The 262,495-nt window shown below is 46.0% G+C and overlaps 7 protein-coding genes and 3 non-coding genes across 36 annotated transcripts; 4 read left to right on the top strand and 6 right to left on the bottom strand.

Annotated features, from left to right (window-relative positions):
- Positions 1-11,563: 11,563 nt before the first annotated feature.
- On the top strand, positions 11,564-13,068 carry SPRYD4 (SPRY domain containing 4). Its single transcript, XM_004053381.5, has 2 exons — positions 11,564-11,724; positions 12,087-13,068. The coding sequence occupies exons 1-2, from the start codon at positions 11,640-11,642 to the stop codon at positions 12,623-12,625; spliced, it is 624 nt and encodes a 207-aa protein (XP_004053429.1). The 5' UTR covers positions 11,564-11,639; the 3' UTR covers positions 12,626-13,068.
- Positions 13,069-14,004: 936 nt separating this feature from the next.
- GLS2 (glutaminase 2) lies at positions 14,005-31,485 on the bottom strand. Its single transcript, XM_004053380.5, has 18 exons — positions 30,904-31,485; positions 23,300-23,399; positions 22,798-22,919; positions 22,069-22,198; positions 21,197-21,276; positions 20,947-21,110; positions 20,674-20,732; positions 18,966-18,998; positions 18,645-18,703; positions 18,065-18,131; positions 17,867-17,917; positions 17,571-17,747; positions 16,506-16,637; positions 16,271-16,363; positions 15,738-15,799; positions 15,174-15,250; positions 14,828-14,891; positions 14,005-14,696 (listed from the first exon to the last, which is right to left on the bottom strand). The coding sequence occupies exons 1-18, from the start codon at positions 31,083-31,085 to the stop codon at positions 14,540-14,542; spliced, it is 1,809 nt and encodes a 602-aa protein (XP_004053428.1). The 5' UTR covers positions 31,086-31,485; the 3' UTR covers positions 14,005-14,539.
- A 22,798-nt stretch (positions 31,486-54,283) lies between these two features.
- Positions 54,284-56,484, top strand: LOC101150049 (60 kDa heat shock protein, mitochondrial-like). The gene is given in 2 exon segments (XM_055359352.2): positions 54,284-55,559; positions 55,562-56,484. Coding segments are annotated over 2 exon segments (1,719 nt in total). The 5' UTR covers positions 54,284-54,298; the 3' UTR covers positions 56,020-56,484.
- Positions 56,485-69,482: 12,998 nt separating this feature from the next.
- On the top strand, positions 69,483-140,278 carry RBMS2 (RNA binding motif single stranded interacting protein 2). Of its 10 annotated transcripts, none has more exons than XM_055359344.2 (15): positions 69,484-69,767; positions 110,365-110,531; positions 114,088-114,237; positions 116,946-117,004; positions 117,869-117,960; positions 119,666-119,823; positions 129,165-129,244; positions 129,380-129,489; positions 129,814-129,860; positions 130,040-130,133; positions 134,836-134,913; positions 135,541-135,646; positions 136,279-136,359; positions 136,913-136,995; positions 137,121-139,884. In XM_055359344.2, the coding sequence occupies exons 1-15, from the start codon at positions 69,702-69,704 to the stop codon at positions 137,142-137,144; spliced, it is 1,395 nt and encodes a 464-aa protein (XP_055215319.1). In that variant the 5' UTR covers positions 69,484-69,701; the 3' UTR covers positions 137,145-139,884. The 10 variants fall into 10 exon arrangements, 9 of the variants coding, with proteins under 9 accessions (XP_063550694.1, XP_055215319.1, XP_055215318.1 ...); XM_055359343.2 differs by having other exon boundaries at positions 69,486-69,767; positions 136,913-136,999; XM_055359345.2 differs by having other exon boundaries at positions 69,486-69,767; positions 135,541-135,651; positions 137,121-137,221.
- Positions 136,503-136,606, top strand: LOC115930252 (U6 spliceosomal RNA). Its single transcript, XR_004066905.1, has one exon. It is a non-coding gene; the product is annotated as a U6 spliceosomal RNA (small nuclear RNA).
- A 3,663-nt stretch (positions 140,279-143,941) lies between the features above and the next one.
- On the bottom strand, positions 143,942-184,483 carry BAZ2A (bromodomain adjacent to zinc finger domain 2A). 12 transcript variants are annotated; one of them, XM_063694619.1, is made up of 31 exons: positions 183,958-184,136; positions 178,520-178,609; positions 174,778-174,875; positions 165,460-165,597; positions 163,048-163,641; positions 161,988-162,173; positions 161,050-161,268; positions 159,809-160,282; positions 159,609-159,669; positions 158,445-158,553; positions 158,150-158,251; positions 157,772-157,982; positions 154,670-154,770; positions 154,284-154,349; positions 153,867-154,100; positions 153,110-153,364; positions 152,623-152,837; positions 152,253-152,327; positions 151,556-151,736; positions 151,395-151,454; positions 150,751-150,895; positions 149,584-150,230; positions 149,218-149,440; positions 148,981-149,136; positions 148,719-148,870; positions 148,240-148,529; positions 148,003-148,156; positions 147,742-147,888; positions 147,167-147,396; positions 146,906-147,049; positions 143,942-146,820 (listed from the first exon to the last, which is right to left on the bottom strand). In XM_063694619.1, the coding sequence occupies exons 4-31, from the start codon at positions 165,593-165,595 to the stop codon at positions 146,655-146,657; spliced, it is 5,733 nt and encodes a 1,910-aa protein (XP_063550689.1). In that variant the 5' UTR covers positions 165,596-165,597; positions 174,778-174,875; positions 178,520-178,609; positions 183,958-184,136; the 3' UTR covers positions 143,942-146,654. The 12 variants fall into 12 exon arrangements, with proteins under 12 accessions (XP_063550689.1, XP_055215313.2, XP_055215314.2 ...); XM_055359338.2 differs by lacking the exons at positions 174,778-174,875; positions 178,520-178,609 and adding an exon at positions 184,467-184,483 and having other exon boundaries at positions 183,958-184,067; XM_055359339.2 differs by lacking the exons at positions 174,778-174,875; positions 178,520-178,609 and adding an exon at positions 184,467-184,483 and having other exon boundaries at positions 147,167-147,393; positions 183,958-184,067.
- A 1,455-nt stretch (positions 184,484-185,938) lies between these two features.
- On the bottom strand, positions 185,939-200,453 carry ATP5F1B (ATP synthase F1 subunit beta). Its single transcript, XM_004053385.4, has 11 exons — positions 199,687-200,453; positions 193,610-194,311; positions 192,944-193,126; positions 192,554-192,728; positions 191,609-191,730; positions 191,175-191,359; positions 190,444-190,602; positions 190,229-190,351; positions 187,740-187,952; positions 186,866-187,067; positions 185,939-186,187 (listed from the first exon to the last, which is right to left on the bottom strand). Exons 2-11 carry the CDS (start codon positions 193,734-193,736, stop codon positions 186,087-186,089), a joined length of 1,590 nt encoding a protein of 529 aa, XP_004053433.2. The 5' UTR covers positions 193,737-194,311; positions 199,687-200,453; the 3' UTR covers positions 185,939-186,086.
- Positions 191,452-191,522, bottom strand: LOC115930324 (small nucleolar RNA SNORD59). Its single transcript, XR_004066963.1, has one exon. It is a non-coding gene; the product is annotated as a small nucleolar RNA SNORD59 (small nucleolar RNA).
- On the bottom strand, positions 192,800-192,874 carry LOC115930323 (small nucleolar RNA SNORD59). Its single transcript, XR_004066962.1, has one exon. It is a non-coding gene; the product is annotated as a small nucleolar RNA SNORD59 (small nucleolar RNA).
- Positions 200,454-212,902: 12,449 nt separating the features above from the next.
- PTGES3 (prostaglandin E synthase 3) lies at positions 212,903-238,053 on the bottom strand. Of its 7 annotated transcripts, none has more exons than XM_004053386.5 (8): positions 237,454-238,053; positions 222,502-222,615; positions 222,290-222,359; positions 221,300-221,398; positions 219,821-219,910; positions 215,756-215,818; positions 214,335-214,359; positions 212,903-214,057 (listed from the first exon to the last, which is right to left on the bottom strand). In XM_004053386.5, coding segments are annotated over exons 1-8 (483 nt in total). In that variant the 5' UTR covers positions 237,456-238,053; the 3' UTR covers positions 212,903-214,037. The 7 variants fall into 7 exon arrangements, with proteins under 7 accessions (XP_004053434.1, XP_018894285.1, XP_055215311.1 ...); XM_019038740.3 differs by having other exon boundaries at positions 236,706-237,837; XM_055359336.2 differs by lacking the exon at positions 215,756-215,818 and having other exon boundaries at positions 236,706-237,734.
- Positions 238,054-262,495: the final 24,442 nt, after the last annotated feature.

Raw genomic sequence — 262,495 nt, 5'->3', positions numbered from 1 at the left:
CCCCAGTCCATGACAGCACCTCCCTTTTCAAACCCTAGGCCTGGCTTTTTAAACTACAGGGACCGACAGAGAGAAGACACTATCATCCCTGCATGGGCTGGGAGTGGGGTTGGAGGGATAGGAATAAGAAAGGGACTCGTAGTTAAACCTTAGAATCAGCTTGTATTTCATCTTTCCTAACTCACATGGTCATAGCAAGAAGTACTGAAAGGAAGGAAACTGAGTCATGGCTATGAAGCAATGGGAAGGTCTAATGTCCTCTAATACAGCCATGATCAGCACACCCTAAGCCTTGATCCCCAGGGAAAGGTATGGGTGTGCTGGGATCAGATCTGGGGAAACAGCCGATCAAGAGAGGGAAAAGGATAATACGGGGACGGAAAGTTTGGGGAAAGAGGTTCAGCTGTGCTCAGGCTTGGTGAGGGACTTGAGACCTAGGCGTGGGGTTGTGTGGTGATGGAGAAGGTGGAATGGGACATACTGATAGGTTCTACCATCTCCACATAGTGGCAAGTCATACCGGCCACAAACTTTTCTCATGAAGCACCAGAGAGCAGAAATTTGAGGTAAGGCCTGCAAGAATGGTGCCCAGCATGGGTCCTACCCAGTACACCTGTGGGGAGAGAGAAGGAACACAGATCAGGGACTGTGCTTTCTCCTCATAATACCCAGCTTGGGGATGGACAGAAAGAGAGTTATAGTGAAGGTAGAGGGTCCATCTAACCTATCCACTGGCAGGAAGAGTTGCTGAGAACAGGTCAGAGAGCACCCAAAGGGTTTGGAGCTCTCAATTACATAGAAGAGAAACAGTCCACTAGAAGTCATTGGAATCTCCTATATTCTAGAAGCCTCATCAGTCTCCTGACTTAAGGCCCTGTAACCCTCAGTGCATCTCACCCAGTAATGCTCCCAGATCCCAGTCACCACTGCTGGCCTCAGGAAGCATGCAGGGTTCACGCTGCCTCCAGAAAAGTTCCCCTGGACAGGATAAAGAGAGAGGGTAGCACATCATGGTGTTAAGAGCAGAGATTTTGGCCACAGATACTCTGGTCCAATTAGGTGAGGATAAAAAGTGACAGAACCAGCTGGGTGCGGTGGCTCATGCCTGTAATCTCAGCACTTTGGGAGGCCAACGCAGGTGGATCACCTGAGGTCAGGAGTTCGAGACCAGCCTGACCAACATAATGAAACCCCGTCTCTACTAAAAATACGAAAAATTAGCTGGGCATGGTGGTGGGTACCTGTAATCCCAGTTACTCGGCAGGTTGAGGCAGGAGAATCGTTGGAACCCGGGAGGCAGAGGTTGCGGTGAGCCGAGATCACGCCATTGTACTCTAGCCTGGGCAACAAGAGCGAAACTCCGTCTCAAAAAAAAGAACCAGTTACAACTGCTGGTGGGAGTATAAACTGAGATATTACTTTTTTTTTTTTTTTTTTAGACAGGGTTTCGCCCTGTCACCCATGCTGGAGTGGAGTGGTGCAATCACAGCTCATTGCATTTTCAACCTCCTGGGCTCAAGCGATCCTCCTACCCCAGCCTCCCAAATAGCTGGGACTACAGGTGTTTACCACCATGCTCAGCTAACTTTTTTATTTTTTGTAGAGATGGGGTCTCACCGTGTTGCCTAATCTGGCCTCAAACTCCTGGGCTCAAGTGATCCTGTCACCTCAGCCTCCCAAAGTGTTGAGATTACAGGCGTGAGGCACTGTTCCCCACCTGAGATAATGACTTTGGGACACAGTTTAACACCTACTTATAAAGATGAACAAATTACATAATTTCTTTTTTTTTCTTTGAGACAGAGTCTCACTCTGTTGCCCAGGCTGGAGTGCAGTGGCACAATCAGCTCACTGCAACCTCTGCAATTTTTATGTCTCAGCCTCCCAAGTAGCTGGGACTATAGGTGCCCAGCACCATGCCCAGCTAATTTTTGTATTTTTAGTAGAAACGGGGTTTTACTATGTTGGCCACGCTGGTCTCGAACTCCTGACCTTAAGTGATCTGCCCCTCTTGGCCTCCCAAAGTGCTGGGATTACAGGTGTGAGCCACCATGCCAGGTCAAATTACATAATTTCTGACTCAGCAACTCCACTTCTCACTTATATACCCAAGAGAAACTTGGGTAGCACATCATGTAAATTTATGTAATTGTCGGCTGGGGGCAATGGCTCATGCCTGTAATCCCAGCACTTTGGGAGGCTGAGGCAGGTGGATCACCTGAGGTCAGGAGTTGGAGACCAGCCTGGCCAACATGGTGAAACCCCATCTCTACTAAAAATACAATAATTAGTCGGGCATGGTGGTGGGTGCCTGTAATCCCAGCTACTCGGGAGGCTGAGACAGGAGAATTGCTTGAACCCGGGAGGTGGAGGTTGCAGTGAGCCAAGATTGTGCCACTGCACTCCAGCCTGGGCGACAAGAGCGAAACTCAGTCTCAAAAAAAAATAAAATAAAATAAAATAAAATAAAAGTAGTTGTCAAGGTTCTAGTTTTTCTATTGGATGGATGGTTAGAAATGATGCTTAATCGTCATTATTAAAAACAAGTAAGTGGGAGCCATATATATAGGCCAATGAGGAGAGGACATCATGAACAACAAAATAGTCTGTGTACCCCAAATTAATTAAAAACCGCAGTGACAACAATATATGCTTTACCACTTTCTAGTTGGGCAAGTTATCCCCGCTATATATAGGTTCCAGGAGGGCAGGGCCCATGTCTGATTTTTCACCAGTGCGAACCTGGTGCTTAACACACAAAAGGCAGTAAATAAATATTTGTCGAATAGATTAGATTAGCATAAGCTTGCTTGCTTTTTTATTTTTTTTTTTGAGACAGAGTCTCTCACTCTGGAGTGCAGTGGTGCCATCTCAGCTCACTGCAACCTCCACCTCCTGGGTTCAAGCTTCCCAAATAGCTGGGATTACAGGTGCACGCCACCACATCTGGCTAATTTTTGTATTTTTAGTAGAGACAGGGTTTCACCACGTTGGCCAGGCTGATCTCAAACTCCTGGCCTCAAGTGATCCGCCTGCCGAGGCCTCCCAAAGTGCTGGGATTACAAGCCTGAGTCACCGCACCTGGCCAGATTAGCATAAGCTTTCTGAGTCTCAGTTTCCTCTGTATCAAATAAGATAATGTAGGTAAAGAGACTAGTACAGTGTCTGGCACAGAATAAAGCACTTAAAAACAGGAGCTACCTGCACCTGTAGTCCCAGCAAATCAGGAGGCTGAGGTAGGAGGATCGTTTGAGCTCAGGAGTCAGAGAGCAGCGTGGGCAATATGGCAAAACCCCTCCTGTACAAAAAATACAAAAATTAGCCAGGCACAATGGCACACACCTGTAGTCCCAGCTACTGGGGAGGCTGAGGTGGGAGGATGACTTGAGCCTGTGAGGTAGAGGTTGCAGTGGACTGAGATGGCACCACTGCACTCCAGCCTTGGTGACAGAGTCAGGCCCTGTCTCAAAAAAAATTGAAAATTTGGCTGGGTGCGGTGGCTTACACCTGTAATCCCAGCACTTTGGGAAGCTGAGGTGGGCGGGTCATCTGAGGTTGGGAATTCAAGACCAACCTAGCCAACATGGCAAAACCCCATCTCTACTAAAAATACACAAAAAAATTAGCCAGGCGTCATGGTGTTCACCTGTCATCCCAGCTACTTGGGAGGCTGAGGCAAGAGAATCACTTGAACCCAGGAAGTGGAGGCTGTGGTGAGCTGAGATCACACCACTGCACTCCAGCCTGGGAGACAGAGTGAGACTCCGTCTCAAAAAAAAAAAAATATAATTAAAAAATTTAAAAAGTAAACAGAAGCCACTCAATGGGGTTTTATTAATAGGAACGGGTTATCTCTACCCACTAATCCTGTAGCCTCTTATAATAAGAGATGGAACAGCAAAGGGCAGTTAATTCAATCTCTTATAGACGACAAATAAAATGGCTAGCTTTCCTTATCTGCAGCTACCATCCTCTTGCCTCTATTCTTCATCAAACGCTGACAAGAATTCCATGGAGAACTAAACCTCGGCCCATTTCCTTTGACATCAGTCTCCCCACTTAGATAAGTGCCAGCCTCTTTCAAACCTAACTAGAGATGAACTCTTAAAAGCTTACTTGAGTTTTTGCATAGATTTACATATAATTAGTATGCTTATTGTTTTCTACTAGCCTAGCCTTTTATTTTTATTTTTTTTACAGACATAGTCTCACTGTGTTGCCCAGGCTGGAGTGCAGTGGCGCTGTCAAAGGTCATTGCAGTCTTAAACTTCTGGGCTCATGCAATCCTCCCACCTAAGCCCCCTAAGTAGCTGAGACTACAGGCACGTGCCACTGCACCCAGCTTATTTAAAAATTTTTTTTAGAGATGAGGTGTTACTGCGTTGCCCAGGCTGGTCTCAAGCTCCTGGCTTCAAGCCAACCTACCGATTCTACCACCTCAGCCTCCCAAAGTGCTGGGATTACAAGCATAAGCCATAGAACCTGGCCTTTTTTTTTTTTTTTTTTTTTTTTTTTTTTTGAGACGGGGTCTTGCTCTGTCTCAAAAAAGGAGAGACTCCAGGCTGGAGTGTAGTGGCACAATCTCCCAGGCTCAAACAATCCTCCCACCACCTCAGCCTCCCAAATAGCTGGGACTACAGGCATGCACCATCACACCTAGCTAATGTTTGTATTTTTTGTAGAGATGGGGTTTTGCCGTGTGACCCAAGCTTATCTTGAACTCTTGGGCTCAAGCAATCTGCCTGCCTTGGCCTCCCAAAGTGCTGGGATTACAGGCGTGAGGCACCTCACCCAGCCTTAGCCTAGACTTTTTAAACAAAACAACAACAAAAAACAAATACAATCCAGGCGCAGTGGCTCACGCCTGTAATCCCAGCCCTTGGGAGGCCGAGGCGAGCGGATCACGAGGTCAGGAGATCGAGACCATCCTGGCTAACATGGTGAAACCCCGTCTCTACTAAAAATACAAAAAATTAGCCGGGCGTGGTGGCGGGCGCCTGTAGTCCCAGCTCCTCGGTAGGCTGAGGCAGGAGAATGGCGTGAACCGGGAAGGCGGAGCTTGCAGTGAGCCGAGATTGCACCACTGCACTCTAGCTTGGGCGACAGAGCAAGACTTCATCTCAAAACAAAAAACAAAAAAAGGCTGTGTCTCCCTTCAGAAGTGGGATGCACCTGTGGTCCCAGTTACTTGGAAGGCTGAGGCGGTGAGCTGTGATGGTGCCACTGCACTCCAGCCTGGGCAACAGAGTGAAACCCTGTCTCAAAACAACACCAGCTTGAACCCGGGAGGTGGAGGCTGCAGTGAGCTGAGATCATGCCATTGCACTCCAGCCTGGGTGACAGAATGAGACTATGTCTCACAAAAAAATAAAAAAATAAAATAAAAATAAATAAATGAAATAAAAATAATAAAAACAAAATAAAATAAATACAAATAAATGAGCTGAGTGCAGTAGCACATGCCTGTAGTCCCTGCTATTTGGGAGCCTGAGGTTAAGGATTGCTTGAGCCCAGGAATTTAAATCCAGCCTGGACAACGTAGGCAGACCTGTCTCTTAAAAAAAAAAAAAAATCAAAGTATAAATGAATTGACGTGTGAATCACATATAAACATAATTTATTATTATCATATATTGAACATCCTCTCTAGTGATTTCATTGTGGATGAATGGAGATGCAGTCCTCAGGAACTAGGTGACTATCCATCTCTGCTTCCACCATACAGAATCTCTATCCCAGCCCCCTACTCAGAATGCCAGGTCAGCATGTAACCCAGCTCCATTGTGTGGACAGTTTCAGCAGGACAAAGGCCCCAGCATAGCACAAGCCAGCCCAGCAGCCCCTTTGGCTAGCTCCTGAGGCCCTCCCCACCCCCTGCCCTTCTCTCTCTTTCTCTGGTTATGCTTTGCTGACTGCTGACTACTGGCAAAGTCCAGAACAATCACCAAGCACTGAGTGCATTATCTTTCTCCCAACCATAGTTAAGGGATCCAATTAGCACTTGGATCAGGCCAGGATTCCCACAAATTAGAAATGGGGTAATCCAAGAAATCAAGTAATAAAGAGATTAGCCCACCTTGCCTCCTCCTTTCTTTTCCTAGGGAGTCAGATACAACTTCAAGCCAGGCAGACCAGTGCTCACTATGGTCAGGTTCTGTTCTAAGCATTTTATATTTATCTCATGTATTGGTATTTTTTAGGGTTGTACCTTCCGTTTATTCCCTACTTACCCTATACCCTCTCTTTGGATTACCTCATCTACATCTACATCCACCTCATCCTTGAGATGCATATCCATATATCTATAAAACATTTCATTTAGCCTGTCCAAAACTGAACTGATTATCTTCTCATCCAAACATGCTTCTCCTTCTGCATTCCCTTATTAAGTCAGAAAGTCAGAAACTTATGAATCAGCTTTGACACCTTCCCTCATCCTCTCACTTCCATCTAATGTCACCAAAGCTCCAAGAATTCTACCTCTCAGTTAACTGAGTCTGCACCACGTTTCACCTGAGAACTTTAGTGGTCTCAGACCCTGTTTGTCCCTGTTTCTAGTCTCGTCCCTTCCAATTCATTCTCCATATTGCTGCCAGCTTTATCTTTATATGGTACCCATAACTTGTAACTTCTCTGTGTTCCCTTCAACAGTTCCTGAATGCCTGACAGTCTAAACTCCTTCTCATGGCATGTAAGCCACTTCATCATCCAGCCTCAAGTTTTCCAACTGCTTTCCTTGTCTCCCCAACATGAGACTCTGGCAATATTGTGTTCCTTGTGGTTCCTTCCAATACTCTGTTCTAAATTTCATAACCCAGTGCGTTAGTCTAAGCTGTTCCTGTTGCCTCAATGTCTTTCCCGTTTTGTCTGTTAAGTAAAATTCTATCATATTCTAATTATTTTGCATTTAAGTTAAGAATTATGGGGCTGGGTGTGGTCAGCACTTTGGGAGGCTGAGGTGGGCGGATCACTGGACGCCAGGAGTTCGAGACCAGCCTGGGCAACATGGTGAAACCCAGTCTCTACTAAAAATACAGCCAGGCATGGTGGTGCACATCTGTGATCCCAGCTACTTGAGTGGCTGAGGTAGGAGAACTGCTTGAACCCAGGAGGTGGCGTTTGCAGTGAGCTGAACTGCACTGCAGCCTGGGTGACAGAGCGATAATCTGTTTAAAAAAAAAAAAAAAAGAATTATAATTACAATGAGCAACGAGGCAGCTAAATCATCTGAATGAGGAAGGTGAGTTTATCAAATGAATGGTCAGCCTGTAAAAGGTAAATAATACAAGAGATGACAAGCAAGGCTATTCCCTGAATAAGGAGTAAAGTAATGGATGTGTCTTAAGTGACGGTGTGAGGGATGTGTAGTGATTGCTTCAGCTCTCACAGGAACCAAAGGGGAAATCCTACAGAAACACAATCCTGGAACCTTCCCATTACTACCAAAATGCAAAGTATTGACAGAGCAGGACTTTGCTGAAGGAAATCTCTAAGCTCTCTTCTCACGTTATTTAGCTGACTGAAAAGTCTGGGCCATGCTGACCCCTGGTGGAAACAATGGGCCACTGCACTCCAAACTGGTGGCGAGGCCGGGCGGGAGGCCAAGACGGGTAGATCGCTTGAGGACAGGGGTTCAAGATCAGCCTGGCCAACATGGTGAAACCCCGTCTCTATTAAAAATACAAAAAATTAGCCAGGCATGGTGGTGCATGCCTGTAGTCCCAGCTACTCGGGAGGCTGAGGCAGGAGAATCGCTTGAACCTGGGAGGCGAAGGTTGCAGTGAGTTGAGATCACACCACTGAACTCCAGCCTGGGTGACAGAGCCAGACTCTGTCTCAAAAGAAAAAAAAAACAAAACTGGTGGAGAGAATGAGCCACTGCAGTCCAAAAAATATGGGAACAAAACTTTTTTTTTTTTTTTAGACAGGGTCTCACTTCGTTGCCCAGGCTCACTGTAGCCTCGACCTCCTGGGCTCAAGCAATCCTCATGCCTCAGCTTCCCAATTAGATGGGACTACAGCCGTGCACCACCACACCTGGCTAATTCTAAAATTTATTTTGTAGAGATACGGTCTCCCTATGTTGCCCCGGCTGGTCTCGAACTCCTGGGCTCAAGTGATCCTCTCACCTCAGCCTCCCAAAGTGCTGGGATTACAGGCATGAGCTACCATGCCTAACCACCCTCTCCTTTTACACTCATTCGTTTTAATGAGCACATATTCTGTGGTAAAGGGAACACTAAGGCCCTGGGGCAAAGGGAACACAGTATTTAATCACCTTTCTTAAGAATTCACGACCTAAGCCAGGAGTGGTGGCTCATGCCTGTAATCCCAGCACTTTGGGAGACTGAGGCAGGTGGATCACAAGGTCGGGAGTTCAAGAACAGCCTGACCAAGATGGTGAAACCCCGTCTCTACTAAAAATACAAAAAAATTAGCCAGGTGTGGTGGCAGGTGCATGTAATCCCAGCTATTCAGGAGGCTGAGGCAAGAGAATCGCTTGAACCTGGGAAGCGGAGGTTGCAGTGAGCCAAGATCACACCACGGCACTTGAGCCTGGGCAACAGAGTGAGACTCTGTCTCAAAAAAAAAAAAGAATTCACAACCTAATGGGTGATATAGGTTTCACTCAGCAGCACTGGGGAGAATGGAGGCAAGTTAGACGGCTGATGCAGTTGACGGTGGGGGCTGGTAGGAGTAGGGGGAATGTGATAGGGATTCAGTGACAATCAGATATGTGAGAGGAGACAGACAAGCCAAGGACTCCATGGTTTCTGGGCAACTGTCTGAATATGGGTTGCAATTCATGAGATTCCCTCACTTGCTTAACCATTTCTGCTTTTCAAGCCATAGGTATGGCTTTTGGGAAGTCTCTTCCCACCACTCTCAAATATACTAAATCAGAGGTTTCTCCTTTGTTTCCTGAGCATCCTGTATGACTTCAATCGTGGCACCTAGTGCATTATACTGCAATGACCCTGTGAACTCTTGAAGAAATCATGTTTTGTGAAAATGAACAAAGAAGGTAGGCAGTAGTCATATCATGTAAAGCCTTGTGACCATGCAAGGGAATTTGAGGCAGGCACATTAACAGATTTAAGCAGGGAGGTTGCATGTCTGACTGTAATGCCGACATTGAATTAGAAGCAGACAGATAGAAGCTGGCAGATCAGCTTAGAAGCTACTCACATTTCTACATTGAAATGAGAAAGCCTTGGCCAGGCGCGGTGGCTCATGCCTGTAATCCCAGAACTTTGGGAGGCAGAGGCGGGCAGATCACCTGAGGTCAGGAGTTTGAGACAAGCCTGCCAACATGGCAAAACCCTGTCTCTACTAAAAATACAAAAATTAGCAGGGCGTGGTGGTGGGCGCCTGTAGTCCCAACTACTTAGGAGGCTGAGGCAGGAGAATTGCTTGAACCTGGGCAGTGGAGGTTGCAGTGAGCCGAGATTGTGCCACTGCACTCCAGCCTGGGTGACAGAGTGAGACTCAGTCTCAATAAAATAAATAAATAAATAAATAAATAAATAAATAAATAAATAAAAGAAATGAGAAAGCCTTAAGGCCAAGGATGACAGTGGCCTGAACTAGGGCCATGTGCACCGTTCAAGGCAGTTACCACTCTGGGAGAGGAGGAAGAATTTTTGGTTAATTATTTAGGCTTTTAAATATCTAGGCCAGAAGCCAGGTGTGGTGGCTCACACCTGTAATCCCAGCACTTTGGGAAGCTAAGGTGGGTGGATCACTTGAGGTCAGGAGTTCGAGACCAGCCTGGCCAACATGGTGAAACCCTGTCTCTACTAAAAATACAAAAATTAGGCCAGGTGCAGTGGCTCACGTCTGTAATCCCAGCACTTTGGGAGGCTGAGATGGGTGGATCACCTGAGGTCAGGAGTTTGAGACCAGCTTGACCAATATGGTGAAACCCGTCTCTACTAAAAATACGAAAATTAGCCGGACGTAGTGGCATGCGCCTGTAGTCCCAGCTACTCAGGAGGCTGAGACAAGAGAATTGCTTGAACTGGGGAGGCGGAGGTTACAGTGAGCCAAGGTTGCGCCACTGCACTCCAGCCTGGGCAACAGAGTGAGACTCAGTCTCAAAAAAAAATTAGCCAGGTGTGGTTGGTGGGCACCTGTAATTCCAGCTACTCAGGAGGCTGAGACAGGAAAATTGCTTGAACTCCAGAGGCAGAGGCTGCAGTTAGCCAAGATCAAACCACTGCACTCCAGCCTGGCTGATAGAGTGACACTCCGTCTCAAAATATACATTTTTAAAATATATATCTAAAATCCTTTTTTGAGGGGTAGGAGGATGGAGGTGGGATGTATGTTGCTATTGCACTGGCCAGCAGAACCTTGAGAAGTGGACTGATTTTAAAAATGTAGGCCTGACATAGTGGCTAACACCTGTAATCACAGCACTTTGGGAGGCAAAGGTGGGAGGATGGCTTGAGCCCGAGAATTCGAGAACAACTTGGTCAACAAAGTGAAACCCCCGTTTCTACAAAAAAGTTAACGGGGCATGGTGCGTGCACATGTGGTCCCAGCTACATGGGAGGCTGAAGCAGGAAGATCGCTTGTGCCTCAGAGATGAAAGTTGCAGTGAGCTGTGTTTGCGCCACTGTGCTGCATGCAGCCTGGGTGACAGAATGAGACCCTGTCTCAAAAAATAAAATAAAATGGAATGCAGATCGAAATGTTCAATATAGGCTGTCCATAATCTCTTACCTCATACCCTGAACCAAAATATTGCTACTTTTGGTTAAGTTCAGAAAACTGAATGCTGAGTTAAACCATCCGTTCCTAGCCTTGAACATACAAAACCAACATTAACAGTATTTATGTATTTACTATTAATTATAAACAACTGTGAATTACCCAATGGTTGCTATTTGCCAATATATATCTAGATTAATTATTATTATTATTATTTTTTGAGATGGAGTCTTGCTCTGTCACCAGGCTGGAGTGCAGTGGCAGGATCTCGGCTCACTGCAACCTCCCACTCCCTGGTTCAAGCGATTCTCCTGCCTCAGCCTCCCGGGTAGCTGGGATTACAGGCGCGCGCCACCACGCCCGGCTAATTTTTGTACTTTTGGTAGAGGCGGGGTTTCACCATATTGGCCACGATGGTCTTGATCTCCTGACCTCGTGATCCGCCTGCCTCGGCCTCCCAAAGTGCTGAGATTACAGGCGTGAGCCACCGCGCCCGGCCTAGATTATTCTCAATTATTACTAAGGTCTGTATATAATTTCTAATTTATAAATTAGAACACTAAGGCTCAGAAAAGTGGAGTGAGTTGCCCAAACTCACACAGTGAAGCCGGGATCAAAGCTAATTACAGTACTGTCTAATTTTAAAATCTATACTTCTAAGCATCTGGCTACACTATATCTCTAAAAGTTTTACGTAGTTCAAATGTGAGCAGCGTTCGTCTACGCAGAAAAACTGAATAAACAGCATTAACCGCGGGTAGAAACAGAACAGAAACCACTAACGTGGAGGCCGCCCGCCCCCGGGCGTCGCTTACGTCATAACACTGCGCGGCCGCCCCTCGCGCACCACGTGCTAGGGGAGCAGGCGGGCAGATGGCTGTGTCTGTAAGCGGGAGGCGTGCCCGGTTCATCCAAGGCGCAAGATGGCGCTGCTTTTTGCACGTTCTTTGCGCTTGTGCCGCTGGGGAGCCAAACGATTGGGAGTTGCCTCCACAGAGGCCCAGAGAGGTAGGATTATCTCTTTTTACTCTTTTACCTCCAGAATGGCTTCCGTCTATTATTCCCAGACCCCACTCCGAGAAGCAACTCCAACCCTCTCGGGTCTTTTCCTTCCCCACCTGCCTTGGTCTCGAGATTCCAAACCTGTGACACCATTTGGTTTCTTTAAATTCCGGGACTTACTCAATCCGAGTTTTTCAGCTCCGTGAGCTATCCGTAGTAAAGTGACCTCGCGACTCTCTTGCCCGCTTGGCATTCTGACTCTTCCCTAGTTGCTCGTGTCTCATGACTGCCTGCCTCAGATCTGAATATATCACCAGCCCTAGGGTTCTAGCCCCTGTTATTATCCCGTCTTTTTGCTCTGCCCGCAGGCGTCAGTTTCAAACTGGAAGAAAAAACCGCCCACAGCAGCCTGGCACTCTTCAGAGATGATACGGGTGTCAAATATGGCTTGGTGGGATTGGAGCCCACCAAGGTGGCCCTGAATGTGGAGCGCTTCCGGGAGTGGGCAGTGGTGCTGGCAGACACAGCGGTCACCAGTGGCAGACACTACTGGGAAGTGACAGTGAAGCGCTCCCAGCAGTTCCGGATAGGAGTGGCAGATGTGGACATGTCCCGGGATAGCTGCATTGGTGTTGATGATCGTTCCTGGGTGTTCACCTATGCCCAGCGCAAGTGGTACACCATGTTGGCCAACGAGAAAGCCCCAGTTGAGGGTATTGGGCAGCCAGAGAAGGTGGGGCTGTTGCTGGAGTATGAGGCCCAGAAGCTGAGCCTGGTGGATGTGAGCCAGGTCTCTGTGGTTCACACGCTACAGACAGATTTCCGGGGTCCAGTGGTGCCTGCCTTTGCTCTCTGGGATGGGGAGCTGCTGACCCATTCAGGGCTTGAGGTGCCCGAGGGCCTCTAGTATGTCCATTACTGGAGTCCCTAATCACGCCTTTGGCCAGCCTCCTTTTGAAAGTGTCTGAAGCCTTTTTACTTTGCCTCAAGCAACCTCTAGCTCCCACAATTCAGTGTTGGGTCCTCTGTGCAATATCATAATCATCTTCCTCATCCCCTACCTTGTGAAAGCTAGGCATACAGCCAAACCCTCCTTTTCCCCACCCACCAACTACTGCCAATTTCCTAGGCTACCATGGGTGTATCTTCCCTGACCTGCTTCCTTCAGTCCCTCTGCCTCCTTTTGCCCAGGCCTTTCTCAGACTGTGTTCCATCCTGGGGTCTTATCATTCAGCTTTGTTTGAATTTATTAATCACCATGATACCTCTCCCTCCCTTTGTCCACATGTAACTTGTTCTTGGGGCTCTACCAGATCGCTGAAGAGTAAATCCTTTCTACCTCTGGCTGAAGGAGTGGTGCAGTCAATGACTTGGCCCTTTTTCTACAGCATATTTAGAGTTTGGGCTCTGGCTCCCTCAGTAAGTGCTTTATTAACTCAGTGTGTCAAAATGAAAACAGAGTCCTCCTTCCCCAGTAGCTCAGTGCCACAGACCTTCAGCCCCACACAGCTATAGCTATCCTTACCCTGAGTCCATCTACCTTAAATCTGTACCTCTGACACCCAGCCAGTCTGTCATAATCATTATCCCAGTTATAACCTTGACCAAAGGGGAAGAGAGATACTTGGGGGATATCTAGAGGATGAGTGCTAGAAACTATTTATTTATTTATTTTTTGAGACAGAGTCTCACTCTGTCACCCAGGCTGGAGTGCAGTGGCATGATCTTGGCTCACTGCAAACTCTGCCTCTTGGGTTAAAGCGACTCTCGTGCCTCAGCCTCCTGAGTAGCTTGGATTACAGGTGTGTGCCACCATGCCCGTCTAATTTTTATATTTTTAGTAGAGATGGGGTTTCGCCATATTGGCCAGGCTGGTCTCGAACTCCTGGCCTCGTGTGATCAGCCCACCTTGGCCTCCCAAAGTGCTGGGATTTCAGGCGTGAGCCACCACACCCGGCCAAAACTGTTTATTCTTGAGAAGTTCCATCTTCATTTCTGCCACAGTTGGAACTTCCCGAGGAAGGAAGGAGGCCTGAGGTTTTGCACAATCTGTTTCAGAGCCTGTTTAGACTCAAACCTACACTTCCCTTGGCAGCAGAATACATTTAACCTAAAGCAGTATTTGGAGTTGAGAAAAACCTGGTGGGGTAAGTGAATATGTACTGTTTGGTAGGGTAGGTAGAGAAGCTGTGCTTTGACCCTGTGATTCCATCTTTTTCTACCTTCTATGATGGTGATGAAGCTAGATACCCCTAGGGAAGAAAGAAGGACTGGGTTTAGCAAAAATGATATGGTAATTAAAGTTTATTTGAACACAAAATACTTTCTCTGTCTATAAAATTGGCTGTTAGCAGTAGCAGCAGCATGTCCTGGCCAAGGGGAGTAGATTTCTCCAGACTACTAAAGCCATGTATATAGCCATTCCCACTTCCCATATTGTGTGGATATGTACATGTGTATGGTAGCTAGAGCCCCTCCACCAGAGTATCTCTCTCATGATGGTTTCTTCAGGGAGAGGAAGAGGAGACCTGGGTGAAGAGCTGGGATGGTTTTGAGTGGGGCAAGCCATTAGGCTGTACCTTGAAGCCCATTCTCTCTGGATAGCTCTACTGCAGGTGTCCTCTGAGGCCCTTCTCTGTACTCTGTCTGCTGAGGGAATGGGGTATTTTGACTCCCATAGAAAGCACTAGCCTAAGTCACCAAATGACTGCTTGGTCCCCACTGAAGCAGTGTAGCTCTCCATAGTATTTTTGGTGGTTATGGATTACATGTGTGGCCAGCTCATGCTTTTTCTTGAGCAGGGGCTGTCCATGACCTGTGCTCATACCATGCTTTCTAAGTTCTCTTTGGACAGGGCCTCAGCAGCTGCCTCAGCCTGAGTCTCAGGGAGTGTGTAGGAGTCCTGGTAATCCTGAAGCAGTTTGACCATCTCCAGATGGTTGAACTGCACAGCATCATCCAGGGGAATGTTGCCCCACCTGAGAGGAATAATGACATGATCAGGCAAAGGAGACGTGGAGAGTGTGGTGGTTGTATATATTTGCATGGTGGCTGGAGGGTAGGTGGAGAAGCTGTGCCCACCCTCCTCCACTTTTAGCCTATTCCTCACCTGTCCTTGACAAAAGGATTCACTTTGCAAGCCTCGATCAGGAATTTAACAACTTCGATGTGTCCTAGGAATATGGGCAGAAGGAAAATGAGAAGGCGCAGGTCTTGAACCCTTTGGTGCAGACACTTAGCCACTGAAGTCTTTACCAAGAGGGGAGGGGAAAGGGCCTCTTCCCATTTTGTACCCTGCAGCACTCAGTCATAGTCTAGCTGCAAACCGAAGGGTGTCTAGATAAAACTAGTTGCTGCCCCTATAACCTTGAGGGCACATATAATGAAGGTACTTTTGGTGAAAAAGAAAGGGTCTTATGATTACCCTCCTCCTCCCCTCCTTAACACTTCAGTACCTTCAGCTGCAGCAACATGCAGAGCTGTGCGCGAGTCATAGTCTTTCTGTTCCATATCCATGGCTGACAAGGCAAACCTGAGGGTAGTGGGAAAGCAGCTAGAGTTGCCTAGATCAGACTGGAATCACAGGTGTTCTTTGTGAACTGGTGTCAGACTGGATGAGTTTCAGAGAAAGTGAAACAGCCTATACCCAGATTTGTTGGCTCTGAATAATCTTTTTTCCATATCCAGATGAGACTGTTATATTAGAGAGATGGGAATGTGATCCTTCCAGAAATATCACTCACTGCCTACCTGTGGTAAGTGCCCATTTGAGGCAGGGTACCTACTTCCTAGGACACTGCTCTTAACACTCAATAACAATGGCTAACATTAATTATCATAGAGCAGGCAGTTTACTTTTTTTAAAAAAATCTCCTTTTTTAAAAAAATTTCATTTAAATGCAATCTATATCCATTCTAATTCCAAAGCTGAAGCACTTAACTATTTTGTTATGCTGCCTCCTAGTAAAATCTCTGACCAGGAGTATTTTATTTTGTATATTTGGTCACAGTAGCATTACCTTCGAAGAGCTGAGACATCGCCACTATAGGCAGCAAATAACAGGTTGACCACAGTCTTGTTCTGGAACACAAATCATACCCATATGACATTAATTGAACTCACCTATGCCAGCTGTGCCCTGTGACCCTCCTCCATGGATGCTTAGTCCAAGGGTATTGCTGAAGTGTTATGGAATGTGCTACTCTGAAATATTCTTTTTTTTTTTTTTTGAGACGGAGTCTCGCTCTGTCATTCAGGCTGAAGTGTAGTGGCACGTGGTCTTGGCTCACTGCAACCTCTGCCTCCTGATTTCAAGCAATTCTCCTGCCTCAGCCTCCCAAGTAGCTGGGACCACAGGCGTGTGCCACCACGTCTGGCTAATTTTTTGTATTTTCAATAGAGACCAGGTTTCACCGTGTTAGCCAGGATGGTCTTGATCTCCTGACCTCGTGATCCGCCCGCCTTGGCCTCTCAAAGTGCTGGGATTACAGGCGTGAGCCACCGCACCTGGCCTTTGAAATATTCTTACAAGCCACCTGGAGTTTTCCTTACCCGAACTTCTGCCCCTTCACGCCGTGGGTCTAACTTCCGAGCACAGTGCCTCAGGTTGTCATAGTTGTGGAAATTGAAGAGAGACACCAACTTCTAGAATTGTAAGCCAAATATATTGTTTATTTACTCCTTACACTTAGTAGGAGCTCAAAATTGCTTTATTATAGTAAAAGTGGTACCATTAAACAAATTTATTGCTTCAAAAATAGTAAGTACTATATGCAAAGCATCTCACCTGGCAGAAGCTGGTCCCCCTATGGCTGTTCCCCAGCTTGTCCAATGGGGGTGACAGGCACATCATTCCCATGACATTGGGTACCACCAGGAGGATGGCTCCTGATACAGCTGACTTGGCTGGCAGGCCCACCTGGGGAACAGAACTGAAGCTGAGGATAACGTGGGTGTGCCCCAAATCAGAAAATAAACAAATTAGGCTGTACTCTTAACAAGTTTACAAATGACTGCATGACCACAATCCACCTCAACCTTTTGGCTTGTTAATTAGCTTCTTTTATTACTCCTGTCCTTTCCTTCTCTTAAATTCATTGATTCAGCTAGAAAATATTTTTTGAAATACTTACAGCATTCTGTGCTAGATGCTGTGCTAGAACTAGGAACTTTCATTCTGGTGTTAGGAGATAGGTAATAAACAGGTAAATAAATAGACACGTAATTTTTAAAGTAATTGTGATAAATAGTGAGAAGTAGGGTGCTGTAAATAGAGGTAGAGGGGGGCTACGTGAGATAGGGTGGTCAGAAAAGTCTTTCTTTGGAAATGACATCTAAGCTGAGACCCCAAGGAGAAGAGCCAGCAATGTAAAGCACAATTCAGGAGCTGCAACACCTCTGGTTGTTTTTTTTTTTGAGATGGAGTTTTGCTCTTGTTGCCCAGGCTACAGTGCAATGGCACAATCTCGGCTCAGTGCAACCTCCGCCTCCCAGGTTCAAGCACTTCTCCTGCCTCAGCCTCCCAAGTAGCTGGGATTACAGGTGCACACCACCACCCCCCCTAATTTTTTGTATTTAGTAGAGATGGGGTTTCACCATGTAGGTCAGGCTGGTCTCGAACTCCTGACCTCAGGTGATCCACCTGCCTCGGCCTCCCAAAGACATCTCTTTATATATTCGAGGAACTTGGTGTTTTTGAGAAACTCATCTAAGGAGTCTCAACCTAATTGCCTTCCTGGAAGTTAGTGAATGAGAGACAGGAACAAGCTTCCACCTCTATCTTGAGAGAGTCAGTGTTCTCTCTTCTTAGCACTGGGCTCATGACAGATGGATAGCAGAGCCAGTAACTCACGTGGAAGGCAAACTGGCCAGAGAAGTCATACATGCCGCAGGAATGCATGAGGCTGAGGGTGTTGCGCACTGCTTCAGCACTCAGCACACTCTCGCCTGTGATGGGGCAGATCCCACCATTGGCTAGGGTGGCTGCCATGACACTGCCTGATTCACAAGTGACCTCCACAGAGCACAGCTATGAAAACAAATAATAGGTGAAGATGTGACGTGAACCTGCACATGGGACCCTCGGGTGTAGGGCAAGGGCAAGGACAGTCTGTCCTGTTCCCTCGGCCCTGAGCAGTGTTTTCTTACCTGGAAGTAGAGATCAAGGGCAGCCATCATGTCCACCCCCTTAGGAAAGCACTGCAAGGAAGACAGGGGAGAGCATTTCTCTTCAGGACATCAGCCCTTTCACACTGTCAGGGTCTCAGCTGAAGCCCCCAACCCCTACTGCCCTTCCACCAGCAGCAGAATTCCCAGGGACTTTCTCTTCCGGCCTCTTCTGGTTACCTTCTTTTCCTTGAGATAATAGCCGATGGCATAATTCCGATCCCCTGTTTCCTTCTCTGACTGGAATCTGAAGCAAACACCCTATTTAGCACTTGAAGTTGGAGGAGTGGGTGTTGGGAGAAGGGGAAAAATTACCTTCCCTGGAGAGACAGAACTACATCACACCACAAACTAAATGAACCCCTTTATAACTTCTCACAGTAATATTAGAGGAAATTTCTGAACCTGAGCAAACACTCAGCATAGCTTTGTTATAAAGTAAACCCAAACCAAACACCCCAAACTGTCTAGTCATCTAGGAAAACTGGTGAAGTTTTTGGCTTTGCAAGTCTTGGCAAGAAAGGGCTTAGGCACAAACCATCACACTGCCTCTCTCATTACGTACTAATTAGAAATGGAATAAATTATTTTACAAGATAAACAAATGTTAATGAAGGGACTCAGAGGAAGCTGGAGGGCCAAAGTTCCCCTGGGATTTCTTCCTCCTAAGATTCTCTCTCCCCCATTCCTCTTGTCCCCATCCTAAGTACACACACATACACCACAATGCTTTCAGTCAGTCCTCTGAGTAGGGACTTACGTGGCATTGCTGAAACCCATGTATTCATTCCCAGCCATTTTGTTGAGATACTGCAACACCTGGAAGAGAAAAAGGGACATTGAGGCTCCACTTGGTTAAGAAGCTCTATTAATACCTCACAGGTTGACTAGCCCTTCTGAACTCAGGTCTTGTCAAGAGGCTTTCCTCTCTGAGGCCAGCAGATTTCCACATTTCTGGAAATAAGGCTTCTAGTATGGGCTGGTGCACCTGGTAGTGGGGTTAGAGAGCCACTGGGGCAGCTGGAGAGGACAGCATGCCATGGAGAAATGCAGCCAGGGGCTAAGTAGCAAGAGAACTTACAAAATCAAACTTCTCTGCTTTGTTACAGTCCATCTGCAGAGAAAGAGAGAGATGTCAGCATTCTAAGCGTAGGAGGATGACAGAGGGAAGGGTCAGAAGGATCTAGTGGAGTTCTAGTGTTAGTCTGGTCCTGCTGCTGCAAATGTGTTCAATTTTATAATGGCCCTTTTTTTATCCTTCTGAAAACACTGCACTTCCATTGGCTCCTCTCTTTCTTTTTTTTGAGACAGTCTTGCTTTGTCACCCTTGTCACCCAGGCTGGAGTGCAGTGGCACGATCATGGCTCACTGCAGCTTTGACCTCCCAGGCTCAAGCGATCCTCCCACTTCAGCCTCCAAGTAGCTCGGATTACAGGCATGAGCCAGCTTGCTGGGCCATCCCACTTCCATTCTCAATCCAAACCCTCATCCCTGACTCCCACGTTCATTTTCCTGACTCGAATCCTGTCTCCTAGCCCCACCCTATCCCTGATCTCCATCCCCATTCCTTACACCCCATGCTGGAGCTTTACTCTATCCCATTGGCCAGCATGATGGTTCATGCCTGTAATCTCAGCAATTTGGGGGGCTGAGGCAGGAGGATGCTTGAGACCAGGGGTTTGAGACCAGCCTAGGCAACATAGGAGAGACCCTGTCTCTTTTTTTTTTTTTTTTTTTTTTTTTGAGATGGAGTCTTGCTCTGTCGCCCAGGCTGGAGTGCAGTGGCAGGTTCTCTGCTCAACTGCAAGCTCCACCTCCCGGGTTCATACCATTCTCCTGCCTTAGCCTCCCGAGCAGCTGGGACCACAGGTGCCCACCACCAAGCCTGGCTAATTTTTTGTATTTTTAGTAGAGACGGGGTTTCACCGTGCTAGCCAGGATGGTCTCGATCTCCTGACCTCGTGATTTGCCCACCTCGGCCTCCCAAAGTGTTGGGATTACAGGCGTGAGCCACCGCGCCTGGCGTCTATATTTTTTTAAAAAGGTCCTACTTAGATGGGAATGGGATGAGGCAGGGCCCAGATACAGGTTTGTAGATGGAGCCATCACAGAACAAGGGGAGAGACTCAGCCTCGTTTCCTCACCCAGACTCATTGCTTACTCGTGTCAACTACAGAGTTAATACCACAGGGACTCTGATACCTGAGTCCCTGAGGGGAGGATTCCTAACACCACCTTCCCCAGGAGGGGCTGTGATTGGCTCCAGGGTGTTGCTGCCCAGCTGCTCCCAGGTTCTTGCTCAAGCCCTGGGAGACCTACAGCTGATGGGCTAGTCTGACACCCTGTTCAAGGCCAACTCACAGTTCCAGGTGACGTGAATAACTGCCCTGGCCTGGCCATTCACCCTTGCCTGCAGGTGTCCCACACTCAGAAGTGGCCAATCAGTGCCCAATAGTGCTGTCCTCCCCTTGTCTCTGGCATTTGGCCCTTGGTCCTAGGCAGGGGTCAGGACCTGCTCACTTCTCTAAGGGTCAGAAAGCTCTAGGCTCTAGACTCATGGGTGGGGGCAGGGAACAGTACTGAGTGGGGATGAGGGAGGTGGTGCAGTCTCTTATACTGACATTGTCAGCATAACATGTGGGTCCCTGCTGTGCCTCACGTGCCTTCTGGGGACCCTCAAAGGAATCAGAGCCCCACCAGTCTCCCTGGAGAGCTGAACAAATATGAGGGATACAAGAACACAGGAGCTTAGAGGATAATACCTATCAGAAGGTTAAGGTGGCACTGACCTTGATCAGGGAGCTGACAACAATGGCACCAGCATTGACCATGGGGTTATGGGGGATTCCTGGGGAAATACAAACCACCAAGAGTCTTAGTCACTGAACAAAGCCTCCCTGACAGCCCGCTTACTTTGTGGGTTAGACAAGAAAGACTGCTAGGGAGAAAGGCATGACAGGGCTAATCAGGAAGGGCAGAGAAACAAAAAAGGCTGGGAGATGGGGTGGGGATAAGGAGAAGGGGACGGCTATAAGTATGGTCTGAGCCTTGGTAGTGCTCACCTTCCTCATTGAGGGAGAGCTTGTTGTAGCGCAGGCCACTTGGCTCTTTGCCCACAAACTTGTGCACGTAGTCAGTGCCTAGGGTGCTTATGGAGATGGCATAGGTGAGGGGCTTCACACAGGACTGCAGGCAGAAGGGGACCTTTGTGTGGCCCACAGAGTGCCTGGAGGCAGACAGATGCCATGAAAGGGGTTGGCCTGTGTTCGGCACCTGTGCCCTGTCTCCCCTTCCTCTTGCCCAGCATCTCACCGCTGACCATCCACAGTGCACAGGGAGACACCCCACAGGTCTGGGTTTGACTTGGCCAGCTGAGGGATGTAGGCTGCCACCTGGACATGAGTGGGTAGAGAAAAGGGAGATGGATGTGGAGAAGAGGAACAGAGTTGAGGTTGAGGGTCAAGAGAATCTTTTAGATAAAAGCTAAAATTCTGTCTTCTATAGGGCAGAGGGGTTCCCTCCTGCCTGTTGCTCCCAGAAATGCCCGAGCCTTAAGTCCTAGAAGGCCATATCTTTCTGTATCCGCAATCCTGTAGAGATAGCAGTAAAGCCAATGGAAGTTTAAAAAGGAGAATTCTGAGGCAACCTTCCCCTTTTGGTTCTTAGGCTCAATTACCCTATAAATCCCTTTGAAGGCTCTATTTGATCTTGATTCCCTCACCTGCTCTAGGAATCGTGTATAGAAACACATGAAGCCATGTCACCATTTACAGAAGTTCTGCTTCTCATCTCTCATTCATAGGATTCCCAGCCCCAGGAAATCTCTGAGAAGCGAGGTATATCTAGGTGTGGTGGCTCATGCCTGTAATCCCAGCACTTTGGGAGGCCGAGGTGGGTGGATCACTTGAGATCAGGAGTTCGAGACCAGCCTGGCCAATATGGCAAAACCCCATCTCTACTAAAAATACAAAAATTAGTCGGGCATGGTGGTGTATGCCAGCTACTCGGGAGGCTGAGACAGAAGAATCGCTTGAACCCGGGAGGTGGAGGTTGCAGTGAGCTGAGATTGCACCACTGCACTCCAGCCCGGGTGACAGAGCAAAACTCTGTCTCAGGAAAAAAAAAAAAAAAAAAAAAAATCTGGCCCAGGTCCCTGACCCCTCCCTTAGTCCCCTGACTCTCACTTTGCCTCCAGTGAGCTCTTTGACATCCTCAAAGATGCGATCCACATGGCCCGTGAACTCCTCAAAATCAGGAATGACAAACTTCTTTCGGAATGCCTGGGTCAGGAGCACAATGTTGCTGCTCACACACCTGGATCCCAGACACGACTGGATTAGGGGGCTAGAGAAATGCAGCTGGGACTCACTCTGGAGCCACGGAAATTGGGAATAAAGAAGGTTGAGTGGTCTTCAGGTTTGGGATCAACAGCTCTGTTACCTTTGGCAAATCAGTTTACCTTTCTAGGTCTTAAGTTTCCTTACCTCTAAAATGAGGGGTTTTAATGATGTGGAAAGACACTATGTCTTGGGATATGAGAAAAAAAATAAATACCAGAATAATATGTATGTATGTTACCTTGATATTTAAAAAATCCTAAATCATAAAAGTATATTTATATATATTCATGTATGTATGTCAGTACGTAGGACATTATCTAGAAGATACCCACTAATCTGCTAATATTTACTTCTGGGAAAAGAGGACAGGGATTGAGTAGGGAGGGAAAGGAGAACATGTATTTCTATATTGTTTGAACTCTTATGATGAGTATTCATGTATAACTTATGTAATAAGTAATAAAATAAAATGAGGAATTGAACTATACAATTCCCAAATTCCTCCCTGCTCTGAGAGTCTATGTCCACAGGACAGTTTTCAGAGAGCAGTGCCCTTGTTTCTGGGGCCCTCACTTTCGGAAGAGATCTCGGTCCAAGAGGCCACCACTACTGGACTCTTGGACCACACGGTGCATCTCACTCATGCAGTCTCGGAGCCGAGGATCTGATGTCTGCAGTCCAGTGGCCTTTAGTGCCTTTAGAGGAAAGAAGAGGCCAGAAAGGTCAGCTACAAGGACAGTGATGTACTCCTCATAATCTTTCCCACTGGATACCCAATTAGCTGAACCCCTACAATAGGTAGAACAAATGGGTTTGGAGAATAAGAAAGGAGGGGATGGAGTAGCTCTGAAGGCTAACAAGGGTTTCCTGTCCTTTTTCCAGAGGGTTTAATCTTCTGACCCTGGGGCAGGGATGGGCTTGTCTTGTCAGCCTAGACATCTGGATTCTCATCCATCTGTATGCTTCACCCTCATGGAGCAACCCATTAGCTGCCCTGCACTTATCATACCCTCCTTTCCCCACTTTTCAGAGATCTTAAGGAATTAGGATCCTGAACAGGTAGAGAGCAACTTACAGTGGTGAACTTGTGGATAGGGATTCGTTCCTGTCCTTCAGCAATAGTGTAAAAGAGCAAATCACCCAGGCGGGACAGCATGCCACTTTCTGATGAATCACTGTTTGGGGGAAGAGAATGGGGAGGAAAGTGGGCCCTGAGAACTGCTACCTGCTCCTCCTTCTGCAACATGGGCTTATAAGTAGGTGAGTGTCCTCATTCTATGCCTCCTCCTTAAGCCATCTGATCTATCCCTATAAATCTAACTTTCATGTCTGTCCTAAGAAATTGTAGATCTTTTCTCTAGCTTTTACTCCTGACCTTCAGATCTTTATTTTTAGCTCCCTTCTCACACTTCCACCTATAGGTTCCCCACAAGCACTGAAAAATATGTCCAAGCCGGAGTCCTCTCACTTCCTTCCCTCTTCTTCTCCTCTTGTTTCCCACCTGGGTTAACAGCATTACCACCCACCTGGGTGCCAAGCTGGAAATGTGGCATCATTTTGATAGTTGCCACACCTTAAGTCCATGCTTAGTTGGTCACCAACATTGGATGAACCTGCCTCATCATGTCTCAAATCCACCCTCTCTTCTCCTTTTCCCTGTGCCAGCATGGTGTAGTAGACCAGAGTTTGCCCCTTAATAGCTGTGTGATCTTGAGCAGGTCGCTTAATATTGCTGAACTTGCTTCCTATCTGTAATACAAGGGTAGTAATGTCTACTTCACCTGGGTGATGTGAGGCTTAAGATAATATTCTGTGAAAAACTGCCTGACACAAAGTAAATGTTCAATAAATCATGTTTATCATCAGCTCCTTATTCCCTATTACCTAATTGCCACTACACTCTCTTGACTTTCAATCTATCTTTTTTTTTTTTTTGAGACAGAGTTTTGCTCTTGTTGCCTCAACCCACCTTCTAAAATGTGCCAGTGATCTTTTTTTTTTTTTTTTTTTTTTGAGACGGAGTCTGGTTCTGTCGCCCAGGCTGGAGCGCAATGGCGCGATCTCGGCTCACTGCAACCTCCGCCTCCTGGGTTCAAGCAATTCCCCTGCCTCAGCCTCCTGAGTAGCTGGGATTACAGGTGTGCGCCACCACGCCTGGCTAATTTTTTTGTATTTTTAGTAGAGACGGGGTTTCACCATTTTGGTCAGGCTGGTCTCAAACGCCTTACCTCGTGATCCGCCCGCCTCAGCCTCCCAAAGTGCTGGGATTACAGGTATGAGCCACCACGCCCAGTCAAAATGTGCCAGTGATCTTTCTAAACTCAGATGTAATTTCTCTACTCAAAAACGTTTGGTAGCTCCCCAGTGCCTACAGAATAAACGCTTGAAATAAGAAGTAGGCCGGGCATGGTGGCTCACACCTGTAATCCCAGCACTTTGGGAGGCTGAGGCAGGTGGATCACCTGAGGTTAGGAGTTCGAGACCAGCCTGGCCAACATGGTGAAACCCTGTCTCTATTAAAAAATACAAAATTAACCAGGCATAGTGGCATGTGCCTGTAATCCCAGCTACTCCAGAAGCTGAGGCAAGAGAATTGCTTGAACCCAGGAGTCAGAGGTTGCAGTGAGCCGAGATCACGCCATTATACTCCAGCCTGGGCAAAAAGAGCAAAACTCCATCTCAAAACAAACAAACAAACAAACAAAAACTTGGCAGGACATCAAAAGCTCTTTAAAACCTGCCAATTGGCCGGGCATGGTGGTTCATACCTGTAATCCCAGCACTTTGGGAGGCCAAGGCAGGCAGATCACCTGAGGTCAGGAGTTCGAGACCAGACTGGCCAACATGGTAAAACCCCGTCTCTACTAAAAATACAAAAATTAGCCAGGTGTGGTGGTGGGCTTCTGTAATCTCAGCTACTTGGGAAGCTGAGGCAGGAGAATTGCCTGAGCCTGGGAGGTGGAAGTTATAGTCAGTTGAGATTGTGCCACTGCACTCCAGCCTGGGTGACAGAGTAAGACTTTGTTTTAAAAAAAAATAAAGTAAAATAAATAAAACCTGCCCACTTAACTTTCCTATTCCCCATCATGCCCACACTCCAGATATAACAGGCAATATAGATGGTTCCCCAAAATGGGCCAGGAACTGTGAGGCTTCCTGGCCTTTGCTTATGCTGTAACTTCTGCATAGAATGACCTTTGCTTAGTATGGTCCTGCTCATTCTTCAAGGTCCAGATCAAATGTCACCAACTCTGTAAAGGCTTCCCCAAACCTCCAGATATTGCTTATGCTGCCGGTTTGACACAACACACCATCTTACTGACAGAAGAATCTCCCTTGCTCCACAGTTAGGTCTTTGTGTTTTATACATCTTTGTCTTCCTAGCACTCAGCAAAGTCCCTAGCACACAGTGGGTCTTCAATAAGAATTACTAAGTTGTATTGCTAGCAAGGTCCCTGTGTCCCAAAGTATCTCTCTGGTTTATAACACCTAAAATTCCAGGTACTGAAGACTTCTCAGTTTTCAAGATTTCCATTAATATGTTAAAATATTTAGAAGAGTTATTGTTTTTTTAAGTAGAAAAGGGGTTTCACTATGTTGCCTAGGCTGATCTCAAACTCCTGGACTCAAGTGATCCTCCCACCTCAGCCTCCCAGAGTGCTGGGATTATAGGCGTGAGCCACCGCACCCAGCCAAGCGGAGTTATTTTATCAGATTATTTCCAAATATGACAGCTAGTTGCGATTAAGACCCTTCAAAGATCTTTGACCCAGTAATTTGACTTTCAGTGATTTATCCTACAGGTATACTTACACACCTCAAAAATAACATATTTACAATTATTCATCACATTGTTGTTTTTTCTTTTTCTTTTTCTTTTTTTTTGAGACGGAGTCTTGCTGTGTCACCCAGGCTGGAGTGCAATGGTGTGATCTCGGCTCACTGTAGCCTCTGCCTCCTGGGTTCAAGTGATTCTCCTGCCTCAGCCTCCCAAGTAGCTGGGATTACAGGCACGTGCCACCACGCCCAGCTAATTTTTGTATTTTTAGTAGAGATGGGGTTTCACCATGTTGGCCAGGCTGGTCTTGAACTCCTGACCTTGTGATCCGCCCGCCTCCCCCTCCCAAAGTGCTGGGATTACAGGAGTGAGCCACCGCACCCGGCCCTCATCACATTGTTAGTAATAGTAAGATTAGAAACAACTTGATGTGCAACAATAGGGAGCTGATTAATTATGGTATATTCATATAATGCAATATTATGCAGTGTAAAAAAAAAGAAATTGGGGTGTGCTCTAAGAATTGATGTGGAATTATCTCTAAGATATATTAACTAAAAGAAGCATGTTGTAGAACAGTATAATATTAACTAAAAGAAGCGTGTGGTAGTATTTATGTTTGTTTGTTTGTTTTTAGAGATGGGGTTTAGCTGTATTGCTCAAGCTGGCCTTAAACTCCTGGGCTCAAGTGATCCTTCTGCCTCAGCCTCCCTAGTAGCTGGGACTATAGGTGTATGCCACCATGCCCAGTTTTATTTATTTTTATTTTTTAATTTATTTTTTATTTCAATAGGTTTTTGGGGAACAGGTGGTGTTTGGTTACATGAGTAAGTTCTTTAGTGCTAGCTTTATTTTTTCATTTGTTTTTTCTTTTTTTTCTTATATCAGTTTTCTCAGGTTGAAGCACAGGTTTAAAAGGGAAAATATATATGTGTTTGCTTATTCAGGCACAGGATATTTCTAGAAGACCATTTAGGTAGAAATAGGTAAGACTGGCTGGGCATGGTGGCTCATGCCTATAATCCCAGCACTTTGGGAGCCTAAGGTGGGCAGATCATGAGGTAAGGAGTTCGAGACCAGCCTGACCAACATGGTGAAACCCCATCTCTACCAAAAGTACAAGAATTAGCCGGGTGTGGTGGTGCGCGCCTGTAATCCCAGCTACTCAGGAGGCTGAGGCAGGAGAATCGCTTGAACCCAGGAGGCAGAGGTTGCAGTGAGCCGAGATTACGCCACTGCACTCCAGCCTGGGCAACAGAGCAAGACTCCATCTGAAATAAATAAATACATAAATACATAAATACATAAATAAGTAAGATTGATTCATCTCCTTCTACAGAGATGACATAGGTGCCAGGAAAAAGGTATGGGAGGATACTTTTCACTATCTTTTGTATATTTTGAATTTTGAACCATATGGAATATATTATCTATTGAAACAATGGATTAAAAAATAATACTCAAACAGCTTGGCATAGACTAGGCATGTGTGTGTTTGGAGTCAGGAGGAGTACCAGAAGAGGGAATACCAGAAGAGTTTTCCTGCTTCTGGGGAAATCCGGTTGTCACAATGAAGCTAGTGCCTATAGCGGGGAGAGGAGGAAAAAAGCTATCTGAGGGATAACTCAAGAAGGAAAGTACATAGGAACACTTTGAAGGCAGGACTCTGCCTGGAAGCTAACAGAAGACAGGAAATAATGCTATACCACTGAATGTATCACAAGCCTAAAAAAACTGCATATCCCTCAGATATGGATGGATCACCAATGTAATGTTGAGGGAAAACAAGCAACGTACAAGAGCAATGTGTATAGTATGATACCAAAAAAGCAAGGTATAGGAACAATGTTTATAGGATACCATTTGTATAAAAAAAGGTGAAGTAGTATCAGCATGTATTTTATGCATAAAATATCTCTAGAAGACTATACATGATATTAATGACATCAAATTATCTCTGGGGGGCAAATTTCCTTGGAATTTATGAAATAATTGAACAAGTGTACAAGACTATATAGTAACCAAATTGAAGACTGGGTATATAAACTATGATACCTCAAACAATGGAATCTTTTAAAATGACAAAATGACAATGTCATACACACTCGATGATATTAAAAGCTGTTCATAAATGAAAAAGATCAAAAATATGACTATTATCCCATTTTTGTTAAATTACATATACATATATAGGATATATATGAATATATCACAATATTGGTTATCTCTAATACTGGGATCTTTCTTTTTAAAATTTTTAAGTAATAAACTTATTTATTTATTTTTGAGACAGGGTCTCGCTCTGTTGCCTAGGCTGGAGTGTTGTGGTGCAATCATGGAACACTACAGCCTCGACCTACAGGGCTCAAGTGATCCTCCCACGTCAGTCTCCCAAGTAGCTGGGACTACAGGCATGCGCCACCATGCCTGGTTAATTTCTGTATTTTTTTTTTTTTTTGGTAGAGACAGGGTTTTGCCATGCTGCCCAAGCTGGTTTCGAACTCCTGAGCTCAAGTGATCCCCCTGCCTTGGCCACCCACAGTGCTGGGATTACAGGTGTGAGCCACTGCGCCTGGCTCTAAATTTATATATTTTTTAATTGAAACATAATTGTACACATGTTTATGGGATGCATAGCGATGTTTCAATACACAGAATTATACTGATCAGATAAGAGTAATTAGTATATCCATCATCTCAAACATTTATCATTTCTTTGTGTTGGGATATTTTCCTCTTGATACTCTTGTTTCTTTTAAAGTCATAAATATAGCCCGGCACGGTGGCTCACGCCTATAATCCCAGCACTTTGGGAGGCCGAGGCAGGTGGATTATCTGAGGTCAGGAGTTCGAGACCAGCCTGGCCAACATAGTGAAACCCCATCTCTATTAAAAATACAAAAATTAGCCAGTCGTAGTGGTGGGTGCCTGTAATCCCAGCTACTCAGGAAGCTGAGGCAGAGGTTGCAGTGAGCCGAGATTGCACCACTGCACTCCAGCCTGGGCGGCAAACAGACTCTGTCTCCAAAAAAAAAAAAAAAGTCATAAATACAGCTAAATAGCTAAATATTAAACAAACAATAACCTGAATAAAAGCGCATTTCCTCTTTGCTGCTCTCTTTCCTCCCCCAAACACAGGAACCCCACCCCATCATGGTGTCACACTGCCAGAGCACATCACTCTCCAGTGCTCTCAACCCTTTCTGCCTGGGGAGCACCAGTCCGAGGATATGATGGGGGTTCCCTGGGCAGAAGAAACAAGGTCCCCTAAAAACACTTCCATCATCAGACTCCACTGGATAAGGAGGTGTGTGTGTGGGGAACCAGGGATACCTCTAGTTCCCTACTCTGCAGAAGGCGGACAGATGAGGGAAGTTCAGCCTTTGCTGTATCCCACCATTATTTCTCCCATGGTGAATACCTGGGGGGAAGTTGGGGTGGAGACTAGAACAGGAGGGAGAGGGCTTATCCTTTAAATGTTCTGTGTCTCTTTGAGAAGAAGCTGATGGGAAAGTACTGTGTAATATGGATAAGCAGACACCATGACTATGAAAAAGAGAAAAGGGCCGGGCGTGGTGGCTCATGCCTGTAATCGCAGCACTTTGGGAGGCTGAGGCAGGCAGATCACCTGAAGTCAGGAGTTCAAGACCAGCAGGGCCAACATGGTGAAACCCTGTCTCTACTAAAACTACAAAAAGTAGCGGGTTGTGGTGGCGCGCACCTGTAATCCCAGCTACTCGAGGTAATCCCAGCTATTCGAGAGGCTGAGGCAGGAGAATTACTTGAACCCAGGAGGTGGAGATTGCAGTGAGTCGAGATGGTGCCACTGCACTCCAGCCTGTGTGACAGAGTGAGACTCCGCCTCATAAAAGAAAGAAAAGTACTGCAAAATGTCATTAATAATAAATAATACCTATTGGTGTCCCTTACGACAGAGACTCGAGTAGTGGTGAGGTAGTGTGTCAGTCTGGCTACTTTACTTATGGTGTCCATGTTTCTGAGTGTCATCAGGGAGATGGCAGCGACGAGGGAGATGGCCCATTTCCCGTTCCTGCTACAGTAGAGCAGGGGCTCTTTGGACAGTGCCTACGCTGGCCCTCTGGGGAGGACAAGATTTCCTGCTCAGCACCGTCTGCGTCTCGGAGAAAAAGGCTCAGCCACCAAGTGTGTCCTAGGCGGTGGGGAAGATAAAGGTTTGGCATCCTGGGTGGAAGAAACACCCAAAGGAAGAGAACCTTTTAGATTCTGGAGCCTGGGCAGCACAAATAAAGGCTCTGACTGGCTCTGGTTTGGGAAATCTGCGTCTTAAAGACTTTTCCTCCATTACAAATATTCTCCCCATTCAACAACCAGTTTGGAAATTCCCCTCCATTCTGCTGTTCAGGGAGCACTGCTACGCACACACCCAACACTTATGCACGTACCTGCGCACCAATAATACACGCGCATCACACATTACCTTCCGAGGACACGCAGAAACACAACACGCAGACCCCAGTACACCTGGACTGGAGGCAGGAGGCTGTTCCACACCCACGCATCTCCTAAAATACACACGAGGACTAGGGAAGGTGAGGACTGGCGGCGTGCGCCCGGCCCTGCACTCAGACACATGAGCCAAGCAACACTCGGCGCGCATCTGTGATCCGGGTTAAGTGCGCACCTTGGACAGGCGCCATCCCCAGGACCCGCTTGCCCGAACGCACTCCCAGGCAGACGGCAGATTACCGCCCGAGCGCAGCGCACCCAAAGCCCCACATCCAAAGGAAAAGGCACCGAGGGCTAGTGAGCGAGGAGAGGGGAGATGACGGGCGCTGCCTTGGGAGGGCACTCGGGAACTAGCGAGAACCACAGTGGGAGTGGGGGCAAGCCCGTCCCCTGCCCTGTCCCAGGAGCCTTACTGATCCTGGTGCTGCGGCTGGTGGCTGTGTGGCGTCTCTCTGCCCTGCGCCGCGGCCTCACTGAGGTGGTGCCGGACGCCCCCGCCAAGGAGGGGGCTCCGGCTCGGGTGACCCCAGCCTCCTCGCCCGCAGTGACTGCCAGCCCGGCTCAGGGCCTTCTGCAGAGCCTTCATGGAGCGCATGCCCCCAGCAAGCCGCCGGCTCTGCAGGTGCGCCCAGGACCTCTAGCTGTGGCTGGGAAGGAGGGGCGGAGCGAGCGAGACAAGGTGCGGGGCAGTTCTGTGAGGGAGCGCTGGGCCTGGAAGACGGAGAATGGGGGCCCGGTGGGTGGGGCTGGGGCTGGGGCTGGGGCAGGAGAAGGGGCCTGCCCCTTTAAAGCTGGCTCCAGGGTTAGGAGCACCCTCAGGACAGGGGCTAGGTGAGGAGCGTTGGGGATGAAGGAGAACCCGGCTGGCGTTCTAGTGGGTGGAGAGAGGGCGGTGCCTGGGAGCTGGAATGGACAATGCCCAGGTCCAATCACTGAGGAAGCAAAAACATTGAGGCGGGGAAAGGGTAGGTTGCCCAATGAGAGCAAGACGGTGGGACGTTGCGACAGTCTGCGGATGCTTCCGCGTGGGCCCGGCGAGCGCGGGTGTGCGCGGATGCTGAGGGCGGGAAAGGCGAGGACAAGCTGAGGCGAAGCCGGTGGGGGCGGGAGGCGCTCCCCGGGGTCACCGTGGGGCTGCGAACGATGGAGTTCTCGTGTAGAGAGGAGGGTGCTGCCTCGAGAGAGGAGGCTAAGTAAGAGTGAGCCCAGTTCAGGAGGTCACTTAGAGAGCCTCGACCTCCGAAGGCCAAACCAGCGCCCAGTAACCCAGCGGGTAGCGTGGCCCGCGGCCGACGTGCGGTGGTGCTGAGTGGAGAGTAGGATGGCTGCTGGGTACCCCGGGCAGAAGCAGCCGACCAGCACCTCAGGGAGGCATTGGGCGGCGGGAAGGTCGCTCTGGCGGTTAGGATGCCTGGGTTCCAGTTTGTGTCCCTCTACCATTTATTTGGTGTAGGACTTGTTTTCAAATCTGGCAAGTTAAGACATTAAAATAAGTTGGCACGCAGAAAAACGTTTTATAAACCATGAAGTGCTCCCCACATTTTTCCTGTTTTAATTGTTTGCCCTTGTCCTCCTCACGGGCAGAAAAGAGGCGATGTACAAAAAGCATTTTGAAATCTAAGAACATTCAGGACTTTTGCCATTTGCAGCTAGAACTTTCACCTGGTATCTCGGCAGCGCCTAACCGAGCATCCATATTTAGTAGGGACTCATTATGTAAATGAGAGCTATTATTGAGTGCCCATGGTGTGCCAACCGCTTAGTTTCTCTCTCCCTCTTACCAGAGACCTACAAAGTAGTTATTAGTCTCAATTTGAAGGTGAGGAAACTAAGACTAGGAAATTAAGAATCTCGCATAAGGTAACCCAGCTAGTAAGTACCAGAACCAGAAATTAGACCCCTTTTTTTTTTTTTAACTACAAGTCTCTCCTTCATGCAGCCCTTCTCAAAAATTAAGCATTGAATTGAATTATCCCAGGAGAAACGACTCCATCCCTAAAGGAGGTATTTTATGTGGAAGTATTATGATACAGTACTGGGAGTCTTTTCCTTGTGATAGTTCTGGCTGTATCACAACATACTAGTTTTTGTTTGTTTGTTTGTTTTTGAGACGAAGTTTTGCTCTTGTTGCCCTAGCTGGAGTGCAATGGCGCAATCTCGACTCACTGCAACCTCCGCCTCCTGGGTTCATGCGATTCTCCTGCCTCAGCCTCCCTAGTAGCTGGGATTACAGGCGCCTGCTACCTCGCCCAGCTAATTTTTTGTATTTAGTAAAGATGGGGTTTCGCCATATTGGTCAGGCTGGTCTCAAACTCCTGACCTCAGATGATCCGCCTGCCTCAGCCTCCCACAAGTGCTGGGATTACAGGCATGAGCCACCATGCTTGGCCCACAGTTTTCATTTTTGGATTAAAATGAGTTTCAAGGGTACTCGTGGGAAAACAAATACTGAAACCAGTCAGGTGTGTTCTGTGGAAAGGCAGTTCTCCTTTGCCTTGGTTAGGGTTGGAGGGCTTATTTGGCTTAAAACCAGATGGAGTGACATTTGTTTTTGCTTGTTTTTGCCTTCTGTAGTCATTCTGTGTCTGCTGTATCTGTTCTCCTGTCCGTGGAAAGCCGTCTAATTCTGGGAGGGCTTGCTGCTTTATGCTTGGCTTTGCCCAAGAGGCAGAGTTCTGGGTCTCAATACTTAACGTAAACTCAATCCTGCATTAGTTTTTTTCATACGTAACAGACGAATCTTATCCTTGTTTCATAGAAATATGATTTATCTGAAACGTTTTGATCTGTTCAAGAGAAAAATGCCATCTGTTAGGGAATTTCTAAACATTACCCAGAAGTAATTTGCTTCCTTTTTTTCCTATTTCTGCCTCTTTGAATTAGCTTTATACTCTAATGAGTTCCTTACTCTCTTTCTCCCAGCTGTCTTCCACTAATAGGAACTGGTTGGGTAGTGAAGAAGATCTATGCATGGAAGCAGAGGTTCTTTGCTTAGAGAACTAGCTCCAGCTGCACTTGGACCTTTGGACTAACTGTCTCCAATACAATATTGCTGTCTTTGCATGAGGATGGAGCATGAACTGGTGACTTGGGAGGCAAATGGTACTGTGTAAAGTATAAGATGCTGGAGAAGAACAAGTTTGTTGTCCCAGGTGGTTAAAGCTTGGCAGGGTCAGGTGCTCTTTTTGTTTCTAATTTGAAAAATACTCATTATCTAGTTTAATTTGTGCAAAACTATTAGCCAACTATGACAAGGGCAGCTAGAAATGAAGATTTTCATAACTGAAAGAAAGTTCTTTGTGTCTCTAACAGTGGGCTTTTAGGTTAGTCCATGGCTGTGCCAGAGTTTCGTGGTATGTGAGAGAGGATTAGACTTAATGATTTTGAATCCTTAATAAAAGCTAAATCTGGGCCGGGCACGGTGGCTCATGCCTGTAATCCCAGCTGCTCAGGAGGCTGAGGCAGGAGAATTGCTTGAATCTGGGAGGCGGAGGTTGCGGTGAGCTGAGATCACGCCATTGCACTCCAGCCCGGGCAACAAGAGCAAAACTCCGTCTCAAACAAAAAAAAAAAAAAAAAAGAAAAGAAAGAAAGAAGGAAAAGCTAAATCCTCTGTGATAGGAAATTGATGTTTGGAGTTTGTTTATTTCTTATGATTTAGAGACTCATTTGTTCTCTATTTTGTGTGTGTGTGTGTGTGATGGAGTCTCGCTCTGTCGTCCATGCTGGAGTGCAATGGTGTGATCTTGGCTCACTGCAACATCCGCCTCCCGGGTTCAAGCAATTCTCCTGCCTCAGCCTTCCGAGTAGCTGGGATTACAGGCACCCACTAATATGCTCGGCTAATTTTTGTATTTTTAGTAGTGACGGGGTTTCACTATGTTGGCCAGGCTGGTCTCGAACTCCTGACCCCTTGATCTGCCTGCCTCGGCCTCTCAAAGTGCTAGGATTGCAGGTGTGAGCTACCGCACCTGGCCTGTTCTACTCTTTAGACTGTAGCTAGGATGTTAATTGGTCCAAGTAAAAGATTAGTTCTTTTTTAATTAATCTTTATTAATGATATTATTGTTACAAACTCCTTTCTGCCTTAGTTTCTCCATTTGTAAAAGATAAACTTGTATTTTACTGGGTAAAAAGTAAGTACTTGGGGCTCTGACATAATCAGCTTCCATTCACTCAATTAATATTTATTTGTTGGCATTCAGTGTGCCAGGTCCAGTGCTGGAAAATCCAGAAATTTAAAAATTTAATAAACCAGTTTCTACTGGGAGAAATGAGAAAGCTTATGTTTAAAATTCCTAATGAAAAATGCTGTGATGTAGAGACATGCAGAAGAAAGTATAAAGAGGGGACATCTAACTAAGCTGGGGGTGAAGGGCCACTGGGATAGAAGAGGAATGGTGACTGACAGGAGCTGGTTTTTAAAGCATGAGAGGTGTTTCAGACAGAGGGCTCTACAAGAATAAACAAAGCCTGAGAGGAACATTCGAGGGACTCTACCTCTAGTTTGGTTGGAATGAAACGTGGGTATAAGAATGTGGACCAGCCGGGCGCGGTGGCTTATGCCTGTAATCCCAGCACTTTGGGAGACTGAGGTGGGCGGATCACAAGGTCAGGAGTTCGAGACCAGCCTGACCAACACGGTGAAACCCCATCTCTACTGAAAATACAAAAATTAGCCAGGCGTGGTGGCATGCACCTGTAATCTCAGCTACTCAGGAGGCTGAGGCGGGAGAATCAGTTGAACCTGGGAGGCAGAGGTTGCAGTGAGCCAAGATCGCGCCACTGCACTCCAGCCTGGGTGGCAGCGAGACTCCATCTCAAAAAAAAAAAAAAAAGAAAGAAAAAAAAAGAATGGGGACCAATGAAACTGAGGATGTAGGTATGGGATGCATGTTTTAACTTGATGCTAGACTTTCATGGAGTAAATGAAATTTAATAAAAGTTTAAGCGTGTCTGTGATCTACTCCAGTGTGCTTTCCTAATTCTTTTTTGGTTTAGCAATAACAAAATGAACACTTATAGGACTGAAAAAATATAAATATAAGCCTATTAAAAAACATATCATCACACTGGTCCATTTACAATGCCTAACGTGCATTTTCTCTATTTTGCCAAATAATATCTTCTATAATCTGGGTTCTCCAATAGCCATTAGATTCTAGCAAGTCTTAATCAACAAAATATACTAAAATAATGTAGATTTTGCTAGAATGCCTAAAAAGGATTTAGAAAAGTCTGTAGGCGAAAGCTAATTTGAAGGAATTTGAAAGCCTTTGCCAACACAGCAAGAAGAAAATACCTTCGGGGTTTGCTTGATAGCATTTTCCTTTTTCTTTTTTCCCTTCTTCAAGTTATTGCTAGAGAAATTGTATTTTAATACTTGTTTTTCTTTGACTTAAAGACTATGAAAGATGTCAGAATCTTGTATTACTCTATAGTGAACAAATGAGACCCTTCTCTAAAAGACTAGGTTAAATTAACTTTTAACCACATTTACCTAAGTGAAACACTCCATAAGCCATATTTTATTAAGATTGTATATAATTTGAAATTTTTTACATCACCTACTTTACCTGTCAGTTTGCAAAGAAACTGTCATTCTAGTTTTCTGATTTTCAGGAAAGTTTTTTTTTTTTTTTTTTTTACTGTATGAATTTTCTTTTTTTTTTTAAAGTATTTATTGATCATCCTTGGGTGTTTCTCGAAGAAGGGGATGTGGCAGGGTCATAGGATAATAGTGGAAGGAAGGTCAGCAGATAAACATGTGAACAAAGGTCTCTGGTTTTCCTAGGCAGAGGTCCCTTCTGCCTTCCATAGTGTTTGTGTCCCTGGGTACTTGAGATTAGGGAGTGGTGATGACTCTTAAGGAGCATGCTGCCTTCAAGCATCTGTTTAACAAAGCACGTCTTGCACCGCCCTTAATCCATTTAACCCTGAGTTGACACAGCACATGTTTCAGAGAGCATGGGGTTGGGGGTAAGGTTATAGATTAACAGCATCCCAAGGCAGAATAATTTTTCTTAGTACAGAACAAAATGGAGTCTCCTATGTCTACTTCTTTCTACAAAGACACAGTAACAATCTGATCTTTCTTTTCCCCACATTTCTCCCTTTTCTTTTTGACAAAACCGCCATTGTCATCATGGCCCGTTCTCGATGGTCGCTGTCTCTTCGGAGCTGTTGGGTACACCTCCCAGACGGGGCGGCCAGGCAGAGGCGCTTCTCACTTCCCAGAGGGGGCGGCCGGGCAGAGTCACTCCCCACTTCCCAGACGGGGTGGCCAGGCAGAGGTGCTCCTCACTTCCCAGAGGGGGTGGCTGGGCAGAGAGAGGCGCTCATCACTTCCCAGAGGGGGCGGCCGGGCAGAGGCGCTCCTCACTTCCCAGAGCAGGTGGCCGGGCAGAGGTGCTCCTCACTTCCCAGACGGGGCAGCCGGGCAGAGGCGCTCCTCAATTCCTAGACAGGGTGGCGGCCGGGCAGAGGCGCTCCTCACATCCCAGATGATGGACGGCCGGGCAGAGGCACTCCTCACTTCCCAGATGGGGCGACCAGGCAGAGATGCTCCTCACTTCCCAGACGGGGCGGCCGGGCAGAGGCGCTCCCCACTTCCCAGACAGGGCGGCCAGGCAGAGGCACTCCCCACTTCCCAGACGGGGTGGCCGGGCAGAGGTGCTCCTCACATCCCAGACGGGGCGGCTGGGCAGAGACGCTCACTTCCCAGATGGGGTGGCTCCCAGAGGGGGTGGCGGCTGGGCAGAGGCGCTCCTCACATCCCAGACGGGGCGGCCGGGCAGAGGCCATCCCCACTTCCCAGACAGGGTGGCAGCCGGGCAGAGGTGCTCCTCACATCCCAGACGGGGCAGCCAGGCAGAGGCGCTCCTCACCTCCCAGACAATGGGTGGCCGGGCAGAGGCTCTCCTCACCTCCCAGACGGGGTGGCGGGGCAGAGGTGCTCCTCACTTCCCAGACAGTGTGGCCGGGCAGAGGCACTCCTCACTTCCTCCCAGACGGGGCAGCTGGGCAGAGGCACTCCTCACTTCCCAGATGATGGGCAGCCGGGCAGAGGCGCTCCTCACTTCCCAGACGATGGGCAGCCGGGCAGAGGCGCTCCTCACTTCCTAGACGGGGTGGTGGCTGGGCAGAGGCTGTAATCTTAGTACTTTGGGAGGCCAAGGCAGGCGGCTGGGAGGTGGAGGTTGTAGCGAGCTGGGATCACGCCACTGCACTCCAGCCTGGGCAACATTGAGCATTGAGTGAGCGAGACTCTGTCTGCAATCCCAGCACCTCAGGAGGCCGAGGCAGGCAGATCACTCGAGGTCAGGAGCTGGAGACCAGCCCGGTCAACACGGTGGAACCCCATCTCCACCAAAAATACAAAAACCAGTCAGGCGTGGCGGCGCGTGCCTGCAATCCCAGGCACTTGGTGGGCGGAGGCAGGAGAATCACGGGAGCCCGAGGCGGGGAGGTTGCAGCGAGCTGAGATCACGGCAGTACAGTCCAGCCTCGGCAACAGAGGGAGACTGAAGAAAGAAGAGGGAGAGAGAGAGGGAAAGGGACTCGGCAACAGAGGGAGACCCAAGAAAGGGAGAGGGAGAGGGAAAGTTTTAGATAATACAATTTTAGATCATCAGGTAATTTATGTAACTACCACTCAGAAAAGAGATTTTTGGTGCTAAGTATATTTACTCCCTTGTTTGCATTTCTTATTCCAATTCAGTTAATTTAATTAGATGAAAATTCACAATAAAAAGTAGGTGAAGGTGCCAAATTAAAGGAATAATACTACATATAAAATTTCTGTGATAGTTACTAACAGTACTGGTACTTGACTTCAAATTTCTCCGAAATATCATCTTAGTTTTGTTTTTAAATTATTATTAAACAAGTCCCTTACTGGTGAATATTTGTGTTACTTTCCTTTTTTTTTTTTTTTTTTTGAGATGGAGTTTCACTCTTGTTGCCCAGGCTGGAGTGCAATGGTGCGACCTTGGCTCACCACAATGTCCGCCTCCTGGGTTCCAGCGACTCTCCTGCCTCAACCTCCTGAGTAGCTGGGATTACAGGCGCCCACCAATATGCCCGGCTAATTTTTGGTATTTTTAGTAGATATGAGTTTTCTCCATGTTGTTCAGGCCAGCCTTGAACTCCCAACCTCGGGTGATCCACCCGCCTCAGCCTTCCAAAGTGCTGGGATTACAGGCATGAGGCCACTGAGCCTGGCCTCCATTTTTTATTGTTGCTAGAATCACCATATTTCCTGGCTTGCCTGGAACAGTATGAAACATATTCTTATGTTTATAGCAGAATTAGGCTGGACGCAATGGGTCACGCCTGTAACCCCAGCACTTTGGGAGGCTGAGGTGGGCGGATTACCTGAGGTCAGGAGTTCGAGACCAGTCTGGCAAACATGGTGAAACCCCATCTCTTCTAAAAATACAAAAAATTAGCCAGACGTGGTGCCACACACCTGTAATCCCAGCTACTCGGGAGGTTGAGGCAGGAGAATTGCTTGAACCCAGGGGGCAGAGGTTGCAGTGAGCCAAGATCACGCAACTGCACTCCAGCTGGGCGACAGAGTGAGACTCTAAAAAAAAAAAAAAAAAACTGCTTAAAGAACTCTATAGAATCACAATATTTAACAGAATTATTTAATATAGAAGCACAAGCAGGGGAAAAATATGTCATCAAAATTTTCAAGTAGTCAACTCATTATTGGAGCCATTTTATTTTATAATTTTATTTATTCAGCTGGTTCAGAATTCAAAAGGGCATGTAATGAAGTCGCTATCCTGCTTCTGTTTCCCAGCTATCCAGCTTCCCTCCCTGGAGGCAAACAGTGTCATTGATTTTCAATATATCCTTCCAGATGTATGTTATCCATATCTAAGCAGTTATATTTATTCTTACTTCGCATAAATGGCAGCATGCTATAAGCACTGTTTTGTATTTTGCCTTTAACAATTTTTATTATACATCTTGGAGAACTTTCCAACTCAGTACATAATGTGCTTCCTTTTATTCCTTCATAGTATTCTATTGTCTGGATGTATTATAATTATTTAACAAATTCCCTATTGGTGAATATTTGTCGTTATTGCTAGAATGACCGTATTTCCTTGTTTGCCTGGGACATTCTAAGCTCATGCCACTTGTCCCAGCTTATTTATTTATTTATTTATTTGATGTGGGCGGCAAGCCACCCAGGCACTGAGGCAAGAGACAGAGGACACGAGCTGTTCCAGTATAATAAAATATAAAACAAGAATAGTTATACCAGATATAGATCTTAGATATGATTATATATGAATATCATTAATCATTAGTTTGTAGCAATTACTTTTTATTCCAATATTATGATAATCCTCGCTCTATAATCATAGTCTAGGAAAAACCAGGCCATACAGAGATAGGAGCTGAGGGGACATAGTGAGGTATGACCAGAAGACAAGAGTGCGAGCCTTCTGTTATGCCCAGACAGGGCCACCAGAGGGCTCCTTGGTCTAGCGGTGACGCCAGCGTCTGGGAAGACGCCCGTTACCAGGCGGATCGTGGTCCAGCGGTAGCAAAAGGTGTCAAGGAACAACACCCGCTACTTAGCAGACCGGGAAAGGTGGGGGAGTCTCCCTTTCCCCGGGGGAGTCTAGAGAAGACTCTGCTCCTCCACGTCTTGCGGAGGGCCTGACATCAGTCAGGCTTGCCCGCAGTTATCCAGAGGCCTAACCGTCTCCCTGTGATGCTGTGCTTCAGTGGTCGCACTCCTAGTCTGCCTTCATGTTCCATCCTGTACACCTGGCTCTGCCTTCCAGATAGCAGTAGTAAATTAGTGAAAATACTAATAGTCCCTGATATGCAGAAATAATGATGTAAGCTGTCTTTCTCTCTGTCTCCTCTCCCTCTCTGCCTCAGCTGCCAGGCAGGGAAGGGCCCCCTGTCCAGTGGACACGTGACCCACGTGACCTTACCTATCATTGGAGGTGACTCACATTCTTTACCCTGCCCCTTCTGCCTTGTATCCAATAAATAACAGCGCAGCCAGACATTCGGGGCCACTACCGGTCTCCGCGCATTGTTGGTAGTGGTCCCCCGGGCCCAGCTGCCTTTTCTCTTGTCTCTTTGTCTTGTGTCTTTATTTCTACACTCTCTCGTCACCGCACACAGGGAGAGACCTACTGACCCTGTGGGGCTGGTCCCTACATCGGGGCTGAGAGTTGACGAATGCCCCATTGTTTAGAGGGGCCTGGGGCCGGCTCCTCATCCTGTTTCCCTGATTTTTAAAAGGCCATAAAGGATGGCCATCAATATCAAATCTGGAATGGCATTGAGATGCCCAGTGAAGACCCTTTTGGCATTGTGGGCATACAGTAGAAGGTGAGGCATCTTGTTGCTGAAAAGTTTTTTGTTGTTGGTGGTGGTGATGTAAAGGATGGCGACCTGCACGCCAAGGGCAATTTCTTTTTGCATGTCCATTCTGGCCGCATATGAAGCATTGGCCAGAGAATTGTCCAGGCGTTCGAATAGAGGCCATAGCTTGTGCCATAATCATTGCTGTATGGAGAGTTCCTCCCACCCCTTCACAGGCTTTAATGTAGGAGGTGAGTATATCACCACCTAGTGGAATTTTACCTTTGACAGGGCGAATAGCCGCCTGACAATCTGGATTTGCTTGTTCATAAGCCATAAGTTCTACAACAAGTCTTTGGCCGTGGCTATCAGGAATAGCCTTTTCTGCTGCGTCTTGAAGATGAGCAATAAAGTCTGGGTAGGGCTCATGTTGTCCCTGTCTGATGGCTGTGAAAGATGGGCATACTTTACCATCATCTTGAATTTTGTCCCAAGCATCTAAGCAACATTTTCGCAGTTGTTCAATAACCTCATCATTTAGTATAGTTTGGTGTCGGATTGCAGCCCATTGACCCATTCCCAGTAACTGGTCAGCCATAACATTAACAAGAGGATTAGAGCCCTGATTAAGACGAATGCGTTCCTGGACAGCATCAACCCACCAAGTCCTGAATTGTAAATATTGGGATTTAGATAAGACTGATTTTGCCAAAATTTCCCAATCATAGGGGACCAAACGTTTATCTTCTGCTAAGGCTTTTAATGTGGAACGGACAAAAGGAGAGTTGGTGCCATATTGTTTCACTGATTCCTTAAAATCTTTGAGGAATTTAAAAGAAAACCTTTCCTATGTAGCAGGGCGTAGCTGAACCTGGCCTGGATGGATGGGGTCAGGCTGAATTACCACCTGAACAGCGGGAATGCCAGGTATTGGCTGTGCCCCAGGAGCCGGCAATTGCGGAGCCTGATTATTTACCCGAGCAGCCGATTCTCAGGCTGAGGGGCTTGATTGTCAGCCTCTTGATCTTGTTGAGCTGCGGGGTCAGCCGCCTGCTGGGCAGGATCAACAACAGGCTGTGGGTGGTTTTGTACTGCTGGGGTGGCAGGTACTGGGGGTTGTAAAATTACAGGAAATTGCCAAGCTTTGGGATCCCCATATTCCCTTGTCTGAACTATAGCCCTCATAAGCGGAGTGTCATCTTCAGGGATGTATGTAATTTGTTGCTTATGAGCGGCAATGGTAGTATTGGCAACAGCAGTTGCGACCAGACCAGGAGAAGAAAAAGAGGTAGAATTTTGAATAGAAGGAGAGTCGAAAAACTGAAAGCCAGGGTGAGAGCAGATTACCTGCTGAGCAGGTCTTTCATGGGCCTGAAAACCAGGCTGCCACGGCAAGTGTGAACCAGGCTTCAAGGGAGCCTGTGACTCTGAGTCCAATTTGTAGGAAAGGATCCAGGCTTCAAGGGAGCCTGTGACTCTACCCGAGTCTGATTTGTAGAAAAGGGACCAGGCTTCAAGGGAGCCTGTGACTCTACCCGAGTCTGATTTGTAGGAAAGGATCCAGGCTTTAAGGGAGCCTGTGACTGTAACTGAGTCCGATTTGTGGGAAGGGAACCAGGCTTCAAGGGAGCCTGCGACTCTACCCGAGTCTGATTTATAGGAAAGGAACCAGGCTTCAAGGGAGCCTGTGACTCTACCCGAGTCTGATTTACAGGAAAGGAACCAGGCTTCAAGGGAGCCTGTGACTGTAACTGAGTCCGATTTGTGGGAAGGGAACCAGGCTTCAAGGGAGCCTGCGACTCTACCCGAGTCTGATTTATAGGAAAGGAACCAGGCTTCAAGGGAGCCTATGACTCTGAGTCCGATTAGGAGGAAAAGAACCAGGCTTCAAGGGAGCCTGTGACTGTAACTGAGTCCGATTTGTGGGAAGGGAACCAGGCTTCAAGGGAGCCTGTGATTCTACCCGAGTCTGATTTGTAGAAAAGGGACCAGGCTTCAAGGGAGCCTGTGACTGTAACTGAGTCCGACTTGTAGGAAGTGGACCAGGCTTCAAGGGAGCCTGTGACTCTACCTGAGTCTGATTTACAGGAAAGGAACCAGGCTTCAAGGGAGCCTATGACTCTAACTGAGTCTGATTTGTAGGAAGTGGACCAGGCTTCAAGGGAGCCTGTGACTCTACCCGAGTCTGATTTATAGGAAAGGGACCAGGCTTCAAGGGAGCCTGTGACTCTAACTGAGTCCGATTAGGAGAAATAGAATTGAGGGCCTCATTACCGGGCCGAGAATTGGAAGCCTCTTTTCCGAGCTGTTCATATAGCGGAGCCTCTGTACCGGGCTGCATAGAAACGTAATTTATAGACTCGTTTACAGGCTGCCTGGTCTCATCTGCTATTTGCATGGCGGCAGTGTTGAAAGAGTGAGGAGAGACAGGAGGGACTGGCCGCAATGGCTGTTGATATGTTTCAGCTGAGTTTTGCGGATTGGGGAGTTAAGTACATTTAGGTCAGTTAAAAGATCATCATAAAGCGGCAATGGGGGTGCAGTAGCCTCTGGCGTAGGTGGCGGTGGCGCAGGCATGTCAGAGTGGAAGTCCTCCTTTGAAATTACGTTCTCAATTTGTGCAGTATCATCAGGGGAAAGAGAGCTGAGAGCTTCCTCGACCTCCTCAGAGGAGAGGAAAGAGGGATCAGTCTCCATATTGTCCTCCTGAGTCTGTAAGGAGTCTAAGACAGAGCGAACTGAAGCCCAGATTGACCAAATGGTGGGTGGGATAAAATGTCCCCCTTTATGAGCAATTTTGAATTGTTTGCCAATCTCATCCCAATCTTTAAGTTCTGGAGTTCCCTCAGTCAGAAACCAAGGGCAAAGAAGATCTACAACCTCAAGTAGTTCAATTAACTTTTCAGTAGAAGCTTTAACACCTCCTTCTTTAAGAAGAGTTTTTATAAAATTTAAATAAGCCGAATACTTTGTACTGGCCTGTCCCATGGTGTCCCTGGAAAACTCTGAGTGCTCAAGCTTACCACCAAGTTTATTGACTGCAATCCTCAGGAATCTCTCGTTGAACTCCTCCACTGATCCCGCACTCAGGGTGCAACTTCACACAGCGAGGGAGAGCCCCATGTTGGAGCGCCAGATGTAGGGACCAGCCCCACAGGGTCGGTAGGTCTCTCCCTGTGTGCGGCGATGAGAGTGTAGAAATAAAGACACAAGACAAAGAGACAAGAGAAAAGGCAGCTGGGCCCGGGGGACCACTACCAACAATGTGCAGAGACCGGTAGTGGCCCCGAATGTCTGGCTGCGCTGTTATTTATTGGATACAAGGCAGAAGGGGCAGGGTAAAGAATGTGAGTCACCTCCAATGATAGGTAAGGTCACGTGGGTCACGTGTCCACTGGACAGGGGGCCCTTCCCTGCCTGGCAGCTGAGGCAGAGAGGGAGAGGAGACAGAGAGAAAGACAGCTTACATCATTATTTCTGCATATCAGGGACTATTAGTATTTTCACTAATTTACTACTGCTATCTGGAAGGCAGAGCCAGGTGTACAGGATGGAACATGAAGGCAGACTAGGAGTGCGACCACTGAAGCACAGCATCACAGGGAGACGGTTAGGCCTCTGGATAACTGCGGGCAAGCCTGACTGATGTCAGGCCCTCCACAAGACGTGGAGGAGCAGAGTCTTCTCTAGACTCCCCCGGGGAAAGGGAGACTCCCCCACCTTTCCCGGTCTGCTAAGTAGCGGGTGTTGTTCCTTGACACCTTTTGCTACCGCTGGACCACGATCCGCCTGGTAACGGGCGTCTTCCCAGACGCTGGCGTCACCGCTAGACCAAGGAGCCCTCTGGTGGCCCTGTCTGGGCATAACAGAAGGCTCGCACTCTTGTCTTCTGGTCATACCTCACTATATCCCCTCAGCTCCTATCTCTGTATGGCCTGGTTTTTCCTAGACTATGATTATAGAGCAAGGATTATCATAATATTGGAATAAAAAGTAATTGCTACAAACTAATGATTAATGATATTCATATACAATCATATCTAAGATCTATATCTGGTATAACTATTCTTGTTTTATATTTTATTATACTGGAACAGCTCGTGTCCTCTGTCTCTTGCCTCGGTGCCTGGGTGGCTTGCTGCCCACAATTTGAGATGGAGTCTTGCTTTGTTGCCCAGGCTGGAGTGCAGTGGCACCATCTTGTCTTCTTGCAACCTCTACCTCCTGAGTTCAAGCAATTCTCCTGCCTCAGCCTCCTGAGTAGCTGGGACTATAGGCATGAGCCACCACACCCGGTTAACTTTTGTATTTTTAGTGGGGACAGAGTTTCACCGTGTTGACCAGACTGGTCTCGAACTCCTGACCTCAAGTGATCCACCCACCTCAGCTTCCCAAAGTACTGGAATCACAGGCTTGAGCCACCACACCCAGCCCCAGCTTGTATATGAATACTGTCCTCTTTCTGTTCCAACAGTATTCCAATTTGGGTAATATATGTTTTATGGTTACCTTAGTTATTACAGACAGTGCTGCAGTAAATAAGCTTGTGTATCTTGTCATTTTGCAAGTTTGCAAATATAACTGTAGGATAAATTCCTAAAAGTATAATTGATGTGTCAAAGAGTATATATATTTGTAATTTTTAAAGATGTTGACAAATTGCCGTCCATACTGGTCATGCCATTTTTCGGTTTTACCAGCAATGTAGTAGAGTGCCTGTTTTTCCTCCCTCACTTCAGTTGGTTATCACTTTTTTTTTTTTTTTTTTGAGATGGAGTCTCTCTCTGTTGCCCAGGCTGGAGTGCAGTGACACGATCTCAGCTCACTGCAACCTCTATTTCCTGGGTTCAAGTTATTCTCCTGCCTCAGCCTCCCAAGTAGCTGAGATTACAGGTATGTATCACCACACCCGGCTAACTTTTTTTTGTATTTTTAGTAGAGATGGGGTTTCGCCATGTTGACCAGGCTGGTCTCAAACTCCTGACCTCAGGTGCTCCGCCTGCCTCGGCCTCCCAAAGTGCTCGGATTACAGGCGTGAGCCACTGTGGCTGGCCGGTTATCACTTTTTTTGTGTGTTTGCCATGCCAGTAGGTGTAATATGCTATTTCAGTATTGTATTTTTATTTATTTATTTATTTATTTTTTGAGATGGAGTTTCGCTCTTGTTGCCCAGGCTGGAGTGCAGTGGCGAGATCTCACCTCACTGCAACCTCCGCCTCCCGGTTTCAAGCAGTTCTCCTGCCTCAGCCTCCTGAGTAGCTGGGATTTCAGGCAAGCGCCACCACGCCTGGCTAATTTTGTATTTTTAGTGGAGACGGGGTTTCTCTATGTTGGTCAGGCTGGTTTCGAACTCCCGACCTCAGGTGATCCACCCACCTCAGCCTCCCAAAGTGCTGGGATTACAGGCATGAGCCACCGCGCCCGACTTATCTCAGTATTGTTTTTATTTCACTTTTTAAAAATTATGAATGAGGTTGAACATCTTTTATATATTTAAGAACCATTGGTGTTTCCTTTTTTATGAAGTGTTTATTCCTATGTTTTGTCCATTTATCTGTTGGATATTAAATTTTTTAAGTTATTATTATTATTATTATTATTATTATTATTATTATTATATATTTTTAAGAGACAGGGTCTTGCTCTGTCACCCAGGCTAGAGTGCAATGGTGAGATCATAGCTCACTGTAATCTCAAACTCCTAGACTCAATTGATCTTCCTGCCTCAACCTCCTAGGTAGTTAAGACTGCAGGTGAATGCCACCACACCCAGCTAATTTTTGTATTTTGTGTGTGTGTGTGTGGAGAGGGGATCTTGCTGTGTTGTCCAGGCTGGTTTTTCGAATTTCTAGCGTCAAGTGATCCTCCTGCCTCAGTCTCTCAAAGCGCTGGGATTACAGGTGTGAGCCACTGTGCCTGGCCAGATATTAGGCTTTTAATATGTGTTTTTAGGAACTTTTCTTTTTCTTTTTTTCTTTTTTTTTTTTAGACGGAGTCTCACTCTGTCGCCCAGGCTGGAGTGCAGTGGTACGATCTCGGCTCACTGCAAGCTCCGCCTCCCGGGTTCACGCCATTCTCCTGCCTCAGCATCCCGAGTAGCTGGGACTACAGGCGCCCACCACCACGCCCGACTATTTTTTTTTTGCGTGTGTGTGTGTGTTTTTAGTAGAGATGGGGTTTCACCGTGTTAGCCAGGATGATCTCGATCTCCTCACCTCGTGACCCACCCGCCTTGGCCTCCCAAAGTGCTGGGATTACAGGCGTGAGCCACTGCGCCTGGCTGGAACTTTTCATATATTTTGGAAATTAGCTCTTTATGAAATGAGTTGCATACATTCTCCCCTCCCTGCCAGTTTATCATTTGACTTTGGTTTTCCATTTGTGGATTTGTTTGCCATGTAGAAATGTTTTCTCTTTATGTGGTCAGATCAGCTTTCTTTTTTCTTTTCTTCTTTTTTTTTTCTTTTTTTGAGACCGGGTCTCACTCTGCCACCCAGGCTGGAGTGCAGTGGCGCCATCATGGCTTACTGCAGCCTCGACCTCCAAGGGGTTAGGTGATCTTTCCACCTCAGACTCCTGGGTAGCTGGGAGTACAGGTGTACACCACCACGCCCAGCTAATTTTTTGTATTTTTTTTAGAGACAGCGTTTTGCCACGTTGCTCAGGCTGGAGACTTACCATCTCTACAATGACAAAAAAATCCATTGTTCAGGTAGAGGTTCACATGTGATCCTTTATTTCTCCTGCTTCCATATCCTTTACATCCGATAATGGGTCTTAAATCCATCCACTTCTCATTCCCATTGCTACTATCTTAGTGAAGCTTCTTAATTTAGGTCTCCCATCAGTTTTACTCCCTTCCATTCGTTACAGTATAGCCACAAGTGGTCTTGCAGAAATGCAAATCTGATTATGTTGCTTTTTAAATATAACCCAGTGGCCAGGCACGGTGGCTCACACCTGTAATCCCAGCACTTTGGGAGGCCGAGATGGGCGGATCACGAGGTGAGGAGATCAAGACCATCCTGGCTAACACGGTGAAACCCCGTCTCTACTAAAAATACAAAAAATTAGCCGGCCTTGGTGGCGGGCGCCTGTAGTCCCAGCTACTCGGGAGGCTGAGGCAGGAGAATGGCATGAACCTGGGAGGCGGAGCTTGCAGTGAGCCTAGATGGCGCCACTGCACTCCAGCCTGGGAGACAGAGCAAGACTCCATCTCAAAAATAAATAAATAAATAAATAAATAAATAAATAAATAAATAAATAAATAAATATAACCCAGTAGTAATTTCCCAACTCTAACATAACTTGGAATACAATTAAAAGTGAGTGGAGAAAAACAAATGAGAAATGAGGACATACAGTTAGCAAATGTAGATTACTCTTGATTATGGGGAAAACTAAGAATATCTACAGAAGAACCTAGGGTACAGGGAAGGGCTTTTGTTTATTTGTTTTTTATGTATGTTTTCATCTTTCTTTTAATTTTAATTTTTCTTTTTTGAGACGGAGTCTCGCTCTGTGGCTCCAGAGTGCAGTAGCACCATCTCGGCTCACTGCAACCTCCACCTCCCGGGTTCAAGCGATTCTTCTGCCTCAGCCTCTTGAGTAGCTGGAACTACAGGTGAGCACCACCACGCCCGGCTAATTTTTATATTTTTAGTAGAGACGGGATTTCACCATACTGGCCAGGCTGGTCTTGAACTCCTGACTTCATGATCCACCCACCTCAGCCTCCCAAAGTGCTGGGATTACAGGTGTGAGCCACCGCTTCTGGCCCTATCTTGTCTTTTTAAAAGGTCATCATGTATCCACATGTGGAGGAGGAAAGCCAGTAGAGATATCAAGGTTGAAGATAGCAGATAAATATGATATGCTAAGAATGCAGAGTGAAATAATGAGGTAGAAAACTTAGAGTGGTAAATGTTTAGAACAGCTATAGTAAAGACTAGGAGAGGGCACTAACTCTAGAGTCTTGTAGGAATGCTGGGAAATACTGAGATTTTGATGAGATTAGAGATTTTGTACTTTAAATACTGACATAGAAAAAAATATATACAGAAGGTTTTATGCGGAAGTACTATTGAAGTACTTTTATGTGGCAGTACTTTGAAGACTTCAGTCTTCAAAGAACAGATTTTCCAAGAAATAAAAAGAGAAGGAAAACTTCACAACTTGTTTTGTGAAGCTATTGTAAACTTTAAACCCAGAACTAGATAAGGACAGTATAAGAAAAGTAAGATATAGACCAATTTTATATAAAGAAATAAATGCAAAAGTCATAAAATATTAGAAAATTGAACACACACACACGTGGCAAAGTCGTGTTTATCCCAAAGATGCTAGAATGGTGTAATATTAGAAAACATATAGTCCCACCACATCAACAGATTAAGAGAGAAAAATCTATATGATCCTCTCAAGTCATTGTAGAAAAATTATTTGATAAATGTCTTTCAAGCAAATATTTTCAAAGCTCTTAGCAAACGAGACAAGAAAAGGAATGTCTAGACCAGGCACCATGGCATATGCCTATAATCCAAGCACTTTTGGAGGCCAAGACCAGCAGATCACTTGAGGACAGGACTTGGAGACCAGCTGGCCAACATGGAGAAACCCCATCTCTACTAAAAATATAAAAATTAGCCGGGCATATTGGCGCATACCTGTAATCCTAGCTACTCAGGACACTGAGGCATGAGAATTGCTTGAGCCCGGCAGGCAGAGGTTGCAGTAAGCCGAGATTGTGGCCACTGCACTCCAGCCTGGGTGACAGAGGGAAACTCTGTCTCAAAAAGAAAAGAAGTGCTGGGCACAGTGACTCACACCTGTAATCTCAGCGCTTTGGGAGGCTGAGACAGGTGGATCGTGAGGTCAAGAGATCGAGACCATCCTGGCCAACATGGTGAAACCCCGTCTCTACTAAAAATACAAAAATTAGCTGGGCGTGGTGGCACGTGCCTGTAGTCCCAGCTACTTGGGAGGCTGAGCAGGAGAATCGCTTGAATCTGGGAGGTGAAGGTTGCAGTGAGCCGAGATCATGCCACTGTACTCTAGCCTGGCGACCGAGTAAGACTCCATCTCAAAAAAAAAAAAAGAAAGAAAAGAAAAGGAATGTCTAAAACCTGATAGAGTTTATCAGGAACAGGCTTGGTATCACAGCTTCTGTTATATATTTTATTGGAGGCCTTGTTGTCCAATAAGATGTTTTTAAATGTTAAAAGGATTAATAAAAAAGATATAAAAAAGATCTTTTTTTTTTTTTTTGAGATGGAGTCTCACTCTGTCGCCCAGGCAGGAGTGCAATGGTGTGATCTCTGCTTACTGCAACCTCTGCCTCCCAAGTTCAAGAAATTCTCTGCTTCAGCCTCCTGAGTAGCTGAAATTACAGGTGCCCACCACCACGCCTGGCTAATTTTTTTTGTATATTTAGTAGAGACGGGGTTTCACCATCTTGGCCAGGCTGGTCTTGAACTCCTGATCTCGTGATCCACCCGCCTTGGCCTCCCAAAGTGCTGGGATTACAGGCATGAGTCACTGTGCCCAGCCATAAAAAAGATACTGAGTCCAGGAGTTGCTTGAGTGCCAGCTAATTTTTGTATTTTTTGTAGAGACAGGGTCTCACCATATTGCCCAGGCTCGTCTTGAACTCCTGGGCTCAAGCGATCTCGCCCATCTCCGCCTCCCAAAATACTGGAATTACAGGCGTGAGCCACTGTGCCCAGCTGGTTGTTCTGTTTTAACATGGCATATTGTGTTACTTGATTTTTTTTTTTTGAGACAGAGTCTTGCTCTGTTGCCCAGGCTGGAGTGCAGTGGCGTGATCTCAGCTCACTGCAAGCTCCACCTCCCGGGTTCATGCCATTCTCCTGCCTCAGCCTCCCAAGTAGCTGGGACTACAGGCGCCTGCCACCACGGCCGGCTAATTTTTTGTATTTTTAGTAGAGACGGGGTTTCACCGTGTTAGCCAGGATGGTCTTGATCTCCTGACCTCATGATCCGCCTGCCTCGGCCTCCCAAAGTGCTGGGATTACAGGCGTGAGCCACTGTGCCGGGCCAATTTTTGAACATTTAATTAGCCTTGCATTCCTGGAATAAATCCCACTTGGTCATGGGGTATAAACCTTTTTTATTTTATGTATTTTATTTTATTTTATAACTTATTTTACTTTTAAAAGACAGGTTCTCACCATGTTGTCCAGCCTGGTCTCAAACTCCTGGGCTCAAGTGATCCTCCCACTTTGTCCTCCCAAAATCTTGGGATTACAGGTGTGAGCCACCACTCCTGGCCTAAACCTTTTATTTTTTTTGAGATGGAGTCTCACTCTGTCACCTAGGCTAGAGTGCAGTGGCACGATCTCAACTCACTGCAACTTCCACCTCCCAGGTTCAAGTGATTCTCATGCCTCAGCCTCCCCAGTAGCTGGGATTACAGATGGGTGGCACCATGCCTGGCTAATTTTTGTATTTTTAGTAGAGATGGGGTTTCACCATGTCAGCCAGGCTGGTCTCGACTCCTGACTTCATGTGATCTGCCCACCTTGGCCTCCCAAAGTGCTGGGATTTCAGGTGTGAGCCACCGTGCCTGGCTGCCTAAAGCTTTTTTGTTTTCTTTTTCTCTTCTCCTTCCTTCCTCCTTCCTTCTTCTTCTTCTCCTCCTCCTCCCCCTCTTCCTCCTCCTCCTCCTCCTTTTCTTCTTCTCTCTCTCTCTCTTCTTTCTTTCGAGATGGAGTTTCACTCTGTTGCCCAGGCTGGAGTGCAGTGGTGCAACCTCAGCTCACTGCAGCCTCCGCCTCCCGGGTTTGAGCAACTCTCATGCCTCAGCCTCCCAAGTAGCTGAGATTACAGGCATGCCCACCATGCCCAGCTAATGTTTTTTCTATTTAGTAGAAAAAGGGTTTCATCATGTTGGTCAGGCTGGTCTCAAACTCCTGACCTCAAATCATCCACCTGCCTCGGCCTCCCAAAGTGCAGGGATTACAGGCGTGAGCCACCATGCCTGGCCCACCTTTTTAAAAAAAATATGTTTCTGGGACCGGGTGTGGTGGCTCACGCCTGTAATCCCAGCACTTTGGGAGGCCGAGGCAGGCGGATCACCAGGTCAGGAGTTCAAGACCAGCCTGGCCAACATGGTGAAACCCCGTATCTACTAAAAATACAAAAAATCAGCCAGGCGTTGTGGCGTGCGCCTGTAATCCCAGCTACTCGGGAGGCTGAGGCAGGAGAAACGCTTGAACCCGGGAGGCGGAGGTTGCAGTGAGCTGAGATTGCGCCACTGCCCTCCAGCCTGGGCGACAGAGCGAGATTCCATCACAAAAAGAAAAAAAGAAATAAGGAACAACAAAAGAGCACCACTTTGCAACCCTTAATAAAGCAGTTGATCAAGGCAATGATTATCAAAGGCTGCTAAAACCATTATATTAAAAATTGATTGTGTATCACAAGAAAGGAAAACTATATACCAATATCTCTTATGAATATAGATGTTTAAAAAAAAAAACCTTAACAAATTATTAGCAAACTGAATTCAGAAACCTTTTTTTTTTTTTTTTTTTTTTTTGACCGAGTCTTGCTCTGTCGCCCAGGCTGGAATGCAATGGCGGGATCTCCACTCATGGCAACATCCACCTCCCAGGTTCAAGCAAGTCTCCTGCCTCAGCCTCCCAAATAGCTGGGATTACAGGCACGTGCCACCACACCTGGCTGATTTTTTGTATTTTTAGTAGAGACAGGGTTTCACCATGTTGGCCAGGCTGGTCTCGAACTCCTGACCTCGTGATCTGCCTGCCTCGGCCTCCCAAAGTGCTGGGATTACAGGCGTGAGCCACTGCACCCAGCCTGTTCCTTATTTCTTTATTATTTTGTATTCATCTATAATGGAGGATTTTCTTCATCAACTACTTGGTTATTCTGAGAAACAATTCATATAGAAAAGGCAGGCTATATATTCAACTTGTTTTCTTTTATTTGCTACTTTTAGGAGTAGTAAGTTGAGTATGTAATATCCTCTTAAAGATGATCAATTAGGGTTTTGAAAAATTATTATGAACTTATGGATTTTATTAAATTTGGCGTGTTTACATTCTTTGTAGTTATTCTTTTTGATGCTCAAACTGTACCATCTTTGGACAATAGCAACCCACTGAAGTTGATTCTTTTTAAATATTATTCATTTAATTTTTGACTTTTTTCAATAGAGACTGTGTTTCCCAGGCTGGTCTTGAACTCCTGGGCTCAAGCAGACCTCCTGCCTCAGCCTCCTAAAGTGCTAGGATTAGAGGTGTGAGCCCCCATGCCCAGCTTCTAAAGTTGATTCTTGAATCGTTTTGACATACCCCCAGTAGTCTTTGATAGCTTTCTTGCTTACTGCTGTGAAGATGCCTTATATGTACTGTCTCTTTTTATTGTTGCCATTGTATCTTTCGGATCTATTCCTACAAGTGGGACTGTTGGGTTGAAGGGTAAATACACATATAATTTTGGTAGATAGTGTGAAAGGTGTTATTTTATTTTGTCTTTTCACAAGCAATATGTGAAAGTGCCCTCTCCGCCTTTTTGTTTGTTTGTTTGTTTGTTTGTAGAGACAGGGTTTCGCTCTGTTGCTTATGCTGGAGTGCAGGGGTATGATCTTGGCTCACTGCAGCCTCAAGCTATCCTCCCACCTCACCCTTCTGAGTAGCTAGGACTACAGGCATATGCCACTGTGCCTGGCTTATTTAAAAACATTTTCTTTTTTTTTTTTTAGAAATGGGGTGTTGCTATATTCCCCAGGCTGAAAGTACCTTTTAACCCACAGTCTCACCAACAGTTTGTTGTAAGCTTCTGGATTGTTGCCAGTCTGGCAGGTGAGAAATGGTATCTCCGTGTAGTTTTGTTTTTGTTTTTGTTTTTGAGACGGAGTCTCGCTCTGTCACCCAGGCTGGAGTGCACTGGCGCGATCTCCGCTCACTGCAAGCTCCGCCTCCCAGGTTCATGCCATTCTCCTGCCTCAGCCTCCCGAGTAGCTGGGACTACAGGTGTCCGCCACCACACCCGGCTAATTTTTTTTGTATTTTTTAGTAGAGACGGGGTTTCACCGTGTTAGCTAGGATGGTCTCGATCTCCTGACCTCGTGATCCGCCCGCCTTGGCCTCCCAAAGTGCTGGGATTACAGGCGTGAGCCACCACGCCCGGCCTACTCCGTGTAGTTTTAATGTGAGCATATTTTTATGTTCAAAATCACATTTTAATAAGTTGGTGATAGCAAACCTGCATTAACATTTAGAGTAGGCAGGCCAAGCATGGTGGCTCATGTTTGTAATCCCAGCACTTTGAAAGGCCAAGGCGGGAGAATCACTTGAGTGCAGAAGTTTGAGACCAGCCTGGGCAACATAGTGAGACCCCATCTCTATAAAAATTTTTAGCCCTCACTCGCCGCCGACGACCTGTCTCGCTGCGTGCACGCCCTGCCGCCGCCCCGCAGAAATGCTTCGGTTACCCACAGTCTTTGGCCAGATGAGACTGGTGTCCAGGGTGCTGGCTCCTCATCTCACTGGGGCTTATGCCAAAGATGTAAAATTTGATGCAGATGCCCGAGCCTTAATGCTTCAAGGTATAGACCTTTTAGCCGATGCTGTAGCCCTTACAATGGGGCCAAAGGGAAGAAGAACAGTGATTATTGAGCAGAGCTGGGGAAGTCCCAAAGTAACAAAAGATGGTGTGACTGTTGCAAAGTCAATTGACTTAAAGGATAAATATAAAAACATTGGAGCTAAACTTGTTCAAGATGTTGCCAATAACACAAATGAAGAGACTGGGGATGGCACTACCACTGCTACTGTACTGGCACGCTCTATAGCCAAGGAAGGCATCGAGAAGATTAGCAAAGGTGCTAATCCAGTGGAAATCAGGAGAGGTGTGATGTTAGTTGTTGATGCTGTAATTGCTGAACTTAAAAAGCGGTCGAAACCTGTGACCACCCCTGAAGAAATTGCACAGGTTGCTACAATTTCTGCAAACAGAGACAAAGAAATTGGCAATATCTCTGATGCAATGAAAAAGGTTGGAAGAAAGGGTGTCATCACAGTAAAGGATGGAAAAACACTGAATGATGAATTAGAAATTATTGAAGGCATAAAGTTTGATCGAGGCTATATTTCTCCATACTTTATTAATACATCAAAAGGTCAGAAATGTGAATTCCAGGATGCCTATGTTCTGTTGAGTGAAAAGAAAATTTCTAGTGTCCAGTCCGTTGTACCTGCTCTTGAAATTGCCAGTGCTCACCGTAAGCCTTTGGTCATAATCGCTGAAGACGTTGATGGAGAAGCTCTAAGTACACTCGTCTTGAATAGGCTAAAGGTTGGTCTTCAGGTTGTGGCAATCAAGGCTCCAGGGTTTGGTGACAATAGAAAGAACCAGCTTAAAGATATGGCAATTGCTACTGGTAGTGCAGTGTTTGGAGAAGAGGGGTTGACCCTAAATCTTGAAGATGTTCAGCCTCATGACTCAGGAAACGTTGGAGAGGTCATTGTGACCAAAGATGATGCCACGCTCTTAAAAGGAAAAGGTGACAAGGCTCAAATTGAAAAACGTATTCAAGAAATCGTTGAGCAGTTAGATGTCACAACTAGTGAATATGAAAAGGAAAAACTGAATGAACAGCTGGCAAAACTTTCAGATGTAGTAGCTGTGCTGAAGGTTGGTGGGACAAGTGATGTTGAAGTGAATGAAAAGAAAGACAGAGTTCGGATGCCCTTAATGCTACAAGAGCTGCTGTTGAAGAAGGCTTTGTATTGGGAGGGGGTTGTGCCCTGCTTCGATGCATTCTAGCCTTGGACTCATTGATTCCAGCTAATGAAGATCAAAAAATTGGTACAGAAATTATTAAAAGAACACTCAAAATTCCAGCAATGACCATTGCTAAGAATTCAGGTGTTGAAGTATCTTCGATAGTTAAGAAAATTATGCAAATTTCCTCAGAAGCTGGTTATGATGCTATGGTTGGAGATTTTGTGAATATGGTGGAAAAATGAATTATTGACCCAACAAAGGTTGTGAGAACTGCTTTATTGGATGCTGCTGGTATGACCTCTCTGTTAACTACAGCAGAAGTTGTAGTCACAGAAATTCCTAAAGAAGAGAAGGACCCTGGAATGGGTGCAATGGGTGGAATGGCAGGTGGTATGGGAAGTGGCATGTTCTAACTCCTAGACTAGTGCTTTACCTTTATTAATGAACTGTGACAGGAAGCCCAAGGCAGTGTTCCTCACCAGTAACTTCAGAGAAGTCAGTTGGAGAAAAATGAAGAAAAAGCTGGCTGAAAATCACTATAACCATCAGTTACTGGTTTCAGTTGACAAAATATATAATGGTTTACTGCTGTCATTGTCCATGCCTACAGATAATTTATTTTGTATTTTTGAATAAAAAGCATTTGTACATTCCTGATACTGGGTACAAGAGCCATGTACCAATGTATGGCTTTCAACTTAAATCACTGAGGCATTTTTACTACTATTCTGTTAAAATCAGGATTTTAGTGCTTGCCACCACCAGATGAGAAGTTAAGCAGCCTTTCTGTGGAAAGTGAGAATAATTGTGTACAAAGTAGAGAAATATCCAATTATGTGACAACCTTTGTGTAATAAAAATTTGTTTAAAGTTAAAAATTTTGTTTTTAATTAGTGAGGCATGGTGGCATGTGCCTGTAGTCCCAGCTACTCAGGAGGCATGGGTGGGAGGATCAGTTGAGCCCAGGATGTCAAGGCTGCAGCGAGGCATAATCAAGGCACTTCACTCCAGCCTGGGCGATGGAGCAAGACCCTATCTCAAAAAAAAAAAAAAAAAAAAAAAAAGAAGTTTGTCTTTAGCAATCTAAAATTTGACAAGTTTGCTTTGACTCTCTAGCTGCAGGTTCATAACCCAAGTTTACAGTAAAAAATAAGATGGATTTGTTATATTCAACATGGTGTAGTAAATATCAAGTATAGGTGAAAAATATATTTCATATTCGTAAAATACTATATAATAAAGTACTTTTATATAGTAAAATACTATATATTAAACAAAGTACTTTATAGTCACCTGATTTGACTGCCTTGATAATCCCTGAGAGATAAGCAGGACTGATACTTATTAGATGCCCATTAAACAGAGTAGTATATTAAGAAGTGTACAGATACTACTTATATGCCCATTTTGTAGAAGAGGAAACTGATGTTTTAAGAATGTGACTTTCCAGTTTAACACAGCAAGTGGGTGCCCACTTTGTCAGCACATATACTAACACAGCAAGCAGTAGAGCTGGGTTTGAATTTCAAACTTCTGATCTACCCACTACAAATTCTATACTTTCTTTTCCCAGTATTTGCTAAAGGAGACACAACCCGTTTTACCCAGGAGGTGGCAGTGTTTCTCTTACTGTTATATTTATTGGGCGCTCACTTTCCCACTGAAGGTGAAATACTTAAAAAGTGAAAATTGTATTCTTTCAGTGAATAATCTCGAGTTAAACTATGTTTAGCTGTTAATGATAATAAGATTAGTAAAGTTGGTGCCTGCCTTCTAGGAGTTGACAATCCAGCTTCTAGGAGTTGACAATCTAGGAGCAAGAGGTGGAAGCGGAACTGTGAAGCAGAGTCCAAAATAGCCTAAAAAGGCCGGCTGTCGTGGCTCACACCTGTAATCCCAGCACTTTGGGAGGCTGAGGCAGGCAGATTACTTGAGGTCAGGAGTTCGAGACCAGCCTGGCCAACATGGCAAAACCCCATCTCTACTAAAAATACAAAAATTAGCCGGGCATGGTAGCATGCACCTGTAATCCCAGCTACTGGGGAGGCTGAGGCAGGAGAATTGCTTGCACCTGGGAGGCAGAGGCTGCATGAGTCAAGATTGTGCTGCTGCACTCCAGCCTGGGCAACAGAGCAATATTCTGTCTCAAAAAAAGAAAGTAGCCTATGAAAATTTCAAACAAAGTGTTATAGGAATACAAATTTGTAATGGAGCTCTTGATGTGATGTCTTTAATGGCAGTTTAACTTTAGTCCACAGGTGGGAGTGGGGTTACTCTACTATTAGGAGACACAGGTAAGTTCAAGCTCTCTGACTTCCAAGACACAAAAATAGGCAATAAAAAAAAAATCAGGCCAGGCATGGTGGCTCATACCTGTAATCCCAGCACTTTGGAAGGCTGAGGCAGGAGGATCTCCCTTAAGGCCATGAGTTTGAGACTAGCCTGGGCAACATATTAAGAACCCTGTCTCTATAACAAATTTAAAAATTAGCCAGGCCTGGTGGCATGTGCCTGTAGTCCTCGCTATTTGTTGGGGGGTGGTGCCGAGGCAGGAGGATCACTAGAGGACCGTGTCTCAAAAAACAAAAAGAGAAAAAAAGAAAACAATATATTGTAAACATAAAAGGAAAAGCTCCTAGATGTTCTAATGTGCCATTCCATCACTGCCAGCACTACTTTGACCTTTTTTTTTTTTCTTTGAGACGGAGTCTCGCTCTGTTGCCCAGGCTGGAGTGCAGTGGTGGGATCTTGGCTCACTGCAAGCTCTGCCTTCTGGGTTCCCACCATTCTCCTGCCTCAGCCTCCCGAGTAGCTGGGACTACAGGTGCCCACCACCACGCCCGGCTCATTTTTTTTGTATTTTTAGTAGAGACGGGGTTTCACCGTGTTAGCCAGGATGGTCTCGATCTCCTGACCTCATGATCCACCCACCTCAGCCTCCCAAAGTGCTGGGATTACAGGTGTGAGCCACTGCGCCCAGTCTTACCATTTTTAATTAGTAACATTTTTTTCAGATGTAAATTTTGTGTTCTGAGACAGTCCATTTATTCATTTAACAAATATTTTAAAATTTTAAATTAGCCAGGTCCTGCTGAATGCTAAGGATATAATGGTGTACAAAACAGTCACGGTCTCTGTCCTCATCAAGCTTATGCTTCTGGTGAAGGCTGCTCATGACTAGTGACCTTATAACTAATGTATATTTATATTTTAACAATTACTTTTTCAGCACCATATGAACAGGAAAAATAGAAAAACAATTATTTCTTACATTCAAATCTCTCTCTCTCTCTCCCTTTTTTTTTTGAGACAGAGTCTCCCTCTGTTGCCCAGGCTAGAGTGCAGTAGCGCAATCTCGGCTCACTGCAACCTCTGCCTCTGGGTTCAAGTGATTCTCCTGCGGCAGACTCCCGAGTAGCTGGGACTACAGGGCCACACCACCATGCCCGACTAATTTTTTTGTATTTTTAGTAGAGATAGGGTTTCACCATGTTGGCCAGGCTGGTCTTGAACTTCTGACCTCAAGTGATCTGCCTGCCTCTGCCTCCCAAAGTGCTGGGATTACAGGTGTGAGCCACTGTGCCCAGCCCTTACATTCAAATCTTATGTTTCACCTGAGAGTTTTGGGATATGGTCCTAATTATCTGGAAATCAGATTTCAAGCAAATTATCTTCTAAATATATAGTGAATCAAAACTCAGGTAGAATCTTCATTAGGAGTGCTTCTCAGCAAATGTGGTTTTCAACAAACCTCTTGCTGTTTGTGTTGTAAGTTTATCCCTAGAAATATTACCCAGTGTGTAAGTTAAGAATAAGTCAGAATATTGAATATGACTACTACTTGAGGTAAGGGGCTGGCTTGAGGAAAATAGTTGAATCTTTCACTTCTGGATTCCTAGGATTATTCCTTTATTATTTCTGACCCCAAAGTACATATTTACTGGAATTTTTAATTTTACGGGCAAATAGAAAGGATAGAATTGAGTCAAGAAATCTGAATTCTGGCCAGGAGCAGTGGCTCACAGCTATAATCCCAACACTTTGGGAGGCCGAGGAGGGCAGATCACCTGAGGTTAGGAGTTTGAGACCAGCCTGGCCAACATGGTGAAACCCCGTCTCTATTAAAAACACAAAAATTAGCCAGGCATGGTGACATGTGCCTGTAATCCCAGCTGCTCCAGAGGCTGAGGCAGGGGAATTGCTTGAACCCAGGAGGCGGAGGTTGCAGTGAGCCAAGATCGCGCCATTGCACTCCAGCCTGGGCAACAGAGTGAGACTCCATCTCAAAAAAAGAAAAAAAAAAACAAAAGAAGAAGAAGAAATCTGGATTCTGGTGTCACTTATGCTGCTATTTGACCCCTATGACCTTGTGTAAGTGAGCTTGCCTCTCTGGGATTTGTTTTCTTAATCTGAAAATGAGAGAGGACAAGGGGAAGGAACTATCCAATTAATTACTGTTTTGGCTCAGTATCATCCCCGCAGTCTCATACTTCTTGCAATATTTAGATTTAACCATATGAAATTGCTAGTATTCAATGATATGAAAAGATTAAGATTTGACCTATGGAGACAGCAGTTTCATTTGATTCAGCCTAATTGTTGAATCAGTTGTGGGCCCTATTGGGATCATCTGAGTTGTTTATTTTAGGGATAGATGAGGCCAAGGCCAAGCAAAACTAATGCCTCGGGTGTGAAGGAAACACACATTTAGAGAATATATCTTTCTGGTAGGTGATAAAATAAAAATAAAAAGAGAATACAATGAATACCACCATATAATCAATGTAGTATATTCTGGGTTACATAGAATTCATTCTAGTCTTTTCTTTCTACAATATGCTAATTTTCTAGCCCAGTGATTCTAAATGATTTAGTTCCTGTATTCCTTCAGCGTCCGGCAAAGGAAAAGTCCATTTGACAATTTTATTAGAATATTCTCTGTAGCAATGTTTGTCCAGGAATATCTGTTGCTCTAGGAGAAGAGAGCCTGTTAACACTGATATCCAGGTGTGAAAGAAATAATTCTTCAGAGCTGTCTTTTTCCTTGTTTGCCAGTGAGGTAAGTCAAAGAGGTAAAAAGACAAACTTTTCCAATTTTTTGTTTTAGACCAATTTTGTCATTCCATCCTACATCAGAAGGGGTCATGGCCAAGCTTTGCTTTATTGTTTGATGTAGCACATTAACATTTCTTGCCTAAGGAAACTGGTATGTTCAATAAACTGTTTTTGTTTGTTTGTTTTGTTTTGTTTTGTTTTGTTTTTTACTTTTCCCTAAGACATAATCTCATCTTTTTTACCAGGAAATGAACTCAGCTTTTTTTTTTTTTTTTTGAGACAGAGTCTCACTCTGTTGCCCAGGCTGGAGTGCAGTGGCATGATCTCAGCTCACTGCAACCTCTGCCTCCCAGGTTCAAGCGATTCTCCTGCCTCAGTCTCCCAAGTAGCTGGGATTACAGGCGTGTGCCACCACACCTGGCTAATTTTTGTATTTTTAGTAGAGACAGGGTTTCACTATGTTGACTAGGCTGGTCTCGAACTCCTCACCTCAAGTGATCCGTCCACCTCAGCCTCCCAAAGTGCCAGGATTACAGGCATAAGCCACCGCGCCTGGCCAATAAACTCAACTTTTTGGACTATTTCCATTACATAGCCTTTTGGACACAAAAGTTAATCAGTGGAATGAGAAGATAATCCACAGGGAGTATTTATACCTAGGGAAAAAATGTTTCTTTGGCTCTAATGTACCTTGTTCAGGTCTCTTAGCCACAATCAGAGCCTCACATGCAAACTGACCTGTCTCATTGCTTTCAACCACATATACCACACCAGCCTGTCTCCATTGGAATGTCTGGCTAGGGTCCAGCACATCTACAGGTAATACATTCTTCTGAATTCTCCACTCTGATATGGAGGGGCCAATAGAGGCATGCAAACATTTTTCTTTATTTTTCTTTTTCTTTTATTTTGAGACAGGATCTCACTTTGGTTGCCTGGGCTGGAGTACAGTGGCACCATCTCAGCTCACTGCAGCCTCGACCTCCCAGGCTCAGGTGGCTCTCCCAACTCAGCCTCCTGAGGAGTTGGGACTACAGATATGCACTACCATGCCTGGCTAGTTTTTTGTATTTTTAGCAGAAATGGGGTTTTGCCATGTTGCCCACATTGGTCTTGAACTCCTGGACTGAAGCAATCTGCCCACCTCAGCCTCCCAAAGTGCTGGGACATTTTTCAGCTACATTTTGGGGTTGATCTAGCCCCTACTCCTTCACCTTGGACACTTGTTTAAAAGAGTTGTTTTTCTGGAGAAATCACAAACAAGCCTATATTGAATCAGGTACAAATGTCTCTTCCCCAAAGAAGTTACAGATAACCCTCATTTTGCTTTTTTCCCTTCAAAACAATTCCTGAGTGCTGGGTTCATGAGAACCAAGAATTAGAGAGGCATTGACTAAATCTGGAAAAATGTGGGCAATGTAATGGGCAAAGCAGAAGAGCGTCAAAGTAAATACACTGGAGGAAGTAGGATTCTTCCTCCTCCCGTATACTTCCTGAATCTAACCACAGAACACCATTACCTTCCCCATCATTTCCACAGAATTCCATAACTCCTTTACAAATATACTCACCTGTAATGCCAGCAGTTTTAGAGACTGAGGTGGGCAAATTGCTTGAGCTGAGGAATTCAAGACCAGCCTGGGCAACATGATGAAATCCCGTCTCTACCAAAAAAAAAAAAAAAAAAAATTACAAAAGTTAGCCAGGTGTGGTGGTGCATGCCTGTAGTCCCAGCTACAGGGTGGGGAGGGGTGGGGTGGGTGCGAGGATCACCTGAACCTGGGGAAGTCAAAGCTGCCTGTTGTGAGCCGTGACTGTGCTACTGCACTCCAGCCTAGGTGACAGAGTGAGACCCTGTCATAAAAAAAATATATGTTTATAATATATATACTCACCAGAATGAAGGATTTAGTTTCCAGTTTTGTTGGTGCTCTTTAACATAATACACCTTTGGCATCAGTTTGCATATCTGGGTCATTTTACTTCTGTGGTCCTAACTTACTAGATTATAAAAATTTAGATTTTTAGGCCGGGTGCCGTGGTTCACACCTGTAATCCCAGCACTTTGGGAGGCCAAGGCGGGTGGATCGCCTGAGGTCAGGAGTTCGAGACCAGACTGGCCAAAATGGTGAAACCCTGTCTCTACTAAAAATACAAAAAATTAGCCGGGTGTGGTAGCAAGCGCCTGTAATCCCACTTAGGAAGCTGAGGCAGGATAATTGCTTGAACCCAGGAGGTGGAGGTTGCAGTGAGCCAAGATCATGCCGTTGTACTCCAGCCTGGGTGACAGAGAGAGACTCTGTCTCAAAAACAAACAAACAAACAAAAATTTAGGTTTTTGTATTAGTTCACATAAGTAGAGTTTATTGGATTAGATCCTTCTTTTATCTCCCTTCTATCTGATATTCTCTACTTGTAGAGTAGAGGACTGGGGTTAAATCTTAGGATGCATGGAAGTCCTCCTTTTTTTCTGCCAGATTTGTTTTTATTTCTTGGATGGTAGGACTCAAAGAGAAATGGGTGCTGGGGTGTCTTGTATCTAGTGATTTTTGATTTTGTATTATGTTGTTTCCTTTTTTTTCTAGAGATAAGACATATTCTACCAATTTCCAGGAGATTGAGAATTATGAAAATAATTTATTAATAATCAGGTTGTATGCTTATGGGAGAGAGGGAAGAAATTAGATTGGATGATCCCTGAAACTTTTCAAGGTATGTAGTTTAGCCTGCTTGATTCTAGGATAATCTTTTGAATGTAACTAAGATGCCAGTTTTTGGAATTGCTCACCTCGGATCTTCAAATTTGGGTTATATGATACCCAGAGGGATACACGCTGGCAGGCGGTAGAGTAATTAATCACAATGAAGCTAGCATCTATTGAGTGTTTACCAAGTGTCAGTCACCTTCTTAAGGGCTTTATATGCATTGCCTTATTTCATTTCACTACAATTTTAGGGAGTAGATACTATTTATTATTTCATTTTACAGATGAGAAAAGTAGGGTTCAGATATGTGAGGTAATTTCTCCCAGTGTCACTCAGCTTGTGAGTGATAGGTGTGGATCAGAATTTAGGTCTGATTCCAAAGGCTAATGAAGTATTATCTTCATTTTGCACGTGGGTGAATGAGAGATGTTAAGTAACTTGGTCTAAAGTCATATAAGTAGTAACTAACAGTGGTGTCAGGATTTTAATTTTCTTTTTTAGAAATAGTCTTGCTCTGTCACCCAGGCTGGAGTGCAGTGGAGCAATCTCGGCTCACTGCAATCTCTGCCTCCCAGGTTCAAGTGATTCTTGTGCCTCAGCCTTCTGAGTAGCTGGGATTACAGGCTTGCACCACACCCAGCTAATTTTTGTATTTTCAGTACAGACAGCGTTTTGCCATGTTGGCCAGGCTGGTCTCAAACTCCTGGCCTAAAGTGATCCGCCCGCCTCGGCCTCCCAAAGTGCTGGGATTACAGGCGTGAGCTACTGTGTCCAGCCTGGTGTCAGGATTTGAACTCAGGTCTGCCTTTTTCTAAAACCCATGGTTTCTAATTGTTTTTAATTTTTTCTTAATTTGTTTTATTTTTTAAACTTTTTATTTTATTACATATTTATTTATGCATTTTTTAAGAAATGGGGTCTCTCTCTGTCACCCAGGCTGGAGTGTTGTGACAGATCACAGTTTACTGCAGCCTTGAACGCCTGGGCTCAACTAATCCCTCTGTCTCAGCCTCCCCAGTAGCCGGGACTATAGGTGCACACAACCACACTTAGCTGATTTTTTTTTAATTTCAATTTTTTTAGAGACAGAGTCTTGCTCTGTTACAGGTATGGTCTTGGAACTCCTGGCCTCAAGCTATCCTCTTGCCTCAGCCTCCTGAGTAGCTGCGATTATAGACATGAGCCATGTGCTTGGCATGAACTATTTAAAACAAAAATTTTTTTTTTTTAATAGAGATGAGGCTCTCACCATGTTGTCCAGCTGGTCTTGGGCTCCTAAGCTCAAGCAATCCAACCACCTTAGCCTCCCAAAGTGCTGGATTACAGGCGTGAACCACTATGCCTGGTCTCTTGCCCCTACCCTCCCCCCTTTTTTTTTTAAGGGTGAGGTCTCAACTTCTTTACATTCTAAGGGATCATTAAGCATTAAGGAATGAAAGTGAGAATATAACACACTAGGAATATTAGAATTGGGCTGGGTGCAGTGGCTCATGCCTGTAACCCAGCACTTTGGGAAGTCAAAGTGGGAGGATCGCTTGAGACCATGAGTTCAAGACCAGCCTGGTCTTGCTTGTTCAAGAACAGCAATGTCACTTCTGGGTATTTACCCAAAAGATTTGAAATCAGTTCATTGAAGAGATGTCTGCATTCCCATGTTTACTGCAGCACTATTTAGAGTAGCCAAGTTATGGAATCAACCTAAGTGTTCATCAACAGATTAATGAATAAAGAAAATATGCTATATATACACAATGGAGTACTATTCAATTTTATTAATTTTTTTGAGACGGGATCTCACTCTGTCACCCATGCTGGAGTGCAGTGGCGTGATCATGGCTCACTGCAGCCTTGAACTCCTGGACTCAAGTAATCCTCCCACCTCAGCCTCCCAAGTAGCTGGGACCGCAGGCGTGCACTACCATACCTGGCTAATTTTTTTTATTTTTTGTATAGATGGGGTCTCACTACGTTGCCTGGACTAGTCTTGAACTCCTGGGCTCAAGTGATCCTCCCACCTTGGCTTCCCAAAGTGCTGGGATTATAGGTTGTGAGCCACCTCACTCAGCCTCAGCTTTAAAAAAGAAGGAAATCTGTCATTTGTGACAACATAGATGGAATTGGAGAACATTATATTAAGTGAAATAAGCCAGGCACAAGAAGACAAATACTGTAATTTCTCACTTATACATAGAATCTAAAACAATCAACTCATGGTAGCAGAAAATAGAATGGTGGTTACAGAAAGCTAGGGGACCGGCCGGGCTTGGTGGCTCATGCCTGTAAACCCAACACTTTGGGAGACCGAAGCAGGTAGATCACGAGACCAGGAGTTCAAGACCAGCCTGGCCAACATAGTGAAACCCCATGTCTACTAAGAATACAAAAATCAGCCGGGCATGGTGGCACATGCCTGTAGTCCCAGCCACTTGGGAGGCTGAGGCAAGAGAATCGCTTGAACCTGGGAGGTGGAGGTTGCAGTGAGCCAAGATCACGCCATTGCACTCCAGCTTGGGCAACAGAGTGAGACTACGTCTCAAAAAAAAAAAAAAAAAAGAAACCGGGGGATGGAGGAAATGGGGAGATGCTGGTCAAACTGTACAAAATCTTAGGAGGAATAAGTTTTTTTTTTTTTTTGTGAGCTCTATTGCACGTGTGGTGAAAATTGTTAATAATAGTGTATTATACATTTCAAAATTGCTAAAAGAGTAAATTTCAGATGATCTCACCACAAAAAATGATAAGTAGGCTGGGCGCAGTGGCTCACACCTGTAATCCCAGCACTCTGGATGGCTGAGGCAGGTGGATCACTTGAGGTCAGGATTTCGAGACCAGCCTGGCCAACATGATGAAACCCTGTCTCTACTGAAAATACAAAAATTAGCCAGGCGTGGTGGTTGCGCGCCTGTAATTCCAGCTACTTGGGAGGCTGAGGCAAGAGAATGGCTTGAACCCGAGAGGTCGAGATTGCAGTGAGCTGAGATCATGTCACTGCACTCCAGCCTGGGTGAGAGAGCGACACTCTGTCTCAAAAAAAAAAAAAAGATAATGAGCCTGGGAGGCAGAGGCTGCAGTAAGCGGAGATCGCACCACTGTACTCCAGCCCAGGCGACAGAGCCAGACCCTGTCTAAAAAAATAATAATAATAATAAGTATTTGAGGTGATAGATATGTTAATTAGCTTGAATTATTCCACATTATATGTATAAGTCATAACTTCACTTTGTACCCATAAATACATACAATTATAAACTGTCTGTTTACAAACAACAACATCCAGAAAACCTGCAATGAGATACCACCTCACACCTATTAGGATGACTATTATAAAAAGAAAATTCTCCGCTGGTTGCAGTGGCTCATGCCTGTAATCCCAGCACTTTCGGAGACCAAAGCGAGTGGATTGCCTGAGCTCAGGAATTTGAGACAGGCCTGGGCAACACAGTGAAACCCCGTCTCTACTAAAATACAAAAAATTAGCCAGGCTTGGCAGCGTGTGCCTGTGATCCCAGCTACTCAGGAGGCTGAGACAGAAGAATCGCTTGAACCCGGGAGGCGGAGCTTGCAGTGAGTCAAGGTCATGCCACTGCACTCCAGCCTGGGCGACAGAGCGATATTCCGTCTCAAAAAAGAAAAAAAAAGGCCAGGCGCCGTGGCTTACGCCTGTAATCCCAGCACTTTGGGAGGCCGAGGTGGCCAGATCATGAGGTCAAGAGATCAAGACCATCCTGGCCAACATGGTGAAACCCCGTCTCCACTAAAAATACAAAAATTAGCTGGGCGTCGTGGCACTTGCCTGTAGTACCAGCTACTCAGGAGGCTAAGGCAGGAGAATCGTTTGAACCTGGGGGGCAGAGGTTTCAGTGAGCCAAGATTGCACCACTGCACTCCAGCCTGGCGACAGAGCGAGACTCTGTCTCAGGGGGAAAAAAAGAGTAGAAAGAAAAATTAGACTTAAAAAAAAAGTTAAATTGGGTTGATTGCCTTTATGAATCAGGCCTTCAAGAGAAAGATTTCTGTACCACATTGTTAGGGTAAAGGAGAAGATATCATCCAAGGGCCTAAACAGCAAGGATAAATTGGTTAATGAGAGTCTCTGAGAGCAGAAAAATGACTTAAAAAAATATATATATATGGGCCGGGCGCGGTGGCTCACTCCTGTAATCCCAGCACTTTGGGAGGCCAAGGCGGGCAGATCACCTGAGGTCGGGAGTTTGAGACCAGTCTGGCCAACAAGGTGAAACCCCGTCTCTACTAAAAATACAAAAAAATTAGCCGGGCATGGTGGCGCATGCCTGTAGTCTCAGCTACTCGGGAGGCTGAGGCAGGAGAATCACTTGAACCCGGGAGGCAGAGGTTGCGGTGAGCCAAGATAGCACCACTGCACTCTAGCCTGGGCAACAGAGCAAGACTCTGTCTCAGAAAAAAAAAAAAAAGATATCACTGAGTGATGCCTTCATTTATTTATTTACTGCATTTGGCTGCTGTGTTTCTAGTCTCAGTTACAATTCCCACACTGAGGCTCTCCCACCCTTCCTGTGTCCCCTGAGCTGAGCAGGCACTTCCTGTCCTATTGGAAATGAAAGTTAGAGATTGGGGGTAGGGTATGTATATTTACTCTGCACAATACTAATACTGTCTGTTCCATTGTCATAGCAAAAAAGTGACAGGGAAACTAGAATAGAGACCAGAACTTCGTTTGAGGGAGGGTTTGGGCTTAATATTTGTTGTCACAAAACAGACAGGGTTAACTTATGTCTCAAGAAACTACTTAGGATGGCAGCAAGGTGGCCTTATGAAGGGATTTGAAGGCTTTCATTTTACATCCCTATTGCACTTGGATTGGTAGGGGTTACTGGATATCATTCTTAAGTTTTTGGTTTCCTTTCTTGTTAAGGTTACGCCTACAAAGACATTCTTTGGAAACTAGTAGAGGTAAGTGTTGCAACTCTATTAGGTTCTTGACTCTGAAATTTATATTCCTTCCTAAGAATTTTGTGTTTTTATTCTGTTGAAGCATATGCTTCTTTTTTTTTTTTTTTTTAAACAGCTCAAAGACAACTCAAAGCAGACATCCCAACTGTAGACTTCAATTTAGACATAAACTCCAGGTTTGGTGAGTTACTGTAATTGTTTCAGTTTCATGGATCTTAAAGAGGAGGAAATAGTAGGGTAAAGTGTTAAATAAGATAGCCTGCAATTGTTAGAGAAATGACTAGGCACCAAGTTTCATGATATAGTCCAGTTTGATAATTCCTTCTTAAGTATGAACTCATTCCTCGGAGAATCTGAAATAGGAGTGAGGGGCATCAGCCCGTTGGTGTGACCCAAGAGAAACACATCTAAGGATCTGAAACTAGTCATACCCCATACTCTGTTTTGCTTAGCTCTGCTCTCTGGTGTGTTCCTCTCTTTGTTCCTTTGTACATTAAGATCACTATAAATGGGCCAGGGGTGGTGGCTCATGCCTGTAATCCCAGCACTTTGGGAGGTTGAGTGGGTGGATCACTTGAGGTCAGGAGTTCGAGACCAGCCTGGCCAAGATGGCGAAACCCCATCCCTACTAAAAAATACAAAAATCAGCTGGGTGTGGTGGTGGTCACCTGTAATCCCAGCTACTCGAGAGGCTGAGGCAGGAGAATTGCGGAAGGTGGAGGTTGCAGTGAGCCGGATCCGGGATTGCACCACTGCACTTCAGCCTGGGTGACAGAGTAAAACTCTGTCTCAAAAAAAAAAAGAAAAAAGAAAAAGACTGTAAGTGTAAAGTAGGGGAAGCCCTGAGCTTATCTCACACACTCTGTCTCTAACTCTGTTTTTTTTTTTTTTTTTTTTTTTTTTGCGTGTTCTCCAAGGCAATGTCTCAGGAGCCCCTTTAAAATCAAGCTTGAAATCTTATAGCTGAGATCTAAGGGTGGAAATAAAGCCCTCATTTTCTTTATATGAGAATCGGAACTTGTTCATAGAGGAAAGGGGATAAATTTGAAAGGGGTTAGACCTAAGAACTCTTCTTTCTAGCTTTCACTCCTGAGACTATGAAAAGCAAACGAAAAAATAACATCTTGGGCATTAGGACCCAGTGGAAGTGCCTCTGCCTCATTCAGACTCTGTTAACTTCTCTCAGTGACGTAAAGGAGCAGCCCGAGCTCATTCTCTGCCCGCAGCCCCCCTTCATCTCTCTCCTCCTGCTCCTTTTCTCCTCCTTTCTCCTCCCCCTCCCTTTTTTCCTCCCTCCCTCTCCCCCTTTCCCTCGCTCTCCTCCTCCCTCCCTCCCCGTCTTTCTTACCCCCTCCCTTTCTCTCTCTCTCTCTCTCACTCGTTCCCTAACATTAAAGAGAAAATGCTGCTATCCGTGACTTCCAGGCCCGGGATTTCGACTTTTGGCTACAATAGAAACAACAAGAAGGTAGGGAAAAGCGCTTTTTTGGTATCTAGCTACTTCTTTTTCTGGGGATCTTGCAATGCCCTTGGTTTTTACATTCTTTTTAAAGAGGGGAAGGGGATTCCTCTCTCAAGATTCCTAATTCCTCACCGCGCTTCTCCCTTTTCCACTACTGCTTTCTGCATCTTTCCTCAACTGGTTCTGGAGTTCAGGGAACTTTCAGTCTCTGCGAGGCCTGAAAAGACAGGGGAATTAAAAACAAATCAAGCTTGCAAGTTTGTATCCTTATGAAATGAAGTTAGTTTGACTTCCTGCTGATGTATCAATCTCCACAAGGATAATATGTCATTTCAGACCCTGTCCCCCAGTCCACCCCACCCCACAAGATTATTTTATTTTTTGATTAACTGTTTCCATTCTCTCCCCAACCTTCCCTCCTACCCATACCACCAGTAGTATTAGATAGCTGAAATCATAGATAGTCAGAGAAACCACAACAGTTTATCAAGAGCTGGGTATACTCTTCTAGACTACAGATCCTACCCCACCCAGCCTATAGAGAAGGAGTCTTGAGAGACATCGCACCTTGGGATTAAGGCACAGAGCGCTGTGATACTTTGGATCTTGTATTTGAACTGATACTTGGACCTCTGCAGATAGCCAGACTTTGCAGTGATCCTAGGAGTCTTTATGATTAACCCATGGCTGCCAGAGAATTGTGCTGTCCTTGGGCACATGGGGAGAGATGGACAATCTTGTCCATATTTGACAAGGAATATATTTGGCAGTTTCTGGCATTTCAGGGCGCACAGCATACTGATTAGGAGGAATTTCATGCTGTAGCAGGAAGAAGACTCTTTACCCTCTCTTTGTGTTGTAGCTGTTCTTTGAAGAAAAAATGTGACATAGACATTTAGGGAATCTTTTGCTCATCTAGTGGAATGTTGGAGGGTGAGGAACGATTCCTGCTGCTTTCTCATGTACCTAATGAGACCATTAGAGGTGGATTTACACACAAGTGTCTGATCAATGCAGTGGGTAAATGTTTAGACCCAAAACACTTAATGTTGATTTATGGACTTAGTCTGTGTGGTACTCATTTTGTTTATATCCTGAAGAAATATGGGTAGAGGGGAGAGGAAATGGGGAGCTATAGGTCATGGGATACAAAGTAGTAGATATGTAGGATGAACAAATCCTGAGATCCAATGTACAACATGAGGACTATAGATGATAAAGTTGTACTGTATATGGGATTCATGCTAAATAAGCAGACTTTAGCTCCTCTTGCCCCAAAAAGAAACAAAAGGGACAATTATATGGGATGATTAATTTACTTCACTATAGTAACCTTTCTACTATCTATATGTATCCCATAACATGTTGTATACCTTAAATATACACAATAAAATTTACTTTAAAAAAAAAATGAGGCTGGGCATGGTGGCTTATGCCTGTAATCCCAGCACTTGGGAGGCCAAGGCACGTGGATCACTTGAGGTCAGGAGTTCGAGACCAGCCTGGTCAACATGTGAAACCCCAAATTAGCTGGGCTTGGTGGCACGCGCCTGTAATCCCAGCTACTCAGGAGGCTGAAGCAGGAGAATCACTTGAACCTGGGGGACAGAGGTTGCAATGAGCCAGGATTGTGCCACTGCACTCCAGCCTGGGTGACAGAGCAAGACTCCATCTCAAAAAGAAATGAAATATGAGTTTATACATATTTGTTGGTTATCAATATATGTTTATATGTACATATACTGACATCCCTTTATCAAATATATGTATAGATAACACATTATATATTATATGTATATATTTGAAAGGGAAATATTTCACGTGTCTTTATTCTTTTCAAACCTTGTAGAGTACCATGTGAAAATTTCTTTCCTGATTTTTTTCCCTCCTAGTTCTCTCAGGTTACCCAGAACTCATTAAAATAAAATGAATTCCCAAAATGAATTGCTTCCCTATTAGAGGTTTCACGTATTTGAAGCTATCTAAAAATCTCTTTTTGCTCTCTGCTCCCTCTCCCACCTTGGAGTATAGGAAAAAGTTAACTAGTTTCTAAATCTAGGATAGTATATGGGACAAGAGGTATGGTTGTGGGTTTGGGTTGAAATCTCTTAGTAAGGTTTGACAATTCAGGAATTGTTGGAATTGGTTGGGGAGGATAGGTAGATACATAATTACTAATTACTAATGTATTTGTCAATTCTTTGGGTTCTTATAAGTCAATGTTATGATCAGATGTAAGGATGCTGTATCTGTGCATCACTCTGTGGCTATGCATATGACTCCTTTTGTGCCTATATAAGTTTGTGAACGTGGAGGGTTTTCATATTTTTATTTTTACTTTTTTTTTTTTGAGATGGAGTCTCGCTCTGTCACCCAGGCTGGAGTGCAGTGATGTGATCTCAGCTCACTGCAGCCTCCGTCTCCCAGGTTCAAGCAATTCTGCCTCAGCCTCACGAGTAGCTGGAACTACAGGAGTGCCACCACACCCGGACAATTTTTTTGTGTTCTTAGTAGAGACGGGGTTTCACCATGTTGGCCAGGCTGGTCTCAAACTCCTGACCTCAAGTGATCTGCCTGCCTCGGACTCCCAAAGTGCTGAGATTATACTTTGAGTCACCAAGCCTGGCCCATATTTTTATTTATTTATTTGAGATGGAGTCTTGCTCTGTCGCGCCCAGGCTGGAATGCAGTGGCGCGATTTCGGCTCACTGCAACCTCCGCCTCCTGGGTTCAAGTGATTCTCCTGCCTCAGCTTTCTGACTAGTTGGGATTACAGGTGCCCGCCACCACGCCCAGCTAATTTTTTTGTATTTTTAGTAGAGACGGGGTTTCATCATGTTGGTCAGGCTGGTCTTGAACTCCTGACCTCAGGTAATCTGCCTGCCTCGGCCTCCCAAAGTGCTGGGATTACAGGCATGAGCCACTGCGCCTGGCCCCATATTTTTATTTTTATTTTACTTAATTTTTTTCCTCAACACTAGATGACCAGGGAGGGTGTTTTTAAATTACAGCATTATTACGTTGCTCTTTGTCTTGTCAAGTAGGGCTTACTGTGTTTCTGTTTTGGAAAGGGTTGTAGAAGCATTTGCTTATGTAATTTGTGTATTTTCCATACTCAGTTAAATTTTATTTGTTTATTTATTTATTTTGAGACAGAGTCTTACCCTGTCACCCAGGCTGGAGTGCAGTGGCGCGATCCTGGCTCCCTGCAACCTCAGTCTCCTGGGTTCAAGCGATTCTCCCGCCTCAACCTCCTGGGTAGCTGGGACTACAAGTGTGCGCCACCATGCCCAGCTAAATTTTGTAATTTTAGTAGAGACGAGGTTTTGCCACGTTGGCCAGGCTGGTCTTGAACTCCTGGCCTCAAGCAATCTGCCTGCCTCGGGTTCCCAAAGTGCTGGGATTACAGGCGTGAGCCACTGTCCGGCCCATTTATTTATTTATTTATTTATTTATTTATTTATTTATTTATTTATTTATTTTGAGACAGGGTATCACTCTGCAGTCTGGGCTGGAGGACAGTGCCATGATCTCGGCTCACTACAATCTCCAACCCCTGGGCTTAAGCGAGCCTCCCACCTCAGCCAACTTTTATATATAACTTTTTTGTTGTTTGTTTTCGAGACAGAGTCTCGCTCTGTCACCCAGGCTGGAGTGCAGTGGGGCGATCTCAGCTCACTGCAACCTCCGACTCCTGGGTTCAAGCGATTCTTCTGCCTCAGCCTCCTGAGTAGCTGGGATTACAGAGGCCCACCACCACGCCTGGCTAATTTTTTATATTTTTGGTAGAGATGGCGTTTCACCATGTCGGCCAGGCTGTTCTCGAACTCCTGACCTCAAGTGACCTGCCCACCTCGGCCTCCCAAAGTGCTAGGATTACAGGCGTGAGCCACCACGCCCTACCTATATATAACTTTTATATAAAAGTTACTGTTTCTTACTGAAACTAATGAAAGTTATTGTAAAAATTTAACTTTGGTGCTCACGCCTGTAATCCCAGCTCTTTGGGAGGTGGAAGCGGGCAGATGGCTCGAGGTCAGGAGTTTGAGACCAGCCTGGCCAACATGAAACCCCATCAATACTGAAAATACAAAAATTAGCCGGGTATGGTGGTGCACGCCTGTAGTCCCAGCTACTCAGAAGGCTGAGGCAGGAGAATCACTTGAACCCAGGAGGTGGATGTTGCAGTGAGCTGAGATTGTGCCACTGCACTGCAGCCCGGGCAACAGAGTGAGACTCCATCTCAAAAATAAATAAATAAATAAAATAAAAAATAAAAAAACATAAAAGGTAGGATTATTTTATTTTGAAATATATACTTCACTTATCAGGAAAGATGTTTCCTGAGGAGCCCATGACAGTCATAGTTTTCTTACTCTTTATTGGCTGGTGGTAAATATGGGAATGCCGTCAACAAATGTATAATGCCTAATAAAGGCAGACTTTTTTCTCAGGAAGTAGTGTTAAATTTTTTTTTCCTTTCTTTGGAATTAAAATAGTTACTGAAGGGGAAAAATGTGGATTTCAAAGAGGGATTCTGCAAGATAATTTTGTGTTTTTTTTTTTAAACATCAGTTTTAATGCCCTTCAGTAACTTGGTCCATTAAAAAAAAAAAAAAGGCTGAAGTAAAAAGAGACAGGGTCTCAACACTGTTTCTTCAATGTTTGAAGAAGTTGCCAAAGTAGAGAGATTTGAGTATAGGTGAGATCGAAAGAGGAAATGTTTGGGACTAAAGGAATTTCAAACTTGTAAAGGGCCTAACCACGCCTTTCTTGACATCATCTCTCTGGCATGTGTTATTATAATTTAACTCCTCATAGGATCAACAACCATTTCCTTTGGAAAAAAAGAAAAGGGACTGTGTTTAACTTAGGATAATTTGCCTTCTCCAACGTACTTTTCATACATTTCTATTTCTTCTCAATGTTAATATATTGAAGACTGATGGGGAGTAGGAGGTGATGAAAGTAACGCTGACTGGTGGGTACTGCCAGATCCTCATTCTTTGAGAAGCTTGTTACCTGAGATTGTCAAGAGTGTCTACTCAGGAGAGAGAAGTGACAAACAGTGCTGGATTCACTTAGTACTTCTAACAGGATAGAGAATTTTCTCTGTGTATGTTTACTACTTTTCCTTCTAGTTTCCATCAAATCAAATGTAATAGGACTGAGAATTAAGAACTTGTAGGTCTAACATCTCTTGACTGGGGCAGCTGTTCTGTTATCAGTAATAAGTTAACTCAAATGGTTAAAGTTTAGTGGTAGGCCGGGCGCAGTGGCTCACGCCTGTAATCCCAGCACTTTGGGAGGCCAAGGTGAGTGGATCACCTGAGGTCAGGAGTTTGAGACCAGACTGGCCAACAGGGTGAAACCCCGTCTCTACTAAATATACAAAAATTAGCCAGGCACCAGTAATCTCAGTTACTTGGGAGGCTGAGGCAGGAGAATTGCTGGAACCTGGGAGGCAGAGGTTGCAGTGAGCCAAGATCGCGCCATTGCACTTCAGCCTGGGGCCGACAACAGCGAGACTCCATCTCAAAAAAAAAAAAAAAACAAAAACAAACAAAAACAAAAACAAACAAAAACTTTAATGGCCATATATTACCTGCTGAACAAAGTGCAAATCTCTAGCCCAACACCTACTATCTGTCTGGCCTTTCCTTATCTTCCCCATCCCCCGCCACCCCCCAACCATGCCCCCTTGATACTGTTACATTTGCTCTACTGGCCAGTTACGTTAATGCAGTTTTCTGGATATACCCTTTGGTTGCTGGTTTACATTTCTTATTCCATAGGAGAATATGCAGTATGCAGTACAACAAAAAATACAGAACAGAAACAGGACAAGGGAAAATATCAACTGGACTAAGAAGTCAGTTGGAATTAAAAGGCAAGTATGGCCAGGCACAGTGGCTCATGCCTGTAATTCCAGCACTTTGGGAGGCCAAAGTGGGAGGATCACTTGACCTAGGAGTTCTAGACCAGCCCGGACAACATGGCAAAACCCAGTCTCTACAAAAGATACAAAAATTAGCTACATATGGTGGTGTGTGCCTGTCGTTCCAGCTGCTCAGGAGCCTGAGGCAGGAGGATCACCTGAGCTGGTAGAGGTCGAGGCTACAGTGAGCCATGATCATGCCACTGCATTGCAGCCTGGGCAACTGAGCGAGACCATGTATCAAAAAAAAAAAAGTCAAGTGTGCAAATCATAAAATTATAATGCTGGAAGATGAGGATTGAAGAATAGTCTTTGAATTTGTTAGTGTAAAGGTGGTTGATGACTTTGACAAGCAATTTCAGAGGTATGGGGAGCAAAATCAACGTTGGAATAGGTTGATGAGTGAAAACAAGTAAGGAAGTATAGATGGTATATATACACTAATCTCTTAAGAACATTGATTAAGATGTAGAGCAGAACCCAAATAGAAAGTAGGCAAAACATCTGAATCGATGTTTATCCACAGGCTCTATGGCAAGATGCTTAACATCATTAGCCATCAAGGAAATATAAAATAAAGCCACAATGAGATACCACTTCACACCCACTAGGCTGTTTATAATGAAAAAGACAGATAATAAAAAAGACAGTGAATAATCAAAAAGATAATCGAAAGGACAAATATCTCCTCGGCACTGTGTTGCCCAGGAGTTAGAGACCAGCCCGGGCAACATGGTGAAACCCCATCTCTACAAAAATACAAAAATTAGCTGGGTGTGGTGGCATACACCTGTAGTCCTAGCTATTCATACTTGGAAGGCTGAGGTGGGAGGATTGCTTGAGCCCAGGTCAAGGCTGCGGTTGATTGCCCCACTGTCTTCATTCTGGGTGACAGAGCAAGACTCTGTATCAAAAAAGAAAGAAAGAAAGAGAGACATAATATATGTGGAGTAACTGGAACCTTTATACACTTCTGGTGGGAATGTAAAATGGTACAGCTGCTTTGGAAAACATCTTGGCAGGTTCTCAAAAGGTTAAGCAAAGACCCAGGAATTCCACTCCTAGATATATGCCCAAGAGAAATGGAAACATATGTTCACACAAAGACCTGTACATAAATGTTCATAGGAGCATTATTCATAATAGTCCAGAGTGGAAACAACCCAAATGTCCATCAACTGATGAATGGATAAATAAAATACACGGTGTGCCCATACAATGAAATATTATTCAACAATAATAAGGATTGGGGTACTAGGCTGAGTGTGGTTTCTCATGCCTGTAATCCCAGCACTTTGGGAGCCCGAGGCAGGTGGATTGCTTGAGCCCAGGAGCTCTAGACCAGCCTGGGCAACATGGCAAAAGCAAAACCCCATCTCTACAAAAAGTACAAAAATTAGCCAGGCGTGCTGGTGTGCAACACACCTGTAGCCCCAGCTACTCGGAAGGCTGAGGTGGTAGGATTGCTTGAGGCTGGGAGGTGGAGACTGCAGTGGATCACACCACTGTACTCCAGCTTGTGCAACAGAGCAAGACTCTGTCCCAAAAACAACAACAACAACAACAACAACAACAAATCCCTAGGGGGGGAGAAAAAAAGAAAAAAGGATGGAATACTGATACATGCTAAATGTGGATGAACCTTAAAAACATTACGCTCATGAAAGAAGCCAGTCATAAGAGACTACATGTTGTATGATTCCATTTATGGGAAATGCCCAGAATACGGAAATCTATAGAGACAGAAAGTCGATTAGTGGTTGCCTAGGGCTTAGTGGAGAAATAGGGAGTGACTGGTAATGGGTATTGTGTTTGTTTTTGGGATAATGAAGTGTTCTAAAATTGTGGTTATGATTGCACAACTCTGTGATCTAAGTACCATTGAATTTATGCTTTCTTTATTTAGAGACAGGGTCTCACTCTGTTGCCCAGGCTGGAGTGCAGTGGCACAATCATAGCTTACTAAAGCCTCAAACTCCTGAGCTCAAGGGATCCTCCTGCCACAGCCTCCCAAGTAGCTGGGATTACAGTGCCACATGCCCAGCTAATTAAAAAAAATTTTTTTTATAGAGACAGGCTTTTGCTATGTTGCTCAGGCTTCTCTCAAACCCCTGGGCTCAAGCGATCCTCCTGCCTTGGCCTCCCAGAGTGCTGGGATTACAGGCATGAGCCATTGTGCCTAGTCCTGAATTTATACTTAAATGGGTGACGTGTATGGTATGTGAATTATATCTCAGTAGAGTTGTTATTTTAAAAAAAGGGACCAGAGAAATGAGATAAAAGCTAGAAGAGGATAGCGGTGCTGTCAAGAGAGAATTTTCTTTTTCCTTTTTTTTTGTTTTTGTTTTTTTTTTTTTTTGAGGCAACATTTTGCTCTGTTGCCCAGGCTGGAACACAGTGGTGCAATCATGGTTCACTGTAGCCTCAACCTCCTGGGCTCAAGCGATTCTCCTACCTTGGTGTCCCGAGTAGCTGGGACTACCGGCTCACGCCGTCACACTTGGCTAATTTTTAAATTTTTGTACAGATGGGGTCCCACTATATTGCCCTGGCTGGTCTCAAACTCCTGGGCTCAAGTGATTCTCTCACCTCAGCCTCCTAAAGTGCTGGGATTTCAGGCATGAGATACTGCACCTGGCTGAGATAATTTTCTTAAAGATGGGAGATGTAGGAGACAAATGTAAAGAGAATCATGACCAGTTACTTGGTACTTATTCTCAAAATATGTATAGTCACGTCCCTCCAACTCTGATCTTTTTGTTGTTCTTGTGCCTTATGCATTCAGCCTCTGATCCTTTTTGTTGTTGTTGCTTAATTCCGGAATGGCCTTTCGTTTCATTTGTTTACTTCACTCATATTACTTATGTTTATTGAACAGCTGCAGCATGCTAGGCCCTGGGGTTAAGGCATGACTGTGGCCCTTTAAGAACTCACAGTCAAAACTGTCTTTAAAAATCCTACCCATCCCTTTAAGTTCAGTTGAAAATTACCTCTTATATAAAGCTTCTGCTAATCCCTCCAATTCCCAGCCCCAGAGGGGACTGTTTTTTCCAAAGGGGACTTTTTTCTGAACCCCCATAATGTTTTATGCTTCTTATATGGTGTTTATATAATTTTGCATTGTATTGGAATCATTTAGGTAATTGTCTTATCTTCATTGCTAGAGTGTAAGCTCTTTAAGGTAGAGACAGTGTTAGTCAGTTTATTATCTCCCCAAATACCTAATATAGCATCTTAGGCCTATCTAGTAGATACTCAAAAAATATATATCCTAATAAATGTGATTAAGCTATCATATTTAGTGCCTATGGTAGGAACTAAATCAAGGTTAAGCAAAGGAAGGAAGCATTATGTTCTATACAAACCCTGAAATACGGAGTTAGATAGATCTGAATTTATTTTTAAGTAATTATTTATTGATTGATCTGAATTTAAATGTGGCTTTGTCACATATTAGCTGTGTGACCAGCGCCAGGTGTCTTAGGCTTTCTGACCTTGAATTTTTCATCTTAAAGTACTGATATATTGGCCGGGCGCGGTGGCTCATGCCTGTAATCCCAGCACTTTGGGAGGCTGAGGCGGCCGGATCAGAGGTCAGGAGTTCAAGACCAGCCTGGCCAACATAGTGAAACCCAGTCCCTACTAAAAATACAAAAAAATTAGCTGGGTGTGGTGGTGGGCACCTGTAATCCCAGCTACTTGGAAGGCTGAGGCGAGGAACCTGGGAGACAGAGGCTGCAGTGATCCGAGATCTGCCACTGGACTCCAGCCCAGGCGACAGTGCGAGATTCCATTTCAAAAAAAAAAAAAAAAAAGTACTGATATATTTTGTCGAATTATTTTGAGGATTGGTAATGTTTATAATCACATATCAGCCTGTATATTGGCTGTTTTTCTCTTGTTTAAAAAAAACATTGGGGGCCGGGCACTGTGGCTCAACGCCTGTAATTCCAGCACTTTGGGAGGCTGAGGTGGGCAGATCACCTGAGGTCAGGAGTTCGAGACCAGCCTGGCCAACGTGGTGACCCTGTCTCTATTAAAAAATATAAAATTAGCTGGGCATGGTGATGCATGCTTGTAATCCCAGCTAATTGGGAGGCTGAGCCAAGAGAATCGCTTGAACCCAGGAGGTAGAGGTTGCAGTGAGCCAAGATCGTGCCGTTGTACTCCAGCCTGGGCTACAAGAATGAAATTCTGTCTGAAAATTGTGAACCTATGGAGTATAAAAAAGGAAAAAAAATTGGCCAGGTGCGGTGGCTTACACCTGTAATCCCAGCACTTTGGGAGGCCGAGGCAGGCAGATCACTGGAGGTCAGGAGTTTGAAATCAGCCTGACCAACATGGTGAAACTCCGTCTCTACTAAAAATACAAAATTAGCCAGGCATGGTGGCGCGTGCCTGTAATCCCAGATACTAGAGAGGCTGAGGCAGGAGAATTGCTTGAACCTGGGAGACGGAGGTTGCAGTGAGCAAAGATTGTGCCATTGCACTCCAGCCTCGGCAACAAGAGCGAAACTCTGTCTCAAAAAAAAAAGAAAAAAAATTTAAATTAAAAAAAAACCTCTTTCTTCTTCTTCTAGCCATTGTTTCATTTCTCTTCTTCCCTTTACAGTAAAACATCTTGAAAGAGCTATCTATTCAAGAATCATATATACTTGCTGTCTCCAATTTATTTCCTTCCATTCTTTTTTCTTTTATTATCTTGAATATATTGTCAGATAATACAAAAGTTTACATGTAGTTATAAAGTGTAATAATAGAGGAACACCTGTAAGAGGTACTCTCAAGTACTAGACTAGATTCATTGCCTGTAAATTACGTACACATGAATTTCTCCGTCTCATCCTCTGCACCTCTTCTAGAGGTAACCACTGTCCTAAATTCTGTATTTATTATTCTCTTGCTTTTTATTTTATTTTATTTTTTGAGACTGGGTCTCACTTTGTCACTCGAGCTGGAGTGCAGTGGCTCGATCATGGCTCACTGCAGCCTCAACCTCCCTGGCTCAAGCAATCCTCCCACCTCAGCCTCCTGAGTAGCTAGGATTACAGATGTGCGTCACCATGCCCAGCTAATTTTTAAATTTTTTGTGGAGACAGGGTCTCACTCTGTCATCCAGAGTGGAGTGCAGTGGCATGATCGTAGCTCAGTGCAGACTGGAACTCCTGGGCTCCTGTGATCCTCCTGCCTCAGCTTCCCAAGTAGGTAGGACTATAGGCACTCACCACCACACCTGGCTAATTTTTAAATTTTTTTGTAGACACAGGGACTCGCTATGTTGCCCAAGCTGGTCTCGAACTCCTGACCTCAAGCAATCCTCCTGCCTTGGCCTCCCAAAGTGCTGGGATTATAGGTGTGAGCCACGGCACCCAACCCTATTACTTTTTTTTTGAGACGGGATCTTCCTCTGTCACCCAGGCTGGAGTGTAGTGGCGTGATCTCAACTCACTGCATCTTCCACCTCCCGGGTTCAGGCAATTCTCATGTCTCAGCCTTCTGAGTAGGTGGGAATACAGGTGCATGCCACTACACCTGGCTTATTTTTGTGTTTTTAGTAGAGACAGGGTTTCACCATGTTGACCAGGTTGGTCTCGAACTCCTGACTTCAAGTGATTCGCCCACCTTGGCCTCCCAAAGTGCTGGGATTACAAGCATGAGCTACTGCGCCCAGCAGCCCTGTTACTTTTCAAAAACATAGTTTTAGTTTTCTGTGGAAGAAAGTGAAGCCAGTTTACTTCTATACTGCCATTTTGGACTGAAAGTCTTTCCCAAAAAACATAGTTTTAAAATCACGTTTAATTAACTTGTTTGCACTGTTCTAAGTACTTTGTATAACTGTATATAATTATATCTACATAATATATAGTTATATAACTATATTTTATCTTATTTAATCCTTACAACTTCATTATTATTATTCCCATCTTATAGATGAGGAAAAGTGAGTTACAGAGAGTTTGAAAATCATACTGCTAGTGAATGGCCCAACTGGGATTTGAACCCAGGTAATCTAGTTCCAAATCTGTGCTTGCAACCACTGCTGTAGTGTCTTATTGCAGCACATAGTCTTCTGTTTGTTTTTGTTTTTGTTTTTTTACCTTCAGTTTTGTGTTTTCACGATTCATTCATGTTGCATGTAGATGTGGTTTATCCATTTTTCATGCTTTACAATATTTCATTTGTGAATATACTATAATTTATCCATTCTCCTACCAATGGATTTTTGGATTGTTTCTAGATTGTGTTTGTTCATTTTTGCTGTTTTTGAAATTGCTGTTCTGAACATTCTTCTGTATATAGTATCCTTGTGCTAGAGTTTCTCTTGGGTTTCTACCTAAGAGTGGGATTGCTGAGCCATCAGGTATGCAAATATTCCACTTTGGGAGATAATGCTAAATTTATTTCCAAAGTATTGTGCCAAATCTGTTTCCATCAACAATGTATAAAATTTGTCATAGACTTACATCCTTTCCATTTTTTGATAATGTCAGACTTCTCTCATTCCCTCTTAAAGCAAACTAATTAGGCTTTTATTCCTACCACTCCACCAAAACTGCTCTTTTCAAAGTCTGCAGTGACTCATGTTATTAAGTAAATGTTTATTTATTTATTTATTTTTTATGATGGAGTCTCGCTCTGTCGCCCAGGCTGGAGTGCAGTGGCACGTTCTCGGCTCACTGCAACCTCCGCCTCCCAGCTTCACGTCATTCTCCTGCCTCAGCCTCCCGAATAGCTGGGACTACAGGCGCCCGCCACCACGCCCGGCTAATTTTTTGTATTTTTAGTAGAGACAGATTTTCACTGTGTTAGCCAGGATGGTCTCGATCTCCTGACCTCGTGATCCGCCCGCCTCAGCCTCCTAAAGTGCTGGGATTACAGGCGTGAGACACAGCGCCCAGCCCCAGTAAATGTTTATTTCTTAACTTTCATCTTAACCTATCGACAACACTTGACACAATTGATCACTCTATTCCTTGAGAAACTTTCTTCATTTGACTTATGGAATGCCACACTCTCCTGGTTTTCTTCTTATTTCTATGGCCTCTCTTTTTCTGGTTCCTTTCCTGGTTTCTCATCATTTTCCTGACCTCTAAACCTTGGAGTACCCCAGGACTCAGTCCTTGAGCCTCTTTTCTGTCTATACTTCTCTCTTCATAGTTTTATCCAGGTCTTGGACGGGTGCAGTAGCTCATGCCTGTAACCTCAGCACTTTGGGAGGCTGAGGTGAGCAGATTGCTTGAGCTCAGGAGTTTGAGACCAGCTGGGGCAACATGGTGAAACCCTGTCTCTACCAAAAATGCAAAAATTAGCCAGGCGTGGTGGTGCATGCCTGTGGTCCCAGCTACTCGGGAGGCTGAGGTGGAAGGATCACTTGAACCCAGGAGGCAGAGGTTGCAGTGAGCTGAGATTGTGCCACTGCACTCCAGCCTGGGTGACAGAGGGAGACTCCATCTCAAAAAAAAAAAAAAAAAAAATTTATATCCAGTCTCATAGCTTTGAATAGCACCCGTATGACGGAACTCTCAACTTGGACTGCCCTCCTGTATTTTAGATTTATATATTTAACATCACACCTGACACCTCCATTTAGACATTTATTAGACATTTCAAACTTAACATATTTAAACAGAGCTCCTGCCTGCTCTTTTCCTCCCTGCCCTGCCAAAACTGTTCTCTGTCTCAGTAAATGGCAGCTTCATTCTTCCATATGCTCAGACCGAAAACCTTAATATTATCCTTGACCTTCTTTTCCCCCCATAACTCCATATCTAATGGCATACTACTAGTATCTATTTTATTGAGCTGTTAGTAATGAATGCCTGGCACATAGTAAATGATCATTAAGGTTAACGATTGGCCAGGTGTGGTGGCTAACACCTGTAATCCTAGCACTTTGGGAGGCCGAGGCAGGTGGGTGGATCACCTGAGGTCAGAAGTTTGAGGCTAGCCTAGCCAACATGGCAAAACCCTGTCTCTGTTAAAAATACAAAAATTAGCTGGGCGTGGTGGCGCACACCGTAATCCCAGCTACTCGGGAGGCTGAAGCAGGAGAATCACTTGAACCTGGGAGGTAGATTTTGCAGTGAGCTGAAATTGCACCAGTGGAGTCTAGCCTGGGTGACAGAGCAAGACGCCATCCCAAAAAAAAAAAAAAAAAAAAAAAAATCCCAGCACTCTGGAAGGGCGAGGCAGGCAGAATACCTGAGGTCAGGAGTTCTGCCCGGCTAATTTTTGTATTTTTGTAGTGATAGGGTTTCACCATGTTACCCAGGCTGTTCTTGAACTCCTGGACTCAAGTAATCCTCCCACCTCAGCCTCCCAAAATGCTGGGATTACAAGCATGAGCCACCATGCCTGGCCTGAGCTTCTTGAAAGAGTAGTCCATATAGAGTCTCTGTTTCCTTACCTCCTACTCTTTTTCTTAGTAAGATCTTTTCCTTCCTTCCTTCCTTCCTTCCTTCCTTCCTTCCTTCCTTCCTTCCTTGCTTCCTTCTTTCTTTTCTCTCTTTCTCTCCTTCTCTCCTTCTTTCTTGTTTTGTTTGTTTGTTTGTTTGTTTGTTTGTTTGAGATGGAATCTTGCTCTATCTCCCAGGCTGGAGTGCAGTGGCGTGATCTTGGCTCACTGCAACCTCCACCTGGTGGGTTCAAGCAATTCTCCTGCCTCAGCCTTCCTAGTAGCTGGGACTACAGGCGTTTGCCACCATGCCTGGCTAATTTTTTGTATTTTCAGTAGAGACGGGGTTTCACCATGCTGGCCAGGCTGGTCTCGAACTCCTGACCTCATGATCTGCCCCCCACCCCCCCCACCTTGGCCTCCCAAAGTGCTGGGTTTACAGGCATGAGCCACTGCACCTGGCCTATTTTTATTTTTAATTGTGACAAATATACATAACATAAAATTTACCATCTTGAACTTTTTTTTTTTTGAGACGGAGTCTTGCTCCGTTGTGCAGGCTGGAGTGCAGTGGCATGATCTTGGCTCACTGCAACCTCCACCTCCCAGGTTCAAGTGATTCTCCTGCCACAGCCTCCCAAGTAGCTGGGATTACGGGCACCTGCCATCACACCTGGCTAATTTTTGTATTTTTAGTAGAGACGAGTTTTCACCAGGTTGGTCAGGCTGGCCTTGAACTCCTGACCTCAAGCAGTCCACTCACCTCAGCCTCCCAAAGCGCTGGGATTACAGGCGTGAGGCGCCCACCTTGCCTGGCTCATCTTGAACATTTTAGTATACAGTTTAGTAGCATTAAGTGCATTTACATTGTTGTGCAACCCATCTCCAGAATTCTTTTCATCTTACAAAACTGAAACTCTATACCCATTAAACAACTCCACATTCTCCTCTCCCTCCAGCCTCTGGCAACCACTGTTCTACTTTCTGTCTCGATGAATTTGACTATCCTATGTACCTTATGTAAGTGAAATCATACAATATTTTTGTGACTGTCTTATTTCACTTGGTATAATGTCCTCGTGGTTCATCTGTGTTGTAGCATGTGTCAGTGTTTCCTTGCCTTTCACCCTGAATAATGTTTCATTGTATGTACAACATATAGCACATACTTGTTTATTCATTTGTCCATTGATGGATACTTGGGTTGCTTCTACCTTTTGGCTGTTGTGAATAATGTTGCTATGAACTTGAGTGTACAAATACATTCAAGTGTCCCTTTGAGACACTGCTTTCAATTCTTTTGGGTATATACCCAGAAGTGGAGTTGCTACATCATATGGTAAGTCTATTTTTAACTTTTTCAGGAACCACTGTCCTGTTTTCAACATTGCACAAGGGTTCCAATTTCTCTGCATCCTTACCAACACTTGTTGTTTTCTGCCTTTTTTTTTTTTTTATAAGTAGCCATCCTGATGGGTGTGAGGTGGTATCCCATGGTTTTGATTTCTGTTTCTCTAATGATTAGTGATGTTGAACATCTTTTCACATTTGTGAAATGTCATTTGTAAATCTTCTTTGGAGATAAGTCTATTCAAGTCCTTTGCTTATTTTATTTTATTTATTTATTTGAGACAGAGTTTTGCTCTTTTTGCCCAGGCTGGAGTGCAATGGCATGATCTTGGCTCATTGCAACCTCCACCTCTTGGGTTCAAGTGACTCTCCTGCCTCAGTCTCTCGGGTAGCTGGGATTACAGACGTGCACCACCACGCCCGGCTAATTTTTGTATTTTTAGTAGAGATGGGGTTTTGCCATGTTGGCCAGGCTAGTGTCGAACTCCTGGCCTCATGTGATCCACCCACCTCAGCCTCCCAAAGTGCCTGGAATTACAGGCATGAGCCACCACACCTGGCCCATCTTTGGGATTTTGATAGGGATTACATTGAATCTGCAGATTACAGGTATGAGCCACTACACCTAGCCCATTTTTGGGATTTTGATATGGATTACATTGAATCTGCAGATTGCTTTGAGTAGTTCTGATATCTTTTTTTTTTTTTTTTCTGAGACGGAGTCTCAGGCTGTCTTGCTCTGTCACCCAGGCTGGAGTGCAGTGATCTCAGCTTACTGCAACCTCCGCCTCCCGGGTACAAGCAATTCTCTGCTTCAGCCTCCTGAGTAGCTGGGATTACAGGCGCCTGCCACCAAGCCCGGCTAATTTTTGTATTTTTAGTAGAGATGGGGTTTCACCATCTTGGCCAGGCTGGTCTTGAACTCCTGACCTCGTGATCCACCCGCCTTGGCCTCCCAAAGTGCTGAGATCAGGGCGACCGCACCTGGCCCTGATATCTTAACAATGTTAATGCCTCCAATCCATGAGCATGGAGTGTCTTTCCATATATTTGTGTCTTCTGCAATTTCTTTTAGTAATGTTTTTGACTTTCACTGTACAAGTCTTTTGCCTCCTTGGTTAACCTTATTCTTAAGCATATTATTATTTTTGGTGCTATTAGAAATGGAACAGTTTTAATTTCCTTTTCAAATCATTCGTTGTTAGTTATATAAAATTCAGAAATTCTTTTTTTTTTTTTTTTTTTGAGACAGAGTCTTGCTCTGTTGCCCAGGCTGGAGTGCGGTGGCGCAATCTCGGCTTACTGCAACCTCCGCCTCCCACGTTCAAACAATTCTCCTGCCTCAGCCACGCAAGTAGCTGGGATTACACGTGCACACCACCACGCCCAGCTAACTTTTTGTATTTTTAGTAGAGATGAGGTTTCACCATGTGGGCCAGGCTGGTCTGGAACTCCTGAACTCAAGTGATTCACACACCTCAGCCTCCCAAAGTATTAGGATTACAGGCGTGAGCCACTGCGCCCAGCCAGAATTCAGCAATTCTATAAGTCTATGTTTGTGTATTGATTCAGCAAATCGGATATTGCCTTTCTGTTATAGAGGGTAAAGATTTATTTCTCTTAAACCCCGTGCCCTTATGTTCCAGCTTCCCCTTTCTTCCCAGCTTCTGTGTATAAGTTGTGTCATGATTTTTAGTTAAACCAGTATTCAGTATTTATATTATTATGATTTTATAAGTATTATTTCTAGCTAAGCTGTATAATATGCTATGATAATAGTTCCTTTGTTCAATTTTTGTTTTCCCTGGAGTTAATAATTACCTTGTTTTCTTAGTTTTATTTTATATAATAGACAGTATTTTTACATACCAGTTACTGTTCTTTTATTTTTTTTGAGATGGAGTTTCGTTCGCTCTTGTTGCCCAGACTGGAGTGCAATGGCGTGATCTCGGTTCACTGCAACCTCTGCCTCCCAGGTTCAAGCGATTCTCCTCCCTCAGCCTCCTGAGCATACCAGTTACTGTTCTAAGCCCTTTATAAAATTTAACTCACATAAACCTTCTAAAAACTGAGAGGCCGGATGCTTCATTACATTCCAGCTTCACTGGCCTTCTATTCCTTCCAAAGTCCCACCTTATAGCTTTTAACCGTGTGCTCCCTCTTTCCGGAATGATCTCTTTCATTCTCCGAATGGCTAGTTTCTTCTCATCCTTGAAGTCTTTCATACTTAAATGTCATCTTTCTGACTAGTCTAATGAAAATAGGCCACAGCCTTCTTTTTGTCTTTTTTTTGGTAGCCCATTTATCACAGTGGGTAATTATTAAATTATTTTATGATTATTTGATTAATGTCTCTCTCCCCACTAAATACTCCTGAAAATTTTATTAGGGCCAGAACCATGTCTGGTTTAGCTAAGCATTTTGTCCTTGGTACCTAACGTAGTACCTAGTACTCTAAAGTAGGCATTGAATATTTATTGAATGAATAGATGTCAGCTCCTTTTATGTTTCAGGCAGCATGATAAGAGTTTTACATGTATGTATGTATGTATTTATGTATTTATTTGTATTTACATATATGTATGTATTTATTTATTTATTGCAGAAGGGGATCTCACTTTCTCTGCCAGGCTGGAGTGGAGTGGTGTGATCATAGCTCACTGCAGCCTCAAACACCTGAGCTCAGGTGATCCTCCTGCCTTAGCCTTCCATGTAGCCGGGACTACAGGTGTACACTAACACACCCGGCTGATTTTTAAAAAATTGTTTTTTTAGAGACAAGTTCTCACTATGTTGCCCAGACTGATCTCGAACTCCTGGCTTCAAGTGATCCTCCCACCTCAGTCTGCAGAGTAGCCGGGATTATAGGCAAGAATAACCACACCTGGCTACCTGCATTTATTTTAATCCCCACAGCAGTCCTATTTCATAGGTGTTGTTAACTGTCCCCGTTTTATAGGTGAGGTCGAGCAACTTATCCAAAGTCACACAGCTAATACAAGACAATGGTAGAATTAAACCTAAATATTGGCTGGGCTTGGTGGCTCATGCCTGTAATCCCAGCACTTTGGGAGGTCAAGGCAGGAGGATCACTTGAACCCAAGAGTTCAAGACTAGACTAGGTAACATGGCAAGACTAAGTCTCTACAAAAAATTCAAATATTAGCCAGGTGTGGTAGCATGCGCCTGTAGTCGCAACTACTCGGGAGGCTGAGGTGGGAAGATGACTTGAGCCCAGGAATTCGGGGCTACAGCGAACCATGATTGTGCCACTACACTCCAGCCTGGGCAACAGAGTGAGACCTTGACTCAAAAAAAAAAAAAACCCCAAAACCCCTAAGTCTCTGCGACTTTTGAGCCAGTGTTTTAACCATTTTCTGTTGGTTAATGGGATTTATAGTCAAGAAAAATACTTTTTAAAAAATTGAGTAAACATTGATTCCTTGCCTATTCAGTTGCTGAATGAACAGTGAAAAATTTAGTTATATAAAAAGTGAATCTGATTTTCCCTCATTTGTAAAATGAAGACATTAATTAGGAATGAAATTGATTTACTTTAACTCAAATTGAATTACTATTAAATTATTATTTTACAAATAATAGGATTTGCAAACTGGTAGGGCTGTACTCTAACCTTTACCCCACGATTTCAATTACCAAAAATAATATTTGCATAGCTCTTAAAGATTGTTGGGGTTTGAGGGTTTCAATTGGAAGCACTCCTCTTACTTCAATCCAGTTGAGAAATACGAAAAAGTTTGACAGAAATAAAGTAACACTTATTACTAATAAAACTAATATTCAAGAAGATAGCTTATATTTGTGGGCTAGTAGATGTTCTAATACTGAATCCAGAATTAGACAGATTTATCCACCTAAATATAAGCAGTACTTAAAAACCAAACAAAAACCTACGCACTTCTTCGTGTGGGCACTTACCCCTGTAAAATTTGACCAGTTCAGAGTAGCAAAGCTGAGTGTATACTCTCTGCAGCTAGCTGGATCTCAAAATAGGAAAGAAGGAGCTGTGTTTTTCTTCTAGTCACTAAGAAGGGAGGGGTGATATGCTAAACGCTTGGCTGTCTACATTGAAAGAAACATCTGGAGTAGGGAATAAGTGTTTTTCCCTAAGATGGTAACAATCCAGAGAGAAGCAAGAGTCAAAAAATAAAATAAACATAAAAAATTTTAAAAGATGATACAAGATTCTCTTGATTGGGTTCCATTTTCACTTATTAGATCAATGCTTAAATCTAGTAGATTTATTTTTTTTGAGACAGGGTCTCACTGTCATCCTGGTGGAGTTCAGTAGCGTGATCACCACTCACTGCAGCCTCAACCTCTGTGGACTCAGGTGATCCTCCCACCTCAGCATCCAGAGTAGCTGGGACTACTTACGGGCACATGCCACCATGCCCAGCTAATTTTTGCATTTTTCTTTTTTTTTTTTTGTAGGGACAGAGTTGCGCCATGTTGCCCAGGCTGATGTCAAACTCCTGGGCTCAAGGGATCTTCCCACCTTGGCCTCCCAAAGTTCTGTGATTACAGGCATGAGCCACCGCACCTGGCTCTAGTAGACTTTTTGATGATTCAGGTAAAATGATAAACTAAATCCCTTTACCTGTTTTTTGGTGTCATTTTAGACTACTGATTTGAGCATATTTAAAGTATGGGTTTTTTTTTTTTTTAAATGGGGCTTATAGTTAACGAAAACCATTGACTGTCCCTGTGTTTCTTTTTTTTTTTCTTGTTTTTCTTCTTTTTTTTTTTTTTTTTTTATTCAGGGTTTCACTGTGTTGCCTAGGCTGGAGTGCAGTGGCCCGATCTTGGCTCACTGCAGCCTCAACCTCCTCGGCTCAAGTGATCCTCACAGGTCAGCCTCCTGAGTAGCTAGGACTATAGGTGCACACCACTATGTTAGGCTAATTTTAAAAATTTTTTGTAGAGGCAGGGTCTGCCTGTGTTGCCCAGGATGGTCTCAAACTCCTGGGCTCAAGCAATCCTCCCATCCCTGTCTCCCAGAGTGTTGGGATTATAGCCGTGAGCCACCATACCTGGCCTCTTTATTTATTTTTTAACCATCCCATATTTCATTTCTTTTTATTATTTTTATTTATTTATTTATTTATTGAGATGAAGTCTCACTCTGTCACCCAGGCTGGGGTGCAATGATACAATCTTAGCTCACTGCAACCTCCGCCTCCTGGGTTCAAGCAATTCTCCTGTCTCAGCCTCCAAATTTCTTTTTTGAAAAATTATATATAGAGACAGTATCTCATTGTGTTTCCCAGGCTGGTCTCAAACTCCTGGCCTCAATGATTCTCCTGCCTTGGTTTCTCTAAGTGTTGGGATTACAGGCATGAGCCACCACACCCAGCCCCATACTTCATTTCAAATTGTCCATGAAGGCCGGGCACGGTGGCTCACGCCTGTAATCCCAACACTTTGGGAGGCCGAGGCGGGTGGATCACCTGACGTCAGGAGTTCGAGACCAGCCTGGCCAACATGGTGAAACCTCATCGCTACTAAAAATACGAAAAAATTAGCTGGGCGTGGTGGCGGGCGCCTATAATCCCAGCTACCTGGGAGGCTGAGGAAGGAGAATTGCTTGAACCCAGGAGGCAGAGATTGCTGTGAGCTGGGATCATGCCATTACTCTTCAGCCTGGGCAACAGAGCAAGACTCCATCTCAAAAAAAAAAAGTACCGAGAGTCACCTTTTTTTTTTTTTTTTGAGACAGTCTTGCTCTGTGGCCCAGGGTAGAGTACAGGCTGGTCTCGAACTCCTGACCTCAAGGATCCACCCGCCTCGGCCTCCCAAAGTGCTGGGATTACAGATGTGAGCCACCACACCTGGCCTAGAGTCACCTCTTTTTTTTGGAGGCGGGGGTGGAGTCTTGCCCTGTCCCCCAGGCTGGAGTGCGGTGGTGCAATCTTGATCTCAGCTCACTGCAACCTCCACCTCCCAGGTTCAAGTGATTCTCCTGCCTCAGACTCTCAAATAGCTGGGATTACAGGCGTGCGCCACCACACCTGGCTAATTTTTGTATTTTTAGTGGAGACGGGGTTTCACTATGTTGGCTAGACTGGTCTCGAATTCCTGACCTTAAGTGATCCACCCACCTCAGCCTCCCAAAGTGCTGGGATTATAGGTGTGAGCCACCATGCCCGGACATAGAGTCACCTTTTAAAACCAGCTATAGGCCGGGGGTGGTGGCTCACGCCTGTAATCCCGGCAGTTTGGGAGGCCAAGGCAGGGGGATCACAAGGTCAAGAGTTCGAGACCAGCCTGACCAACATGGTGAAACCCCATCTCTACTAAATATACAAAAATTAGCCAGGCGTGGTGTTGCATGCCTGTAATTCCACCTACTCAGGAGGCTGAGGCAGGAGACTCGCTTGAACACAGGAGGTGGAGCTTGCAATGAGCCGAGATCATACCACTGCACTCCAGCCTGGGCAACAGAGCGGGACTTTGTCTCAAAAAAAAACCCATCTGTGCTGGGCAGTTATGTGGCATGTATTCTCTGCCTCAGGCTCTGTTTTAGAAATGTCTTTCTTGTTTTACATTGTTGTTTTTAGGAAGAGGAGTTGCAGGAAATATTTGTTTCTTTCTCTTACATGATTTGAGCTTCAGTAAAATATATTTATCCTGTGACTGACTTTTCTACCTGGAAATGAAGTAGAGTGATGCCACCTAGGCTGAATTCTGTGCCAGTTCATGGTAACCTCTGGTAACCTAACGTCTCAAGATAGTTTTAGTGGTTGGAATGTCTTCTTCTGTCTACCCATCCTCATCACATTTTGTTGTTGTTGAGACAGTCTTGCTCTGTTGCCATGCTGTAGTGCAGTAGTGCAATAATGGCTCAATGCATTCTCAGCCTCTCAAGTTTAGTGATCTTCCCACCTCCTGAGTAGCTGGGACTACAGGCACATGCCACCATGCCCAGCTAATTTTTAATTTTTTTTTTTTTTTGGTAGATCTGGGACTTTGCCATGTTGCCCAAGCTGGTCTTGAACTCCTGGGCTCAAGCAATCCACCTGCCTCAGACTACCAAAGTGTTAAGATTCTAGGCATGAGGCACCACACCTGGCCCTCATCACATTTTTTTAAACTATATATTTAAATTTCAGTAGTTTTTGGGGTACAGGTGGTTTTTGGTTACATGGATAAGTTCTTTAGCGGTGATTTCTGAGATTTTAATGCACCTGTCACCTGAGCAGTTTACACTGTACCCAATATGTAGTCTTTTATCCTTCACGCCCCTTCCAGCCTTCCCCTCCCAGTCGCCAAATTCCATTATATTACTCTTGTGCCTTTACATCCTCCTAGCTTAGCTCTCATTTATAAGTGAGAACATATAATATGCGGTTTTCCATTCCTGAGTTACTTCATTTAGAATAATGGCCTACAGCTCCATCCAAGTTGCTGCAAAATACATTATTTTGTTCCTTTTTATGGCTGAGTAGTATTCCATGGTGTATATACACCACATTTGCTTTATCCACTTGTTGGTCGATGAGCACTTAGGTTGGTTCCGTATCTTTGCAGTTGCAAATTGTGCTGCTATAAACATGTACCTCATCACATTTTTATAACAGCTCTATTGAGATATAATTCACACATCATACAGTTTAAATAAAGTTCACACATCATACATTTAAAGTATACAATTCAGTGGCTCTTAGTATATGCAGTTTTGCATCCACTACCATAATCAATTTTAGAACATTTTATTATCCCCAAAAGGAAATCCTACCCACTTACCTATCACCACTTAATCCTCCCATTGCTCCTCTCCCGTTGCCCTAGGTAGTCACTAATTTACTTTCTATATCTATAGATTGCCCTATTCTGGACATTTTATATAGATGGAATCATGCAACATGTGGTCCTTTGTGATTGGCTTCTGTCTCTTTGCATAATGTTTTTGGGCTTACTTCACATTGTACCATGTTATCAGTACTTTCTTCCCTTTTATGGCTGAATAAATATTTCATCATATGAATATATCACATTTTATTTATCCAGTTATCAGTTGATAAACATTTGTCTTCTTTCCACTTTGGGCTATTATGAATAGTGCTTCTGTGAAATTTGTGTACAGGTTTTGTGTAAGCATATGTTTTCTTCCCTTTTTTTCTTTTTTTTTTTTTGAGACAGGGTCTCACTCTGTTGCCCAGGCTGGAGTGCAGTGGCACAATCTTGGCTCACTGCAATCTCTGCCTCCCGGGTTCAAGTGATTCTTATACCTCAGCCTTCCGAGTAGTTAGGATTACAGGCATGCACCACCACACCTGGCTAATTTTTGTATTTTTATTTATTTTTATTTTTTTTCGAGACAGAGTCTCGCTCTGTCGCCCAGGCTGGAGTGCAGTGGTGCAATCTCAGCTCACTGTAAGCTCCACCTCCCGGGTTCATGCCATTCTCCTGCCTCAGTCTCCTGAGTAGCTGGGACTACAGGCACCTGCCACCACGGGTTATTATAAATGTATAATGCATTATAAAATAATACATTATAATACATTATAAATATAATGTATAATATAACGTGTAATATATTGTACATTATAATGTAAAATATAATGTATAATATAATATGTATAATAAAATAATATATTATAAAATAAATGTATATTATATTTTATATACAAAAAATATAATTTTTTTGTATTTTTAGTAGAGACAGGGTTTCACTGTGTTAACCAGGATAGTCTAGATCTCCTGACCTTGTAATCCCCCCACCTCAGCCTCCTAAAGTACTGGGATTACAGGCATGAGCCACTGTGCCCAGCCTAGTTTTTGTATTTTTAGTAGAGACAGAACTTCACCATGTTGGCCAGGCTGGTCTTAAACTCCTGGCCTCAAATGATCCGACTGCCTCAGCCTCCCAAAGTGCTGGGATTACAGGCTTGAGCCACCACACCTGGCCCTGTGTGGGCATATTTTCAATTTTCTTAGGTGTATACCTATCAGTGGAGTTGCTAGGTCACATGGTAACTTTATGCTTTAAACATTTAAGGAACTGCCCAACTATCCTCCAAAGCAGCTGCATCGTTTTGCAATGCCATAAGTGGTATACGAGGTTTCCAGTTTCCGATTTCTTTACACCCTTACCAGAACTTACCTTTTTTATTATAGCCATTCTAGTAGGTATAAAGTGATAGCTTGTTGTGATTTTGATTTGCATTTCCTTGATGGCTCTCCATTAAAAGTTTATTATTCTGGGCCGGGTGCGGTGGCTCACACCTGTAATCCTAGCACTTTGGGAGGCGAAGGCGGGTGGCATCATTTGAGGTCAGGAGTACAAAACCAGCCTGGCCAACATGGTGAAACCCCGTCTCTGCTAAAAAATATTTTTAAAATTAGCCAGGCATGGTGGCGGGTGCCTGTCATCCCAGCTACTCAGGAGGCTGAGGCAGTAGAATCGCTTGAACCTGGGAGGCAGAGGTTGCGGTGAGCTGAGATTGCACCACTGCACTCCAGCCTGGGCGGTGAGAGCGAAACTCCATCTGAAAAAACAAAAACGAAAAAAGTTTATTGTTCTGGCTGGGCATGGTGGCTCATGCCTGTAATCCCAGCACTTTGGGAGGCCAAAGTAGGAAGATTGCTTGAGTCCAGGAGTTTGAGACAAGACTGGGCACATAGTGGGTCTCTGTCTCTATTTAAAAAAATAATTAATTATTGCTCTGCTTATCCTTTCAAGGCCCAAGTGTCTTTTTTGAGAGACTTCACCCTCAGGAATTAATTGTGTCTTCTTTCATATTCTTATACCATTAGCACAGATATTTTGTTCTGCTACTTTTCTTTTCTTTTTTTTTTTTTTTTTTGAGACAGTTTCGCTCTTGTTGCCCAGGCTGGAGTGCAATGGCATGACCTCAGCTCACTGCAACCTCTGCCTCCCAGGTTCAAGCGATTCTCCTGCCTCAGCCTCCCAAGTAGCTGGGATTACAGGTGCCCACTACCACGCCTGGCTAATTTTTTTTGTATTTTTAGTAGAGACGGGGTTTCTCCATGTTGGCCAGGCTGGTCTCGAACTCCTGACCTCAGGTGATCCACCCACCTTGGCCTCCCAAAGTGCTGGGATTACAGGTGTGAGCCACCGCGCCCAGCCCATTCTGCTACTTTTCTAGATTGTAAGCTCTAGTTTGTGAACTTGTTAGTGACTCCTTGTGGATGTGCATTTAAATTTATTATGTACCTCCCTGTGGAGCATGTTAATAAATAAATATATTATGAAATATTTCACTCATACACCATTTATCTATGAGTCCCCAGAGCATCAAGCAGTGTTTGTACATAGTTGGTATTCAAATATTTGCTTGGCTGGATGTGGTGGCTCACACTTGTAATCCCAGAACTTTGGGAGGCTGCCAAGGTGGGCAGATCACATGAGGTCAGGAGTTCGAGACCAGCCTGGCCAACATGGTGAAACCCCATCTCTACTAAAAATACAAAAATTAGCCAGGCATGGTGGCGCATGCCTGTAATCCCAGCTACTTGGGAGGCTGAGGCAGGAGAATTGCTTGAACCTGGGAGGCAGAGGTTGCAGTGAGCTGAGATTGCGCCACTGCACTCCAGCCTGGGCAACAGAGTGAAACTCTGTCTCAAAAAACAAACAAACGAACAAATATTTGCTGAATGACTGAAACAGTGCAAAGGATCTCATGGGTAATTATTATGGGGTCTGTCACTTCTCAGAGAAAGTGGACTTTCTCTTATTAGGTGATACAATGACTTGGAACCCAGGAAATAATGTATTTTAGGCAAACGTTCAGATATGTTATATGTCCTGGAGACCACTGGCTCCAGGAATATGTATTGTGGATCATCCACATTCCCGTTGCATTAGGAATTTTGATGTTAGGCTGCTGGATTGTGTATCTGTGAGACTTTTTAGGGATTTATTAACATGATACACAATTAGCAAACCGTGTGTTTATTTCACTCATTTTAACAAATATCCATGCCTATTATGTGCCAGGAACTTAGCTAGGTATCAGATGTGGGATTGAGTTTTCTACTGCTCTGGCAGTTCATAGTTAAGGGCCCAGGGTGAGGATGACTTTGATGGCAAATGAATGGATACAGGATTCATAAATTTTATGAAACTAGACTAAATGAGCACTTGATCGGAGAGCTTGATTTTCAGAAATACAACTTCTTTATTTGTTTTGATTTGTTTTCTTGAGTCAAAGTCTCACTCTGTCACCCAGGCTGGAATGATCTCGGCTCATTGCAACCTCCGACACCCAGGTTCAAGTGATTCTTGGGCCTCAGCCTCCCGAGTAGCTGGGATCACAGATGTGCACCACCACGTCTAATTTTTTTATTTTTAGTAGAGACGGGGTTTCACCATGTTGACCAGGCTGGTCTTGTACTCCTGGCCTCAAGCGATCCACCTGCCTCTGCCTCCCAAAGCGCTCAGATTACAGGCTTGAGCCACTGGGCCGGGCCAGAAATACAGCTTCTTTAAAGACAATGTTTTACTTATACTAGATTATAATTACAAGTAGCTCGTCTGATTGGATCATTCTCTTAAAAGATCTGGTGAAAACCTAGTGATTGGGAAGTAGGCATTGTGCCACCCTCCTTCTATCATTATAATCTCTTGAAAGAGAGCAAATGGAAGGACACTCTCTTTTCTCCTAGTTTCATGCAACTCAGTAAGACAGGAAACATGAAGTTTCTGCTACAGGTACAGGGGAATTCGATTTTTTCTTTTTCTGGGTGAAAGATGAAGGAGTTATATATTTTTATGTCCACGTCCCCACCAGCCTTTCCCTCAGATTAATGAATGTTCTGGGGAAGGGAAGGATAGGACTGTATTATCACTCATACTAGTTTGAAATGGTTCTCAAGGGCCATCAGTCTTATGTCAGGCCCTATGCTAGAAAATGAAGAGCCAGGCAGGGTGCGGTGGCTCATGCCTATAATCCCAGCACTTTGGGAGGCTGAGGCAGACAGATCCACCTGAGGTCAGGAGTTCGAGACCATCCTGACCAACATGGAGAAACCCCGTCTCTACTAAAAATACAAAATTAACCGGGCGTGGTGGTGGGCACCTGTAATCCCAGTTACTCAGAAGGCTGAGGCAGGAGACTCACTTGAACCCAGGAGGCAGAGGTTACAGTGAGCTGAGATCATGCCATTGCACTCCAGCCTGGGCAACAAGAGCGAAACTCCGTCTCAAAAAAAAAAGGAAAAAAAAAGAAAATGAAGAGCCAGATGTTTTCCTTAATCCTCCTGTACTATGATGGATTTCATAAACTGCGGCAGATTCTAAATCTTAAATCTCATTTGCTATTTATTGATATGTCCTAAATGTCATTTTCATGTGAGAATCAATGTCAGGGTTATTAGAAGACATGAATTGGCTGAATTGTCAGTTCTCCAGGTTTCTCTTAAGAAAGGGATAGACTAGACCAGGCGCAGTGGCTCATGCCTGTAATGCCAGCCCTTTGGGAGGCTGAGGTGGGCAGATTGCTTGAGCTCAGGAGTTTTGAGACCAGCCTGAGCGACATGGTGAAACCCTGTCTCTACAAAAATACAAAAATTAGCCAGGTGTGGTTGCATGTGCCTGTAGTCTCAGTTACTCAGGAGGCTGAGGTGGGAGGATCACTTGAGCCTGGAAGGTTGAGGCTACAGTGAACTGTGATCGTGTCATTACATTCCACCCTGCCTGGGTGACAAAGTGAGACCCTTTCTCAAAAAAAAAAAAAAAAAAGGCCAGGCATGGTGGCTTACGCCTGTAATTCCAGCACTTTGAGAGGCCGAGGTGGGTGGACCACATGAGATTGGGAGTTTGACAGCAGCCTGGCCAACATGATGAAACCTCGTCTCTACTAAAAATACAAAAATTAGCTGGGTGTGGTGGCACACATCTGTAATCCCAGCTACTTAGGAGGCTGAGGTAGGAGAATCGCTTGAACCCAGGAGGCAGAATTTGCAGTGAGCCGAGATTGCGCCATCGCACCCCAGCCTGGGTGACAGAGCAAGACTCTGTATCAAAAAAATAAATAAATAAATAAATAAATAAATAAATAAAAGGAAGGGAGGAAGGGAAGGGATAGGCTGAGGCAGGAGGATTGCTTGAGGCCAGGAGTTCAAGACCAGCCTAAACAACAAAGCAAAAAATTTAGAAATCAGCCAGGTATGGTGGCATGCATCTGTATTCCTAGCTACTTGGGGGACTGAAGCAGGAGGATCACTTGAGCCCAGGAGTTTGAGGCTGCAGTGAGCTATGATTGCGCACCACTGCACTCCAGCCTGGGTGACAGAGCAAGACCCTGTTTCAAAAAAAAGAAAAAAGGAAAAAAAAGGGATAGATCTCTGCTCTAACATCCATCAGTTTGCTTCACTCCTTTGAATGGCATGCGGTTTTATTTGGCTCCTAGAAAACGAAACCTTGCAGGTTTTTACTCATAACCTTGGTTTATGCTCATGAGGTGGAATGGCGGAAGTCATTTGAATTAGTGGTATTTAGAAGAGGACTCGTAATTGTACTGTGCCCCTCATGATTTCAAGATTTAAGCAGAGCCATCACATGTGGCCTAAAATCTTAGATGTCTGGGATGATATTAGATTTGCTTTTAGAAGTAAGGGATGGTAGCATATCATCATGTAGCAAAGAAATATGTAAAGAAATCCAATAAAAGAGTATTCTAGGTATGAGTCTTCTTATGAAGTAGACTAGAAGTGAATGAGCAACATTAATGGGTTTATATAGAGAGAAATGACATGATCACATATACTTGAGAAGGCTAATGCTAGCTGCATTATTGAGGGTGGTTTGGAGGTGTAGGAGAACAGAGGCAGTCAGACAAGTTAAGAGATATTAGAAATAAGGGAGTTCAGGAAAAGGTACAGAAATTAATTTTAGACTTGCAGAATTTGAGATTACCTGCTTGATGTATATATGTTGAATGCTTTCAGAATAAACATGGGTTAATTCATTCACTTGGTAAACATTTGAGTACTTGAGGCCAGGCATGGTGGCTTACACCACCTGTAATCCCACCATTTTGGGAAGCCGAGGTGGGCAGATCACCTGAGGTCAGGAGTTCAAGACCAGCCTGGCCAACATGGCAAAACCCAGTCTCTACTAAAAATACAAAACTTAGCCGGGCATGGTGGCATGCGCCTGTAGTCCCAGGTACGTGGGAGGCTGAGGCAGGAGAACCGCTTGAACCCAGGAGGTAGAGGTTGCAGTGAGCCGAGATCGTGCCACTGCACTCAGCCTGGGTGACAGAGGAAGGCATGAAAAGCCTGGTAGTGTGATGACGAGTCTTGAAGTATGATTTATTAACTAAAAGCTAATGTATTGCCTCAGAAACGTAGGCATGTAAAGGAAGTAATGTTTTTTAAAAGTTCTAGTATTTTACTGATTTTTTTGTGTGAAATGCAGGAATTTCAGTTTTATTCCCTGGAGGTGGGAAGTAGTCTCAAGGCTGGGGCTTTTTTGACTTTGGATCTGCCAGTGAAACCTAGAAAGTACCCACCTGGTTACCAAGACAGAAAAGGAAACTTTGATTGATTATTCAAATTCAAAGCAGGATGCTAGGGAACAGCAGATTTAAGGTTAGTTGGATGACTGGAATTTAGCATATAAAGATGTGTGAAGACACCCGTGTGGAAAGGACATTTCTATTCCCAGAAGCATCACTCCCTTCTCAGAGTGAGCAGCCACACGTAAAAGCAGAAGGAAAACAAGAGAGGTAGGATAACTGAGATGGTAGATATAAAATCCTTAGCACGGGCCAGGTGCAGTGGCTGACACTTGTAATCCTAACACTTTGGGAGGTGAAGTCAGGAGGATCCCTCAAGCCCAGGAGTACGAAACCAGCCTTGGCAACATAGTGTGTCTCTACAAAATTAAAAAATGTAGTGGCAAGTGCCTGTAGTCCCAGCTCCTCGGGAGGCTGAGGTGGGAGGCTTGCTTGAGCCTGGGAGGTCAAGGCTGCAGTGAGTCATGATCATGCCACTGCACTCCAGCCTGGGTGACAGTGCAAGACCCTGTGTCAAAAAATAAATAAAATACTTAGTACCATATACAACAAGTGCCAAATATCATTAATAGTTATTCTTTTAAAATTAAGAGTCCTTTTTTTTTTTTTTTTTTTTTTGAGACAGAGTCTCGCTTTATCCCCCAGGCTGGAGTGCAGTGGTGCAATCTCGGCTCACTGCAACCTCATCCTCCCGGGTTCAAGCGATTCTCCTGTGTCAGCCTCCTGAGTAGCTGGGATTACAGGCGCCCAGCTAATTTTTGTATTTTTAGCAGAGACGGGGTTTCACTATGTTGGCCAAGCTAGTTTCCAACTCCTGACCTCATGTGATCTGCCTGCCTCGGCCTCCCAAAGTGCTGGGATTACAGGCGTGAGCCACCGCACCCTGCCAGGAGTCTTTTTTGAGACAGAGTATCACTCTATTAAGCCATCCTCCCACCTCAGTCTCTTGAGTAGCTGGGACTGCAGCCATGCACCATCATGCCTGGCTAATTTTTGTATTTCTTTTTTCGTGTGTGTATGTGATAAAGATTATTCTGTCGCCCAGGCTGGAGGGCAGTGGTGTGATCTCTACTCACCACAACCTCCGCCTCCCAGGTTTAAGCAATTCTCCTGCCTTAGCCTCCCCAGTACTAGGATTATAGGCGCACACCACCAAGTCCGGCTAATTTTTGTACTTTTAGTAGAGACGGGGTTTCACCATGTTAGCTAGGCTGGTCTCAAACTCTTGACCTCAGGTGATCTGCCCAGGATGGCCTCCTAAAGTGCTAGGATTACAAGCGTGAGCCACTGCACCCAGCCTAATTTTTGTATTTCTTTTAGTAGAGGCGAGGTTTTACCATGTTGCCCAGGCTGGTCTCAAACTCCTGGGCTCAAGTGATCCACCCGCCTCGGTCTCCCAAAGTGCTGAGATTACAAGTTTGAGCCACTGCATCTGACCAAGAGTCTTTAAAAATTGAGTCTTTTTAAAAAAAAGAATTCTTGTAATTTAATTTTTTTGTTTGTTTTTTTTTTTTTTTGAGATGGAATCTAACTCTATCACCCAGGCTGGAGTGCAGTGACACGATCTCGGCTCACTGCAGCCTCCACCTCCTGGGTTCAAGCGATTCTCCTGCCCCAGCCTCCCGAGTAGCTGGGACTATAGGCGCATGCCACTATGCTCAGCTAATTTTTGTATTTTTAGTAGAGACAGGGTTTCAGCATGTTGGCCAGGCTGGTCTTGAACTCCTGTCCTCAAGTGAGTCACCCACCTTGACCTCCCAAAATGCTGGGATTATAGGCGTGAGCCACCGCACCCGGCCGAATTCTTCTAAAATTAGAACGAAGGACAAAATTCTCCTTCCTTTGCAGATATAGATAATTCACCCATATTGAGCTGTCATCTGTCTGCAGAGGCTTGATGTTTCCCCTATCAGCTGTCAAGGATCCAGGAGAACTTGAGATGCCTTTGTGGAATGCACATTTAAAGATTTAGAGCTTTCTCTTCACAATAGAAAAGACATGGAATCAACCCAAATGCCCATCAATGATAGGCTGGATAAAGAAAATCTGGTAAATATATACCATGGAATACTATGTGGCCATAAAAAGGAACAAGATTATGTCCTTTGCATGGACATGGATGGAGCTGGAAGCCATTATCCCCAGCTAACTAATACAGAAACAGAAAACCAAACACTGCATGTTCTTGCTTATAAATGGGAGCTGAACAATGAGAACACATGGACATAGAGAGGGGAACAACACACATTGGGGCCTGTTGTATGGACAGGCGGGGTAAGAGCATCAAGATAAATAGCTAATGCATGTGAGGCTTAGTACCTAGGTGATGGGTTGATAGGTGCAGCAAACCACCATGGCACCTGTTTCCCTATATAGCAAACTCACACATGTATCCTGGAACTTAAAATAAAATAAAATGTTTTAAATAAATAAATAAAATAGTAATATTAACAGTGGTAATAGTGGTACTAAACAGCTTAGTTTTTTCATGTAGTAGTATATTTTTAGTATCCTTCCAGGAAAAGACACATGGATGTGCCATATTATTTTTAATGGCTTATATGGTACTCCTTTTATGTATGCACTATAATTTATGTAACCAGTTTTCTCATTGATGAGTATATGCTTTTTCAGTATTTTACTATTATAAATGAATGATGCAATGAATATCCTTGTACATATATATTTGTGCACATATATAAGCATCCCTACAAGTGGAATTTCTGAATAAAAGGATATATACACTTAAAAAAAAAGATTTAGGGCTTTGAGGCAGGCAGCCAAGTACCTGGATACCTACTTAGTGAGCTGGCCCTCAACATCTTGAGGACTACCTCTCTCTGACTCAGAAAGTTACTTTTGTTTAAATTATATAGCAATTCCTTCTGTTTTGTTTTTCTTTAATTGTCTAGGACTGAGACTGAGATCTTTAAGACATAATTTTAAGAAGACCTTGGTACAAAATTAGCCAGGCATGGTGGCACATGCCTGTAATCCCATCTACTCGGGAGGCTGAGGCAGGAGAATCACTTGAACCCAGGAGGCGGAGGTTGCGGTGAGCCAAGATCGCGCCATTGTACTCCAGCCTGGGCAACAAGAGCAAAACTTGGTCTCAAAAAAAAAAAAAAAAAAAGGAAGAAGAAGACCTTGGCCAGGTATGGTGGCTCATATCTGTAATCCAAGCCCTTTGGGAGGCTGAAGTGGGAGGATTGTTTGAGGCTAAGAGTTCAAGATCAGCCTGGGCAACATAGCAAGACTCCGCCTCTACAAATTTTATTTTGTTTTGAGACCAGGTCTCACTCTGTCACCCAGGCTGGAATGCAGTGACACGATCTCAGCTCATGCAGCCTCCACCTCCTGGGCTCCAGTGATCCTTCCACCTCAGCCTCCTGAGTAGGTGGGATTACAGGTGCCTACCACCATGCCCAGCTAATTTTTGTATTTTCAGTAGAGATGGGGTCTCACCATGTTGCCCAGGCTGGTCTCAAACTCCTGGCCTCAAACAGTCCTCTCAGCTTCCCAAAATGCTGGGATTACAGGCATAAGCCACCACACCCAGCCAAAAATGTTTTTTAAAATTAGCCATGTGTGGTGGTGTGTGCCTGTAGTCCTAGCTACTTGGGAGGCTGAGGCAGGAGGATCACTTGAGCCCAGGAGTTTGAGGTTACAGTGAGCATAATCATGCCACAGCACTCCAGCCTGGAAGACAGAGCTAGACTCTGTGTCTTAAAAAAAAAAAAAAAAAAAAAAAGCAGAGAGGGAGTGAGAAATAACCTCAATTCCCTATAAATTGGTGGTGTAGTATTTAAAGAATAGACAGGGTAGTCACAGTGGCTCACTCAGGCCTGTAATCCCAGCATTTTGGGAGGCCAAGGCTGGAGGATTGCTTAAGCCCAGAAGTTCAAGACCAGCCTGGGCAACATAGTGAGACCTGAAAAATAATAAATAAAGGATAGAGAATTGTGCTGTAAGATACCCTATAAAAATCTCTGGGGATCATAGGATCTAAAGTATTTAATGTAAAAGTATGTCACTGTAATCTCCTCTTATACTAAACATTACTTTGTCTTTTAGCTTTTTTTTTTTTTTGTGACAGAGTCTAACTCTGTCACCCAGGCTGGAGTGCAGTGGCGCGATCTGGGCTCACTGCAACCTCTGCCTCCCGAGTTCAAGCGATTCTCCTGCCTCAGCCTCTGGAGTAGCTGGGATTACAAGCATGCACCACCACACCCAGCTAATTTTTGTATTTTTAGTAGAGACAGCGTTTCACAACGTTGGCCAGACTGGTCTTGAATTCTTGACCTCAGGTGATCCACCCGCCTCAGCCTCCCAAAGTGCTGGGATTATGGGTGTGAGCCACCTCGCCTGGCCTGTCTTTTAGCTTTTAAGCAGCTGCTGAGAACTAATACTAACCACATTCTGAACTATATTTAAGGCCAAAATAACATGAAAGAAGTATAGAGGTAAAACTGCTCCCTTGGTAGTTCACTTTATCAGTGATTGAACAGAGCTGAGAAGGCAGCTCATTCATGATGATGATATTAACTGATAATATTAACTGATGATATTATTTATTCATCAATAAAGTCACTATGGATTCAAAGATAGGCAACTCAGACAATTTTCTGCCTTTATGGAGCTTACAGTCAGCAAAAACACTGTGGGACTGGTCCCTGTAATCAGGAGGTAAATTCTTTAGGCTTTTTGCTCTATAGTAAGCCATTGCCTAACCTAGCCTTCATCTCTCTATCAATTTGGAAATAAACACATTTATGATGCTCTCTTGTTGAAGAATTAGAACTTCCTCAGCTGAGAAACATAAGAAGGGAATCCGTGGTAGGGTTCTGGAGAAACCACAGCTTCTTTTTATTCTTCCCTTCTCCGGTAAGAATATGTCAGTTCCCTGGGTGCTCATACGTATTACCCTTTTCTCTCTTACGTATTATAGGTAAACATATTATTAGTTTACAGGGTCTTTGTCTCCAAATTGTTTTAGGAAGCCAGATAAGCTTTACTTAGGGGCTTTTTTAACCATTTGTCCCCCCTTGTATTTTCTTACCCTTAAAAGTGAATATTTTTCCACTATTTTTCTTTGGTGTCAAACCTGTGCAGCAATTTCAGAAGGTACGTGAGAATAGCAAGAGATAAAAGTTGTTTTATAGTAAGCAATGGCTTACTATAGAGCAAAAAGCCTAAAGAATTTACCTCCTGATGAGAGGGACCAGTCCCACAGTATTTTTGCTGACTGTAAGCTCAATAAAGGCAGAAAAGTTGTTTTCTTCTGAGCTGTATCTTCTTTTCTAAGAATTTTTTCAGGCCTTGTAGTAAGTTTATTATTGACTAAGTCATATTTTTAAACTATAGCTAAGACCTTAGTATTAAAACCAAGATGGGAAGCATGGTAGCAAACCAATAGCCTCTTTTTTCTTTTCTTTTCTTTTTTTTTTTTTTTGAGACGGAGTTTCGCTCTTGTTGCCCAGGCTGGAGTGCAATGGCACGATCTCAGCTCACCGCAACCTCCGCCTCCCAGGTTCAAGCAATTCTCCTGCCTCAGCCTCCTGAGTAACTGGAATTACAGGCATGCGCCACCATGCCCAGCTAATTTTGTATTTTTAGTAGAGACGGGGTTTCTCCACGTTGGTCAGGCTGGTCTCCAACTCCCGATCTCAAGTGGATCCACCCGCCTCAGCCTCCCAAAGTGTGCTGGGATTACAGGCATGAGCCACCTCGCCCGGGCTTTTTTTTTTTTTTTTTTTTCAGACGGAGTCTTACTCTGTCGCCCAGGCTGGAGTGTAATGGTGAGAACTCATCTCACTGCAAGCTCTGCCTCCTCCTGGGTTCACACCATTCTCCTGCCTCAGCCTCCCGAGAAGCTGGGACTACAAGCATGCACCACCACACCCAGCTAATTTCTGTATTTTTAGTAGAGACGGGGTTTTGCCATGTTGGCCAGGATGGTCTCAGTCTCTTGACCTCATGATCCGCCATCCTTGGCCTCCCAAAGTGCTGGGATTACAGGCGTGAGCCACTGCGCCTGGTCTTTTTTTTTTTTTTTTTTTTTTTTTTTTTGAGACAGAGTTTTGTTCTGTCACCCAAGCTGGAGTGCAATGATGCAATCTTGGCTGAGTGCAATGATGCAATCTTGGCTCACTGCAACCTTTGCCTCCTAGGTTCAAGCGATTCTTCTGCCTCAGCCTCCCGAATAGGTGTGATTACAGGCATGTGGCACCATACCCGGCAATTTTTGTATTTTTAGTAGAGACGGGTTTTTGCCATATTGGCCAGGCTGGTCTTGAACTCCTGACATCAAGTGAACCACCCGCCTTGGCCTCCCAAAGTGCTGGGATTACAGGTGTGAGCCACCAGCTGCCTCTCTTCAATTTATTTATTTCCCCAGTAACCCTTGTATTCTTGTTTGGGCAGTCCTGGCATCATTGATTCTTTCAGAAACATTATCTCACATTGAGAATGGGGATAGATGAACGCCAACTGAGGCAGGTGGTCTCTTCATCTGCTTGTGCTTGGCACATAGTATGGTGCTACTAAAGTTGCTTTTTTTTTCCCTCCCTCCCTCCCTTCCTTCCTTCTTTCCTTCCTTTTTCTTTTTCCTTTTTTTTTTTTTTTGAGACAGAATCTTACTTTGTCACCCAGGCTGGAGTGCAGTGGCACGATCTTGCTTACTGCAACCTTTACACCTCTGCCTGCCAGGCTCAAGTGATCCTCCCACCTCAGCCCTGTAAGTAGCTGGGGCTACAGGTGTGTGCCACCATGCACACCTAATTTTTGCATTTTTTTATAGATGTGGGGTTTCACCAGGTTGCCCAGATTGGTTTTGAACTCCTGGGCTTGAGGGATCTGCCTGCTTCAGCCTCCCAAATTGCTGGGATTACAGGCGTAAGCCACTGTGCTTGGCCTCTTTGTTTTTTTAAGAGTTAGGGTCTCACTATGTTGCTCAGGCTAGTCTCTAACTCCTGGCCTTAAGCCAACCTCCCACCTCAACCCCCTGAGCAGGTGGGATTACAGGCTTGAGCTACCGCGCCAGCTGACAGTTGCTTTTATTATCATTGTTACTGTTGACATCGTGGCTATCATCATCACCCTCATCACTGACAGACCTACAGTCTCATATTCAGAGAAGCAGCTTTGTTTTCTCAGCTAAGGATCAAAAATAGCAACTCCTTAGAGATAAAGAAGGACATTTTTTTTCTGGAGACGGAGTCTCGCTCTGTCGCCCAGGCTGGAGTGCAGTGGCACAATCTCAGCTCACTGCAAGCTCTGCTCTGCCTCCTGGGTTCACGCCATTCTCCTGCCTTAGCCTCCCTGAGTAGCTGGGACTACAGGCGCCCGCCACTAAGCCCGGCTGATTTTTTTGTATTTTTGGTAGAAACGGGGTTTCACCGTGTTAGCCAGGATGGTCTCCATCTCCTGACCTCGTGATCCGCCCACCTCGGCCTCCCAAAGTGCTGGGATTACAGACGTGAGCCACCGTGCCCGGCCAAGAAGGACATATCTTATTTAATGATCTCCAGCAGTGAACTCCTTATTCTAAACTCAGGAACTGTGATTAAGAATCATGTTGTCACGGCCGGGCGCGGTGGCTCACGCCTGTAATCCTAGCACTTTGGGAGGCCAAGGCGGGCGGATCACGAGGTCAGGAGATCGAGACCATCCTGGCTAACACGGTAAAACTCCGTCTCTACTAAAAATACAAAAAATTAGCCAGGCATGGTGGCGGGCGCCTGTAGTCCCAGCTACTCGGGAGCCTGAGGCAGGAGAATGGTGTGAACCCGGGAGGCAGAGCTTGCAGTCAGCCGAGATCGGGCCACTGCACTCCAGCCTGGGCAACAGAGCAAGACTCCGCCTCAAAAAAAGAAAAAAAAAGGATTTAGATCACAATCTTCTTTTTTTTTTTTTTGAGACGGAATCACCCTCTGTCACCCAGGCTGGAATGCAGTGGCACGATTTCAGCTTACTGCAACCTCCGCCTCCCAGGTTCAAGCATTTCTCCTGCGTCAGCCTCCCAAGTAGCTGGGATTACAGGCATGTGCCACCACGCCTGACTAATGTTTGTATTTTTAGTAGAGACGGGGTTTCATCATGTTGGCCAGACTGGTCTCGAACTCCTGACCTCAAGTGATCCACCCGCCTCGGCCTCCCAAAGTGCTGGGATTACAGGTGTGAGCCACCGTACCCGGCCATAGGTCATAGTCTTCTTGACTGCGTTTTATCTTTGTGAAATATATATTTATCACAACCTTCATAATTTTTTTTTTTTTTTGAGACGGAGTCTCTTTCTGTTGCCCAGGCTGGAGTGCAGTGGTGCAGTCTCGGCTCACTGCAACCTCTGCCTCCCGGGTTCAAGCAAGTCTCCTGCCTCAGCCTCCTGAGTAGCTGGGACTACAGGTGCATGCCACCACACCTGGCTAATTTTTTGTATTTTAATAGACAGGGTTTCACCATGTTGCCCAGGCTGATCTTGAACTCCTGAGCTCAGGCAATCCACCCACCTCGACCTCCCAAAGTGCTGGGATTACGGGCGTGAGCCACTGCACCCTGCCTCAACTAATTTTTGTATTTTTTGTAGAGATGGGGTCTTGCTATATTGCCCAGGCTGGTCTCAAACTCATGGATTCAAGCGATTCTCTCACCTCAGCCTCCCAAAGTGCTGGGATTACAGGTGTGAGCCACTGTGCCTGGACCAGTGTATTATTATTATTGCAGAACTAGTAATTAAATGGAAATTTCAAAGTGATTCTTTTTAAAATTTATTTAACTTTTATTTTAAATTCATGGGTATATGTGCAGGTTTGTTATACAGGTAATCTTGTGTCATGGGGGTTTGTTTTACAAATTATGTTGTCACCCAGTTATTAAGCCTAGTGACCTATTAGTTATTTTTCCTGTTCCTCTCCCTCCTCTCACCCTCCACCCTCAGACAGACCCCAGTGTGTATTGTTCCCCTTAATGTAAGTATGTGTTCTCATCATTTAGTTCCCACTTTATAAGTGAGAACATGTGGTATTTGGTTTTCTGTTCCTGCGTTAGTTTGCTAAGGATAATGGCCTCCAGCTCCAACCATGTTCCTGCAAAGGACAGGATCTCATTCTTTTTTATGGCTCCGTAGTATTCCATGTGTATATGTACAATCTTTTCTTTATTCAGTCTACCATTGATGGGCATTTAGGTTGATTTCATGTCTTTGCTATTGTGAATAGTGCTGCAGCGAACATACACATGCTTGTGTCTTTATGATAGAATGATTTCTATTCCTTTGGGTATATACGCAGCAATGGGATTGCTGGGCTAAATGATATTTCTGTTTTTAGGTCTTTGAGGAATCACTACATTGTCTTCCACAATGGTTGAAATAATTTACACTCCCACCAACAGTGTATAAGTGTTCCCTTTTTTCCATAACCTCATAACCTCACTAGCATCTGTTATTTTTTTACTTTTTAATACTAGCCATTCTGACTGTTGGGAGATGGTATCCCACTGTGGTTTTGAGTTGCATTTCTTTCTTTTTTTTGAGATGGAGTCTCGCCCTATCACCCAGGCTGGAATGCAGTGGCGTGATCTCGGCTCACTGCAAGCTCCACCTCCCAGATTCACGCCATTCTTCTGCCTCAACCTCCTGAGTAGCTGGGATTATAGGCGAGTGCCACTGCACCTGGCCAATTTTTTTTTTTTTGCATTTTTAGTATAAACGGGGTTTCACCACGTTGGTCAGCTGGTCTTGAACTCCTGACCTCATGATCCGCCTCCCCTTGGCCTCCCAAAGTGCTGGGATTACAAGCGTGAGCCACCGCGCTCGTCCTGCATTTCTTTTCCAAACGTGCTGTCACCCAGGCTGGAGTGCAGTGGCGCGATCTCAGCTCACTGCAAGCTCTGCCTCCCGGGTTCACGCCATTCTCCTGGCTCAGCCTCCTGAGTAGCTGGGACTACAGGCGTCCACCACCATGCCCGGCTAATTTTTTTGTATTTTTAGTAGAGACAGGGTTTCACCATGTTAGCCACAATGGTCTCGATCTCCTGACCTCATGATCCGCCTGCCTCGGCCTCCCAAAGTGCTGGGATTACAGGTGTGAGCCACCACGCCCAGCCTACAGAGTGTTATCTGGGAAATCCTAGTGTAAGTGCTGGCAAAAAGAGGGAAAAAGGAATAGGAAATATAAAGGATGTATTAAAAGCTACAACAGGATTTTAAGTCTTTGGGCTATCTCACAATGTGGTATTAATTTCTTCTTCTCTGCTAAAATATGGAGCTAAGGAACAAACTATGTGTGTCCAAGTGAGTGCATATTTGTGATTATATATAGTTTGGAATCATTTTTTCAAGAGGTCCAGGATCTTCCTCACTCTCCAACATGTAAATGGATAATCCTTCTACCTCTTCCTCATGTCTCCCTGCAGCCATATGTGTCATTGGCTCAGCAGATGGCACCACCTAGCCCAAGCAACAGTACACCTAACAGCAGTAGTGGAAGCAATGGAAATGAACAGCTGAGCAAAACCAACCTATACATCCGAGGATTGCAACCAGGCACTACTGACCAAGATCTTGTCAAGCTGTGTCAGCCGTAAGTTGGAGTACATGTGCGTAGGCTTCCAGGGACAGTATAGATTTGGTTTTGAGACAGGGTCTCGTTATGTTGTCCAGGCTAGTCTTGAACTCCTGGGCTCAAGTGATCCTCCTGTCTCAGTAGCTGGGATTACAGATGCATGCCACCACTCCTGGCCTTGCCAGCTCACTTATCCTAAAAGGCAATGGCATTTTGTTTCTACTCCATAGACACAAACTTTCTCAGCAGCCTCTTAAAAAATTCTACCTGCTACTGGCCGGGTGTGGTGGCTCATGCCTATAATCCCAGCACTTTGGGAGGCCTAGGCGGGCGGATCATGAGGTCAGGAGATCGAGACCATCCTGGCTAACATGGTGAAACCCCGTCTCTACTAAAAATACAAAAGAATTAGCCGGGCATGGTGGCGGGTGCCTGTAGTCCCAGCTACTTAGAAGGCTGAGGCAGGAGAATGGTGTGAACCCTGGAGGCTGAGCTTGCAGTGAGCCGAGATCATGCCACTGCACTCCAGCCTGGGCAATAGAGTGAGATTCCATCTCAAAAAAATAAAAATAAATAAAAATCTACCTGCTACTGATATATATTATAAAGCCTTTATGTGTTTCTCTAAGGAAAGCCAGTGTGGAACTGGCCTTTAAAGCCTAATATCCAACTTTATTTGCAGCACCTCCCCCAACCTGATGGTCTTAGTGGAAAGACTGCTGTCCTTACACCTTGAATAGAGAAGTTTAATATCTCTATAGATGTTAATTAGAAGGCATGAGAGAGCTGGCAGTGGGGAATCCCGGAAGAAAGTGGGACTCGCCAATCAAATCATGCACTTCGGAGACTTTCTGCTGCTGGAGATATTCCTTGGGAATGGAGACCTCAAATTAGCAGATAAAGAAGGTGGAGATAGGAGCAATTATTCTGTATCTACCCCATGAAGACTCTTCAGAGTTCTTTGTAGTAGATTTGAATCGTGGAATTGCCCAATTAGGAATGTTGGAAAAATGGCAAAAGTACACAGATGTCCAGCTCAAAAAATAATAAGCAATAAAAAATAAAGTCTGGTGTATATAAAAAACTGGTCCTTGGGCCGGGCGTGGTGGCTCACACCTGTAATCCTAGCACCTTGGGAGACCAAGGCAGAAGGATTGCTTGAGCTCAGGAGTTCAAAACCAGGCTGGGCAACATAGTGAGACCTTGTCTCTATAAAAAATATAGTAAAAATATATATTTAAAAAATTTTTAAAACTGGTCCGTTATCTCAGCTTACCTTGCTAGAAAGGTATGTAAGTGGAATTAAGGGGACTGTCTTGGACTAGTAATTTTTGAGAGGTGGGAATTAGCAGAAATGTTGGTTTATGAGGGAGCGAAAGAGTATCATATTAATATAGGTCCTTGATTTCTAAATTTTGTTTCTCGTACTAAATATAATGTGCTACAAAAATTCTCTCACATCACAAGACAGAGAAGAATCTTTTTTTTTTTAAGACTGAGTCTCAGCCTCCCAAGTAGCTGAGATTATAGGTGCACGCCACCACATCTGGCTAATTTTTGGGTTTTTTTTTGCTAGAGATGGGGTTTTACTGTGTTGTCCAGGCTGGTCTCGAACTCCTGACCAGGTGATCTGCCCACCTCGGCCGCCCAAAGTGCTGGGATTACAGGTGTGAGCCACCGTGCCTCGCTCAGAGAAGAATCTTGACTAGACTTTACCATATATTCGTTCCTCAGTATCTGGGGGGGATTTGTTCCAGGACCTCCTCTGTCCCCCTGCATGGATACCAAAATTCACTGAGCTCATGTCCCTACGCTTTTTCTTCTTTTTAAGACAGGATCTTGTTCTGTCACCAAGGCTGGAGTGCAGTGGTGTAATCACAACTAACCGTAGCCTCCAGGGCTCAAGCAATCCTCCCACCTCAGCCTCCTGAGTAGCTAGGACTACAGGTACACACCACCATGCTTGGCTAATGTTTTGTAAATTTTGTAGAGATGAGATTTCATCATGTTGCCCAGGCTGGTCTCAAACTTATGCGCTCAATCATTCCTCCTGCCTCGGCCTCCCCGAAAGCTGGGATTACAGGCATGAGCTACTGAGCCTGGCCTCAAGTCCCTTAGATAAAATGGTATAGTGGCCAGGCATGATGGCTCATGCCTGTAATTCCAGCACTTTGGGAGGCCAAGATGGGTGGATCACCTGAGGTCAGGAGTTGGAGACCAGCCTGGCCAACATGGTTAAACCCCGTCTGTACTAAAACTACAAAAATTAGCTGGGTTTGGTGGTGGGCACCTGTAGTCCCAGCTACTCAGGAGGCTGAGGCAGGAGAATCACTTGAACACAGAAAGCGGACGTTGCAGTGAGCCGAGATCACGCTACCAGAAAGCAGAGGTTGTAGTGAGCTGAGATCACGCCACTGCACCACAGCCTGGGTGACAGAGCAAGACTTCATCTCAAAATAATAAAAATGAAATAAAATAAAATGGTGTAGTATTTGCATATAACCTATGCACATGCTCCTATATACTTTAAAATTATCTCCAGATTACTTATGATACCTCAATACAATACAAATGCCATGTAAATAAATGTTATACTGTATTATTTAGGGAATAACGACAAGAAAAACGTGTGTACATGTTCAGTACAGATGCAACCATCCTTTCTTTTAAAAAACATTTTAACTTTTATTTTAGGTTAAGGGGTACATGTGCAGGTTTGTTACATAGGTAAACTCGGGACTTGGGTATTTGGTGTATAGATTATTTTGTCACCTGGGTACTAAGCATAGTACCCAACAGTTATTTTTTTAGTTTTTTTTCCCTGAACCTCTCTTAGAAGAAAGACCTTTTTTTTTTTTTCCTGTATATTTTCAATCCATGGCTAGTTCAATCCACAAGTGGGAAACCCACAGATAGAGAGGGATTTTTATTTTGCCTTTCTGAACAATTGCCTTATCTTTTGCCATGTCTGAAGCATAAGTATAGTCAAGGGCAGCATGTAGGATCGAAGTAAGGAGCCCAAAAGGGGACTGTGGAGAGTCAGGAGTGAGGCAGGAATGAAAGAGGTGCCAGAGGAGTCCTGACTAGGAGGCTGAGCAGAGCAGGTGGGTGGAGCCCTCTGTCCGCTGTGAGCAGGGAGTTAAGCCTTTCTAGGAAGGATGTTTCTCATGCGTAGACGGACTTCCTGCCTTTGTCCCAGTTGTCTCTCCCTGGGTTGTAGAGGAAGTAAATATTGCTGGATCCTAAAGTCTGGCATGTGGGAAGGAGAGGCGTGGAGTCTAGGACTGGAACTCCTGGTTCTCGGAGGGGCTCCTTCAAGGAAGCAGCAGCAGTGACCCAGCTGTTGCCAGCTGCAGTGGAAATTCTGAGCTCAAAGTCTCAGCTGCTAGACCACAGCAAGCTCCACCCTGGGGCCTTCATAAGGATAGCAGCACTTGTGTCCTCTGCCCCACAGTCAGACTTCTCATGAGTCCCTCCCCTGCCTCAATTTGGGAATGAATCCAAGTGTGTAGCCTGGAAGGGCTAGGATAGCCACATCCATCCTCACCCTCCTTTTAATGTGTTCTGTTCCCAGCTTTCAGGGCATTGCTTGGCTTATTCTGTCTAATCCTTTGGATCACAGAAGTTCCACGAAAAAAGTCAGCGAGATGCCGCCAAGGAGTGAAAACAATCATCATATGTTCTTTAGGGATGGAAGGAGAGATGGGAAAATTGCTTGTTTGGGGTATTATTCTCAAATTCATTCCCTGACAACTATTTTCAGTTAGCTCTTGTACTTCTGACTTTGTTGGTGATTTCTGTTCTGTCTCTTTAATATTTTCACCCTCCTGGAGTGGAATGTAGAGGCTTTTTTCTAGTGGAACACCTCTAATATAATCCCTGATCTGTGATACACTACTACTCAAGTTTTAGAAGTTCCACGTGACTCTGCTACCAAAGTATAATTTTCAAAAAGTTGAAAAACACAACTGTTAGGCTGGGCACAGTGCCTCACACCTGTAATCACAGCACTTTGGGAGGCTGAGGCAGGTGGATCACTTGAAGTCAGGAGTTCGAGACCAGCCTGACCAACATGGTGAAACACCATCTCTACTAAAAAATACCAAATTAGCTGGGTGTGGTGGCGCATGCCTGTAATCCCAGCTACTCCAGAGGCTGAGGCAGGAGAATCGCTTGAACCCGGGAGGCGGAGGTTGCAGTGAGCCAAGATCACGCCACTGCACTCCAGCCTGGGCAACAAGAGTGAAACTCTGTTTCAGAAAACAAAAAGAAAACACAACTGTCATACAAATATAAAATGAATATGTGTCAAAGATTTTTATAACTCATTAATGAGGGAACCAGCAGCATGGCAAAATGAGTTCAAAGAGCATTTGAGGAACTATTTATAGGAAATGAAGAAAGAATGTTGGAATAAGATTGCTACATTAGATAAAAACTGGTTTATGTCCTATAGGATAGTAAAGCCACTAACCTTTGCAATTATTTTATCTACTGCACAGAAATAATTTGCATTTTTACTGGACAAAAATCTATAACTTGGCCAAGTGTGGTGGCTCATGCCTGTAATCCCAGCACTTTGGGAGGCTGAGGCGGGTGGATCACCTGAGGTCAGGAGTTTGAGACCAGCCTGGCCAACATGGTGAAACCTCATCTCTAGTAAAAATGTAAAACTTAGCTAGGTGTGGTGGCAGGCGCCTGTAATCCCAGCTACTTGGGAGGCTGAGGCAGGAGAATCGCTTGAACCTGGGAGGCGGAGGGTGCAGTGAGCTGAGATCACGCCATTGCACTCCAGCCTGGGCAACAGGAGCAAAACTCCGTCTCAAAAAAAAAAAAAGAAGAGGAAGGAGAAGGAGGAGAAGAGGAAGAGGAAGGAGAGGAAGAAGAAGAAGAAAGAAGAAGAAGGAAGAAGAAGAAGAAGAAAGGATATGCAGCCCTTTGGCCTTATCACCAAAATTTAGATGGTTTTTTGTTTATAAGATGAATTTCTTAGAGCTGGGCATGGTGGCTCTCAGCTTTAATCCTAGCACTTTTGGAGGCCAAGGCAGCAGGATTGCTTGAGGCCAGGAGTTAAAGACCAGCCTGGGCAGCATAGTAAGATCCTGTCTCTACAAATAATTTTAAAATTAGCCGGACATTGTGGTACACACCTTTGGTCCTCAGGAGGCTGAGGCAGGAGAATTGCTTGAGCCCAGGAGTTCGAGGCTGCAGTGAGCCATGTTCACACCACTGCACTCCAGCCTGGGCAACAGAGCCAGACCCTGATGCACACACACACACAATATTTTTTTAATACTACAGTTCCCACTCCCCTCCCTAACACTCTCAAATCTTGACAATGAGAAATAGAAGTCTTAGAGTAAGGCAAAGAGATATTAAAGTTGAGGTTCCTTGAATATAATAATAATAGCAATTAAACATTTTAAGTGCTTACCATGTGGTACACATTAATGATTTGTGTTTATTAACTCAATTCACAGTCCTAACAATCCTGTCTCCATTTTACAGATGATGAGGCTGAGACACCAAAAGGTTCAATGACTTGTTCAAGATCACGCATAGCTAAAAAGTGGCAGAACCAGGATTTGAACCAAAGCAATTTGGCTCAGGTTGACCTTCAATTGAAGGGGTCAGTGGAGGGGTGATGGAAATAGGATATCAGAGAAGAAAAATGTCTATAGTTTTTTCATAGGATCAGTGGTGTTTTCCAAAAGAAAATAAGTAATGGCAAGGATTCTTTTTAGTCCTCAGGGAATTCCAGCCAGAGCTCTGCCTCTACACACTCTTTCGTGTGGACATTGCCAAGCTTCTTTCCCCAAAAGACAGTCATCTCTTTCCAACTAGTGTGTGAGTCTTAGCTGGGAAAGAAGAGAGAAATGTGTTGGTATTATAAGGACTACAGTTACCTTATTTCTTTTAGGTACCTTTGGGGAGGATGGGTTTATATTAAGGGTGGCATTTTTAACCCATTTCTTTTTTTTCTTTTTTTTTTTTTTTTTTTGAGATGTAGTGTCGCTCTGTCATCCAATCTGGAATGCAGTGGCGCCATCTTGGCTCACTGCAACCTCCACCTCACAGGTTCAAGCAATTCTCCTACCTCAGCCTCCCAAGTAGCTGGGACTACTGGCGTGACGCCCCGCTAATTTTTGTATTTTTAGTAGAGATGAGGCTTCATCAGGTTGGCCAGGCTGGCCTCAAACTCCTGACCTCAAGTGATCCTCCAGCCTCGGCCTCCCCCTCGGCCTCCCAAAATTCTGGGATTACAGGTGTGAGCTACTGCACCCGGCCCCCGTTTCTTTTTTATTTTTATTAAGGTTTGAGTAGGAAAAGTTAAATCATGGAAAGGGCATGGATTTGTCGAGATGTCTAAATCTCTGTCCTATTCTTAGTCTCTGCCCCCAGATTATTACTTTGCATTTTCCTCTCCCTTAGATATGGCAAGATTGTTTCCACTAAGGCCATACTGGACAAGACCACAAACAAATGTAAAGGTGAGAGAACAACTGTCCTTGGTGTTGGAGAGCACCAGTAAGTGAGGCCATCCCTTGACACTGCCCTTTACTGCTGAGAGTCCTGAGTTTACAGTGTCAGCAAGAAGTCCCTGAAATTTTTAGGCTTAAAAGATTAGGAGATATTTAGATTCTTTGGTGACCAGATAGCTAGAGCTGAAAATGCTGTTGAGGGGCCCCAAGGCCAGAAGACTGTACAAAACACCTTTGAGTCTACTGAGCTTATTTTGGACTTTGTATTTCCCTGGATGAGGTGGTAGAAGTGGGTAAGTGAGATTTTCTTCTGCTTAGCAAAGTCATGTAAATGCCTTTTTTGGGGAGTGTTTTGGTGGGTGTTATTTTCTGAGGGTGAGCAGTTTTATTGGGGTTTTGAGCAGTTCTAGATAGAGCTGGAAGAGTGGAAGGAAGAGAAAGGACTATAAGTTGGGGTGGTGAGGGTCTTCTTCCAGCAGGTGGCTGGTGGTCTGCTCTGGAGAGGCTGCATTCCCTACATGCCTAGCATTTCTGGGGTATATCAAGAAAAGAGGGGAGTGAATTCTTTTAGAGGTATAGGGGGGCTTTGGGTTATTAGCAGAGCCTAGTTCCTGAAACCTCAAATTTCTTAAGGGGGAGGGAGAAGGGCAGGGACACCAGGGTAGCTCATTGCCTTGGCATTCTTAGCCACAAAGTAGATCACATCTCAGGGTTTGAGGAGCATGTGGATAACTACCCGAAACCTCTCAATAGCTCTTTCTCCCTCCCATTTCTGTTACATGGATCATAACTCTTCCTCTGTCTCCTGAAAAGCCTGGACCTCTCTGTTCCTTACACCTGCCACTTCCTAGTGATGCTGTTTCTCTGTTCCAGGCTATGGCTTTGTAGATTTTGACAGCCCTTCAGCAGCACAGAAAGCTGTAACAGCACTGAAGGCCAGCGGTGTACAGGCACAGATGGCAAAGGTAAGGGTACTACCCCATGTCTGTTCCTCCAAGGGGTTTGTGGTTAGCACCAAAGTTCCAGTTCTAAGGTTTCCAGAGGGCTTAAGAACCATGAAATTGAGTGGGCAAGGGCTATCCGCAGTGCTTTCTAGACAGTCCATGAGCACCCCTGGCTGCTGGAGGAAGATGTATTCAAAGTCTGTGGCAGGTAGCTCTATCATCTCTTCCTCTCACCAAGTTATTGGCAGCAAGAAAGGTAAGGTGGCCTCTTCCAGTACTCCTGCTGCTTCCCTATGTTCCCTATATTATTCACCCTGGCCCCACTTCCCTACCAGACAGCTTGTGGTGGTTTTGCAACATTCTCTGAACAAGTCAATTGTGCAACTCAGAATTCAGAACGATGCTCTCCACCTCCTAATGTTGTTCCCCATACAGGCCGGGTAGTGGGCTGGGGAGGCAGGAGGGAAGCCACATCAAGGGAGGAAACTGTCTCTTCTCCTCAGATCTGTCTGAAACTGTTGTCTTCACCTAGACTACTAGAAATCTAGAAGCTTTTCTCTCACTTCTTCTGTTAGGTGGGATTGTCTCCTTGCCTTTCTATTTTATTTTATTTATTTATTTATTTTGAGACAGTCTCGCTCTGTCGCCCCGGCTGGAGTGCAGTGGCGCAATCTCGGCTCACTGCAAGCTGCATCTCCCGGCTTCACGCCATTCTCCTGCCTCAGCCTCCCAAGTAGCTGGGACTACAGGCTCCCGCCACCACCTCCAGCTAATTTTTTGTATTTTTAGTAGAGACAGGGTTTCACCGTGTTAGCCAGGATGGTCTCGATCTCCTGATGTTGTGATCCGCCCACCTCAGCCTCCCAAAGTGCTGGGATTACAGGCATGAGCCACCACGCCTGGCTGTCCCTTTGCCTTTCTGAAGCTGTTATGAGTATTATACATAGAGCTTGTGAGGCAGGCCTGCTAGACACCTTTTCTGTAATGGTTAAAGAAAAGGAAAACAAAAGGAAAAGGCAGAAGAGGATTAAGGTTGCTGGTGACCACTGTTTAGGGCAGAGTGACTGCTTAAATTCTTAAAAATACAACTATTGGATGATATTGCCATTTTGCACATTCTGTCCCCTGGAAGGGCTCTCCTACCTCTTCTTCCTGGAGTAAAACCCTCTGACAAAAGTTCAAAGGTTTAGGAGCCTTCAGGGTCCTAGGAGACTGTAGCTTTCAGGGCTCCGTGGTGACATGGTGAACTCCGCATCTGGCTCTTTCCCTGTTCCCTTCTCCCCTCCTCCTGCTCTTCCTCCATCAGGGAGTGAACAGGCATTCCTACTTAGAGGATTCTGCGTGGCCGGAAGAGAAGTGAGGAGGGGCTGCTCAAAACAAGCCAGCCAAGGAGCAAGGCAGTCTGAGGAAATCCAGCCTCTGGGACCGGCTGCTGGGGGAGAGCGGGAATGCTGCTCTGCCTGTTTCTAAAAGAGACAGCCAAACACCATTTATGACTTGTATGATGGGCTTGTATAGTACTAGGAATATTAAATCTGCACTTCTCCCTCCTGGAACTCAATATACAACCCGTGGTAGTGGGACTGGGTGTTAACAAATAGAATAATCTTTGTTTATGTGGGACCCTTCCTATAGTCTCTTTTCTGAAATGTCATTTGTGAGGAGGGCTGAGGGTGGGAGAGGGATAAGAGATGTGAGCCTCATTTTCTCACTGTTATTTCCACAGCAACAGGAACAGGACCCCACAAATTTATACATCTCAAACCTCCCACTGTCAATGGATGAGCAGGAACTGGAGGGGATGCTGAAGCCCTTTGGCCAGGTTATCTCCACCCGTATCCTTCGAGATACCAGTGGGACCAGCAGAGGTGTTGGCTTTGCAAGGTGAGGATGGCAGGAGTGGGGAAATGATAAGGTTAATAACAAATGTCACTTGGGGGTCACCAGAAAACAAAATCTATGCCTTTCCCACACAAGGTCAAAATACTTTACTATTATTCAAAAATACTTGATGGTAAGTCAAAAGTTCATTTTAGGCCAGGCGCGGTGGCTTACACCTGTAATCCCAGCACTTTAGGAGGCCAAGGCAGGCACATCACCTGAGGTCAGGAGTTTGAGACCAGCCTGGCAAACATGGTGAAACCCTGTCTCTACTAAAAATACAAAAATTAGCCAGACGTGGTGGCGCATGCCTGTAATCCCAGCTACTCAGGAGGCTGAGGCAGGAGAATTGCTTGAACCTGGGAGGCAGAAGTTGCAGTGAGCTGAGATCATGCCACTGCACTGCAGCCTGGGGAACAGAGTGAGACTCTGTCTCAAAAAAAAAAAAAAAAAAAAAGGTTCATTTTATTATAGGTTACAATACTCAAAAACCCATTAGCCCCACCTAAATTTTTTTTTATAAAGATGGGGTCTTGCTGTGTTGCCCAGGCTGCTCTTGAACATCTGGGCTCAAGTGATCCTCCTGCCTCAGCCACCTAAGCAGTTGGGATTACAGGCATGAGCCACCACACTCGGCTAAGCTCCCTACTACTTCCTAGGGAAGTACTCTAGGCTTTGTTCCTTTAATCCAGACCCAACCAGAGTAAAAAATTCTGTATATTCTTATAGTTTACTGAGTATTTCTCATCTTGTCTCATTTAATCTTTACAACATCCCTATGAGATAAATATTCTCTATCTTACGGATGAGGAAAGTGAACTCTTCAGTAGAAATGATTTGCCCAGGGTCTTACAGGAGTGGGTGTTAGAGCAGAGCCCTGATCCTTCTGGCTTTGAGAGCAGTAGGATGAGGTAGAAGTTTTGATCTTCCTTTTCAGATCTGTTGGGAGACCTCTATTCCAGAACAATTCTGCACCTGTGATATCAGAGCTTGTGAGCCTTGGTTCACTCTCTGAAGTGGAGATTGATTCAGATGAGTAATTTTCCCACAGTATTCCCTATACCTGCAGTTTTCCCAGGTGCCCTTCTTTGGGCTTTGGTATCTGCCCTCACCGTCGTAGGGTATCAGCCTCCCTTAGCCCACTTAAGAAATGGCTCTGCTTTTATTTATTTTAAGATTTTATTTGAAAGGAGATTCTTTTGACTTTTTTTTTTTTTAGTTTCAAAATGACTGGACTAAGTGAGCCAAGCACCCCTTTTTGCTTTATAATATCTTGTCTGGTCCATGAACACCCCGTTACTCTGAGTGTTTCAGACCTTGGGAACAAGAAATAGTTTCTCTTGGCCGGGCGTGGTGGCTCACGCCTGTAATCCCAGCACTTTGGGAGGCTGAGGCGGGTGGATCACCTGAGGTCAGGAGTTTGAGACCAGCCTGGCCAACCTGGTGAAACCCCGTCTCTACTAAAAATACAAAAATTAGCTGGGTATGGTGGCGGGCTCCTGTAGTCCCAGCTACTCGGGAGGCTGAGGCAGGAGAATCACTTGAACCTGGGAGGCGGAGGTTGCAGTAAGCCGAGATCGCGCCACTGCATTCCAGCCTGGGCGACAAAGCGAGACGCCATCTCAAAAAAAAAAAAAAAAAAAAAAAAGAAGAAGAAAAGAAATACTTCCTCTTCCCCAGCTGACTCAAGCTTAGTAGCACCACCTGCTGGCAATCCCGTGTATATCTAAAGGAGAGTTCCTAGGCTTGGGACCATCGAACTTATTTTGCAGGTTGAGCAGAGGTTCTTAACCTTTCTCAGTTTGTGGCACCCTTAGTTATCTAATAGTTTTTCACCCTAGACCAAAAGAAATACCTAACAGTTCAATTTATTAAGTAACTGAATGGTCCACACTTTTTTTTTTTTTTTGAGACGGAGTCTCACTCTGTCGCGTACCACAGGTGCGTACCACAGGTGCGTACCACCACGCCTGGCTAATTTTTGTATTTTTGTTGTAGTTGTTGTTGTTGAGACGAAGTCTCACTCTGTTGCCCAGGCTGGAGTGCAATGGCACAATCTTGGCTCACTGCAACCTCTGCCTCCCGGGTTCAAGTGATTCTCCTGCCTCAGCCTCCTGAGTAGCTGGGATTACAGGCGCCCGCCACCATGCCCAGCTAATTTTTGTATTTTTAGTAAAGATGTGGTTTCACCAGGTTGTCCAGGCTGTTCTCGAACTCCTGACCTCAGGTTATCCAGCCGCCTCAGCCTCCCAAAGTGCTAGGATTACAGGCATGAGCCACTGCACCCAGCCAGTCCACACAACTTTTTAAAAAAATTTCCTGACAGCAGTAACTTCATGGTCCATACAGCTTAAGAAGTGTTTATGCTTTAACAACTTTGTAGCTGTTTGAAAAAATAATACACAAACATTGAAAGAGAGCATGTCTTTATTTCATTCTAACTATACTTACTAATGGAATATGTGCTTGTTGGAATTGCACAACTTCTCAAAATTTGGTATCAGAATGGACACCTACACACTCATTTCCTGTTACGTATTGGTTTTCTTACGGTATTTGCTTTTGTCATACCAACTATCTAAACCCAGCTTTGTGAAAATATGATGTTATCTATCAAAAGGATTGTAGGGGGAACTAGTGTTGAAGCAGTGTACAATTTTGAGTTAGTAGTGCACACATTCTCCAACAGATATTGCTGTTTTTCTTCAAAGAGTTAAAATAACCCTCGTTGTGACCCTCTGAGTTCACCACAGCCACCCACAGTGCCTGAGAGCACAGTTTAGGAACTGTGGCTTTGGAGACTTTTGAAAAACTATGAAATCTCTTGTATGTTTCTATGTTAATGTCTACAAGTTTTCTTCATATATTCAGATTCATGCAAAGTATGATTTCCAGCAAATTATAAATATTGGCATTTAAAATAAAACTGTTACTTCGTTTAAAAATGTATTCAAATGAGATCTAAATATCATAGCAATCTGATACACAAATCATTCATTTAAAAAATACCTGACTTTGGCCGGACTCCGTGACTCACGCCTATAATCCTAGCACTTTGGGAGGCCGAGGCGGGCGGATCATGAGGTCAGGAGATCGAGATCATCCTGGCTAACACGGTGAAACCCCGTCTCTACTAAAAATACAAAAAAATTAGCTGGGCGTGGTGGCGGGGGCCTGTAGTCCCAGCTTACCCTGAAGGCTGATGCTGGAGAATGGTGTGAACCCGGGAGGCAGAGCTTGCAGTGAGCCCAGATCGCACCAGGGCGCTTCAGCCTGGGCGACATGCACTTCAGCCTGGGCAACAGAGTGAGACTCGTCTCAAAAAAAAAACCCGACTTTGGGAGGCTGAGGCGGGCAGATCACTTGAGCTCAGGAGTTCAAGACCAGCCTGGGCAACATGTGAAACCCCATCCCTACAAAAACAAAACAAACAAAAAATTAGCTGAGCATGGTGGCACGTGCCTATAGTTCCAGCTACCTGGGAGGCTAAGGTGGGAGGATCACCTGAGCCCAGGAGGTCAAAACTGCAGTCAACCATGATCACACCACTGCACTCTGGCCTGGGCTACAGAGTGAGACCCTGTCTCAATAAATAAATCAATACAGGAATATGGGTAGGGCTGGAGGCAGATGGGGTGGGTCTTGCCCTGGGGATGGAACTATGGGCCCATAGGACCCCCAGCCACTTCCTAGTCCCCCTTACCCCTACACGCCCCCTCAAAAAAAAAGGACTATTTTTTTTTTTTAATTTAAATACAGTAGTCTCGGCCAGGCATGGTGGCTCACGCCTGTAATCCCAACACTTTGGGAAGCCAAGGCAGGCGGATCACCTGAGGTCGGGAGTTCGAGACCAGCCTGACCAACGTGGAAAAACCCCGTCTCTACTAAAAATGCAAAATTAGCTGGGCATGGTGGCGCATGCCTGTAATCCCAGCTACTCAGGAGGCTGAGGCAGGAGAATCATTTGAACCTGGGAGGCGGAGGTTATGGTGAGCTGAGATCACGCCATTGCACTCCAGCCTGGGCGACAGGAGCAAAACTCCATCTCAAAAAAAAAAATAGAATGGTCCCCCCTTATTTATGGTTTTACTTTCTATGGTTTCAGTTACCCACAGTCAACTGAAAATATTAAATGGAAAAGTCCAGAAATAGTTACAAAGTTTTTAAATTGTATGCCATTCTGAGTAGCATGATTAAATTTCAGGCTGGGCTCGGTGGCTCACGCCTGTAATCCCAACACTTTGGGAGGCTGAGGCGAGCAGATCACTTGAAATCAGGAGGTCAAGACCAGCCTGGTCAACATGGTAAAACCCCATCTCCATTAAAAATACAAAGCTAGCCAGGAGTGGTAGTGTGCACCTGTAGTCCCAGGTACTCGGGAGGCTGAGGCAGTAGAATTGCTTGAACCTGAGAGGCAGAGGTTGCAGTGAGCCGAGATCACACCACTGCACTCTAACATGAGTGACACAGTGAGATTCTGTCTCAAAAACATAAATAAAAAATTTCATGTTGTCCGCTCCATCCCACCCTTTGTCCAAAGTATCCACACTGCAAATGCTACCCACCCATTAGTCACTTAGTAGCCATTGTGGCCATCAGATGAAAAAGCATAGTATATCTAGGGTTTGGTACTATCCATGGTTTCAGGCATCCACTAGGGGACTTGGAATGTATCTCCTGAGGATAAGGGGGGACTACTATAGTCATAAATCTCATATCATTCTTATATTCCTTTTTTCTTCTTGATCTTGTGTTTCTATTCCATTTATAGAATTTTGTTTCTATTCCATTTCTCTATAGAATTGTATTCTAGTGTAAAATATTTTTATAAAGTCTTTATGGATCATCTTGTCATACTTCTCTGCAACAAAAATATGTATATAAATTAAAAATTTTGGCCAGGCATGGTGGCTCATGCCTGTATAATCCCAGCACTTTGGGAGGCTGAGGTGGGCGGATCACTTGAGGTCAGGAATTTGAGACCAGCCTGGCCAAAATGGTGAAACCCCGTCTCTACTAAAAATATAAAAATTAGCTAGATGTGTTGGTGGGCATCTGTAATTCCAGCTACTTAGGAGGCTGAGGTGAGAGAATCACTTGAACCTGGGAGATGGAGGTTGCAGTGAGCTGAGATCACACCACTGCACTCCAGCCTGGATGACAGAGTGAGATTCCAAAAAAAAAAAAAAAAAAAAAAGTTATCTTTACAATGATGAGCTCACAATTGCCCAGACAACATAAATATATTAAAATGTTCATACAAGGCCAGGGGCAGTGGCTCACGCCTGTAATCCCAGCACTTTGGGAGGCCAAGGTGGGTGGATCACCTGAGGTCAGGAGTTCGAGACCAGCCTGGTCAACTCGGTGAAACCTTGTCTCTACTAAAAGTACAAAAATTAGCTGGGCGGGCGCCTGTAATCCCAGCTACTGTAATCCCAGCTACTGTAATCCCAGCTACTCAGGAGTCTGAGGCAAGAGAATCATTTGAACCCAGGAGGTGGAAGTTGCAGTGAGTCGAGATCGCACCACTGCACTCCAGCCTGGACAACAAGAGCGAAACTCCATCTCAAAAATAATAATAATAAATAAAATAAAATAAAATGTTCATACAAAATTATTATTATTATTATTATTATTATTATTATTATTATTATCATTGAGACAGGGTCTCACTCGGTTGTGCAGGCTAGAGTGCAGTGGTACGATCCTGGCTCACTACAGCCTTGACCTTCTGGGCTCAAGTGATCCTTACACCTCCGCTTCCTGAGTATCTGGAACTACAGGCCCCCCACCACCATGCCCAGCTAATTTTTTGGTGGGGGGATGGTGGGGGCAGCAAATTTTTTAATTTTTTAATTTTTTTTTTGGAGATGGAGTTTCACTCTGTCGCCCAGGCTGGATTGCAGTGGTGCAATCTTGGCTCATGGCAACCTCTGCCTCCCAGGTTCAAGCAATTCTCCTGCCTCAACCTCCCAAGTAGCTGGGACCACTGGCACATGCCGCCACGCCTGGCTAATTTTTTGTATTTTAGTAGAGACTGGGTTTTACCATGTTGCCCAGGCTGGTCTCGAACTCCTGAGCTGAGCTCAGGCAATCCGCCTGCCTCGGCCTCCCAGAGTGCTAGGATTACAGGCGTGAGCCACTGGACCCGGCCTAATTTTTTAATTTTTTTGTAGAGTTGGAGTCTCACTGTTTTGCCCAAGCTGGTCTTGAACGCCTGGGCTCAAGCAGTCCTCCTGCCTCAGCCTTTCAAAGTGCTGGGATTTAGGCATGAGCTACTGTGCCTGGCCCAAATTTTTTTTTTATTTTTTTGAGATGGCGTCTCGCTCTGTTGCCCAGGCTGGATTACAGTGGTGTGATCTCAGCTCACTGTAAACTCCGCCTCCCGGGTTCAGGCGATTCTTGTGCCTCAGCCTCCCAAGTAGCTGGGATTACAGGTGCATGCCACCATGCCCAGCTAATTTTTGTATTTTTAGTAGAGACAGGGTTTCACCAGGTTGGCCAGGCTGGTCTCAAACTCCTGGCCTCAAGTGACCCACCCACCTCGGTTTCCCAAAGTGCTGGGATTACACAGGTGAGCCACCGCACCTGGCCAAATTATTTTATAGAAGTAAATTTTATTGCATATACAGAAGCATCTATGACATGGATAGGTTTTGTTTGTTTAGATTTTTCTAATTAGGACAGGTAAGCATAAATTAATATTGTTTATTACTGTAACAAGGGAGAGTTTAATGCCAGTTCTGTTTCTGCTTTTTGTTTTCATGCTGAGAAACCTTGTTCTCATAAATAAGTAGATGGGAGTGGAAAGGATTTTGTTAAAACAGGAATTTAAAAAATTTCTTCTGGCCAGGTGTGGTGGCTTGTGCCTGTAATCCCAGCACTTTGGGAGGCCGAAGCAGGCGGACCACTTGAGGCCAGAAGTTTGAGACCAGCCTGGACAACATGGTGAAACCCCATCTCTACTAAAAATACAGCAATTAGCCAGGCGTGGTGGCTCATGCCTGTAATCCCAGCTACTTGGGAGCTGAGGTAGGAGAATCGTTTGAACCTGGGAGGAGGAGGTTGCAGTGAGCCGAGATTGCACCACTGTACTCCAGCCTGGGCAACAGAGCGAGACTCCATCTAAAAAAACAAACAAAAAAATCCTTCTGAATTATATGCCAAGAACCAAGGTGTTCTGTCATCAAAATTGATTTTTTATGTGTGAATTGACAACTTGCTAAAGTCCCCCAACTTTGTTGTTTCTAAAGAATTGGAAACCATTTGAGAGGAGCTATTGCAAGAGGGGACTTCAGCCTTGATCATTAGCCGTCAGGAGCTCTCCCTCAGGAAGATCAGATTTAACAGTTTTTGAGAAACTTGAGATTCTGAAATGCTCCACGGTCTGCTTACCCTTTGGAAAGACTGTAAGGGGTAGAAGTACCCAACAGAAGACCACAGCTCTACGATACCTAATGTGTGGTTTTCTCTAAAAGGCTCAATTTGAGGACTTTTAAAAATATCTTCTTTTGGCTGGGTGTGGTGGCTCATGCCTGTAATCCCAGCACTTTGGGAGGATGAGGTGGGCGGATCACGAGGTCAGGAGATGGAGACCATTCTGGCTAACAGGGTGAAACCCCGTCTCTACTAAAAATACCAAAAAAAATTAGCCGGGTGTGGTGGTGGGCGCCTGTAGTCCCAGCTTACTTGGGAGGCTGAGGCAGGAGAATGGTGTGAACCCAGGAGGCAGAGCTTGCAGTGAGCCGAGATCGTGCCACTGCACTCCAGCCTGGGCAACAGAGCGAGACTCAGTCTCAAAAAAAAAAAAAAAAAATCTTTTATAGGAATGGTTCATATTTCTGGTGGTCATTGGCACAGAAAATGTGAGTCTTACTTTAAATATGGGGAAATAGATTAAATATACTGAATTAATTTAAATATGGAAATAGGTGAAAATACTGTTCCTTGTTCTATATAGTCCCTTATAATTTGTAGAACACATTTATATACATTATCTCCTTTGATCTACACAACACCATGTGGTAGGGTAGATGGATGTTATCTCTAAAGCACAAATAAGGAGTGGATCAGAGGGGTTTTTTTGTTTTGTTTTGTTTTTTGTTGTTGTTTTTGAGACGGAGTCTTGCTCTGTCGCCTAGGCTGGAGTGCAGTGGCGTGATCTCAGCTCACTGCAGCCTCTGCTTCCCAGGTTCAAGCAATTCTTCTCCCTCAGCCTCCCGAGTAGCTGGGACTACTGGCATGCACCACCACACTCAGCTAATTTTTTTTGTATTTTTAGTAGAGACGGGGTTTCACCATGTTGGCCAGGATGGTCTTGATCTCCTGACCTCGTGATCCGCCCACCTCAGCCTCCCAAAGTGCTGGGATTACAGGCATGAACGACCGAGCCTGGCCATTTTTTTTTTTTTTAACACAGATTCTCGCCCTGTTGCCCAGGCTGGAGTGCAATGGCGTGATTTCGACTCACTACAACCTCTGCCTCCCAGGTTCAAGCGATTCTCTCACCTCTGCCTCCCGAGTAGCTGGGACTACAGGCAAGTGCCACCACTCCCGGCTAATTTTTGTATTTTTAGTAGAGATGGGGTTTCTCCATGTTGTCCAGGCTGGCCTCAAACTCCTGACCTCAAGTGATCCGCCTGCCTCAGCCTCCAAAGTGCTGGGATTACAGGCGTGAGCCACCGCACCCGGCGGATCAGAGGGTTTTTGTGAGTGTCCTAACTCACAGAGCTCTGGGTGGCGAAATGGTGCTGGAATCTCAGTCTTCTGATTCCTTATTTCTCTTTCTCCAACAAGAAACTAACTCAGTAGACTCCAACATTCCTTTTTCTATCACTATGGGCCATGAACTCTTTCTTATTGCTTTTTCCTTCCACAGATTCATGAAATATTAATGATATTATCAATAGCTAATTAGACCTTGACCTTAATTACAACAAGGAGCAAAAAATAAATATTGGCAAATTCTTAGCTTGTACAATTTGATCAAATTAAAGGAACAATTTTCATTCAGAATTTTCTAATAAAAAATAATGGTAACAACCTCTATTTCTTGTATTCTTATTTATATGGCAGACACAAGAGAGGGCCCATGTTAATAGTCTGAAGACTGCCATTATTCCTATGAGGATCCCATACAGGGACCAGTTGAAAGAACCTTCATTACAAGCTGGGGTTACCTCTTCAACAACCTTGAATTTGTGTGGCAGACACTCTGTGTTTCTGTAGTCATAACATTTGGAGCAGTTGTGGGGCTGGGAACTTAGAGCTTTGCTTTCTCTTTCAATGTGTGGAGAGCACAGATCCTGGAGAAGCTAGAGCCTAACCCCTCTTATGCTCCTTAGGATGGAGTCCACAGAGAAGTGTGAAGCCATCATCACCCACTTTAATGGAAAATATATTAAGACACCCCCTGGAGTACCAGGTGAGGCATCTGGGGCTCAGGCTGAGAGGGCCACAGGTTGTTACTTCCAGTGAAAATTCTGGAGCAGCTTTGCATGAGTGTGCCTGGGCCACATGAGGTGGGACTCAGCTGCCCATCTGCCTTCTCTCTCGGCAGCCCCATCCGATCCCTTGCTTTGCAAATTTGCTGATGGCGGGCCAAAGAAACGACAGAACCAAGGAAAATTTGTGCAAAATGGACGGGCTTGGCCAAGGAATGGAGACATGGTAAGAGGACCTCTGAGGAGACAGGAGTACTAATGACATTAAAGTGGAATGGAAATGATCATGGCATGATTTCTGTGAGCTTAGGTGGAAAGCTTGAGAGCTACAGTACGTAATTGAGAAATGCTGGCTGTGAACATACTGCCAGTTTGTTCTCGAGTGTGGCTTTGTGGCCTGCACAATCAGAAAAACTCTGAAACAGCTGTAGTGGGACTTGTCCAGGCTTTAATTTGTTAAACCAAAACATTCCCAGCCTTGGACATTCTGGGCCAGCTCCTATTCTCACTCAAGGGCTCACAATATGAACACTGTGTTCTTTCTTTATAGGGCGTCATGGCCTTGACCTATGACCCCACCACAGCTCTTCAGAATGGGTAAGGTTTTATACAATCAAGCCACCTGAAAATGATAATGGCCTGTGTCCAGACACTCAAATGCTTCATCTTGATTCTCTCTATTTGAAAGTCAAGGGAACGTTGGCTGTGCCTATCAGTTGGGACCCTTCCCTTGTGGTTTCCTGTGACTCAGTACTGATTGAGGTTCCTTCCCACAGGTTTTACCCAGCCCCTTATAACATCACCCCCAACAGGATGCTTGCTCAGTCTGCACTCTCCCCATACCTTTCCTCTCCTGTGTCTTCGTATCAGGTATGTTCATGCCTGAAAAATGGTGTGGTGGTTTTCCCTACTACTGTGCTTTAAGTGAAGTAATATAAGGCTAGGAACTACTTGTTTTTTGTTTTTCCTTTTAATCATATTACACACAATTTTACATAACAGCGTAAAAGATGATCTGTGCGTGTGGTCATATATATGGTATACAGTTTTAATAGTGTCCTCTTACTCCCCCTCCACCACCTCCACAAGTAAACTCATGTTAATGTCCTACTGTGTAGCATTTGTCATATTTTTTCATATGAATATACACATATGTATAGCATTTGGGGAGTTGTTTATTTTACAAAAATTGGACCAGATTAAATATATTTTTACATTCACTCATCTCACTTAACAGTATCCTACACCAGTGATTCTCAAAGTGTGGTCCCTGAACAAGCAGCATCAGCATCATCTGAGAATTTTTAGAAACAGAAATTTTGGACTACCCTCCAAATCTACTGAATTACAAACTCTGAGGATGGGGCCCAGTGATCTGGGCTTTTGTTTGTTTGTTTGTTTGTTTGTTTTAAGAGGGCATCTCCCTCTGTTGCCCAGGCTGGAATGCAGTGGTGCAATCTCGGCTCACTGCAATCTCCGCCTCCTAGGTTCAGGTGATTCTCCTGTTTTAGCCTCCAGAGTACCTGGGATTACAGGCATGCGCCACCACGCCCAGCTAATTTTTGTTTTTTTTAGTAGAGACGGGGTTTCACCATGTTGGCCAGACTGGTCTCAAACTCCTGACCTCAGGTGATCCGCCCGCCTCAGCCTCCCAAAGTGCTGCACCACGCCCAGCCGTGATCTGGGTTTTAACAAGCCCTCCAGGTGATTCTGTTGCAGCTAATGTTGAGATCCTCTGCTCTAATTTTATCTTTTTTAGTGGTTGCATTATATTTCATGCTGCAGATATGCCAGAATTCTTTAGCTATACCCAATGGGGGCATTCACTTAGATTCATTTTTTTGCTGCTATCAATAATGCTCCACTAAACACCCTTGTGCTATATTTTTATATATGAATGCTTCTATTTCTGGGGGCTAGAGTCCCAGGAGTTGGATTGCTAGGTTGAATGCCGTATGGATTTTCAGTTTTATAGATGTTGCCAGATTGCTTTCCACAAAGGCTGTGTCACCTCACATTTCTACCAGCCATGTATGAAAGTACCCATTTCCCTCCAGGCATAGGTGCTACTGCTCTTTTAAAATTGTTCCTGTCTTGCTGGGCACGGTGGCTCATACCTGTAATCCCAGCACTTTGGGAGGCCGAGGCAGGTGGATCACCTGAGGTCAGGAGTTCGAGACCAGCCTGGCCAACATGGTGAAACCTAGTCTTTACTAAAAACACATAAATTAGCTGGGCATGGTGGCGGGCGCCTGTAATCCCAGCTACTTGGGAGGCTGAGGCCACAGAATTGCTTGAACCCAGCAGGCAGAGGTTGCAGTGAGCCGAGATCGCGCCACTACACTCTAGCCTGGGCGACAAGAGTGAAACTCTGTCTCAAAAAAAAAAAAAAAAAAAAAATTGTTCCTGTCTTGATGAATGTAAAGTACATTGTTATTTTAATTTGCATGTCCCTTACTATAGGTGAATTTAACCATTTCATTTGTCATATTTTGATTGGCTTCTCTCTGATTGCTATTCATATGCTTTGTCCATGTTTCTATTTGGTTATTTGTTCTTTTCCCATCAACTTATAAAAACTCCATGTAAGTATTAATCTTCTAAATGTTATCTTTGTTACAAATTTTTTTCCAATTTTATTTTTTGGCTGTTGAATTTGTGGTCCTCAAACTTTAGCGATGTATCAGAATCATGTGGAAAGCTTATTGAAAACTGGATTGCTGGGCATCACACCCAGTTTCTGGTTCAGTAAGACGGGTGGAAGGCAAGAATTTGCATGTCCAACAAGTTCCCAGGTGATGCTGCTGCCACTGCTGCTGGTCCAGGGACATAGTGTGGGAATCACTAGTTTTTGCCATATAAAAGTTTAAGATTTGGCCAGGTGTGATGGCTCATGCCTGAAATCCCAGCAGTTTGGGAGGCAGAGGCAGGCAGATCACTTGAGCTCAGGAGTTCGAGACCAGCCTGGGCAACACGGCAAAACCCCTGTCCCTACAAAAAATACAAAAATTAGCCAGGCGAGGTGGTGCGTGCCTGTAATCCCAGTAACTCAGGAGGCTGAGGTGGGAGAATTGCTTGAGCCTGGAGATTGAGGTTTCAGTGAGCTGTGATCGCGCCACTGTACTCCATCCTGTGCAACAGAGCAAGACCATGTCTCAAAAAAAAAAAAAAAGTTTAAAATTTGTATATAGTTAAATTTGTCTTTTTCTTTTATAAATAACTTTTGAGGCCAGGCATGGTGGCTCATGCCTGTAATCCCAGCACTTTGGGAGGTCGAGGAGGGCGGATCACAAGGTCAGGAGATTGAGACCATCCAGACTAACACAGTGAAACCCCGTCTCTACTAAAAATACAAAAAATTAGCCGGGCATGGTGGTGGGCACCTGTAGTCCCAGCTGCTGGGGAGGCTGAGGCAGGAGAATGGCGTGAACCTGGGAGGTGGAGCTTGCAGTAAGCTGAGATCGCGCCACTGCACTCCAGCCTGGGCGACAGAGTGAGACTCTGTCTCAAAAAATAAATAAATAAATAACTTTTGAACTTCTTGTCTTTTTTTTTTTTTTTTTTTTTTTGTGACCGAGTTTCGCTCTTGTTGCCCAGGCTGGAGTACGATGGACCAATCTCAGCTCACTGCAACCTCTGCCTCCTGGGTTCAAGTGATTCTCCTGCCTCAGCCTCCCAAGTAGCTGGGATTACAGGCATATGCCACCATGCCTGGGTAATTTTGTATGTTTAGTAGAGATGGGGTTTCTCTGTGTTGGTCAGGCTGGTCTCAAACTCCCAACCTCAGGTGATCCACCCACCTCGGCCTCCCAAAGTGCTGGGATTACAGGCGTGAGCCACTGCGCCCGGCTAAATTTCTTGTCTTAATTTGAAAAAGTATTCTCTGTCTCTATACTGTGTATCTGGTCTCTAAGATTTTATGTTTTACATTTACATTTAAATGTGTAATCATCAGGAATTTATCTTTGCGTATGGCATAAGATAGGAGTCTGTTTTCTTTCAGAGTGTTAACCAGTTGGCCTAGCACCAAATTATTAAATAATCTAACTTTTTGGATTATTTAATCCAATACTGGATTATTTCAAATCCAATTTTAATTGAAATGTCCTTGCAACCCATTATATACTTCTGTGTCTATGGATTTGCCTATTCTGGATATAATAGGCAAAGCTCAGAAAATTGTATGATTGTGTGATTACACATAAGTAAAATCATACAATATGATTTTTTTGCGTCTGGCTTCTTAGTATGTTTTCAAGATGTATCCATGTTGTAGCATTTATCAGTACTTCGTTCTTTTTATAGCTGAATAATATTCCATTATATGGCTATACCACATTTTGTTTATCCAGTTATCAATTGGTCATCATTTAAGTTGTTTCCTTTTGGCCATTATGAATAATACTGCTATAAACATTGATATACAAGTTTTTGTGTGGACATATGTTTTCATTTCACTTGGGTATATACCTAGGAGTGGAATTGCTGGGCTACAGAGTAACTCTATATTTAACTTTTTGAGGAACTGCCAAAGCATTTTCCAGAGTAGCTGCACCATTTTACATTCCCACCAGTGGCAGTGTAAAACACTTGCTAGTCTATCCTTTTAATTGTAGTCATGCTGGCCTGGCACTGTGGCTCATACCTGTAATCCCAGCACTGTGGGAGGCTGAGGTGGGCGGATCACTTGAGCTGAGGAGTTCAAGACTAGCCTGGGCAACATGGCGAAACCCCGTCTCTACAAAAAATACAAAAAGTAGCCAGGTGTGGGCCGGGCACGGTGGCTCACGCCTGTAATCCCAGCACTTTGGGAGGCCGAGGCGGGCATATCGCGAGGTCAGGAGATTGAGACCATCCTGGCTAACACAGTGAAACCCTGTCTCTACTGAAAATACAAAAACAAAATTAGCCGGGCATGGTGGCGGGCACCTGTAGTCCCAGCTACTCAGGAGGCTGAGGTGGGAGAATGGCGTGAACCCGGGAGGCGGAGCTTGCAGTGAGCTGAGATCCTGCCACTATACTCCAGCCTGGGTGACAGAGCAAGATCCTGTCTCAAAAAAAAAAAGTAGCCAGGTGTGGTGGCGCACACCTGTAGTCCCGCTACTGCACTCCAGCCTGGGCAACAGAGCAAGACCCTGTCTCAAAAAATAGAAATAATAATTGTAGCCATCCTAACAGGTATGAAGTGGTATACCATTGTGGTTTTGATTTGCATTTGAACCTCTTTCATGTACTCATTGGCTATTTGTATATCTTCTTAGACAGATATCTTTCCAAACCCTTTTTTTTTTTTTACTAATTTTTTTAGTGACAGGGTCTCACTCTGTCACCCAGGCTGGAGTGCAGTGTCAGAATCATAGCTCACTATAATTTTGAACTCCTTTTTGCCCTTTTTTAAACTGGATTATTTATTGAGTTTTAAGAATTGCTAATATTTTAAAAACAGTTTTTCTTAATGTTTCTATTTTGAGTGGGGCATTCAAACTTTGCTGAGCTTTGTTGAACATTATTAGATCCGTGGGCTGAATAATAGTTTCCAGGCAATTAACATTTTTGTTTTTGCTTGTTTTAGAGAGTGACTCAGACATCTCCTCTACAAGTACCTAACCCATCCTGGATGCACCACCATTCATACCTCATGCAGCCTTCAGTGAGTGTTCAGAAGTGGGCAGAAGCCAAACAGGCAATTTGATGTAAAGAAAAAACTGGCCGGGCACTGTGGCTCACGCCTGTAATCCCAGCACTTTGGGAGGCCAAGGCAGGCAAATCACCTGAGGTCAGGAGTTCGAGACCAGCCTGGCCAACATGACGAAACCCCGTCTCTACTAAAAATGCCAAAAATTAGCCAGGCTTAGTGGCGGGTGCCTGTAATCCCAGCTACTCAGGAGGCTGATACAGGAGAATCGCTTAAATCCGGGAGGCAGAGGTTGCAGTGAGCTGAGATCGTGCCATTGCACTCCAGTCTGGGCAATAAGAGTGAAACTCCGTTTCAAAAAAAAAAAAAAGGCCTTTGATGCCAGGAGATGTGGTTGTGAGTTCTGGCTCAGACCCTTGTGCAACCCAGCAGTAAGACCTAAGCTTGTTATTCTTAGACAAGGGTCCTTCCACACTGACAGGCAGAGTTCCTATTCTTGTTGCATAGTTGGGTTGCTGCTCACTTACCATTTCCCAGGATTCTTAAATGTCTGTCTCCAGTGGTCCTGACAGCCACCAATCACTGCTTTAGGCAGCCTCACAGGATGCTGCAGCTAACCCTGTCCTTTGTTGCTGCCTCTAGGGTTCAGTTCTGACACCAGGGATGGACCATCCCATTTCTCTCCAGCCTGCCTCCATGATGGGACCCCTTACCCAGCAACTGGGCCATCTCTCCCTCAGCAGCACAGGCACGGTAAAGCAGGATATTTCTGATTGTAAACTCTCCTACTGAGCAAGGCATACCTGTGTAATACTCTTCAGCGTAAGTAACTTATGAATAATGATGGAATTACTTCAGTGTCATCCAGGGCACACTCAGAACAGGACATAAACTACAATGGTAGTGCTCCATGAGCCAGGAATACAGCCATTCTGCTCCCCAGCCCACCCCTTTTAACTGATTCCTACTCATGCACCTTGTGAATAGTGCTTCTGTCTGCATATTAGTTTAAGATACACACACGTCCTAGGAATCCTCATCAAAATAGTACCTGGAAGGTTGGAGGAAGCTCATTAGGTTTCTTTTAGGCCTACTGCATTCCTTTTTGCATAGAAAGGGCTCAAGGGTAGAGAAGGGAGTGTGTTGAGGAAAAGCAGAAGAAAGTCAGGAAAGAGGAGGAAAATAAGTCATATAGGGAGACGTCTCCCTAACAGTGTACTTTAGAACCACCTGAAGTGCTTTTAAGATGCAAATGCTCAGACCAATTAAAATAGAATCTCTGGGGTAGAATACAGGTGTCAGTATTTTTTAAAGCCCCTCAGCTGCTTCAAATGTAGCCAAAAATCACTGCTGTAAGCCTGTTGATGTTTCTCTTTCTAGTATATGCCGACGGCTGCAGCTATGCAAGGAGCTTACATCTCCCAGTACACCCCTGTGCCTTCTTCCAGTGTTTCAGTCGAGGTAAGGGTGTTATCATTTCTTTGGATTGAGATTAGGAAAACGAACGGAGGCAGGTTTCCCCCTGATCAAGATCTTCCTCTCACAATGATGCTGATTCTGTGTTCACAAATAGCTGGTAGGTATACGAAGAACGTAGGAAGGATGTGCTCGCTTCGGCAGCATGCATACTAAAATTGGAACAATACAGAGAAGATTATGGCCCCTGTGCAAGGATGACATGCAAATTTGTGAAGCGTTCCATATTTAAAAAAAAAACAACAACAGATGTAGGAAAGAAGGACTTGGTCTGAGTTCATGAATGAGGCCCTTCCTTACATTTGGCCAGCCAGTAGTTGACACCAGGATGCTGGCTTGTATTGACTAATGTGTCTTGGGAAGAGGACAGGCTGTAGGAAGGTTGGGGAAGTGGTGGTGTGGGTGGAAACACACATGAGTGTGGAGAGTGGGTAGGTTTGGGAGGGCACTCGATGTAGGGTGGGCTTTGGTGAGGCTGCTGTAGTGGAGGTGAGGAAAGGAATGCGCAAGATGACTCCCCTCCTTGGCTATGGCACAGAAGAGCAGCGGCCAACAGAACCAAGTGGCAGTGGACGCACCCTCAGAGCATGGGGTCTATTCTTTCCAGTTCAACAAGTAACAGTGGGTAAGAACCACATGCTGGGGGGCAGGGAGGGCTGCGCTGGCAGACAGCAGCTCAGCCTGGCCTGAAGTCAGACAGGTTCTCATGTTTGTCTTGTCTCCTCTCTGGCTTGTGCCTTCTTTAGGATTCCCCTCCCCATCTTTACTGAATAGAAATGAATTCTTGGAGATACTCATGCTCCCAGATTCCAGAGGGTTAACCAGGAATGGAGACCATCCGTCGGCCCTGCTAAGGACTAACACTTAGCCATCGTTTTTCACAGGCCTGGGCCTGGAAAAAGAAATCTCTACGTTCCTGCCCTTTACTATTGCTGATGGAGCCTGGGGGAACCATCACTTTTTTTGTGTGCTACATTCAAGGAGATCAAAAACACTTTTTTTCTTTTGCAAAGAAAGCTTTTTGTTTTTAACTGCAACGTACTTTTCCCCTACCTTGAAGAGACATGGTGGTCGTAGCTTCTCATCTATATGAAAAAGTTTTCGATGTATTGGAATTATTTGGGAATGCTTTTAAAACAATTTGTAATTATTTCTTTACAAACCAAAACAGAACAGAAAGGTGTGGTGCTAGAACATTGATGAAGGAGCCCTACTTACTGAGCTTAGTTATGGACTTTTTTGATGCGTGTGTGTATGTGTTTTAAAAAGTATGCAGACTCTAAAAATTTTATTCTGTAAAGCTCTCAGCTCATGCACCCCATCTCCTCTTCACCCATATTATGCCTTCTTTCTCTTGTCCAGATTCTTCTTTTTCTCTTTTCTAAACAGCTGAGCCTGCCTACTTTGCCCTTTTACAGCTTTTAATTTTATGGATTTTTAAAAATGAAATTTCATGTGGAATTTGGGGTTGGGGGGCAGGCTGGGCAAGGAACAAGGCAGAACACTAAGTAGGCCATGGAAGTGGCTGTTCTTTCCCCCACCCTGCCACACCCTGGGAGACAAAGCTAGACTTTGGCTTCAGAAAGCACAGATGTGACCCAGGCTTACTAAAGAGACAATTCCACAGCCCTGGGAACACACCCTTGAGCCAAACTTGGTTGAAGACTAGGTCTTCCCTGGCAAGTTCCGGAAGAATGGACTTACTGACTTTTACCAACTCTTCTCACTGCCAAGGCCAACAGCATCTGAGGAAGCATCTGAGGTATAGCTTTTTGGGAGTACCTGCTTTCTTGCCTCCCGGAGGATATTTTCTGTCTGGGCTTCATGGCCCCTCTCTTCCCTGTTACACATTGCTGTGCTCAGAGCCTTTGCAGCTGTGACCTAGTTGAATCCACATAGGCTCCTTCCACACGGTGGAAGATCTGCTTCACTCACAGACCAGGAGTTCTCAATCAGAGGTGGTTTTGTCCCTCAGAGGCCTTTGGCAACATCTAGAGACAGTTTTGATTGCCACGCCTGGAGGTGGGATGTGTGTGCTACTGGCATCTAGTGGCTAGAAGCCAGGGTTGCTGCTAAACATCCTACACTGCATAGGATAGTCCCCACTACCCCCAACCAAGAATTATCTGACTCCAGAGGTCAATATTGCCAAGACTGGGAAACACTGATATAGACAGTATTGTCCCTGCCTCCTGGGTTAGGGTAAATTCTCACCCCAACCCTGGACAAACAGTGCCTTTTGACACTCATGCAGCTGTTTGGGAAGGACTGGACTGGGATCCTTGAATTCTCCCCAGACTTTGACTTTTGATAACTCTGCATATAGCAAGAGTGATTCTTGAAAGAGCTGTGGCTGCATGCTGAATGCACACATGTACTCAGAGGGATTCAGGTGGGCATTGTTCTGGTGTGTGCTGTGCAACGGTGGGAAAGGACAAAGCTCTCTAAACTGTCCAGAGCAACCTGCCCTGCCCGGGTGTGCTTGGACCCTTTGCCCAGGGAACCAGGACATCAGAAATAATGTTCCTTCTGTGGAAGGACAACAGGGAGCTAGGGTAGAAAAGAGCAATAAATTCCAACTCTTTATGAGGTCAGGAGTCCTTTAAAAAAGCCTATGTCTTGGTCTTTAACTGTCCCCTTCTGCAAGATGTGACTCTATACACATGGAGACAGATTGAAGAAAGACTTCACCCATCTTCTAGGAAATAAAATCCTGCTCTTGTCTTCTCCCAGTCACTCCCTTATGCACTGAAAGGAGAATTTGACTCCCTTGCACTTCAAGGCCAGGTGCCTCTCCACTAGACAGTAAGACAAAGGCAAATAATGGAGGATAGAGAGACAGGTGTTCATTAGGCTGGCCATAGGGAGAGGAAGGGGGTGACAGCAGGGGAAAAGAAACTGTAGTATCAGTTGTCACAAGAAGAGCTTGGCCCAGCTTTCCCTCCCTTCCCAGCCACCCTAGAATTGAGAGTCCCAGTGCCCCTAGTGTCGACTTTCTATGTACATCCTAGGGGTGAGGGAGTGCGGGGCAATGGGTAGGATATAAAGCGTAAAGGACAAATTGCCGCAGTCTTCTAATTGATGCTTCCAAACTCAGGAAGGGCTTATCCAGTGTAAAATAGCCCCAAGCCCAGCAACCTTCTAGAGGGCTCTGGCTGGGCAGATAGCTTTTGTTTTTGAGTCTCCAGCCCTCAGTCAAGGAAAATATACCATAGCTGCTTTCTTGTCAGTGGCCTTTGAGAGAAAGAGAAAACAAATCTAGAATTCTGTTCATCTGATAGACCGGGGGAGCTTTGCTATGGTAGGAGGTTTAGGAAGGGCCTTTCACGCATAGAAACCATTGTTGATATTGCCACTCCCCTCTCCTCTGCCTCACAGAACTCCTGATTCTGTCTTCTTTCTCTCTCTCTATATATATTTTAAAATGTTTAAATGGATCTAATTTTTTGTTTTGAATTTTGAATTTACCTTTTGGAGTCCTTCTCATGTGAATCTACTTGTTAGATTGTATTAATGAGTGTTTCTCGTTTGGGCATGGGAAGTGATGGGGGCCTGAAGTTATTTTGCAGTGGCTAATGGCACTGAGGAATTTCTTTTTTGGTGCATTTGGTTTACACTCATTTCCTCTCCTAATTGTTAGTTCATTTGTAACAGTGGGTGAGTGTTTGGAGGAAAGGAGGGAGAAGAAAGGAGGGATACTGTTTCTCCCATGAAATAGTCTAATTGGTTGGGTTGATGGCAGAGGGAAACATAGGGGAGCCTTCCAGCTCACAGCCAAGGGTTGGGCTCTTAAACACTATGCCTAGTGTTTTCTGAATGCTGTCTTCATGGAGCCCAGCTCTTACTCTCTTTGTACTTTACATCTCACCCCCACTCATTACAGATGCTCATAACATTCTTAAAATATTTTAGTACTTGGCATTTTTCTGTTTTCAGTCAACTAGAACACACTAGAGTCCTTTCCTCAGATGGCATAATCCTTTATAGGCTCTGAGCCTGCCTAGCCATCTCCTATCGGTGTTATTACTCCTCATCTCAGGCTCTGAGATGATACTCAGACCCTAAACTGATTGGACTTTTTGGAGGAGGGTGCCAGTAGAGAGGTCAGGAAGATGTGGAGATGATGATGGAGAGAGATGTTTTTATTTTTTATTTTATTTTATTTTATTTTTTTTAGACAGAGTCTTGCTCTGTCGCCCAGGCTGGAGTGCAATGGCACGATCTTGGCTCACTGCAACCTCCGCCTCCCAGGTTCAAGCAATTCTCCTGCCTCAGCCTCCCGTGTAGCTGGGATTACAGGCATCCACCACCATGCCCGGCTAATTTTTTTATTTTTAGTAGAGATGGGGTTTCACCATGTTGGCCAGGCTGGTCTCGAACTCCTGACCTCAGGTGATCTGCCCGCCTTAGCCTCCCAAAGTGCTGGGATTACAGGTGTGAGCCACTGTGCCTAGCCTTTATTTTTTAGAGATGGTCTTGCTGTGTCACCCAGGCTGGAGTGCAGTGATGCAGTCGTAGTCCACTACAGTCTTGAATTCCTGGGCCCAAGGGTTCTTCCCACCTAAGCCTCCCAAGTAGCTGGAAGTACAGGCACATACTACCAAGCCCAGTTAGTTTTTTAAGTTTTTATAGAGACAGGGGTCTTACTATGTTGCCCAGACTGGTCTTGAACTCCTGTCAAGTGAGCCTCCCACCTCAGCCTCCCAAAGTGCTATGATTACAGGTGTGAGCCTCCATGCTTGGATGAGATGTTGTTTTTAATGTTTTTGGTTTTTTGGTTTTTTTGTTTTGTTTTTTTGAGACAGGGTCTCACTCTGTGGCCCAGGCTGGAGTGCAGTGGCACCATCATGGCTCACTGTAGCCTCGACCTCCCAAGGCTCAGGCGATCCTCTTGCCTCAGCCACCCCTTCCCCGGCCACCAAGTAGCTGGGACTACGGGCGTGTGCCACCATGCCTGGCTAATTTTTTTATTTTTAGTAGAGACGCGGTTTTACCACGTTGGCCAGGCTGGTGTCCAACTCCTGACCTCCAAATGGCTAATTTTTGTATTTTTAATAGAGACAGGTTTTCGCCATGTTGCCCAGCCTGGTCTCGAACTCCTGGGCTCAAATGATCCACCCACCTCGGCCTCTCAAAGTGCTGGGATTATAGGCATGAGCCACCACACCTGGCCTTTTCAGTTTTTTTATTTTTATTTTTTCTTTGAGACGGAGTCTCACTCTGTCGCCCAGGCTGGAGTGCAATGTCATGATCTTGGCTCACTGAAACCTCCATCTCCTGGGTTCAAGCAGTTCTCCTGCCTCAGCCTCCTGAGTAGCTGGGATTACAGGTGCCTGCCACCATGCCTGGCTAATTTTCGTATTTTTAGTAGAGACAGGGTTTTGCCACATTGCCCAGGCTGGTCTTGAACTCCTGGGCTCAAATGATCCACCTGCCTTGGCCTCCCAAAGTGCTGGGATTACAGGCGTGAGCCACTACACCCGGCCCTTTGTAGTGTTTTTAACCAAAGAATTTGTAGAGTTGCCCAGGCCAGGAAGCCTGGTGGCTCTAAAGGGTAATAGACCTTGTCAGTAACAGACGAGGAGTGGTAAGAGGACATTACTCATATTGAAAATGAAGACCAGACTTTGCTGCTTCACAGGCCATGCCCTGGGTTGGGCCACTTCAGCTCCACTGCATTCATTTTCCTTTCCTAACTTGACAATCAGCTCACTCACCCTCCCTTAGTGCCTCCAGTGCCTACTCCTGTCACTCCAATGTCAACCCATTGGGAGCTGAGGCCTGTCACTCCAATGTCAACCCGTGGGCTGTTACTTTGCGTCATATAGATGCTGTGAAAGGCCTTGCTGGAATGTCCTAGGAATCCCTAGTAGCAGTGGCTATTAGTCTTCTAGAAAAGAACTATTGCCGCTGCCTTGTGCACATGCCCCACCTTCTGGGCAAGTGGCAGCATTGCGCTCATGAGGGGCTTTGCATTCTTAGCCAAGGGCAATAAACTGGGTGGGTGATCTGGCCCAAACTTGCCCCTAGGCTCTGCTAGCCCTGAATCAGCAGGCTTCAGAGACGAGGGTGGGTGTTATAAAAGCCAGTCTGTAAAGGGTAAATTCCAAATCTTGTGCCTTGTTATACCAATCCTTCCTGATTCTCATTTAAACCAACTACTCTTTCTGTGCTGCCTACATTTTCAATCCTCCCAAGCATTAGCAAATTCCTGAAATTTCCTCATTTGGTAGGCCTTCCATAGGAGTCAGCTATGGACTTCCATAGGAGTTGGCAGCTAAAACCAGACTGTGAGCTTGTCTCCGTTCTGATCTTTGCTGCACCTCCCAGGGGACGGTCCCCACATGACTACAAAAGCCAGGTGCCCTCATCACCCGTTACCCCTGACCTGTCCACTTGTTTTGAATAAACCTTCATTCTCCAAGCAGATCCCCAAACTTCCTTGTCCTTGTTACACGTCTACCTCACAACCTCACAATTCAACAATAGGTAAATACCTGGATTCACTGATTTCTTTACTGTCCTTCTCTGAGGGTTGGGAAGGTGGGGGCTAGAAAAGGCTCATAATTTTTAAACTCTTGGGAATTAAAAAACTTGGGAATTTCTATTCCTACCATGTTTTCTCTGGGATTTTTAGCTCACTGATCGCCCTAGAATAGTGTGAACTCTCCAGATAGGTCCTGCTGTGATAGGCCAGGGGAGTAGGCTGTGCAGTGACGGCTTAGGGTAATAAGTAATGGTTGGAGGACACCAGCATAGGAGCAGAGTTTAGAACTTAAGAGGACAAGAAAGCTGCTCAGTGGCTGGCGTATAGCTGTGAAGGTAACCAAACACCAAAGAGGGAGTCTGTCATTTTTATAAGGCTGGAAGCGAATGTTCCTTTTCTACCTTAACATACAGTTTAGGGGGTTTCACCAAGACAAAGTTTCCAGGCTGGAGGGTAATACATATCCAGCCCGAGTGAAGTCCCCACTCCAACATATACCCTTTTTGGGTGGGTAAACACCTCTTTGCATGTGGACAGAAAATGTTTATACTTAAACAGACATATTTTGTGTATTTTTATCTGGAGACTTCTAGTTTTATACTCTTCCCACATCTATGCCAATGCCACCATTCTAACTAACTTACACTCCTTTTCTACCCCTGGTCTTTTCCTTGTCCTTCCCTACAACTTGGTAGAGGTCCATTTTGTCTTACTTCACACTTTTTTTTTTTAAATAAAACACAAAAGTCTACATCTAGGTGTCTTATCCGTGAGTGGGAAGTGGTAAGCTGGTGATGGTCCCATATTTGCTATGACAGGAACACAGAGGTGGCAGCTTAGGAAGCTGGGGCCACATCTCACAAGGCAGGACCTGGATGCACTGAATCCCCCTTTGCTCCAGCAACTCAGCCAGACATTTAGGCAGGAGCACTAATGACCCTTTCCATCCACACGGAGGGTGTGGAACAGGAGCCCCTGTTGTTCCCCTGCCTGTGGTCTCTTAAGCCAGTCATACCTATCCCAACGCCGTCTCCCCCTCAGGTGTGTAGAAGGGAAGATGAATACACAGAGTCTTTTGAATCTCTATCAAATGTGGTTTTTTTATTCAACTGACAAGCACTTTTCTACAGCTGCACTTGTGGAACATCACATGGCAAAAACAGGAGTTTTTTCGCTAGACTTTTTTTTCTTTTTAACCTTATTAAAAATGAGATTGGTCCTAAAAATATAGAAAGAAATAAATTTAAATTCACAAAAAACTGTACATTATCAAAAAGTCACTAAAACACCACATTTGGTTATATAAAAAGTCCCTTTTGCTGTAAAAGGAACACAGAAACTTGTTGGTGTTGATGGTGTGGTTTCTTCCTGTCAACCAGACTGATGGGAGGCAAGCAAAAGGGCAGGGGGTGGGTTGTCTTTTTATTTTAAACCTGCTTTCCCTACCAAATACTCTTGTCATGAAGAGAAAATCCACCTAGCTCAAGGGGGCAGTGAAGATGAGGAAAGAAAAGCAAGAAATGGCCCCTTTGATCATGCCCTATCCCTACCACCCCCAACCCCGCTCCAGCCCCCACTTCTTCAAACTGAGGCTAGGACCCCACCCCGCCATATGAGTGCCTGGTCCCTAGGGAAAGAGATGGAGCTGGGAGAGGAACACAAAGCAGGAACCATGGAGATTTCACTCCCCCATCCACCTCACCTCCAACAATGAAATTAATCTAGCACATCTTATACCAGGGGAAAATTGCCAGGGGGAAAAAGCAGAGCCCCCAACTCTAACAGTTTCAACTGTCTAACACAAAGTTTGTTACAGCGCAGTTATTTAGATAAAATATAAATATTTATGCATAATATAAAGTCAATTCAAATATTCTTCAATCCACCTCTTAAAAGCAAAAAAAAAATCTCAAATAAAATTAAAAGTTTTGAGGTTTATCTGACAGAAAAGGCGACTTTAGAAATAGGCTATGAGGGAGAAGGGGCATAAAGGAATAAAAGGGCTGCCCCAGGACCTACACTGCCCCTACCCCCTTCAGTGGCTCTTCAGTGCTGCCAGAATACAAGGAATGCTCCACCTCACCTGGCACCCCCACCGCCAATGGAACATTTCTTGGATGCCTCAGCTCTCTGCTTGGGCCAGCCAGCAGCCACCTCCCCAGTGCAAGTACCCGTAATCTCTGAAGGGAGGGGCTCTGCTGAGCAGGAAAAGCAGGGGGCCAAGTGCCCATGGCTATAGCTGGGAGTCAGCAGCTTTCCTCTCATGTTGGGGGCTTAACTTGGACATAGTCACATGTAGGGCAGTGATGGACCCAGAACCCCTCCTCCCTACTCTCCTGTGCTCCAGGGTCTCTGCTGCTGGGGAAGGGGTCCTGGGGTATGAAGAAAAGCACAACTAAATGGGATTAGGAAATGATCCAGTTCTACCACTCTCCCGTAGAAGCTTAAGATTCAAAGCTACCGAGAAGAGAGGGAGTTCCTGCTGAAAGATTGCACAGTCTGAAGAGGCTGGAACAAAAATGACCAGGAGAGAGACACAGCCTTGTCTCCAGAGAAATTGTTCCTGTGGTTTCCCAAAGACAAAAAAGTGATGGTTTTAAACAATGGGAAAAATGGGAATGAAAACAGGTACTTGGGGAAACTGAATGGATCCTATCAAACAATACAGGGTCACAAGCACAGCATCTTCACACACACACACACACACACACACACACACACACACACACACACACACACACACACACACACACACACACACACACACACACACACACACACACACACACACACACACACACACACACACACACACACACACACACACACACACACACACACAGCGTGCTCTCTCTGAGGCCGGCCCCATTGCTACCTGGCCTCCATCTTGGGGTGCACCCAAACTCAGCAGTAGTTGTCCCTGAGGAGTTCCCAAGAGGGTTTGGGAAGGAGGTGGGGAAGGAGGCTGGAAGGCCCAGGAAGCCTCCCTGCCCTCTCCCCAGCTACTGAGTTTCAGAAAAGGCTGGAAACTCAGCATGTGAGGAGCATCCAACGTCATACAGGGGATAGCTATCGGCAGGAAGATGGGGACAGAAGACAGGGACCTCTGAACGTTTTTTTTTTCCTTTGAAGGGAAAAGATTTGGGAGAAGAGAAAAGGAGGGAGGAACCCGTACACGATAGTTTTACATTATTGGATGAGAGAAAATCTGAAAACTGGGGGGTGGGAGGTGGGAAAAGAAAAACAGACAGCGAGAAGCAGGGAAGGGACTGAACATGGAAGCAGCATGTCCAGGGCCCGGTGTCCGGCGCGACACACTTGGGAGTTAAGTCCACTTTACTGGCCGTCACTGCGGGTCCGCACACAGTACAGAGTGTTTCTTGGTTTCACACATTCACTAGAACTATTGCTATTGTTAAATAACCCCAGAATGCTGGGGCACGTACAGGGGAGGAGAGGAAGCAGGGAGGGGGAAGTAGGGACGACTTTCCCCCTCCCCATTTTTAATTAGCAAATAAAACAGAAAAGAAAAATTATTTTTTTTCTTTCTTTTTTTGGCTTTTAGTCCAGAAGGACCTCATCTCTGCACCTCTTACTTGAGGAGCAAGAAGAGGGAAGGGAGAAAGGGATGTAGGAATAAGAGGATGTGGGGCGCTGCCAAGGGCAAGGTCAAAAATCAGGGTTGTATCTGACTTGAGTCTGGACCCAGGGCAGCATCAGCAGGTGAAAATGGCAGGTTTTTGTTTGGAAGGTGGGGGGAGATGCCACAAGGTGACTCCCCATCTCCCTTGCCTCACAGATTGGCCTGTTTTCCCTGATAAAACTCCTCCCAGCGGCTCTCGAAGAAGCGGCGCATGATGTGCCCAGCCTTGCCTACTTCAGAGTCATCCTCGTTGAAAGTCTGGCAGTTGTCAAATACCAGGAGGGCATCAGCCGCAAACTCCTCTGAGCTGGTGTACCTGGACAGGGCAGGGGCAAAGCTGTGAGCTGGGTAGGAGTTGCAGCAGTAGCAAAGACCGGGGGGGTTCACCCACATCTACTTACCCGCCCCTGAGCAGCCGCTCCCGCATGGTGGAAAAATCCATAGGATTTTTGATGATGCGCCGGTACCCACTCACCAAACGTGGGTTCACAGGCTCTAGGAAAGGCCAGGCTGCATCATGGGACTCCATCTCCATCAGGATAATCCTATCATTACAGGGACAATGATGGCTCCATCTCAGGAAGCAAATATACTGACCCCTCCCAGCCCTTTCCTCTGGCAGAGGTAGAGCCAGCTGTCCCCCCAGGATTCACTCAACTCACTCGCAAAACGTGAGATCACTGTGGTGGTTCCGCATTGAGAGTCGCCGCCGCTTGGAGGGGGAGAGCCCTTCTTCCGAGTACCGAGGCCCTGCTGCTGGGCTTTCTCGGCCCCTCAACAGTACCCGGCGTCGGCGGCCATCACCCTCTGAGAAGTTCAGCGAATAACCACTTTTCCGCTTCTGGCCACGCTTTGGGAAACAAGGCTTCTGAGTGAATTCTCCCTCCACCTGCTTAGTATAGGAAACAGGTGAGATTAGCAACAGCTGGGGATGCACTGCTTGCCCTACTACAATCTCTGCCTAAATATATGATTTAAGGCTTCAAAATACTATCATGCATAAGCCGGCATTGGTTTATTCACATAACCCAATGAAGTAGGTAAAAGGGAAGGTATAGTTATTCTCATTTTATAGAGAAAGCAATTAAAGCTATAGAATTTAAGTGACTTGTCCAAAAAAGGACTTAGAACCCAGGTCTCCTAATACTCAGTCTAGGACTCTTTCCAAGGAGAGGAGAGATTGAGGATAATCTCTGATTTCTGTTTGAGTGTGGGAAAGAAAGAGCAGAAGCCTTACCTGAGCCAAACAGACAGTACAGAACCAATCTCCTTCTGGGACAGCCTCCATCTTGGGACGATGGCAGTAAATGTGGCAGCCACGGTCACACCCATCACAAAGCAGAAGAAACTCATCATTGTCACCCTTCCGGCAGACTAGACACGTCTGGACCAAGGTTGTGAGGAGGCAGAATGAGCTCTCTAGCCTCTACCTGCCAGTGACCCCACCCGCCCCTGCTGGCTGGCCCCTCAGCCTCTCCAGGCTCTCTCAGCCTCTTACCACTTTGTTGACAGACTTCTCCCAGGCAATGGACCTCTCCAGCTGGCCCAGGCACAAGCACACCTGGGCTGCGCTCCGGCACCGCTCGAGGGTCTGGCGCCAGACACGAATGCGAGGGGTGATCTCATATGATCTGGAGGGAGAAAGTGGTGATCTTTGGATAAGGAGCGGATCCACTAAAGAGGGAACGTATCCCTTTCTCTCCAAGACCAAGAATGGAGGGTGGGAGTCACTCACATCTCTGTAGTGGTGCCCTCAGGGGCACCATTAGGTGTGCTAAGCAGGGCCTTCTCCAGCACAACCTCATGAGTTGGCCAGAGGGGCTCCCGCAGGTACCGCCGTTCTACATTCTGTTCCAGGGCAGCCAGCCGCATCACAGCCAGGTCCAAAGGGTTGGTAGTTTTACGCTGAGGTGCCAGACCTTCCCTGCCCCGACCTCGCCAGGTGATATCCTCCTGGGAGTCGGAGAGGTGCTCACAGTAGGCCAAGTCTTCACGGGTAGAGTCTGGGCTAGGACATGTCCAGCCCTTCAGTTAAGAGAGAGGAATAAAACTCACTGTAAAAGGAGGAAAATTTGGCATAGGAAAAAAACAAACAAAAACAAGACCCACTTAAGGTAGGTCACCTGTGAAGTAGGGACCCAGGGTTTTTCTAACAGGGCGTAAGGGACTAATGCTTTTCCCCAACCTTCCTACACAGTGCCAATCCCAGCATACCCGAATCTGCAGATCAGACATGATAACCCGCTGCTCCAGCTCCTCTACCCATTGAAGCACTGCTAGGTCTGTCTCGTATGTCTTCTCTTTGGGGGACCAGCTCATAATCCCTTCTTGAAAGGCAGGTAGTTGCCTGGGCTCAAAGATGGGGTCTGAGAAGAGAGGTGGCAGAGGGAGAGGCCCATCAGGCTGTTGTCCCTAGCAGCAGCTCAATGCTTATCCTGGGCTCTTCAGCTCAAGCTGAGTGTAGGAATGTATTTACCAGCTGAGGGCCGCAGGCAGACTTCCTGCAAGAAGTCCCTGTGCTTGTTAAGGTGTTTGTGAAGTGCCTTCTCCCGGATACCTCGGGGGTGTAGGGCCTTGAGCATGGCATCCAACGTCTCAGGATCTCGTATCCACCACCAGCCTGAGCACATCTCTGTAAGCAGATGAGATATATGTGGGGTGCCAGCTGTGAAGCACTGCCCACACCGGATGCCCTCACTCCAAGATCACTCACCAGGTGGGACAGGCTGGGCTGTCAGCTGGGTTAGGTAACGCTGTTCCATCTGTTTGAAGAACTTACTGGGAGGTCTCCCTCTCCGTTTGGGCTGTCCCAGCCCTGTGGGACTCTGTGGCATTTCTCCAGGGTCTCCTGCTCGCCTCTTAGGGGCCAACCCAGCCAAGGGCGTGGAAGAGAACTGCACTGGAGAACAAGGGTTGGCAGCACTAGGTCTATTCATCTGTGAATAAAATGAGACATAAGGAAATGAGGATGTTTTCATGTTTATAGGTTCCCTTAACTTCAGGCAGCAGCTCCACACCCAGGCAATGGTGCCTGTGGCAAGATGAAATCAAGTGCATACTACTAATTCTGGCTACTTACTGGCTTGGAGGAGGCAAGCTGCTGAGGGGAGGGAGTGGGTTGGTCCTCAGAAACTGCAGGGGGCGGTGTAGGGGCAGCATTGCAGGGCATCTGGGCTGAGATGTTAAACCAGAGTGCTTGAGGATCAGGGCTGGATTCTGCCTCATCAGGCTCTGGCTCCTCCGGGGGCTGTGATGGAGCTGGGTCTAGTTTTCCCGGACTGCTATCAGGCGTGAGGACTGAGCTGCTCAACAGGGAGCTATGGCTCTGAGTCTGGCTCAGCCAAGACAGGAAGGCTGACTGGCTGAGGTCATGCTGGCTCTGACCCAGTGACAAAGGGGAGCCTTCTTGCTCCAGGAACCCCTTATGGGACTGAAGCTGAAGCTGAAGCTGAGGCTGGGGCTGGGCAGGAGCATGAAGCTGAGCCTCAGGCTGAAGCTGGGCCTGGGGCTGTTCTGAATCCTGACCCCTGACAGGGGACTTAAGATGCCTAGGTTGCATAGACCCAGGCTTAGTTTTTCGAGGTCGGCCTCGGGCCCGGGCAGGAGAACTGGCAGTGGTGTTGGAGCCAGCTAACTCCATCTTCATAGAGAAGAGGGCAGGGTTGAGTGACGCATGGGCTGCCACTTTTAAGGAGTCAGTTTCCTTCTTTATCACATCCTCAGGAACTGTAAAGAGAAGTAAAGAGTTAAGCCATATGCTGACATACAAGGGAAAAGTAAGAGGGTATATAAACTTAGGACCTATACTTTCTTTTTCTCTTGGACTTAGTCCCCCTTTTTTGAGATTCCACTGGGAAGAGCTTATATGCCAATGAACACAGTATCTGGGGAAGAAACACTATTCTCCCAAGTAATCAGCAGCAGCAGCACAATCATAAGCTAACATTTACTGCGAACCAACTACGGGTTAAGTATTATTCTAAGAGACTTAACTCATTTTAATCCTCTCAGTAGCCTTATGAAGTACATACACTATTATTATCTCAACTTCACAAATGAAGAAACAGAATCATACAGCTGGAAATGGCAGAGCAGGTGGGTAGGCAGCTTTACTCTAAAATCTGTGCTCTTAACCATTACGCTATATTATCAGAAAATGAAAGAAGCCCAAGACTACTAAGGAAAAGGAATTATTTAATTCTTGTTTGATAGGACTCAGAATCCACACTCCCACAGGCACACCTACCTAAGTTCCCCTCTGTTCCTTCTACAAAGATACCAGCCAAATACGGCAATACCCAGTAGCGACGTCTGTAGCGGTCCTGACCCAGGGAGACCGCCCGAAGCATCTGGGATGAGTGAAGCAACTTTTTGCGAAAGAAAAGCTGACGCTGGGTAGACAATGAAAATGAAGATGAATAAACACATTTCCAGAGTGACAGTGGTGAATTCATCCAGTATATCGGAGAAAGGCAATGGCTCTCAGTCCCTCTATAAAAGTGATGCCACCTGGGCCTAATTCAGAAGGTGATTAAGTTTGGGAGCAGTGGCTCACGCCTGTAATCCCAGCACTTTGGGAGGCCAAGGCAGGTGGATTGCTAGAGCCCAGGAGTTCAGAACCAGCCTAGGTAACATATGGAAACTGTCTCTACAAAAACACAAAAATTAGCCAGGCATGTTGGCTCCTGCCTGTAGTCCCAGCTACTTGGGAGGATCACCTAAGCCCAGGAGGCTGAGGCTGCAGTGAGCCATGATCGTGCCACTGCACTCCAGCCTGGGTAACAGAAACCCCATCTCAAAAGAATAAAAATTAAAATTGTTTACAAAATAAGCTGATCAATTCTTGCCCAGCCCATATCTCCAACTCTTGGGAGGTTAGAAGCACAATACCTTACTGAGTTTTTCTATCTGGCGCTCTAGCTCTGGGATGCTAGATGCTGTGGCATCAACCTAGGGAGAAACACGAGTGCATTACGAAAAAGGAGGTTATCAGATTCAAGAAAGAGGAATCTATTTTCTAACTCCCACTTTCCTTGATCTTGGGCCAGTACCTCTCCATCTCTTCGACCCCTGCGGCCATGGACAGCTGCTATAGACTCCTCTTCTTCCTCTTCTTCCATGCCACTGGTCTCTTCCATGATCCGAGAACTGCGCCTCCGTCCCAGGCATTCCTCTGGCCCTTCCATCTCTACTTCAGACCGCCCAGTTCGCTTGGCCAGAACAGTTTTCAGCCTTGAAATAGATGGAGAAAGATTAAGGGAAGGCCAAGCGTGGTGGCTCACACCTGTAATTCCAGCACTTTGGGAGGCCAAGACAGGCGGATCACCTGAGGTCAGGAGTTCGAGACCAGCCTGGCCAACATGGTGAAACCCTGTCTCTACTAAAAATACAAAAATCAGCCAGGTGTGGTGGCATGGGCCTGCAATCCCAGCTACTTGGGAGGCTGAGGCAGGAGAATCGCTTGAACCTGGGAGGCGGAGGTGGCAGTGAGCCAAGATTGTGCTATCGCATTCCAGCCTAGGCGACAGAGGAAGACTCCATCTCAAAAAAAAAAAATTAAGGGAAACTGGTGAGGAACATGATAGTGCCACAAAAGAAATACCTTGACTCTAAACCATCCTGGGCCCTAGTAAGGTCCCAAACCCAGGGAAGGGGCTAAAGCATCGCATTTCAAGCCAAAACCCTGGCTATGCTTCACCCACCCCACTTCTCTCCTCTCTGGGGCTCTACTCTCTGTCTGGTCCCTACCTCCGGAGCCGGCCTTCAACAATCCACTTGTTTTTCCTGTAGCTGGACATACTCTCCAGAGTCTTGTCAATCTCACTGCAGGGGAATAGGGAATGGGATGAAGTGGCAGCACAAAAAAAGGGAAAGGAGGCTCAAGGGTAAAGGGGCTGCAGCTGAAAAGGAGTTCCAGCCTAGAACCCAGATTGGATGAATGGCAGAGGAAGGCTTAGGCTCTCCCAGGGAGGGCACTGCAATTCAGTCCCAAGTCATTCCAGCATCTTCAGAACATGGCAGTGAACACACATTTCTGAGGACTTCTGGAAGGCTACAAGTCCTCCACCCCATTCTGATGCAAGGGATACGATGACCATCCCCACTCCCAGCCTCTCACTTGATGATGAGGGTGGAGCCATTGAGCTCATGCACAAGGAAGGCCAGGACAGCAGCCTTCTGCTGGGGTGGCTGGGCCTGAAAAGGCTGGGTGCGCAGGCGGTCACAGAGGGCTGGCTCTACTCCATATGCCATAAGGAAGCAGCGCAGGATCTCCGACACATTGTCTCTTGTCAGTGGGATCTCAGACACCTTCTCCCCCAAGATCTTTAGGGACTGTGTGGAGGACAGCATAATGGGGGTGAGTAGGGAAAGACGAACAACCAAGTTGGGTGAATGTGCAAGAGGAAAATACATCAGAAGAGAACTATGGGGGTTAAGACAGAATACGAAAGAAGACCACAAAAGAAAAGGAAAAAATAAAGAAAAATAAAATAAGGAGAGGAGTCAGGAAGAAAAAGAAAGGAAAAATATAAGGAAAAGAGAAACACTAAGTAGTTATATCTCCTTTACTTGTCCTGGTTACTTTGGGAGGGACTTGCACTCACCTGACAGTAGGAGGGCAAGCCAGGATCATGGAGTGCAGCCTTCAGCAGCCTGACCAGCAGGTCTTGCACCTCACCCAAGCTGTCACCTTGACACAGGAGTCCCTCCTGCAGGACCCCCAGGCTAGGCACATCTTTGGCAGGATCAAAGCCCAGCACCTTGCCAAAGCTATGCAGGAACTCCACAATGGTCAAGCAGTCTGAGAAGGCTCCACTGGGCAATGTCAGACCAGGGACTCGTGAGAAGTCAGGCAGGGGCTAGAGAGAGAAAAGTGAGTAGGGAGTTCTGTTAAACATAACAGAAGATGACAATTTGCATGTCTACAAGAGGTTCTTCCTTTAATCTTTATGTAATTTTTTTTTTTTTTTTTTGAGATAGGGTCTCACTCTGTCACCCAAGCTGGAGTGCAGTGGCATGATCTCTGCTTACTGCAGCCTCGACCTCCTAAGCCCAAGCAATTCTCCCACCTCAGTCTCCCAAATAGCTGGGACTACAGGTACATGCCACCACACCCAGCTAATTTTCGTATTTTTTGTAGAGATGAGGTCTCGCCATGTTGCCCAGGCTGGTCTTGAACTGCTGGTCTCAAGCGATCTGCCCGCCTCGGCCTCCCAAAGTGCTGGGATTACAGGTGTGAGCCATGGCACCCGGCCTTCCTTTAATCTTTAATGGAAATGTCTCTCCCATTGCAGAAGTCTGTTTTTTTTTTTTAAAGGAAAGTCTTCCCAACTGACCCGGGAACTGTTACTCTCTCACTACCTGGTGGTCAGTCAGACACATATCCTCTGTCGGCTTCTTCATTTCCTCCAAGATCATCTGTTGCCTCTGCCGTTCCTCCAAGCGCCTCTGTGTGGCCAGGGTCTTATCTGCTTTACAGGCTGGCTTGGCTTTGGTCACCTCCTCCTTTTCCTTCATTTTTACCTTCTCCTTCTTTTCCCTCTTGACTTTTTCCTTCAGTTTTTCCTGCTTTGTCTTTCCTTTTTCTTTCTCAGCCTACCCAAGGAAGAGAGGAACCAAGACTGCCATAAAGATATCAATTACTATCCTTCCCTGGTCCCAGTCCTCCCAACCTCACAGCCCAGAAATCTCACTATAAAACAAGACTGATGTACATGTCTTGCAAAATCAGTTTAGTGGCTTCGAAATTATACTTGGCAAGTTTGTACATGCACCTACCTTGGATTTCTTCTTAGCTTCCTTCTGCTTTAAGCTCTTGGTCTCTTGTTTCCGCTTATTTCTGGCCTGTAAACCATAAGGGAAGTCATTTCTCCTCAAACTCTGAAAGCATCTCTGCTTGGGCTAGGATTCAAAAACAGACAAGGGTGCTGGGGAGGAGAGGTGAGAGATGGAATGAGGGGTTGGCAATGGATTAATTCTCTCACCCTAGAGATGCCCACGTTATTTTTGAACAAACCCAATTCTCTAAATCAAGCGCAAGAAATTTCAGGGTAATGAAGATATGCTGCTACACAGGGAGTGATGGATGTGGGAAATGAAAATAAAAGATGAAGTAAGTTGTAGGAAAAATTAACCTACTGTTTCATCTCTCTGATGTCCCTCACCTGCCCTTGGATAGTAGTCTGACACTCTCCCCGTTGAACCTTCTGCCTCATCTTCTTCTTGCTTTTAGCAATCTTTGCTTTATCCTCCTCATTCAATGTTTCTGTGAGAGCAGAAAGAAAAATGAAACAAGTGAGGCAGGAAGGCAGTTCTCTAGCATCCAGGGCAACACATGCCCGTCTCAAAGCTGGCCTCCCAAGCAGCTCCCTGAAGAATCTAGAGTAGCTTTTTTTTTTTTTTTTAAGTATACATAATAAAACATTGGGGGAAAAAATGTAGGAGAGGCACCTGCTATGGGGGTGGCACAAAGAACTCAAATGACATCTCCTGCCCAGAAGCACCAGCCCCTGGCTCCAATCAGACTGCTTTAGAAGGTGTCCTGCTGATAGAAAAGAGGCCACAATGGCAGAGTAGCCTTGGAGCCAATCTCTCTCCCAGGATACCTGACAAGAGCAGAAACCCACAGACTGATTTTAGAGCAGAAAGCAGAGAAAGGATACAGCAAGCCAAACTGCCAGGGAAAGAGGGTAGTAGTTAGAAGCACTGATTAACCAAGGGTGTGCCAGAAAAAAGGCCCACACAGTGGACACCTCAAAAGAATCACTGACATAGTTATTGATCATGCTCAGCTCCATGTCTTGCTTCACTAAAAGTTCTGAATTTCTTCCTTTCGGGAAGACTTGTGGAAGTATAATTCTGCAAACAAGAGTATTTCATAACTGATGTTTCTGACATGACTATATATACATATATATTTTTTTTGACACGGAGTCTCACTCTGTCGCCCAGGCTGGAGTGCAATGGCACAATCTCAGCTCACTGCAATCTCCACCTCCCAGGTTCAAGCGATTCTCCTGCCTCAGCCTCCCCAGTAGCTGGGACTACAGGCGCGTGCCACCACGCCCGGTTTTTAGTATTTTTAGTACAAGCGGAGTTTCACCGTTTTAGCCATGACGGTCTTGATTGCCTGACCTCATGATCCGCTGGTCTCAGCCTCTCAAAGAGCTGGGATTACAGCCGTGAGCCACCGTGCCTGGCCCTGACATGACAATATTTATTATTTTGTTTCTGGTATAGAAACGCCACCACATGTCTACGTGACAACCCTCTAAGACAGATATTATGGGCAGATGAACTACCTAAGACTTTAGATTAAAATATGAGACTTAGCCGGGTGCAGTGGCTCACACCTGTAATCCCAGCACTTTGGGAGGCTGAAGCAGGCGGATCACCTGAGGTCAGGAGTTCGAGACCAGCCTGACCAACATGGAGAAACCCCATCTCTACTAAAAATACAAAATTAGCTGGGCGTGGTGGCATATGCCTGTAATCCCAGCTACTCTGGAGGCTGAGGCAGGAGAATCGCTTAAACCTGGGAGGTTGCGGTGAGCCAAGATCGCGCCATTGCACTCCAGCCTGGGCAACAAGAGCAAAACTCCATCTCAAAAAAAAAAAAAAAAAAGGCCAGGCGTGGGGGCTACACCTGTAATCCCAGCACTTTGAGAGGCCGAGGTGGGCAGATCACGAGGTCAGGAGATCGAGACCATCCTGGCTAACACGGTGAAACCCCGTCTCTACTAAAAATACAAAAAATTAGCCAGGTGTGGTGGCGTGCACCTGTAGTCCCAGCTACTCGGGAGGCCGAGGCAGGAGAATGGGGTGAATCCAGGAGGCAGAGCTTGTAGTGAGCCAAGATCGTGCCACTGCACTCCATCCTGGGTGACAGAGTAAGACTCTGTCTCAAAAAAAAAACAAAATGAGACTTGTTCTAGGTCATTTGGTTGAAACATGACACGGCTAGATGTCTGAGTGAAAATCAAAAGACTAAGTTTTTTCACATTCTTCACACTACACCAGGGTAAACACACTATTTACTGAAAAATGTAGGTATTTCTCATCCGTCCATCCACTAAAACAGTGCCTATTATTATTATATTATTATTATTATTATTTTGAGATGGAGTTTCACTCTTGTTGCCCAGGCTGGAGTGCAATGGTGTGATCTCAGCTCACCGCAACCTCTGCCTCCCGGGTTCAAGCCATTCTCCTGTCTCAGCCTCCCGAGTAGCTGGGATTACAGGCATGCGCCACCATGCCTGGCTAATTTTGTATTTATAGTAGAGACAGGGATTCTTCATGTTGGTCAGGCTGGTCTTGAACTCCCGACCTCAGGTGATCTGCCCTCCTCAGTCTCCCAAAGTGATGGGATTATAGGCGTGAGCCACCATGCCTGGCTTTTTTTTTTTTTTTTTTTTTTTTTTTTGAGACAATCTAGCTCTATCACCAAGCTGGAGTGCAGTGGCGCAATCTCAGCTCACTGAAACCTCCATCTCCCAGGTTCAAGCTATTCTCCTGCCTCAGCCTCCCAAGTAGGTGGGACTACAGGCACACACCACCACGCCCAGCTAATTTTTTGTTTTGTATTTTTAGTAGAGACGGGGTTTTACCATGTTCGCCAGGATGGTCTCAATCTCTTGACCTCACGATCCGCCCGCCTTGGCCTTCCGAAGTGCTGGGATTACAGGTGTGAGACACTGTGCCCGGCCTATTATTTTTTTTAGAAACAGGGCCTTGCTCTGTTGCCCAGGTTGGAATGCAATAACACAACTGAAGTTTACTGTAGCCTCCAAACTCCTGGACTCAAGTGATCCTCTGCTGCCTGCCTCAGCCTCCTGGGTAACTGGGATTATTAAGCACACACCACCATGCCTGGCTCCCAATTATCTTTTGAATTCAGATGTGAATTCTGAACCTCCATGGTAGTAGAAATGGGTAAGGTAAAAGGGTACAACTGAACCAGTATATGATAAGGAGCTAAAAGATGGAAAGAAAGGGCAAGAAAGTCCTCTCCTCTGGGCTAAACACACCTGGGGGCAGCCCAAGGTTTCACTGGTAACAGCAACTCAAGAAAGAGCATGGCTGGAAAAGTAGTATTCCCAAGCGCTGGGACTAGGATGCTGGATTCCAAGGAGAAGCTGATTCAGATTCATTCTTCCCAGATAATGTTAGTCACACTCCTGGGAAATCCAGGTATTAGCAATTCATCAACATTTTAGATACCTCATGGAGGGAGCAGAATCCCAAAGTAAGAAATACCACTGTACCTTGGGCCTCCAGTTTCTTTAGGGGGCGGTTGTCTGTCTTGTTCAATAGCTCAGTGATTTTGACCTTAGGTGGCCGACCTCGACCCCGTTTCACCTTGGGGACTTCCTTAGTCTTAGCCTTCTCAGTGTTTCGAGGTCGACCCCGTTTGCCAGTAATTGCCTGAATCCTCGACGGGATCTCCTCTGCTGAGAGCTGCACCCACTGCAAGCCCTAAGGTAGCAAGGGAGACTGTTACAGTGGTAAGGAATCAGTGCAGGCCACGAGGCCCTCGGAACCATTCAATGCCCCAGAACCTTCAAACCCCACGAGAGGAAGCTGCAGCTTGTCCACCAACTCTTCCTCAGGGACAAAAGCATATTTAACCCTTGGGTCTGCACCTCTGGCGTGTCTCTTTCTTCAAAGAAATCTCCAACAGGCATACGGGGACTGAAGCTGAAGTGCTCACGGCGGACACTGTGTACCACGTTGCGGCTCAGGTACTAAGAGGAGGAAGTAAAGTAACATTAATAAAGTTGGATCCTACCATGTCTTTGGCCAGCAAAGGCACAAGCAGAACAGGCCCAGAGCAGACAATGCCAGCCTGTTGTCACTGAGCCCAAGAACGGAGTCTTGGGCAGTGGAAAGGAGTCCACTGAGCCCAAGAAAGCAGTCCTTTAAAAAAAGCTACATTACCTTGATCACTTCTGGAAATTGCTTCATCCTCTTCCCACAGGGACCATAATACCAGGTCTCCCCCTGCCATCGGTGGCTGCCCTTCTTGATGCGCACCTCTCTCCGCCACCTGCCAGAGAAGCACATGGGCCCTGCCGCCAGGTCACACCCCTACCCACTCCCATGCCACCTAAGTGCGAAGCCCTCTGAGCAGATGGCCCTCCCCACATTTGTATCTCTAGAACTGCATGCAGATGCAAAAGCACCAAGAGAGATAAGCTTGGCTAGAAGGCTGACTTGAGCTCCAGCAAATACATCAAGGCCCTTAGGAGAAAAGCAATACACCAAACTGCACAAGCTCAGAGAGATCTCCATCCCTCCTTTACAAAATCAGTGAGATAAGCTGCCAGAAACCCCTCCCTGAGCCATTCAGGACAGTTACTGGATTTCCAGTAAAGAGGATAAAGACCTAAGGGGAATAAAGACAGAAGACAAAGGGCAGGGAGGCAAGCAGAAAAATAAATTTGCTGCTGATTCCATGAAAAGACTCAATATGCCAGGGTTTAGTTAGGAACTCTGTGTTCTGAGCAGAACACAGAGTTAGTCAGAGTTAGTTCTAAGACTAACTCTAATCTTTCTCTCAAAATTTTAAGCAGTACTCAGACTTGGTGACCACAAGTAGCCTTGAGGGGCAGGGGTGGGGAAGATCCAGGAAGGCAGTTATTTCCACAAGGCCCAGGTGTCAGCTAGTTTGTTCATTTTGGTCATGTACTGTTCCTGCCCTTACCTCTCCTGAGAGCATTAAAACAACAAAACCACCTCAATTCATTAGTACTAAGTCACTCCTCATTCATTACTATCCCTTGTCCACAGAAATAGGACAAGCCAGCTGGTTTGGATGTGAGCCCTAGGGTTTGGAAAAGATAATAGCTGGAGCTCCTTGGGCAAAATTGAGTCACTACAAGATGAAGAAAGAATAGGTGATGGAAGACAGACCTTGAGAGAAGAAGGAAAACCTAGGAATCTCATGCCAAGAAGCATTATCACTGCAGATAACTGTCCTGTAATCTACTCTTGTCTGGCCCATTCCTCCCCCACCTCAGAGGAAAAAAGGCATTCCCTTCTTTCTAGAGTTGTGCATTAAACTTGTCAAGGTCAATAAATGTAGCAAACTAGAGCATTTACCCATGTTGGAGGGGAAGACGAACTTCTTCTGGGGTAGCAATACGTCTCCTCATAACATCACCTTGGGAGGAAGGGATACCCAAGTTAAGAGTTCAAGCAAAATATTTAAACAATAGGCCAATAGGGAAAGGCTAACTACAACATGGGACAGAAAAGTTTCTTGGAACCAGACAGGGATAGAATAGAATCTGGATACTCACCACTACCAGAAGCAGTGAGTCCTTCTCCAGTGATCTCTTCCAGGTCAGCAGTGGTTTCTAGAAAGCTGCTGACATCCTTATTTGCTGGGGAGGCTGTTGGAAAGGCAGCTGCTGGGGAAGTTACGGGAGAGGCTTTTGGGGATGTCACTGAAGCCGTCAAGGGGACTTCTGAGGAGACTGCTGGGAGGACTGCTGAGGAAGCTGGAGAGACCACTGAGAAGACTGCTGGAGAGACAACTGTAGAAGCTGCGGGACAAACTTCTGGAGAGATTTCTGGGGAGGCTGCTGGAGAAACCACTAGGGAGACTGCTGGGGAGGTTGTTGGCGAGACTGCTGGTGAGGTTGCTGGATGTAGCTGAATAGTGGATGACTGATCAGGAGCTGGCTGGCTCAGGGATGGTGGGAAGTCTGAAGATTGAGTTTCCATTTCTTCCTGTTCAGCGTCACTACCATTATTCAGGTCAAAGCTGTTATCTAGAATCCAAAGGGACAGGATAGGCTTTAAAAAAAAAAAGGCATCACATAAAACAAGAGAATCTACTCAGTCAACCCTGGACCAAGCTAAACAGGGTTACTTCAAGGGGTCTTCCCTAGGGTTGGAAAAAGAAGTAGCTTTTTCTCCCAACCAATCATGAGGATTAAAGGGTAAAGTTGCTACAGATGTCATTGTGTGAAGAAATACCTTTTACCTGGTGCCAATAAAGCCTCTAGCCTCCTTCTCCCTACAAATTCCAAGTCTCACAAGTTCTTCAAAGCAGAGGGCACAGGTCAGAGTATAGCAGCCTATGCCTCTTTTAGTTCCACCATACACTATCCCATAGCCCCTCAGCTCCCAGCAAGGTGCTCTTGCTTTCCTACTTTTTTTTTGAGATGGAGTCTTGCTCTGTTGCCCAGGTTGGAGTGCAATGACACAATCTCAGCTCACTGCAACCTCTGCCTCCTGGGGCCAAGTGATTCTCCTGCCTCAGCCTCCCGGGTAGCTGAGATTACAGGCACGTGCCAACACACCTGGCTAATTTTTGTATTTTTAGTAGAGGCGGGGTTTCACCATGTTGGCCAGGTGGCCTCAAACTCCTGATCTCAGGTGATCCGCCCGCCTCGGCCTCCCGAAGTGCTGAGATTACAGGTGTGAGCCACTGCGCCCAGCCAGATTTCCCACTCTTAAGGCCCTAACTATGAAACTTATTCTCTCATCTTTTCTCAGGTAAAGGTCTGTCTTTGTCCTACCTACCCTCACTTACCTTGCAGGACAGACTCCCCTAGGACAGGTGGAGAGGTGGGACTGGCAAAGATAGAGGTTGATGTTTGACTATCATCTGCCAGGAGACTGAAGGCAGTAGCATTATTGAGGGAAGGGCAATCAAGGGCAGAAATCACAGGGCTGTCCTCAAGAGGCAGCTTGTCCTCTGCACCCATCAGCTCCGTGTCATCAATACCATACAGTCCTCCACTCACTGGCTCTGTTTACAAGGGTAGAAAAATCAGAGCAGGATAATGAGAAAAAAATCAGAAAGCAAGATTTAAGAAACATTGGTCAGAAAACATCCAATTCTAGTTCCCACAATGTGAAGATTCTTCCTAATATTAAGTTAGGTAACAAGTAAAGCCTTCTCCCTGAAAGAGTAGTCATGAGACTATAGGGATCATAAAAGTTTGAGGGGAGGCCGAGGCAGAAGAATTACTTGAGGCCAGGAGTTCAAGACCAGCCTGGACAACATAGCAAGACCTCATCTCTACAAGGTGAAAATGAAAGGAAAGGCATTGGTGGTATTATCTACCCAGAGACGTATGCAAAATTCTAGGATTTATCATAAAATATGTCTTTCTTGTACTTCAGTGGAGTAAAAGGTAACTGCTCACTGACAAATGTTTTCTTCCTAGTTTGTTAGAACCCAGAAAGATCAACTGTGTGGTAATAAGTCCCTATCCAGTGCATTATTACAGCCCAGAGCTCTTGGCCAAAAGGAATACTGGGAAAGAACCTGGGACATGAACCAATTCAGCTCAGAATTCAGTTAGTGCACCAAGTCCTGTGGCATGTAACTGTGGTCTGCCTTAGGCCTACCTGGAAGCCCCAGTGCCCCTGATTGCCTAATACTTTTCCCATTTTACTGTCTCTTTAGGTAAAGGTTGGCTACTCTGCATGGATAAGTTAAAGGGACATAGCCTCCAAACCTACCTGGTGCCAAAGAGTTGAAGGGCTCCAGAGAGTCTTCACTGAGGATTGGAGTGTCTTCCAGTTGATCAGGAAGATGTGAAGGATCATCTAAACAGCTCACTGTGGGGTCAGGGACCAGGACTGAGACCTCTTGGTGTAACGATTCCACAGAAGGGACAGAGCCATTGTAGCCACACATCTTCAGTTCTAGGAAATCCCAGGAGAGACCAAAAGTCAAAATCAGTGCCTTATATTGGTTCATTTAACTATACTAGGCAGTCAATCTTTGCTAGAAGGATGTTCATTCATTCAACATTTATTGCAGCCAGTTCATTGCTGGGAACCGATCACATCAAGATACTCTGAGCAGAGATGTGCTGGTAAAATCAAACCTACAGCAGGCAAAGAGAGGAAAAGAGAGTGGGGTCTGATACAACATCTCTATCATGTTCTCCAATATCTCCTCCATCCATTGGGAAACGAGAAAACATCCTGTAATTTTACAGAGTGGTGGTTACCCTTGTACCAGGAATCAACTGGAAGCTAAGCTTTTATCTATTTTGAGGGAAAAGATGAGAGGGGCTGTCACATGTACTAATGCTAAACAACAAAAAAAAGGAAACTGAGTAGACAAATAATGATATGCTCTGCCTGCTTCCTGCCCTCCTTCGCATGCCAATCACGACATTGGGCTCAGACGACTTTAGCAGCCAGTCTGATCCTGCCACAGTCAGTTAAAACAGCCTCAATGCCCGCTGCTAGACCCTAACCACTCCGTATATTTTGAAAGAAGCCTTTCTTGATGCAGGGTGTCTGTTGGGGCTGTTTCGGGCTCGCCCACCTGCCCTCTCCAGGCCAGAAGCTCTGCATGAGCTTGAAATAATTTGCACTCCCACTCGCGAGCTGGTGCTGCTGCCACAAAAACACCAGCCACTTGGCTCTGCTAATTGCTAATCACCAACATGCAAATCAGCCTCCACTGCAGAGAGCTGGAAAGACAAGTTTTTCTCACCTCAAAAAGCCACTATCCCCCCCAGCTCCATTTTTCCTTTCCCCACCCAGTTCACCAACCCAGTTATACCTGGCTGCTCTTCTTCCAGCTCCAAGCTGCCTACCAAGCCAGTGCCATTCTCTGCCACAACTGAAGTCATCTCCTTTTCTGCTGCCTCATCAGGATGGATACCACTGCCTACCTCCTGGGAGGGTGCAAAGGTTTGAATGCTAGATCCCAACATAGGAGAAGTCTGTGGGGAGGTGAAAAAACTAGGGGGTCCATTGGGCATCACCTCAAAATTCTGGTCAGGAAAGGAATCATACAGTTCTTGTGAATCAAAGTTAAGCCCCATGGGACTCTGGGTACCATTGGCCCAGAACTCTTGGCTCCCAGCCCGAAGGTTAGTGTTATGACTTGGGGATGAAGGTTGCCGGCTGCCCCCAAGGATGCCGTTGAGTGGGTATTGTCCCCCCGAGAACTGGGAGAGAAGGGGTGGGTCCTTGAGGTTGCTGCCAGGATTGGCAGATGGGTACTGTGAGTAGTTCCAGAGACAGTCGTAGGCCACGCTGGGGTGATGGAGGTGTGAGGTGCTGGAGGAGTGGGGAGCAGAGTTCAAAATCCCTGAAGTAGTAGTGTGAGATACAGTAGATAAGCCATTAACATTCACATCCCCATTCAAACCTGGCAGAGAAAGAAAGAAAAGGTCAGTTACAGATATGTAGGCAAGCAACTTTACCAAAACAAACCCAAAGTAATAGCACTGACTAGAGAAAGACATGGTAAAGGGAAGGGGGATTCCTCCCCTGCTATATTTAGTTTTTGGGTCTCTGGAGAACACCAAGCCCAGAGGCTCCTGGATGTAGGTTTAGCAACTGCTGCTGAGGCTGAGTAGGGGGCTAGAGAGCTCTCCAGGCCTACCATGAGAGCCACCAGCAGAGCTGGTTGCTGCTGCTTACTGCTGGTTTTTTGTTTGTTTGTTTGTTTGGTTTGGTTTATTTTTTGTTTGTTTGTTTTGAGATGGAATCTCGCTATGTCACCAGGCTGGAGTGCAGCGGTGCAATCTCGACTCACTGCAACCTCTGCCTCCTGGGTTCAAGTGATTCTCCTGCCTCAGCCTCCCGAGTAGCTGGGACTACAGGCGCCCATCACCACGCCTGGCTAATTTTTGTATTTTCAGTAGAGACGGGGTTTTACCGTGTTGGCCAGGATGGTCTCATCTCTTGACCTCGTGATCCACCTGCCTCGGCCTCCCAAAGTGCTGGGATTACAGGCGTGAGCCACCACGCCTGGCCTTTTTTTTTGTTTTTAATTAAATGAAACTGTTTGCAGACTCCCTACAGTGACTTGCGTTCTGCCCTACTCTCATTCCCTAGGGGATTTCTTCCCTTGGAGGGGCATGACTGAATTCGCTAGGGGCCCCCTTTCCCCAGTGCCTATTTGGCCCCACAGTGGTACCAAAAGGAACAACCTCCATCTCACTGGCACATGCAGATCCAGCACTTTGTGCTGGGCTAAGAATAGAATTTGCAGTCACCACAGCGACAAGAACCCAGCTCAGAAGGCTGGGCTTGGCCCTTCCCTATAGGCATTGGAAGGTAATATGCCAGCTGGGGGGGTAGGGGGGGCACTTTGCATGCAGTGCTGTAGAATTCAGCTCTCAACATCAATGGCAACTCTGGGATGGAGGACAATCAATCAAAAAGAACCAAGATATTAAGGAAACTTGAGGGTAGGGTGGAATCCAATGAAATAAGGGAGCTTCTACCATCTGCAACCCTCTTCGAGAGGATCGGAGGGAGAAGTAGCAGTATTTTTCTGCTGCAAGAAAGGAGGGAAGCATGTGGGCTTCTCTCTGCTACCAAGTATAAAGGACTTGAAACCCAAGCAAGATTATAGAGGTACCTGGCAAGTCATGGTACAGAGCAACTGGTAAGCCAAATCCAGGAAAAGACCCAATCCTGGCAGCAACACCTCCATATGGAATTATGAACTTCTCTCTGGGGAACTAGGTAAGCATTAAACTCTCCCTTGTCCCTACCTTCCATCCAAGGACAGAAGATGGAATAAGTACTTCTAGCATCTGCCTTTCTCTGATGTACAAACTAAAAGGCAATAAATACACTGCAACCTTCATTCAACTCTCAGTCCTGGCCCAGTGTAGCTTCCGTAACCTCTTAAAACAGCTTCTTAGAAGGCTAGCACTTTCTCTCTCTCATGGGTCCAACCTGGTTATCAGCAGCAGTAGCCACTTCACTGCTCTGTCAGCAGCCAGGGGAACAGGGCTGACAGAAGAACAGGCTAAGATGAAAAAGCCAGTGGGTTTTTCTAATCTCTTCCAACCTTAAATCAATACAAAAAATGTTTCCAAAAAACCCTAGAACTTGTTCTTAGAAGTTGATTTCTCTCCAGCAGCAAAGTAGAGCAAAATATCCCCCCATGAATCTGCCCTAAAGGGATGATGCCCATTCCCTCCCCAGGCCAAGCAGCCCTCACACTCACTTTTCCCTTGCTGGGGGAAGTTCATGGGAGACCCGTTAGTGTAGAGGCCCTCCCCTGAGGAAGGAGAGGGTTTCAGTCCTGAGGCAGCAGGTGCAGGGGGAAGGCCAGTAAAGTTAAAATGGTCGTTTGCCTCCATTTCTGCAGGAGGGGAGAGAGAGGGAAAAAAAATACTGGCGGTTAAACAAGGTTATGTCACCTGGAATCTTCCAGGGGCAATGACCCCTCCCCTCCACCTTCTCCTACCTAAGTACTGTGTGAGGAAAGGTACAAAATAAGAAAAGAGAAGGAGAAAATATGCCTCTAGCCTGAGCAATGACTCTATGAAAATAGTCTTTTAAAGCCAGCTTTGTAGATTAAAAAACAAAACAAGTTAGCGAGAAAAACCAAGATACAAACCTGGAGGAGTCTTCCCTCTGTGTAAGCCCCACTCAGCCCAGGTTACCCTTCTATATTAGATATTAGCCTCTACTGTACCACTTAACATTCTCCATCCTTTTGTTTTTATCCCCAAGGTAAAGTCTCCCTCCCAGGCCCACAAAAGGTTCTCAAAGCCATCTTTTTGACAGAAAAGCATATTTGATAAACACTCTTTGTTTCATTATTAAACTTGAGCTAAACATAATTTCTAATTATCCTATCCATAGCCCTAGATATCTCAAGATAGTAGTTACATTAGTAAAGGGATTTGAAAAGGAGAATACATTTCAGGAAGGTGATCATAATGGCAAACCTCGAATCATCCAGCAATACTTCTACTCTTTATGCTCCCCAAGAACACAGGTCAGAAAAATGTCAGCAGTGGAAAATTGATTAAATATGAGGGTATCCCAAAAAATATTATTCTGTTATGTCTATTATGGTTATTTCCTAATGTTTTAGTTTTGTGGCTTAAATATAAAGAAACGGTCACAGGGAAAATAAAATAGCAAGATACTTATATTTGTAAAGTGCAATGGCTCATTGAGGTATGGCTAAAAAGTTTTTCACCCTTTCTGAATACTACTAAGAATGATGAGAGAAGCCCTTGATCAGAATGAATTTAACTTTGACAGAGGAAAGGAAAGAAAGCAAGCAGAAGCCAGAATTATTGGTAAAGTCTAACATATCAATCGGATTCTTGTGATATCCTAGTGCATACCAACTTGATATGTGAGAAACATAATCTGTCTTGATACAGAAAAAGCAACTCCTTGAATTATGTTACTACATTTTAAAAAAGAGAAGAATTCAGGCCGGGTATAGTGGCTCACCTGAGGTCAGGAGTTCGAGACCAGCCTGACCAACATGGTAATACCCTGTCTCTACTAAAAATACAAAAATTAGCTGGGTGTGGTGGCAGGCACCTGTAATCCCAGCTACTCAGGAGGCTAAGGAAGGAGAATCGCTTGAACCCGCGAGGCAGAGGTTGCAGTGAGCCGAAATTGCGCCATTGCACTCCAGCCTGGGCGACAAGAGTGAAACTCCATCTCAAAAAAAAAAGAATGAATACACTGGTTAAGTACATATATGATGAGGCCTGGCATAGTGGTTCACACCTATAATCCCAATACTTTGGAAGCCAAAGCAGGAGGACTATTTGAGGCTAAGAGTTTAAGACCAAGCTGGATAACGTGGCAAGAACCAATCTCTACAAAACATTTTAAAAGTAGCAGGGTGTGAAGGCCAGGCACGGTGGCTCACACCTGAAATCCCAGCACTTTGGGAGGCCGAGGCTGGCGGATCACCTGAGGTCAGGAGTTCAAGACCAGCCTGGCCAACATGGTGAAACCCTACCTCTACTAAAAAATACAAAAATTAGCCGGGCGTGGTGGCAGGCACCTGTAATCCCAGCTGCTCGGGAGGCTGAGGCAGGAGAATTGCTTGGACCTGGGAGACGGAGGTTGCAGTGAGCGGAGATCATGCCATTGCACTCCAGCCTGGGGGACAAGAGCGAGACTTCATCTCAAAAAAAAAAAAAAAAAAAAAAAGTAGCAGGGTGTGGTGGGGCACACCTGTGGTCCTAGCTTACTCGAGAGGCTAAGGCAGAAGGATCACTTGAGCCCAGGAGGTCGAGGCTGCAGTGAACCATGATCATGCCACTGCACTCCAGCCTAGGTGACAGAGCATGACCCTGTCTCAAAAAAAAAGAAAAGAAAAGAATATATATGCCCACTGGCCAAAGTCTACAAGAGTTACATTCATAAATATGCTACATTACTAAAATTAGACACCATTAGTATAAATGTGAATATAACATAAGTCTGAGCATGATATATAAACCCTGCATAGTATGTGGGAATTGTCTGTATCCTAATCAATTTTAACTGAAATTTTAAAAATAAAAATAGGCCAAGCATGGTGGCTCATGCCTGTAATCCTAGTGCTCCAGGAGGCTGAAGCAGGAAGATCACTTGAGGTCAGGAGATCAAGACCAGCTTGGGAAACATAGCAAGGCTCTGTCTCCACAAAAAATAAAAAAGTTAGCTGAGCATGGTGGTTCCTGCCTGTAGTCTCAGCTGCTCAGGAGGATGAGACAGGAAGATTACTTGAGCCCAAAAGTGCAAGTCCAGCCTATGCACCATAGCAAGACCCCATCTCTAAAAACTAAAAGCAATTTGCATTTTGTTGATTTAAGGGAAAAAGTTTTTAGGACTTACTTATCTCCCATATAGGATATCTCATCTTTAGTCTAAATAGGGGTGTCCAATCTTTTGGCTTCCCTGGACCACACTGGAAGAATTGTCTTGGGCCACACATAAAATACACTAATGAGAGCTGATGAGCTTTAAAAAAAAAAAAAAAAAAAAAATCACAAGAAAATCTCCATGTTATGTTTTAACAAAGTTTACAAATTGGTATTGGGCCAGATTCAAAGTTGTCCTGGGTGGGGTGGACAAGCTTGCTCTAAATTAAGTAGCAGACCTAAACCTGCCATTCATCAGTGAAAAAAATGGAGTCTTTATAGTGAAAAGACCCCAGGTTAGCCGGGCATGATGGTGAGCAGCTGCAGTCCCAGCTACGTGGGAGGCTGAGGCAGGAGGATCGTTTGAGCCTGGGAAGCAGAGATTGCAGTGAGCCAAGATCATGCCATTGCATTCCCGCCCGGGTGACAGAGCGAAACCCTGTCTCAAAAAAACAAAACAAAACAAAACAAACAAACAAACAAAACACACAGGGTCCTCCAGGATTTCCTTTTTTTTTTTTTTTTTTTTTTTTGAGACAGTTTCCCTCTTGTTGCCCATGCTGGGGTGCAAGGGTGTGATCTCGGCTCACTGCAACCTCCACCTCCCAGGTTCAAGCGATTCTCCTGCCTCAGCCTCCCCAGCAGCTGGGATTACAGGCACCCGCCAACACGCCCAGATAATTTTTTATCTTTTTAGTAGAGATGGGGTTACACCATGTTGGCCAGGCTGGTCTTGAATTCCTGACCTCAAGTGATCAACCCACCGCGGCCTCCCAATGTGCTGGGATTACAGCCATGAGCCACTGCGCCCAGTCAGGATTTCCCTAGTATAGTTAACAGCTACTCCTCAGCAGTAGGGGGTCTGAAAGATAAGCATCATGAGATTAATAATCATTCTGAAGTGCAAGAATTAAAGGAAAGTTCATTCCTTAGTCTCCAGTTAGGTTCCTTCCAAAGCTTATACCACAGAGCAAGGAGGACACTCTTCATTTCAGAAGTCCTGGAAATACTATGCCTAGAGGGCCAATTTCATCTGATCCTCACCTCTCCTCTCCCCAGTTTTTTGTACACCTCCCCTGGTGTAGAGGACACATGCAACTTCCATCCTATGTGCAGTGGACTATATCCTCCTCAATGATGGGTCACGGTTCATTTTTCCATTCTCTATTTGAATCCAAGAACAAAGTTGTGACCTCCTCTCTGCTGCTCTGGAAAAGCACAGCATATCCTGTTTTTGTAAATATTAATAACAACATGTCGATGGCTCACAGAAATCAGAGAATTAAAAAGAATGGGAAGTTATCTAGTATGTGAGATCAGTTTCTCCACCTGTCTCTTCGGAACTGTCATCAGAACCACAACCACTTCATTTACGAGAAGCTTCCTAGACACATAAAATTGTCTTTGTGCTATGCAACGTGGTCAGCACAGTGTAGTGGGCTCTAGGTTCAAATCCCAACTCTTACTATTTACTAGCTAGCTGTTTAACCTTGGACAAGTTACTTATACTTGCTGGGCCTAAGTTTCATCATCTGTAACAATTTTTGTACCCACTTTTAAGGACTGGTGAGGATGAAATGAGAAAATCTAAATTGGAGCCCCAGCACAGTGTCTGTCATCCAGCAAGCACTCCATAAACGTTAGTTTTTTTTTTTTCTTCTTGAGACAGAGTCTCACTCTGTCATCCAGAGTGGTGTGCAGTGGCATGATCATAGCTCACTGCGGCCTGGAACTCCTGGGCTCCAGTAATCCTCCTGCCTCAGCTTCCCAAGTAGCTAGGACTACAGGTGCTCACCACCACACCTGGATAATTTTTAAATTTTTTTGTAGACACAGGGTCTTGCTATGTTGCCCATGATGGTCTCAAATTCCTGGCCTCAAGCAGTTCTCCCACCTTGACCTCCCAAAGTGCTGGGATTACAGGCATGAGCCACCTTACCAGGACTACCTTAGTTACTATTATTAGACAAACAGTAAAAGACTGTGTAGTTTTCAAAAAGACAATCAGGCCTGGCCAGGCGCAGTGGTTCACGCCTGTAATCCCAGCACTTTGGGAGGCCAAGGTGGGTGGATCACCTGAAGTCAAGAGTTCGAAACCAGCCTGGCCAACATGGCGAAACCCCATCTCTATTAAAATTACAAAAAATTAGCTGGGTGTGGTGGCGGGCACCTGTAATCCCAGCTACTCAGGAGGCTGAGGCAGGAGAATTGCTTGAATCCAGGAGATGGAGGTTGCAGTGAGCTGAGATCGCACCATTGCACTCTAGCCTGGGTGACAGAGCAACACTCTATCTCCAAAAAAAAAGATAATCAGGTCTAAACGGTCTATATATAAAATAAATATAATTTAAAACTAGGGATGATCCAGCCAGACTTCCTTATATACAATTTGACTCCTGATTTCAGATGTCACTTAAACATGGGAATTAATTATGTCACAGTATGGGAATACGAAAAAAATGTGAACACCTCCTCTCAACAATAAACCTAGGTTTATTTCATTTTAACCTTCCTACTCAAGATGCTTTTCACAATAAACCCTAAAGGTAAACTCTGTCCTCCCATCCAGAGCTAGTAAGAACAGTAAAGCAAAGGAGAGCATCTCCCTTTGAACTAATAGGATTTTCGCCAAATGAGAAAAGAAATCAGCCAGTGCCCAACCCCTAGAGTAGCAGATGACTCTCATACCAGGAAGTACATTCATTCAAGCACCCAGCCCAGTCCCAGCTGTACATAAATGGACCTTTTAAGAGCTCCTGTGTTTCATTTATAAGAGTAAGGGACATTGCCCTATAAGCTTGAAGCAATAAAGCCCTCCCCACAGGGCCGAATAGGTTGCTTTTCTCCCAGTTCTAATCAAAGAGCTGCTACTCTGTGGGCCTGTGACATGGTTTAATAGAAAAAGGCTGACAACACCAGGAGCAGTGGCTCGTGTAATCCCAGCACTTTGGGAGGCCGAGATGAGCGGATCACGAGGTCAAGAGATCGAGACCATCCTGGCTAACACGGTGAAACCCTGTCTCTACTAAAAATACAAAAAATTAGCCAGGCGTGGTGGCGGGCACCTGTAGTCCCACCTACTCGGGAGGCTGAGGCAGAAGAATGGCGTGAACCCGGGAGGCGGAGGTTGCAGTGAGCCGAGATCGCGCCACTGCACTCCAGTCTGGGCGACAGAGCGAGACTCCATCTCAAAAAAAAAAAAAGAAAAAGGCTGACAATGCACAAAGTGTTGAAATAAATATTATATATTTCAACACTGTTACAGGTGTCCTCCCTGACCAATTCTAACCCTCCAGCCTCTGAGGCTACCCCCCAGGACAACAAGACACATTAACACTCTCCAGCTGGATACTGCAGTGGTCCCTGCAGCTCTTGGGTTCATTCTTCTCATGTAGTACATCAAAATCTCACAAATGGGGTTGGGGGGTGAGAGAGATTTCAAATGTTTATCTTGACTAAACAGCAAAGGCAAATTCTAGAGTAAAAATCACACCACTACATTTTAGCTTTGTAATTGTGAACATCATGAAGGATATTTCTTAACTCTACACATCTCTGGATTACCCACCACACTCTAATACAGAGGTTCTCATCAGGGGCAATTCTGCCCCATAGGGGACATTTAGTAATCTCTGAAGGTATATGCTACTGGCATCTAGTAAGCAGAAGCCAAAGATGCTGCTAGGCGTCCTTCAACAAACAGGACAGTGCCCCCCACAACGAAGATATTATCTGGCCCACGTTATCAATAGTGCCAAGGCTGAGAAACCCTGTTCTAATGTAAAAGCTGTCCCATTCCTGCCCCACACCTTGGGAAAGTTTCAAGTTTTCACTGTTCCCAGTTCCTGACACTGCAAATGAGGATGCTTTGGCTTTTGTATCTAAAAACCTCATCTCCCTGGCTAAGCCATGTTCCTCCACCAATAAGAGTTCCACGTAGGCTGGGAGAGGTGGCTCATGCCTATAACCTCAGCAGGATCACTTGAGGCCAGGAATTCAAGACTGGCCTGCGCAACATAGTGAGACCCTATCTCTACACTAAAAAAAAAAAAAAATTCCAAGTACCAAGCCACAGAATAAATATGCCCTCTTCTCCAATCACGATAACCCATGTTGAGTGCCCTAGTAACAAGCTTCCCTTGAACTCTGACTTGGACAAACTATATCACATACTGACTGAGGCTCAAAATATCCATCCTCTCCTTAACTACCTTCCCTAGTCAGGACTCCAAGTGAGGCAGAACAAAGATAATGAAAGAAGGAAGATTATACTAAGAGGGGGCTACTCAAAGAAAACTGTCACGTCCAGGCTGTTCAGAAGAATTCAAAGTGACTGTTCTCTGTCCTTATTTCTTCTACATTATGTCGGTTCCACAGCAACAGTTGGATATAAGTTCCACCATTATATCCCCAGCACCTAATTTAGTGCTAAGTATACAAAAGAACCAAAGGAAATATTTGTTGAGTCCATGGACTGAAGAAATGAATGAGTAAATCTACCTTTTCTGCCACTACCAGCTTACTCATCCAATGAAGGTCATGGGCTTTGCTCTTACTATTTTCAGAGAACAACAACAAAAAAAAAACTCAGCTTCATTCTTCACAGAGATAAAAATTTCAAGAGAGAAGAAAGGCCTCAAATCTTGATGTACTTAAATAGCCATTCCTTGAAGAAAATAAGGCCTGAAAATAGGGAAGTACTGATAATGTAAAAAGCCAATAAATTAGCTAGGCATGGTGGCATATGCCTGTAGTGCCAGGTTCTCCGGAGGCTGAGGTGGGAGGATTATTTGAGCCCAGGACCTGGAGGCTGCAGTGGGCTATGATCGCACCACCGTTTTCAACCAAACAAAAAAATAAATAAACGTAAGCTCTGAATTAATAAAACATTCTACTTGGTTTAACTGAACACTTGAGGCATATAATAGGTTTTTACATATTTGTTAATTAAAGAAACTACAGGTTAAGTTTTCTGCCACATTTCCGGTCACTTTACTCTCAGAAGACCGGGAATGCCTCTGAAATTGCAGGACACTAAAAGCCACAGTCCAGAGGTTATATTAAGGTTATTTCCCTCTTTCAGCTCTGATTGTTTCTTAGAATTTCTTTCTTTTTTTTTTTTTTTTGAGACAGTGTGGCTCTGTTGCCCAGGCTGGGGTGCAGTGGCACGATCTCTGCTCACTGCAACCTCCATCTCCCCGGTTCAAGCAATTCTCCTGCCTCAGCCTCCCAGGTAGCTGGGATTACAGGCGCCCACCATCACACCCAGCTAATTTTCATATTTTTAGTAGAGACAGGGTTTCACCATGTTGGTCAGGCTGGTCTTGAACTCCTGACTTCAGGTGATCCGCGTGTCTCAGCCTCCCAAAGTGCTGCGATTGCAGGCTGAGCCACCGTGCCCGGCCAGAATTTAAACTCTAACAGTTAAGGACTCTACCCTTTCCACCCCCAAATATGAGCTAAGCAGGCAGGTTAAGGACCCCATTCATGAGGCAGGTTACAGAGTCCACCCTCAAAAGACTAAAAGTAGGAAGACCATCTATGTCTTAAAAACTTCTTCCTTTCTTTGGTAAATTTTTGGCAAGATTACAGTGTTTTAGTCTGCAAAATGCCCCCATAATAATTGTTCTCTTTAAAGAGGAGAAAAGACAAAACACTAAGCCAATGCTACTTTTACTGCTAGTGACAGTATCTTCAAAGTATCAGATATCTTCAAAGATGGGCTTTTTTGTTTTGCACAATTTTTTAAATTTCAAAATTAGGCAGACTGACAATAACAAGCTGGTGAAAAATAGTCCTACTGACCCACATGAGATAATACTGAGAAACTATTCATCTTGGGCTATATATAAGGCATATGAGGACACCAACATCCTAAGAAACAAACCAAGAAGGTTATTTGCCCCAGGAATTATCTCAAATTTTATACTTGGCATTATTGCTGTTCTTGATACATCTTACACAAGGTCAAACATCATTATCAATGACTAACTTCTATACTGTTTTAGCAGTAAAAATAGCAGTTTGGAGCTTGACCTCTTCAGTGGTGACAAGAAAGGTCAACAGCAGGAAGACACTGTCAGTAACCCTAACAAGCTTTGTTTCTCTCCCAGTAATACTTGATTCCAGAGCCGCAAGACTACAAGATGAACCCTTCATTCTAGACTGGCTCTGGGGTCAGCCCATACAGCTCTCTTTACACCTCAGATTTTTTCTTTCATCGAGAAGCTTGAAATATTAAGAAATATATTTCTCTGACAGAAAAATGCACCCATTTTATAAGAAGGCCATGAAAGGTTTGCTTCATTCAGCTCCCAATTCAATCATGTATCAAATGAAATCACTATTTTCTCAAAATCAGCTTTTCTTTTAAAAGTCCAAAGACTCAAGAGTAGTTATCTCTCCTTTCTTTACTCTTTTAACCCCCAACAGGGAAAATCAACTTGCTGTTCTGTCAAGTGCCCATTCAGGTAAGCAAAGGCTGAAGAAAGGGGAACTTAAAATCAGCATCAAATCAACCCCATCAGACAGCAACTTAAAGGAACTAATCAGGGGCAAGAAAAAGGATGCTGACATCAGATGGACTTGTTTTTACTGTTTCCAGAATATCAAAAACCCCAACAGCCCCAGTGAGAAGAGCAATGATGCTATCTTACTAGTGATGATGCCACTTTCACACAATCATAAGTGTCTATCTGCTCCCATACTGGATCTTTAATCTAGGGATCTTCATCTAGGTGGGAGGGGTTTTTGCCTGGAAAATAAATAGTGAAAAGATGATTTAAATGACAGGCTTACGTAGTTTTCAGAATAGTCCAAATAATCTTAAAATGTTATCTTTCAAGGCTTGGCCCGGTGGCTCATGCCTGTAACCCCAGCACTTTGGGAGGCTGAATTCGAGTTTGAGACCAGCCTGACCAACATGGTGAAACCCCTTCTCTACTAAAAATACAAAAATTAGCCAGGCATGGTGGCGCATGCCTGTAATTCCAGCTACTGGAGGGCTGAGGCAGGAGGATTGCTTGAACCTGGGAGGCGAGGGTTGCAGTGAGTCGAGATGGTGCCACTGTACTCCAGCCTGGGCAACAGAGCGAGACTCCATCTCAAAAAAAAAAAAAAGAAAAAGAAAAAAACAAAACTTTATCTTTCAAAATCTAAAATCCTGTGGTCCTGGGGTCATAGGCCGGGCATGGTGGCTCATGCCTGTAATCTCAGTACTTTGGGAGGCTAAGGCAGACGGGTCACTTGAGCCCAGGAGTTCAAGACCAGCCTGTGCAAAGTGGCAAAACCCCGCCTCTACAAAAATTACAAAAAATTAGCTGGGTGTGGTGGTGCGTGTGTGGTCCCAGCTACTCAGGGGGCTGAGGTGGGAGGATCACTTGAGCCAAAGAGGTCGGGGCTGCAGTGAGCTATGATGGCGCCACTGCACTCCAGCCTGGGCATCGGAGTGAGACCCTGTCTCAAAAAAAAAAAAAAAAGAAAGAAAGAAAGAGAAAAGAAAAGAGAGAAGAGAAGAGAAAAAAAAGAAAAGAAGAGAAGACCAGGCATGGTGGCTCACACCTGTAATCCCTGCACTTTGGGAGGCCGAGGTGGGTAGATCACCTGAGGTCAGGAATTTGAGACCAGCCTGGCCAACATGATGAAACCCCGTCTCTACTAAAAATAAAATAATTAGCTGGATGCGGTGGCGGGCTCCTGTAATCCCAGCTACTCGGGAGGCTGAGGCAGGCAACTCGCTTGAACCCGGGAGGCAGAGGTTGCAGTGAGACAAGATCACACCACTCCAGCCTGGGCGACAAAAGCAAAACTCCGTCTCAAAAAAAAAAAAAAAAAAAAGACAGAAAGAAAAAAAAAGAAAAGAAAGAAAAATAAAATTCTGTGGCCAACTGTTGCCCCTAACCAAATCCAGTGTGCCACAAAATGCCTGGGGACATAGCACACAGTCCATCACTATGTTACAGGAGAAATATCCTGGGATTATCAAGTGAAAAGAAAGAAAAAAAAAAATCTGGGCACGACTTTGCAGGGAACAGAGGAAAAGCTTACCAATCTCCAAGAAGAATAAGAGGGGAGACGTTCTTTTATGGATTAAAGAGTAAGTCATATGATAACAAACTGCACTATTCTAATTAGTTGATTCTGCAGAAGGTAGTATCTCCAGCACCCTTAGTCAAATAACAAGCTTCCCACAGGGGCTGCCCTTAGGCTAGAATCACCACCAAGGACCGAGTTCACCAATCTCAGTCTGTTAATCAGTCCCTACCCCCAACACACAAATCCATCTAATAGTTAAATCTTCCTCACCCCTTCCTCTTCGTCCATTTTTCAGAATCTACCCTTCTTTACAAGCTCACTTGCTCAGGTGCTCTGCAATATAGAAACTGTCATAATAACTATACTAAAGTAGGACCCCAAGAAGCTACTCGTGCCACAAAAGATCTCTAGTCTCCCTGACAGCTCTCTATGCTGAGGGAATTTGCATCACTTATATAGAGCGTACCCCGCTGGTAGATAACTGAGTTTACTTCTCTATGACCTCTAGCTCAAGGGAAAACAAAACGAAACCAGACAGGAAGACAGAGATGTTCTGGAGGAGGGATTGGGATACGTGAGTCAACTGAAGTTGACTACTTCCAGTTGACAAGTTTACAAAAAAAAAAAAAAGTCCAACGAAAGGTCTCTCGGACCACATGGTTGGCAAGATCCAAGCTTGCCCAGAAGGCTTCAGAAAATGAAACCAAATCTGATTAAAATGGACATTTCAAAACAACAAGACACGCAGCAGCAAACGCACAGCTGCCATTTCCCGGCCACTTCCTGCGGGAGGCTGGGGGAGGGGCTGTTTGTGTACAGATGGAGGTGGAAGCTATCCCCTCCGTCGTCCCCCAAAGCAGACAAATCTCTCACTCCAATTAACCCTACAAAGGACAATTGCTATTGACATTGCCTTCTCCTGAAAACTGGGAACACCGGGAAAGAAAGGGATGATGCGGTATCATCCTTCTGCCACGGAAGCGGGGATCCCCTCAGTGAGGAATCTCCTTGGAAAAAGGAATTCCTCTTTATTCTTCCCTTCTGCCCCTCAGCCCAGCTCAAATTGGAAAGCCTCAGCGGAAGCCCTATCAACCTCCATCCCCGGAGTGCGCGATTCTCCCGGGACGCGAGGGCCCCAAGCCAAGCGCAGCACCACCCTCAGCAAGGAAGGCCCTCTCCTGATCTCCACGCTCAAGAGAATGGGTGCGCTCCCCGAGGGAGACACCCTCAGACCCCTGGAAACCCCTTCCGCCCTCCACTCACCACAGTCAAAACGCCCAGCTCCCCGCAAACGGAGCGTTTAACCCGCCAAGGGAACCCCCTCACCCACCCCTCGCGCTCAGGCAATCCCCACCCCCACCCGAGGAGGTGGAGCCCCTCCCGGGGATTCCACCCCAAGTCCCCCACAGGAGTCATCTCCACCAGCCAGGTGGCTTCTCCGCCTCCTCACTGTCGCCGGGAGCCCCTACAGCTCCTCCTGCCCCCGCGGCCCCGTCCGGGGTCCTCAGCAGCCCCACCAGCCCTGTTCTCCTCCCAGACCCCAGAGCAAGGAGACCCTCGCCTCGAGTTGGATCCTCGCAGGAAATAAGCTCCCGCCGGCTTCCCGCCCCGGCAAGGCTCAAGCCGGCTCTGGAGCTTCTGTTCCCCGAGGGAAGCCTCGGATGAAAGCGGGGCTCCCTCCCCCTCAGGCCCCTGGCCACAGACCCCACAAACCTGAGGCAGCGGCGTCCAGCCGGGCTCGGGGCTCGTCTCTCCCCGGGGTACAGGCGGTTCACATGGCCGCGCTCCGGGCGCCAGAAGGGGTGGAGACGCCCGCTGAGGAGGGGGTCTGGGGTCCGGGGTCCGGGAAGGGGGAGGGGGACGCGGCTCAACCGCGGGGCCCGAGAGGAGCCAACATGGCCGGCGGGGGAGGAGTGAGTCGGAGCCGGAGGGGGCGGAGAAGCCTCGGCCGGGAGAGAGTCTCCCCACGCGGCCTCCGCCACAGGGTCCTAAAGCCCGCCATCCCATCTTTCCGACCCGGACCTGGGTCCTAGCGCCGCTGTGCCTCCTGCAACCCTGGCCACCTTGCTCACCTGGCAGCTCCCTCTGCACCCGCATCTCATGGAGGCAGTAGTCCTGCTTCACACAGGGCAAACTGAAAGGCATGCCACAGTCCCAAGGTTAACCTAAAAGACTAGCCCAAACGTCTAGGCCCAAAGGCAGGTGCCACTTCTCTAACAGGCTGGTAGGGGTAAGAGTCAGGGGAATTTCGGGGGCAGTTATTTCCCAGGTAGGGTAATGGAAACGTGGAAATAGAAAGGTTAGTCACTCAGGTCGCGATTCAGTAAAGGGATGGGGAGAGGCAAGAGTCAGCCACCCACTCACCTCTGTCCCTTCAGTGCAGCCTGGTCCTGCCTGGATCACCACTTTCCTGGCAACATCTGCAGGGCCCTGGTCACCGGAAAGGAAAGATTCCTGTGCGTGGGGGAAAGAAGGTTCGGCTCTGGAACCAGACAGCAAAGACCTGAGTGTAGCCTAAATGCAGTCAGAGAAGTAAAGGATAAGCTGAAAACTAATCAGCAAAAAGATGCCACAAATGTCCACCCATTCTATGGTTCCAGGAATTTTTTTCTGACAGGGCTACATAACTGTGTGAAAACTCAGAAAAGTAAAATCTAGCAGAGGACTAGAGTTTGGCTGTCACCTAAAATGTCCACTGCAGGGCACCAGGATGAAGAACAGTGTCATATGATGTTAGAGCTTAGAGAATTTCTAGTTCAGGCCGGACGCGGCGGCTCACGCCTGTAATCCCGGCACTTTGGGAGGCCGACGCAGGTGGATCATGATGTCAGGAGTTCAAGACCAGCCTGACCAACATGATGAAACCCGGTCTCTACTAAAAATACAAAAATTAGCTGGGCGTGGTGGCGTGCCCCTGTAATCTCAGCTACTCAGGAGGCCGAGGCAAGAGAATCGCTTGAACCCGGGAGGTGGAAGTTGCAGTGAACTGAGATCGCGCCATTGCACTCCAGCCTGGGTGACAGAGGGAGACTCTATCTCAAAAAAAAAAAAAAAAACAATTCTAGTTCAACCTTCTCTCCTTCATCAAATGAAGAAATTAAGACCCAAAGAGGTTCAATGACTTCTTCAATGTCAAACAGTGGATAAAATATGACAAGAAAGGAAACCAGGTTTCCTTTCCTTGCAACTCAACACTTTGCAGCCTTGAAGATAATTCCCATTTAATTCAATGCAATGCAGTTCTAGAAACAATTGCCTAAACTGTGCAAAGCTCAGGCTGCTGAATATTCTGGAAAAGCAACAGAGTGGGGATGATGAAACTCTGGCAAGTTGGGGGGGGTGTCAACAAATACGTTTTCCTCTGGGGGTCTGAGGAGGAAAGAGATCTGAAAAATGGGCAGAGTTGGGGGGTGAGATCCATCAGTCTACATTGGATTTCCTTACTCCACAGAGGGGTGGGCTCTTCCTGAATTTTGGGGAAAGACTCCACCCCTCCCCCCCCCCACTACAAATGGCTCAGAGAGGATAAGAAGGAAGCTAGCTTTAGCAAAGGCTCACAGAGTGTGTGGGCCACAGACACAGAAGGCTAAGGGGGTTTCTCTTCCTCTCTGGAGATAAGTAGATTACCAGTGGAGGGAATAGGCAGGTGGAAACCAAAACCCTTCTCTCCTCCCTGTCAAAACAACAGATTTACAGGTCACCTTGGGGAAAAAAAAATACTCCTCCAACAGCCTGCTGACCTCAAGTCCCTGAGTAAGTAGAGGTCACACTCAGGGTAGAGGTTTCCTTCCTTCTGGAGAAAGGAGGGCTCTGGCAAACTTCTGCTAAGAAATGCCTCTCTATCCCCAAATAAAAAATTAAGGCAGGTGAAGAAAGGCATAAAACTGAGGCCTCAAGGGCGGCGGGATGGGGGTGTGGGTAAGGAAGCTGGTATCCCTTTGTCTTCCCTGCCCTTTTCCAGAGCAGATGAGGGAGAATCTTCCTACCTCCTGCTCCCAATCTTAAAGGGGGCCAGTCGGGGACTGGGCAGGCAGGGGAGGAGCCTGCGCCCGTCAGACGGGTGTAGCCACGCCCCTCCCCACACCCACACACACCCACCGCCGGCTCCACTCTGCTCCGGAAGAGCCGGTTACTCCTGTGCCCCACTGACCGCCCCCACCCCTTCCGAGCCCCAGGCCTAGTCTCCAGGGCAACCTTTAGGACTATTCCAGCCAGGAGCGGTTAGGAAGAGGAGTGTTGGATAGGAGAGGACCACTTGGGATTAGAAAAGAAAACGAGGTAGGATCCATTCTTCCCATCTGGTGCAGAAAGACTACAATCATCCTCATTCCTGAATGAGACCCCGCCTCATCTCATCTAATCAGGATCTTCCTTGCTCTGAGGAAGGATGAGGTTGGGGTGACAGTGTGCCCAACAGCTGGATGTTTACTTCTTGCTAGAAGTCACCCCATGCTGCAGCTGTGCTTCTCCCCCCATCCAGACGAGAGAGGGCAGACTGACCCCAAATGTCCCGAAACATTCCTCAATCCCATCAGATGTGGCTGATCACCCACCCACCTCTCTTTTCCCCACCCATTTCCCTTCAAGAAGCTACTAGAAAGGGGAAGGGGCAAATGGTCATTTTATCAGCAACTTGTAAGGAGAGTCTCCAGGGAATAGGCTGAACCTCCCTCAAGCCAGGCCAGTGGACTAGTCATGAAGAGAATGAGGAGGGACAAATTAGCACCTGCTCCCCCTTTCTCACCCTCCCTGTGTTCCTGCGGCACCTCCCTGACTCTGGGGTCAGCTGCCACAGTGCCTGGCTCCACTCTGTAGCCAGATGGCTAGGGCTGGGAGGAGGAAGAGAGAGAAGGGGATTCGTTTGCATCCCTCTACATCCTTCCTTCTCCCCCACCAGATACTCCTGGCATCCAAACCCAAACACCACCGCTGAACACCCTCTCCTCCCCCCAGCACCCCCTCCCAACATGACTTAGAAGAGTCTGAAGCAGATCTTGGCAGCCAGTCCCCTAATTCTGGAAGTGAGGAGTGGGAAATGAAAGAGCATAGCTAGGGGCGCAGCTGGACTGGGGGTGGAAGGGGAATTCTCTGATGGAGGTGGGATAATTATTAAAGACCTGCCTTCCCCTCACTGGCTGAATGGATCATACTGTTAACAGGATCTGTCTAGCAGGGAGATGGCTCTTAGCCGGGTAACCATTCCAACTAGACCCCCCACCAGGTTAAAGCAAAAGTCTTCACCCCCTCTACATTCTGGGAAGGCTAGATTCTCCCATAACACATCACAAGGACCACACCCCTCCCCTTCTTCCCCCACTTTTGTTTGTTTGTTTGTTTTGTTTTGTTTTGAGACAGTCTTGCTCTGTCACCCAGGCTGGAATGCAGTGTTGTGATCTCAGCTCGCTGCAACCTACGCCTGCCAGGTTCAAGCCTGCCAGGTTCAAGCGATTCTTGTGCCTCAACCTCCCAAGTAGCTGGGATTACAGGCACACGCCACCACGACTGGCTAATTTTTGTATATTTTGTAGAGACAAGGTTTTGCCATGTTGCCCAGGCTGGTTTCGAACTCCTGACCTCAAGTGATCTGCCCACCTTGGCCTCCCAAAGTACTGGGATTACAGGCGAGCACCACTCCACCCGGCCCCCTTCTCCCCTTTAAGTCGACAGGTGGCTCCTCAGATTCACACAGTCTTGTTTCCAAACTTCCCAATGGGATTCTCTATGGTGGTCCTGGAAGTTAGAGAAAGCCCCTATTTCCTAGGGAGTCGGGGGGCTTCCTTTGCATCTGAACAGAGAAGACTGGACTTCTCTTGCCTTCCCCATCGCCCCAACTCCCTTAGAGATTTAGCCCCAGCTCCCCACGCACTCTCTCCCAACTGTCCCTGAGGCCCTGAAGCACAAGATTCCGGCAGCGCCCTGGCCCCCAGCTCCCAGGTTCTGGGGGAGGGGCCTTCCTAGGCTGCACGGACCAACCCTAGGCCCAGGAGGAGAGTCCTTCCCACCTGGGCTCAGTAGGCGGTGCTGAGGTTGGACCCCAAGCTCCCGGAGATGTAGGGTGGGGTGAGGACTACAGAAAAGGTTTAGATGGGACTTAGCTGAACTTAAAGGGCTGAGCGGAGCAGGGACAGATAGTGCTGTCGATGTTGCTCCCCCGCCCCCCTTACTACGGGGAAGGAGAGGAGTTGGGGTGGGTATCCCCCCTCCCATTGGGGTTAGGAAGGCGTGGGAAAGCGCTAGTTCAGAGGGGAGGATGCGAAACCCAGACCGCGGGAGATTTTTCTGGCGAAGAAGGCGCGGGGGAGGGGGAGATCCTGGGCCCAGAATAGGAAAGGTACTCGGGAGACGATGGCGGAGAGGCGTGAGAAGCCTCCGGATTCCGGTCGCGGAGGACAGGGGGAAAATGGGCGAGTAGATAGTTCAGGGGAGAGAGGAAGGGCAGCTCCCTCAGGGGGAGAGTCAGATCCCGAATCCCGGGGCAGCAGGGATCCCGGGGCAGGATACCGCAGGAACGGCCCGCCAAGGGACTCCGGAGCTGGAGGTGGGTGCCGGGCCTCACCTGGAGCAGGGCCGGGCCGCAGGCGGCGGCGGCGGCGGCAGCGGCGGCAGAGGCGCAGGTGGCCGAGCCGGGCGGCGGCTGCGCCTCCTCCCCCAGCCCTGGGCCGGCGGCGGCGGAGGGGAGGAGGTGGTGCTTAAAGGGGCAGGAGCTACCGAGGTGAGGACAACCGCTCAGGAGAGCAGTCGCGAAGGATCCACTGGGGGAGAGGATAGCGGGTGGCGTCTCCTAGGGGCCAGAACCAGGAAGGATCCCAGATGGGAGGAAGAGAACGGATCCCAGAAAGAGACAGAAACTTCTGCGGTGAAGTGGGGGATGGTGGTAGGTCCGAAAGGAAGGACTTGGGAGAGCTCTGCCCGCGCTCCCAGGGCACCAGCAAAGACCGCTTCACAAAAGAGGCCGGGGAAGGCAGAAAGAGCTACATGGGCTCCTAGGAGGCCTAGGGGTGCAGGAGAGGGAACTCAAGGCCGAGCCTGCTGGGGGTCACGAGCAGCGCCCTACTAGATGAACTGGTTCCCCGTGTTTCAGCTCCTCAGGGCCCCATCCCTACGGCTGTGGGGCCTTTGGAATCAGGAAGCCACGAAGGCAAAAACCTCCTATCCTCTCAACCTCAATCCTGCCTCCCACTCAGTGCCCTCAGTGACTGTAGTGTGGGGGCCATCAATAGCAGCCCTAGTGAGGCTGATGTGGGACCATGAGAATCGACTTTGGTTCAGTTTTCCCCCAACCACCACCACCCTTGCTTCAGTCTCTGGGGCAACAGGAAGCAGCTGCTCAGTGCAGCCCCCACCTGAAGGTGGGTCAAGGTGGGGGAGGAGAGAAGACAGACTTAAAAGGCCTTAGAAAAATGAGAGGGAGGGGAGGCATTTTAAAGACCTTCCAGCACTGCCAAAAGCCGGCTTTACTTTTGTGGGGGCTAGCAGTGAGTACTGTCAAAATTTCCTTGAATCTCAACAGCTTAAATGAGGAGGGGCAGGGGCAATCCTCCATGGGGCGGCGGGGAGGGGGCTGGGAAAGCCCTGGCCTAAGATGCGTCTCAGGCTCTTCCTTAGAACTGGGGCTTGCCCATACTCAGGATCCCGTGGTCGGCAGCCTCGCTAGCTGAGCCCTGTGCCCCCCGTCCCCCAGAGTCCTGTTTCCTCTCCTTCAACCCCCAAATGAGCAAAGGTTAGGCCCCACCCCTGCTGAGTCAGCCAGGGAGGGAGTAGGCATCCCTCAGGCCTTCCCCGGGGCTGGTCCCCATACTCACCCATGTCAGGCTGGCAGAGCTCCAGGCTGGGACCACCCAGCTCCTCACTGTCCTTGGGCCCCCACTTCACGTAAAGGTTGGTGTTGGATCCTCCCAAACTGAGCTGGGAACTAGCAAGAATCAAAAAGCCAGTGTATGCTTCCTGCGAACCACACAGCCTGAACTGCTGTAGGGTGATGTCCCTGTGTGACAGACCGGGGTGGGGAGGGAGGAGGGAAGGGCGGGGCTTTCTCTGGGTGGAGAGAGGGAGGAGGCGAGGACAGGGCAGACCAGGAGAAATATGGAGGAAGGTTAGAGCTGTGTTGACACTCCAGTGGCATGGTAGAAGAGGCCGGCAAAGGTGGAAGGAAACAAATAGTTGCAGCTACTGAGAGGGAGAAGGTTCTCGATAAACGCTGAAGGACGTGAACATGTTGGGGGAAGGGGTGGAGGGATGCAAAAGACCTTTAGGATTTCAGTTCCCAGGTCTGTATCGGGTGACGTGAGAAAACAAAGCAGAAAGGGCTCACCTGTACCCTAGGACTTTTTCTACCAGCTTCTTACCCACTCCAGAGTCAGGACCTAGAGGAAGTGTCCCCACCCCCATAACTCAGCATTTCCCCAAATCCCAGCTTTTCTGGGAGCAAACTACCAGCACAAGCAGCTCAGGGGCTCCACCTTCTGTCCAGATCATGACACAGGAGAGACTGCGGGAGAGGCTGCTGCCAAGGACGTCATAGGCAGATGGAAGGAAGCTTAGAGGCCCCTACTCCACCCCTGGCCCCGCGCCAAAAAGCCCTCCCCAATCTTCAGCCCCCAGGGGCCTCTGAATTGGAGCTCAGCTTGTCCCCGCCCAGCTTCTACCTAACTTGATGGACTCAGCGGGTGGAGCTTATAGATACAGGCTCCTCCCCAGGACAAAAGCCCCGGCTGGTCTGTAAACAGTCTTTAACTGAGAGCCACATCCCAGCAAATGGCCTTCATGGATTTGAAAATGGGATCACAGTTCTTGCAGAGTCTCCAGCGCTACCGCGAGAGGGCAGTAGGATGGGTCTGGTCCCGGAAAAGAACACAAGAGGAACCCAATCTGACCTTGCACGCTTCTTTTAAATTGAAATGGTGAAATATACCTTCTACCCCTGCACCTCTCAGTCGGCTAAAATGAAGGGAAAATAACCTAACTTCATTAGTTTAGAAGCCCAAGCCAGCAACTCTGAAAATTGCTATTCCCTTGTAAGATTATCTTTTCTGGACTTTCATAAGGGGATCTTCACAGAGGGTGGACTAGGCCTTATGGTATTATATGCCTCTGCATAGCCTCAAGGAATCACAAGCAACTTTAGGCTTGCCCAAAATGTCAGGAAGTAGTTAAGTACACTTTCTGAAGACATGAAGGCCTAACCAAGATGTAGAGAACCCTTTTGATTCCATTTTAACAAAGATCAGTATTCTTCATCACTATTTCTTGAAAATTTAATTCATTAAACTCAGATTAACCCCTGGAAATAAGTTATTTCTAAAACGAGTTTTTCCCAATATGCCCTTCAAAAAAGGCCTATTTTTAACCAAGAAGTAGGGATGTGCCACACGGAATAGAGGCCAAAAAAAAAAAATCAATTTGTATTGAACAAAAGGCCCAAAACTGAGGCCCTACTAAGATCACACTACCCACAGGAAACCCCTCACAAGAGGTACGGTTGTCCATCAACAAAAGAGAATGGCTATTTTTAGGGACCGATTTCAAACATACATGGCCCACTTCATGCTGAAACTGCTTCTTATAGCCACTCTAAAAATCTAATTGTTGAAAACAGTGCTGGTGATGTGAGACTACATACACCTGTAGCCCCAGCTACTCAGGAGACTGAGGTGGGAGATCTCGAGCCCAGGAGTTAGAGACCAGTCTTGGCAACACAGCCAGACACCGTGTCTCTAAAACTAAAATTAAATACATAACCCTTCAGTGTTGACTATGTTGTCAGAACCAAGAGAATCAGACAAATTCTGAGGGGTGTACATTTTATTGGAAACCTTAAATACTGTTCAGAAAGAATATATCTTCAATCAAGGCTCTTGTGCAGCCTACACAGAAAAATGAAGCTTTTTGGGTTAGGGGCAAGGAGAGGGACAGTACAGAGGACAAAGACCCCTCACGATGAATGCTCTTCAGCCAGCTTATCAGCTTTTGCCACAGCTTCTTCAATGGGTCCCACCATATAGAAGGCCTGTTCTGGGAGATGGTCATATTCACCTGTATGACGGGGGAGAAAAAAAAAAGAGTAAGAAGCGGAGGGATATCAACTTTCTGCATCGTGTAACATTCCTCACCACTTCAGGCCATCAGTTAGAATGTGATGAATTCATGTCATCTTAGAAAGCTTAAATTTCCCTCACAAATCAAATTTACAAGACATGATACAGTACGAATTAAGAACACATGGGCCAGGCACGGTGGCTTACACCTGTAATCCCAGCACTTTGGGAGGCCAAGGCAGGCGGATCACCTAAGGTCAGGAGTTCGAGACAAGCCCAGCCAACATGGCGAAACCCCATGGCTACTAAAAATACAAAAATTAGCTAGGCGTGGTGGCGTGTGCCTGTAATCCCAGCTTGGATGGTTGAGGCTGGAGAATCACTTGAACCCGGTAGGTGGAGGTTGCAGTGAGCCAAGATTGCACCAGTGTACTCCAGCCTGGGCGACAGAGACTCAGTCTCAAAAAATACATATAAAATAAAAGGGAGCTAGAGAATCAAGTAACAAATCACACTCAAATTAAATGTAGAGTATTTTCAAACAAAATCAATGGGAAAGTTTGTTTTTTAAATTAAAAAATATAATTAAGCATAGTATATTACATATATTGCTTGACGGTTGTTGGAATGGGACCACAGCACAGTAAACATTCAAGATTTGTACTCAAAATCTCACCGGCCAAAATCTGCTGGAATCCTTTGATGGTCTCCTTCAGGGGTACCAGCTTCCCCATATGACCTGTGAAGACCTCAGCAACCTGGAATGGCTGAGACAAGAAACGCTGTATTTTCCGTGCACGGGACACGGTCAACTTGTCTTCCTCAGAAAGTTCATCCATACCCAGGATGGCAATGATATCCTGGAGGGATTTGTAGTCCTATGAGAAAAAAGGAGACTGAGTTAAGTATTCTCATTCCTTTAATTTGGACAAGCTAACAAAGGGAAAGTTACATGCCAGGGGGCAGAGAAGGTGGTGGTGTTATGAGGGCCCTCAGCCAAGAAAGATCAGTGTCTTGTTCTCCATAGTCCTAGTTTGGTGCTGTTAGAAAAATATTGCATTCCGCCGGGCGCAGTGGCTCACGTCTGTAATCCCACCACTTTGGGAGGCCACGGTGGGTGGATCATGAGGTCAGGAGATCGAGACCAGCCTGACCAACTGATGAAACCTGGTCTCTACTAAAAATACAAAAATAGCCAGGCATGGTGGCGTGCACCTGTAATCCCAGGTACTCAGGAGGCTGAGGCAGGAGAATCGCTTGAACCTGGGAGGCGGAGGTTGCAGTGAGCCGAGATGGCGCCACTGCACTCCAGCTTGGGAGACACAGCGAGACTCATCTCAAACAAAAAAAAAAAAAAAAGAAAGAAAAATATTGCATTCCAAAGCGTTAAGTACCTGGAAACTCAAGAGACCTCATTAGCTCTCACTAGCAATTGCCAGCCTCAACTTTCCTTGCTCCAAAACAAATCACTAAGAAAGATCCAGTCCTCATATAGTCCCCACAGTCCCTCTTTTTGACTTTCCGGACACTGATCCCACATATATACTCACCTGCAGGATCTTTTGCACCCCACGGGCAACATCGTAATGCTCACTGCCAACAATGTTGGGATCCATGATACGAGAGGTGGAGTCTAGAGGATCCACAGCTGGATAGATGCCCAGCTCAGCAATGGCACGCGACAGTACAGTGGTAGCATCCAAATGGGCAAACGTAGTAGCAGGGGCAGGGTCAGTCAAGTCATCAGCAGGCACATAGATAGCCTAAAGTGAGATCCCATGAAGAACAGGAACCAAAGTAAATTTTTTTTTTTTTTTTGAGGGTCTCGCTCTGTCGCCCAGGCTGGAGTGCAGTGGTGCAATCTCGGCTCACTGCAACCTCTGCCTCCCGGATTCAAGCAATTCTCTGTCTCAGCTTCCCGAGTGGCTAGGACTACAGGTGCCCACCACCACACCTGGCTAATTTTTTGTATTTTTAGTAGAGATAGGGTTTCACTATCTTGGCCAGGCTGGTCTTGAACTCCTGACCTCGTGATCCACCCGCCTTGGCCTCCCAAAGTGTTGGGATTATAGGCGTGAGCCACCACGCCCAGCGAACCAAAGTAATTTTACTTAAGCCATCCCCCTTTCTGACCTATCTTTATCATCTCACTCCATATTCTTAGCACTCAAAAGACACTTCTTACCACCCCTAATACCTGCTGAATAAGCTGACAGATTATCTGGTCTCTCAGCCATGATGGAAGAATTTTTAGTATCATTCTTTTTGTTCTTCATCTTTTATTTTAACTATTTTAATGCCCACCTTTAGAATTAAAAACAAGAGGCTGGGGGCCGGGCACGGTGGCTCATGCCTATAATCCCAGCACTTTGGGAGGCCACGGAGGGCAGATCAGGAGGTCAGGAGTTCGACACCAGCCTGACCAACATGGTGAAACCCCGTCTCTATTAAAAAGACAAAAACAAAAACAAAAATTAGCCAGGCATGGTGACGCATGCCTGTAATCCCAGCTATGCAGGAGGCTGAAGCAGGTGAATCTCTTGAACCCAGGAGGTGGAGGTTATAGTGAGCCAAGATTGTGCTACCACACTGTAGCCTAGGCGACAGACTCCGTCTCAAAAAAATAAAAAATAAAAAAAAAATAAAAAAATAAAAAAGAGGCTGGGCACAGTGGCTCAAGCCTATAATCCCAACACTTTGGGAGGCTGAGTCAGGCAGATCACCTGAGGTCAGGAGTTCAAGACCAGCCTGACTAACATGGTGAAACCCCGTCTCTACTAAAAATACAAAAATTAACCGGGCCTGGTGTCGGGCACCTATAATCCCAGCTACTCAGGAGGCTGAGACAAAGGAATCACCTGAACCCAGGAGGTGGAGGTTGCAGTGAGCCCAGATCGCGCCCATTGCACTCCAGCCTGGGCAATGAGAGTGAAACTCCGTCTCAAAAAAAAAAAAAAAAGAATTAAAAACAAGAACAAAAAACTTCTTGCACAATAGTTCATTACACTGAATCATGAAAAGTTCCTACAGTTTAGCCACATTTTTACTATATGTAAAATTTATGTAATTTTACTATATGTCCCATCTATATATATTTGAAAATGTATAGTACATTAATGCAGTAAATTTTTTTCTTTTGTAGATGGATTATCACTCTGCCGCCCAGGCTGGAGTGAGTGGCCCAATCTCAGCTCACCACAACCTCCTGCAACCTCTGCCTCCCAGGTTCAAGCAATTCTCCTGCCTCAGCCTCCCGAGTAGCTGGAACTACAGACAGGTGCCACCACGCCCAGCTAATTTTTTTGTATTTTTAGTAGAGATGGGGTTTCACTGTGTTAAGTCAGGATGGTCTTGATCTCCTGACCTCATGATCCTCCTGCCTTGGCCTCCCAAAGTGCTGGGATTACAGGCGTGAGCCACCATGCCCGGCCCCAAAGTGCTGGAATTACAAGTGTGAGCCACTGCACTCAGCCCTAATACAGTAAACATTTAATGCTCAGTTTCCATATAGCTCCGGACTCCCCTCAGACTAGAAACCATTGCTTTGTGATCTACATTTAAATGTATACCTTCATTTATTTTTTTTTTTATTTTTTGAGGCAGAGTCTTACTCTGTCGCCCAGGCTGGAGTGCAGTGCCCCAATCTTGGCTCATTGCAACCTCTGCCTCCCGGATTCAAGCGATTCTCCTGCCTCAGCCTCTGAGTAGTTGGGATTACAGGCGCCTGCCACAATGCCCAGCTAATTTTTTGTATCTTTAGTAGAGACGGGATTTTACCATGTTGGCCAGGCTGGTCTCTTAACTCCTGACCTCATGATCTGCGTACCTCAGCCTCCCAAAGTGTTGGTATTACAGGCATGAGCCACCACGCCTGGCCCAGTCAGTTTTATACATCTCTCTACATACATACAGCTTTGTTCCCCAGGCTGATTTCCTGGGCTCAAGCAATCTTCCTGCCTCAGCCTCCTCAGTAGCTGAGATGCACCACTGCACCCTGCCTTTATACAAATCAGATCTTCATCTATGTAATTTTTCTTACCTGTACAGAGGTGATAGATCCCTTCTTGGTAGTGGTAATTCTTTCCTGCATAGTACCCATGTCAGTGGCCAGGGTAGGCTGATAGCCCACAGCAGAAGGGATTCGGCCCAACAATGCAGACACCTAAAAGAAAAAAAGGTCTTAGGTGTCTACATCCTTAGCCTCATCCGAAGAAAGGCCAGATGAACCAGGTCCTCTCAAGCCTTCCCTCTTACCTCTGAACCAGCCTGGGTGAAGCGAAAGATGTTATCAATAAATAGCAGTACATCTTGACCTTCTTGGTCTCTGAAGTATTCAGCCACAGTCAGTCCAGTCAGAGCTACCCGGGCACGAGCACCAGGTGGTTCATTCATTTGACCATATACCAGCGCTACCTGCAATAATCATACATAATCGTAAAACCTGACAAAGGAGTAGAGAAGCCACATACTGAAGGTTCCCAAATCAGAGAAACGACCACAGATCCTTTCTCAGAAGGTGTCAGCGTTTTTGTGTGCAAGTTTCTTTTCCCTATTAGAGAAGCAGTTCAAAAAAAAAAAGACAGCTTCTTATATTAGTAAGGCAAAACTATAGTAGAAAGGAAATAAAAACCTATTCAAGTTAAGTGAAAAGTACAAAATAGGCTTAACTGAAACATATGTACCACGTCCAATCCAGCCCTCCCAAAATTAGCTTTCAAATGATGGGACTATCTACCAAAAAGAAAACCTGGAAATGTTATTTAATGTCAGTATCAAAGAGGAAAGAAAATGTCCATTTGTGTATTGGAAGTTGGGGGGGAAAACACTAACAGGTTTCCTTTGTACGTCCTGGGACATGAAAATGAAAATATTAACATTTTCTTAAAAAGAAAAAAAAATTAAATAGAAAATATAGAACATGGCTTCAGTTGGCAATAGTTTCCTGGCGTAACTACCACGTGGACATCAATTAGCTCAATGCTTACCTTAGAGGTGGCATCTTTTAAGTTGATAACACCAGATTCAATCATTTCATGGTATAAATCATTGCCTTCACGGGTCCTCTCACCAACACCAGCAAACACAGAGTAACCACCATGGGCTTTGGCGACATTGTTGATTAACTCCATGATCAGTACAGTCTTGCCAACTCCGGCACCACCAAAAAGCCCTATAAGAGGTTGAAAAGAAAGAATATTTAAGAGTTCTGCTTTCCTAAATAAGCAAACTTCAAAAAAAGTAATTGCTTCCTTCCATCCTATTCCTTCTCAGAAATTGCATCTGGCTTCAGCAAACTCAGAAGAACGAAAGTCAGAACGTACTCATCAGTGAGGAATAGATGTCAAAATCCACTCATAACATTGTATGAGTTTTTCCTCCCATATTAGGTTTGGAAAATATGTACCCCTTAATAACATACCAATTTTGCCACCCTTGGCATAGGGAGCTAGCAGATCGACAACCTTGATACCAGTCACCAGAATTTCCTGCTCAACACTCATTTCCATGAACTCTGGAGCCTCAGCATGAATGGCAGCAAATCTGTAAAGGTAGAAGAGAGGATAGTATCTATTCACCTTGTTGAAAGCAAATGATAATCTTATATATCCCTCCCTATCAACTCTCAAGTCCATCCCTTTACCTGAGGAACCACAGTCTTACCTCCCCTTTGTTACATAAATCAGATAAACTATCATCTAGGATCTAACCCAACTTTCTGCAATAAAGAAAATCATTATCTTAGGAAACAATAATCCCATTCCCTGACTTTAACTGTCATAAATTTTTCATTTTACTGAGCCTTAACCTAACAGCATTCCCTCACACACCAATAGCAAATACAAAAACCTACAAGTTTTGGAGACTCCTAAACCTAAGCCATAAGACCGAGTCTTAAAAATACTCAACTAGCCGGGCGCAGTGGCTCATGCCTGTTATCCCAGCACTTTGGGGGGCCGAGGTGGGGGGGGGATCACCCGAAATCAGGAGTTCGAGACCAGCCTGGCCAACATGGTGAAACCCCATCTGTACTAAAAATACAAAAATTAGCCGGGCATGATGGCATGCACCTGTAATCCCAGCTACTCAGGAGGCTGAGACAGGAGAATCACTTGAACCCGGGAGGTGGGGTTGCAGTGAGTCGAGAGCGAAACTCCCTCTCAAAAAAAAAAAAACCTCAAGTAGTAGGCTTTTGTCAATCAGAAATTCTGCATCCTAATTTCTTCAGGTGAAACTGCACTGTGTGATTTTAATAATCGAACGTATCAGAAGAAAAATTCTGCTTTAGGAGAACGTGTCACCTTAATGTGTAAAACTGCAAATAACAGAAGTTCCTTTGTGCATAGATGCAATAAGAGCAACTTACTGTTTGGTTTTGATGGGACCTCTTTCATCAATAGGTTCTCCAATGACATTCATGATTCTGCCCAAAGTCTCAGGACCAACAGGAATTTTGATTGGTGCACCAGAATCCAGTACTTTCTGGCCTCTAACCAAGCCTTCTGTACCATCCATAGCAATAGTCCTTACTGTGCTCTCACCTGTTAGATACAGGCATCGCAGGGTTATACATAAGGATAAATTGGTATCAAGACCTAAGTCGACCAGGACTCCTTCTCAGTACCTAAATGTGGCTTCAGCAAACTCAGAAGAACGAAAGTCATTTTGATAAAATCATCATAGAAGGGAGACAGCTTGGTTTTGGGGATATTTGGGCTACACGAGGTCTTTACTATTCCTAACAAACTCTACTTACCCAAATGCTGGGCCACCTCCAAAACCAGTCTGGTCTCCCTGCCTTGCACTTCCAGGGCATTTAGAATTGGTGGTAGTCCCTCATCGAACTGGACGTCCACCACTGCGCCAATGACCGCCACGATGCGCCCGGTGGCGGCGCCTGCTTTTGGCGAAGGAGATGTTTGCGCCGCACAGTCCCTGACTAACAGACAAAAGATATTGGAAGGAGCTGGGGTCAGGCCAGTTAAAGGTCATCGGAAGCCAGGACTTAACACACAAGGAGAGAAAAACTCAGCCGAAGTCAGGCCTCTTTCCGCTTGTACGGAACGCGTGTCCAAGAGGGAAGGCCGCGCAGCGATCGATAAAGCGCCTGCACAGCCTTCCCATCCGCATGCACAAGACCCCATTTTTCGAGAGTTCAGTACCCCTATTCAACCGGAAGGTCAACGCACCTGCCCGCACCTTTTCCGTCACACAAAGAACTTCATACAAAATGGGACAGAGCTGTGCCGAAGAAACCTCCTATGGGTGTCCCATTCTTGTTCTCCAGCCATTAGAGAGCAAGACGCGGCTCCAGGCATCCTTTTAACACCACGGATCCCTTAGGCCCGAGCTACCATCGTTCCCCGGCTCAAGGTCATGGGGCGGCAAAATGGAACGTTAGCTCCTAGAGAAAAGCACTTACCAGGATGGACCGCCGTCGGAGCGGCCCGCAGTAAGAGCTGAGCTGGGGGAAGCGACGCTGAAGGGGTGAGTCCCCGCAAGGCCCCGGAGGCCGAAGCAGCGGCCACCCGACCCACAAGCCCCAACATGGCGTAGTCCGGGTGGAGACTGAAGGCTGCAGCAACCGCAGCCGCCTGCTCTCCTGCCGTTGAGGCGAGGCCTACGCTGCAGTAGGCAGGTCCATTGGGTGAACTGGCTGCTCATCATTCTCTGTGCTGCTTCTACAGGTTAATACACGCTGATCTTCTCATCCATTGGTCAAAACTGGTGCTAATCTGAAATTCCTTTTTTTTATTGGACAGTGTGAGGTTAGAGGGCGTCACTCTGAGCCTCAAAACTTAATTGGATCATAGCGACGTCCGTTGGACAGGGTAATCAGAGGAACTACGTTTAGGAAAGGGGCCGAGTTCCTGTTGAAAGTGCGTGGCCTGTCTTTGCCTGTCCTTGGGCTTTCTCCTTAGATAGGTCCTTGATCTAGGTGACAGCCATAGGGGCGGTGGTTAGGGAAGTGGTAGTGCGGTGAAGCACCACTGAAGGTGAGCGTGGCGAAGTCAGGAGCCCTCTTTAGAGCCAAAATAAGGTTTTTCTCTCGAAGTAGTGAGATTGCAAGCTCCCAGGCGATTGCACAGATTAGCAACCTAGACAGGATCTTTATCATTTAAACCTATTAAAATGAAAGAAACTAATGTAACCAGTACTTTAGCTGGGCATTGAGGAGACTCAATAATAAGATAAATAAGACTAAGAACCTTCCTTTTAAGGTCCAGATGAACAAACAATGCAATAATGTGATGGTTCCTGGTTAGCATAAACTGGGTGCACGAAAGACGAGGGGATAAATTTGGGTCACCTAGAGATACAGAATTGTCCACCTTGAAGGAAGCTGAGAGACCTCAGCTATGAAATGTGAATAGAAATTCTTAGGGCAGGCTGGGAGCGGTGGCTCACGCCTGTAATCCCAGTACTTTCGGAGGCCGAGGCAGGTGGATCACCTGAGGTCGGAGTTCGAGACCAGCCTAGCTACCATGGTGAAACCCCGTCTCTACTAAAAATACAAAAATTAGCCGGGCACGGTGGCTCACGCCTGTAATCCCAGCACTATGGGAGGCCGAGGCGGGCGGATCACGAGGTCAGGAAATCGAGACCATCCTGACATAGTGAAACCCGGTCTCTACTAACAATACAAAAAATTAGCCGGGCGTGGTGGCGGGCGCCTGTAGTCCCAGCTACTCGGGAGGCTGAGGCAGGAGAATGGCGTAAACCCGAGAGGCGGAGCTTGCAGTGAGCCGAGATAGCGCCACTGCACTCCAGCTTGGGCGACAGAGTGAGACTCTCTCAAAAAATAAAATAAATATATAAAATAAAATAGGCTGGGCACCGTGGCTCACGCCTGTAATCCCAGCACTCTGGTAGGCCGAGGTGGGCAGATCATGAGGTCAAGCAATCTGGACCATCCTGGCCAACATGGTGAAACCCCGTCTCTACTAAAAATACAAAAATTAGCTGGGCGTGGTGGCGGGCACCTGTAGTCCGAGCTACTCAGGAGGCTGAGGCAGGAGAATGGCGTGAACCTGGAAGGCGGAGGTTGCAGTGAGCCGAGATCGCGCCACTGCACTCCAGCCTGGTGACAGAGCGAGACTCCGTCTCAAAAATAATAATAAATAAATAAATAAATAAATAAATAATAAAATAAGTAAAAAGGGCTGGGCTGGGCACGGCCAGCCCAGTAATCCCAACACTTTGGGAAGCCGAGGTGGGTGGATAACTTGAGCCCAGGAGTTCAATACCAGCCTGGGCAACGTGGTGAAACCTTGTCTCTAAAAAATATGTAAAAAAATAAACACGCACACACACACACACACACACAAGTAGCCAGGTGTGGCATGTGCCAGTAGTCCCAGCTACTGGGGAAGCTGAGATGGGAATATGGCTTGAGCCCAGGAGGTGGAGGTTGCAGAGAGCTAAGATTGCACCATTGTACTCCGTGCTGGCTGACATTATGAGACCCTGTCTCGACAAAAAAAGAAAAATAAAAAAGAAGAAAAAAAAATTAGGGCTGAAAAAAATCCTCTGGGTTTGGGTTTGGCAACTAGGAAATCATTCCATGGTGGAGTGGGATCAAAACTAATTTCAATGGACTGCATCAAAACATAGGATTTTGGCTGGGTGTGGTGGCTTACTACCTGTAATCCCTGCACTTTGGGAGGCCAAGGCCTGTAGATCACCTGAGACCAGGCTGGCCAACATGATGAAACCTGGTCTCTACTAAAAATACAAAAAATTAGTCCGGGCGCGGTGGCTCACTCCTATAATCCCAGCACTTTGGGAGGCCAAGGCGGGCAGATCACCCGAGGTTGGAAGTTCGAGACCAGCCTGACCAACATGGAGAAACTCGGTTTCTACTGAAAATACAAAATTAGCTGGGTGTGGTGGCCTGTAATCCCAGCTATTTGGGAGGCTGGGACAAAAGAATCACTTGAACCCAGGAGGCGGAGGTTGCGGTGAGCTGAGATTGCACCATTGCGCTCCAGCCTGGGCAACAAGAGTGTAACTCCATCTCAAAAAAAAAAAAAAAAAAAAGAGAATATTGCATATTGCCACTGGAGCCAGGCTGGGAATCTTGTGTTTGCCACTCACTAGCTGTCATTGGGCAAGTTATTTAATCTCTTTACATCAGTTTTCTCATCCATAAAAGGGATACTACTACTAACAATGGGGATTATATCCTAGGATTGTTTTGAGAATTAAGTAGACTAATATAAGAAAGAAGCATTGAGAACAATGCCTGGCACAAAATTAGCCCTATATATACATGATATTATTATTTTTGTTTACTATTGACTAATGTCAATGGTATCCTATCCAATCCATTCAATAATTTGTTCCTCTCATACATTTTGTGAGCAGATTCTGTTTAGTATAATGCCCTTGAAAAAGTAATATAGGGCAAATAATGTTGAGGATGTTTTTTAAATTCTAGACAATGTGGGTTGCTTAAAAAAAAAGCAGAGATGAAAAAGAAATCAAAATAAAGATTCCTTTTGTCATTTGTGAGCCTGTTATATCATATCTATGGCCTCATCTGTTTCTGACCTGAACAAGGATAATTTTACAGGCTGGGCATGGTGGCTTGCGCCTATAATCCCAGCACTTTGGAACGCTGATATGGGGGCATTACATGAGTCCAGGAGTTGGAGACCAGCCTGGGCAACATGGTGAAACCCTGTTTCTACAAAAATACAAAAATTAGCCAGGCATGGTGGTATATGTCTGTATTCCCAGCTACTGGGAAGGCTAAGATGGGAGGACGGCTTGAGCCCAGAAGGTAGAGGTTGTAGTGAGCTAAGATTGCACCATTGCAGGAGGCTACTCAGGAAGCTGAGGTGGGAGGATTGCTTGAGCCTAGGAGATGGAGGTTGCAGTGAGCCGATATCTGCGACACTGCACTCCAGCCTGGGCAACATAGTGAGACCCCCATCTCAAAAAAAAGAGATAATTTTATATAAAAGTGAAGAAGCTCCAAGACTTCCTCCCTCTCCCCCCTTTCCAGCAAGACTTAATCTGATTTGAGAACTTTGGTTTTGTATCACCAATTTGGGTCTTGGCAAAATTAGAGTATTATTAACCATTAAACACATTACTCTGACATTTTTTTCTTTTTTTTGAGATGCAGTATCAATCTTGTTGCCCAGGCTGGAGTGCAATGGTGCTATCTCGGCTCACTGCAACCTATGCTTCCCAGGTTCAAGTGATTCTCCTGCCTCAGCCTCCCAAGTAGCTGGGACTACAGGTGCGCACCACCATGCCTGGCTAATTTTTTTGTATTTTTACTAGAGACAGGGTTTCACTATGTTGGCCAGGCTGGTCTCGAACTCCTGAACTCAGGTGATCCGCCCACCTGGAACTCCCAAAGTATTGGGATTACAGACGTGAGCCACTGCCCCCTCCTGCCTACTCTGACATTTCTTTTTTTTTTTTTTTTTTTTTTGAGACAGAGTCTTGCTCTGTCACCCAGGCTGGAGTACGGTGGCACGAACTCGGCTCACTGCAACCTCCGCCTCCCAGGTTCAAGCAATTCTCCTGCCTCAGCCTCCTGAGTAGCTGGGATTACAGGCACACACCACCACACCTGGCTAATATTTTGTATTTTTAGGAGAGATGGGGTTTCACCATGTTGGCCAGGCTGGTCTTGAACTCCTAACCTCGTGATCCGCCCACCTTGGCCTCCCAAAGTGCTGGGATTACAGGCATGAGCCACTGCTCCTGGCCTACTTTGACATTTCTTTTTTTTTTTTTTTGAGTCAGAGTCTCGCTCTGTTGCCCAGGCTGGAGTGCGGTGGCATGATCTCAGCTCACTGCAAGCTCTGCCTCGCGGGTTCATGCCATTTTCCTGCCTCAGCCTCCCGAGTAGCTGGGACTACAGGCGCCTGCCACCACATACCCAGCTAATTTTTTTTTTTGTATTTTTAGTAGAGACGAGGTTTAACCATATTAGCCACGATGGTCTCGATCTCCTAACCTCGTGATCTGCCCACCTAGGCCTCCCAAAGTGCTGGGATTACAGGCGTGAGCCACCGCACCTGGTGACATTTCTTAATCCAAGTTTCTAAGAAAAACATTCATACCAGGTAACCGAAGATCGTCACTTTTTGAAATGTATCACACATTTGTCCTCTTATCAAATTACCAAGTAATTTAACTTTTCTTGGGTATTAGGGTTATTCATTCAACAAACCTTTTTATCACATTGCAATGCTAAATGCTTTCAGTGTTAATGAGGTGGGGCTCCATGGCTCACGCCTGTAATCTCAGCACTTTGGGACCCCAAGATGGGAGGATTCCTTGAGCCCAGGAGTTTGAGACCAACCTGGGCAATGTAGGGAGACCCCGTCTCTATTAAAAAAAAAAAAAAAAAAGGGCCGGGCATGGTGGCTCACACCTGTAATCCCAGCACTTTGGGAGGCAAAGGCGGGTGGGTCATGAGGTCAGGAGATTGAGACCATCCTGGCTTACGCGGTGAAACCCCATCTCTACTAAAAATACAAAAAATTAGCCAGGTGTGGTGGTGGGCGCCTGTAATCCCAGCTACTCGGGAGGCTGAGGCAGGAGAATGGCATGAACCCTGGAGGCGGAGCTTGCAGTGAGCCAAGATCACGCCACTGTACTCCAGCCTCGGTGACAGAGGGAGACTCTATCTCAAAAAAAAAAAGTTAAAAGTAAAAAAGAGCTATTTCTCCATGAGACCATTAAGCTGAAGTTTGTGAACTCTTAATTTTTCTCACTCTGTTGCTATCAATGTTGGCCTTTAACAACCTCCTCTCCCTCTCTTCTGAAATCAGTTAAATTTATTAATATAAGTAATAATGTCTAAAATAGAATAAGCTTGATTAGCTCAGATTGAGATATGCCTTAACTGGCATTCTGAATAAATAATGTAATCTATTTTAGAGTTGTAACATGTTTTTGTCCTACGTATTTTTTTTTTTTGAGACGGAGTCTTGCTATGTTGCCCAGGCTGGAGTGCAGTGGCACGATCTCAGCTCACTGCAAGCTCCGCCTCCGGGTTCACGCCATTCTCCTGCCTCAGCCTCCCGAGGAGCTGGGACTACAGGCACCTGCCACCACGCCCGGCTAATTTTTTTGTATTTTTTTTAGTAGAGACAGGGTTTCACTGTGTTAGCCAGGATGGTCTCGATCTCCTGACCTCGTGATCTGCCCATGTCGGCCTCCCAAAGTGCTGGGATTAGAGGCGTGAGCCACGGCGCCCGGCCTTTCCTACATATTTCTTGATTGAGACCCAGATTGTCCAAGTGATATTTTATATAAAGTACAAGTCGGGGTGGCTGGCCGGGCGGGGGCTGCCCCCAACCTCCCTCCCGGACGGGGCGGCTGGCTGGGCGGGGGCTGCCCCCCACCTCACTCCCAGACGGGGTGGCTGCCAGGTGGAGACGCTCCTCATTTCCCAGACGGGGTGGCTGCCAGGTGGAGACGCTCCTCATTTCCCAGACGGGGCAGCTGCCGGGCGGAGGGGCTCCTCACCTCCCAGACGGGGCGGCCGGGCAGAGACGCTCCTCACCTCCCAGACGGGGTGGCGGTCGGGCAGAGACACTCCTCAGTTCCCAGACAGGGTCACGGCCGGGCGGAGGCGCTCCTCACATCCCAGAAGGGGCGGCGGGGCAGAGGCGCTCCCCACATCTCAGACGATGGGCAGCCAGGCAGAGACGCTCATCACTTCCCAGACGGGATGGCGGCCGGGAAGAGGTGCTCCTCACTTCCCAGGCTGGGCGGCCGGGCAGAGGGGCTCCTTGCATCCCAGACGATGGGTGGCCAGGCAGAGACGCTCCTCGCTTCCCAGATGGGGTGGGGCCGGGCAGAGGCTGCCATCTCGGCAGTTTGGGAGGCCAGGGCAGGAGGCTGGAGGTGGAGGTTGTAGCGACCCCAGATCACACCACTGCACTCCAGCAAAGACCAGTCAGGCATGGCGGCGCACGCCTGCAGTCCCGGGTGCTCAGCAGGCTGAGGCAGGAGAGTCGGGCAGGGAGGTTGCAGTGAGCCGAGATGGCGGCAGTGCAATCCAACCTCGGCTTGGCATCAGAGGGAGACCGTGGAGAGAGGGAGGGGGAGGGGGAGGGGAGGGGGAGGGCAGGGGAGGGGAGGGGGAGGGCAGGGGAGGGGAGGGGGAGGGCAGGGGAGGGGGAGGGGAGGGGGAGAGGGAGAGGGAGAGGGACGGAACCTGAAGTTCTAGAGTGATGCAGGAGTTACCCCTGCAAGGATGGTTATGTAAAAATGTCAAAAATAAATGGAACCTGAATGGAAAAAAAAAAAAAAAAGTACAAGTTATTTTTCACAGGGGAATAGGAACCACACAGACCCACCCAATCTGGTTTCTTATCTGAAGTTAATTCCAAATGACTGTGCTCTATAATTTAAAATTCATCCCCTCTCCCTCTCCCTCTCCCTCTCCCCACGGTCTCCCTCTCCCTCTCTTTCCACGGTCTCCCTCTGATGCCCAGCCGAAGCTGGACTGTACTGCTGCCATCTTGGCTCACTGCAACCTCCCTGCCTGATTCTCCTGCCTCAGCCTGCCGAGTGCCTGCGATTGCAGGCGCGCGCCGCCACGCCTGACTGGTTTTCGTATTTTTTTGGTGGAGACGGGGTTTCGCTGTGTTGGCCGGGCTGGTCTCCAGCTCCTAACCTCGAGTGATCCACCAGCCTCGGCCTCCCGAGGTGCCGGGATTGCAGACGGAGTCTCGTTCACTCAGTGCTCAATGGTGCCCAGGCTGGAGTGCAGTGGCATGATCTCGGCTCGCTACAACCTCCACCTCCCAGCCACCTGCCTTGGCCTCCCAAAGTGCCGAGATTGCAGCCTCTGCCCGGCCACCACCCCATCTGGGAAGTGAGGAGCGTCTCTGCCTGGCCGCCCATCATCTGGGATGTGAGGAGCCCCTCTGCCTGGCTGCCCAGTCTGGAAAGTGAGGAGCGTCTCTGCCCACCTGCCATCCCATCTAGGAAGTGAGAAGCGCCTCTTCCCGGCCGCCATCCCATCTAGGAAGTGAGGAGCGTCTCTGCCCGGCCGCCCATCGTCTGAGATGTAGGGAGAGCCTCTGCCCCGCCGCCCCGTCTGGGATGTGAGGAGCGCCTCTGCCCGGCTGCAACCCCGTCTGGGAGGTGAGGAGCGTCTCTGCCCGGCCGCCCCGTCTGAGAAGTGAGGAGACCCTCTGCCCGGCAGCCTCCCCGTCTGAGAAGTGAGAAGCCCCTCCGCCTGGCAGCCGCCCCGTCTGAGAAGCGAGGAGCCCCTCCGCCCGGCAGCCACGCCGTCTGGGAAGTGAGGAGCGTCTCCGCCCGGCAGCCACCCCATCCGGGAGGGAGGTGGGGGTCAGCCCCCCGCCAGGCCAGCCGCCCCGTCTGGGAGGGAGGTGGGGGGTCCAGCCCCCCGCCCGGCCAGCCGCCCCGTCCGGGAGGGAGGTGGGGGGTCCAGCCCCCCGCCCGGCCAGCCGCCCTGTCCGGGAGGTGAGGGGCGCCTCTGCCCGGCCGCCCCTACTGGGAAGTGAGGAGCCCCTCTGCCTGGCCACCACCCCCCCGCCGTCTGGGAGGTGTACCTAACAGCTCATTGAGAACAGGCCAGGATGACAATGGCGGTTTTGTGGAATAGAAAACGGGGAAAGGTGGGGAAAAGATTGAGAAATCGGATGGTTGCTGTGTCTGTGTAGAAAGAAGTAGACATGGGAGACTTTTCATTTTGTTCTGTACTAAGAAAAATTCTTCTGCCTTGGGATCCTGTTGATCTATGACCTTACCCCCAACCCTGTGCTCTCTGAAACATGTGCTGTGTCCACTCAGGGTTAAATGGATTAAGGGTGGTGCAAGATGTGCTTTGTTAAACAGATGCTTGAAGGCAGCATGCTCGTTAAGAGTCATCACCACTCCCTAATCTCAAGTACCCAGGGACACAAACACTGCGGAAGGCCGCAGGGTCCTCTGCCTAGGAAAACCAGAGACCTTTGTTCACTTGTTTATCTGCTGACCTTCCCTCCACTATTGTCCTATGACCCTGCCAAATCCCCCTCTGCGAGAAACACCCAAGAATGATCAATAAAAAAAAATTAATTAATTAATTTAAAAAAAATAGAAAAAAAATAAAATTTATCTTGAAGTGAAAATTACATTTTCCACCAACTCCTTTCATTACTTCTATCCACATTGGTCATACCCCCACATTCTTCCAGTACTCTGGTAATTGGTGGAATGTGTTTTTTTGGTCTCTACTACATTTCTTGACAATCATCCCGGATTATTTCAAATTCCACGAAAAGAACCCATTCAATGCCTTAGCTTCAGAGATCCTCAACCACTTCAATTCCAATTAGTTTTTCACATTCCCATTTCACATAAGCAGCCTACTTCCACAGCCATTCCCAAGTTGAAATATTCTCCTTCAGAAATCCAATATTCCCTTCTTAGGTCACAATTTGGAAGCACTATTTATTACACAAGTAACATATGAACATATTCTAGGTGTACAGGATGAGTTCTTTCACCATTACTTCCAAAACTTCCACTGTCCTTCCCAAAAATGACCATTGCATTGAAAAAACTTTTTGCATACATTCCACTCACTTTCTGTTTCATATACATATAATGCAGGGTTCCCCAGTGCCTGGGCCACGGACCAGTACCCGTCCATGGCCTGTTAGGAACCAGGCCACACAGCAGGAGGAGAGCTGTGGTCGAGTGACCAAAGCTTCATCTGTATTTACAGCTTCTCCCCACTGCTCACATTACCACCTGAATTCCGCCTCCTGTCAGATCAGTGATGGCATTAGATTCTCATAAAAATGGAAACCCTATTGTTGCGGGAAGCCAGGGACCCCAAATGGAGGGACCGGCTGAAGCCACAGCAGAAGAACATAAATTGTGAAGATTTCATGGACATTTATGAGTTCCCCAAATTAATACTTTTATAATTTCTTACGCCTGTTTTTACTGCAATCTCTGAACAGAAATTATGAAGATTTCATGTACATTTATCACTTCCCCAATCAATACTCTTATAATTTCCTATGCCTGTCTTTAATCTCTTAATCCCGTCATCTTCGTAAGCTGAGGATGTATGTTGCCTCAGGATCCTGTGATAATTGCGTTATCTGCACAGATTGTTTGTAGAGCATGTGTGTTTGAACAATATGAAATCTGGGCATCCAAAAGGAACAGGATGGCTGCGATTTTCAGGGAACAAGGGAGATAAACATTGGGCCTGACTGCCTGTGGGGCCGGACAGAACAGAGTCATGTTTCTCTTCTTACAAAAGCGAATAGGAGTAATATCGCTGAATTATTTTTCTCAGCAAGGAACAGCCCTGAGAAAGGAATGCATTCCCAGGGGGAGGTCTCTAAAATGGCCGCTCTGGAGTGTCTGTCTTATATGGTTGTAGATAAGGGATGAAATAAGCCCTGGTCTCCTGTAGCGCCCCCAGGCTTATTAGGATTAGGAAATTCCTGCCTAGTAAGTTTTAGTCAGATCGGTTGTCTGCTCTCAAACCCTGTCTCCTGATAAGATGTTATCAATGACAATGTGTGCCCAGTGGGACATGAAACTTCATCAGCAATTCTAATTTTGCCCTGGTCCTGTGACCTCACTCTGCCCCCATTTGCCTTGTGATATTTTATTGCCCTTGAAGCATGTGATCTCTGTGACCCACACCCTATTCGTACACCCCTCCCCTTTTGAAATCCATAATAAAAACTTGCTGGTTTTGCAACTTAGGGGGCATCACGGATCCTGCTGACATGTGATGTCTCCCCTGGACACCCAGCTTTAAAATTGCTCTCTTTTATACTCTTTCCCTTTATTTCTCAGACCGGCTGACACTTAGGGAAAATAGAAAAGAACCTATGTTGAAATATTAGGGGCTGGTTCCCCTGATACCCTATTGTTGTTTTTTGTTTTGTTTTCTGGTTTTTTTTTGAGACGGAGTCTCGCTCTGTTGCCCAGGCTGGAGTGCAGTGGCATGGTCTCGGCTCTCTGCAAGCTCTGCCTCCTGAGTTCATGCCATTCTCCTGCCTCAGCCTCTGGAGTAGCTGGAACTACAGGCACCCACCACCACGCCTGGCTAATTTTTTTGTATTTTTTTTAGTACAGACAGGGTTTCACCGTGTTAGCCAGGATGGTCTCGATCTCCTCACCTTGTGATCCACCGGCCTCAGCCTCCCAAAGTGCTGGGATTACAGGCGTGAGTCACCGTGCCCTGCTGGAAACCCTATTGTTAACCGAGCAAGCAAGGGATCTAGGTTGCACATTCCTTATGAGAATCTAATGCCTGATGATCTGACACTGTCTCTCATCACCCTAAGATGGGACTGTCTAGTTGCAGGAAAACAAGCTCAAGGCTCCCACTGATTCTACATTAAGGTCAGTTGTATAATTATTTCATGAACCATATCCCCCACCCCCATCCTTGGAAAAATTGTCTTCCACAAAATCGGTCCCTGGTGCCAAAAAGGTTGCTCACTGCAACCTCCGCCTCCCAGGTTCAAGCAAGTCTCCTGCCTCAGCCTCCCGAATAGCTGGGATTACAGGCACATGCCACCACGCCCAGCTAATTTTTGTATTTTTAGTAGAGACGGGGTTTCACCATGTTGGCCAGGCTGGTCTCGAACTCCTGACCTCATGATCCGCCTGTCTCGGCCTCCCAAAGTGCTGGGATTACAGGCATGAACCACCGTGCCTGACCCTAGTACTCCTTTAATACATATTCCTAAACATGTTGGCTTAAAATATGCTCACTTAAATAAGATTCTGCCAAATTGCCTTCCCAAACCATCTTGCTAATTTACCAGGTTCCCAGCATCCTTGCCAAAACTTTATTTTTAAAGGTGGCTAATATAATGAAATTATTGACTTAATTCACTTTTTTTGAGACGGAGTCTTGATCTGTCGCCCAGGCTGGAGTGCAGTGGTGCGATCTTGGCTCACTGAAACCTCTGCCTGCTAGGTTCAAGTGATTCTCCTGCCTCAGCCTCATGAGTAGCTGGGACTACAGGCTTCCGCCACAATGCCTGGCTAATTTTTTTGTATTTTTAGTAGAGAAGGGGTTTCACCATATTGGCCAGACTGGTCTTGAACTCCCGACCTCAGATGATCTGCCTGCCTTGGCCTCCCAAAGTGCTGGGATTACAGGCATGAGCCACTTTTTTTTTTTTTTTTTTTGAGACAGGGTCTTGCTCTGTCTCCCAGGCTGCAGTACAGTGGAGTGATTACGGCTCACTGCAGCCTTCGCCTTCTGGGTTCAAGCAGTTCTTGAACTAGAACCTCCCAGGCTCAAGTAATCCTCCCACCTCTGCCTCCCGAGTAGCTGGGACCAGTCATATGCACACACCATCAGGCCCTGCTAATTTTTGTAAAGACAGGGTTTCGGCTGGGCATGGTGGCTCACGCCTGTAATTCCAGCACTTTGGGAGGCCAAGGTGGGCGGACCACAAGGTCAAGACGATCCTGAACAACATGGTGAAACCCCGTCTCTACTAAAAATACAAAAAATTAGCTGGGCGTGGTGGTGTGTGCCTGTAGTCCCAGCTACTTGGGAGGCTGAGGCAGGAGAATCGCTTGAAACCACCAGAAGGTGGAGGTTGCAGTGAGCCAAGATCATGTCACTGCACTCTAGCCTGGGCAATGAGAGCGAAACTCCGTCTCAAAAAAAGAAAAGGCGGGGGGTTTCAACATGCTGCCCATGGCTACCTTCAAGTCTGGTGGTGGGACGGAGGTAGCTCAAGCAATCCGTCTTCCTTGGCCTTCCAAAGTGTTGAGATGACAGGCATGAGCCACCACGCTCAGCTCTAATGGCTAGTAAGATGGAATATTTTCATGTTTGTTGGTCAGTTGTGTATCTTCAGTTAATTACTTGTTTCCATCTTTTGTCAATTTTTTCCTTTTGGCTTGTCATGATTAAGTGTTCTTCAAATGCTTTGTTAAGCATGTTGTAAATGTTTTCTTCTAATGTTATCTTTTAATTTAGTGGTATGTTTTGACCTATTATTTATTTTTATTTTTTATTTTTTTGAGACGGAGTCTCGCTCTGTCACCCAGGCTGGAATGCAGTGGCACTATCTAGGCTCACTGCAAGCTCCGCCTCCTGGGTTCACGCCATTCTCCGGCCTCAGCCTCCCGAGTAGCTGGGGCTACAGGCGCTCGCCACCACGCCTGGCTAATATTTTGTATTTTTAGTAGAGACAGGGTGTTAGCCAGGATGGTCTCGAACTCCTGACGTCATGATCCACCTGTCTCGGCCTCCCAAAGTGCTGGGATTACAGGCGTGAGCCACTGCGCCTGGCCTGTTAATTTTTATTATTATTATTTTTTGAGACGGAGTCTCGCTCTGTTGCCCAGGCTGGAGTGCAGAAGCACAGTTTTGGCTCACCACAACCTCTGCCTCCTGGGTTCAAGCAATTCTCCTGCCTCAGCCTCCCAAGTAGATGGGACTACAGGCATGCACCACCATGCATGGCTAATTTTTGTATTTTTAGTAGAGACGGGGTTTCACTATGTTGGCCAGGCTGGTCTTGAACTCCTGACCTCGTTATCTGCCCGCCTTGGCCACCCAAAGTGCTGGGATTATAGGCATGAGCCACCTCACCCAGGCTTATTTATTTATTTATTTGTGAGACAATGTCTTGCTCTTTTGCCCAAACTGGAATGCAGTGGTGGGATCTCAGCTCACTGCAATCTCCACCTCCCTGGTTCAAATGATTCTCCTGCCTCAGCCTCCCGAGTAGCTGGGATAACAGGTGCCCACTACCACCCCCGGCTAATTTTTGTATTTTTAGTAGAGATGGGGTTTCATCCTGTTGGGCAGGCTGGTCTCAAACTCCTGACCTCAAGTGATCCACCCGCCTTGGCCTCCCGAAGTGCTGGGATTACAGGCATAAACCACCTCGCCAGGCGACTTTTTTGAGATGGAGTCTCATTCTGTTGTCCAGACTGGAGTATGGTGGCACGATCTCAGATCACTGCAACCTCTACCCTCTGGGTTCACATGATTCTCATGCCTCAGACTCCCAAGTAGCTGGGATTACAGGTTTGTGCCACCATGCCAGGCTAATTTTTTGTTTTTAGTAGAGAGGGGGTTTTACCATATTGTCCAGGCTGGTCTGGAATTCCTGGGCTCTAGCGATCCACCTGCCTTGGCTTCCCAAAGTGCTGGGATTACAGGTGTGAGGTACTGTGCCTGGCACATTGACCTATGTAATTTTTGATGTTAATTTTTTCTCTGTAGTATCCAAATTTATCATGCTTGGATTTCCCCATATCATCTTAGGCAAGTAAGAATTTGGTTAATGAATCATCAGTGGACCTGAAACCACCTACGTCAGTATCATCAAACTCTGCACTATCTAATATGGTAGTAACTAACCATATAGGATTATTTAAAAATTTTTGTTTTGTTTTTTGAGACAGGGTCTCTGTCACCCAGATTGGAGTTCAGTGGCATGATCTCGGCTCACTGCAATCTCTGTCTCCCAGGCTCAAGGATCCTCCCACCTCAGCCTCTAGAGTAGCTGGGATCACAGGCATGCACCAGCACACCATGGTGTTTTTTTTTTTTTTTTTTTTTTTTTTTTTTGTAGAGATGGGGTTTCACCATATTGCCCAGGGTGGTCTCCCTCCTGAGCTCAGGCCTTGGCTTCCCAAAGAGTTGGGATTACAGGTGTAAGCCATGGTGCCCGAACTGGATTATTTAAATTTAGTTAAGATTTAATGTAATGGGTTTATTTATTTATTTTTTTTGAGACGGAGTCATGCTCTGTTGCCCAGGGTGCAGTGGCACTATCTCTTTTCACCAAAACCTCTGCCTGCTGGGTCCAAGCGACTCCTCTGCCTCAGCCTCCCAAGCAGCTGTGACCACAAGGTGCACACCACCATGCCCGGCTAATTTTTGTATTTTTAGTAGAGACAGGATTTTGCCATATTGGCCAGGCTGGTGTCGAACTCCTGACCTCATGATCTGCCCACCTTGGCCTCCCAAAGTGCTGGGATTATAGGCATGAGCCACCGCACCCGGCCTGTAATGATTTTTATTTAAAAATCATTTCTTAGTTGCACTAGCTTTTCAGGTCCTCAGTAGCTCTATTTGGCTAGTAGTTACCTATCGGACACTGGATGTATGGAACATTTCCTTCATCACAAAACATCACACTGCACATGGCTATCTCAGTAGGACCAACCGAATGAGAACCTACATTTTAGATCCAAAACAGTAATGAGACTTTGGCATACATCAGAATCACCCGGAGAGGCTTGACAGATCACTTGACGCCACCTCCAAAGTTTCTGATTTAGTAGGTCTATTTGGGGGCCAGAATTTGTATTTCTAATGAGTTCCTACGCAAAACTCATCCTGCTAGTCTGGGGATCACATTTTAGGAATCACTGGTTTCTAGTTATCAATAATATTCCAAATCCCTGGCCCCACATGGACAAGCTTATCTCAGGGATAAGACCTAGGAATCCACATTATCACAAAAAACTCCATGATTTTGATTGTTTGAGAATAGGTTCAAGATTAATCACAGGGCAATAGAAATAGGGAAGGAACTAAAGCTATAAAGGCTAATTAGCTGTGAGGCCAGAGAAGGAACAGTGGTTGAGGGACAGTTAGACTGCATGACACTTAGTTGTAGTATAAACAGCTTTGCAGTTCTTTCACTCATGATGATGAGATACATAATAGGAATGGGTTGCTAAGTACTCAACTGAAGGCCATTGGATTTGAGATTAAGAAATTTAGGATTGGGGCTGAGCACGGTAGCTCACGCCTGTAATCCCAGCACTTTGGGAGGCCGAGGTGGGCAGATCACCTGAGGTCGGGAGTTTGAGACCAGCCTGACCCACACAGAGAAACCCCATCTCTACTAAAAATACAATATTAGCCAGGCTTGGTGGCGCATGCCTATAATCCCAGCTACTTGGGAAGGCTGCGGCAGGAGAATCTCTTGAACCTGGGAGATGGAGGTTGCGGTGAGCTGAGATCACGCCATTGCATTCCCGCCTGGGCAACAAGAGCAAAACTCCGTCTCAAAAAAAAAAAAAAAGAAAAGAAAAGAAATTTAGGATTGGCCTGGCACAATGGCTCAATCCTGTAATCCCAGCACTTTGGGAGGCTGAGGTGGGTGGATCACTTGAGGTCAGGCGTTTGAGACCAGCTTGGCCAACCAGGTGAAACCCCATCTCTACTAAAAATACAAAAATTAGCCAGGAGTGGTGGCACATGGCTGTAATCCCAGCTACTCAGAGAGCTGAGGCAGAAGGATCGCTTGAACCTGGGAAACAGGCTGCAGTGAGCCGAGATCATGCCTCCATGTCAAAAAGTGACTCCGTGTCTAAATAAATAAATAAATAATTTAGGAGTGAGTTCTGGATAAGTTCTTCACATGAACAATGAAATTACCCAGACTGACAATACAACTTGCGAACAAATGATTTGTCACTTTACACTATCTGGTAAGAGCAAAGCAAGCCTGGCAGTATCATTTTTTTTTCTTTTTGAGATGGAGTCTAGTTCTGTCCCGTGGGCTGGAGTGCAGTGGCTTGATCTCAGCTCACTGCAACCTCCACCTCCTGGGTTCAAGCAATTCTCCTGCCTCAGCCTCCTGAGTAGCTGGGATTACAGGCGCATGCCACCATGCCCAGCTAATTTTTGTATTTTTAGTAGAGACAGCGTTTCACTGTGTTGGCCAGGCTGGTCTCGAACTCCTAACCTCATGATCTGCCCGCCTCGGCCTCCCAAAGTGCTGGGATTACAAGCGTGAGCCACCGCACCCGGCCAAGCCTGGCAATATCTTAAATGAGTTGTCACCAAGCCTTATTTGACCACCTACATATACCTGGATTCCAGATCCCATTACCATTGCCTAAATTTAGCCCTTCATCTCTTACCACTTGAATTACCGCACGAACTTGTTTCTTTACCTCCAAATCCACCTGCAAAACATTACTCATGCTATGGTATTTCTGAAATGTATTTTACCATACTGTGTTGAGGGAAAGATATTTGGTGGCGATATACGACGCTTTTTACTAGCAGGAATAGACATTCAACATTTAATTGTGGTCAATGTTTAAATGAAACCCACAGATCAGCCTGGCCAACACGGTGAAACCCCATCTCTAGTAAAAATATAAAAATTAGCTGGGCATGGTGGCACACACCTGTAGTCCCAGCTACTCGGGAGTCTGAGGCAGGAGAATTGCTTGAACCTGGGAATTCAGAGATTGCAGTGAGCCGAAATTGTGCCACTGCACTCCAGCCTCAGCGACAGAGCGAGACTCTGTCTCAAAAAAACACAATTGTCCCTTGGTATATTCCAGAGGAGTGGTTTCATGACCCCTCCACCACCAACCATACCAAAATCAGACAGAACCCTCCGCATTCATGGGTTTGGCATTTTACAAATACTGTATTTTTGACCTGCATTTGGTTGGAAAAAATCCACCTAAAAGGGGTTCAAACCCATGTTGTTCAAGGTTCAAGTGCACAAGGATGACAGAATGTAGGGGTTAGAATAGGCCTTTACAAAAATCCTTAGAATTCACTGTTAAAATTCTCCATCCTACTGCCACCCTAGAACTCCATTTCAGTTGTCCTCTTATTTGCACAGGCTGCTAGATTCGACCAGGAAGTCCTACTCTGTATTCCCTATTATACCCCTAGTTATCAATTTATTTAATCACTATCAAAGCAACTAGATGTTAAGTTTTTCACAAAGTGCCAGCCTCCTCCCTACCTAGCCTACATCTTTTCCTATTTGGTACAATGCTGGGTGATCCACAAATAAAAAATAATATTTTCAAAAATTTCTCAAAAGAATTCCTGCTAAACAGGAGAAATTTCAATTAGCTTAGAACTAAAATGGGGGAGAAAACCTTCATGCTACTGTAGCAATCACCCTCAATCTGCCCTCCTTGGAAATAGCTAAGTTTAGGGAACTGTATAGCACCAATATCACAACCTATCAATATGGACAAAAAATATGCTATACCCATTCATCTAAACTTAAAAAATTTCACTCACAATCCTCCTAAATTGATCATTTTTTTTTGAGAGGGGGTTTTGCCATGTTGGCCAGGCATGAGTCACCACGCCCAGCCCAGAACATTTTTTGAGACAGTCTCGCTCTGCCGCCCAGGCTGGAGTGCAGTGTCGCCTCAATGCTGTGATTACAGAATTGAGCCACCGTGCCCGCCCCAGAAAATGTTAACAGAAGCTTTGAATTAGAGATGAGGTACAATGCACAAGGTCTGATACCTAAGCAATAAGGACTGATGAAAACCTGTTCAAGTGTTTGAACACAAAATTTTTAAAATTATAGCCAGGTGACACACAGTGACACACACCTTAATACTGGCACTGGGGGAGGCCAAGGCAGGCATATCACTTGAGCCTAGGAGTTCGAGACCAGCTTGGGAAACATGGAAATCCATCTCTACAAAATATATAAAAGTCCACCAGGTGTGGTGCTTGAGATATGATTGCACCACTGCACTCCAGCCTGGGCAAGACCGTCTTTTTGTTTTGAGATGGAGTTTCACTCGCAGCCCTGGCTAGAGTGCAATGGTACGATCTGGGCTGACTGCAACCTCTGCCTCCTGGGTTCAAGCGATTCTCCTGCCTCAGCCTCCTGAGTAGCTGGGATTACAGGCATGTGCCACCACACCTGGCTAATTTTTTTGTATTATTAGTAGAGACGGGGTTTCACCATGTTGGCCAGGCTAGTTTTGAACTCCTGATCTCAGGTGATCCTCCCGCCTCAGCCTCCCCAAGTGTTAGGATTACAGGCGTGAGCCACCGTGCCCGGCTTTTGAGACACTTGTCTACAGAAAAGTTCGTGGTGCAATCCTGGCTCACTGCATCCCCAATGGCCCAGGCTCAAGTGATCTTCCCACCTCAGCTTCCAGAGTAGTTGGGATTACAAGAACATGCCACCACACCCAGCTATTTTTTTGTCAAGATGGGGTTTTGCAGGCCGGGCGTGGTGACTCCTGCCTATAATCCCAGCACTTTGGGAGGCTGAGGCAGGCTGGAGTCTGAGACCAGCCTAGCCAACATGGTGAAAACCCAGCTCTACTAAAAATAAAATTAGCTGGGTACGTGGAGTGCGCCTATAATCCCAGCTAGTCAGGAGGCTGAGGCAGGATAATCGATTGAACCTGGAGGGTGGAAGTTGCACTGGGCAACAGGGCAACACTCCGTCTCAAAAAAAAAAAAAAAAAGGGAGTTTCACCACATTGCCCAGTCTGGTCTCAAGCAATCTGCCCGCCTCAGTCTCCCAGAGTGCTGTGATTAAAGGCAGGTGGGAGCTACCGTGCCGGCCTGTATAATGAGTTTCAAGGCTGGGCAGTAAGCCAATGAATCATTAATTCCCAAAACTGAAGTATAAATTTTTTGAAGAAAAACAAGTTTTTAAAAAATGTTTCCCCCCCCCGAAGCTAAGAACTACACATCGTAATACATTATGCGTATCTATTATCGCACTTTCCATCAAGTTTTTGTCTCATGTTTGTCTCCCCTAGCCTAGCTTGTGAGCTGAGCTGAGCTCAGCAATCATCTGAAATATTAATCTTTGTATCACCAGCACTTTAACTGCCTGCAACACAGGTCCTGAGTATCTGACAAAGAAATACTAAAATACATAGTGTTTCTACGTTATGACAAATACAGAAGCTGTGAGGGAATGAAAACTGCCAAAATGCAGAAGTTCAAAGATTTAGAGGAGGACAACACATTTAGTTTTATTTCAATCAAATCACAACACTTTCTTTTCCAACTGCTGAAAAGTGCATCTACAATATGCTATTACAGATCCACTTTTAAAAGGTTTCCTGTGACATTACAGCAAGCCTCTTTTTTCAAACAGAGGAATAATCCCAAATTCTTCCTCAAATAAAAATAAACTCCATTCCAGTAAATGGTAAATACATAAAAATTACAGTAAGCCAGACACTTAAAAGGACAGCCAAGAAGTCTTCCAACAGTTTATTAGAAAGAATGTAGACATTTAAAAAAATCCCCACTGTCATGAACATAAATTGAGGTTTTCAGCCCGGGTATAAGCTGAATCAAAAAAAGGAAATAAAAAATCCAATAGTGTATTAAACATTTTTCACTCATTTGCCATACTGACAGTGCAAATACAAATCTGGACTAAATGTACAGACTCTCAAGCAACAATGTACAGCTTTCTTCGTCCTCCATGCTAAGAGATGTAAAAGCTTAAGGGTCAAACAATACCAAATGTATAGGCTTCAAAAACCATCTAAGTTAGGGCATTCTCTAGTTTTAGCTAAGATACACCTGGAACACTGACAAGTCATCACTTACATAGAATAATATGAAGTAAATTTTTTGAAAAATAAATTTTAGTGGAACAATCCTGAAGGATAACACCAGAGGAATAGCAGGTTACCAGTAAGGTGTCAGCCAATTTGTTCCAGTCACTTTTGAATCCATGTTCTATAATCTAAAATTTATTCTCTTTCCCTAAGCTGAGAGCTTCCTATCATGTCAGTATCTATGTTATGAAGAAAAGGAGACTTAGGTGAGATGTTTTTATTTATCACAACTGCTGCATTAATTGCCTAGGACCTCAACAGCTTCATGAAAGTCTGGGAAATGTTCATGCATAAGGTTATTGCCTTAGCTGACTTAAAATTGCCCATACAATGGTACATATCAACCCTTAGTGAAGCCTTTTAAAAAACAAACAGGTTGAAAAATGGGTTAAAGTAGGCAAATACAGCATATCTGCCTTCAGAGCTATCAACTCAGGAATTCTCTCAATTATGAAATCTTGCAGAGAAGTTATTTTTCTTTCTCAAAATCCAGGTGATGACAATATTCCTTACTCCAGATCTGGCATTTCTGAAAGAATTTTTAAAAATATTAGTATATAGTACAAGTGAATAATCTACCAATTTTACTGTCTTAAAGGAAAAGCAACCAAAAATCGAAATACATAGTTCCCCAATGAATTAATAGGTTGTCTTGCTATCAAGTTATTCACATTTCTGCTTTGGTTATTTATTCAAGGTCATAAAGAAAAAATTACTTTACTTCCAAAGAAGTTAACATCTCTATTTTGAGTTTGTTTTTTGATGCAAAGTATCACTGTGTAAATATACTTTTTATATACACTTACTTTCATCATCACTGTCTTGTGAATCCTGAAAGAGGGAAAATAAAGTTACTGAGCTGATCAAATATTCGTTTGCTAACTGAACAGTTTACCTAAAAAAGTTCAAGTGCTATATTTTTGACTAAAGTAGCACAGGCAGGCAGTCATATCAAGCCTAGAAATTTAGTCATTGGACTTGACTAGGTTTACCTAAGGTGAATGGATGTACAGCAGAGGATTTATCTACCTGTAAAAAATGATGTGTGCCTTTTGGTGACAATTTAGCCCACCCGTTGAATCCATTCCTAAATTAACCTATCTCGGCATTCAAAGAGAAAACATGGATCAATATGAAGAAAAATGGACTGATAGAAGACAGTGAACTCTAATCCTAGCTGTTGAGTGAATATTAAGTATTTTTCTAAATAGCATTAAATAACTTTCTGGGAAATGTTAACAGGATGCTGGGGTTGGAAAGATGTTGAGAAAAGTAGTTTAGTATATCTTCCTTACAGATTTCCAATGTCCATCTTTTTTTTTTTTTTTTGGCGGGGGGAGATGGAGTCTTGCTCTGTCACCCAGGCTACAGTGCAGTGGCGAGATCCGGCTCACTGCAACCTCTGCCTCCCGGGTTCAAGCGATTCTCCTGCCTCGGCCTCCAAAGTAGCTGGGATTACAGGCACCCGCCACCATGCCCGGCTAATTTTTGTATTTTTAGTAGAGATGGGGTTTTGCCATCTTGGCCAGGCTGGCCTCAAACTCTTGACCGCATGATCCACCCATCTCCGCCTCCCAATGTCCATCTGTTTTATCAGTCTCTGACCAATCCTGACATAAAACCTATTTAACTTACTTTCTTAGTCAAAATCATACCTATAAACTGACTCTCTTCTTTCTTTTTGAGATGGAGCCTCGCTCTGCTGCCCACACTGGAGTGCAATGGTGTGATCTTGGCTCACTGCAACCTCCGCCTCCCAGGTTCAAGCGATTCTCCCACCTCAGCTCACCAGTAGCTGGGATTACAGGCACCTGCCATCATGCCTGGCTAATTTTTTTAAGACAGGGTTTCACCATGTTGGCCAGGCTGGTCTCGAACTCCTGACCTCACGTACTCTGCCCACCTGGCCTGCTGGGATAACAGACATGAGCCACCTCGCCCGGCCTAAACTGACTGTTATAATTGAGTATGGTATTAATATATAATGTCTCTATACAATGATTCTTTGGAAATCTAATCCGTTTAGGAATGGTCTACGGTACAACCAGTTCCCTAATAGATACCCATTCCTCAAAAATGGGCACATTTTAAAAATTGCTTTTCCTTTTTTTTTTTTTTTTTTTTAGAAAATAAGAATTGTGAATCTATATAAAACGATTTGTAAATATGTTGTTTCTTTCTATTTAATAGTATGAAAGTAAACAGAAAAAAGAATTTTTAGACTTACATCATCTGCTCCATCTACTTCTGGTAAATCTACATCCTCATCACCACCCATGTTGTTCATCATCTATTTGAAGTGTAAAAATTAGTTTTAAAAATGATGTTAAGTTAGGCCCTAATTATTAATGCTGTATGCTTCAGAATAAACCTTAAGTCTGCCACAGATATCGAAAAATGCAAAATGCAAAATAAATATAAGCATCTTCCCTTCTGGAAAAGGAAGATTATAGCTAACTATACAAAATCCTAAAAACCCATATGGAAATTAAAACTAAATTTTCCCTAAAGCAAAGCTATTCATGCAGCAAGGTATGACAAACATTAAAAATTCTACTTGAGTAGTGGTTACCTCTGGTGGTTAAGGAAAAGAATGGGATTCATTTGTAGTTGCACAGCTATCTATCTTAAGTTAGGTGGAACGTGTATTAAGGTATTCTTTTTTTTTTTTTGAGACAGAGTCTAGCTTTGTCGTCCAAGCCGGAGTATGGTGGCGTGATCTCAGCTCACTGCAACCTCCGCCTCTGGGTTCACGCAATTCTCATGCCTCGGCCTCCTGGGTAGCTTGGATTACAGGCGCCTACCACCACACCCAACTAATTTTTTGTATTTTGGTACACACGGGGTTTCACCATGTTGCCCAGGCTGGTCTCGAATTCCTGGGCTGTAGTGATCCACCCACCTTGGCCTCCCAAAGTGCTGGGATTACAGGTGTGAGCCACCGTGCCCAGCCTTTTTTATTTTGAGATGGAGTCTTGCTCTGTTGCCCAGGCTGGAGTGCAGCAGCACAATCTCGGCTCACTGCAACTTCCGCTTCCCGGGTTCAAGGGAGTCTCCTGCCTCAGCTTCCTGAGTAGCTGGGATTACAGGCAGATGCCACCACGCCCAGTTAGTTTTTGTATCTTTGGTAGAGACAAGGTTTTACCATATTGGCCAGGCTGGTCTTGAACTCCTGGCCTCAAGTGATCCCCTTGCCTCGGCCTCCCAAAGTGCTGGGATTACAGGAGTGAGCCACCGTGCCAGGCCTGGTATTCTCATCATGGTTTTAGATATTGTGAAGAACCAAGAAATGATTTAAACTTAAACTATTATCAGATGATGAGAAACTTATTTTCTCAAGTTTAAACCATTTTTGTAATGTTTAAATTTTAGAAAAATAAAATCACATATGCATGGAAAAAAAATCAAACTTCAAAAATACATGATTACCCAGATTTTAGAATGGGAAAGGACCTTAAAAAGATAGTCAAACATACAATGGAATGTGTTCAGCCTAAAAGTATCATTCAGCCTTAAAGAAAAAAATCTGCCTTATGTGACAAAACACAATGAAGAATCTGAAGCACGTCATGCTATGTGAAATAAGCCAGTCACAGGACAAATACTGCATGATTCCACTTATATGAGATACCTAAGATTATATAAGATACCTAAGATAGTCAGACACACAAAAATAGAGAGTAGAATGGTAGATGCCAGGAGTTGGAGGGAAGGAAAATGCAGAGTTGCTACTGTTAAATAGGTATCAAATTCCAATTACACAAAATGCATAGTTCCAGAGACCTACTACTGTACAGCATTATGCCTATAGTTAACAATACTGTATCATGCACTTAAAAGATAGCTGGGCGTGGCCAGGTTTGGTGACTCATGCCTGTAATCCCAGAACTTTGGGAGGCCAAGGCGGGTGGATCACCTGAGGTCAGGAGTTCGAGGATAGCCTGCCCAACATGGTGAAACCCCGTCTCCACTAAAAATACAAAAATTAGCCAGGCATGGTGGTGGGCACCTGTAATCCCAGCTACTTGGGAGGCTGAGGCAGGAGAACTGCTTGAACCCAGGAGGTGGAGGCTGGAGTGAGCCAAGATCGTGCCATTGCACTCCATCCTGGGCAACAAGAACAAAACTCTGCCTCAAAAAAATAAATAGTCTGTTAGAAGAGTAGATTTCATGTGAAGTGCTCTTACCTCAATTAATTAAACACACACAAAAAAGGATTCAGTATAAAAATTTTGGGCAATCTATCTTGAATGAAATGAGTAACTGGGAAAGAGTTTCCCTACCTCCAAAAGCACTACTCAATACTTTTAAGTTTCTTTGGGCAGGAAAAATGCTAAATGTACCAAGCATAATGCTACGTGCTTAAGATAAACAGCAAGAGAAAACTGTACATATTCAAGAGATATGTAGGAGATAACAACAAAAACTGGACAACAAAGATAGCAAAATAAAACAAAAAACAAAAACAGTGTTATAAGGCTGGGGGTGGTGGCTCAGGCCTGTAGTCCCAGCACTTTGGGAAGCTGAGGCAGGAGGATCACTTGAGCTCAGGAGTTCAAGACCTGCCTAAGCAACACAATGGCTTGCACAGCTAGGTAAATGGTGGCACCAATTTCTACAGGTAAGGAAAGTACAATTAAAAAATAATATGAATAGAACATCCTCCCTTCCTGTTGAAATCACCATGCCAGAGTCATGCGTGGAGAACTGTTAAATAAGCAGTTGCATAAAGCTGGAAACTTAGCTCCTTTTATTTAACTCTTAAGGTCTCAAAATACAAAATCTAGTTAATGAAAAATTTCAAATAGCAACAAGAAATGGATTTCATCAGTATGCATTCGACTTACACATTAATGTTCTTTCTGTACTTAGTTTTATTCTACTACATTTGATAAAGTCTATTCTGCCTACATAGAGATGAATCATTTATTCTTTGGCCATGGCAACATGTTATTTGGGTGACATCTTAGAAAACAGACTTTCTTAAACTTTTTTCCTTGTATATCTCATGGTAAACATTTCACCATGATTTTTTTTTTTTTTTTTTTGAGACAGAGTCTTGCTCTGTCGCCCAGGCTGGAGTGCAGTGCTGTGACCTCGGCTCACTGCAACCTCTACCTCCTGGGTTCAAGCAATTCTCCTGCCTTAGCCTCCGGAGTAGCTGGGATTACAGGCATGCACTACCACGCCCAGCTATTTTTTTGTAGTTTTATTTAATTATTTATTAATTTAGAGACGGCGTTTTGCTCTTGTTGCCCAGACTGGAGTGCAATAGCGATCTCGGCTCACCACAACCTCCACCTCCCGGGTTCAAGTGATTTTCCTGCCTCGGCCTCCCGAGTAGCTGGAATCACAGGCATGCACCACTACCCCCAGCTAATTTTGTTCACGCCTTCTGGGTTCACGTGATTCTCCTGCCTCAGCCTTCTGAGTAGCTGAGATTACAGGCGCCCACCACTGCACCCGGCTAATTTTTGTATTTTAGTAGAGACGGGGTTTCACCATGTTGGTCAGGCTGGTCTCGAACTCCTGACCTCAGGTGATCCGCCCACCTCAGCCTCCCAAAGTGCTGGGATTACAGGCGTGAGCCACCGCGCCCAGCCTATGATTCTTGTGTTTAACAGTTTATCGTTCTGTATTTATTTATTTATTTGACCGAGTCCCGCTCTTTCGCCAGGCTGGAGTCCAGTGGCACGATCTCGGCTCACTGCATCCTCTGCCTCCAGCGTTCAAGCAATTCCCCTGCTTCAGCCTCAGGAGTAGGTGGGACCACAGGTGCGCGCCACCACGCCCAGCTGATTTTTTTTGTATTTTAGTAGAGATGAGGTTTCACCAAGTTGGCCCGTATGGTCTAGATCTCCTGACCTCGTGGTCCGCCAGCCTTGGCCTCCCAAAGTGCTGGGATTACAGGTGTGAGCACCGTGCCTGGTCAAAAGTTTACAGTCTTATTTTATGACTTCAAAATCCAAGTCAACTACTGCAATCATGCTTTTAAAAAAAAAAAAAAGTCCCAATGATGAAATTAGCAAACTAGCTGTGTTAGTTTGTCTTAATACATTAACTTTTTTACTTTTGTAGCTAACACTGATTCCTTTTAAAATCATTAAAATGGTTCAACTTCAGGATTAAAATTGCCATTGTTAACATCTATTTACTATGACCGCAAAATGGTCTTAAAAATAAAATAACGTGCATCATGAATACCATTAGGTGCCCAAAACCAAATTAAATTGACTACATAGACAGGTACCGTGTACTTCGAATGGGGAGAGGTCCATTTAAAGGAACTTACCTCAGAGAAACGATCAAAATTAGACATGTCTTCATCTGAATCATCTTCCCAGTCTTTCCAATTATTGAAGTCGACACTAAGCCAATTAAGCTATAAATCAATACAAATATCACCCTAAGATTAGGTTAATTTGCATTTGGCATGAACCTTAAGACTACATTTTCTTTTCTTCTAAAGAGACCAGGTCTTGCTATGTTGCCCAGGCTGGAGTGCAGCAAGCATTCACAGGTGCAATCCCACTATTGACCAATATGTGAGTTTTGACCAGCTCCATTTCTGACCAAGGGTCTTCTTTACTCTCTTCAGGCAATCTGGTGGTCCCCGCTTCCTGGGACAACACCGTACTGATGTTAACTTAGCGTGGTTACCTGACTGACATATGGCAATGCAACCCAGAATTGGGCGCAAGTAGTTCTCCCACTTCACCCTCCAGAGTAGCTTTAACTACAACAGGCACATGCTACTGGTGCCTGGCAAAAAAAATATTTTTTGAACTGTGACTTTGTATTTTTAGGAGGGCATGTAATTAGCACACAAAGAATAGACTAAGCTAAATGAGGTGGCTCACACCTGTAACCCCAACACTTTGGGTGGCCAAGGTGGAAAGACTGGTTGTGTAATCCTTCAGGAGTTCGAGACAGCCTGAGCAATAGTGGATCCTGTATCTGGGGAAAAAACAAAAAAACAAATTTCCTGGGCGTGGTGGCACATTCCTATAATCCTAGCTATTTGGAGAGGTGAGGTGGGTGGGAGGATCGCTTAAGCCCAGGTGGAGGCTACAGTGAGCCATGTTCACACCAGTGCACTCTGGCATGAGTGGCATGAGACTACCTAAAAAAAAAGATTAGGCCGGTGTCGTGGCTCATGCCTGTAGTCCCAGCACTTTGGGAGGCTGAGGTGGGGAGACTGCTTGAGCCCAGAAGTTCAAGACCAAGCTGGGCAACACTGTGATACCCCTTTTCTACAAAAAATACAAAAATTAGCCAGGTGTTGTGGCATGCCCCTACAGTCCCAGCTACTTGGGGGACTGAGGAGGGAGGATCACTTGGAGCCTGGGAAGCTGAGGCTGCAGTGAGCCGAGATCGTGCCACTGCACTCCAGCCTGGGTGACAAAGAGAGACCCTGTTTTGGGGGAAAAAAAACACTGAAAATTGTTAAACATACCTTTTGAAAACAAATTTACTAGTAAGAACTATTTTCAGTTGATTATTTTTTCACCAAGCTTTGTCCCCTCCCATGTGATAGCTGAGTAATTTATGCAAAGTCTGTCTCTTAAGTACAAAAGATTCTACACCAGTTAATAACTGATATTCTGATCACACTTCGTATTAAAACTGAGTAGACAAAAAACATGAACATGAGGCTTTATACTTAGCTGTGAAACAAAAACACAGCCATATTCCTTGCATCAAATAAGTATATCTTTTATTACCTAAAATAAAAATATTCAACTTTTCAAAAAAGGAAAATGAAACCTACCTTTGCCCTTTCTTTTGTTAACCTCGGCCATGACTGGCCAGATTCTCCTTTTCGTAAACAACATAAAATTGATCTGTCCGTTCTTTTATGCTTGGAATCCTAAAAACAAAATGACCATCATACCATTTATCTTTCCAGCATCACTACATGATAGAAAATAGCTTGTCATTTCTCACCTTTTTCATTTCTTTACCTAAATTTTCTCTGGACTCTGAAACATGCCCTTGACTACTAAAAACTCCGAACTATCCAACTGCCCCAACCCCCTTTAAGTTTCATTTTTAAAAAAATTTTTTTTCCCTTCTATTTCCTACTGAAATAATCTGCACAACAACAAAGTTTAAAGTTTAACCTGGTACCATTTTTTCCTTTCCTGCACATGGTAAACAGAATAAAACCTTAAAAACTTTAACTAAAAATGATATAACCACAGAATGGTTTCAAGATTCTATTCTTAGATAAGGGAAGCCTTGGCCGGGCGCAGTGGCTCATGCCTGTAATCCCAGCACTTTGGGAGGCCAAGGCAGGTGGAACACCTGAGGTCAGGAGTTTGAGACCAGCCTGACCAACATGGTCTTTACTAAAAACACAAAAATTAGCCAGGCGTGGTGGCATGTGCCTGTAATCCCAGCTGCTCCAGAGGCTGAGGCAGGAGAATCCCTTGAACCTAGGAGGCAGAGGTTGCAGTGAGCCGGGATTGCTCCATTGCACTGCAGCAGTCTCAAAAAACAAAACCAACCAAACAAAAAAACAAAACAAACAAATAAAAAAGATGAGATGAGCCTCAAGGATACTACTCTAAGCCCAAACAGTGATAGCAAAAACAAAAAGTATGCAGAAACCAATTTTGGAGGAAATATTCTACAAAATGTAAATATACAGTTTGCCTCACTTAAGAAAAACAGAACTAATGCTTATTGCTAAAAAGAATACTTGGTATGTCTGTTTCCTCACAACTAAAATTTGGATTAAAGCATAAAGACTACTTACATTTGGATCAATACAGTGAAAAAGATCAATTTCATTTAAATGCTTAAAATTATCACTTCCTCCGAGACAACTGTATAAAATAAGAAAGAAAGAATTAAGCCTCTTCAAAGAGACAAAGATTAATAATAACTTAAATGAAAAGACAAGCCAGTCAAAGTTATTCAGTTGTGTGAATGACTATTTTACATGATTGGATAAAAAGCTTAACTTACCTGAATGTAAGTTTGGATTTTTCAAAATTTACATTAACATCCTTACTGTCTTCAACACAAAATTCAATGAAGACATAGTCCCTTCGATCGTACCACTTTGCAGAAGCAGGCTGCCTACAAAAGGATAAAGTAGGGAAAGTCAAGCTGGAATTCATTAACTAAACATTTACATACTAACCTTCGACACCATTATAGCATTATTTCAGGGCAGTTTGTTACAATTTTAAACAAAAACTACATTTTTACCCTAACAGCTACATTCCAAGTTAAAACCTATGGGTCTAACAAGATTTAGTTTCAGAATGATTCCAATTTCATAATAGGAAAGATTTAAAAACCAAACAATGCTTAGTAGAGTTAGCCGTTTATCTAGTCCTATCAAAAATTATGTTACTTGGCTGGGTGCAGTGGCTCACACCTGTAATCCCAGCACTTTGGGAGGCCAAGGCAGGTGGGTCACTTGAGGCCAGGAGAGCTAGAGACCAGCCTGGCCAGCATAACGAAACCCCGACTCTACTACAAATACAAATACAAAAAAAAAAAAAAAAAAAGCCGGGTGCGGTGGCTCACGCCTGTAATCCCAGCACTTTGGGAGGCTGAGGTGCGTGGATCACCTGAGGTCAGGAGTTCGAGACCAGCCTGACCAACATGGTGAAACCCCGTCTCTACTAAAATACAAAAATTAGCCAGGCACAGTGGCAGGCGCCTGTAATCTCAGCTACACGGGAGGCTGAGGTTGCAATGAGCCGAGATCGCGCCATTGCACTCCAGCCTGGCAACAGAGCGAGACTGTCTCAAAAAAAAAAAAAAAAAAAAAATTAGCTGGGCATGGTGATGCAGGCCTGTAGACCCAGATACTTGAGGGTTGGGACTGAGACACAAGAATCACTTGAACCCGGGAGGTGGAGGCTGCGGTGAGCTGAGATCATGCCACTGCAATCCAGCCTGGGCAACAGAGACTCTGTCTCAAAACAAACAACAACAACAAAAAACACTGGTACATCAGAGCTTCACTTTTTACATTAAGTTCACTGAAACCAGAAGAATCAATCTCCTTTCCTCAAATTCAGCAATCTAGAATTTTATCAGTTTCCTCAAAATTAATACATTGAAGTCCTAACCCCCAGTACATCTTAAGAATGTGATTGTATTTGGAGAAAGTGTCTTTAAATGACAAGTAAATATGAGGTCTTAGGATAGACCCTAATCCAATGACTGTTGTCCTCCTATATAAAGAGATTAGCACAGAGGAAAGAAAGAAGATAGCTATCTGCAAACCAAGGAAAGGCCTCAGAAGAAACTAACCCTGCTGACACCTTCGCCTTGGATTTTCAGCCTCGTGGAAATGTGAAGAAATAAATTTCTGCTGTTTAAGCCACCCAGTGTGTGATACTTTCTTATGAAAGCCTTAGCAGGCCAGGCGCGGTGGCTCACGCCTGTAATCCCAGCACTTTGGGAGGCGAGGCAGGTGGATCACCTGAGGTCGAGAATTCGAGACCAGCCTGACCAACACGGAGAAACTCGTCTCTGCTAAAATTACAAAAATTCAGCCGGGCACAGTAGCTCACGCCCGTAATCCCAGCACTTTGCGAGGCCGAGGCAGGAGGATCACAATGTCAGGAGATTGAGACCATCCTGGCTAACACAATGAAACCCTGTCTCTACTAAAAATACAAAAAATTAGCCAGGCATGGTGGTGGGCGCCTGTAGTCCCAGCTACTCGGGAGGCTGAGGCAGGAGAATGGCATGAAGCCAGGAGGCGGAGCTTGCAGTGAGCTGAGATCGGGCCACCGCACTCCAGCCTGGGCAACAGAGCAAGACTCCATCTCAAAAAAAAAAAAATTCGCCAGGCGTGGTGGTGCATGCCTGTAATCTCAGCTACTCAGGAGGCTGAGTCAGGAAATCGCTTGAACCTGGGAAGTGGAGGTTACGGTGAGCCGAAATCAGGCCATTGCACTCCAGCCTGGGCAACAAGAGTGAAACTGTCTCAAAAAAAAAAAAAAAAAAAGTGCTGGTCCACACCTGTAATCCCAGCACTTTGGGAGGCAGAGGCAGGCGGACCACGAGGTCAGGAGTTCGAGACCAGCCTGGCCAATACAGTAAAACCCCGTCTCTACTAAAATTGCAAAAATTAGCTGGGCATGGTGGCACGTACCTGTAGTCCCAGCTATTTGGGAAACTGAGGCAGGCCAATCAGTTGAACCCAGGAGGTAGAGGTTGCAGCGAGCCAAGATCACGCCACTGCACTCTAGTCTGGGTGACAGAGCAAGACTCTGTCTCAAAAAAAAACAGAAACAAAAAAACAAAAAAAGCCTTAGCAAGCTAATATAATCATGTCCCAGATAACAAAACAAATTTAAATTATCAAAACCTGTGGTTAGGCCATGAACCAAAAATGATTCCTACATTTTTTAAATGTATATTTTTTAAAAAAACCCAGGAGGCGGAAGTTGCAGTGAGCCAAGATCACACTACTGCACTCTAGCCTAGGTAACAGAATGAGACCAAAAAAAAAAAAAAAAAAAAAAAAAGTGAATGAGATAAGAGATACTTGTGGCCTGCAAAGCTGAATATTTACTGGCTGACCCTTTATACAAGTTGGCTAACACATCAAAACTACAAACAGGGCCGAGTGCGGTGGCTCACGCCTGTAATCTCCAGCACTTTGGGAGGCTGAGATGGGTGGATCACCTAAGGTCAGGAGTTCAGAGACCAGCCTGGCAAACATTATGAAACCCCATCTCTACTAAAAATACAAAAAATTAGCTGGGTGTGGTGATGGGCACCTGTAATCCCAGCTACTAAGGATGCTGCAGCAGGAGAATCGCTTGAAACAAGGAGGTGGAGGTTGCAGTGAGCCCAGACCACGCCATTGCACTCCAGCCTGGGCAACAGCGTGAAACTCCGTCTCAAAACACAACACAAAAACTGCAGACCAGGCGCGGTGACTCAAGCCCATGATCCCAGCACTTTGTGAGGCCAAGGCTGATGGATCACCTGGGGCCGGGAGTTTGAGACCAGTCTGACCAACGTGGAGAAACCCCGTCTCTACTAAAATACAAAATTAACCAGGCGAGGTGGCGCATGCCTGTAATACCAACTATTTGGGAGGCTGGGAGGGGGAGGGGGAGGGGGAGGTTGCGGTGAGCCGAGATCACGCCACTGCACTCCAGCCTGGGCAGCAGAGAGAGGCTGTGTCTCCAAAAAAAAAAAAAAAAAAAAAAAAAAAAGCCAAAATAGGATTGGAACCCAGCATTTCTGACAGAAGGCTTATTTTTTTCACTTCACAAAAAGGGACAATTATTTCTCCAGCGGTCCTTTTATTGCAAAGTAACTAACCATGTCTCTGTACTTCCAGTTTGTTTTATTATATAATCTAAACTAGCTTCTGCATACTTGACAACATGATAATGGAGTCCTGAGAGTCTAAAATTTGTTATGGAGGCAGTGAGAGAGTGATATTTGACCTTGAGTCTTTCTTGAACAAAGAAAAATTCTTTTATCTCCTGGGGATGTTAAAAGAAGAATGCTTCAGGGTCTAAAACCAAAGCAAGAAATTATTTTTTTTAAAAAAAGAGTGCTCAAAAGACTGAATGTGGAAAGCCACAAGAGTTGCTTGATAGAAAAGTGCTAAGTGGGTATGCGTGGTGGTTCATGCCTGTAATCCCAGCACTTTGGGAGGCCAAGGCAGGTAAATCACTTGAAGTCAGCCTAGACAACATGGTGAAACCCCATCGCTACCAAAAATACAAAAATCAGACAGGCATGGTGGCGCGCTCCTATAGTCCCAGCTACTTGGGAGGCTGAAGCACAAGAATCCTTGAACCCGGTGGTGGAGGTTGCAGTGAGCTGAGATCGTGCCACTGCACTGCAGCCTGGGTGACAGAGTGAGATTCCGACTCAAAAAAAAAAAAAAAAAAAAAAAAATAGTGCTGGCTAGGTGCGGTGGCTTATGGCAGTAATCTCAGCACTTTGGGAGGCTGAGGTGAGCAGGTCACCTGATGTCAGGAGTTCAAGACCAGCCTGGCCAACCACCGTGGTGAAATCCCGTCTCTACTAAAAATGTAAAAATTAGCTGGGCATGGTGGCGCACACCTGTGATCCCAGCTACTAGGATGGCTGAGGCGGGAGAATTGCTTGAACATGAAAGGCAGAGGTTGCAGTAAGCCAGATCGCTCCACTGCACTCTAGCCTGGGCGACAGAGTGAGACTCCTCCGCACCACCAAAAAAAAAAAAAAAAAAAAAAAAAAAGTGCTACATTTTCCATAAAACATTACCTTGAACAGCTTTCACCTTTGTATCTTAGAGTGGAAACTACCACATAAAATAACTCACTAGGACAGAGGTTCACAAGCCTTCCTGGTATATAGTGCCCTTGGTGTCTGAGGAGTTTTGTTGTGCTCTTAAGCCAAAAGGAGTAACTAGCAGTTGCTTTGATGACATAGCTGTATCCAAGCAACATAACTATATTGTCTCAGCAGCCTAGCAGCTATTGGAAAAACGAATTTACTTTATTGGAAAGAAAAATATATATAGTTTCTTATATAACCATACCTATCAATGGAATGTGTATGGCTTTTGGATACTATATAACTTCTCAAACTTTGAAATGACTCCTATCATCTCACTCCTTGTTCCCCATTATTATTATTATTATTTTTTGGTGGGGTGGGTACCTGTGTTTTTTTAAGTTACAGCAACCACCAGAAATTCAGTTTTGAGAAGATGAAACTTAATGGAGGGGTTTGCAGTACAATCTCATATTGAAACTGAACAACCTGAAACTAATAGTTTGCTTGGTGTCTTGGCTAATGTTGAGTATCACTGAATTACTCTGAAATTTAAAATATCCCAAGGTAGTTGTGAGTTCCTCCATGGGGCCCTGATACATGTTGGCACATGATTTGGTAGCCACAGGCCACAGGACTAGCAGGTTTATTCAGAAAGTTTTATAGTACTACAGCTGATTACAGAAGATCTCAAATATCTTACGGTTTCCCTGAGCAATGAGTATGTGGGAGACAGCTTGGTGTCAGACATTTATAGGCAAGGTGTTTGATACCTAAGAAGGAAAAACCATTTATGAACTCCAGAACTACTTTTTTCCTTTCCATAGCAGAACTTTGATGTCTCATTCCTCACATATTACAAATAGGTATTTTTAATTTATTTATTATTTTTGAGATGGAGTCTGGCTCTGTCGCCCAGGTTGGAGTGCAGTGGCGTGATCTCGGCTCACAGCAGCTTCTGCCTCCTGGGTTCAAGCAGTTCTCCTTCCTCAGTCCCTTGAGTAGCTGGGATTACAGGCGCCCGCCACCAAGCCTGCCTAATTTTTGTTTTTTAGTAGAGGCAGGTTTTCACCATGTTGGCCAGGCTGGTCTCGAACTCCTGACCTCAGGTGAGCCACCTGCCTCAGCCTCCCAAAGTGCTGGAATTACAGGAGTGAGCCACCACACCCAGCCTGTTTTGTCTTTTATAATAAAATGTGCATTGCACATAGTAAAACTATCAAATGGATTAAAATAACTGGGACATTTTTCCTAGCAAACTGTTTCCATCTAGCTTCTTTGGTGCCTCAATTTTTTATTGTGAAGGGTGCTTGCAGTGTTTTATAAATTAGTTATAACTCACCAGATACTAACATATTAAAATTATGGTATTTAGGAACAAATACGGTCTCTCTCCTTTTAAGGCTAACAAAGAGACCTTTTAGATAGGACTACAGAGGATTTTAGATTATGCAAAATGTAATTGCTTGGATTGGTGTATATAGCCCTTCTATTGAGCTTAGAAATGCTTGTCACATCAGCATGGAATAGGCTGGGCACTGTGCCTCATGCCTGGAATCCTAGCACTTTAGGAGGCCAAGGTGAGAGTATCATTTTGGGCCAGGAGTTCAAGACCAGCCTGGGCAACACTGCGAGACCACATCTCTGCCAAAAAGAAAAAATTCGCTGGCCATGGTGACACACGCTTCTAGTCCTAGCTAACTGGGGAGCACTGAGGTGGGAGAATTGCTTGAGACAAGGAGTTTGAGGTTATAGTGAGCATGGTTGTACCACTGCACTCCAGCCTGGGCCACATAGCAAGACCCTGACTTAAGAGAAGCATGGAGACCAGGAGTGATGGCTCACATCTAATATCAGCACTTTGGGAGCCCAAGGCTGGCAGATTAATGGAGGCCAGGAGTTCAAACCAACCATGCCAACATGGCAAAACCCTGTCTCTACTGAACATACAAAAATTAGTTGGGCATGGTAGCATACCTGTAATCCCAGCTACTTGGGAGGCTGAGACATGAGAATCGGTTGAACCCAGGAGGCGGAGGCTACAGTGAGCTGAGATGTGCCCCTGCTGCACCCCAGCCTGGGCAACAGAGTGAGACTTTGCCTCAAAAAAAAAAAAGCATGGAATGTCCACCTGTGGGTTTTATTGTTGTTTTGCTTTAAGTAGTAGATTATTTACATAATGTATGCAGAGGTGGAAAGTTTTGAATCTATAGGGATATTACTATTAAAATGAATTAACAATCTTACACAATGGTTATGAGTTTAGCCAGTGTTAGCAGAAAGGCTAGAGATAAATCCACTATAATTAGTTTAGAAGCTAGAGTTAAAGCTAAACTCAGCCCCCTCTCCATATGTTTCGGGTTTGTTTTTTTAGACGGAGTCTCACTCTGTCACCCTGGAGTGACAGGCTGGAGAACGGTGGCATGATCTTGGCTCACCGCAACCTCCACCTCCCAGGTTGAAGCGATTCTTCTGCCTTAGCCTCCCGAGTAGCTGGGATTACAGGTGCCTGCCACCATGCCCGGCTAATTTTTGTATTTTTAGTAGAGACGAGGTGTCATCATGTTGGCAAGGCTGATCTTGAACTCCTGACCTCAGGTGATCCACCTGCCTTGGCTTCCCAAAGTGCTAGGATTACAGGCATGAGCCACCGCACCCAGCCCTCTCCATATGTTAATAGGAGAAAAAGAGATGGTGTAATCCTCATGGAAGGCAAAAAGAGATTTCATAAATGCTGGTTTTCCATTTTTGTTTTGGGTTTTTTTTTTTTTTTTTTTTTTTGAGAAAGTCTTGCTGTCGCCCAGGCTGGAGTGCAATGGCGCGACCACAGCTCACTGCAATCTTCACTTCCTGGGTTCAGGTGATCCTCCTGCCTCAGCCTCACAATGAGTAGGTGGAACTACAGGCATGCGTCACCACACCTAGCTAATGTTTTCACATTTTTAGTAGAGATGAGGTTTTGCAATATTGGCCAGGCTGGTCTCGAACTCGGCCTCAAGTGATCTGCCCACCTCAGTCCCCCAAAGTGGTGGGATTATAGGTGTGAGTCACTGCACCCAACCCAATTTTTGTTTTTGTTTTTTTTTTTTTGGGACAGTTTCACTCTTGCTGCCCTGATTGGACTGCAATGGCGTCATCTTGCCTCTCTGCAACCCTTGCTTCCCAGTTTCAAGTGATTATCCTGCCTCAGCCTCCCAAGTAGCTGGGGTTACAGGCATGTGCCATCAGGCCTAGCAATTTTTTTTTTTTTTTAAAGTAGAGATGGGGTTTCACCATGTTGGTCAGGCTGGTCTCAAACTCCTGACCTCAGGTGATCCTCCAGCTTCAGCCTCCCAAAGTGCTGGGATTAACAGGCGTGAGCCACCACACCTGGCCCAGTTCTCCTTTCAAATGAGGGAATACGTATGTGTTTATTCCTGATTGAGGATAAGTGTAGGGCACCCTCCACCCACTTGTAGTTTTTGTTTTTTAAAAGTTTTTTTTTTTTTTTTTTTTTTGAGACCAGTTCTTGCTTTGTCATTCAGGCTGGAGTGCTGTGGCGTGATCTCAGCTCACACAGCCTTGACTTTGCAGGCTCAGGTGATCCTCCCACCTCAGTCTCCACGGTAGCTGGAACCACAGATACATGCTACCACACACCCAGGTTATTTTTTGTAGAGATGGGGTCTCACCTTGTTGCCCAGGCTGGTCTCAAACTCCTGAACTCAGGTGATGCATCCACCCCGGCCTCCCAAAGTGCTGGGATTACAGGTGTGAGTCACACCTGGCCCCCCCATTTGTAGTTGTGTTTTGTTTTTTTGTTCGGACAGAGTTTTTGCTCTTGTTGTCCAGACTGGAGTGCAATGGCTTGATCTCGTGAACCCCAATCCTATTTCAGACAGCCCCAATCCTATTTCGGACAGCCCCTTTATGATTCTCAAATTAATGCTGTGTAAATGGGTATTTTAAGAATCACGCCGGGCGCGGTGGCTCATGCCTGTAATCCCAACACTTTGGGAGGCCGAGGAGGGCAGATCACGAGGTGAGGAGATCCAGACCTTCCTGGCTAACACAGTGAAACCCCGTCTCTACTAAAAATACAAAAAATTAGCCGGATGAGGTGGCGGGAGCCTGTAGTCCCAGCTACTCGGGAGGCTGAGGCAGGAGAATGGGGTGAACCCGGGAGGCGGAGCCTGCAGTGAGCAAAGATCACGCCACTGCACTCCCGCCTGGGCAAGAGTGAGACTCCATCTCAAAAAAAAAAAAAAAAAAAAAGAATCAGCCGGGTGCAGTGGCTCATGCCTGTAATCCCAGCACTTTGGGAGGCCAAGGCGGCAGATCTCCTGAGGTCAGGAATTTGAGACCCAGCCTGACCAACATGGCGAAACCCCATCTCTACTTAAAAAAAAAAAAAAAAAAAATTAGCCAGGTACGGTGGCATGCGCCTGTAATCCCAGGTACTCAGGGGGCTGAGACAGGAGAATCGCTTGAACACCCAGGAGGCAGAGCTTGCAGTGAGCCGAAATCACACCATTGCACTCCAGCCTGGGCGACAGAGCAAGACTCCATCTCAAAAAGAGTCTCGCTCTGTAACCCAGGCTGGAGTGCAGTGGTGCATTCTCGGCTCACTGCAACCTCCTCGCCTCCTGGGTTCAAGCCATTCTCCTGCCTCAGCCTCCCAAGTAGCTGGGATTACAGGCACCTGCCACGGTGCCCAGCTAATTTTTGTATTTTTAGTAGAGACAGGGTTTCACCATGTTGGCCAGGCTAGTCTGGAACTCCTGACCACAAGTGACCTGCCCGCCTTGGCCTCCAAAAGTGCTGGGATTACATGTGTGAGCCACTGTGTCCAGCTGACATTGGCACTATCAAATGAAGTGTGGCTTCATGTGAATGAGCACCTGAGGCACAGAAAAGCCCCAACAGCACATTTTATTCAGCTTCAGAATACAAAATGGGAAAAGAGCATATGCTGAAGGTGAAGTTAAAATATCAACGAGCAAGTGGCTCCAATTCGAGCACTCTGGAAGGCTGAGGAGGGAAGACTGCTTGAGCCCAAGAGTTTGAGACAAGAGAAGCCTTAGCAACATTATGAGACCTCCGTCTCTAAAAAAAATTAAGTTAGCTGGGTGTGGTGGTGCACACCTGTAGTCCCAACTACTGGGGGGCCAAGGCAGGAGGATGGTTTGATCCCGAGTTTGAGGCTGCAGACAGTCATGACACCACTGCACTCCAGCCTGGGCAAAGTAGTGAGACAGTGTCTCAGAAAAGAATAAATATTCCCGGAAAACGGCAAGTTCAAAGGTATACCAAGGATCGGGTGCAGCAGCTCACACCTGTAAACCCAGCACTTTGTGAGAAAGATCACTTGAGCCCAGGAGTTCAAGACCAACCTGGACAACACAGTAAGACCCCGTCTCCATTTGAAAGAAAAAAAAAAAAAAAAAAAGGCCAGGCGTGGTGGCTCACACCTGTAATCCTAGCACTTTGGAAGGCCGAGGTGGGATGATTGCCTGAGCAAAACGGCGAAACCCCATTTCTACTAAAATACAAAAAATTAGCTGGGCATAGCAGCACATGCCTGTAGTCCCAGCTACTTGGGAGTCTGAGGGAGGAGAATCGCTTGAACCTAGGAGGCAGAGGTTGCAGTGAGCCAAGATCGCGCCACTGCACTGCAGCCTGGGCAACAGAACGAGACTCCGCCTCAAGAAAAAAAAAAAAAATTTACAAAGGTATACTGAGGAAGCAGGGAAGCAGCCTCATTCTAGAATCTATCATTGCCGGCTGGGGCAGTAGCTCACGCCTGTAATCCCAGCACTCTAGGAGTCTGAGGCGCGTGGATCATGAGGTCAGGAGTTCAAGACCAGCCTGGCCAAGATGGTGAAACCCCATCGCTACTAAAAATACATAGAATTAGGCTAGATGCAGTGGCTCACACCTGTAATCCCAGCACTTTCTGAGGCCGAGGTGGGTGATCACCTCAAGTCGGGAGTTTGAGACCAGCCTGACCAACATGGAGAAACCCCATCTCTACTAATTAGCCGGGCATGGTGGCACATGCCTGTGATCCCAGCTACCCGGGAGGCTGAGGCAGGAGAATTACTTAAACACAGGAGGCGGAGGTTGCGGTGAGCCGAGACCGTGACATTGCACTTCAGCCTGGGCAACGAGAGAGAAACTCTGTCTCAAAAAAAAAAAAAAAAAATTAGCCAGGCATGGCGGCAGGCACCTGGAATCCCAGCTACTCAGGAAGCTGAGGCAGAGAACTACTTGAACCCAGAAGGCGGAGGTTACAGTGAGCCGAGATCGCACCAGTGCACTCCAGCCTGGGCGACAGAGCCAGACTCCGTCTCAAAAAAACAAACAAAAACCGAAACTATGGGCCGGGCGCGGTGGCTCACGCCTGTAATCCCAGCACTTTGGGAGGCCGAGGCAGGCGGATCACGAGATCAGGAGATCGAGACCATTCTGGCTAACACGGTGAAACCCCGTCTCTACTAAAAATACAAAAAAATTAGCCGGGCGAGGTGTCGGGCGCCTGTGGTCCCAGCTACTCGGGAGGCTGGGGCAAGAGAATGGCGTGAACCCCAGGGGGCGGAGCCTGCAGTGAGCCGAGATCGCGCCACTGCACTCCAGCCTGGGCGACAGCGAAACTCCGTCTCAAAAAAAAAAAAAAAAAAAAAAATCCAAAACTATAATTGCCGATCCACACAGTGAATAGTAAAAAGTTCAATACACTATTTCCATAGCAAAATATGCTCACTAGAGTATTTTTTGAGCTCACGTAAATATGATCTTAGGTGTTTAACAGCGAGATTGGTTCTGAACAGTTGATATTTACAAAGGTTTTTTTTTCCCTGAAAAGAGACAATCGCTAATCACAAGACCCAGAAATGATATAGCTTGTAGAAGATTTTTAAACCGAGAAAATCCAATTAGTCAGGAGAATCTTAATTTAGCAATAAAACACTGGCTTGCACTCAAGAAATTTTTCACTTCCAGTTTCTACTGCCTTCTAGTTAAAGTCTAACTGAACACAGGAAGAAAAATTAAAAATCCAGTTGCAGGTTACAGTGCACAGGAAATCAATACTGAACAAAGGCCACCCACCATCAGATACTCTTCAAGTTATAGCAATTAACAATATAGCATATGTTCACTACGACAATTTGTTTTGCAGGCTAAAGATGGACAATTTTATTTTGGAGATTCGTTCCTACACAGCTGAATGACAGGAAGATTTTTACCAAAATCAGAGATGCAAGTTTCTGGACAACTTCCTAATTATATACAAGACATTAGACAGGAAAAACAACAACTTCAAACATCTCTAAAATAAATAAAACATTTTACTTTTTCTCTATTTTTAATCGGCCCAACGACAATGATTCAAAAAGAAAACGCGAAGTAGCACCCTCTGGCAAGGTTAGTTAAGCTTGGAAAATCTTAAGTGGGGGAAGGTCCTAAAAATCCCAGCCTTCTCCAAGATAGGTCCGAAATTAAGAGCTTTTATGTAAATTATGAGACAAACTTTTATAACTTAGGATTTAAAGAAATGTAACTACGAAATCGCTCAAGAGCAAATGAGTAAATCAAATGAGAAAACACACTCCCAAGCCTTTAAGGCACCCAGCATAAATCTCTCTCTCCCCAGAGCTTAAAAAAAATTTATCAGCCAGGCATGGTGGTGCTTGCCTGCAGTCCCAGCTACTCGGGAGACTGAGGCAAGGAGGATCGCTTGAGCCCGGGAGGTAGAGGTGGCAGCTGCACTCCAGCCTGGGTGACAGAGGAAGACCCTGTCTCCAAAAAAAAACCCACTTTTAAAACAAGTTATCAACAAAATAAACCCTTATCAGCCAGATTCTTAAGACTGGATGACGACCCATTAAAAGCTTCTTCCACTTCAAATAACTGATTTACAACTTTCATTTTAAAATTTCATTTAAGTCTTCAGCTTGGTAAGAGTCCCTGAAGAATTTACTAAACGGCATATATTACTTTTAAAAGAATATTTTAGCTGGTCTCTTCAAAACACTTGTTTCCCCCAGCCCAACACTCTTCAAGTGGCATCGAATCACTCGTTTTGAAGGTAGCATTTTTTTTCTTTTCTTTTTTTGAGACAGTCTCGCTGTGTCGCCCAGGCTGGAGTACAGTGGCGCGATCCCCGCTCACTGCAAGCTCCGCCTTCTGGGTTCAAGCCATTCTCCTGCCTTAGCCTCCCAAATAGCTGGGACCACAGGCGCCCGCCACCACACCCGGCTAATTTTTTGTATTTTTAGTAGAGACGGGGTTTCACCGTGTTAGCCAGGATGGTCTCGATCTCCTGACCTCGTGATCCACCCGCCTCGGCCTCCCAAAGTGCTGGGATTACAGGAGTGAGCCACCCCGCCCGGCATGAAGGTAGCATTTTTATTTTTTAACTAGAGAGGCTACTTTTTCGAATAGTCTCTCTACTGCTACACTTACTTTTTTTTTTTTTTTTTTTTGAGACGGAGTCTCCCTCTATTGCCCAGGCTGGAGTACAACGGCGCAATCTCTGCTCACTGAAACCTTCGCCTCCTGGGTTCAAGCGATTCTCCTGCTTCAGCCTCCGGAGTAGCTGGGACTACAGGCATGCACCACCACACCCGGCTAGTTTTTATATTTTTAGTAGAAACGGGGTTTCACCATATTGGCCAGGCTGGTCTCTAACTCCTGACCCCGTGTTCCGCCTGCCTCGGCCTCCCAAGTATAGGGATTACAGGCGTGAGCCACCGCGCTGGCCTTACACTTACTTTTCACCCACGTTTTTAAATCTACTTTCCTAATAATAGCCGTTCCTTACCTATTTAAATATCTCATGTGGCCTCCATCAAGTGCTTCTACTTCAAGCCAATTTTAAACATATTTTTCGCGAAAAGATATGTTGTTTGGCTCTATTATTAAAAGCTGCTTAATGCCTCATCTGACAAAAAATTTCCCCTTACAGATTTTCAGAGTATGAAAGGTTAAGACTGATGTCCCTTCTACATTACTTAGGAGAGCTTTCAAATAGAAAAGCAAAAACTATTTCATATACAAATTTTTTTAATTTTTTTTTTTGAGACGGGGTTTCACTCTTGTTGCCCAGGCTGGAGTGCAATGGCACGATCTCGGCTCACCGCAACCTCCACCTCCCAGGTTCAAGCGATTCTCCTACCTCAGCCTCCCGAGTAGCTGGGATTACAGGCATGTGCCACCACGCCCGGCTAATTTTTTTGTATTTTTGCAGCAACGCGATTTCTCCATGTTGGTCAGTCTGGTCTCGAACTCCCGACCTCAGGTGATCCGCCCGCCTCGGCCTCTCAAGAGTGCTGGGATTACAGGTGTGAGCCACCGCGCCCAGCCTGATTCAAATTTTTTAAAACCCCGATTACGTATCACTTTCGGGGAGGGGGCTCCTTCAAAAATTCTAACATGCTGTGCTCTAGAAGCTTGTTCCCAGTGATAAACTCGCTTCAGCCTCACGCATCCCTTTAGATTTCTAGCCAATATACTCCGCCTCAGTATCATGACTTGAATCAAGCAAATCCTTATTACTTTTCCAAAGACATAAAGTCACTCCCCTCTTCTCTCTTCTGAATGGAGTCTAAAACAAAAGAAAAAAAAGGTTCCCCCTTAATTGTTCTCCATACCTTTTAGGACGTACTTAGTACCTTGAAAAATAACCTCCCGTCAAAAAAAAAAAAAAAAAAAAACCTGTAAAACCGGCAGTTCCCACTGTACGCGGCAGTGCCAAGAATTCTTACTCGGTTAAAATCACCAAAGCTTTCCTTTATCATCGTAAAATGAAGATTGCCATAGAATCTGTATTCACCTCCACACAAATTTAAGATCTTTAGGACAACTGTAGGTTAATTAAATGCCTACTACGTACCTATTTCATCCTACACTGTAACAGGATAGTGAAACCTCACCTCAAGTTGAACATGGAACACAGAAAATGTCCGTATCTTTCCAAAGTCGACACGTGCGGAACTACCTGCTCAATGGTAACTCCTCCTCGCTGCCAGGGAAGCGGCTGAGTTTTGGCAACCTCCCGTGTTTTCAAGAGACTGGAGTTAGGAGGCGGACTGGAAGTACCCACACTCAAGAAACCCAGACACTGGAGAGGGAAGTATGTTGCGGCGTGGGCATGGCTTCCTTCTAGTTGCCTAGCAGTACCTGCAGCTCACGGCGAGGTCCGCGTGGGGCTCTCCCAGGAGCTCCGCCAGGCACCTGGCGGCACCCACCACAGGTGCACTCGACTCAGGGCCTGGCCCCGGGACCACAAAGCAACAGAACCGGAGCGCCCAAGCAGCCGAGAGGCGACCCGCGAAGGTTCACGCTTCAGGGCGCCGCATGGCGAGCAGCTACCGGGAGCTTACGGCCTAGGGTGAAGTTACCGAAAGAGGCGAGCAGCCCAGACAGCCAAAGGGGTAAAAGTAGGATTTCCGGCATGGGGAAGCCAAGGGACGGTTCAGGGGTGGGGGAAGCAGACATCTGGAGGAAAAATGTCCTCCACCCGCCAACGGTAACCGGAACAAGGATCCTGGACCTCCCGCCCCCAGGCAGGAACGACTGCCACCACCGAGGCGAGAAAGGCTAGGGGGCCGCTTCCAGGGAGCCCCCAACGCGGCCTCGGCCTCACTCGGCGACCTTCCCTCGGCGGGGTGTCGCACTCACATTGTGAACGGGGCAGGGGGACGGGCGAACTGGTGGGCGGGCCTCTCTGGCGGCGGCTGCTGCTAGGGAGTCGACTTCTCTCCAGTGGCGACTCCGCTTTTTCTCTCCGGTCGCGGCCTCTTCTCGCTTCCCTCAGGCGACGGCGGCAGCGGCGGGCTCGACCTCGGTCCCCAGAATGCACCGCGCGGAAAGAGCGGCTCCTCCGGTCGGGGAGAAGAGGAAAGTGTAGGAAAAGGGGCGCGAGGACGGAGAATGAACGTGCGTGCGTGCAAACGAGGGGTGGTGAGGCCGGGCGGCGGCTGGTGACGCAGCAAAATGCCCGGGCCCTGCCGCCGCGCGTGCGCAGTCCTTGTTTTCGGGCTCCGGCGCGGTTTTCTAGAGATATCTACGGAAAGGGCGGGGCCTCCCAGCTCCTTCGCGATCCTTCCTGGCGCCGGCCCCGCCCTTCGTCCGCCACCCCACCCCCACCCCGCCCCCTGCTAGTCCCTACGCGTTCCCGCCTCTCCTGCCGCTCTGTCCTCTCGCGTTAGAAAACCGTTAGTGGCCCAACTGCCCTGCCATGCGCCTTCTGCGATTTCTCTGAGAAACGGTTGCGTTGGCAGTGGGAGGCAAGGCCGAGGCGGAGGGACACGGAGTCGGGATCCTGGAGAACTGAAATGGCGCGTTGGTTACTCTTGAGGGAGTAAATCAGCTCACTGAGTCATCATTCCACCACAAAAACCTGTGAAAAGCCTGTGCTGTGGAAAAGGGCTCACTTCAGAATCAAGGGCCTGGGTCCACCTCGCCATTTTTCTGAAGGTTGGAGGCTCTGTCCAGGGACAGCGGAAATTCGAGGTTCTTGGCGGAGGAGGAGCGTTTGCCAATTGGGGCGGGCTTTTGCCCCTACCTTGAGACCTTAGTGCTGTAGATGAGCCAAGAAGGGTATTTGAGGGGAGAGTCTAGGTTTCTGGGAATGGAGAGAGTAGGACATTGTGTGTTTCCACGCACATCGTTTGGGGGAGAAGGGGTTCCCCGTCGCTTTGTGCAACATATTAGTAGGGTGTAGTAGGGGATAGCAACCAAGAGACCCAAAACAGTCCTGCTTAAGAAGAAGCCGCTTAACGGTGGATTGGGGAAAAATAGTGCGCTGCATTTTGAACAGGAAGGAGGTTTAACGAATGTGCTATAAAACCTTTCTGAAGAACGGGGCTTCATAATAAGCAATAAGGTATTTAGTGTCTGTGTTGTGCAGGACAGGTAGTGGGAGCTACAAAACCTGGACCCTAGCTCAAATGCCATTAAAAAGGGAAATTGGGCGGGGCGCCCGTGGCTCACGCCTATAATCCCAGTACTTTGGGAAGTTCGGTGGGCGGATCACCTGAGGTCAGGAGTTCAGGACCAGCCCACCCAACATGGTGAAACCCCATCTCTACTAAAAATACTAATTAGCAGGGCGTGGTGGCACTTGCCTGTAATGCCAAATACTAGCTAGTATGAGGCGGGAGGATAGCTCGAACCCCGAACCCGGGAGGCGGAGGTTGCAGTGAGCACTCCAACCTGGGCGACAGAGTGAGACCCTGTGTCAAAAAAAAAAAAAAAAAAAAAAGGGAAGGGGCCGGGCGCGGTGGCTCACGCCTGTAATCCCAGCACTTTCGGAGGCAGAGGCGGGCGGATCAGGAGGTCAGGAGATTGAGACTATCCTGGCTAACATGGTGAAACCCCGTCTCTACTAAAAATAAAAAAAATCAGCCGGGTGTGGTGGCACACGCCTCTAGTCCCAGCTACTCGGGAGAGCGAGACAGGAGAATCGCTTGAACCCAGGAGGCAGAGGTTGCAGTGAGCCGAGATCGCGCCACTGCACTTCAGCCTGGGCGACAGAGCGAGACTGGGTCTCAAAAAAAAAAAAAAAAAAAGGAAGTTGACTTGGCGCAGTGGTTCACGCCTGTAATCCCAACACTTTGGGAGGCCGAGGCCAGTGGATTACTGGAGATCAGGAGTTCAAGACCAGCTTGGCCAACATGGTGAAACCCCCGTCTCTACTAAAAATACAAAATATTTGGCCAGGCGCAGTAGCTGACGCTTGTAATCCCAATACTTTGGGAGGCCGAGGCGGGCGGATCACGAGGTCAGGAGTTCAAGACCAGACTGGCCAACATGGTGAAACCCCATCTCTACTAAAAATACAAAAATTAGCCGGGTATGGTGGCAGGCGCTGGTAATCCCAGCTACCCGGGAGGTTGAGGCAGGAGAATTGCTTGAACCCGGGAGGCGGAGGTTGCAGTGAGCCGATCCTGCCACTGCACTCCAGCCTGGGTGACAGAGCAAGACTCTGTATGGGGGTGTGGGGGGGGGGGGGGGGGGTGGGCGCCTGTAATCCTAGCTACTACTATGGCTGAGACAGGAGAATCACCTGAACCCGGGAGGTGGAGGTTGCAGTGAGCCAAGAAACTGCCATTGCACTCCAGCCTGGGCAACAGAGGGAGACTTTGTCTCAAAAAAAAAAAAAAAAAAAAAATTAAGCAGGGCGCCAGGGCTCACGCCTGTAATCCCAACACATTGGGAGGCCAAGGCAGGCGGATCACGAGGTCAAGAGAGAGACCATCCTGGCCAACATGGTGAAACCCCGTCTCTACTAAAAATACAAAAATTAGCTGGGCATGGTGGCGTGCCTGTAGTCCCAGCTGCTCTGGAGGTCGAGGCAGGAGAATTGCTTGAACTGGGGAGGCTGAGGTTGTAGTGAACCGAGATCGCGCCACTGCACTCCAACCTGGGCGACAGAGCGAGACTGCGTCTCTAAATAAATTAATTAAATAAAGTGAAAACTGTAACTGTTACATCAGACGAAAACTGACAGGGGGGCTGGATTTGGTATGCAGGCTGTAGTTTGCCGGTCTCTAGCCTAAGTAGTCCAGAGTGTAAGGGAGTAATTCAAGATACGTTCAAGAAGGTAGGTCATGGCCGGGCGCGGTGGCGCATGCCTGTAATCCAGCACTTTGAGAGGCTGATGCAGGCAGATCACTTGAGGCCAGGAGTTCGAAACCAGCCTGGCCAACGTGGTGAAACCGCATCTCTATTAAAAATACAAAAATTAGCTGGGCATGGTGTGCCTATAATCCCAGGTACTCAGGAGTCTTAGGTGGGAGAATCTCTTGAACCCGGAAGACGCAGGTTGCAGCGAGTCTAGATTGTACCACTGTACTCCAGCTTGGTGACAGTGAGACTCTGTGTTAAAAAATAAATAAAAATAAAAAAAATAGGTCACAACCAAATAATGGTGGCACTGAATGTCAGGCTAAAATTTTTTTTTTTTTTATGTTTTTGAGACAGGGTCTCACTCTAACTCAGGCTGGAGTGCAGTAGTGGTATCACAGGTCACTGCAGTCTTGACTTCTGGGTTCAATTGATCCTCCTGTAAGGACTGAATTTAAATATATGTCCAGAGTCACAAATCGCAAAAGAGAACTTTATAGACTGACTTGAGCAATTAAAAAAATTGTTAATTGAAGGTGAGAACAATCCTGTTTTATAAGGGGGCTTTCTAATAAGATAACAACTTAGAAGTTGTTAATTTGTATTAGGAAGTCAAAGGGAAAGGGTGCAAAATGGTAAAAATGTCTCCTGGAGGCCGGGCGCGGTGGCTCACGCCTGTAATCCCAGCATTTTGGGAGGCTGAGGCGGGCGAATCACCTGAGGTTGGGAGTTCGAGACCAGCCTGACCAACATGGAGAAACCCCATCTCTACTAAAAAACACAAAATTAGCCGGGCGTGGTGGCGCATGCCTGTAATCCCAGCTACCAGGGAGGCTGAGGCAGGAGAATTGCTTGAACCCGGGAGGTGGAGGTTGCAGTGAGCCGAGATCATGCCATTGCACTCCAGCCTGGGCGACAAGAGCGAAACTCTGTCTCAAAAAAAGAAGTCTCCTGGGTATAGGGAATAAAAATTGGGCCGGGCGCGATGTCTCATGCCTGTAATCCCAGCACTTTGGGAGGCCAAGGCAGGTGGATCACCTGAGGTCAGGAGCTCAAGACCAGCCTGGCCAACATGGCAAAACCCCATCTCTACTAAAAATACAAAAATTAGCTGGGCGTGGTGGCAGGTGCCTGTAATCCCAGCTACTTGGGAGGCTGAGGCAGAAGAATTGCTTGAACCTGGGAGGCAGAGGTTGCAGTGAGCCGAGATCATGCCATTGCACTCCAGCCTGGGTGACAAGAGCGAAACTCCATCTCAAAAAAAAAAAAAAAAAAAAAAAAAAAGGCGGGGCACGCGTGGCTCACGCCTGTAATCCCAGCACTTTGGGAGGCTGAGATGGGTGGATCATGAGGTCAGGAGTTCAATACCAGCCTGGCCAAGATGGTGAAACCCCGTCTCTACTAAAAATACAAAAATTAGCCAGGCTTGGTGGTGGGTGCTTGTAATCCCAGCTACTTGGGAGGCTGTGGCAGAACCTGTGAGGTGGAGGTGGCAGTGAACCGAGATCTCCCCACTGCACTCCAGCCTGGGTGACGAGACTCTGTCTCAAAAAAAAAAAAAAAAAAAAAAATTGGCCATAAACCTTAAAAGAGATATTATGACCCAGCTTAATATAAACATTACTAGTAGCCACTTGTAGTCCCAGCTACTTGAGAGGCTGAGGTGGGAGGATTGCTTAAGCCCAAGAGTTCAAGTCCAGCCTGGGCAACGTAGGGAGACCCTGTCTTTGAAAAAATAATTTTTTTTTTTTTTAATTGGAGTCTCACTCTGTCACCCAGGCTGGAATGCAGTGGCACGATCTCTTTTTAGTAGAGACGGGGTTTCACCATGTTCACCAGGCTGATCTTGAACTCCTGACCTCAGGTGATCTGCCTGCCTCGGCCTCCCAAAGTGCTGGGATTACAGACGTGAGCCACTGCGCCCGGCAAATAAAATCATTTTTAAAATTACTTATGTTTTAGGCCAAGCATGGTGGCTCATGCCTGTAATGCCAACATTTTGGGAGGCCAAGGTGGGAGGATGTCTTGAGGCCAGGAGTTCAAAACCTGCCTGAGTGGCCATGAGCAGTGATTCACGCCTGTAATCCCAGCACTTTGGGAGGCTGAGGCAGGTAGATCATCTGAGGTCAGGAGTCAAGACCAGCCTGGCCAACATGGTGAAACCTCATATTTACTAAAAATACAAAAATTAGCTGGGTGTGGTGTTACATGCCTGCAGTCCCAGCTATTTGGGAGGCTGAGGCAGGAGAATGGCTTGCACCCAGGAGGCAGAGGTTGCAGTGAGCCAAGAATGCACCACTGCACTCGCCACTGCACTCCAGCTGGAATGACAGAGTGAGACTCTGTCTCAAAACAGAAACAGGCCAGGTGTGGTGGCTCATGCCTGTAATCCCAGCACTTTGGGAGGCCAAGGCGGGTGGATCACGAGGTCAGGAGATTGAGACCATCCTGGCTAACATGGTAAAACCCCGTCTCTACTAAAAATACAAAAAATTAGCCAGGCGTGGTGGCTTCGCCTGTAGTCCCAACTACTCGGGAGGCTGAGGCAGGAGAATGGTGTAGACCCAGGAGACGGAGCTTGCAGTGAGCCGAGATCACGCCACTGCACTTCAGCCTGGGCGACAGAGCGAGACTCCGTCTCAAAACAAAACAAAACAAAAAACAGAAACAAAAACAAAAACCTGGCCGGGCGCGGTGGCTCATGCCTGTAATTCCAGCACTTTGGGAGGCCAAGGTGGGCAGATCACCTGAAGTCAGGAGTTCGAGACCAGCCTGGCCAACATGGTGAAACCCTATCTCTACTAAAAATACAAAAATTAGCTGGGCGTGGTGGCAGGCACCTGTAATCCCAGCTACTTGGGAGGCTGAGGCAGGAGAATCGCTTGAACCTGGGAGGTGGAGGTTGCAGTGAGCCAAGATGGCACCACTGCACTCCAGCCTGGGCGACAAAGCGAGACTTCCTCTCAAAAACAAAAGAAAAAAGGAAAAACAAAAACCTGCCTGGGCAACGTAGCCAGACCCTGTCTCTGAAAAAAAAAAAAATTCTCTGAGGCCATTATTACCTTCTCAACAATGTAGAAGCATAGCCTGCTGGGGCCGGAGGCAGTGGCTCAGACCTGTAATCCCATCACTTTGGGAGGCCAAGGCGGGCGGATCACCTGAGGTCAGGAGTTTGAGACCAGCCTGGTCAACATGGTAAAATCCCGTCTTTACTAAAAATACAAAATTAACCAGGCATGGTAGTGTGCGCCTGTAATCCCAGCTACTTGGGCGGCTGAGGCAGGAGAATCGCTGGAACCCAGGAGGTGGAGGATGCAGTGAGCCGAGATCATGCCATTGCACTCTAGCCTGGGCAACAAGAGCGCAACTCTGTCTCAAAAACAAAAACAAAAAACATAGCCTATTCATTTGGTTTGGAAAGAGTTTTAAAAAGAGTAGTGTATTTTGTGCTGAGTAGTTTTCTCATTTCTTTTTCTTTTTTTTTTTTCATTTGGTTATTTTTGAGACAATATCTCTCTGTCGCCCAAGCCAGAGTACAGGGGCACGATCATGGCTCACTGCAGCCTCGACCTTCTGGGCTCAAGTGATCTTCCTACTTCAGCCTCTTGAGTTGCTTGGGCTACAGCAGTGAGCCATCATGCCTGACTGAGTTTTCTCATATTCTGAGGTTTTTTGTTGTTGTTGTTGTTATGGTTGTTGTTCAGACAAAATGTCTCAGATATTTATTACTGAACCAGCCTACTAGTGCAAAGCATATCAACAAAGAGAAAAAACATTTTCCAAGAAAACATAGCCGACCGTCCAGATATTTTCAGCTTGATGTGGGAAGATCATAGTGACCTTGATACAGCAAAAATGTGTGCCATCTCATGTGCAATTCCTTATATTCCTTAGTTCTTCTCTAATGTCTTCTGTTGGAGTAGTACCTGATTTTATTGTAAGTTTTCTTCCAAATCCACTGGGGAATGAGATGATTTTGCTTTTGTTTCTTGGCCAGGAATCACTTGATTCTTAAAGTTTCTTGAGAAGATATGGCTAGAAACAGAGTAAACCACACACACTACAATGGCAGAGAAAAGACAGGGGAGCTCATATTCTGAGTTTTGGTTTGGTGCTACCCGTGTGTCTTGGGCCAGCATCAACATGAACATCTTTACAGGAAAGAAGAGCCTTTTAAAAGCTATTTACCGAGCCGGGCGCGGTGGCTCACGCCTGTAATCCCAGCACTTTGGGAGGCCGAGGCGGGCAGATCACAAGGTCAGGAGATCGAGACCATCCTGGCTAACACAGTGAAACCCCGTCTCTACTAAAAATACAAAAAATTAGCCGGGCGTGGTGGTGGGCGCCTCTAGTCCCAGCTACTCAGGAGGCTGAGGCGGGAGAATGGCGTGAACCCCGGGGGCAGAGCCTGCAGTGAGCCAAGATCGCGCCACTGCACTCCAGCCTGGGCGGCAGCAAGACTCCGTCTCAAAAAAAAAAAAAAAAAAAGCTATTTACCTGCTGGGCGCTGTAATCCCAGCATTTTGGGAGACCGAGGCGGGTGGATCACAAGGTCAGGAGTTCAAGACCAGCCTGGCCAATATGGTAAAACCCCATCTCTACTAAAAATACAAAAATTAGCCAGGCGTGGTGGCGCGTGCCTGTAGTCCCAGCTACTCAGGAGGCAGAGGCAGGAGAACCACTTGAACCCGGGAGGCGGAGGTTGCAGTGAGCCGAGATAGCACCACTGTACTCCAGCCTGGGCGACAGAGTGAGAGTCTGTCTCAAAAAAAAAAGGTAAGAAGGTATTTACCTGTAAAAATGACATGCATTGAATGAAGTATTTTTAAAATGGTGGCCGGGCGCAGTGGCTGAAGCCTGTAATCCCAGCACTTTGGGAGGCTGAGGCGGGTGGATCACAAGGTCAGGAGATCGAGACCATCCTGGCTAACATGGTGAAACCCCATCTCTACTAAAAATACAAGAAATTAGCTGGGCGTGGTGGCCCGTGCCTGTAGTCCCAGCTACTCGGGAGGCTGAGGCAGGAGAGTCACTTGAACCCGGGAGGTGGAGGTTGCAGTGAGCCAAGACTGCACCACTGCACTCCAGCCTGGGCAACAGAGTGAGACTCTGTCTCAAAAAATAAGTAAATAATATAAAAAATAAAAATATAAATGGCCTTCTGCTGGGCACGGTGGCTTATGCCTGTAAACCCGGGACTTTGGGAGGCTGAGGTGGGTGGATCACTTGAGGTCAGGAGTTTGAGACAGCCTGGCCAACATGGCAAAACCTGTCTTTCCTAAAAATACAAAAATTAGGCCTGGCGCAGTGGCTCACGCCTGTAATCCCAGCACTTTGGGAGGGCAAGGCAGGTGGATCATGAGGTCAGGAGTTCAAGACCAGCCTGTGCAAGATGGTGAAACCTCACTTGTACTAAAAATACAAAAATTAACCGGGTGCGGTGGCAGGTGCCTGGAATCCCAGCTACTCAGGAGGCTGAGAGAGGAGAATTGCTTGGACCCAGGCAGCAGAGGTTGCAGTGAGCCGAGATCACACGATTGCACTCCAGCCTAGGTGATAGAGGAGTAAAACTCCATCTCAAAAAAAAAAATAAAAAAAATTAGGTGGGCATGGTGGTACATGCCTGTAGTTCCAGCTACTTGGGAGGCTAAGGCAGGAGAATTACTTGAACCTGGGAGGTGTAGGTTGCAGTGAGCTGAGATCGTGCCATTGCACTGTCAGCCTGGGCAACAGAGCAGGACTCTGTCTCCAAAAAAAAAAAAAAGATCTTCTACCCCACGTCTCCAACCTCCAGGCTGTGGCAGTCCCCAGGCTGTGGATAGGTACTGGTCCATGGCCTATTAGGAAAGCAGCCACACAGCAAGAGATGAGTGCTCCGTGAGCCAGCATTACTGCCTGAGGTCTACCTCCTGTCAGATCAGTGATGGCATTAGATTCTCATAGGAGTGCGAACCCTATTGTGAACTGCACATTCGAGGGATCTAGGTTGTGCTCGCCTTATGAGAATCTTTTTTTTTTTTTTTTTTGATACAGGATCTCTGTCACCCAGGGTGGAGTGCAGTGGCGAGATCTTGGCTCACTGCAACCTCCGCCTCCTGGGTTCAAGCGATTCTCCTGCATCAGCCTCCTGAGTAGCTGGGATTACAGGTGCTTGCCACCATGCCCGGCTAATTATTTATTTATCTTTTTTAGACGGAGTCTCGCTCTATCACCAGGCTGGAGTGCGGTGGTGCGATCTCAGCTCACTGCAAGCTCCGCCTCCCAGGTTGACGCCATTCTCCTTCCTCAGCCTCCCTAGTAGCTGGGACTACAGGTGCCTGCCACCATGTCTGGCTAATTTTTGTATTTTTAGTAGAGATGGGGTTTCACTGTGTTAGCCAGGATGGTCTCGATCACCTCTACTTCGTGATCTGCCTGCCTCGGCCTCCCAAAGTGCTGGGATTACAGGCATAAGCCACCGCGCCCTGCTGTGCCCGGCTAATTTTTGTATTTTTAGTAGAGATGGGGTTTTGTGATGTTGGCCAGGCTGGTCTTGAACTCCCAACCTCAGGTGATCCACCAGCCTTGGCCTCCCAAAGTGCTAAGATGACGCGTGAACCACTGCGCCTGGCCACTACGAGAATCTAATGCTTGATGGAACGGTTTCATTCCAAAACTATTCCCTCACCATGGAAAAACTTGTCTTGCACAAAACCCATTTCTGGTGCCAAAAACATTGAGGACCACTGTTCTACCCCAAACATCACCTTATCTTATGTTTACGTCTGAAGTTTATATTATAGAAAATAAGACCATTGAGTGGGCAGGGTGGCTCATTCCTGTGATCCCAGTACTTGGGGGGCCAAGATGGGAGGTTTGCTTGAGCCCAGGAGTTTGAGACCAGCCTGGACAACATAGGGAGAGCCTGTCACTACAAAAAATAAAAAATTAGCCAGATGTGGTATATGGTGATGCTGGGATTACAGGCATGAGTCACTGTACCTGGCCTGGTGGACACATTTCTTGAGTGAGACCACTGCCGTCATGCTTTTCTCACTATTCTGAGTCCCTGGCACATAGTAGATGCTCAAAAATGTTTGTTAAATATATTAATAATTTAGCTGTAATGGAGAAAAACTATGGACAAACCAGTCATGGTAGTTTAGGCAAGAGATTAGACCCAGAACTAAAGCAGTGGCAGTAGGAGTGGACAGATAAAGCTAACCCAGAATTTTGATGTATTTCTAACTTTGAAGACCAGTTAGAAAAGGAATCAGATAAGGAGGTTTCTAGTTTGGGAGACTGGGTGAAATGCGACACCATTAGCTGAGACTGAAAGGGACAGATGGAGGAGTAGAAATATAATTTAATATAGTTTATATTTAGCAGTTGAGGAAAGGGATTTTTTTTGTTGCTTGTTTAGGAATGGGATGTTTTATCATGTTTGATGGGTGAGAAAAGAAGCCAGTGGAAAGAGAGGAGTGGTTTAAGAAGACAGGATAACAGGGAGAACAAGATCTGGTATGAGGCAGGAGAGGATAAAAGCCAAAGGGAACAAAGAGAAGGCATAGGAAGAGGGAAGGAGATGAAAGTCTAAGGGAAGGGCTTTTAAACTTGATTCTGGCGCTCGCACTCTCTCTCTCTTGCTCTGTATCTGTGTGTATACACACACAAAAAGAATATACATACACACACACACACACACACACACACGTATACTTTTTTTTGAGACACATCCTCTGTTGCTCAGCCTGGAGTGTAGTGATGTGATTATGGCTCACTGCAGCCTTGATCTCCCCAGGCTCAGGTGATCCTCCCACCTCAGTCTCCCAAGTAGCTGATACTACAGGTGTGCACTACCACACCCAGCTAATTAAAAAAAGTATTTTGTAGAGATGGGGTTTTGCCATGTTGCTCAGGCTGGTCTCCACCTCCTGGGTTCAAGTGATCCATCCATCTCGGCCTCCCAAAGTGCTGGGATTACAGGCTTGAGTCACTGTGCCTGCCCGCTCAATATATATTTGTTGAATGAATGAATTAGGTGCCAGATCCATGACAGAAATATATTTTACAGCAAAGGAACTCAGATCGCTTAAGCTTTTCGTTTGCAGGTTTGTTGGGTACTACAACCTGGAAATTAATATCTAACTCCCATGTAGTATCTAACTTGTGAAATCTTGTTTTGCTTCCATCTCTAAAGTAAAGTGTCCTTCTGGAGGTTGCAGGGAGCCGAGATCATGACACTGCCCTTCAGGCTGGACAATAGATTCAAATCTTGTCTCAATTAAAAAAATAATAATAAATTTTTTAAAAAAGTGTCCTACTTCAAGCACAGGATGACCTTTTCTGCGTGTGTTCTCTTTTTTTGAGACGGAGTTTCGCTCTTGTTGTCCAGGCTGGAGTGCAGTGGCACGATCTCAGCTTGCTACAACCTCCGCCTCTCACGTTCAAGCGATTCTTCTGCCTTAGCCTCCCGCATAGCTGGGATTATAGGCATGCACCACCACGCCCGGCTAATTTTTTGTATTTTTAGTAGAGACAGGGTTTTGACATGTTGGGCAGGCTGGTCTCGAACTCCTGACCTCAGGTGATCTGCCCACCTCAGCCTCCCAAAATGCTGGGATTACAGTGTGAGCCACTGTGCCTGGCCATCTGCATGTGTTCTTAATGTCATTGTCTCTGGCCTTTTCCAGGAGTATGAATCTTCAGTTTATTCCCTTAATCTTTCCATTTTGTCTACAAATATGCTTAGGTGTTCCATTCTAAAAAGCAAGACAAAACAAACCTTTCCTCAGGCCTCCTTTTTTGTTTTTTTGAGATGGAGTCTCGCTCTGTTGCCCAGGCTAGAGTACAGTGGCACGATCTTGGCTCACTGCAAGCTCTGCCTCCCGGGTTCAGGCCATTCTCCTGCCTCAGCCTCCTGAGTAGCTGGGACTACAGGCACCCGCCACAATGCCCGGCAAATTTTTTGTGTACTTTTAGTAGAGACGGGGTTTCACTGTGTTAGCCAGGATGGTCTCAATCTCCTCACCTCATGATCCGCCCACCTCGCTCCTAAAATGCTGGGATTACAGGCGTGAGCCACTACGCCTGGCCACCTCAGGCCTCCTTTTTATGCTGTGGTCTGTTAAACTTTTTCCACATTTCTAAGATTACTCCACAAACTATTCTCACTAAAGGTACTTCTTTGCTGTCCATTCATTGGTTCCCACTCCCCCAAGCTACCAAAGTGGATACACTGAAAGCCACTCAATTGTCAAATTCAAAGGCCCTTTTCTTCAGGCTGGGCACTGTGGCCCATGCCTATAATCCTATTATTTTGGGTAGGCAGATCGCCTGAGCCCAGGAGTTCAAGATCAGCCTGGGCAACATGGTGAAAACCTGTCTCTAACAACAAAAAAAAAAAAACCCCAAAATTAGCCATGTGGCCTGGTGTGGTGGCTCACGCCTGTAATCCCAGCACTTTGGGAGGCCGAGGTGGGCAGATCACCTGAGGTCAGGAGTTCGAGATCAGCCTGACCAATATGGTGAAACCTTGTCTCTACTAAAAATACAAAAATTAGCTGGGTGTGGTGGCGGGTGCCTGTAGTCCCAGCTACTCGGGAGGCTGAGGCAGAAGAATTGCTTGAACCTGGGAGGCAGAGGTTGCAGTGAGCTGAGATCGTGCCACTGTACTCCAGCACTCCAGCCTGGGCAACAGAGTGAGACTCCGTCTCAAAAAAAAAAAAAAAAATTAGCTGGGCATGGTGACTCTCATCTGTAATCCCAACTACTTGGGAGGCTGAGGCAGGAGAATAGCTTGAAACCAGGAGGTGGAGGTTGCAGTGAGCTGAGATCGCACCACTGCACTCCAGCCTGGGCAACAGAGTGAGACTCCGTTTCACAAAAAAACAAAAACAAAAACAGCCGTGTGTGGTGCAGTCCTAGCTACTTAGGAGGCTGAGGTGGGTGGATCACTTGAGCCCAGGAGGTCAAGGTGGAAATGAGCTGAGATCATGCCATGTACTCCAGCTTGGGTGACAGAGACACTGTGTCAAAAAAAAAAAAAAAAGGCCTTTTTTTTCAGTCTCTGTTCTTTTTTTTTTTTGAGACAGAGTTTAGCTGTTGTCACCCAGGAATACAGTGGTTCACTGCATCCTCCGCCTCCTGGGTTCTGGGTTCAAGTGATTCTTCTGTCTCAGCCTCCTGTGTAGATGGGATTACAGGTGTGTGCCACCATGCTCAGCTAATTGTTGTATTTTTAGTAGAGACGAGGTTTCACCATGTTGGCCAGGCTGGTCTCGAACTCCTGACCTCAAGTGATCCACCCGCCTTGGCGTCCCAAAGTGCTGGGATTACAGGCATGAGCCACTGCACCCAACCTGTTCTTGGTCTCTTTGAAGTGTTACCACAGAGGGATCCCTATTCAGACCCCAAGAGAGGGTTCTTGAGCCTCAAGCAAGAAAGAATTTGGACACATCCATATGGTAAAGTGAAAGCAAGTTTATTAGGAAATAAAGAAATAAAAGAATGGCTACTTCATAGCCAGAGCAGCCCCGAGGGCTACTGGTTGACTACTTTTATGATTATTTATTGATTATATGCTAAATAAGGGGTGGATTATTTATGAGCTTTCTGGGAAAGGAATGGCAGTTCCCTGAACTGAAGGCTCCTCCCCTTTTTAGACTTATTGGGTAACTTCCTGACTTTGCCATGACATCTGTAAACCTTCATGGTGCTGGTGGGTGTGTCTTTTGGCATGCTAATGAATTATAAGCATATATAATGAGCAGTGAGGATGACGAGGGGGTCATTTTTCGTCACCATCTTCGTTTTGGTGGTTTTTGGCCAGCTTCTTTACCACATGCTGGTTTTATCAGCAAAGTCTTTGTGACCTGTACCTTGGGCCAACCTCCTATTTCATCCTGTGACATAGAATGCCTGACATCCTGGCAATGCAGCCCAGGAGGTCTAAGCCCCATTTTACCCTGCTCCTATTCAAGATGGAGTTGCTGTTTCAAAGGCCTCCGACAGAAGTTTTTGACATAGTTGACCAGCCATTCCTTTTTCTTGAAAAGGCTGTCTTCTGTTTCTTTGTTATTTTTTTATTTTTTGAGACAGGGTCTCACTCTGTCACCCAGGATGGAGTGCAGTGGTGCCATCTTGGCTCACTGCAACCTCCACCTCACGGGTTCAAGCGATTCTCCTGCCTGAACCTCCCAAGTAGCTGTCAGTACAGGTGCGCACCACCACACCTGGCTAATTTTTGTATTTTTAGTAGAGACAGGGTTTCATCACGTTGGCCAAGTTGGTCTCGAACTCCTGGCCTAAGGTGATCCACCTGCCTCGGCCTCCCAAAGTGCTGGGATTACAGAGGTGAGCCACGGCACCCAGCCTTATTTATTTTATCTTTTTGAGACAGGGTTTCACTCTGTCACCTGGGCTGGAGTGCAGTGGCATGACTTCTGCTCACCATAGCCTTGACCTCTGGGCTTGAGTGATCCTCCCGCCCCAGCCTCCCAAGTAGGTGGGACTACAGGCAGGCACCGTCACACCTGGCTAATTTTTTAATTTTTTTTGAAAAGGAGTTTCGCTCTTGTTGCCCAGGCTGGAGTTCAATGGCCGATCTCGGCTCACTGCAACCTCCGCCTCCCGGGTTCAAGTGATTCTCCTGCCTCAGCCTCCGGAGTAGCTGGGATTACAGGGGCGCACCACCACGCCTGGTAAATCAAGGTCACAAATGATTCTTTTCTTTTTTTTTTTTTTTTTTTTTGAGATGGAGTCTCGCTGTATAGTCCAGGCTGGAGTGCAGTGGCGCCATCTTGGCTCACTGCAAGCTCCGCCTCCCGGGTTCACGCCATTCTCCTGCCTCAGCCTCCTGAGTAGCTGGGACTACAGGCGCCCGCCACCACGCCCGGCTAATTTTTTGTATTTTTAGTAGAGACGGGGTTTCACCGTGTTAGACAGGATGGTCTCGATCTCCTGACCTCATGATCCGCCCGCCTCGGCCTCCAAAAGTGCTGCTATTACAGGCATGAGCCACCGCGCCGGCCCCAAGTGACTCTCATGGGCTGGAGACACAGGCTATTATGAATTGCTAACCACAGTCTCTTAGTCTCCCTTTTAAATAACAAAAGAGGAAATTTCTTCACTTCCTGACACAACTCTCCGTCATACAGTTGGCCAAGAGCAGTTAGCAACTTTCATCCTTAATTTGTGTCCTTTGGGAGTTGCTGCTTTCTTAGAGTTATTAAATGCATGTAGGCAGTGTCTGCTTCATTAAGCCACATTTATACCAAATGAAAAGGCAGAGAAAGATCTAATTTAATGAATATTTCTTTTTTTTTTTTTTTGAGACAGAGTGTCACTCGTCACCCAAGCTGGAGTGTAATTCGCGGTCTCCGGTCACTGCAACCTCCGCCTCCTGGGTTCAAGCGATTCTCCAGCCTCAGCCTCCCAGCCTCAGCCTCCCAAGTAGCTGGGATTACAGGCGCCCGCCACCACACCCAGCTAATATTTGTATTTTTAGTAGAGACGGGGGTTTCACCATTTTGGGGAGGCTGGTCTCGAACCCCTGACCTCAGGTGATCCACCCTCCTTGGCATCCCAAAGTACTGGGATTGTAAGCATGAGCCATCGCACCTGGTCTTAATTAAGATTTCTAAGAACTAGATCAACAAATCAGTGGGACTGTAAAGGCAATTCTTGGGACACAGGTCAGGAAACTTTGTCTTAATTCAGAAATCAAAAATCCAGCAATCTCACTTCTAGGGGTTAGAACTGTAGAAAATAAAATTTTAGACCGGGCACGGTGGCTCACGCCTGTCATCCCAGGCCGAGGCGGGTGGATCACGAGGTCAGGAGATCGAGACCATCCTGGCCAACATGGTGAAACCCCGTCTCTACTAAAAATACAAAAATTAGCCTGGTGTGGTGGTGTGCGCCTGTAGTCCCAGCTACTCCGGAGGCTGAGACAGGAGAATCACTTGAACCCGAGAGGCAGAGGTTGTGGTGAGCCGAGATTGGGCCATTGAACTCCAGGCTTGGCAACAAGAGCGAAACTCTGCCTAAATAAATAAATAAATAAAAACATAAAAATTTAAGCCCTCCAACTGACTGAATGGATCCCCATTTGGCCAAGAGGACCCCCAAACTCCTGAAAAATTAGTTCAGGCAATGTGGGGAATGGGAGGCATTGAATATGCCTCATTATACTCTCTTCCCTTTGGAGTTCTGGCACAACTGACCAGCATTAGCATTAAAACAGAGATTTTGGCTGGGCACTATGGCTCATGCTTGTAATCCCAGCACTTTGGGAGGCCGAGTCAGGTGGATCACCTGAGGTCAGGAGTTCGAGACCAGCCTGGCCAACATGATGAAACCCTGTCTCTACTAAAAATACAAAAAAATAAAATAAAAATTAGCTGGGTGTGGTAGTGCATGTCTGTAATCCCAGCTACTTGGGAGGCTGAGACAGAAGAATCGCTTGAATCTGGGAGGCAGAGGTTGCAGTGAACAGAGATCACACTACCGCACGCCAGCCTGGGCAACAAGAGCGAAACTCCATCTCAGAAAAACAGAAACAACAACAACAACAAAAAGAGTTCGAGACTAGCCTGGCCAACATAGCAAAACCCTGTCTCTACTAAAAATACAAATGTTAGTGGGCTGTGGTGGCGTGTGTCTGTAATCCCAGCTACTCAGGAGGCTGAGGCAGGAGAATTGCTTGAACCCGGGGGATGGAGGTTGCAGTGAGTCAAGATCCTGCCACTGCACTCCAGCCCAAGGGACAGAGTGAGAGTCTGTCTCAAAAAAAATAAAATAAATAAAATGAATAAAATAAAACAAGAGATTTTAAGACTGACAAACGAGGCGGGGTGCGGTGGCTCAAGCCTGTAATCCTAGCTCTTTGGGAGGTCAAGGCAGGCCGATCAGGGGTTTGAGACCAGCCTGGCCAACATGGTGAAACCCTGTCTCTACTAAAAATACAAAAATCAGCTGGGCGTGGTAGTGCACACCTGTAATCCCCGCTACTCAGGAGACTGAGGCAGGAGAATCTCTTGAACCCAGGAGACCCAGGTTGCTGTGAGCTGAAATCAAACCACTGCACTTTAGCCTGGGCAACAGAGTGAGAATCTCTCAAAAAAAAAAAAAAGGGGGGAAAAAAAGGACAAAAGAGACTAGCAAAATTCCAACCTGATGCTAGTATAACATCACATAAGAGATTAAAAAAAAGGAAATCAAAATATTTTACCCCAAAATATGTTTCTTTGCTATATTTTGAAATGGTGGGCACAGTGGCTCTTGCCTATAATCCCAGTACTGGGAGGCAGAGACAGGAGTATTGCTTGAAGTCAGGAGTTAGAGACCAGCCTGAGCAACAAAGCCAGACTCCGTCTCTATAAAAATAATTAAATTAAATATAAATAAATAGGCCAGGTGCGGTGGCTCACGCCTGTAATCCCACCACTTTGGGAGGCCGAGGCGGGCAGATCACAAGGTCAGGAGATCGAGACCATCCTTGCTAACACGGTGAAACCCCGTCTCTATTAAAAATACAAAAAAAAAAAAAAAAAATTAGCCGGTCGTGGTGGCAGGCGCCTGTAGTCCCAGCTACTCAGGAAGCTGAGGCAGGAGAATGGCGTGAACCCGGGAGGCAGAGCTTGCAATAAGCCAAGATTGCGCCACTGCACTTCAGCCTGGGCAAGAGTGAGACTCTGTCTCAAAAAATAAAAATAAATAAATAAGGCTTGGTGTGGTGGCTCACGCCTGTAATCCCAGCACTTTGGGAGGCCGAGGTGGGCAGATCCTGAGGTCAGGAGCTCGAGACCAGCCTAACATGGTGAAACCCCGTCTCTACTAAAAATACAAAAATTAGCCAGGTGTGGTGCTGTGTGCCTATAATCCCAGCTACTCAGGAGGCTGAGGCAGAAGAATCACTTGAACCCAGGAAGCGGAGGTTGCCGTGAGCTGAGATCGCGCCACTGCACTCCAGCCTGGGCAACAGAGAGAGACTTCCTCTAAAAAATAAATAAATAAAAATAAATAAATAAAGTCCCTGCCAAGCCATCTTTTGTGGGGGAAAATTTGCATCTGTAAATAATCTGTACGAACATAACTAGATCTTTCTCCTACCAGGTCCACCCAATTCTGAAGAGATTAACTGAGAGTCCAGTTTTTTGGTTTTTTTTTTGAGATGGATTCTTGCTCTGTTGCCCAGGCTGGAGTGCAGTGGCAGGATCTCGGCTGACTGCAACCTCTGCCTCCCCGGTTCAAGCAGTTCTTCTGCCTCAGCCTCCCCAGTAGGCAGGACTACAGGAGCACGCCACGACGTCTGGCTAATTTTTTTTTTTTTTTTGAGGAGTCTCGCTTTGTCGCCCAGGTTGGAGTGCAGTGGCACAATCTCAGCTCACTGCAACCTCTGCCTCCCGGGTTCAAGCGATTCTTCTGCCTCAGCCTCCAGAGTAGCTGGGACTACAGGCATGCATCACCAAGCCTGGCTAATTTTTTTTTTTTTTTTTTGTATTTTTAGTAGAGACGGGGTTTCTCCATGTTGGCAGGCTGGTCTTGAACTCCTGACCTCAGGTGATCCACCTGCCTCAGCCTCCCAAAGTGCTGGGATTACAGGCATGAGCCACCGTGCCTGGCCTGTTTGTCTGTTTTTTTGAGATGGAGGTCCCACTCTGTTGCCCAGGCTGGAGTGCAATGGTGTGATCTCAGCTCACTGCAACCTCCACCTCCTGGGTTCAAGAGATTCTCCCCCATCAGCCTCCTGAGTAGCTGGGATTACAGGCACCTGCCATCATGCCCGGCTAATTGTTGTATTTTTGTAGAGAAGGTGTTTCACCATGTTGGTCAGGCTGGTGGGAGTGTAGCAGTGAGGAGGACCAGAAGTCACTCTGGTGGCCATCTTGGTTTTGGTGGGATTTAGCCGGCTCCTTTACTGCAACCTGTTTCTTTTGTTTGTTTGTTTTTCGAGATGGAGTCTCACTCTGTCTCCCAGGCTGGAGTGCAGCGGGGTGATCTTGGCTCATTGCAACCTCAGCCTCCTCGGTTCCAGCGATTCTCCTGCCTCAGCCTCCGGAGTAGCTGGGATTACAGGCGTGTGCTACCACAACTGGCTAATGTTTGTATTTTTAGTAGAGACAGGGTTTTGCCATGTTGGCCAGGCTGTTCTCTAACTTTTGACCTCAGGTGATCCATTCCCCTGGACCTCCCAAAGTGCTGGGATTACAGGCATGAACCGATTACAAGCATGAGCCAATGCGTCTGGCCTGGTTTAAACACTTCAGACATTTACCCCATCCCTTTTATAAGAGAACCCTTAATCTTTTTTTTTTTTGAGACAGAGTCTCACTCTTTCACCCAGGCTGGAGTGCAGTGGCACAATCTCTGCTCACTGCAACCTCCGCCTCCTGGGTTGAAGCAATCCTGCCTCAGCCTCCAGAGTATCTGGGATTACAGGTGCCCCCAATCATGCCTAGCTAATTTTTTTGTATTTTTAGTAGACACGGGCTTTCACTATGTTGGCCAGGCTGGTCTTGAACTCCTGACTTTGTGATCCACCTGCCTTGGCCTCCCAAAGTGCTGGGATTACAGGCGTGAGCCACCGTGCCTGGCCTTTTTTTTTTTCTTTTAATTTTAAGCAGAGTCTTGCTCTGTTGCCCAGGCTTGAGTCCAGTGGCACGATCTTGGCTCACTCCAACCTCCACCTCCTGGGTTCAAGTGATTCTCCTGCCTCATCCTCCCGAGTAGCTGGGATTACAAGCATGCGCCACTACACCCGGCTCATTTTTATATTTTTAGTAGAGACGGGGATTCTCCATGTTGGCCAGGGTGGTCTCAAACTCCTGACCTCAGGTGATCCACCCACCTTGGCTTTCCAAAGTGGTGAGATTGCAGGCATGAGCCACTGCGCCCAGCTTTCTGTAACTTCTTCAGGATGAATAAGGGCGATGACATTCCTGCCTAACTATTAGGATCTCTTGTGTTCAGGGTAGACAGGAGCTCAGTTAGAAAGCATTGGTATGGTGAGGGCCATTTATAACTCTTGAGTTCCAACAAAAGGTGATGTCTGGAAGATTAGTAAATATTCATTTAAGAAAACATTCAGGGGTCGGGCATGGTGGCTCATGCCTGTAATCCCAGCACTTTGGGAGGCCAAGGCGGGCGGATCACCTGAGGTCAGGAGTTTGAGACCAGCCTGGCCAACATGGTGAAGCCCCATCTCTACTAAAAATGCAAAAATTAGCTGGGCATGGTGGCACAGGTCTGTAGTCCCAGCTACTCGGGAGGTGAATCGCTTGAACCTGGGAGGCAGAGGTTGCAGTGAGCTGAGATTGCGCCACTACACTCCAGCCTGAGTGACAGAGGGAGACTCCATCTCAAAAAAAAAAAAAAAAAAAAAAAGAGGAATCATACAATATTTGCCCTTTTGTGGATGGCTCATTTCATTTGGCATAATGCCCACAATTTATGTTTCAGCATGTGACAGAATTTCTTTCCTTTTTAAGGCTGAATAATATATATATATATATATATATACACATATATAAAAAATAATATTTTATACACAGACACATACTGTTTTTTTTTGAGACGGAGTTTTGGAGTTTTGCTCTTGTCATCCAGGCTGGTGTGCAATGGCATGATCTTGGCTCACTGCAACCTCAGCCTCCCGGGATCAAAGGACTCTCCTGCCTCTGCCTCCGAAGTAGCTGGGATTAGGGGCATAGGCAACCACACCTGGCTAATTTTGTTTTTTTTTTTTTTGAGACAGTCTCGCTCTGTCGCCCAGGCTGGAGTGCAGTGGTGCCGTGTCAGCTCACTGTAACCTCCACCTCCCAGGTTGAAGTGATTCTTGTGCCTCAGCCACCTGGCTAATTTTGTTCTGTATTTTTGTAGAGACAGGGTTTCACCATGTTGGCCAGGCTAGTCTTGAATTCTTGACCTCAGGTGATCTGCCTGCCTCGGCCTGCCAGAGTGTTGGGATTACAGGCGTGAGCCACCATGCCCAGTCTTATATATTTTTTTGACACAGGATCTCACTTTGTCACCCAGGGTGGAGTGTAGTGGTGTGATCATGGCTCACTACAACCTCTGCCTCCCAGGGTCAAGGGATCCTCCCACCTCCGCGTCCCTAGTAGCTGGGACGTCCCACCATGCCTGGCTAATTTTGTAATTTTGTGTGTGTGTGTGTGTGTGTGTGTGTGTGTGTGTGTGTGTGTGTGTGTTTTAGATGGAATTTCGCTCTTGTTGCCCAGGCTGGAGTGCAATGGTATGATCTCGGCTCACTGCAACCTCTGCCTCCTGGGTTTAAGTGATTCTTCTGCCTCAGCTTCCCAAGTAGCGGGATTATAGACGTCCACAACCATGCCTGGCTCATTTTTGTATTTTTAGTAGTGACCAGGGTTTCATCGTGTCGGCCAGGCTGGTCTTGAACTCCTGACCTCAGGTGATCCATCCGCCTTGGTCTCCCAAAGTGCTGGGATTATAGGCGTGAGCCCCCGTGCCTGGCGTGTGTGGTTTTTTTTGTAGAGACAGTGTTTCGCCTTTTTTTTTTTTTTTTTGAGATGGAGTCTAACTCTGTCTCCCTGGCTGGAGTGAGTAGTACAGTGGTGTGATCTTGGCTCACTGCAACCTCTGCCTCCCAGGTTCAAGTGATTTTACTACCTCAGACTCCTGAGTAGCTGGGACTACAGGCATGTGCCACCACACTTGGCTAATTGTTGTATTTTTAGTAGAGAAGGGGTGTCACTATGTTGGCCAGGCAGGTCTCGAACTCTTGACCTCAGGCGATCTGCCCGCCTCGGCCTCCCAAAGTGCTGAGATTCGCCATTTTGCCCAGGCTAGTCTCAGAAGTCCTGAGCTCAAACGATCCTTTATACTCCCAGGCCAAGCGATCCTGGCTTCCCAAAGTGCTGGGATTACAGGCATGAGCCACTGCGCCCGGCCGAATAATATTCTCCTGTTGCTATATAACACATCTTATTTAACCATTCAACTGTTGATGGACACTTGGGTTTCTGCTGCCTTTGTCTATTGTGAATAATGCTGTTATGAGTATGGTTGTAACACTGAGTCCCTGATTGTAATTCTTTTGGGTTTAAAACCAGAAGTGGAATTGCGGGATCATATGGTAAATCTATTTTTAATTTTTTGAGGATCTGCCATACCATTCCATGGTGGCTGCACCATTTAACATTCCCACCAACAGTGCACAAGTGTTCCAATTTCTTCACATCCTTGCTAACACTTTTTTTTTTTTTGATAAGTAGTCAGCCTAATGGGTTGAGGTGACATCTCATTTTTTGTTTTAATTACATTTTTTTCTTTCTTTTTTTTTTTTGAGGCGCAGTTTCGCTCTTGTTGCCCAGGCTGGAGTGCAATGGTGCGATCTCGACTCATCACAACCTCCACTTCCCGGGTTCAAGTGATTCTCCTGCCACAGCCTCCCTGGTAGCTGGGATTGCAGACATGTGCCACCACACCCAGATAATTTTTTATTTTTAGTAGAGATGGGCTTTCTCCATGTTGGTCAGGCTGGTCTCGAACTCCCAACCTCAGGTGCTCCGCCCACCTCGGCCTCCCAGAGTGCTGGGATTATAGGCATGAGCCACCGTGCCTGGCCTTTTCTCCTTTTTTTGAGATGGAGTTTTGCTCTTGTTGCCCTGGCTGGAGTTCAATGGTGTGATCTTGGCTCACCGCAACCTCCGCCTCCCAGGTTCAAGCCATTCTCCTGCCTCAGCCTCCCAAGTAGCTGGGATTATAGGCATAGGCCACCATGCCCGGCTAATTTTGTATTGTTAGTAGAGATGGGGTTTCTCCATGTTGGTCAGGTTGTTCTCGAACTCCTGACCTCAGATGATCCACCTGCCTTAGCCTCCCAAAGTGCTGAAATTACAGGTGTGAGCCACTGCGCCCTGACCTAGCACCTTTTCATGTGCTATTGGACATTTATCTATCTTCTTTGGATAAATGTCTTCATGGCCTTTTCACATTTTGAATCAGAGATTTTGTTGAGTTGTAGGGGTTCTTTATATATTCTGGATATTATCCCTTTATCAGATACATCATTTGCAAATATTTCCTCTAATTCCATGGGCTGTCTTTCTTACTGTTTTGTTCTTTAATACACAAGTTTTAAATTTTGATGAAGTCCAATTTATCTTTTTTTCTTTTGTTGCCTGTTTTCTTGCTTTTGGTGTCATCTAATAATTTATTTTTATTTTTTCTGTCACCCAGGCTGCAGTGCAGTGGTGTGATCTTGGCTCACTGTAACCTCCGCCTCCCAGGTTCAAGCAATTCTTGTGCCTCAGCCTCCCAAGCAGCTGGGACTACAGGTGTGTGCCAACATGTTCAGCTAATTTTTGTATTTCTTGTTTTCGTCATGTCGGCCAGGGTCGTTTTGAACTCTTAGCCAGGCATGAGCCACTCTGCTTGACTCCAAGAACCAAAAATTTAATCATTCTAGTAATAGAGGAAGTTATCTGCATTTCAATTGTGGTGAAGCAAAAGACTGAGAGGAAGGCCCGTTGCGGTAGCTCAGGCCTATAATCCCAGCACTTTGGGAGGTCAAGGCAGGAGGATCATTTGAGGTCAGGAGTTTGAGACCAGCCTGGACAACATGGTGAAGCCTTGTCTCTATTAAAAATACAAAAATTTGCTGGGTGTGTGATGTGGGCCTCTAATCTCAGCTACTTGGGAGGCTGAGGCAGAATTGCTTGAACCTGGGAAGTAGACGTGGCAGTGAGCTGAGATTGTGCCACTGCATTCTAGCCTGAGCGACAGAGCAAGTCTGTATCTCAAAAAATTAAATAAATAAGAAAGACTGAGAGGTAGGAGTTAATAGCAGAAGAAAAGGGGGAACTGATGTTGTGAGATTCTTGAGGTGGGAAGTAGTGAACACTACTGCAGTGATGCAAAAAGGGTCTTGAACAAGATAGTTGTTTTTAAAAAAATTGGGAATGAGTATCTAAATTTCTTCCTGAAATAATTATTGGATTGACTCAGATTGGCTGTTAGGCGCCTATCTTTTTTCTCATGAGATTTTGTTCATCAATTAATCAACTGTTTTGAAATGAGATGAAAGGTCTTCATTCTGAGCCAATCTTCAGATTTCTATTTGTGCTCCCACAGTACAGCCTACTACTTCCTAGCTGGGGGAAACAAAAGGCCCTGCTGTTTTTAGTGGCTTTGAGAAAGTCATAAACTCCTTAGTCCTCAGCTTTCACTCACATCTACTAAAATAATGCCTTTTTTTTTTTTTTTTTTTTTGAGATGGCATGTTGTGGCCCAGGTTGGAATGTAGTGGCGCGATCATGGCTCACTGTAGCCTTGACCACCCAGGGTCAAGGGAGCAGGGTCAAGGGAGCAGGCTCAAGTGATCCTCCTACCTCAGCCTCCTTAGTAGCTGGGACCAAAGTGCACAATATCACACCTAGCTAGTATTTTTAGTTTTTGTAGAGGCAAGGTCTCTGTATGTTGCCCAAGCTGGTTTTGAACTTGTGGGCTCAAAGGATCTTCCTGCCTGTACTCCCAAAGTGTTGGGATTTCAGGCAGAAGCCACCCTCCTTGGCCTCTGTTTTTTTTTTTTGAGATGGGAGTCTTGCTTTGTCACCTAGGCTGGAGTGCAATGGTGCCATCTCGGCTCACTGCAACCTCTACCTCCCGGGTTCAAGCGATTCTTGTGCATCAGCCTCCCGAGTAGCTGGGACTACAGACGCATACCACCATGCCCAGCTAATTTTTTTTTTTTTTTTTTTTTTTTTCCGAGACGGAGTCTCGCTCTGTCGCCCAGGCTGGAGTGTAGTGGCGCGATCCTGACTCACTGCAACCTCTGCCTCCCGCGTTCAAGCAATTCTCCTGCCTTAGCCTCCTGAGTAGCTGGGATTACAGGCGCCCGCCACCACGCCCAGCTAATTTTTGTGTTTTTAGTAGAGACGGGGTTTCACCATGTTGGTCAGGCTGGTCTCAAACCCCTGACCTCGTGATCCACCCGCCTCGGCCTCCCAAACTGCTGGGATTACAGGCATGAGCCACTGCGCTGCCCTTTTTTTTGTTGTTGTTATTTTTAGTAGAGATGGGGTTTCACTGTGTTAGCCAGAATGGTCTGGATCTCCTGACATTGTGACCC

Source organism: Gorilla gorilla, chromosome 10, assembly GCF_029281585.2.
Source record: "Gorilla gorilla gorilla isolate KB3781 chromosome 10, NHGRI_mGorGor1-v2.1_pri, whole genome shotgun sequence".
NCBI lineage: Eukaryota > Metazoa > Chordata > Mammalia > Primates > Hominidae > Gorilla > Gorilla gorilla.
This window is presented reverse-complemented; position numbering and strand designations above follow the sequence as displayed.

Coding starts and splice junctions, on each gene's coding strand:
- SPRYD4 (XM_004053381.5), top strand. CDS start 11,640: ATGGCGCTGCTTTTTGCACGTTCTTTGCGCTTGTGCCGCTGGGGAGCC. Junction 11,725..12,086: donor CTCCACAGAGGCCCAGAGAG/GTAGGATTATCT, acceptor CTCTGCCCGCAG/GCGTCAGTTTCAAACTGGAA.
- GLS2 (XM_004053380.5), bottom strand. CDS start 31,085: ATGCGCTCCATGAAGGCTCTGCAGAAGGCCCTGAGCCGGGCTGGCAGT. Junction 18,999..20,673: donor TTGTCAGCTCCCTGATCAAG/GTCAGTGCCACC, acceptor CTTTCTCTGCAG/ATGGACTGTAACAAAGCAGA. Junction 14,892..15,173: donor GCATGTTGCTGCAGCTGAAG/GTACTGAAGTGT, acceptor CCATATTCCTAG/GACACATCGAAGTTGTTAAA.
- RBMS2 (XM_055359343.2), top strand. CDS start 69,702: ATGCTGCTATCCGTGACTTCCAGGCCCGGGATTTCGACTTTTGGCTAC. Junction 129,490..129,813: donor GGCCAAGGAATGGAGACATG/GTAAGAGGACCT, acceptor CTTTCTTTATAG/GGCGTCATGGCCTTGACCTA. Junction 134,914..135,540: donor CATACCTCATGCAGCCTTCA/GTGAGTGTTCAG, acceptor TGCTGCCTCTAG/GGTTCAGTTCTGACACCAGG.
- BAZ2A (XM_019038318.4), bottom strand. CDS start 169,226: ATGGAAGTTGCATGTGTCCTCTACACCAGGGGAGGTGTACAAAAAACT. Junction 158,252..158,444: donor AATTTCCAGAAGTGATCAAG/GTAATGTAGCTT, acceptor TCCTCCTCTTAG/TACCTGAGCCGCAACGTGGT. Junction 154,771..157,771: donor AAAGAAACTGGAGGCCCAAG/GTACAGTGGTAT, acceptor CTGCTCTCACAG/AAACATTGAATGAGGAGGAT.
- ATP5F1B (XM_004053385.4), bottom strand. CDS start 193,736: ATGTTGGGGCTTGTGGGTCGGGTGGCCGCTGCTTCGGCCTCCGGGGCC. Junction 191,731..192,553: donor GGTCCCATCAAAACCAAACA/GTAAGTTGCTCT, acceptor CTACCTTTACAG/ATTTGCTGCCATTCATGCTG. Junction 190,603..191,174: donor TAAAAGATGCCACCTCTAAG/GTAAGCATTGAG, acceptor TGATTATTGCAG/GTAGCGCTGGTATATGGTCA.
- PTGES3 (XM_019038739.3), bottom strand. Junction 222,360..222,501: donor AAATCCAAACTTACATTCAG/GTAAGTTAAGCT, acceptor TATTTTATACAG/TTGTCTCGGAGGAAGTGATA. Junction 219,911..221,299: donor TAACAAAAGAAAGGGCAAAG/GTAGGTTTCATT, acceptor ATTGATTTATAG/CTTAATTGGCTTAGTGTCGA.